General features: G+C 38.7%; 15 protein-coding genes across 27 annotated transcripts in view; 9 read left to right on the top strand and 6 right to left on the bottom strand.

Annotated features, from left to right (window-relative positions):
• Positions 1-84, bottom strand: part of LOC122332307 — a 2,779-nt gene extending 2,695 nt beyond the window's left edge. The window contains exon 1 of the mRNA XM_043229626.1: positions 1-84. This exon is cut by the window's left edge and continues 82 nt beyond it. The gene's annotated coding sequence lies outside the window, so the exon portion shown is untranslated.
• Positions 85-9,944: 9,860 nt separating this feature from the next.
• On the top strand, positions 9,945-45,153 carry fstl1b (follistatin-like 1b). Of its 2 annotated transcripts, none has more exons than XM_043229623.1 (11): positions 9,945-10,175; positions 10,312-10,368; positions 33,800-33,901; positions 35,182-35,311; positions 36,408-36,440; positions 37,363-37,493; positions 39,150-39,268; positions 40,379-40,491; positions 41,835-41,945; positions 42,140-42,228; positions 43,522-45,153. In XM_043229623.1, exons 2-11 carry the CDS (start codon positions 10,312-10,314, stop codon positions 43,561-43,563), a joined length of 927 nt encoding a protein of 308 aa, XP_043085558.1. In that variant the 5' UTR covers positions 9,945-10,175; the 3' UTR covers positions 43,564-45,153. The 2 variants fall into 2 exon arrangements, with proteins under 2 accessions (XP_043085558.1, XP_043085557.1); XM_043229622.1 differs by having other exon boundaries at positions 9,947-10,175; positions 33,797-33,901.
• A 1,447-nt stretch (positions 45,154-46,600) lies between these two features.
• On the top strand, positions 46,601-53,124 carry lrrc58b (leucine rich repeat containing 58b). The gene is given in 5 exon segments (XM_043229641.1): positions 46,601-47,262; positions 50,349-50,477; positions 50,580-50,857; positions 51,862-51,992; positions 51,995-53,124. Coding segments are annotated over 5 exon segments (1,089 nt in total). The 5' UTR covers positions 46,601-46,804; the 3' UTR covers positions 52,088-53,124.
• Positions 53,125-58,424: 5,300 nt separating this feature from the next.
• gpr156 (G protein-coupled receptor 156) lies at positions 58,425-69,690 on the top strand. 3 transcript variants are annotated; one of them, XM_043229591.1, is made up of 10 exons: positions 58,425-58,858; positions 63,603-63,756; positions 63,885-64,012; positions 64,153-64,237; positions 65,318-65,428; positions 65,523-65,648; positions 65,887-65,982; positions 66,064-66,300; positions 66,794-66,955; positions 68,280-69,690. In XM_043229591.1, the coding sequence occupies exons 2-10, from the start codon at positions 63,640-63,642 to the stop codon at positions 69,570-69,572; spliced, it is 2,355 nt and encodes a 784-aa protein (XP_043085526.1). In that variant the 5' UTR covers positions 58,425-58,858; positions 63,603-63,639; the 3' UTR covers positions 69,573-69,690. The 3 variants fall into 3 exon arrangements, with proteins under 3 accessions (XP_043085526.1, XP_043085525.1, XP_043085527.1); XM_043229590.1 differs by having other exon boundaries at positions 58,427-58,858; positions 64,102-64,237; XM_043229592.1 differs by lacking the exon at positions 58,425-58,858 and having other exon boundaries at positions 63,615-63,756; positions 64,107-64,237.
• A 3,281-nt stretch (positions 69,691-72,971) lies between these two features.
• Positions 72,972-116,932, top strand: gsk3ba (glycogen synthase kinase 3 beta, genome duplicate a). 4 transcript variants are annotated; one of them, XM_043229605.1, is made up of 11 exons: positions 72,981-73,883; positions 93,023-93,216; positions 98,712-98,795; positions 106,550-106,660; positions 107,662-107,792; positions 108,398-108,504; positions 109,063-109,160; positions 110,887-110,994; positions 113,566-113,752; positions 113,848-113,946; positions 114,377-116,932. In XM_043229605.1, the coding sequence occupies exons 1-11, from the start codon at positions 73,796-73,798 to the stop codon at positions 114,445-114,447; spliced, it is 1,278 nt and encodes a 425-aa protein (XP_043085540.1). In that variant the 5' UTR covers positions 72,981-73,795; the 3' UTR covers positions 114,448-116,932. The 4 variants fall into 4 exon arrangements, with proteins under 4 accessions (XP_043085542.1, XP_043085543.1, XP_043085540.1 ...); XM_043229606.1 differs by having other exon boundaries at positions 72,984-73,883; positions 110,887-110,982; XM_043229607.1 differs by lacking the exon at positions 113,848-113,946 and having other exon boundaries at positions 72,972-73,883.
• Positions 116,933-117,683: 751 nt separating this feature from the next.
• On the bottom strand, positions 117,684-139,151 carry nr1i2 (nuclear receptor subfamily 1, group I, member 2). Of its 2 annotated transcripts, XM_043229603.1 has the most exons (9): positions 138,890-139,150; positions 131,757-131,947; positions 130,597-130,727; positions 129,650-129,819; positions 129,277-129,560; positions 129,015-129,160; positions 119,771-119,887; positions 119,596-119,701; positions 117,684-119,520 (listed from the first exon to the last, which is right to left on the bottom strand). In XM_043229603.1, exons 1-9 carry the CDS (start codon positions 138,890-138,892, stop codon positions 119,379-119,381), a joined length of 1,290 nt encoding a protein of 429 aa, XP_043085538.1. In that variant the 5' UTR covers positions 138,893-139,150; the 3' UTR covers positions 117,684-119,378. The 2 variants fall into 2 exon arrangements, with proteins under 2 accessions (XP_043085538.1, XP_043085537.1); XM_043229602.1 differs by having other exon boundaries at positions 119,596-119,887; positions 138,890-139,151.
• An 880-nt stretch (positions 139,152-140,031) lies between these two features.
• Positions 140,032-152,453, bottom strand: cfap91 (cilia and flagella associated protein 91). The gene is made up of 17 exons (XM_043229593.1): positions 152,331-152,453; positions 152,120-152,196; positions 150,448-150,605; positions 149,734-149,805; positions 149,559-149,615; positions 148,988-149,172; positions 148,684-148,861; positions 148,168-148,325; positions 146,891-147,073; positions 146,293-146,426; positions 146,074-146,187; positions 145,186-145,257; positions 144,961-145,107; positions 143,865-144,086; positions 142,980-143,128; positions 141,960-142,051; positions 140,032-140,345 (listed from the first exon to the last, which is right to left on the bottom strand). Exons 1-17 carry the CDS (start codon positions 152,416-152,418, stop codon positions 140,092-140,094), a joined length of 2,340 nt encoding a protein of 779 aa, XP_043085528.1. The 5' UTR covers positions 152,419-152,453; the 3' UTR covers positions 140,032-140,091.
• Positions 152,454-160,238: 7,785 nt separating this feature from the next.
• On the top strand, positions 160,239-165,303 carry si:ch211-214p13.9 (cell surface glycoprotein CD200 receptor 1-A). Of its 2 annotated transcripts, XM_043229619.1 has the most exons (7): positions 160,239-160,622; positions 161,828-161,884; positions 162,722-163,021; positions 163,235-163,507; positions 164,371-164,506; positions 164,610-164,673; positions 164,758-165,303. In XM_043229619.1, the coding sequence occupies exons 1-7, from the start codon at positions 160,553-160,555 to the stop codon at positions 164,848-164,850; spliced, it is 993 nt and encodes a 330-aa protein (XP_043085554.1). In that variant the 5' UTR covers positions 160,239-160,552; the 3' UTR covers positions 164,851-165,303. The 2 variants fall into 2 exon arrangements, with proteins under 2 accessions (XP_043085554.1, XP_043085555.1); XM_043229620.1 differs by lacking the exon at positions 161,828-161,884.
• Positions 165,304-166,177: 874 nt separating this feature from the next.
• si:ch211-214p13.7 lies at positions 166,178-170,021 on the bottom strand. 2 transcript variants are annotated; one of them, XM_043229638.1, is made up of 4 exons: positions 169,766-170,021; positions 169,563-169,585; positions 169,251-169,274; positions 166,178-166,890 (listed from the first exon to the last, which is right to left on the bottom strand). In XM_043229638.1, exons 1-4 carry the CDS (start codon positions 169,792-169,794, stop codon positions 166,703-166,705), a joined length of 264 nt encoding a protein of 87 aa, XP_043085573.1. In that variant the 5' UTR covers positions 169,795-170,021; the 3' UTR covers positions 166,178-166,702. The 2 variants fall into 2 exon arrangements, with proteins under 2 accessions (XP_043085573.1, XP_043085572.1); XM_043229637.1 differs by having other exon boundaries at positions 166,178-166,888; positions 169,237-169,274; positions 169,766-170,001.
• A 6,652-nt stretch (positions 170,022-176,673) lies between these two features.
• On the top strand, positions 176,674-185,579 carry zgc:113337 (uncharacterized protein LOC503741 homolog). Of its 2 annotated transcripts, none has more exons than XM_043229613.1 (9): positions 176,674-176,810; positions 177,652-177,764; positions 177,860-177,935; positions 178,009-178,329; positions 180,269-180,538; positions 182,871-183,155; positions 183,778-183,879; positions 184,189-184,249; positions 184,347-185,579. In XM_043229613.1, the coding sequence occupies exons 3-8, from the start codon at positions 177,866-177,868 to the stop codon at positions 184,245-184,247; spliced, it is 1,107 nt and encodes a 368-aa protein (XP_043085548.1). In that variant the 5' UTR covers positions 176,674-176,810; positions 177,652-177,764; positions 177,860-177,865; the 3' UTR covers positions 184,248-184,249; positions 184,347-185,579. The 2 variants fall into 2 exon arrangements, with proteins under 2 accessions (XP_043085548.1, XP_043085545.1); XM_043229610.1 differs by having other exon boundaries at positions 176,675-176,810; positions 180,269-180,598.
• Positions 185,580-192,263: 6,684 nt separating this feature from the next.
• On the bottom strand, positions 192,264-196,246 carry si:ch211-214p13.8. The gene is made up of 6 exons (XM_043229627.1): positions 196,157-196,246; positions 194,794-194,910; positions 193,970-194,305; positions 193,614-193,748; positions 193,492-193,529; positions 192,264-193,051 (listed from the first exon to the last, which is right to left on the bottom strand). Exons 2-6 carry the CDS (start codon positions 194,876-194,878, stop codon positions 192,959-192,961), a joined length of 687 nt encoding a protein of 228 aa, XP_043085562.1. The 5' UTR covers positions 194,879-194,910; positions 196,157-196,246; the 3' UTR covers positions 192,264-192,958.
• si:ch211-214p13.3 (nectin-3-like protein) lies at positions 193,744-202,199 on the top strand. 2 transcript variants are annotated; one of them, XM_043229630.1, is made up of 5 exons: positions 193,744-193,839; positions 198,831-199,142; positions 201,386-201,494; positions 201,798-201,946; positions 202,042-202,199. In XM_043229630.1, the coding sequence occupies exons 2-5, from the start codon at positions 198,833-198,835 to the stop codon at positions 202,062-202,064; spliced, it is 591 nt and encodes a 196-aa protein (XP_043085565.1). In that variant the 5' UTR covers positions 193,744-193,839; positions 198,831-198,832; the 3' UTR covers positions 202,065-202,199. The 2 variants fall into 2 exon arrangements, with proteins under 2 accessions (XP_043085565.1, XP_043085563.1); XM_043229628.1 differs by lacking the exon at positions 193,744-193,839 and adding an exon at positions 197,049-197,198.
• A 2,992-nt stretch (positions 202,200-205,191) lies between these two features.
• u2af1 (U2 small nuclear RNA auxiliary factor 1) lies at positions 205,192-208,514 on the top strand. The gene is made up of 8 exons (XM_043229625.1): positions 205,192-205,331; positions 205,870-205,957; positions 206,037-206,100; positions 206,188-206,237; positions 206,889-206,987; positions 207,212-207,345; positions 207,495-207,587; positions 208,226-208,514. The coding sequence occupies exons 1-8, from the start codon at positions 205,288-205,290 to the stop codon at positions 208,344-208,346; spliced, it is 693 nt and encodes a 230-aa protein (XP_043085560.1). The 5' UTR covers positions 205,192-205,287; the 3' UTR covers positions 208,347-208,514.
• A 1,022-nt stretch (positions 208,515-209,536) lies between these two features.
• On the top strand, positions 209,537-222,817 carry cbsb (cystathionine beta-synthase b). The gene is made up of 15 exons (XM_043229594.1): positions 209,537-209,677; positions 211,474-211,785; positions 212,156-212,262; positions 215,031-215,165; positions 215,469-215,548; positions 215,660-215,864; positions 216,302-216,393; positions 216,625-216,750; positions 217,603-217,687; positions 217,774-217,879; positions 218,867-218,944; positions 219,160-219,294; positions 219,961-220,069; positions 220,321-220,405; positions 221,748-222,817. Exons 2-15 carry the CDS (start codon positions 211,481-211,483, stop codon positions 221,882-221,884), a joined length of 1,785 nt encoding a protein of 594 aa, XP_043085529.1. The 5' UTR covers positions 209,537-209,677; positions 211,474-211,480; the 3' UTR covers positions 221,885-222,817.
• Positions 222,818-244,778: 21,961 nt separating this feature from the next.
• The window catches only part of sik1 (salt-inducible kinase 1), a 10,246-nt gene continuing 3,338 nt past the window's right edge, over positions 244,779-251,686 (bottom strand). For both annotated transcript variants that reach the window (XM_043229587.1, XM_043229588.1), the window contains exons 4-14: positions 251,567-251,630; positions 251,002-251,163; positions 250,631-250,755; positions 250,207-250,330; positions 249,893-250,113; positions 249,353-249,502; positions 249,149-249,259; positions 248,615-248,840; positions 248,276-248,530; positions 247,957-248,182; positions 244,779-247,704 (exon numbers count right to left, since the gene is read on the bottom strand). In XM_043229587.1, coding sequence (XP_043085522.1) covers positions 247,227-247,704; positions 247,957-248,182; positions 248,276-248,530; positions 248,615-248,840; positions 249,149-249,259; positions 249,353-249,502; positions 249,893-250,113; positions 250,207-250,330; positions 250,631-250,755; positions 251,002-251,163; positions 251,567-251,630 — 2,142 coding nt within the window. In that variant the 3' untranslated portion in view covers positions 244,779-247,226. The remainder of the gene's footprint in view (positions 247,705-247,956; positions 248,183-248,275; positions 248,531-248,614; positions 248,841-249,148; positions 249,260-249,352; positions 249,503-249,892; positions 250,114-250,206; positions 250,331-250,630; positions 250,756-251,001; positions 251,164-251,566; positions 251,631-251,686) is intronic.

The following is a 251,686-nucleotide window of genomic DNA, read 5'->3' as shown; positions in this document are numbered from 1 at the left end:
CTGGGTTTAGGGTCTGTGACTGAGTTTAATCTGTCTTACTGTCCGCTCAGGATCTTGCAGACGTGCCATAGAGTCTGAACTAGTAAAGGAAGAAGAGACAGAGACGGCAGATGACAGAATGCTATTATATAGCGGAAGAGCATTGGACATAAAAAATACTTACACAGAATATAAGGTCACACTTTATAATAACGTCCAGATATAAGGCATTTATAAGTGATAAGTTAGTGATGAACTAATCGTTTACAAAACTTAATGATGTGTTCATAGATGATTAATAATTCATATGTTAATATGTTTGTCTATGTTTAGTAGATGTTAGTTTTGTGTGTTAGTCTGCAGTGGCCAGTGAAACCACAGCACATTTTCCACGACACAACTGCAACACCTTCAGATACATCCTGTCTTTTTAAGCAGTTTACCTTCAGCTTTGTGATCACTATAACATGCTTGAACATCAAACCAAACTGTCACTGTGACTTTTTTCTTTTTTATCTAATTATTTTTTGTCTGAACAGAAATGTTCCTGTCATGCACATATGATCATACAGACTTTTATGTATATACTGGAGGGTTGCGGATACTTGCTTTAAATGGACCTGATTAAGGACCTTAAAGAATTTAGGTGAGGAAAAAGTAGTTTATTATTAATCTAGTGAAGTTGCAATAACGTGGTAAAGAAGTTGTTCTGGTGTAGGTGAAGGTGTTGCAGATGTGGGTGAGGTTGAGGGTGTGAAATACGTTAACTCAGATCTGATGGCTAGCTTTTTTTCCCATACTGGCAACAAATTTGGGTAAAAAATGTGTTCCAGACTTTAATAAATGCTTTAGAAATATTTACATTGTTAGTTCATGATAACTATTATAATTAACTAATGTTAGCAAAATTTTTTAATTTGAAATAAAACAGCTTCCATTCACTCGTGAACATTCTAATTATGTGATAATTATCTATTATCATTGCTGTACTAAATGATCTGATGAAAAATATTTTCTAGATATTTTAATAAAATAAGCAAAAGGCCATATGCACACGTACACACAGATCCTCTGCGACTGCACTTATTAATATTGTGATGGTCTTGTTCTCAATCCTATGAAAATGGCAAACATCTTGCTGTATAGAGAGTCAGACACACACTGCTGCCTTGAGAATGATGTTCATCAAACTGTAGACGTGATGAAGACCGGAGATAAAACTAACAAATAACTAACTCAAAACTCTGCAGTGCAATTTATAAGTGATCGTGTATATTTATAGCTGGTATTTAGATGGTAATTTTACAGAGTAGTTGTTACGAATCCTGGTTATGAAGTTCTGTTTTGTCAACACCAGAGGTCACCCGCTCACAACATTGAAATCCTGCACTACACTACTGTTGGACTTCAATTCCCTTCACTCATTCCCACTCACACTCACACACACACACACTTACTCACACACACACACACACACACACTTACTCACACACTCACACACACACACACACACTCACACACATGCACACACACTTACACACTCACTCTCACACACACTGCTAACTGCTTTACAAAGCTTGTGTCATTGCCTAGTCTTTGTTTCCCTGTATTCTGCCCGTGTCCCTTGTATTTGCCCCTTCATATATTGTTTTGCCCCTTGTTTGGTCTATTGCACGTATGCCTGGATTATCTCTCTCTGTTTTGCTCCCTGGATTATACTTGCCGATCGAAGACCCACACTTGCCCTGGATTTATTCTTATGACTTACCTGACTAACTTATGGCATCCCACTCCCTGCAGTTGTTCTCCATGCCTCTAGAGGCCCCTGTGTTCCCCCCTGCCTTAGTTCTTCCTCGTGTGTTTTTGTTAATGATATCTAGTTAACCTGTGCCTTGTTTCTCATTGGGTATTTAAGTTGTGATTTTCTCCTTTGTTCTTCACTCGGTTTTTGAGTCGTTGCTGTGAGTTTCTGACTTGTGTTACCATGAATCATGAATCTCCCTTGACGTGTCATCCAGGAAGTGCTCGCACACTTGACTTCCTTCAACGGTGGTTTTGGTGGCCGTCCATCAAGGAGGATGTTAAGGTTCTATGTGGATGCCTGCCTCGTGTGCTGCCAGGGAAAGTGTACACATCAGCGACCTCAGGGACTGCTCCACCCTTTACCTGTTCCCCACAAACCATGGTCACACCTTTTCTAGACTTCGTCACAGGACTTCCGCCATCTCTGGGCAACACCGTCATACTAGTGGTAGTGGATCGGTTCTCTAAGGCTGCCCGGTTTATTCCTCTGCCCAAGCTTCCTTCGGCCAAAGAGACTGCTGAGCTCCTGATAAATCATGTCTTCCGGGTATTTGGAATTCCCCTGGACATTATCTTAGATTGTGGTCCCCAGTTCTCATCTCGATTCTGGGGGGCTTTCTGCAAGCTTATTGGGGCCACAGCAAGCCTATCATCTGGGTTCCATCCAGACTGAACGGATTAATCAGGATTTGGATACCACCCTGCGGTGTATGACGGCCAGTAATCCCACATCTTGGGCGACCTACATCATTTGGGCTGAACATGCCCACAACACCCTCCAATCCTCAGCCACTGGACCTCCCAGAGATACCAAACTCAGGCTAATCGCCACCGGCGGATGGCCCCTAACTTCCGAGCTGGTCAAAGAGTTAGCAACAAAAAACCTGCCTCTCCGGGTCGAGTCCAAGAAGCTGTCCCAGAAAAACATTGGCCCTTTTCGCATAGCAAGGAAAGTTTAAAACCCGGTTTCTTATAGTTTGTTTCTCCCTCAGAATTAACCCTACGTTTCATGTCTCCTCATTAAAACCTGTCTTGTCTTTTCCCTTTGCCTCCAGACGCAGATCCCCTCGCCCTCCCAGGATCATCAACAGCCAGCCGGCCTATACCGTCCACCGGGTACTGGACTCACGTAGGGTCCAGAACTCTTTGCAGTATCTGGTGGACTGAGGAGGGGGTCCTGTCAGCATCCCACTCCCTGCAGTTGTTCTCCATGCCTCTAGAGGCCCCGTGTTTCCCCCCTTGCCTTAGTTCTTCCTTGTGTGTTCTTGTTTAGTGATATCTAGTTCACCTGTGCCTTGTTTCCCTTTGTTTATTTAAGTTGTGATTTTTCTCTTTTGTTCTTCACTCGTTTTTTGAGTCGTTGCTGTGAGTTTCTGCCTTGTGTTTCCTAGTCCCTCAAGCTACCTCTAGTAAGCTGTTCGGGTATTTTTCTTTGTGCAGTTTACTGGTTTCGTTTTCTCCCCCCATGGAGTTTTTATTTTCCAAGTACTTCTTTCTATTATTAGCTCTGTTAACTTTTTACCTCGGCCCGAGAAGAATTTTGTTGGAGATTTTTTTTTTTGCAAAGTTTTTTTTATTAAATCTACCTTGTAAGCTCTGCAGATGGATGCACATGTCTCAAGCCTCGTTCGTCCCGTTGCAGTAGTAGTTCAATTACACGATGTGTTTCCATCAAGAAGTGTGTCAGTGGTATTTGTTGAGGGCCAATGACGTGTTGAACACGATGGAGGAGTGTAGGAGTGTGTTGAGGACTGAGGACTGGTTTGTCACTTTCTGAAATCATCTTCACCTGTAGATGCATATGAATGTACATAATTCAAGATCAGATCTCAGTATGTGCTGAGAAATAACCTGTGCTGTGGTAAATATACTTACAGCCTCCTGGGCTGTTTCACACAGACCGGAGTTCATCTTCATTTCCTTTAGTTTGCTGTGAGTGAGGAAGCAAAGGATGTCACAAAAAAAAATACATTTTAATATTCAATTTCAATTTATTCATCAATTCATTCATAAACATTTAAATTGATTGTGTTGTAATTATTGGACACTTTCTTTAAATTAACATTAAAATAATTCTGAAATCATGTTTTACTTTTCTTTTGTTAGTTACAGGCCAGGAAGTATGGGAAATAAGACAAGGATGAAGCAAGCAGCCAGAGGGTTTTGTTGCAGCGAAGTATAACTGTTTTTCCCACAAACACTGTTTTGTTGATGTGCTGACGAATCTTTTGACTACGTCAATACCTACAACAGCAGATGACAGAATGCTTTTTGTCAATACTTTTTTTTTACATTTTGTACATTAGCAGATTTTTGGAAATAAAAACCACATAATTTAGTTTACCAGGATATAGTCTGTGTTAGTCATATATGTTCACATATTTTACATTTTTTTGGGGGGATGCAGGCCAAGACTAATGACAAAGAGAAACTGAAACAGGAACCAAGGCTAAAACTAAAGTCCACATATATCTGACATAATATTAAAGTAAATAAATACAACTGCAGATGCAGTACATGTTTATGCACACATACATGACTGACCATGCAGAGACGTGACTAATTAAATATTTAAATAAACACATATTGAATCATTTTTAAGGAGTTTGTAAAAGATTAGCTATAACTTTCTCACTGTCATCTTAGTATCGTGAAGGGCTGTACTGACATACTAATAAGAAGAATAAGCTGAATCGTGTGTTTGTTTTAGAGACATAAACACATGCTGTTAAAATGTAATTTATTTCAATTATATCACCATTTTTGGAAGCAATGAAACACTGAAGGTTAACCTGCACTAATCAGTTAAATTTTGTTTCCGTTGAGGTGAAAATGCAAATATCTACTGCATAATTAGTATCTAAAGTTAGTATGTAAATATGTTCCATTTAACAGGAAGCGTGTAGGTCTGTGTGGCCGGAAAACAAACATCAACAGCCTAAAGTTGCTGTCAGTGTGACCTGTTTGCCAGTAGTTTCTCTCCATGACCGAGGGAACACTCTGCACGGATGCACTGACTCCCAGCTGGCCGTGGGACCTGAGCAAGTATGCGTTCCCCCCAGTGAGCCTTCTCGCACAGACACTGTGTAAGGTCAGAGAGGACACGGAGCAGGTCCTGCTAGTGACGCGCTATCGACCCACCGAGACCTGATTCCCAGAATTCATGCTCCTTGTGACAGCCGCTCTTTGGCCGATTCGTCTGAGGAATGATCTTCTGGCTCAGAGACGGGGCACCCTTTGGCCCCCGCGTCCAGACCTCTAGATACTAGGTTCCAGGTGACCGACCTCATCTCTTCAGCAAGAGTGCCGACCACGAGACATACCTATGCTTCGAAGTTGAACCTGTTCGTCGAGTGGCGTTCTCCTAGAGATGCTTGATCAAAATTGTGCTGCAGCAAGGGTTGGAGCGAAGGTTGTCTCCCTCCAGCCTTAAAGTCTACATGGCTGCTATCGCTGCAAACCACGACTCCATAGACGGGAGGTCTGTTGGTAAACTTGACTTGACCATCAGGTTTCAGGAGGTTGAATCCCTCACAGCCCCCCACTGTACCTTCTTGGGACCTGTCTCTAGTGCTGAGAGCACTGCAGCAGGCCCCATTTGAGCTTTTGCCGGCAGTCGAGCTGAAGTATTTATCAGTGAAGAAATTCATTCTGGGATACCTGGCTGCCTCGAGTCTTCTTTTTTGCCCACCTTTGCTCTGCAGAAACCTCAGTGTTCTTCACGAGACTCAGGTCTTTGCAGAACAAAAGTTTTTTTTTAAACCACTGGGTGCTTGTCAATCATGCAATCAAAATGATCCCCCTAACAAAGCCCTACCCACTACGACGTCAGCCATTCAGTAACATGGTAAAAAAACTCTTGATTTGGTAACGTTTGTTGCTATAAAGCATGCTGTGAAAGATCCTGGATCTTAATTCAGAACTGCAGATGGTAAGGGAAACAGCATTACGTCTGTTTTGTTGGAGATCGGCGCTCAAGTGCTCTTCGCTCTTCCAGGAGCTCTGCTTTTTTTGGAGAGAATCGTAAGTTGTATCTTTATTTTATAAATATGATAAAACAGAAGACTTTTTGGAGAATGCAGTACTACTTTATAGGTACTCAAGATTAACATGAGATTGGATGAAACTGTGTGTGTTATGCCCCTTTAACTACTAAACAGCACTTCACGCATCGACCACAAAAGGGCGGTGTTGCATATCTCTGAGATCATTCAACATTCTCAATCTCTGCACTTGCACAAACTACAATATTTTGCACGAAGAAATTTTGTGGCCAAGCACTGACGATCAGGTAGATTCGTGGCATGCTTTGCTACATACTAGGCTAAAATTGCCTAGGTTGATTATTAAAATGTATTAACTGAATAATCCATCAAATAATTAATCCACTAAACAGTTGCTGTTTTCAGTTCGTAGAGACGATTTGGTAAATACCTTTATGTTGTGCAGAATATTTAGGTGATGTTAAGGGTTATAGTTATATGCCAAAGACAATTATTTAAAATATCCTCGGTCAGATAACGGAAAGATTCATTGTTACAAACTCATGATCAAAGGGATGAAGAATCTGTATTAGTGTATTATGAAACTGAGACTAATCAGCTGTGTCGGACATCTGGCTTATATGATTCTGACAGCATTCTCTGAGATAGGAGGAAACTTGCTTTACTTTGACGGAAGTAAATTTTCACTTTCATCTTTGCTGAGACTGTGACTTAATTCCAACTGCTGTCAAAATCGTACCATAATTAACATCGTATTATCGCTGCTGAATAAGTCCAAAACCTTCAGTCGAAGTACTTGATTGACAGCAATTCAAGGTTCTCTGAGGTTTGAGATGGATATGCAGACATGCATAATGTATACATTAGAAATAAAGTACTCTTTTTGTTCATACATGATAGGTAGCCTACAGCACAGAGGCTTTAAACCAATCAGAGCTGGTGGATCGCTCAATCAAGAAATCACATCTGTCAAGTTGAGTTTAAACAGAATAAAATAAGGTTTTCTGTCTTAAAGAAATATTTCACCCAAATATGAATGTTTGCTGAAAATGTACTTACTCTCGGGCCATTCGTGATTATATTTTCTTCTTGAACTAAACATATTTGGAGAAACTTAGCATTGCATCAGTTGCTCACAAATGGATATCTGGCAGTGAATGGGTGCCATCAGGATGAGAGTCAAAACAGCTGATAAAAACACAGTAATCCACAACACTCCAGCCTATCAATTAACATTTTGGAAGTGAAAACATGGGTGTTTTTAATAAGCAAATTCTTCATTACAGCATTTTAACCTTGAAAAAGTCTAACGTTCAAACTTCCTTACATGAAAAAGTCCATCTCTTGTTGTCCTCTTATCAAAGTCCACCCACATATCTTTTTAGAAATGCATATTTTTCCTACAGGAGAAAAGCAATATTTATTTCACTGGAGAAAGGAATATTATGAACAGAGGACACAGTTTGAACGTAAAATGCCTCAATGATGCCTTCAAAAGATTTTAATTGATGGACTGGAGTCTTGTGGAATACACTCTTATGCTTTTGTCCACTGTTCTGACGGCACCCATTTACTGCATAGGGTCCATTGGTGAGCATGTGATGCAATGCTACATTTCTCAGAATTTCTCCATTATAGACTAATATGCAGACAAGCTGGATTAATTGTAAACAAGATTTTGCATAGAAATAGTACATTTGTTCACATTTCTGAAACCGCTGCTGCTACACATTTCACTGAATTAGGGGCATTAAAGCTATCTTTCTACACAATATTTGCAGCACATGAGCTTTGAATATAAAAACTTAATAAAAAATATTTTCATTTGTTGATCACTGCCAATATATTGAGCGAGACTGCATTTTGGTTGACCCCGCAGATAACCTTAGAGTCAATGGACCATTTGTCGCTTTGTTCGCATTTTCACTTTTACTGTGAATTACCATACCCCTCTCCTCGCGGACGTACCTATACATTTCAAACCAACGAGTGTTTTACCAGCTGTGTTGATGTGTTGGCGGTTGCTTGAAAGAGGAAGATAAATGGATTATGCGGGAGGAAAAACAAAGGCTTCTTCCGCACTGACCTTGCCTCTGAATATCTGACTGGCCGGTGTTAAAGGTGTAGAACGGGAGATTGAATAGCAGATGCATTTGTGACAGGTTATTCATTCACGAAGTGAATTTATGCAGACGCTGTTAGATAAACAGTGATGAAAAGTAGCCGTGGAGAGGCAATTATGTGCTGTTCTGATTACCAAGCACTCTTGGCTGAAAGACATTAGGAGGACAAAGACTGTTAGGTAAGCCTCTATTTGCTCTTCACGATTGGCAAGTCTCACAAAAACAGATCTACGTGGCTCGACGAATGTCTTTGAACACTTACTGGAGAGCAAAGCGTTTTGACATTATTTCAGCCTGCGCTTTTTGTTTAAACTTTTATCACAGTAGAAATCCATTGGCAAATTAGCATATACACCGACACAACTCGGCACCCCCACCTTTTTTCGATGCATCAAATCTCATTTTCCCTTTTTAAAAAGGAGAGGGCCCTATGTGGATTTGCCATGGATATCATTTCAATTTGATCAGTCATTTGGCAAACCCGCATCTCATCGAAATTCTGCATTTCAACTAGACTAACCACAAGAGAGACTTGTTGCTATGAGAAGCAGCTAATGAATTGTTAGGTTGAAGTGATAGTTCACTCAAAATGAAAATCCTGTCATCATCGACTTAATCTGAAGCCACGTTATAATACCCTGAGACTCTTCTTCTCCCTAAAAGCTCATCTTTAAAGCAACACGAAGGGGCACAGATTTCAGATCGCATTTATTAGGGTGGCGTGAAGACTATGAGAGGTGGCAACAATGAATCGAGCATTCGTGCACGGTTTATGGATTTAAGGCACACATACATTAACGTCCATGAATATTTAAAAGAGTTGGAATATAATCAGTATGCAATAAAGCTCAAAAAAGAGCGGCATATTTGACTGAAGTCGCATACATTCCTGTCCAGTTGAGATACGATTTATACAAGCACCTCTGAATTTAGCCGAATAATCATTTGTTCATACTTTTTTTTAGCAGTTTATATTAAACTCCAGTGGTGCTTTATGTATTTGATACAAAAGAACCGGTTCATAAGAGCCATTTGTTGGTGAATCAGACTAAACCAGTGGTCCATGTGTGTGCAGCCTGCGAGGAGAGCCTAATAGAAGGAGCTGCTGTTGTCTTGCTATTATTTCATGGTACACAGGCTTTCATCTTTTCACGAAGCACAGCTGCTGAAAGAAATCTAGGGACCGCTGCTCACATTTTATTGAATGGGATGCTAAAGTGACAGGTTGGCAAGGTTTTATTTTAAGATGGCAGTGGTGGCTCCCCGCTAAGCCCATCAGGGCAAGTGAATCATGACAGAATTTTGATTTTCCATAACAGAGTCAGCTTTTTCGCTTTGTTAAAGAGCATTAATTGGATTTATTTTGCAATCTTTCAGATGCGTTGACAACACTGATGGTACTCCCCATCGTACCACTGTTCAGACCTCAACTTTAATAAAAATATTCTCACGACCATCCTTGATTTTTTTTTTTTTGCACATCACATTTCATATTTCATCTCAACCTATTCCGGGGCATCCCTGGTAAACACGTTCTCCAGCTTCTAATAAAGCTCTCTTAGCAGCAACATTGTGATGGACTGTTCATTTATAATAACTGAAAATATACACATAAATGACCCTCATTTTATATTTTACATCAATAGGCTACACCTAAGAGCAACTGAAACCTTCAATAGGCTACACCAAAGACAATGTAACCTGCACTTAATCAAAAAACATTTTCATTTTTACCAAATTTTAAATACAGTTCAGCCCCTGGGACATAAGATTCACCTCTCCCATGTGGTGATGCCTACAGTGGCGATGCAAAATAAAATGCTGTACATTTTCATAATAAAACTGTAACTTGAACGGTATTCTTTCACTGGACGCAGCTGTCTTTATTCGTTAATCAGCAGGCCCAATCACGCTGCCATCGATCTCGGCGTCTTGTCTGCGTTTGAGCTTGCAACTTTTCTACCTTTGACCCGAATCAGAACCCTCACGAGCACGCGACGAACCAGCGCGCGGTACAGACCCTTGTAAGCTCGCGCAGCGTGTGGATGCGAGCGTGCCAGCGCGCGCGCGCTCTTTATCTGGATCTGCTCCACGGCTCCTCGCGGGCCACGTCACGTCACGGAGGGGGGAAGCGGCGGATTCCTGAGCGCTCTCCGCTCGACTTTCCCGAGATCACATCCTCAGACCCACGTCCACAGCGGAGCGAGACGAGACGCCGCGCTTTCCTCCTCCAGCACACTCGGTCGGCTCTTCTCACGAAAAAACGGTGAGCGACCCGAGCACTGTTTGCAATCTTTCACAGCGCCTGAACAACTTGTGTCGCACTGCCTGGAACGCTTTCTCCGTTTCTAAAGCCTTTCTTCCCTTGTCTCTCTTCTCTCCGCCCGCTACGCCCGTTACAGATGTTTCGGTGTTTACCCGTGTTTTTCCTCCTGGCTGTAGTCTGCTGTCACGCCGAGGTAAGTTATATCAAACCTGCGATGCATTAAGGAGAAGGGCTCGTCTTTTTAGATATGTTTATGGGGATCCGGATCTAACTTGCACCTAATGAACTGTAAAAGGAAAGAGTCCGGTCAACTACCGTTAACTTAGAACCAACCAAGGGGTAATTATGATCATTTTAAAGCCGGACTCGGTCGTTTTCTTCTTTTTGCTATTCGAAAAAGTTTTACAACCCAGATTTGACGACATTCAGTCACATTAGATGACTCCAGACAATTTTTTTTTAATGGGAAAAAATGCTTTTCTGGATAGAGCGGGTCGCAACTTCATGGGAGCAGTCATGTTGAAATCACGTGATCATGTACTATTAATGTTTATTTTATAAAGTGGAACGGATGGCGCGAGTTAACAGATGCAATGCATCCATGCAGATAGATGTCAGTATAATATGCAAAACCCTACCTATAGATAAGACCCATAGGTAAACATGAACATGAAGGGTTTGGCTTTGATTGCTTTTGGGTCGATTCTGTCGATAAACAACGCTCTGTACCAAGTTGTTTGGAAGTCGTAGAAACCATATTATTTTAAAATAATAATGCATAAAAAAACTGTTTGTCCATTTGACCTGAAGAACTAAATTTGGCAATGAAGCACTTTAAAAAATGGCACACAAAATTTTAAATAGCGTGGTTAAAGTAGCATTTAAAGTAGCATTTCTTGTCAAATATACTAAGCGTTTTGCCCAGTTTATAAAGAATGGTGGGCCAGCTGAGTTGTCAAGGTACATCTGTCACAAAACGCACACGTCACCTGGTTTGTGTTTGTGTGGTTAATGAACTCGGTGTGTCGTGAGAGGTTGGTGGTCTTTGCCTTGGAAATTCAAAAGGGCTGTAAACAGACAGCTGTTAAAACCAACCAGATAACAAACTGTTAGGAGGTGTTTGGCCAGTGAGGTTACTCTGATTTCAGTGCTCAGATGCAGCTGCTGGAGGGGCCATATGTCATGTTTGTTAGTGTCGAGTTAATTGCGTTCCTTCGCTCTCTAGTGTGATAACAACCCGCCAGGTGAACCGCGTTTAAGCCACACAAGAAGAGGAACTCAAATCTCGCGAATGCAAACGTTATAACACTGTATTGCGAAAATGACCTATCGTGAAATCCAAGAGACTGCCCTCTACACCAAGCGTTTTAAGAAACAACACACAGTTTGGTGAAAGTTGTCCCTTGTGTCGGTGACGCATGCATCAAGGAAGCACTTCCTGTGTAAAACATCTGCACGTTCTCGAACGAGCACGATAATACAAAAAACATAGTGGCTTTAGCTTTAAAAATGCATGACATGGGATCACATGTTCCCAGACATTATTTTTTAATTGAAAAGAAGAGCGGTTGTGGTTAGAGCACGCTATTGTATTACAACACGCGCAATATTGTACGGTCTCTGCTCTAGAATCATCTGCGAGTAATTTCATGCTGACAGTCTTGATAAGAAAACACTTAAGCTAAAAGAACAGCGGCTCGTAATGGGTGTCATGCAACCCGCACGATTCCTCTCTTCGCTGTTCACGCGTTCATGCTGTGGTTTGTCTCTTTCTTGTATCTCACTCAGTGGGGGCTTTGGAGCTGTCAGAGCTCGTGTTCCCTGAAGGCATGACGTGCTGCTTACATACACGAGCTCTTATAGAGCGTCACCCCAAATTAAAACACACTACATTTCCTGGGACGGTTTTGTAGCTGGTTGGTAGAATAAGCACATCGTGAGTGTGAGTGAATGGATTCGTGTGCACGTTGAAGTCCGGAGCCGAGAAAGACCGTATTCTCCATTGTTTGTGTTTTCACCAATCATCAAGTTGTAAAGAGACCCAAACCAGCTTCAATACAAATCATAAACTTTAAGCAAAACCGTATAAGAGGGAGATACAAGACCGCATAGATCAGTTCTAATAATCGGAAACTTATCCAATAGAGTACTGTAAATGATATAAGTGCACAAAAAACGAGGTCGCTATTAATATATAGCGAGTGTGACAAAGTCAGTGCTCAACAATCTTTTGTAGTAGGTCTTAACTGAAAGGTTTGCACATTATTGCCGAATAATTCACTAATGACAAAGTCAGTGGCTTTTTAAAGTGAAGAATGTTACTGTTTTGCGCTTTATTGCCGGTTTTACGATCGATAGTCAGCAAGAAACTTTAAACCATTAAAGTCATTATTTACTCACCCGCTTTCTTTCTTGTGTGAATCGTGAGCGATTAAGATTGAAAGAATGCTACCAAACTGTTTTGTTTACCGTTGACTTCTATCGTACGGACGAAATAAAACACTACGACTAAGAAGATCAAACATCTTAAAGATTAAAGATCTTTAATCTTCCTCAAAAAGAAAGCCAAACAATGGAAAACTGTGAAGGGGAGTACATGATGAGAGAAGTTACGTTTTTGGGTGAACTTTTTGCACAAAAATCGTCATGCCTAAGGATCAAAGTCAAAAAAACCCTCTTGTAAGTGCAATAAAAGAATCTTTAAAAAAAGAATAAGAAACAACAGCCAACAGTTTTATTTTCAGAGGCCTTTTTTCTTTCCCTTTCAGTCTAATGCTCTGTCTCTTGTTTACAGTATACATTGGTATACAAAGAAAACAGAAGGAGACAATCCAGAATGTGAAACATTATCACACACACACACACACACACACACACAAACAAACGCATTATCACAAACTGCGGAGGAGAATGAAATTTAGCTCTTCTCACGGCACTGAGGTTTTTCTAACGCCACTAAATGTAATAGCAGAGGCAGGATAATGCAGTTACCTAAATCCCATCCTACGATCAAAAAGAGTGCTCGCCCAGTTTTGAATTGCTTTCTACCTGCATTTCGCTGCTGCCTTACAGCAGGTGAATCAACTGCGCTTCAAGCCCTGATAAAAATAGAAGTTACCGAGGGAAAAGGAAAATGAGGGAGAAAGAGAGCGTGAGGTAGGGGAAAAAGAGAGATGTAGTGAAAGAGAACACTGTCAGGGTCACAGCGCCCCGTCTCCTGGAGATAAGTGGGCTTTACTAAGAGAGTAACGAGGCTTTAATGAGAACCTGCTGAGATTTCAACTAATAATGGTGCATTTTAGTAAATTACAAATCAGGATGTCTTGATTTGTCTCAATGTAATGCCTTCGTCGTTTGTGGCGTCGTAGTGAAAGAAATGTATGTGCATTTGTTCCTAATGCACGTTTGTGGCTGTGCCAGAAAAGCCAGCTGCCTCATGCCCCAGTCAGTCAATGACTTGTTTTTGTATGAAGCCCCCTCATATGGAAACTGGTTGCAGACAGGCTGCCAATGCAGCATAACGTCATGTCTAATGATCCAGAACACATTCATGTGAGCGAAGAAATTACCACGGAGGTCAGCGAGTGTGAGCGTTCCCTCTCATCTCAGTAGAGACCGGGGCTGTTAGAATCAATGTAAATACAATCACACTTATTTACTGCAGTTATTCTTATGATTATTTCCTTACGGCGGCTAATGAACCGGAAGTCACGCACATTTACAGAAAGCGTTTCAAAATAATGTGGAAAGCAACCGGATACGGTGATGTGATGACTTTCGGCTCTTTTATTGAGAAGAGCGCGTGGCACCTCATCCCATTCATATGTAATATATCTAAAATGGTTCCACCACTTCCAAAATGCATATAAATGATTTTGGGTTTTCATAGGCAGGAAAGGACACATCTGCTGCCATCAAGCAGATGAAGGCTGGATTACACTATTTGACTTTTTTGCCCCAATTTACAGTCTGGACGAGTCGACACTAGTTGCTGAAAATCAGAGCCAGTCTGTAGGTTTGAATTTCTCAAAGATGCATGATGGGTGCAGACTCAATTTTTCAGCGTTAGCTTAATTCCATCCAGATTGGAGGAGATCAAACATATCATTCATATTTTGAACGCTTTCTAGAACGCACACTATGCCTAGTGTTTTAAAGTCTGTTCGGTTTCGTGTAGTGTATTCCAGACTTTAGTAAACAGGATGTTACTCACACATTGGATCTGGACCTGATGTCTTAATGGCTCCATATAATGATACACAGCATTCTTCCTGTCAGCAAAATCAGTATTTATAAGCTTCACTAAAATGCTTTCAGTAATCTCTAGCAATGAGGTTCTGGCAGAAGGAATTCTTCCTCCCTCAGGGTGCGAGTCTAATATCTACAAACAGCTGGTCAGTCTTTCACAAAGAGGATATAAACACTGCTCACCTGCTTACACCAGTGGGAAAAGAGCTAAAACGAGATCTGAACACTACGTAGCATTTGCGTTACCAGTAAAGTTAGTTAACACCTTTCGCCTTGAACGCATTAGCCAAAAGCAGAATATGAATGCGGAAAAATCTGCAGGTTCTGTCTGGACCAGGTCATGTGTTGATCGAGACTGAATACTAACTCACGAAAGGACAGGGCTGATGCAAACTTGCTATGGTTGTTGTGTTGCTTGAGAGCTGTAATATATTTCATACTCTGGCTGGAATCCATCTGCTGCATATTAACATTAAAAAAACCCTCACTATCCGTATCCACTCTTTACTCTTATTTTCCTTTTTCATCTCCGTCGCTGTTATCTCACGTTTGATAAGCTTTCACTCTTAATCTCGATTCCTCTCGCTTTCCTCCTTTTCTTTCATATCTCCTTCATCGCCGTCCTGTAGTATGCATTGTTTACCATCTGTTTTCACTCACCCGTTTTCCTCCGACAATTCCCTCCCCCATGTCTCTCTATGAACGCGCAGTGTCTTGTCACTGGCTTTGTGCTGGTGTTTTATGGCCTTGTTTTGTATAGCCATCACTGCTGGCAGAGCTTGAAAGAGCCTTGTAATGAGAAGGAGGAACAGACAGTGGGAAGGATGAGGTGACGAGGGGAATTACACAAGGGATCAAGAAATTTAGCTCCGCTCGTTCTGATACTGGTGCTTTAGGTGACGCGGGGACAAGGAGAGTCAGGGAAGATGTAATAAAAAGACTGTTTTCAGGGTAATATCCGAAATAAACTAATTTTGATGGCGCTTGTAGTTGTTCTCCACAAAATTACATGTTTTCAGAACGGGAAGTGTCAGCGACGGTCTCAAGGAAGCCCTGTGTAATTAGGGTCCATCAGACCCTGACACATTTCTCAGAGGGTTCTTTCGTTTTAACAACAGCTAGACAGACATAGCACAGCAGGAAAGTTAAACTATTTAAAAAAAAAATTCTCTTAAAATTGAAATGCGACAACAGCCTGCGTGTGTTCACAGGCAAGCATAAAAAAACTGATCAGACTTTATAATAGCATTTTATTATTATGAAACCTGTCAGGGTCATATAGAGAAATATATATAGAGAAATTGTTGAAAGTTTAGTTTTATTTTGAGTATAAAAGAGGCGGAGATTGTTTTAGCTAAAAGAAACTTCGCATGCGGTTTTGTCAAGAGATTTTAGCTTAGATTTTAGCATCTCTTATTTCATCCCCTTTGAAGCACCGTTTTATGTTAATATTTAAAATATCAATATTTATTTTAATACTTAAAACTTCAAAACCCTGGAGTCTCGTAAAGGAACTTCTGGTGAGTTGATGAAAAGCTAATAATTCATTAAAACATAAAAGCGTGAAATGAAAGTAAATAAAAAAAAAACAACCACAATCAAAATAAGTACGTATGATTTTTTTTTTTACTTGTCATGATATCACTAACCGACATCAGAGAACTGTGAACATGCAAATGTTAAATTATTCAAATATTTACTTTTAAGCTGAGGGAGTATGTCAATTAAATATTTTTTTTCTAGGAAAAAAATGTAACTAACAGGAAACTTCGTCTTAAAAGTCCTTAGATGAATGTGGTAGTTCTAATATTGACTAACACCCTAATATTGCAGCCTGTCCCCCGACAACAAACAACCTTATAGGTCATTTGTGCAAGTACCGTATATTACCTATAAGTTTTTAAGTTAAGTTTACGCAACGCTTTACAGACTGAGTTACACGAGTCCCAACTTACGACCCAGATAAAAGAGTACAAAAAAAAGCTATTGTAGTATTCGCTTTGATGGATCGTATTTCAGGGATTTGTAATTTACTACAAGACACAAGTTGATTGGTCTTTGTTGCATCTGCAGCCAATGAGCTTCCTAATCAGTATTTAAATAATGGTTCAGTGTTTGGTGTAAGTCAGAAACACTCCACCTCCCCCAGCTCCACCTGTACATATCTGCTCTTGTTAATTTATGTATGTGCACATATGCATCATGAATGCTTTGCGGCAGGAGTAGATGCTCTTGCCCGTGGATGTATTGGCAGTAACAAATCTCTGCAGTTGCTCTGCATCAACAGAGCAGCATAGCGAATCGATTGCTCTAACACCAAATACATCAACATTGTCATATTCATTACCATGCTAAACTATTCAGAGAGTTATACAGTAAATGCTGCATGCTCTATTTACAGGTAATAAAAAGCAGGTTGACTTTGAGAAGTCGACGATGACTTAAGATACACGCATCAAATGTCTGGCGGGGGACAAGAGGGTGGTGTCTCGGGCCTCAGAGGACCATAAAACACCCCTGTCTCCTTTGAATAAATTACCATAATTCACAGCTAAAGAGGTCTTAATGAAAGCTAAGAAAACAGAGCAGTGCATGGCTATTTCTGACAGAGAAAAACATCCATCTACTTACAGACAGGTCTTTCACCATATTATGGTGCCTTGCTCAAAGAACAAGGTCATTGTGAAGAATGTGGGACTGAAAACAAGCACACTTCCTTCTGCAAACACATGTCAGCCATTAACCTAACTCTCCCAGTACATGACCCTTCACTGAGAACCGCAGCAGACAGACCTGGATGGCTGGAACCGAGCCTAGATACAGATGGAAGGCGGGACATAGATTGAGAAAAGTGACTCGGGTGAAAGAGAGAAGTTGGCGGGATCTGCAAAAAGCAGAAGACCGGCTGTAATCCTGAGCGACAGACAAAATGAGACAAAAGACTGGAGCCCGGAGAGGAGTAAAATGGATCGATTCACTGAGGTGCAGCGAGAGATGGTGCCACTTGAGAGGAAGCCTTAAAGAGAGAGATGGAGAAGAGAAATAGAAAAAGAATGTAATTACAGCAGACGAAAATGTAGGAAATAAAAAGGAAAAAGACTGTCCCATGCAGCCCGCAGTGCGCTGGCATCTATTCACTCTCTTATTGCCAAGACCAGATTTGGAGACTGCTGAATGGACATTAATATATATATATATATATATATATATATATATATATATATATATATATATATATATATATATATATATATATATGTGTGTGTGTGTGTGTGTGTGTGTGTGTGTGTGTAGTATTTTTGATATTTTAAACTATATGCATTTACATTTTTATCACTGGGAATCTATGGAATCAAAATTCCATACAGTGTCATTTTCAGTTGTCTGCAAGCACTTGTGCTTAATTCCTTCAGAAAGAGTAAATCTAGATCTAGATGGCTTCTTAAAAAGCCTATTTAGTCCTTATGGACAGCCGAAATGAGAAAAGAATGCCGTTATCTTTCCCGAGTGCTATGTACCGCGTCATAATGAACATTTGTGGTTCATCTTGTCTCTGTCCCACTGCCACAGAAGAATCTGCATGGCTCAAATGAACTTTTAACAGCTCTGCCACATTCACACACTCTGTTCCTTTGTGCGTGTGCCATCGAGAGCACGCTGGCGATTGCTGAGAGCTCCATACAACCTGGAATGTGCTGCACTAAAATAGAATGACATCAGTGGAATTCCACTCCAATAAAGGAGAGAAAGGGCCAAGAATGCACAGATGGGACGGCGCAAATACCGTTTTCTCTGATTGATATGTCGGGAGTTTGGATGCAACAGTCAGAAGGGTTTTGTTGTTGTTGTTTTTACTAACAGAAACCAGAGAGCAGCTTAAATGCACAGGAATTTCAACTGCATATTTGTGACAGCTCCTCTGACCCATTTAACTGAGAAGTTTGAAACGGGACAGACTCTACTGGAATGTCTCACGAGAGAATTCAGGAGAGAGGAATTCCTTTCTGTCCTCCCTGCTCTCTCTTTAGGATTAATTTCTATTGAGTGGAAATAACGAACGCTGTTGTTTGTGGGAAGATTCGGACTTTGAGCTCTGCAACCTTGTGCATAGGAAAGAAAAACTGAAAAAGGGAAGAGAAAAGAAATGACATCACACCATTGCATACTTTAGAGAGAACTCGAGCTCGCTAGCTGTGACCTCATCTTTTAAACATTAACCAATAAAATACACACCCAAAATGTACAAGATTCTAGGGAAAGGCTTAGTTTTGAATTGAAGTTTATTAAAGTGAATAATAGTGATAGTGCACACAAAATTAAATTGTACTGTTCAGGATTTCCAAGCAACAGATTTAGAGAAATGTAGCATAACATCACTTACACACCATCCTCAGTGAATGGGTGCCGTCAGAATGAGACCACATTAAACCTCATTACAGCATCACATTAATCCAGAAGTCATCCACACCATCAATTAATGGCTTGTGAAGTGAAAAGCTGTGTTTGTATTCAAAATCACTACCTGGTCTCATGGCATAAATGTACCTGGGGGCACTTTTTAGTGAGACACAAAATACGTACCAATAAGTACATATCACTGCAGTTTCACAAAGAAACGAACACTAGAAGGAGTAAAACTCTGACACCTTTTAATACACAAATGTATACAGTTTGGATTAATAAAGCATAATTTTCACACAATTACTTGATTGTTAGCATCCCACATATCCAGCTTTACATCTATGGTTTCGGTGGATCATGGAGTACAGAGGTGTTCTTGAGAGACGAGGAGCTCTGGTTTGAATCCTGTGTAACTACGGCTCAGCATTTTTATATCAATTTTTCATTTGTTAACACTATCAGGTAGGTTTAGGGTTGAGTTTGGTGTAGGGCATATTTCCAACAGCATTGATTTGTTAGTAACAATTCTGAACCGCTGCGATACATACCTATATCAATGTAATAAAAGCATGCCAGGGTTCACATATTGAACCTGTGTTTTAGCGCCACTGAGTGGACATTTCTCTTTAAAAAAACTGCTGCAAAACTAAAAATGATGTAGCACAATAACTCCAAAGAGGTAGATATTCTTGATGAGAGCAGGTTGAATCCAGCGCTCCACAGCCCAGTGTTTCTCAGAGTGGTGTAAAACAATCTACAAGGCTACAGCCTCATTAGGATGTGCTACACATTGTGTTTGCCTGTGTTTGTACAGTAGTATTATGCTGTATTTATATGAAGGCATTCTACACATCGTTGCTTCTCCATCATAGCGCAAAACACTTTACAGTGGATAAGATGTGCCACAGCTTCCAATTAACTCTTCATTATTTTTTGTCACATGCATCATATTCAGTTGACTGTGACTGAGAATTTGTAATTATAAATGCACATTGTAAAGCAGTTATTTTAAAGCTATTGTGAGTGGCAAATCAAATGTAGTTTAACTAAAAAGCTAATATTTGGAAGTTAAATAACTTTGTATATAATATATCCATATTTCTTGACTGGAAACTAACCACAAATTGTTACGCGCATGACATCTCTAAACGTAAATAAATAAATAAAGCAGTTAATTATTAATATAAAAAAATTATGCAAATCATATGGGCAGGAAAATGTGAAAGCTGTAGATAAGTGATAAGCAGATAAGCCATTTGTGAGAATATATTAATTTGAAGAGTAAATAATTCAAGTTATCATTGCCTTAATGTGGGACCGTTTTTTTTGTGAAAGATCATATTTCCATAACCCCATATTGTAGATCTTTCAGGTAAAAGCAGACATAATGAAATCAAATTTGATGCATTTTACAGCTGTCTCATTTCTCCTTGGCTAGACAGCTTAAGCACAAAGTGGCCAGAACAATCGTGTTTTTGCGGTATCATAGCCCTCCTGTGTCTCCAGCGCTCTTTACCTCTCTTTCTTATTATTTTGACCATGTAAGTGCATCCTGGCGCCCGGCTTTGCATCGGAGTGCCTTGAATTCTTGCTCAGCTGTGGCTTTGCTAGATTGCCACAGTAATAGAGATGCTGTTTGACATGCCTTTCATCTAACGTAATCAGCTTACAGTGACGCTAGAAGGAGGCCTTGAGTGTGGTTTGTAGCTCGGTTGCTATCTTTTTTTCCCCCGCATCCTCTCATCCCTGCTCATTTCCAGTCCACCGTTTCTCAGCATGTCCCTCTCGACGCAGAGAATATGTGTGAGCTCCAGCAGCACTGTATCTGCAGACTCGGCTAGGGTTTAGTGTGTCTGTGTGGGGGAAGGTCAGGAAGTGAAAGCTTGGCTTTGTCTAGAGAAGGATTGCTTTTTTGCGCTTGCATTCTTATGAGCAAAAATCTCAATTCGAATTCCCAGCCTGCCATGTGCAACCATTTATCTTCCTTATAGAGCAAGGGTTGAAGCATGCTATGTGGCCACGCAAGAACAATTGGTTTTTTAAAACATTATCTCCCAGTTGAAAATAACGACACATTAGCGATAGCGTGTGGGATTAGTCATCACGGTGGCACATTCCCACAGCAGTTTATGGTTTCGATAACATCTATTCACAATGCAAACCACTAAAACGAGCATTGTGTGCCCGTGAAAGCGCACATTTCTCCGTGATTCAGGAGCTAATGTATGATCCTCTCAGGCTGTTTGCATTGTAAGATCAATGTGCTTTATGCAAATATATGTCATCTAGCATCCTGGGGACAGAGTTAATGATGTTTATAAAATAAGCCTTCAGCTAGAAATTTTAATTATCCTCTTTGACTCTTGGGGTTGTTGAATACATATGGGTCAGTCAAATGACACTCTCTGTAATTTAGTTATTCAAAAATACATTAAAAAACAAGTTTATTAAAAACAGACTAGGACTGTGATTTATGAACACACCTTTGATGATGAACACGTTTTTCGTCTCTGAGTCACAACTATTTTTTGTGGGGTTTGTCTGTGTAAAGACTGTCTGGAGACTGTAATTGTGAATAAAAAAAATCCTATTAATGCTTATTAAAAGCTTGGATTTTTATAAAGACGTATTCTATAAAGACGTTTTTTTGTACCACAAAACCAGTCACAAGTGTCAATTTTTCAAAATTGGGATTTATACGTCATATGAAAGCTAAATAAATAAGCTTCATGTAGTACTATCAAAAATGAGGTTTTTGATATAGTTACGTAAGGAAATGTATTAAATATCTTTATGGAACATGATCTTTACTTAATATGATTTTTGGCATAAAAGCAAAAGTGATCATTTTGACCAATCCAATGTATTTTTGTCTGTTGCTACAATTATACCCCAGCGACTTAAGAAGACTTCTAGGTTCACAAATGCACTAAAAACAAACAATAGCTTGAAGCCGAACGGCACTCATTTGAAAATTAAAGCAAAATGTGCATGCTGCTTTTACGAGCTATTTAACAGAGAAGGAAAAGAGGAAAGCTAAGCCTCAGTATTAGCGGTGTTGTCACGCATCGATTAATCAGTGGCAGAATTTCCTCACCGTCACAACCCTACTACTTCAAAATCTCGGCACCCATTCACGTTACAAAGCCCTGAAGAGCCATGCCATTTTAATAGGTATTAGGATATTTTAATTTGTAATTTCCATAATCTCTTGACACCTTGTCATTGGCCCACATACTGTGCAAACACCCACTAAAAAGAGAAAACGTTCACACTGACCTCTATGAAATACCTTGATGGCTAGTGAACATCTGTTGTGGCTCAATTCGAAGCTGTCGCGTAACGCTTACATCTGTGCGCACCGCCCTAGTAAGTTTTACAATCATTACAATGTTTTTTTTCCCCCCTCGTTTTCATCTGTACATCCCCTGCTTCGCACATTTACAGTTACGCCCAGCAGCATTCAGAACAGCTGAAGTCAGCAGGTTGCCGTTTCCTCGCAGGGTGACATTTATGCTTGAGTTATGGAGATGTTGATGCTCCTGGAGGGAGATCAATGGAGGTTTTCTCTGGCTGGTGACATTCACTCTGGCAGTATTGACTCAGAAATAATGTTCAAAAACAAACAAACAGGCTCCTTTGGGGTTTCCTCAGCGCATCGACAGGGGTTTGGGTCGCATCCATCTGCGAGTCTAATCAAGCCACCCAGCTGCTGACTTAGTTATGAGAAAACGGCTCATGCTAATCAGCACAACTTATTGGGATACACAGAAAACAATGAACCCTTTAGCTAAACAAGCAGGGCCAATGACATGTAGACAATGGACTCTGGAAATAGTTACCTGGAGGGGTTTTCTTGACTTTTCCATTTCTACTGAATATTTGAAGATGTTTGGAGTTTTATTTGTCGACTAGATATTCCCTTATTAGCACTGATGGGAATAACGGTGTTATAGATAATGAAACAAATTGAAACGAATTACTGTTTCCCCCGTTACAGTGCTGTTACAGTTACTGACAGTAAAATGCAGAATTGCTATTATTTATTAAAGGCTCTATTCATCTTTATTTCCTGTCAAAATAATGGAGTTCTTGGAATTCTTCAGCTTTTAAGCTTTTAAGTGCCGGTTTCTCTGGTAGTGGGCGGAGCTAATACGCGAAAGACAATCTCATTGGCTGGTCTTCACCAATATTGTCCCTGCTTTGATTTCAGCAATTTAATTCAAGTGTGATTCAACAACGTGATTAACATTCATGAACCCAGCAGCTCTTTCACCCTAGTGTGTTTTATATTGTTATGAACAGTAGAATTCATAGTGTCACAGTTTCGTCAATTTTTTTTGTTTTGTTAATCATCTTAAACATGACCACCAGTACTAAGTTTAGTCAAGAAATATACATGTTTTTTGTAATTATTAAAGTTATATCGTCTTATAATGCTAAATTAGCACAATATCATATTATAATACTATAAAAATTTATTATAATATAATCATATATCAAATAATAATATAATGAATATATTGAATTTGATAGGAGTCTCTCACATTGTGCCACAGAAACATTAAAACAGTGTAAATTAGTGTACAATAATTTATTCTGTTTAGTGTCCTTTTCATTCATTCAACATATTTGCATTGAGGACATCCGAGATATTTGATTGGTTACTTTCTCTGGCAATTAGTTACTTTCGTAATGATGTAACTCACTTTCTAACTCAGTTGCCATTTGTGAGAAGTAACTAGTAACTATAACATTTTTTTAGCATGCCCAACGCCGCTTATTAGATATTCATAAACTGTATTTAGTTGTCTAATTTCTGTCCCTTTACTTTTGGATTGACAGAAATTCTAATTACAAGTCTTTACCGTTTATGAAGCGACTCTGAAACACTTATTTGAATTCGATTGAGCTATTTTCCGTGCCAGGTTATCGTTATCACAGAGTTTACTTTCTCTCTACAGCATGCTAAAACCAAATCTGGCTGTTTCTTGTCTTGTATTCACTGTAATCTTTCCCCACACTCTCAGTTTTCTTGTACAGCACAGCTATCATGTTTTAGCGGGGGTATCTGCCGTATCTCTTTGTTTTCAGGCTGCCTTCGTCGCTCCAACACAAACTCCCTTCCCGTCCCCACTGCTCGTCTTATTATATTCAGTTCTCTAAACTGAACACGACAACCTCGTGCCTTTTGTGTTGTTTCAGACAGGATTCTCACTGAACTGCTTTTAAAAGCAAAGACAGTGGTAGCTGTCTTAAGATAAGTGGACTATCTGTGCATGTCAGATGATGTCTTTTGAAGCGCACCCCGCATTTGTGTTTGGTCTGGACGGCATGTTATCCGGTTCCAGCGAATTCATCAGTAAACATCAGCCTTTTTAGCATGCAGCTTTTTCAGTAATTAAAGATTCAACTTACAAGTACATTTTCACGAGTGAAATGATTCACACATGCTGTGCTGCCATAATGTTAGTGCTGCTACATCAGTTTTAGCAAAGCTCCACTGGCTACCGTTTATATGTACATTGTCATGTAAAATATAATGCTGGATTTGCGGCAGAAATAATGTAATACATGTGTTCAGTTTGGGTTACTTTTGTGTTGGCAAAAGGGCATTGAAAACATGGCGGTAAGCGAATAACGTCACGGCTAAATATTCAGATATCATTAACTGAGAGCTGGAAGCAAACAATCATGTGGAAGAATCACAAAAACCTGAACGCAGATCAGAATGAGATGCAATTCAAATGTCACTCATGGCACGATTATGCTCATGTTGCATAATACATTGCATAATTACACTCAATTATGCTTACAGTAAGAACCACCTGCTATTTGCTTAATGGTAGATTGAGTCTTACTTAAGGAAAATACAAAACTGTAACATTGTGACAAAAATAAGCATAAACGTATTTTCTATTATAATATATTTTTTCATTATGGTACAGCGAAGCTGCAAATTGTTCAGTCTTTGAAATCATTCCAATAAGCTATTCATTACACCGATTATTTTTTATTATAAGGTTTTAAAAAAATTGAGCTGATGGACCTTTTTTCAGGATTATTTGATGAATAGAAAGTTCAAAGGGACAGCATTCTTTTGTAATGTATAAATGATTTCACTGACACCTTTGAGCAATGTTATGCGAAATTTAAGTATTTCATTCTTTCAAAACATTTTGATGATTTTGTATATTTAAAATTATATTTATTTAGATTTTGATACATGTAATGGTATTAAAAAAATTGCAATAAAATAATCGTAAAAAAATATAAATGGCCTTACACTCTCTGTAGAAGTTATTTTATAATGCACGTTTTAATGTACTTTTAACAAAATGTATTGCTAATATAGCTTTTTGTTGGTGAATACAAAAAAGTCATATATGTTATAGTAAAAAAACAACCTTTACAGATTATCTTTCATAGTTCAAATTTAACAGCTAATTGTAATTATTTATTTATAATGTATATATTATATTATATGTATATATTATATGTATCAGTTACAGAGGTTTTTTTCACGTTGTAATGCATTGTGTTTGTGTCTAGCGCTTTGCAGGCATTTTAAGGGATCATTTCATCAGTTAATTTAATACATGCTATAAATGTAAAATATACAGGCACAAAAATACCACGAAGCGTCATATTTTGATTTATATTTCTAGCAACCACCTTTATCATTCGAAAATATTTTTGCACTGCATATGTGCGCGCGCCGGGAAGGGAAGTGTGATGTTTAGTCATTTTTGTGGTGAGACGAGCAGGTAATGATTCTCTCTGCTTTGACGACAATCTCCATTACGAAGCCATAAGACAGTCACACGCTCTTTAAATCAGTTTACGGAGAGAGAAAGTCCAAAAATGAGCTTTTCTCACGGTGAATAGAGATCCAGCATAGAGAGGAGACCGTAGGACGGGGGAAATAAAAAGCCGTCATCTACATTTTCCTCCTTGCATCGTGAAGTCGGTTAACCTGCAGCCCTGGGTTCAGTCTTCCCTCAATCTATCAGTCACTGCTGCCCATTAATTCCTCCCCTGAAACTAATATCCCTCCTTCTCCTGTTGTCATTTTCTCAGCCTATTCATTCTGCGCTTTATTCCTTTCTCTGCTGAGAGTCTGCATTTGCCCTCCGTACACTTGTAGTGAGAGTGCTTTGCTCCTGGAAGCCTAATTTCTGAAATTCAGCAAGCACAAAGTGTGATAAAGGAAGAGACGGAAACAGGTAGAGGAGGAATAAAAGGAAAGAGTAAATGAAAGACTGAAGCCACGTGAGACAGGACATGATTCTGCTTTTATTGTAAGAGAAAATGGGCGACCGTTATCTTCAGCACGTTATCTGGACTGTTATGAAAGAGGGACGTTTTAAGGTGCTCTCTACTGTTCTTCCACAAGGTCCATAGGAACAAATGAGAACAGATAGCCAGATGAGAGAGATGTGACAAACCTATCTCAGCGGACTGGACAAGGACAGGAAGAATGTTTTTTCAGCGGCCTTGGATATAAGCAGGCATTTTTTTTTCCTGTTTATTTTCCCATATGTGGTCATCATTTAGCAATCAAAGAACCAAACCAATACAAAATCTTAGTAGGCATTAAAATGAAAAGACAATAACCCTGTCTATAAGTCGTGTTGTTATGGTGAATGATTCATCCATGCATGTTTATTTATTTATCCATTTATTTTAATGCCTTCAAACGAACTGTTAATTTGCAAAAAAGTCTATTTCTATTTATTTATTTTGATTAGGTAATAATATCTTCAGCAAACAAAGAGTTAATTTCGTTGCCTAAAACAAAGTAATAGATCAGCCATACATATTTTTTTTTTAAAGTGGCTTTTATCAAGTATGCATGCATTATCTGCGTAGATAAAAGTGTGTAACGTATATACAACCTATATGAAACATATGTACATCACCCCAAAATGTTGTCTTCGTGCACTCTTGAATTGTTCCAAACTTGAGTATGAGTATGTTTATTTTGCTGAACACAAAAGAAGATATACCGAGGAATGTTGGTCAACAAACAGTTGCCGGCACCCATTGACTTCCACAGTATGAAAAAATAATGGCTACCGTCAACGGTTTGGTCGCTCACATGCTTTCGAATTTCTCCTTTTGTGTTCCACTGAGCGAGGAAAGCTCAGCTGTCAGTGTGGAGTGACATGAGGGTGGGCGAATGATGACAGATGTATGTTTTTTTATGAGAGATATCTCTTCCATGTTATGTGGGAAGCTAGCTCGGCTAGCCTGCAAGAACTCACAGCTGTGGCCACCATTGGTGTTTCTATGGTAACAGTGAATTTTTGATTGGTGGATCTCACTTCAGGAATTTGGGTAGTGTAGTACTACATCAGGAATTCAGCTATTAAAAATGAAGTTTCTGTGAGTTACAGCTTCTGCAGAGGCAGATACCATCACTTCATAAACCTCAGAACTCAGGAAGTCTTGAAAGCTTTATATGTTCCTGCTTTAAAAATTCTCTTTGGAATGTAGGGAACCAACTTAAAATTCAGTATCCATATTTTAGAGTTGTATAGGTCACATATTAAGGTGCTGTAAAAGTATTTTGGTAAATGGATAAAAAAATACAACTGTATTCGTCATTAATAATGATAAGAAATGTTTCTTGAGCAGCAAAACAGCATATAAGTTGATTTCTTAGTTGAGGAATTATTTGACACTGATGATTGGAGTAAGGATGCTGAAAATTCAGCTTTGAATCACAGGAATAAACAACATTTTCAGATATATTCAAAGGGAAAACAGTTATGTCAAATTGCAATACTTTTTCACAATAACTATTTTTACTCTGTGATTAAAAAGGCACAGCTTTAGTGCGAATAGACATTTTGAACAGTATAGCATGCACACGCGAGATGTATTGTATTTTTATATTTGCACTTCAAAAAGAAAAGGTTACAAATGCAGAATCTTATGAGGGGGAAGTGTGTAGCTGAAAACTCTTCCTCTCAGACATTGCTATTTAATTGGAGCTCTCTTCCTTCCCAAGATACTGGGTCTTTTCCCTCTAGCTGTCCTCAACACTTTCCATCTTTCTTGTCTCTTGCACATTTCTATTATGTATTGAATATGCCTTCTCCACACTATCCTTACAGATGCGTTCAAACAAACGTCAGGTATACTTAACCGATTGTCAACAGCTTGCTGTGGCCTAAATTGGTCATTTTAATTAATAATTCAATCTTTAAATGATTAAAAATTGACGATCTAACACAGTACATCTGTACAATCTGACCTTTTAGTTCGGTGTGTTTGTTAGTTCCAGCGTCCCACTGTGGTGATGAACAGCTGTCGTCCGGTCCAGAGAGATTTCAGCTGCTCTCTGCCACTCATCATCCCAAAGGATAGTTCTCCCAGAAAAGGATATATATTATTTACCTTACGTTTTCCTAAACCTGTACAAACATTTTTTGTACTGTTTTCTGAGGCCCACTTACAATGTTATCAAAATGGTTACAGTCTATTTTCTGTCCAGTTTTTGATTCAATAAAGTCAGCGCAGCATTGTCTTTTAGGCTGCTTAATTTATTTTAATTATTTATTTCACTTTTGGCATTAAGATGTGATAAGCGTGATCCACAGTCTGACGTTCTCCTCCTGTCTTCTGACAGTTTTGAAAGAGAGATTTTGTGTGTTTTGTGTGATGTCGACTTATAATACAGACACAATGGATAGATTGCGTTTACATTTTGCTGATATTCGATTAAAACACGTGATAAGTTTGTTAAAACTTAGTTTCAGTCTTCCTGAATATCCTTTTTCAATTTGTGCCTAATTTGTAAACGAATTCGCGGTAAAATGAAGCGAACAAAGGACTGAGTTCTTACTGACGAGGACTGGATCATCATTAAAAAATAAAGTTCATGAAATGAAGTGTATCGCTTGATTTCATTTACCTACTGTGGGCGGGGCTAAACAGGCAGCGATGTAGAAGCAGGCGTTGATCTTCTCCTTTGGAGGCGGTGCTTATCTACACTATTACATCATAAAGTAGAACATTCCTCAAGATGTCTTTTTGGCAGATTGGCTTTTTAGACTAATGAAATTATTTATTTATGTATTTATCTCTTATATATCAAGAGTTTAAGGGAACTTTGATTTCTCAGGTCATGGTCTCTTTAAAGAAAGCAAACTGTGTCAGTTTCCATTGACTTCCACTGTGTTTTTTGTCCATATGGAGGTCACTGTTTAGTTACCAACATTTTTCAAAAGTTCAAAAGTTCCACAGAAGAAAGTTTTGGAATAACACGAAGTACTATCATTGCTTATGAAAGGTTCATATTTTGGTTTTGGGAGTCCCCAGCAACAGGTTGGCATGCATGCAAGGTCAAAACACTTTCATATAATATGCATTTATTTTCACCTTACTTTCTCAATGATCCCAAAAAGACCGACAAGTGGGCAGGAAGTATGCTAATGTTTCACGTTGACCTCAACATGAAACAGCCTGGGATTCTTTTAGTTAATGTCTCGTTTCAACGATTCAGAGTCCACTTTCTATTGAGAGACAATAACTTCATGAGTTCATAACTTTCAGAGTTAAAACTTCACAGGACGTTCTCATTCACTTAAAGCTGTATTACATGCTGCATGAAAGCTCATTTGCAAAAATCCATTATGGAAGCACTTAGGTGAGTGAACTCCACCTTGAAGCAGGGGTCATTTATGCTGGTCCTGTAGAGTTTAGCTCCAACGTGCCTCAACACACCCGCCTGAAAGTTTCAAGCAAGACCCTGATTAGATGCTTCAGGTGTGTTTGATTAGAGTTGGGGCTAAACTTCGCTCGGAACGGACTCCTGCCTTAAAGGGTATTCACGCATACAGTCATTCGTTTTCAACGAGAGTTTGCAACTTTAGGCAACATTAGCAGCACAGACTTTGAACGGAGAGGCGTAGCTCAATAACATGCAAGTGAGAAGCACCTATCAATACGGTTACCGATACAATGGCCGCCTTACACGCTGTTATACACTGCAGTCATTTAAACGGATTGCGCTGTGACACTGTGAACACCGTTTCAGACACATGCTCGTGCTCTGAGCTGCTTCAACCGACTAAGTCGCCTCTTCCTTGCCTGAGGCGCAAACCCACATGACAGTTTTGCACTATATTAAACTCACATTACCACTGCAAGCATTTGGTTAACAGCCACTGACCAACGCTGCTCTGAGTATTTCTAGTTGTCAGGCTGATGTAATACTCTAGTATTTATACGGTTGCATCTAAATACACGCTTTATATACAGTAGCTGATTATTTCTTCTAAAGTCTCTACCGATGTTGAAACCAATCCGTACACTACTAGGTCAAAGTGCAGCAGAGTAATTCGTGTCATTATTAACGCTGAGTGAGGAGATTGATTTTATATTTTTTAATATGAATGAGAACTGATTTGCATTTTAACTCTCACTACGGCAGCGTGACCTCCGCCGACACACTCGTTTGTCATATAGCACCGCATTAGCATGTGTGTTAAAGCTGTATTAAATGGGATCCAGTTGAGCGGAAGGTCACATTTCTACGCGCTCATGATTCGTGAGTCAGACACAACCGCGCATTCCTCGACTCTTCTGCACCAGGAATGTTTGCTCTCTGTCTTTCCCCTCTCCTCTATGCTCGGCGATCACAGCGGCCCCTCGGTCTGCCAGAACAGCCCTCTGGATAAACAACAGCAACACTGTTCAGATGTGCTTAAGGGAAAAGACTCTTTTCCCACTGATCTACTGATCTGAAACCGCAACTCCTTAGCACCTGAGCTTGACCGCATTTACACTGCAAAAAAATGACTGTAAAAATCCTTAACATCCCTTAAAAAAGGTACATTTATTTGAGGGGGGAGGGGAAGAAAAACGGGTCATTTCCATTCAAGTTCATTAAGTTTAGTTTTCTTGCTTTTTCTTTTAATTGTTTTATTAATTAAATGTAAAAAAATAATTATTGGCATGAATCTACTACAGTTTAGTGAGGTTTAGACTTTTTAAAAAATCTTTCATGCTCACCAAAGCTGCACTTATTTGATCAAAAATACAGTAAAAAAAATCTAAAGATCATTGTATTTAAAATATTTAATTATTATGATGCAAAGTTTCATTTTCCCCATCATCACTCTAGTCAGAAATGTTTCTAATATACTGAACTATTGCACGGAAATATTTCTTATTATTATCAATATTGAAAACAGCGATGTTGCCTAATATTATAAATGTCTTTATTGTCAATTTAACGCATTCTAAATCAATCTTACTGACTCTAAAATGTAAATGGATGTGGTTGTTCTCTGAAAAGTCTTCTTAGCACAGTTTCACACCATTTTAGCCATTTTTTTGTTGTGCAATGATTATATTTACAAAAGCAAATACTATCGATGAAGGAAACAGCTTTCAGAAGTTGGTCGTCCATCATCATGCTCGCAATTTTATTTTGGAGGTCATAGTTCAGCTGCTGGCATCCTGTACCCCGTCTCTCATTGACTCTGTCCTACAGCAAATTTTACGGCTCTTTTTCGAGCCCTCCTGCCTGGTTGTCATGGAAACATATCTGCTTTTTGATTTGATTTAGCTAAAGCACGCCACAACGTTCATTCGTTTAAATGTCAGCATGGCTTCCCTGTAGAGAAGGAGATTCATTTATGCATGAGGCTTGGTTTGTTCTCTCTCCTTTAATGTACCTCTGTTACCGCTGGTCCGCTACAGTATCTACCTCTATTGTCGGGACAAAACTCTCTCCGATGAATATCCCATAAACTTTTAATATGCCAGAGCTGTGTCTGAAAGTCCTCTGATGACCTCATACGCAGCCGATTGTGATTAGCAATGATCGTTGATCTGTTTTATACCGACTCTGACCGTATTCCTCTGAAACTGCCCACATGAACCTAGAAAATCTCCTTCTGGAAAGTTTGCTTACATTGTATGACTCATGCATGAGCTGGAAGGGGGAAGGGTCCGTCCGTGAGTGTGTGTGTGTGTGTAAATGTGTGTGTGAGTGTGTGTATTGGAGTTATAGTCAGGGTGGAACCAGCAATCACAGTTCATGGGAAAGGAAAGAACAGGCAAGATTTCTGATGTGACGACACCCTTCATACACACACACACACACACACACACACACACAGAGAGAGAGAGAGAGACTGCATTTGATTATAGTTGGACGCTAGGGAGGTTTTGGAAAGCAGGAGGGGTATTTCAGGAAACTCCTAAATCGTTACTCCAGGCACAACTTGGCAGCACGTGATTGGCTAGCGCTGTATTCACATGACTTTGCTGTGCTGTGGAGACTGGGGTCCTGTAGCTGGAACACAAAGGAAAAACAAGCAGAGAAAGAGGAAAGACGAGGGGATTGGAGGCAGAATCAGTGACCTTGCACATGCATCAAACATTTCAGAGGTGACCGGAGAGAAAGTTCAGTAGGACAGAAGAGTGTAAAGAGAAAGAGAACAATGCACAAACACAGAAGATGTCTAATGTGGGATGTCAGATGTCTATTTTAAAAATGCACTTGAACACTTTCAGTGGCGTTCATACAGAAGGCATTTTGTTTTTTTTAGATGCATATCAAGTTAAACATTTTCGAAGCACGTTGAGATCCTTGCCCCATTTCATTGTGTTCAGTGTAGTTCAACAAAAGACCCCGTCCTGTGCGAACGGCCCATTAATTGTGCTGTAATCAATAAACCTGATAGCAGAGCTCCACCTGCTGGTCGAAGACTGGAAATCCCTTTGGATTGCCTTCAGTCATACTTTATGATTTAAAAATCTGGACATAGCAAGATTTTTAAAAAGGCTTTTTTTAGTAGTAGTAAAATGGTGATATTTAGAAATAAACTGCTAATAAATTGATTTCTGCAGTGTTACAGATCACAAGTGTTCTCATTTAAAATGTAGCTAATAAGATGTCTAACTGTTTTAATCACTTTAATATGTAACTAAATACATTACTTTCCTGAATTTAAGTTTCTACTTTTCCACATTTTCCTAAACTGTTAATTATCTTCAAACATGTAAAGCAGGCACTTCATCACTTTATACTAAAGATTATACTAATTAAATTTAAAGCGCAGACACCGAGTTTTGCACCTATTTTTCGTTAAAGATCCTTTTGAGGTTAAGATATAAAATCATAACATATAGTTTAATAGCTACGATGCTGTAAAATCTTTGCATAGATATTCAGAGCAGTCCTTGCGATCTGAAGAAAAAAATTCATTTGTGGCCGGCCTCTGTGTGAAATTATTCAGATGCAACCCCTTTGTGATCATGAGCATTTTCAGAAGTGGTCTAACTGTAACTTTTCCTCTCTTTTAGTAACTGTAACGGATTGCACCTGCATTTATTTTGCCATTAAGTCGTGTGATTTCATTAGCTGCGGCTCCTTAGGCCCCGCCGTCACCGTTTATTAGGTAGCCTGTGCGTTTGCACCTTGTGGGACACACATTTGTTCTAGCATGAGAGGTCGCCGTTTCCAAATCTGTGGTTGTCCTAGTTTTCAAGGAGAAGCGCTGGTTGTCAGGGAAACCGGTGGCGGGAGACTCTCAGGAGTGTTTGGAGTGGAGAGAGTTCGGCCATCTTTTTGGAGATAGTTATCAATCTTTTGTCCCCAGACACCGAGAAACGCTGTGTGTTTGTGGTAAAAGTGAGCTTGCGCTGCGAGAATGGTGCTGGTTTCCGTTTCGAGAGGTTTTCAGTTCTGTGGCTGGTGTCGTGAGACGCAAAACCACAAAAACATCCTTTACAAAGAAGAAGTGAACGGTACGGGTAGTTTGTATGACATTAGAGGCCCCGAAATATTCATATTAAGTTTACAGCAGGCGCCGTCTGGTGGAGAGAATCTGTATGCGCACAAACCTGTTTTATTTCTACAAGGTGCCTAATTAGAGCTCGAAGCTGTTTGTGCTTTATTTATGGTGTTTTTATTTATGATGGGTTTTTTTTATTTGATTGTTTTTCAGCAGGAGGCTCAGAGCAAATCAAAGGTGTGCGCTAATGTGTTCTGCGGTGCTGGGAGAGAGTGCGCCGTGAATGAGAAAGGAGAGCCCAGCTGCATGTGCATTGAGGTAAGGCATCTTTTCAAAGAAACTCGTGAAAACCCTCTTGAAGAATTACGCGGGCTTTTGACCAGCGAACCTCTTTGACTTTTATTCCTTTGGATGACCGGAGGAGGGATTTTAAACACTTTAGAGAGATCGCAGTCAATGCACTTGCTATAAAGCAATTTCTAGCTGATAAAATATTTAATGCTGAGTAAAGTTTATTGATGAGGGAAAGTCGAACGACTTTAAGTAAGTTCTGTGTCCTGACTTTTCAGGGCTTTAAAAATCCCACGTTTAATTTTCTGTGACTGGGAGACACTGAATACTCTGAAAAGAAGTACATTTTAGTGGAATTAGCATAATTAAAAATATATATACTGAAGCACAAACTGCATGTAACATTAACAGACATTTAATTGCATGTTAACTGCAAATAAATTGAAATGCATTATAATTTAAATCTATATTAAATACAACAAGTTTAACATAAGAGTGCTTTTTGCTGTTAGCAGGACATTTTTACATGTATTTCCTCTATTGCCTCTGAAATATGGTTAAAGCATACTACAATATGATTTTATCCCATTTCTTGCATGTTATGTGTTAAATTATTAAAAAATCAAATATTTGAATTGACACATTTTTAATGATGCAGTTGCAGTGTAGTACATTTAAATATGTTCACTTTAAATATAATAGCAATTAACATTCTCCAGTAAAATTATAATCAAAGTACCTGTTTCAGTATGTTCATCAACACGCCAGAAAGATTACTAAGCGATGATTTAAAATATTTTAAAAAAAAGTACAACTTTAAAGTACAGTTAAACGTTCATGTTCACACTTACAGCTTTTCTTTAAAGTACTGTACTGTTAAGATTGTGCACTTCTTTCACCATCAGCTTCTCACCATTAGAAACTTTTCCCTTTCCTGATGTTTTTCCACCATTATAATAGATATTAAGTTAATCTCTGTTGCAGAGGCTTTATTATTAGGCTTATTCTTAGACTTTAAGTCAAAGTTGTTCTTAACCGTGTGTGTGTGTGTGTGTGTGTGTGTGTGTGTGTGTGTGTGTGTGTGACTGGGGTCACATGTGAAGTATATACCAGCAGATTACACAGCAAAAATATTCACCCTATTGTCCGCATGCTTTTATTGTATAACAGGCTTAATGTCAGCATCCAGCTAGATTACAGCACCAGCCTAAATACAACATACATACCTTTTCAGATTTTGATGTGGCAGTTGATATGAAATAGCTGAAGCTGTTGTGTTGTTAACAGTATTTCGTGTTCTCCTGCAGGAATGCAAGCCTCACAAGCGCTCGGTGTGTGGCAGCAATGGAAAAACCTACCGCAATCACTGCGAGATGCACCGCGACGCCTGCCTCACCGGACTCAAGATCCAGGTAGCCCACGACGGACACTGCAAAGGTGCGTGGATCAATTGCTAATTTAGACTGGAAATCCCTTTCTGCTTGCTGTGAAAATTATTACATGTGCAAACGTTTAACAGTAAACTCTAATCTAGGATTTGTCTGATCTTAACTTGTCAGCACATACAATATGAACTTTTTGTATTCGCAGCAGTGATTAATATCTCTGGTGATATTTTAGAGCCGGTTGTTTACATGCATAGATATGATCGATCAGTAAACAAAACCAGCGGTGCGCATAATTAAAAAAAACTGATTGCATAAATATCATAAAATAAAGCGGTGCACCATAATTTAACCTAAGAACCAACAAAGTACTATGAACATCACAATATTAAAGTCAGTCTGTAGTTATGTATATATTTACATGCATTCTTAATAGAGAGCCCTTTATAAAGTCTGGAAATGCTCATGGTTTCAAAGCAAGGTTGTGGGAAATATTCACATCCTTATCATTTATTGGTCTAAATGCATCAATTGCAATTTTTTATTACATTATGATTGTCGTGTATACACACTACTGTAGTTGAAGAACATTCAAATTTTTACATGTTTTACTTCACTAATCAAAAGTAGAATAGAAACTGTGATATTGTCATATATTACAGTTTAAAATGTTTGGACATGTTTTAAAAGTGCCATGTGTTTCTATGAGGCAAAGCTGGCATCGTTACGACTGTCTGATAGAGCATAAGCTTCGTCACACGTTTCTAGATAAAAGAAAGGAACATCGTGTATTAATTCATGTAGACCCATCCACCTGCTGCGATCCATCGGGATCCGTTTATCTGACTGGAACAGGACGTTCTCTCTAGTTCTTGCCCCTGTACTCATCAGTCGACCTCTTAGACTTATTACCGTCTCAGCAGAGAGCGTTGGCTCATTGGACGTTGGACGTGCGGTGAAATCCAGGTCTCATTCTGATATCATGTTATTCTGAGCCTCATATTCTTGCATTACGACATGTTTGAGGTGACGCTGTAACCTCTTATCTGTGTTTGATGCAAGCAGCTGCTCGAGCGATAACCGAGGGGAGATTCAGCTGTAACTGCATGCAGATTGTGAAGTTATCTTGTTTATCTTGTCTCCTACAGAGAAGAAGCAGGAGAAAGCCGCGGCCAGCCCAGGTGAGTTGTATTATGACCGAGGGCTCAGAGCCAAGCCGGAGGATGACTCTACTTATCTGCACAGATTACCATTAATTACCAACTTATTACAGGCTCGTAGATACTGAGAGCAGACATAACCTCTCCGACTCTCTGAGTGGAATTATTTGTGCACTGTTTAGATGGAGAAAATGCACTCGACCTCTTTAGCGTTCGCAGTTTTATGTGGTTTTAATATGTGGAGCGTGAGTTTATTGTATGCTCTCTATAGAGGACCTCAGGTTATTGGGAAAACGAGGACGCTATTAATTCACCAAGTGATTTTAACTAATTGTTAGATGATATGTAAACTGATATCGAAACAAACATCTGTTAAGATCTTTATACGTTGCATGCACACTCGTATACGTACATATCATGATAGTTGCTTATACTTTATAGGCGTTTAAACCAAAATGTAATTATTCTGAATGTAAGTAGCTTATTAAGCAGAATTCATACGCAGAAATATTTGTTTGTAGCAATTTTCAATAAGGCCTGATTGGTTAATGTTAGTTAATCCATCAAACCAATTTTAAGACGACATGGAGCAGATTTATATTGTGCTTGTATTTTGAACGTACAGGACTTTTTTTGCAGATAAGGTCCTGGCCGAGAATTACCATTACTTTACTTTTTCTCTTAAAATCGTTTTAGTTCAAATTTAGTTTAGACATTTATGATATTAGACATGGCAGAAACCAGCAAGGATAGGAAGCCGGCGTTTCTAAGAAGTCGTCTTCGAGATGGATGTCATTAATCAAATGTTCTCTGGTGAGGACAGAAATGAGCTGCTGGATCCTAAGAGGATGAACTAAATCTGACCCATCCATTAGAATGACTGATATGTGTCGCCTCGTGTGTCTGTATTTCTTTCTAACTCTTGTCCTCTTGTCGTGTGAAGTGGTGTGTTACGTTGCCGACCGTAATGAGCTGCGCAGACGCGTGATCGACTGGCTGCAGACCGAGGTCGTTCCAGATGGCTGGTTCGCGAAGGGCTCCAACTTCACCGACATCCTCCTCAAGTACTTCAAGGTGTGTGCAGACAGTCGTTACAACATTAAACCAGAAATACTTTGTATAGAGAAGTATTTGAAGCTACAGAAAACAACATAGGTTTCTCACGCACTGCACAGTTTCGAGATTTTAAGCGTGTTGTTTAACATTGAAAACATTTATTGTTTATTACATTTATCTATTTTCATTTGTAGAGCTTGGTCCCACTTTATATTAGGCGGCATTAACTACTATTAACTTACATTTAAATTAATAACTTCATACAATGCACTTAATGTGTACATATATGTTTTTACATTGTACTCGTATTTGTAAAAATACATCTGTAATACATTTTTTACTTGCATTTATAATCACGCTGTTGACCCATCCTTTATACCATAACCCATCCTTAACCTACCCATACCACCAAACCAGTCCCTAATCTTACTCGGATCCCACCTCAGTAGCAGCAAACGTGTTTTGCAATACAATATGAATAAGTATGTTGTACTTATTTTTTGACGTAAGACTACTGAATATAAAGTGTGACCGATTTTTATTCCTAAAAACATGGTGCAAATGTTTTTTTGTTTTTTTTTATCTGACTTGAACATTATGCAAATGAGTGCATGTTTAATTAGACAGTTGGATGACTTATTTGCATTTTCTTTGCCATTCATGCCTGCAATCCTAAACTAGTGAAATATGGTTGTTTATTAGTTAATTTCTTATCCTTACTTTTTTTTTACCCTACTCATCTAGGTGTCTCGTCTTTACATTTTTACAATGCTTATAAAAAAAGCCCAACATTTGCAGAATTATTAGCATCTCGTCAGAAGCCGGACGTGATATCTGAACATTTTGGTATCCAGATATCTGCAAGTGTTGTGCACACTGAAGTGAAGTGCATTTCAGTGAAACGAATGACATTTTGGCAGCACAAAAGCAGCCGTTTGGTTCGGTCCCTTCGTCGTCAGGGCTTTGTGTGTATTAGCCTCCACCGGGCAATCTCTGCGCCCTCCTGCCGCTCTTCAAAGTGCCTTCAGGTCGCGCCACATCATTTCTCTGACAGCCTCCCAAGGCGTGTAAAATACACCTAAAACGACTTCTGTCTGCATAGCGGCTATTCAGGCTTTTTTGATGAATCAGTCGGTTTTGATATTAGCTCACCTTTGCACTCAGCTGGAGAACAAGCCTGTACAGCTGTCAGCACGATCCATACATCTGACCCGACACTATCACCTGACCAATAATCCATATGCTGGTCGAATCATCTTACCCATTAGATGTTTTTAACACAATTAGAGATTCACCCAGAAAGTAAATTCTGTATAACGTCTGTCAACACACAAAAAAATGTCAAATGTTGAATTTGTTCAATTGACAAAACAGCGGAAATCAGCTTTTGTCCCCTTGACAGAAAAGTCTTTTTTTTAGGTTTGTAACAGCACAAGGGTGAATTCATGAAAGCAAAATAGTCATTTTAAGTGAAGTATTCCTCCAGTTGGTGGAAGTTTGACTCAGTCAGGATCATGTCCTTTACCTCTTGTTTATTGGTGAACATGTCAAAATCAGCCGTATCAGGCAGAGTACAGTCTCCTGACCAACCGCAGAGATAAGATTAAACCGACAGAATGATATGTAAGTTTCAAAGTAGCTGATGCGGCATCACTGGTCACTTGTCTTTTGTAGAATTATGATAATGGAGACTCTCAGATGGATTCTGCAGAGCTGCTCAAGTTCATTCAGCACAATGAAACAGCGGTTCAGATGAACTCTTACGCTGAGGAGGAGAACAACCGCCTGCTCAGGTTAAAACACACACACACACACACACACACTCACATAATCACATATATACACTACTGTTTAAAAATATGGCGTCTGTAAGAATTTAATTTAAAAAGGAGACTTTTACCCTGTTGTAAATATTGTATGTGAAATAAAGTTTAATTTCAAACATTCTCTTAATCAAATACCCCCTCCCACCCCAAAAAAAAAACAATTAAAATAAATAAATAAAATAATTAAACCCGTGTCTACAAAAATATTAACCTGCACAACTGTGATAATGTTAAGAACATTGATAATAGTAATAGAAAATTCTGAGGATCATATGACACTGAAGGCGTAATTATGCTAAAAATTCAGCTTAAGCAGGAATAAATAACGTTTGAAAATATATTAAAAAACAGTTTTAAATTGTAATAATATTTCACATTACTGTTTTTTACAGTATTATTGATCAAATAACCCGGTTACCAGGGAATCTCTATTTTTACTGCCCCAAAAGCACCACCTAGTGGTTAAGAATGAATTCGCATTTTCATTCAGACCAAAGCAAAAAGACAGAGTGTGTGAGTAATATGCTAATGTTGATGTCTACATCTAAGGGCTTAGGATTTGTTTTAAAAACGACTCGTTTCAATGATTGAGACAATAACTTTACACACGGTGCACTTTCAGATATAAATCTTTGCAGAAGATCTTTTTTATTCACTAAGAGCTGTGTTACACACCACATGATAAGCAGGTCAAAAGAGAGGCCTACTCTTTTCTAAATGAGAAATGAATTTGGGTTTTTGAGTGAACAATCGTTTTAACCACTAGCCTACACAATAGTTATAATCATCTCTGTCACACTGGATTTCTTCCTGTTTCTCTTACAGTAGAGGTTATGTGAGCTAGTGTCCATCCGTCTGTCAGGATGACCCAGAGGGGAAAAAAAACTCCATCTACAAACACCGATAAAGCCAAGCAAACATTTCACTGCACAACTGTGCACTACTGCGTATCCGGTCAGCTAGATAGCGTATTGAAAACACAAACAAGTCTTGTATTTTTGACCCTGGTGATCACATCTGAATAAAATGTGCTGTTCTGAAAGGAATGTTTAAATGATCCCTACATGTGTCTCACAGGAGCCTTTGCGTGGACGCACTTATTGAGCTCTCGGATGAGAACGCTGACTGGAAGCTGAGCTTTGATGAGTTCCTCAACTGCCTAAAACCAGGCTTCAACCCTCCTGAGAAGAGTGAGTCTCTGTCTGCCTTGCATCAGTCTGCACCAGCGTGAAGTTAACAAAGTCTTTGTTGAGCCAGCAGGCAAAACTCAGAAATGCTGTTGCATCCAGAAACTCTGAAAAGCACAAAACCACATGACAGCTGAAATTCAAGCCGCATATGAACAAACCCTTCCATCACTTGCATAGCGACAATGTGGACGGTCAGTTTTTATTAGCAGTGCAAATTAAGCCATGGTGTGTTTTTTTTTTACTGTCAAGGAACTATTTTAATTCTTTTAGAGGTTGATGTTTTGCTTCCTTATTGAAGGGACTTCTTATATTCGAAGTCGCATTCCAGAGTTTTCCCAGAATTGTAGTTGTGTGAGACAGAGCGGGAACGAACGCGGGGTTTTCCGCTCTTCTACAGAATGTTCCTCAGGCTCCACACATGCAGAACTAGGTGAAGGTTCAGTGGGAGGAGCTTCCGTCTCTGGCGTCATATGAAGCAACTTTTACTCATGCAAACTCTAAACCACTGATGAAACTGATGAAACTAACAAACTGTGATTGAAATGAAGCTAAAATTAAATAAAATAAATAGAAGTTTAAATAGAGGTGTTAAAAAAACAACTTGTAGAAAAGACTAAAACGTTAAACTACAGTATGCGTTATTTACGGTAGTCCACTTTCTATTAACTAGTCATCCTACTAACAGTAAGTAACTTAGCAACTACAAGTCAACTAGCAGTCAACTAGTAGACTGTCTGCTTAATATCTTCTAACACTTTATTTTGATGTGTGCACGACATACGGTATTTTAGAAACTTTGCATGTATACATCAACTTATTCTACAAACCCTAAATCTACTTTAAGTCTACTCTGACCCAAACTGCTAAAACCGATTCAAAATATGATATATAGAGCAATGCTAAAATAACACTGCTCAGAGCATAACCTCTGCGTGTCACAGGGCATGAAAAGGACACACTAGAGAAGAATACAGAGATCAGAAGAAGGATATATGACATTTATAAATGATGTAAGGCATTGACAGCAGCATTGCTGTGTGATATTAGATCAGAACCAAAAGCGTCTCGCAATGATAATTGAGAACCGCTCTCTTCAGTCATATTTATTCACCCTAGTTTCTTCAGCTTAGTCATTCCACAGTAATTTCCTGTTTTGTATTTGGGAATCTGGGACACAGACACGCAGCTTTAGCTTGCAGAAATAAACATGCCAAGAATGCCGCCTTTCAGACAGTTTTTGCTGATTTCAGCTTGGTTTTTATAGCGTTGGTAATCGAGGTGTAATTTTTTGGAGCCTCGTTTTGAAAATCTTTGTGGTAACGTGGTTTTTGTGTTTATTGCAGAGTGTGCTCTGGAAGATGAGACCTACGAGGATGGAGCCGAGACACAGGTGGAGTGCAACCTCTGCGTCTGCGCATGTGGGAACTGGGTCTGCACCGCCATGACTTGCGATGGTGAGTTTAAATCAGAGTGGGGTAAGCTGTGCCAGTTTGCTCTCTGCTCAAAGCGAAAGAAGACCGGGACCTAATTATATTTTAGGAGGCATCAATAATACAGACCATAGAAATATGACTTGTCGCCCCCGCGTGAGCAGCACTGCTGATTACATTTTATAATAAACTAATCATGAGACTGACTCTCTCCACAGAGAAAACTCCAGTTATCGACAGTGATGGGGATCAGGAGATGACCGAAGAGGAATGGACCCGCCGTGTGGCTGAACTCAACAAGCATCAGGTCAGCTGACTGAATTAATCTCATCCATTTATTATGAATGAATGTTGAATTGCTTCCTATCTGTCCTTGAACGTCCTATCTAACAAACAATACATTAATATTTCATTCAGTTCTGGAAAAAGTTGGGAAAAAAAAATTAATTACTTTAACAGTTCACAGATAAACACCCAAAAATGCCCATTTGATGTTTATCTGTTTACCCCCAGGACATACAAGATGTAGGTGACTTTGTTTCCTCAGCAAACACAAACAAATATTTTTATCTCAATCTGTTGCGCTCTGTCAGTCATATAATGGAAGTCAACGGGCACACAGTTTTTGAAAGTGAAAAAAACAAGCACAGACAAATCAAAATTAAACCCTGCGTCTTGTGACGATACATTGATGTCCTAAGACACACAAAACATCGGTCTGTGCAAAAATTGTGTAGAATTGTAATTCCATAGTTTTTTACCTCTGATACACCACACTGTCCAACCCATTCACAATTTCTGGCACGTCTTTTTTCTTATTGCTTTACAGCAGATAGCAGACTTATCTGTGCATTACTGCCATCTATATCTCAAACGGACCAATGACACTCTATCTACAATCTCAATTAGGAATGTGTGCTTTTTTTCATTGACTTCAATTATGTGACTGACAAACTTTGTGATCTACTGAAGAAACAAAGTCACCTACATCTTGGATACCCTGGGGTTAACAGATAGATCAAATTTTACATTTAAGAAAGTCAATATCGTAAACGTCAAGTAAGCTAAGTTACTCTGTGTGGTGTTTAATGTTTGTAACTAGTCACTTAAGGACCTCCCTTTCAGACCTTACGGTTATGCCTTACAAGAAAATGTGTTTTTAGTTAGTGTTTATCACTTAACATAATGCGATGCTGGCCCACAGGCGCTAGAACCTCAGTAAAACTGGAGCTTGCTGATTTAAGGAGAATTTTACGCTCTCACACTTACGCTCTTAAAACGAGTAAAGTGAAGTAACATTAACCACAAACTCATGAGACTTGCGTAGCAAGTGGTGTTTTATGTAGATATCATTGACACAAAAATCCAGAGCGAGCTGTAGTTCAAGTCCAGGCAGGTTTCTCTGAGCCCGAGGCAGGACTTAGTTTGTCATTTCGACTGACTAACACACTTTTCAGAGGCTGTAAACTGCAGGTGGTGACCTTCCCCGTGGGCCTTTACATGTCATTTCGGCTGCTTTTTGATGCTCGGAGTGAAATATAAACTGATGCGGTCGGTTCGATTGCCCGAGGCAGATTTATGACGTTCTTTCCTCCTGCAGGAGACCGTGGAGAAGATGAAGACCAGTACAAAGGAGGTCTAAAACAGGACCGAGACTCGAGGAGGGAGATGATGACGTGGATGAATTCCTCTCCTACTGATCACAATCAGGATTCCTGAGATTATGTACTGTTAATGGAAGAATCACACCATTTTCTATAGATAGGTTATTACTTTTTTTGCTATCCGTACCGCATCTATTCTCTGGTTAATGTGTTTTATGTTACCGTTTACTTTTCTACATATTTCGTTAGCTATGTTTGTTCTTCTGTGTGTCTTCGAGTGCTGTAATTTGTTTGATCGTGTCACTCCAAACAGGCCTCGGCACTTCGTAAAAGGGGGCCCTCGCTTTATTCACTATTGTTTGATTTTATGTATTATTCTTTATACCATTTATTTGTTCGTCTATCTACAGTTATATGTGGAAATATGTTATTTTTGTTTAATTAAGAGACAATGGCAATAGAAGAAGAACAAAAGATCAGGAAAGGGTTTGAGAGCGATGCTAAGAGAGCAAGACAACACGGGTTCATCCATCAAACTGTGACTTCAGAGCTTCAGGACGAGAGATATCCTCCAGTCAGACGGCAGATAACCCTGCCAGCAGGAGCTTGATGGATGCAAGTGAAGCTCTCTTTCGCTCTCATCTTGAAGGCAGTCATAGTCTTGAGACCTTTCGTAAAGGTGCTAATGTTAGTTTTCCTCTGTTTGCCGCTTCGCTCTCTTGCTTTAGACGCTAGATAACGCTCGATAGGATAAACGGCGCTCGAAGCAGAGACAGCGTGGCTCGGTGGAGAGAGCAGGCAATACCTTTTGAATTTAACATCATTTTGGGAAAACAAACCCGCGGTGTTGTTATTACTTGACAAACGTGCTTTTTCTGCCGACAGCGATAATCTCCATTAAAACCGCTGCATAGATGCTTTGGCTACGCTTGAGCTTGTATTTATATTAGTTGCTAGAGGCAGTTCATGCTGAAACTCTCACGCTGCGCTCAGTCCCGCCAAAAATGAACTAACAAGCCAGATTTACAAGAAGTAAAGGGACCGAGCACAGAGGGAGCGATCTGAAACCAAAGCCTGATGTTTAGGATGTTTAAATTGTTGTACGAAAACCTCCAGGTGTACCACTACTCTGGACCCAGCAACTACTTTATACCTTTTACGTAAAATAACTGTCAGAATAAGGATTAGATTCGCTGTTGCCTCTGTAGTGTAGTTGCATTCTTACCCACTTTAGAGAATATGTGTGCAAAATGCATTTGTGTGTGAGTGTGTGTGTGTGTGTTTGTTGAATTTCCATTCAATTCCACTAACAGTATGGATCCTTTGTGGTAATGAGTGCCTTATATACACAAACAGTGTGCCATGGATGAAGTGGCTTCTTCTGTAGGTACACACCACCTAATATAGGACACAGTGCACATGAATTTTCCAGTATTACGGTAGACGACTAGCAATCGCCTTTTATACGTCTGTATGATTGTCTTATTCAATGGGGCAGAATTAAAACATTTTATTGTAAAAACTCTTGTTCCGTGTTATTCGTATCAACTGCTCTGATGATTATTTGAAATGTAATTATGTGCTGATGATTGCATAATAATAATAAAAAAATAAAAGGTACGACCGTTTGACATCTTAAGCCTCACAAAAAATTATTACGATCTATCGTGTGGATTTTTAATTTTTATGTTCTGTTCGGTAAGAAAGGCTATCACGGCTTACGTGTTTCCATCAGTTCACAAACGGCTATAAAGATTTTGTTACATAAAAGACATCAGTGCACACAAAAGCATTTTTAATTATATTTTTCACAATGTTTTATTGTCTTAATTTATTCTGTTCTAATTTATAATTACTCACTTTTTAGATTTTACTGTAAAGTTTTAGTTCTTTGTATTTTTAGTATTTTCTTTTTTATAATTTTAGCCTGAAGTGTTTTATTAGACATATAGTTTCTAGGTTTTAGTATTATTTATAGACTATTTTACTACTATATTACCACTATACTATTTTATAGTATAATATTATAGCAATCTTTAAAATTAACCTTTGTTTATGTATTTTGAGTTTCATTATAATTCAAGTTTATTTAGTTATTTTCAAATTCTAGTTTGTCATTACTTTGCTCCCAGCTAAACATGTCTGTTTTTCTGAGTTGTTATTTAATATCTAGATTTGATTTGATTTCAGCTTCATTTCTGAGGGGAAAACAATAACGAAACGTGGCCTGTTTGACAAACATCTTAATTGATGCACTCCTTATAGTATTAAATCCGTCTGTTAAAAAATAAACAGCCAAAGATACGAAAAGTCTGCCCCCATAGATAAAAGAGAAGAAGAAACTCACTGACTTCTTGCATAATGAAATCTAAGCTGCGCTTGCATAACCAGCGAAGGACCCTGAAAACTGAAGAAAATAAGCGCTTTTGATTAATCTCATGTATTTTAGAGAGAACAGACTGGATGTGTCGATCTGGAGGAGAAGAAAAGAGAGTCAGCTCGAGTTATTTGTGGCATAAAACATGTTAGGCAACTCAATAGTTCTAGTATGGCAAGCCGTTTTAGCTTAAAACATTTCCAGCCCCACCTTAGAAAACCCCCCAAAAAACTATAGTAAATATAATAGTGTTTATGAACCATATCAAAGTAAAGAATTGATTTGTTGAGTAAAAAGAATAGTCCACCCAAAATCACCCATATCTTACTCTTTCAGACGAATAAAGTCTTTGTAAGTCTTTTTTCACACATGCGAGCACAACCAAATTGGCCATATCTTACCATAGTTAGCATTTGTTCAATTATTATTTCATTGAAAAAAATATTTTAGATGATCTAGTATATTGTATATTACACTGTACCCCGCCTGTGGGGCATGTTGTCACATTTGACTTCAAATAATAATAATAATAATAAAAGGGCTACATTGCAATTATGGGACAAAACAACTTAATTTGTACTAGACAAGTTGACTGCGGATAAAAAAATATAATTTGAACCCCGCAATTTTGAGCCTATAAAATGGCTTGCCATACTTCCGTTAAAGGGTTAATACAGAGGGGCGGAGCCAAACTCCACCGGGGCCCTGAAACATGAATGTTTTAGTGCACGCTCGATAGACAGACAGACTGTCTTTGATCATGACTGTAACGTGTGAACGCTGCCATCGGGCTCGAGTTATTTAGGTTACACATGGAAGATCGGGACGCTTGGGGTTGGAAGTAAACTCGGACGAAGCGTTGGGAAACAGACCGAAGCAAAAGACCCTTATCTGCCGTTAAAATGGAGGGGTTTGAAGGAGCCAGCAGCAGCAGCGAGAGCGTTTTAGATCTGTCTCGCCTGAATCTGAACGGTAACGGTTTCGACGCGGTCAGCGAGAAGCGCCGGAAGGACGCGAAGCAGCTGTACCTGTGCTACAACCGGCTGACGCTTTTACCCGAGTCCGTCTCTTTATTCTCCAACCTGGAGCTCCTCGACCTCAGCAACAACTCGCTGTCGGTCCTCTGCGAAGACATCACCCGCCTGACCAAGCTCAAAACCCTCGTAGCCAAGAACAATCGCTTGAACGAGTTCTCCCTGCCCAAACACTTCGGCTCCCTGCAGCTGGAAGTGTTGAACTTCAGCGGGAACCGCTTCGAGGAGATGCCCAGCCAGTGCCTGCAGCTGCCGCGGCTGCAGTCTCTGTCCCTGGGAGGAAACCGGCTGAAGAGCATCCCAGCAGAGATAGAGAGTCTCGCCAGGTAAAGACGCGCACCTGGACGATATAAAACACCCCTCGGTCGAGGAGCTAGCCGCGTTTGGTTTATTTCCATGTCGAGGAGTTAGCCTAACTTTCCATCTCGCGCTCAGAGTTCGGCGTCTCGTGATGGACACACATTGTGTCGCCAGTCAACATTTAGCGCTCGGTGTTTTACACACACACACAACTTGTATCGGAATATTAATTTTAATTAATTAATTCAATATTAATTCGTTTTGTAATGTACCTGCCTGACGAATTATTAGTCACGCCGGGACGTCATGTTACAGGAAGTGACATCATTTTAGGTGGGCGAAAAACGGCGACGTAAAATGTAATTTTTACAATGGTCATTCGAGCCGACATACACGCAAACCCGCGTTTAATAAGATGTGTTTAATGATAGCTACGTTTATTGCACATTAATGCACGTTTACACGCAGCAAAATAATGTGAGTGATGGTATAGATGTTAGCTTGGTGGCTAGAGTAGACTGAAAATCAAGTCCAGTTGAGCTTGATTAAATTACATTTTAAAGTGGATCAGAGGAGGTGGTGTAGTAAATAATCATGCTTTTTTTATCTGATTAAAATATACATTTCACCATGAAGCAAATGTTACACAATTACTAAATATTTGCTAAAAAAAAAAGCCCTTCTAACTTTTCTTTTTTAGGGATTGCGTGTTTGTGAAGTTTTGTTAGCTGAATGTAAATGTGTTAAATGTGTTAGCATTCACGTAGCGACTCCTTCCCTGCACCCCAAACCCTAACTTATTTCAGTTTTATTACGTACGTAATCAAGTTATAACTGTCTGGGTCTGAGACGCTTATAATTTAAGCGATATGATTATAGTTTGAGCATATCTAAAGTTACAAGGTTCATAAGGTTATTAGTTACTCGGTGAATGAGGAGAAGATGCGTCGTGTTAAAGCAGCTGTTCAGACCGATGTCACAGACACAGGGATTTTAAGAGGGGTCGAAGCCGGGTATGAAGTCAGCATAAGTTACCCAACTTGACTGAAAGCATGACTGGTATGAAATCTTTTGAAATAATATGACCTGTGATCAGTCACTGATCATTTATAGGTCATATCCTTTTTATCAAACTAGTATAAACTTCTATTCCGGATTATATATTTCTGTCCCCTGCTGTTACGTATGTTTTCTTTACGCTGAAGTTCAAGAGCAGTGTGAAATAGGACACAATGACGAGAGGGAATAGATGTAACGCTGTCCTTCTGCTGCAGAGTAAATGATTACGTCCCGGCTGATGCAACTTCTGAAGTGTGTGTGATCCAAAAGACAAGGCTGCCTTTTTCCCTCTCTATAGCTTGTGTTCTGAACAAAGTGCAGTGTGTGCAAAAAAGAGGTCATGCTGACGACTATCTTCCCTTGTCCCTCCGTGTGCTCCCGAGCTCTTTCTCAGTAGTTCAGTGATAGTGCCAGTTGATCAGTGTCCTGAACAGTCAACAAATCTGCGTCAGGACCCAGGGGATACAGCTGTTTTTAGTGCAGCTTGCTTAATATGACACATATAAGTCAAATCTGTCGTTTTGGGGGTTTTTTCGTAAAGCAATTTAGCCAGTTAAATCATACGCCATTTAAGAAGATTTGTCTTCAGTTTTCATACAATTTTTTTTTCTCATTAATGTTGTGATTTATCTCAAAATTGTTTAGTTTGGTTGACGGCTTGGAATTGTTGACTCGTTAGTGCATGCATGTCTCCGCTAACCTTTGTTTACCAAAATACCCGCTTCCTTGTGCTGGCGGGTTCATTCTGAATCTTATCAGCATCGTCCTATTAGTCACGTGCATATTAATAAACGCCTTTCGCTAGGCTAAAGCAGTGGAGCTCCCAGAGCGTGACTCACGGTCTACCAGCCCAGCGGCCGACGATTACGGTACGCTATTAACTGATTGCGGCAATGACTGATACGGGAGACGGCAGACAAACATCATGCAGTCTACATGTAGTCTGCGGCTGGAGGGTCATGTGAGCAATGAGGCTGATAATTCAGTGCAGTTTTCTTGAATAAATGCAGCCTCTGATTTTCTTTATAGAAGTTTTAAATGCTAGTGAAGCTTATAATGCAAGTACCTTCTGCTTGTATTGAAATCCAGTTGTCATGCCGTGACGGTGGAGCGCTTCTTTAGAAAGAAGTGTGTGATTCGGGCTTTGGCTCGCTCTGTTCGCTGACGGCGAGAGTGAATAGGAAGCTCTGAGCTCTCAGAGCCGCAGGATCAGTTTGCCATGTGTGGAACCGTGAGTCTGCCGAGGCCGACTTGGCTGCGAGCCATCCCATCATAAAGAGATGTGCCCTGTTGGCCCACATTACACACAGGGTTGGTCTGGGCCTCTTTTCCCTCTGCCGTCTCTGCCCGCTGCGGTAATTGTAGAGACTAAGCCGAGATGGGCTGGCGAAGGGAATGAGGTATTGAAGCAAAAATGAATGCCTCTCTTCAGGGAGGACAACGAATGGACAAAGTGGGCAGCAGGGTAAAACGCTACAAGATCTCTCACTCGCTCTTTTGCTGTCAGCGCCTCATTCTCCTGCAGGGGAAGAATTCCTTTCATTTCCATGGGAGTTCAAAAAAAAAGATTCTCAGCCATGAACTGAATCGCGATGTTACGGACTTTGATTTGTCGCGTAAAAGAAAAAACGATGTGCTTCATCTAGTCACGAAGTACAGGACGTGTAATGTCTAGGACAGTGATTGTGATACAACAAACGGGATGTTTGCGGAAGATATCTCCGTTATCATGAAGGCTTGACCTGTATTGGTTTAAAAACAGCTGAAGGTGAGCGATTTCCTCATAGCCTTGCGGTGATCTTCTGCACGTCTGCCTTTTCTCATTGGAAGGCGAAACCTCCACTTCTCCTTTATCAGTGGTGGTGACTATAGGGCAGAATTACGATTGATTTTTAATGTACTTTTAATGCGGTGGTTCTTATTAGGAGGTCGGGGACCATTAGGGCACACTGGCAAACCTCCAGGGAGGCCCAAATTAGTACGGTACATAAGCGTGCTACTATTTATGACTGTTTTGACATTGTTTTGTGACATCCCCTCTTTCCCTCTTTAGCTTAGAGCTGTTGTATCTGGGAGGTAACCAGATCTCCTCCATCCCTGCTGAACTAGCTAACTTACCCTGCCTCAGTTACCTAGTTCTGTGTGATAATCGCATCCAGAGCGTCCCACCTCAACTCAACAGGTAAGATGTCTTGTATTAATAATGATACATGTAAATAATAATATACATATATACCGATGTATATTAATTCTGTGATGTATTCTGTTCCTTCCGCACTCCCAGGCTCCATTCCCTGCGCTCTCTCAGCTTGCATAACAACCTGCTGACGTATCTCCCGAGAGAGATCCTGAGCCTGGTGCACCTGCAGGAGCTCAGTCTGAGAGGCAATCCTTTGGTCGTACGCTTCGTCAAGGACATGACCTATGACCCCCCGTCGCTGCTGGAGCTGGCTGGCCGAACCGTCAAAAGCAAGAACCTCCCGTACTCTCATAAAGACCTCCCGAGTCATCTGGTCAACTACCTGGACATGGCCAGCAAGTGCCCCAATCCCAAGTGTGCAGGTGGGAGGAGAAACCTGACGTGAACGCTTGACTAAACATGTGATCATAGACCACAAAATAAGGTCACAAGTGTCAGTTCTTCGAAAATGAGATGTTATTTGAAATATAATTAAGCTTTGCTTTAATGTAAGGTTTATGATAAGACGACATTTGGCCGAGATGCAACCATTTGAATATCTGGAATCTGAGGGTGCAAAAAAAGTCCTGCAAAGTAATGCATATTATTAATCGAATGGATCCTTTACAAAATATCTTTATGGAACATGATCTTCACTTAATATTCTAATGATATTTGTACCCATACAAGGTTTTTTTGGGCTATTGACTAAAATCAAAATAAACCCCGTTTATATATATATATATATATATATAAATCAAAGTCATATTATATATATAGTGCTTTTCACAGCTTTTGAGAAAGTGCTTGTTTTAGTGTTTAAACCTGAACATATTTTGTTATCAGTCAGAGATGAAACAAAGTTATGTCTTTAATGGCAGTAATATAGCGCTATAAGATGTGAACAAAAATAATAGCCAAGAATGAGAACTATAACGAAAAACGTGTGACAAAATGAAAATTCTGTGACATTTGATTCATTTAATTTGGTCTGAAAACCAGTAAGATCTCACAAATGTGAATTTTTAAAAACAATTATTATTATTTATGTCATACACTTTTCTAACTTAGATTGTCTTGTCTTGAAACAAGTTCATTTTGCTTACCCCATTGGCAAATAATTTAGCTTGTTCCAAGTAAAAAAAAAAAAAAAAAAACTCATTTAATTTTGCCTTGTTTTTCTGAAAACAAGACACAATTTTTTATTTAATTTTTTTTTAATAAAATCCTTCTTTATTTAAGAATTTCTGGAAACAAGACAAAAAATGCATACAAATTGAGTGGAGCCAGGTGTTATGAATAAACGCTTTTATTCAATGCAAGCGGTTTTCTAACCAGTTCTGTCATAAAAATATAGTAATTTCCCAGGCGTGAATTTAAAGTGTAGCTGTCGTGAATTCTGACTCATGCGTCCGTCACATCAAGTTTGTGGATTTCTGTGGGAAGTATCGGCTGCCCTTGATGCACTACCTGTGCTCCCCAGAATGCACCTCTCCCTGCAGCTCCAACCCTCAGAGCGATCTCCCTGCAGCTCCAACCCTCAGAGCGACGCCGACTCAGACGATGACAACAGCGTGCCCGCCGATCGCCTTCAAAGAGTGCTGCTGGGATAACCTCGCTCACCCCGCGCACGTCTCCTCCTCTCTCACTTACAGTGTTATCAGCAGGAACTTTGAACTTTACAGCCAGCTGGCTTGAGAACCTCTCAGCTGAAGCCAAATCTTATTGCCAAGCGATTGAGCAAGTGGCATTCTGGGAAAGACATCTGCAGATCGTTTCTCTTACAAAGGCCTTGCTTTGCAAAGGCGAAATCAAAAACACTGGCGGTTCAGAATAGTTGTTAGTTATATTAACTAAGTTGCCTTGGTCATCAATCTGTTTAGCTCTTGCACTTTTATGTTAGAAGACGCCGTTGGGGCACACGCATATCTTTTGCTTGGCAATAGGTTGCTTCGTCTAACTTGATTTTTTTTCTCATTACGCACAAAGATTTACTGTGAAATAAACAGCGAGAGCATTTGCTTTTTTCGGTTGTGAGAGGTTTAGCAGAAGGCTTTCTTCATGCTTCCTGCAGCACTGTCAAACAGTGCTACATCTTCAAAACCTCTTATTTCTGCAAAATGTTTCTTCTGTGTTAGTTTTGCTAACACTTTGCGCTTGCGTTCAAAAACCGGGGCAGCGTCTGAAATCTTGAGATAAACGGTGACAAAGGTCACCAGTGACTTTGTTTTGAAGGTTAATTCTTCACTCTTCATTAATATAAAATACGATATTGTTACAGAGTCAGTGGACAAATTTGTGATGAGTTTCTGGCATTATTATTTTTTTTTTTAAGCTGAACTTTGTTCTTCAAACACTTCCTGTTTTATAAACTCAGTTTCTTTTGTTGTCTTACACTCTTAGGCTTAACCAATATTGACTATGCAAATAACGAATGCAATCATCATTTCAGAGTTTTAAAATTCATATCTAAAGCTTTTATACTAAATAATCTTTTATGATGTTTTCTATATATCAGTGACGAGATAGAATGTATTTTATTTAAGATGATGAAGGCAGATTTGAATAACATTCACTCCTCTAATGGTTATAAACATGTATTTGCACTTCTTATGTAGAGTACTATAATAATAAAAACATATTATAATAATTTGTGTGTAGGTCACTTTTTTTAACCGAGGTGTAAAATGCTTGAGTAACTGCTTAGTATTTTACTTGTTTACTGTACTTCGGTGTTGTTTTGGGGGGGATTTTGCTTGACTACATTTCTGAATTACTCCTTACATTTTTATTTCAACTTCAAAAGTACATTACATTTTTATTTTGTCTTTTGCCCATTCAATATGGTAAACGTAAGCTCAAGATGTGATGACAAACGATCGTTGTTTTCACCATCAAATCTGAGGAAGCATTTTGAGGTAGCAAAGTTGTGTTTTCCCCCCAAAAAAGATTATTTTTCTGTTTTGATAGAGCCATTAGCTGTGTAATATGTTTGCTGTAATATATATCCGACACACACCAAGTGTGTGATCTACTTGGCAGAGTCTACAGAAGAAATCCCGCTGAGCCCCACGAAGAGCCTTGCCAAGGTTAGTGGTCCAGTGACTGGACGTCTGCTCAATGCGTGCAGACTTCAGTCCAGCCCAAAGCATGGCACAGACCGCCTTCATCTCCCAGTGAAGGGCCAGGCTCTGTTAAATTCTCATGTTAGTGTCTGGACTAAGTTTTCCAAAATGCATTTTTTCGAACTGTATGTGTAAGAATGAAAGTCTACTATTTTTATATTAATTCTACCTGAATGCTAAAATTAATCTTTCTGCAATGTATTTAGTCTTGATGCTGTATTGTTTCACACTGTACACACACCTTCAGCTGGAGTTAAAAACTGAGTTGAGAAAGACAATAAAACCCCATTCATTTGTACACTAATGGTAGTGAACTAGTGAGCATGATTTAATTAAACTAAAGCAATGGATCACATTATTAAAACATAGCCACGGTTTAACAGAAATAAGAGATTATTTTAATAAAATGTGGCTATACATTAATAAGTCATGAAAATTCCTAATTCATTGCCAAGGCACCTCCTTCTTTCTCCTTCTGCACCTTATGTATTATCGTACAATCTCTTAAAGGAATAGTTCACCCAATGAAACCTTTACTTACTTCTTTCAGACAAACACAGAGTTTTTTTGTCTCCTGAAAAATGTATCCTGGCTCTTCCAGGCTTGGTAATGTTCATGATGACTCGGCGTATGATGTCAGTTATTTAAGTTATAATTCTAAAGAAAAAAATTATAAAAACCCATCGATCTGCCTCAAAAGCCATGTGCTCCAGAAAGCTTATAGGTTAGTTTCAAGTGGCAGTGCGTATATACGGAGCTGCAAAATAACGGCCGCTATCCACCAGCTATTATACCAAGCTTGGTCAGGATGTTTTCATTTTTGGGAGAACTGGCCTATTCCTTTAACGAACACTTTTCATTTGCGATCATGTATTTCTGGCTACCATTTTGTGAATGCGTGTAGTTCTGAACATATCCAGCGTGATTACCTGTTGCTTCTGTAACCTCGAAGTTCTGTGTCGCATTCAAGGTATCATTGAAATTTAAATGTGTTTTAGTTGGCAGGATTGAATCCCCTCAGAGTCCATTAGCCAGACACTTGTCAGTTCAGACGGTCAGGGAGAGATTCATCCTTTGGTCGGTGAACATACAGGACTGGGCTCCTCCGCATTTGCATATGAAAGCCATCTCATCGCTGCCACTGAATACAGAGGGACTTTCTTTTCACCTTCTGAATTCAAAGTTTTATTCTATACAGGACACTCTTTCTTTGAAGGAGAAAGACCTGGTAACACAAATTGATGCCACTCTTTTTTCACTTTATTTGGTTTTGCTTTCACTCTCTGTGAGGATTGTCTAATCCTTGATGGGTTTTGAGGGACAGATGTGTTATTTGTCCTGCAGTTTGTTTGACCACTTTTTAAACACTTGTTAGGAGCTCAAAGCCCCATGGCACCCTACCGACAGCACATTGAAAGTGTCTCTCCTCACTCCAGTGCGCCTCAATATACACCGTTGTGAGTGCTGAGATGGGACGCACATTTGCTTAATGCTGCAATTTGTTAAATGGTTCTTTTCACGTCTTTTATCACTTGTATCTCTAGTATCTTGAGAACAATTCACGTTCTGTAGTGGAGTTCAGAAAAGCCTCAAAATATATATATATTGGCAAGAACAGGGGTACCTAAACTTCTTATAATCATGTATTTTGAGAAGTATGATCAATCTTGAAGGGTTACTTCACCCCAAAATGAACATTTTTTCATTAATCTATTACCCTTATCATTCTAAAACCGAAAGCTTTATTCATCTTTGGAACACAATTTAAGATATTTTAGATGAAAACCGGGAGTCTTGTGATGATTTGTTGAATAGAGTCATAATTTTGATTTTCTTTGCAGTCAAAAGGTTTTTTCTTAGCTTCATAATGTGGAGCAGGTGGAGCATTCAGACAAAGTTTTTCATACTTTTCTGGATTTTCATTTTGGGGCGCAATTAACCTTTAGGACCAACTAAAAGAGTTGTACTTTAGGTAGGCTTCCTGAACTTTACTGCATTACCACCACAGGATATATTATCATTTTCAGCAATTTAGATTTTATACCTTAAATGATTAAGTTAATGTCTCACTATTTTGAGTTCTGTTTCTACCTTGCAGTTTGGACTTTCATGCAGAATTGCGAGTATAAAACAATTCTGACTTATTTTCTCAGAATTGTGACTTTATAACAATCCGATCTATTTTTCACAATTGCAATTTTATATCTTAAAATGCTGGCATTTCTTCTCAATATTGTGAGTTCACGTTCTGCAGTGTTCCTCTGAATCGGTGCTGTTTTTTTAATGCACCTCCCTTTACTTCACTTAACTTGACTACTCCTCGTGTCACATTTTAAATGTTTGTGGTACTTTTTTATATTTTTGTCCTTGAACTGCCCCGCTGAACCCAATTAACCGATTTAATACAAAACCGATCCGATTATCCCACGTCAGAGTTCTGAGGGCAATGAATAAAGGGTATCAGATGTTTTGAATGAAGGTGAAAGGGGTGCGTTCAATGAGCTGCACATACACACACAAAACGAACACTCATATAAGTGTGCAGTACATCCGACCGCAGGAATGTGAGAGCTGACAGCTGTGTGGGTGTCTGAGCTTTAGTCTGAGCGTCGTGATGGATATACTGCATCTTTCTGAGGAAACATAAACCAAACCTTCCCTCTGTAATTAAATAATTCTCCTGCCACTTCATACCGTGAAACCGAATTACACGTGCGCTTGATTTAAAAACCCGAAAAAGCAAGAAAACGTTGCGCTTGCGAAGTTAATTAAGCGACGAGTTAGCATTAGCGTGTGCGCATGCACCCGTATAGCTGCAATTACCTGCAACTCGAGATGCGTGAAAGACGCCGGGGTGAAATCGAAGCGTTCCCATTTAAATGGTGGTAAGTTGAGAGCTGTGAACAAAGTTTAGCGTTGTACGATGTCCGGCGCTCACTGCAGAAAGCGAGCTGTCGCCGAGTGCACGTGACAGGTCCTTGTTCGGGGGTGAAACCTGTCCGAATGCCGGCCGCATTCACCCAGCAGCGCATGAGCATCCGTGACCTGTGATTTTGGGCAGGACCGACCGCCACAGGAGGTGAGTAATGACTGGAGCGGGCGGGTGGAACGAGGAACGCTGTTCTTAGGATTGTTCCGTGGGTTTTTTCCATTACAAGATTGACCTTTTATGACTTCCCAAGGGCGAGCGCTGTCATCAGGTGCACAGTCACCGGTGATTTCTTCGAGCGAGCAAGTTACGTCTTGAAATCCAGCTCAGCCATAAAGATAATTGCAGCGCCGTGCAATGACTTTTGACCAGGTCAAGCGGAATCATATTTTCTAACGTATAATAAAGCAACCTTCACAGATATCAAACACAGGCTGCATCTAGGTCAACGAGAAGCTTTGTATAGCGTTCTTTACGGCTTCACGCCAGTTGATTTTTCTTGGGTTTTTATGTTATTTTTGAAATGCTTATGGCTGTGGCTTATGAGCAACTTTGACACAGCACGAAATGAATAAGCTATCTAGCCAATGAAATCTTTTAGAGCGCAATACAGAAAATTTAGCCAATCTATTCATTCATTATTTTAAATACATCTCTGAATCGAATCGCCAGGTTTTTCATGACTGTGCGAGTCTTATATATCCAGCTCTTGAATGCATGTTTATGCAACGCGTGTTCTTTTTCTGAAGGAAAGTGATAATATGTAACTTCGTATGCTTTTGCTCAATTGCCATCGTTGGCCATATGCTGTTGTTGTTGTGCAGCGGCTCCTCTTCCCTTACTCCGTAACTCGGTAGACATCTACTGTTGCCTCACGCGGATGAAAAATTTAGCAGGGCCTTGCAACATGAGCCTGGAAACCCTGCATCTGCCTCGAGGTTAACCAGGTTCAGGCTCAAGAACGAACTTAACAGTCCAGCGGTCTCCAGGAGCAGAGAAGAGATGAGCAGATACAGCAATCTCTAAAATATCTTTAATATCTGACGCCGACCTGTGCATCGAGAATTCAAATTCTTTCCTATAATTCATCCGTGTTTTTCACAAAGCCCCTAATCCCAAATCTGTGTTCCTTACTATAGCTGCATTGAAAATTAAGTTTAAATTACTATTATCGAAATAATTATTTATTGATACTGCTTTTAAAAGTTTTATCCGTCTGTGTATGAGTCTGACAGCGACATCTGCTGGAGAAAACCACTACTGCTCTGACAGAAACACAGGACACGAACTTCTACATTTTCTAATAATATATCATAATTATAATTAAAAAAAAAATTGCATTGCACGACTTATTTGTCAGAAACACTGTCTCATGCAATATATGCAATAATACCATTTTTATACAGTTTCACTACAGACGCTGTGTTTAAATTATGCTTAGCAGAACTGTGGTTAAATTGGTTTAATTTAATTTAATAGCAACCGTGTATTTGTTTTTTGGTTTAATTTGCGAAAGGGGGCCTACCGTACCACTTGACTTAAAGAAACAAAAAGCACTTCCTTTCCAAGGAAAAGCTAACCGCACGACTACACAATAAACCTGTGAAGTTTTAATTTTAATAATAAGTTATTATTTCCGAACGATCAGTCTGCCGTGCAAAAAGGAAAAAAAATTATAACGAGATAAAAACCAAACCAGTCTGTTGTGCTACCGCGCGCGCGCTCGCCGCTGCGTAATGGAGCAGGTGTGACAAACAGGAGTGTGTTTCTTTCCACTGGAGTGTGTTATGATATTTTTTTTGTTTTTATAATGACTCCCATACAGATCCACCCTATCCCACGCGCCGCCCTGTCCCGCGAGACCCCTCGGTTAAATCAACTAACGCCGCACAAACAACGAACTCCGCAGCTGCTATCCACTTGGACGAAGCGCAAAAAGCAGTTGGCTGAACGGGCGCACCGCGCGCGCAAAAAAAAAAAAAGAAAACTCAGTCAAAAGCAGCCCGTTTAAGATAAGTTAACTCGAGAAAGCACCTATTCCGGAGCGAAAGCAATTAAGCACCGCCTAACCAAGGATATCCATTTTTCACAGCGCGCTTCCAGAGCGAGTGTTTCTGCGCGTCTCCCTCCCTCGCAGCCTCCTCCTCTTTCTGTGTCTGACTCAGTCCGCTCTCGCTCTCGGTGTTTCTCCACTTCATTCACTCCGAGCCGTTCACCACAGACGATAAAAGCCGTCCCGGGCCCTCGGATCGACCCCGGTACTCCTGGCGCCGTGATGTCGCGATGTTTCGTGTCGAGGACGTCGGGACAGGAGCGCCTTTCCTTCCCAGGTTTGCTCGATCTGTTTCGCGCTTTCACGCTGCACATGCCTTTTTTTTTTTTTTTTTTACACCAAAATAATGTGCAACAACATATTAGTAGGCATAAAGACAAATTTGAACCGAAAGATAATCTAATAAAATAAATGCATTTATTATTAATATTTAATAATATTAATAAAGTGATTTTGTTATTAGCCATTAAATATTTATTATTAAATAGTGATTTTATTATTAGCCTGGTTTGCTTCTAAATACCCCCGTTTGACTTTCATTTGGCGGGTTATTGTGGTCTTCTCAGCGGGCGTCGGGTCGAGGGGGGTAAACCAATAATAACTGGCATTCTTATACTGCTTGATCAGCTTAGATTAAATTGCTAAACGGATTAAAAGAGAGCGAGGGGGATTGTTCATGTGTGATCCTCAAACACACTGGCTGCGCTTTCCTGCGGTCGGCGTGTCTCAGTCGCTTCTCTGAAGTCTGCGCTTCATTCCAGAGCGAGAGATGAACAAGCAATACAAACATAATGAAGCATCAAACAGCAGACTGGTTATTAACCCGCGAGTCCCAGGCCTGCCGGAATAAACCGAAATCGACATTTATCTCAATCGTTTAATCGTGAGAGACTTCGTGTACTTCAAAGGGGGGATGAATCCGATACACTACCTAGAAGAGTGTTTTCTCTGAGACAGAGACGCGTGTGTAGCTCGTGCTGAGGAGCAAAGCACGTGAAGTGCTAGTTACCCGGCCTTAACTAAGCGGCCGTGAGCTGCTCGTCTCCAGGCCATCGGCAAAGAAAAGTGAAAAATGGTCGGAAATGCCTCTCTGCGGCGGTCGTGCCTGCAGGAAACTGTAAACTACTGATCTATATTGGGACAGATGACAATACACGTTTAGGAAGGAACTAGAGGAATTTCCAAGCCACCCCCGACCAGAGATGTCACATGAAAATGCGATACGAACGCCAGGTCTTGGTGCCTTCGCAGGAGGAATTAAAGCGTTATAACGTCAGCTGATTTTATAATGCGCGGCCTTACTGAAATCACTGACACATCGGTTGAAGTTTTAGCTCGGGAGATTGTTTTGGTAGCGCTGACATGCCTGAGCCGATGCTTTGATGATCCTAATCAGCTAAAGAGACAATCTAAAGAAACTGCATCGTAAATATGCTCCGACGAAAACACGCTTCACATCTAATTAACTGCTTTCATTCAAAGTAATATCATTTTATTTAACGTGGCTACGCCAGTCTGAAAACATCAGTCACGCCGGTAATAATCAGCTCAAGGGGCGAATCACGGTTTTTACTCCCAAAAGCTCCATGCCCAAAGTAAGTCTATGTACGAAATGCATCAAATTAACGAAATACCTTGCTGCTAATTGACAAAAGGGTTTAATAAAAACCATCACTTCTACCTCAACAAATCAGGGAATGCATTTGTACATCAGATTTCTTCATTTACGCTATAGAGATGTTTGTATTAAAGCTCATGCTGATTTTCAGTCATCCTCACAAGACAATACATGCTAAGCCAATTCATCCCGGATAAGACTGAATATCTCAGCTACAGGATTTTAAGTCTTATTAGAATTATAATTTATTACTATGCATGCTATTTTTCGTAAATGAGGAAAAAACACACTAAAGGTCCTTATTCACATTTTTCACGACGCAAAATGGAAAAAAACGTAATCTGGTCCGATTTTTGTAAAAAAAAAAATTATGAAGGATGATGTGACGTATTTATTTTATTTTATTTTATTTATTTATTTTACATGTACAAAGCTCGTATGAGAATTTTGAACTGTGTGCAAAGACCTTCACAGTCAAACTTAATTAGCTACTAGAACACCCGAATACATATTTTCTAAAATCGAACATATTTTCAGCGAAGTCCGTGTCAATAATACTAGATTATTGAAATAAATATTGTAAGGTTCAGTATGTAATTGTAAGAAGTGAGAACGACGGCTTGATAATAAGTTTGGGCTGCTCTTGTTGTGATGCTACATCTACGACAAGACGAGTAGATGTCAAATTGAATGAATGATAGGTTGACATCATACTATGCGGGCCGTTTCTATTTTTCCACATACTCCTCTGTATTGAACAGCAGCTAGGTTTTGTCTCCGTCTGTGACTCATCTTGACTCATTAGTTGAAGTCTGCAGACTCACAGCTAGCATTTGTAAGAATTCTTTCCTCTTGGACTCAAGTCTGAGTCTCACATATCTTCCCAGACTAGCCTAGACCTGCATCACATGTTAAATTACATGTAGCTGTTTGGCAGATGCCTCCTTACTAAAATACACAGCCGTGACAAACTAGTGTTGCAGCTCTCGCGTCTTATAAAGTCAAAACTGTTTACTGGTGTCGGCGTATGACAGGTTTAGGCCTGAAAGCGATGAGTGTTGTCTTATTTTTACTGGTACTTTCACGTGTCGCTGTGTTACAGCCCGCCGCTTGTATCCGAGACGTTTGTTTGTTAGTAACCGTGTGTCTGTGAGGTGCTTGTATTTATGCCTGTGCCTCAGGCTCCTGGACAGACAGTCACTGCCACACTCACTCTGAAGCTTAGTCACTCTTTCATACTGACACAGAATCAGAAACAAACGAGATCATGAGAAACTGGACGTCCTGGCTAGACGGCATGACATTAGAGTAAAATATGAGATAGTGAAAGGTGCGAGATCAACACTTTAATAAACGGGGAAAAACTAATCGAATCAATATCACCATTTTCAATTTAAAGTTGCATGCATATATATATATATATATATATATATATATATATATATATATATATATATATATATATATATATATATATATATATATAGTGTATATCTTAAGTTCTGTAAACTGTTGCCATTTCTGCATTTTCACTATTTTAAACAAGCTTTACCTTCACTATTTACTTTAAGTAGTCTTTTAGTGTAATAAATTATGTTTTTACATTTTAATTACAAATATTCAATATATACTGTATGGTAAGGTTTGGGGTCAGTAAGATTTTTAAACGTTTCTTATACTCCATGTTTCTGACAAAAAAGTCTGATGACTTGCTACTGAAAAAAAACATTGTTATTATTATTGTTATTATTATTATTATTATTATCCATGCCTTTTTTAGTTTTAAAAGAAAAGTTACTTTATTGTAAAATTTACTTTATTGTAAAAGTATTATTGATACTTTTAATCACCTATTTTTTAATGAACAAATACTTTTTTGATCATCTAATTCTAGCCACTTACTGATTAGAAATATTAATGACTTTCTGTAAAATAAAATAAAAAAAATAAGATGTTGCTGGCTTCCAAACTTTTTTCGAAAAAAAAAGAAACAGTTTTTTTAACCTTCTTTTTGATGAATAGAACATTCAAAAGAACAGAATAGAAATAGAATTGAATGGAATAGAATATCTCAAATAGAAATGTTATATAAAAATGTAAACGTTTTTTTTCTTTTGTATTCAATGTAGCGCGCCTTACTGAATAGAAGCCTTAATAAATAAGTACATACCTAAAGTTAGTTAGTTAGTTAGTCAATGAGTTAGTTACCGGGCCAAACTTTGAAATGAAGAACACTAAAGAATCAGCAAAGGATGTGTCAACCTCCCAAATGCATTTCATATCACTTCCCCACATGCCCTGCTCATAAACACATATTTTCAGCAGGACGGAGGGATCAACACACCCACATTTAAAGCATTGGAAAAGCGGCCTCGAAAAATATGACAGTAAGTTGTATAACAGGTGAGCAGAGCATTGCTGGTGTTTCCATGCGTCACGCAGCCTGGCACACGGCACACTCAGACACATCAGACCTTGTGAAGATCACAGGTAATGCGGTTTGCTCTTTCAGGCTCACACACGCGCTCTTTTTGCTGATGTGACGCACAGCGCTGTATTGTGAGGGGTAATCTGCGCATCCATGTGGGATTTACTGTCTTGCTGGCAGCTCTTTAAAACTTTGCGTTGCAGAGGCAAGCAAGCCTGAGCTTTTCCCTCCTTTTTCTTCATTCTGGACCGAGGATCAGCGTGATTACAGTTTTTAAACATCAGAGGTGTAATTATGTAATGAAGAGGAGAATGAGCCTGCACTTTTTATGCTAACCGTCACACGGGAGGGATGTCTGCTTTAAATGTCCTCTTTGTCTTCTTCTTTTTGGGAACTCGAAGTGTGACGGATCCAGTTGAATTCACTTTTTATTTGGTTGCTGGACAAATGCAAAAAATCAGAAGGTGAACTGAATAATTACTGTGATTGTATCTTATTATTACACAAGAGCTGTGTGCACTGCGGCTGATATCTTTATCTGGAGAAGTCACTCTAACAAGTAGGAAAAAAATAGTAAAGGTCATATATTACCACAGATCGTTTCACATTACTTTTACAGCCTTATAAAGACAGATGACCAAAACAGGCTGAGATGAGAGTATTGTATTAAACTGTATTAAAGACTGAAGACACTATGAATAACAGCGCCATCGTGTGTTCAGTCATCTGCAGTGTACTTACAATTATCTTATAATATTACAATTCATCTTATAATATATATATATATATATATAAACATATTTTTGCACAATGAGCACAGAATGGCACATTGGACCAATCAGAATCAAGTATTCTAGCCGTTCGATACTTCTGTCTAGACAACTTTGAGCGTTTAATGTATGTTTCAGACGCAAATGTATCTTAACTATTTTCTGTTATCTTAACAGTATTTGTACTGTGTTTTCTGTCCTGTAGGATGTGTGTATGAGTTGAGATAGAGCTCGGGTCAGTGATGGAGACAGGACTGAACTGCAGCTCTCGCTGCGAGTCCGGCGTCTGCTTCGTCTCCCCCGGAGTGAACATCCAGCAGGGCTGGGACGTCCTGCAGAGACTGTGCGCGCTCTCAGCGGTACATTCACCCGGCCACCACCGAAGACACTCACAAACACACAAGTTTGAGCAAGGCCACTAGTTGAAAATGGCGTTCTTTAGAATTTTTGGTGCAACAAATGATATAGTCCTGTCGTCTGTGTGTAGAGGGGTGTGGATGCTCAGAGTCCATCTCTGTCTCCTGCTCTTCGGGCTGTCGTCTGGACTCTGCTCTCTTGTGGGATTCTGCTGGAGCTCTTCTTCCTCATGTTCACACTGCGCTTCAAAAACAACAGGTACGCGATCTCTTAGGACTCATTTCCTCACCTTTTGTCCATCGAGCGCAGCCCTCGGCGTGGATTTTGATTGTGTGCCTCTGACGCAGGATAGTGAAGATGTCCAGTCCCAATCTGAATGTGTTGACTCTGTGTGGCAGTGTACTCACATACAGCAGCGGCTTCTTATTCGCTGTGGAGGAGAGAGCCCCGCTGTCAGGAGCAGGATCAAGGGCTGTCTTACAGGTACACACACACACACACACACACACACACACACACACACACAGTTATTTATGTAATCTGATCGAGTTGGCGTTCAAAAACTAAGACCCTCTTCTCTATGTAACTCCTATAAATTACACAGCTGGCTCAATTGCTAAATGGCTGTTTACATTTTACAACCCCATAAACTTCCTTTACTTTCCAAACATGTTTAGCTGAATTTTTATTTACTTTAAGCTGTAAGGCTTCTCAAACCGTACATATGTGAGGGATTATATACCTGTTATCCATGCTAGAAATGTCTCTAGATTTAGTTGTTTGAATGTTGTGTATGTCTGTATGTGAATGTGTTGCTGTGTTATATGGATTAGCAGTGAAAAAGTATGTGTGTGTGTGTGTGTGTATGGTTTTATTCAGCAAGGACACATTAAACCACATAAAACATTTATGTTACAAAAGATTTTTCTATTTCAAATGCTGTTCTTTTGGACTTTTCATTTAAAAATCCTGAAAAAATGCATCACAGTTTCTGCAAAGAATATTAGGCAGTATAAATGCTTTATTTGACAATAATAATAAATGTTTCTTAAGCACTAAATCAGCTTATAAGAATGATTTTGAAGGATTGTGATTTATGTGACACTAAAGGATAGAGTAATGATGCTGATAATCACAGGAATAAATTACATTTTACAATATATTCAAATAGAAAACTTATTTTAAATTGTAATAATATTTTACAAATACTATCGTATGGTAAAATTATGGAAAAATTGCACTGCATTTGCATCAGGAAAAATATATCCACCATATTATATTATAACTATATTATATGTTATATTATAACAATATAAATTAATGCAAATTTTCTTTTGCTAAAAATCTACACAAACAGAATTTTTAAAAGCAGTGCAGTTATAAACAAATGTTTGACATCAAGATTTGCAATATGAAGATAATTTTCAGTGATGGCTTAAACTCATGCAGTAGGTCATCCTTATTGTTGGATTTAAACAGGTTCCAGGCTCTTTGTCATGATTTGCACGGTTAAAAGCTGTTCCTGTGTTAAATGGCGTGTATCATCATTCTGTACCATCTCAGGCGCGGATGTGGACCCTGTGTATCGGCAGCTCTCTGGTGTTTGGCCCCATTCTTGGGAAAACATGGCGGCTCTACCGAGTGTTCACTCAGCGTGTGCCCGACAAGAGAGTGGTGAGCTGTAACACATGTCTGTGCACGAATAGGCCACAAATCATTGCTTGATATGGCTGGCCTCACCCAAGTACTTTGTTCGCTTGTGTTTCAGATTATTAGAGACATCCAGCTGATGGGTTTGGTTGCTCTGCTGGTCCTAGTGGATGTTGTTGTTCTAGCAGCTTGGGGTCTGACGGATCCCATCAAGTGCTCTCGCTCCATCAGTGCTATGGTCAAGGTACACAAATATTTATAAAAAAGTATAGACGTAGTCCACTGTATGCAGGATTTCAAGCCTTCTCAATCACTATGCGATAGTGTGAGGAAAAGAGCATAATTTAGTCAGGATCTGTTCATTTTTGAAGCTTCGCAGCCACTATTTCAGTATAGAGGGATGTAAAAAGCCATTTTAAAGATGACTGATGCAAGCTCATAGCATTTATGTAAAGTATTTTGTGTTGTTTCTTTTTTTTCAGGTTGTAGAACGGGATGCGTCCTACTCTCTGTCCCATTTAGACTCCTGTTCTTCTCTCTACTCTGACTTGTGGGTAATCCTGCTCTCTGTGCTAAAGGTAAAATTCAGCTTGGCCTTCATTGGAATTAATTACACTATAGTTTATACGCTTACACTGTCTCTCTTTCCTGTTTCACAGGGCAGCCTCCTCCTGTACGGCACGTATCTTGCGGGCCTGACAAGTAATGTGAGCTTACCTCCAGTAAACCAGTCTACGACCATCATAGGTGCTGTCTGCCTGGTCACCACGTCGAGTGCTGTGGCTGTACCCGTCTCTCTTTACCTGTACTCTTGGCCCAATGTTGTCTACAGTGTAGTGTCTGGAGCCATCTTCATCTGCACTGTGTCAATTAACTGTCTACTGTTTGTCCCTCAAGTACGTCCCGGTAAATTCACTGCCAATGTCTTGTGATTTGCAATCAACCTCTGAGTCAGTCTTTGTTTCTGAGTTTCTAACTTAATCAGGAGGCTTATGTTGAGGCACAACCAATCGATAAATCTACCACAGGAAAGGCAGAAGCAAGAGATGAGTCAGCATTAAATATCAAATGTGTTCACACAATGTGTCTTGTACGTTTGGAGAGAACACTGCTAATGTTGGCGTTTTATGAAAGTGTGGATTTTGGGTATTACACCAGCTCATTGTAGATCGATCAGAACCAAAGAGCTTGTGTGTGCTTAAGATAAAAAGGCTGGCAAAAAGGGGAAACATTCAAGACCTGATCAAAAATGCCTCATCAAAAACCACCCCTTCAACAATATTTCAATAATTCAGTAACCGAATACTCCATAAACAGTTGATAATGTATGTAATTTAATGCAATTTCTTGCTTTACCTACATCTTCATTATTGTTATTCTTCTGTCTAGCTGACCCAGTGGAGACAGTTTGAAGAGGAGACAAACTCTCATCCCAGTCAAATGGCCAAATACTTCAGTAGTCCCAGCAAGACCACGCACTCCATGTACAGCGAGGATGAGATCTATTATCTACTTGGAGAAAACGACACCATGAAAAGACTCATTAATGAGGTAACTATAATTATTAGGTCTTCATTACTCAAAGCAAAGCTTTTTCACTTTTGTACCTTTTAGAATTTATAGCCCACACACCACAAAACAAAACCTAGAGGGACATGTGCCCTCATGAAGCCCATAGTAAAATTTGTGATGTTATTTACACTTTAAAGTATTCCTTCACTTCCAGGACAAAAAAAAAATCCTGATGATTTACTCACACCCATGTCATCCAAGATGTTCATTTCTGTCGTACTTCAGTGGAAAGGAAATCATGGTTGTTGAAAAAAAAAAAACTTTCAGGATTTTTCTCCACATAGATCCAAATTGCATTTTTTTAAAATAACAGATAATTTCACCATTTCATCTTGGCTGGAATTGTGTAGAGCCCTTCAAGACTGCATTGAAGCTGCAATTTGCACCTTTAATCTGTTGGTCCCCACTATAAGGGTAAAAATCCTGGAATATTTTCCTCAAAAACCTAAAATTTTATCTGAAAAAATAAATTAACATCTTGATAACATGGGGGTAACATTTTTTTTTTATTTCAGAAGTGAACTAATCCTTCATGTGTGTTGGATACATAACATAGTGTGTATTACGCTATATAATTGCTAGATTACTTTGGTGTTCCTTGTTGGTCGCTAAGGTGTTCTGAATGGTTTCTAGCTAGCTCAAGGGTGCCAAACCCTGTTCCTGGACATCAGCCTTCCTTCAGAGTTCAGTTCCAATCCTGATCAAACACATCTATGATTATGTGTTGCTTCAGATACTAATTAGTTGGTTCAGTTGTGTTTGATCAGGGCTGAACTCAGGCAGGCAGGTAGATCTCCAGGAACAGGGTTGGGCACCCCTGAACTAGACTGTTTGAAAGGTAAGTAGATAGATAGATAGATAGATAGATAGATAGATAGATAGATAGATAGATAGATAGATAGATAGATAGATAGATCAGAAAAGGCTGAAAGCTTAAAAGAAATACGAGAACTTGCATTTAGAGATTTAGGTCTGTTTTTCAAGCCAATACGAAATCCAACATGAAGTACATTTGATTACAGTGCGATGGAACTAGTTTTGTGCACACTGTGGTTACTGGTTTGTTTGAGCGAGTGATGGTGAATTCCAGCATTGGGTGTGGACTGCAGTGTGCTTTGCGTCACTACCCCACGAGTGAGGCTGGATCCTTTGTTTTACATTTCCTCAAGGCACCGCTGTGTGATCTCACATCCTGTAAAATTGGCATCTAAACCATACACCTACTTAGTCGTTCCAGATAATGACCATGATTAAGGCGATGAGGATTTAAAACATTTTTCCCATGTGTCCTCCATATTTGCAGAAGAATGCCGTTATTGATAGCCTACAGGAACAAGTCAACAATGCAAAGGACAAACTGCTTAAACTGATGACTGCTAGCCACCCCTTGGACGAAGGAGAAATGGACTCTTCCAACACGAACCTCAACTCCACCTCCACCCAAACCACAGTGGTATCTCCTGATTCTCCAATGCTAATGAAATACTCTGAGGTTGCTCCCACCAGAGTTCTCTCACCACCTCCCTATGTACCTCCTCCACCGCTTCCCGCTCACGCTACCTCACAGCAAACATCCCCTGAAGGTCCAGCAGCTGCTGAACTTCCTCTGTCTTCATCATCACAGGCAAGGTATTCACCTCCTCAAGATAACTCCTCCAATGAGGTCTCTCAGGTTGTAAGTCTAAATGAAAGCACAGAAGATGCAGTTCCAACCACGAACAATCTCAGAAACACGAGTCTTGAAAAAGAGGTTATGGAGAAGCCACTAGATCTGCCTTTGGATCAAGACTATAGAGCCCAGGGTTCTTGTCCAATAAGTCCTGGTCTCTGTAGTTCACCTCAGGTTGAATCTCCAGTGCCATCAGCCTCTTTTGAGCTTCCCGCCATGTCACCAGCAGGACGACTGGGTTTTGTAACCAATGAGCAGCTGGTGGAGATCTTGCAGGACCTGAGCGTGGATGCCGTAAGCAGCTCCATCAAATCACCCGATCGGGCGGATCTGGACGAACTGAGCACGGCTCTTTCTCCTCGATCTCCTCTACAGTTCTTTTTCCCCACCATCTCACCCTATCTAATGCGTAAACGCAGACCTCCTTTTTACTCCTCGAGAGGTGGACCTCCCCCTTACTATTTTCCAGGTTCGGTTCCTCCAGGGCGCAGGAGGCCATCAGCACTAATGGACCCTGAAAAGTTGAGGGACGATGGCTCTCAAAGACCTGATTTGTGGCATGAGGAAAGGAGGAGGAGAAGGGATGAGAAGGCACAGGCTCGACGTGGCTTGGGACAAGAGAGTTGGGAAGGTTCTTCTCACAAATGCTCCATAACGCCTTTCACGGGACAGGTTCCTCAGCCTGCCACTGCTGGACTAATAGAGGGGGTGAAACACTCAGAGGAGCCTTATGACTACTCAGACTCCGACTCCAGCACCTCAGAGGACTATTACTACCAGCGGCCCTACTGCGGGACCTGTCATCACCCCTACGACTCCACAGACAGCCTCACCTCAGGGACCTCTGACAGCGAGGATGAGGACTTCTACCACTCAGTACATCCTGTTGTGAACTTTAAAGTGGACGTTAAACCAACCTTTGTCTGAACAGACTGCACATGCACTAGCTGTAATTGACATGATGCTCTTTTTGTTCTGTTTGGACCTAGTTATATTATTCAGACCATCTGTAAGTTTTTAGTTTGTTGCTTTTTTTTTTAAGAAATCTCTTATGCTCAGCAGGGCTGCATTCATTTGAAAATTATTTTTACAACTTATTTATGAGAAACAAATAACAGCAATACTGTATTCCTGTTATTAGTTCTGAAGGATCATGTGACACTGAAGATTGGAGTAATGGCTTCTGATAATAAAAATGAATTTAAATTATGAAATATATTAAAATAGAAGAGTTAGAATAGTTAAATTAGAAGAGAATTAATAAAAAATGTAACTATTCCAAACTTTTGACCAGTACTGTACATTACAAATGCACTTAAATAAGCCTCTTCTATGTAAAACTTATGTTTAATAAAACGCAAATTAGATATTTTTGGTGGTGTCTGAAGTAAAAACATATCCAATAATAAAACTCTCATTAATGGTAAATTCTTTTAGAAGAATTTGTATAAGTTATTATTATTTCTTAACCAAATCATAAAACTAGGAAAGGCTTTGACAGAGACAACTATGTCTTTTATTCTTTAATTCGGGTTTTCAGATGTGAAATTGAATCTGAAATAATGTGTGTAAATTACCCCGTTTTTATTGAAAATATGTTTGAAAAATGTGGACATGTTTACACATTTCATTTACTTGTTAATAACAAGAACTTGTAGAGATTTTTATTTTGTTTGTTTTTTAGATTAAAACATTTATATAATGTAAAGGAGAAACCTAAATTGAACATAATGTACAAGGTCATGAAGAAGTAGTTATTATTGGTCTTGCTTACCTCTTCTCTGATTAACATAACTACTGAAAATGAGCCATTTGAGTGGAGAAGGAAAGTGAGCCAATACCAAGACCATCGGGGTCTTTCCTGTTTGTTAAAAAAGGTGTTTACACTTATTTCTTCAAGAAAGCTATTAATATAGAGGTTCAGGAATATCTATAAACTTTGTTATACATGTGTTATACATTTAAAAAATATAATTCAAAATCCTAAATCACGATTGATTTTTACAATGTTATTTACATTAATTTATTTAGAAACTCTGTGCAGCTTAAAGGGGAGGTCAGATAAGGAGGAAATATTCCAATGCAAATATTGTCAAAAAACAATCAGCTGTGAAGTTAGACTTTTGTGTTCTATTTTGTATTTGAATTCTTATTATGTTCCATAATTATTTAAAAAGGCAATCCTGTGTTATTCAGTAGGCTATTCTAGAAATTAAATCTTTCCAATTGATAAATCCTATTGAAATGCTTGATTTTTTACACACAGTTCATTGTTTTGGTTAAGTCCATCGGTTTGTATTTATTTTTGCCTAGTCTTTGTGTGTGTAATTTTTATAGACAATTATGTTTTATGTTTACCAAGGCTGTCATAGATTTGTTTATCTCCTTATTTATCTAATTTAAACTCTAAGGAGGAAATGTGACTGAAGAACTTGGGCTGCATCAAGTTATTTCTTCAAAAAGTGTTTTTAAAGCTGATTATATATATATATATACATATGCATATATTACGCTTATGTAAATATTTTTGTGTGTGCGTGAATATGTTTATCTCTGTGTCCATCTTGTAAACATGTTTTCTCTATGAACCCAAGTTTGTTATTGAATCCTTCTTTGAAAGGTTTGAGCATCTGCAAACAAATACATGACCGTGATTACATAAGCATTCTAAAAGACGATGAGATGTGTTTATCATTGTTTGTGCACGTGGATAAATGTGTGTACAACAGTATATACATCTGCGCACGTGTGCCAAAAAAACATCCACACTGGCCCAAGGAAGTATTTGCATTAAGGAAAAAGAACACCGCAACTTGCATTAATTGCATCACTTGTTCTATTGCAGATGTAAGGCTATTTGTGAAACATCACTGTAAAATGTGCTCAAAATGTGTCGCAGAAAAGCAGCACAGACACTGTGAAACATTCAGGATGCATACAGTACAAAGGTTGCAAATGAAACATGCGCCGCAGATCTACAGCACAGTAACGTCGATGGCCGGAGGAAAGGGACAATCTGTAATCTAAATAAGCAATTATGTTGGATGTTATGCAAGCCCACTGCGGGAATGTGCAATCGTTTTAGCTGAAACGTGTCATGTACATCACTCTTGCATTTTGAAATGTGTACTTTCCCGCTTTGCAAAGCAAAAAGTGATATGTAAAATGAAAACTTTCTAATGCATACATCGTCGGATATCTTATTTAACAACACCCCAGTAAACAGTTCTCCTGGTGGTTGTAAATACACCACAGGTCAAAGAATACACCGATTAAGAAGCCAACACTGTAGGATAGATGTTCATCAAATACAGTATTTACTACAAAAGTATAGCGGAACGAACTCAGCTATTGATAAACTATTCATAAAACAGTCCCACATCTGTCATCAAGCAATAATAGACACGGTGTGAACAGAACACATTTCAAGAAAATGGAACTGCTTGTAAGTAAAAGCCAGACTTGCGAATGACATAGCATTTTTTAAACAGAGAAGTAAAAGATCACAGTAACTCTGCTGTTTTAGCATTGTGACGTTGTAGCATCGCCTCTTTTTTTCAGCACATTCACTGCCAATCTTAACAGTCTTTCTGACCCAAGAATACCCAGTGATGTATAATTTGGAGGCAGATCATTTTGTCTTTCCGGGTTGCACAGTTATTTTGTGGGATTGTAAAATACTGCTGCAAAAGAAAGGCTTCCTTGAAGTGGCTACACGTTAAAGTCTACATTAACCGGAATCTGCGATGACTTTTGATTGTATCCATCATGTTAACTATCATCTGTAAACATGTTCAGATACAAAATATTAAGTTCTTATTTATCGCTATACTCTATTATTATATTAATTCCAGTACTTTACTATAATATGGTTGCATACTATAAATTACTATAGAGTTGACATGCTAAATAAGTCATTATAATCAAAAATTGGTCGAAGACATGTGTGAGTTATTTGAAAATGACACTGTACCAATGGCAAGGCGTCAGGTCACGGAATAGATCACAAGAGCTCAGCTGACTAGCAACAGTGCAGCTTGGTTACTTTTGCCCCGTAATGCTTCTTCGCCATTGGCCCGCTGCTTTTCCTCGGTTACGCTCATTGGATGATTTCGCAATCAGTCATTCCACGCGCCCGCCCAATGGCGACTTCCGCGCGTCATCCACGACTGCAGAACCCTGACGGATTGGCGAATTACGCCATGTGTTCTGCGGACGGACGCCTCCGATTGGCCGAGTGTCTCGCCGGCGCCCCGCCCATCCGCGTGGAACGGCGCCGGATTGGCTGTCTCAGACCTCCCCAGGCCTTCCTGCGCGTTCACATTTTTCCGATTCCGGACGCAGCGGCGCGGCGTAACCCCGTCCGCGCGTCGTTCAGCCCTATCGCAGCTCTTGCGCACGCTGCGCAGTTTGCGTTCGTCGGTCGGAGTGACAAAGAGAACGAGCACGGACCGACGGAGAAGAAATAAAAAGGAAATTTCTGAATTACCGTGGGGATTGTGAACACCGTTCCCCTTCGGAACCGCGCGCTCGACTCCTTTCTTGAACTCGCCGCGTACATTTTGGATTTCCTTTTCGTTCATCCGTGTGCATGGAGTTAAGTGGGTCGAGGATAGCAGTCTTGAAATTGGGCAATTGGAAAATTCTCAGTATCGTTGGTTAGAGCAAGGAAGCCGCCATGGCTGGTGCTACAGGATCGCTGAGTCTCCACCTCAGTATATGAAAAAATACTGAACGGTGATGAAAAGCCGCTTCGGTTTCTCAGCGTCGTGAGGCTATTTTAGACACGGACTGTGGTCTTTGTGTAAATCTCTGTTCCAGGCAGAGAGAAAGAAAGAGACGGGGATCGGTGGGTTTTGTTCGAGGGGATCTGGGAAAAGGCCAATTTCATGAGCGCCTTAATTCACGAGCGAATTTATCTGAGGTTTCTCCCCTGAAGACGATACCGATAGAAAAGCGTTCCCGGGGAAAATGATCTGAACGCCAGACGCCCGAGAGCTCACCGAAGAAAACGATCGCGCCGAGTTGCTTTCGCACCCATTTTTCCTTGTTATTTGAGGCAAACCGCTCGCCGTGGGTCGAAACGGATTCGTTCAAGACAGCCGAGCGTATTTTACTCTGAGAGACGCGTGGGATTTCGGGATTGGAAAATGTCTGGTCGGCCCAGAACCACCTCCTTCGCGGAGAGCTGCAAGCCAGTGCCGCAGCCGTCGGCTTTCGGCAGCATGAAAGTCAGCAGTGAGTATCAATTTTTTGGACGCCGGGAAATCGGCCGTTAGGTCGTCGGTGACCGATCCCGACCGCTTTAACACGCGAGAATGGCGCATCTGTGCGCATCGACCGAGTCGGGCACGCGAGCTGAGATTTGAGTGCCTTCGGGTGTCACCTTTAGGTGAAATACGACGTGCCCCATTTTAAATCGGACAGCGTGCTTTATCCCAGAGCTGAACCGATACCGGGACCCCGCCGTGGGTTGAACGGGCACGGCGTGCACTGGTCCGGGGCAGGGAACTTTTTCCTGTGCGGTTTAATGCTAAGAAGGTCCTGCTAGTACAGGAGACTAAATCAGAGATGAACTGCCAGGGAGTTAGTTGAGGCTGTAGTTACCTCTGACACCATTTATTTCTAAATTTAAATTAATTATCGTTAGTCATCCAATATTTATAATATATATTTATATGGTACACGTAGTATCAACTATTCTGAATTAGGCAATCCTGTACTGACTTCAGTTTAATTGATACGGGGTAGCTGACGAATCGGTGTGACAGCAAAAGCGTAAATAAAGTAAGCTCTGACATTGAAGTATGAAATAGCATTGATGCTATTTGTAACTCTAAGAGTGAAGATACATCTTTCTCATGTTATATGTATGTTTTTTTACTACACTTGTATCATGTCACACCATAGGACACAGTCCAATTTTTATGTTTTCAGGTAGTGATACTAGTAATTGTGTCTTTGCTGCTATGTACTGTCAAGTGACCTGTAATGCTGTTCGTAACATTGTAAATTTTATAATTTTATCCACTACTTGCCTCCAACTATGTTTTCCAGCTGTTGCATGCACCTATTTAGCTTTAGTGATGGATGTATGCATGTATGTGTCATATATATATATATATATATATATATATATATATATATATATATATATATATATATATCTCATCATGCATGCATACATATATCTCCTATATAACGATTACATAGAGTTGCTATGCATAGTACAATTTTTAGTCATGCATTTTAAATGTTACTCGTAGCTTTGCAATATAGGTCTAATTAATAGATGTCGGTGTCTTTTCTAATCATTATTATCAAACCTGGAGAAAATACTAGATTTCAGTTGTTATGAGTAACTAAAGAATCAGTCCCAGTAATTAATAGGGTGCGTGACGGGAATGTAATTCTATGACACTACAATACATATGATAGTTGCGTTTTTAAATAGTGTTTGCTTTAAAATAAGTTTTATAAAAAAATGTAAGTTTCGCAGCATTGCAGTGTCACGTGAACGTAACCTTGACATTGATAATCTGACAAATTGCTAGAGCTCTGTGACGTGTATTGGCGCATTGCCCTTCCCAAACACTTAACACGTAGTTATTAGTTCATCTGAGATATAGATGCATACTAGTTGGAAGCAACTAGTTGATATGTGAAAGATCCTAATACAGTTCACCTGAAAATATTTGGGATTGTCACAATTAATAAAGAAAAAATGACTAATGAACATGTATCAGTTGCTAATTAAACTAAACTAACTTGTTATAAATGAAATAATTGTTGCTCTCCCGATCCTGTGACCCTTTAGAAGGGTTCATAAGTTTCACCCAATTAGCTAGAGCAAGCAGTGATCTAACAAAAGAACTCGCACGGTCACGTCATGTCTCTAGTAATTATATTATAATGGTTTTAAAGGCTATTTATTTAGCTGCACAGACACATTACACTCCTGCTCACCCACAACCAATTCTTGGTTTCATTACCTGGTCAGTTTATTTTAACTTTTTATGTATTGGTCGATTTAGGCTATTCTTTTATTATTTTAAACGGTGCAGAAGCACCAGCTATTATGTAAAACGTTTTAATGAAAGTGCTATTGACAGGACTGAAAGTTTCCTTTAAAATAGTGCGGAAAAGTGGCGATTGTTTGGCCAGCCTTCTAAAACCACACACTTGACCCAAAAATGTTCGCAAGCAGGGATCATCAGTAACACATAAGCAGCTAATTTTAGTTTACCTCAACTACCATCGCTGCCTTAATATGATGGATGATGTTGTTACAGTTTTACAGCTGTGCCATCTGTTTTCAGACAGATGTCTTTTTGTCCCCTCTTCTGTCATAGTAATAGAGATAGGAATGTGCCCATTCAGATGTATTTTCTCAGACCTTATTGCTATATGTCCAGCATTACAATTTTGTGCATTCACAGTGTAACAATAGCGAGTTATTTTGGGATATAATGTAGTATTGTTCACCTAAAGTCAACATGAAGTCAAAATCGACCCTATTCACTTTCTAAATGCATGTTCCTGATCTTATTGTGAAAGTCATTTGATAAATATTCCTTAATCCATTTGTCTTGGCAATCTTTTATCAAAATTTAATTATGCGCTCTGCCCATACAATATCAGCTGACGTCCCTCTTGCTGACCCCTCCCCTTAAACGTAGTGCCTGCATTTTGATCGTCAACACGGCTAAAAAGACAAGTACACTTCTTTAAAGTGCTCTGTTTTCGTGCTCTATGTACAAAAAAAGTATTCCTTAGTATTTCTAGTCTACTAAACTGTGCTATTTTGAGATGCCATAAATATATAAACATACTACCTTTTGTATTTAAAAATTTAGTTAACACTTGTATTACCTGAGTGTACTATTGTATGAAAAAGGTGTGCTACAAGTGGTAACTAAATACACTTAAAAACAATGCTAGTATGTTAAAAAAGCATTTTAGTTCATATTTATGGTGTCTCAAATATCACAGGTGAGTACACGTAGATGGTCTTAAGTTTATCTTAAGTTCTAAATAATACATTTTGGTATATTAAGTTCAAAATGAGTGTGTGAAAATAGAGCACTTTAATTACATTATGGAAGTGTACTTGTTTTTTACCTGGGAACTCCCGATGGATTTACCTGTTTTTGGAGAATGTTCTGTCTTGGGCTCAGATTATGTAAAATTATTGTTTGAAATGTTTCATGTTGTCTTTAAGGTATGAAGTCAAATAATGCACTGCTTCACGAAGATCAAGGAACGAATTTAGTCAGACGTTTAGCACATTTCTTATTTATGTCTGAGTTGACATCTTTATTTGCCAATTTCATTCTGTGCTTACACATTTAGTTCTTCGTTGATCTTTATTCACCCAATTTATCTGATTTGTGCGTCTGAGCTGATTTTCAGCTGTCTAACGCCTCATCTCGCAGCAGTAAAAAAACACTCTCTTTGGTCTCTCTCTGTGGATTTGGTAAGGCGGGTGTCACCTTTCACCCCACTCCATTATCATCTGGCTCTGTCAGCTTCTGTGGGTGTGTGGAAGCTTTCCTGCACCCTCAGCACAACTCCTCGTATCTCTGCATGCGTACATCCATACTGTCTTTTGCAATCACAAGTAGCATTCAGCAGTAACTGATGGACTGAAGGCATCGTTGCTTCAGCAGCAGTTAAAGGGTTACTCCACATTTTGGAGAGTATCCACTGAATGCAAACTGCATGCGCTACTTGGCAGCCAACGGGAAAGTCACAAGCCTTCTGGTTTTCCTCCAAAATATCTTAAATTGAGTTTTGAAGATGAACTAATCTTTTGGACCGGCAAGTTACGTGATTGATGACATTTTAATTTTGAGGTGGAGTAACCCCCTTCAGTAGTTCAGTATTTAATTTTTTTAAAATTTGCAAATATTGAGATTTGTCAACATTATTGAAATAACTGGACTTAAACTCAACAAAATCAAAAATTCAAATACAGGTTGGTTAGCCTGTTGATCAGTGGGGTTTTTTCGGTGCTCATAACAGCTTTTGGAAGGCAGTATTTGCAGTGGTGTTTGAAATGATCATTGAATGATTAATAAAGGATGGTAATGTCATCATGTCACACATGAAGCTTAGACATTACTGAAACAGTAGAGCACTTTATTTTTTGTCTTCCTGTTTCAAAAGGAAATAGGTTAGCACTGTAAAGAAAATGGGCACGATAAATGTAGCCCATACATTGTGCTTATTGACTGAAATGCATACAGTACTTTGAAACCGTGAAAACCTTTTATATTGTAGACTTTTTAGAAATCAGTCCTAACTTAGGTTTTTACAGTATGTCATTTGTTTTTCGTCAGGAAGTTCATGCACATTGTTGAACTCTTGCCACAATGTATGGAGCACTTATTCTGGTTCTCTTTGTTCTTCAGAGGCAGTAGACTAGTGAAATGTGCTATTTTCATTTGCTTGACAGCGTGCTTCAGGAAGTTTACTGCAGTTCCTTTTAATGACACAGCATTCATTCAGTAAAGCCACTGAAGTTCTCATAGCTTATATGATTAGCTTAGCCTTTGTCTCACACATCACAGGAGATCTTGTCTCTCAATCTCATGAAACCATCGACAGGAAGTAACTCTGCCTTACTGCCAAGTATGATGCAGGAGGCTGTTTAAAGTTCTCTTAAAAATGGTGTCTTTTTGAGCCTGAGCCTTCTCGGTAGTGATTCATTTGGAGTCCGAGTCTCAAAGTCCCTCCCAAACTCAGACCAAGTTGCAAGCTTGCAGTCATGATGCCACACAGCATCAAATAATTCACTAAAAGCAAACTGATCAGAAAAACAAACACTCGAACATACCGCAAGCATGACAATAACTCCCAGAAATGATAGAAAATGACGTCTCAGTTGTTCACATGGAGAGTGTAGGGTTTATGACTTTATGACAGACACAAGATTTGGTTTGGCTTTTCAGGTAAAAAAAAAAACTCCAGTGTATAGACATTACTTTCAGCTGTCCTACACTTAAAGTTGTAAGCCAGGCTCACTCTGTAACAACTTTTATTAGTCTTTTACGACTGTTGCTTTTCAGACTGTATGAACATGATGATCATGTCACACTGAGATTTCAGTTGTTATTAATGTCGGACTTCACGACAGCAAAGATTGGGGAAGAAAAAGAAAAACTTCTCTGGAGTTGTACATTAGCAAACCTAACACATACGGTGATCGCAAGGTGTAGCGTTTACAGCGGATAGAAGAAATCTTTAGCATTAATTCTAATCATGGTTGGCCTTGAAAAACAGAGGCCGTTTCATCGGAGGAGAAGTCACACTGTAATACAGGCCGCCAAATATTCAGGCACTGACAGAATTTCAGGTTAACATTGTATCGCAAAAGCCATTGGTTGAACTGGGCTTTAGTTGCATTGTTATTTCCTGTAAAATTTTACACAGTGAGAATTGTCCTTACATTTGAACTAATTCCAGAAAAGTATAATTTACTGAATAGTCTTTGCAGGATTTTTTTAAGACCAAGTTCCCTGTAGGTAAATTCTATTGAGCCTATCATGAGAGCTCATACCAAGCTCTCACACAACCATTTTACAGACTGCTTAAAGGCAAAAAAAAAAAAAAAAAAAGTGCAGGCTCTGATACTGCTTTCACATACAATAATCTGTTCATATGGTCTTCTTATTTTGATCTCTTGTTTGTACCATCTTTTAAATTACCCTATTCCTGGTCGACAATCATTAATACTTATGCTAATGATACAAATGCTACATATTATTATTATTATTATTATTATTATTAAATTATTAGTCTTGTGTAAATTCCTGTTAAGGTTAGCGGCTCAACCTAAAGGCTTAGCAGGTGCTGCAGATCCATGTTCTTTGTTTTCTTGTTAAGGTCTTATCTGAGGAAGTCTATTGATGTGTGACGTTGTCACCTTAGTAACAGCTATTAAGTGCGGATTCCATTCGGCAGAGATCTTGAAGACAAGAAAAGCCAGGCACCACATGCCAGCAATGATGTCGTCATACATCTGGTGTCAGTCTCAACAGACGTGCTCCAACAGGTTTTACACAGGGTTTCTGTTTGGACAGATATGCTGAAACCAAATGGTTCTCTCATTGACAATAAATTGTGGTTGTAGTAGGTTTGGAAGAGGAAACCCATGAGTCAGATATTACCTAGGGAGAGGAGAAGGGTGTGTGCTTCAAAAAGATGGACGTGGCAGTGCTTTAGGCTGTAATGATGACATGGTAGAATATGTATTTCAAGGTGGGTTCAGACCAGGACTCACAGTTTGATATCTCTTAAGTCCTTTTCTGCATGCAGTACTTTAGACACACTGTGACTAAGTGACTTCTTCATTTTTGATGAAGCCACACTTTTCCAAAACTTTGAAGGAACTCACTGTTTTTAGTATGTGTTGTGTTCTTTTCTCTTACACATGAAGAGATTTGCTCACGGCTTGTCTCGTTTACAAGCGAGCACACATGTGTGTGACTTGGCAGCTGATCTGAGGAGACTGCATTAGTGGTCGGCCGTAGCAGCTGGTTCTGAAGTGGGACGTGCGATTCTTCAGACCGCCTCCCCAACCCCCTCTTCTCAGTTTGTTTTCCGGAAAAGGCAGCTGTCCAGGGACAATGAGATCCTTGTTTAGCATTTAAAAGCCAGTGGACCGACCATATTATTGTGTAAATGGACGCAACGTTAATTTTACAACATAAAGCAGAGCGTTTGGTCATTGTTTTCTTGGGAGTCTCTTTTTATCATGTTAGTGATTGATGGTCAAGAACACAGCGGCCTCTAGTAAAGAATACTGTAAAACTAGTAAAGGCCTCAGAAGACACATGGTCCCAGTTGGCGTCCGTTATTCACCATTAGGGTTGGCTAATATAGCAAAAATAAAGTAATATTTTGATAATTTAGGCATTTTCTATGAAATGGATTTAATGGATAATTGTTTTTCAGATATGCAATGATCTACCCAAAGAGCCATTGTAGTCAAGTTGGTTCTAAGGCTGGGACACACCAATCCGACATCAAAGAACTAGCAGTAACGAAATCTGATGGTGTAGCGTTCTGAGCCTGCGTGAGAGCAATTAGCTCTCTGTATCAGCTGCTATCTATAATATATTTCCATCATTCAAAAGGAGAAACGAGGATATATGAAATCTATGCAGATATACGAAATGTAAAGAAAGTTTACCATTTTGAATATTAGTGATGTTGCTAACTTTTTTAATTTCAAGTAACAAATGTGCTTGTTAGTTCATGACGATTCAATTCTCGTGCACTCGTTCGCTTAGTTGAACAACCAATCAAAGTTCTCGCTCTCTTCGACGGCTTCGGCGCTGATTCAGCTGAAGTGATGAACACACTAAACTAGCCCAACAGATGCTCGCCAGTGCCCAGATGTTGCCCAGTGGCTTGGAGTGTTGTGGCCTTAAATATCCAGTGTCAGAACGAAAGAGTAATTCGTTTTCATTTCATCAATATAAAAATACAATCGTACGCAGTGCACACTGTGTAAGCAAAAACTTATTTTGGATGCAGTTAATTGCAATTAATCATTTGACAGCAATTGAATTTAAATTGCACATTTAGTATATCAGTACTGTTAATACAGAGCTGTAGTTTCAGCTTTATTCCAACAGCTTGTTTTTAACCAAAGTTTAAGCCACCTGCTTAGGATCACAGCCTTTTCAGGCAAATCTTCATCCAGGGGCCCCTCAACGCTTTCCTATACGTGAGTTCAGAGAGAGTTGGGGGATGGGAGCTGAGAAGAAAAAGGGGAAGAGGGAGCCATAAGCAGCTCCAGGGTGTGGCTGACGAAGCTGTACGTATACAGTATGTACTGTATATTGATTATTTCCCACACCCGTCCTCTTTATTATTTATAAAGAATATTTTAAAATGACGTTCAAGCTTAAAATCGTAGCTTTTTAGAGATTTATGCAAGTGTGTTAATGACTAGATGGCCTTTATTTCCAGGCATTTACTGGTAAGACCATATGAAGATGATATATCTTTAAAGATTTTTATTTCAAATACTGTTTTAAGCACTGATAATACTAAAATGTTTTGCTAAATCACCATATTAGAATGATTTCTGAAGGATCACGTAACACATGAGTAATATAGCTGAAAATACAACTTTTTAATTTGAAAGCAGTTGTTGAATTAATATGTCACAATATTCCTCTTTTACTGTATTTTTATCCAGTGGGCCTTTTTCATGTTTTTGTGTCTCTCATCAGCGGAAGTCGTCATAGTTGAGTTAACCTGAAGAGCAGTAAATGAGAGAGTACACCATAAAACAATTACCATGATTTTAACTGAAAAATAAATTGCTACAGTAAAAACCTGTTAAACTATAAGTTCCTGTAAAATTTACATTGAAAAAAAAACATAAATTGGCGTTCCTGGAAACCGTTAAACCAAAAAAGTTACTGTACTTTTTTTTACGGTAGAATTCTCGCAATTAAAAAAAAACTTTTGAGGAGAAAAACTTTTGAGGGTTTATGATGACCCACAAGACGTCATCACAGTTTTGTGAAAAGGGTCCGTAGGCAACCTTGGTCTGACATGACAAAATCATCAAAAAAATCTTACTAACCCTGAACTTTTGAATGGTAGTGATCTCCGGGGTTTGTTTAGCATGGAAAAAAGAGAAAATAAATACAGGATTAGAATGACATGAGAGTCCGTAAATGATAACAGAATGTTTATTTTTGTAAGAACTAAACGATAAGTTTCTTTGGTAAAAATGTGGCCAAAGCATGTCCAGTTCAGGTTTGAGGTCTGCAATAAGTGTGTAGTGTAGGTTTGTTCCCAGCAGGGCTGTTCATCGTCGGAGATGACACTAATGTATGTCACGCATGAATGGCTGGTGATGGAATAGAATTGGTAGAGAGTTGAATGCACTGAAAGCAAGTTACTACGCCAGAGAGATGTCATTGAATTTTCTGAGAAGATAAAGTCTTTGTGCAAGTCCAGGTTTTCAGTAATGTTGACTGTCATGTACATAAGGAGATGAAACAGCTCTTACTGCTGCCTAGAGATAAAAAGTGACGTCAGGAAATGATCTGACTTTGATCATAGATTTCTGGTTAAAGAGAAGTGAGATGTTTTTTCTCATCATTGATGTTTTTATCATTGATGTCTCGGTCTTATCACAGAATGTGTTTCCCAAATGTCAATAAACTGTGAGTGCTTCAGGGCTCCATAGAGGAATGAAATCATAGAGAAACATCTGTTGCGCTTAGAAACCTAATTATTGCATAGATTGGCCTGTCGAAAGCCAATAACATTCATCTTACAGCAGTGTTGAATGCCTCAGAATAAAGAAGCAGGTTATTGATTTTATATTTTGCGAACCTCGCATCTGAATTTTGTCTTGTTCTGTAACTGGTCGTAGTTCTTGACTCTGAAATCCGTGTTGTGGGTGAAGTGGCACTTCAGTTATTGTTTACTTGGTCTGAGTAGCTACATGGTAAGCGAGTGCTTGACACTTACGAACTTGTATGTTGCCCGTTTAGCCTTCGTTATCTCTGTACGCTCCATAACTCTTAACATTTGGCATGAGGTCATAAGAACATCCTCATGTTTAGCTGAGCTGTCTCTTCCTATTGGCCTATTTCTGTTGGGTATGTGAAGAGCCACGTTCAAATGGAGGGCAGGACGTTTCGTCTCGCTGAGATGGACCAGTTGATATGTCTGCATTTGCAGCTAAAATTTTCTGCAGCAACCCAAATTATGGGCCACATTCCGCACATTTTCTCGTTCTTTCTCACTTCCCCCATCCACAATTCCCTGAATGACTTGAGAACCTTGGTACCCATTTTGAGATCTCTGCAATTTCCTTTGTAAAATGAAAAAAAAAAGAAATGTGTGGGAGGTTGAATACAGTTTTCTCTTATGAAACACTGGACGGACATAAAAAGCTGAATAGAAAAAAAACAAGGAATGGATCGTTTTATTTTTTTTGTAACGGTGATGAGGTTGTACCTTTCACTAATATTAAAAAATATACATAATTCTTGAATATAAATCTAATATATGCCTCTTGAATCGGTCCTAAATATGATACTCTGCAAAATCACTTATTGTGACAACTTTTATCCTTGGTTTGGTGAGTTTAAAGGGTTACTCCACTCCAAAATGAACATTTTGTCATTAATCATTCACCACCATGTTGTTCCAAACCCGTAAAAGCTTACTTTGTCTTTGGAACACAATTTAAGATATTTTGAATGAAAATTTTTGGATTGTCCCATTGACTGCCAAGTACTGAAAACTCTCTATGTTCAGAAAAGTGGGACGCACATAGTCACATCTGTAGTTCTTGAAGCGACGAGAATACTTTTCGTTCAACATTTAAAAATTGGTCTTTCTCTCTGCGTCACCGTAGAATCATTTTGGAGAGTATCCACCGAACCACAAACAGCACATCCTAATTGTACTCATAGTAAAATAGTGTATACTTTGGGCTTAATGAAAGTCATAATAGTAATGCTCACAATATGGAGTTAGGCCAACATTTCAATTGTAATATCTTCACAAAGCACATGGCCTCCTACATTATTGTTCATTCTGGACTGCGTTGTAATTTTGCAACATTAAGCATCGCAGATGTCATTGTTTCCATTGCAAACGGAGCTCTGAATTGAATCACTTGCGTCATTTATCATTTCACCGCGCTAACTGAGATCCTCAGTTTTTGTGCCAGATAAATGCTGTTCTAATTGCAAAAATAAATGATTTCATCTGATTAATCTAGTAGTTATGTATTTCTAAAGATGCCGCTTGCTTAAATAGCTATCTGCTTTTTATTAGTAGCTTTTACTGAAGCTGTCTGCTTTTTCAGTAGCTTGAAGTTTAGTTACTATTTGAGTTGCTTTTAGCGTTACACATAACAAGTAGCTTCTGCTAAAGTTTCCTGATAGCAAGAACATTTTATGATGCTTGCAGTACGGATATTGATTTGCACATCTTATATTGGAGGTAGAGCGGTGTGTTATTAAAGAGCCGAGTCTGCGTTCCACTCACCTGATCATTTCCATTCTGACATGTTTCTCTCTTATCTGCTCAAACTGATTTATACACACACACACACACATTACTACACACTTCAGCAGGGATAAAAAGGTGATTGCTACTGTTTAGTTTATCATGCCTTGAAGCAATGTTTGCTTATGCTTGAGAGAAATTCAGATTGAGTTGCCAATCAAAGACACACATTTCATGCGTAAAGCCTTTCGTATTTTTCATTCCTTTACACTTAGACTCTCTTAAATATATAAACAACGTTAGCATACAAAGTGAAACAAAATTTAGTAATAACATTAACAAAATCTGCAATGACAGATGGTATTAGGTCAATTCTGATGACAATTGTGATGTGAGCCAAATATAGGTATCGATCAGTGTTTATTTGTAAGTAAGTTAAATTGCATGCTTCATAGATTACTTCTACTTCTATGTCTTTATGAACTTTTTTCCTGATTAGACTTTCAAAGAGGTACCAAAAATGGTTGCTTTATTTTGGGTTACACTTTATTTTAAGGTGTCATAACGCCGGGTAATGACCCAATTAGGTCCTTAGTAGTAGCCATTGTACTTGCATTAAATAAAACGTACTCGCCATGTAACTAAGTTATGGAACAACCTGTTATTACAGTTTGTAATTATGTAGATGTTACAGGCAGTTGCTGTTGCACATGTTTAACAGACTGACTCTGTTACACAGCTACTTAGACTTAAGTACAATCTTAATGCTTATGCCCGTGTAATATTCTGCAATTTTGATGTAACTATAAAGTAATTACATGTATTTAAGCTGGGTACTAATGGGTTAAGTCAAACAAGTGCAGCTAGATAAGGCGTACAGTGAAGATACACGTGAAGTACACTTCAGTACAATCTTGACACGCTTAATTTTAAGTAGCATGTGTACTTGAATTTATAATTACGTTGTATAAAGTCTGCAGCGCATATGAGACTATCTTTTGGTTACATAAGTAGCTGTGTAACAGATTCAGCCCGTTACAAATGTGTAACAGTAGCAGCCTATTACGTCGACATTATTACAAGCTGTAAGTACAAACGGTCTCATAACTTAGTTACATGGTAAGTACATTTTGTTTTATGTAACAACGGCTACTACTAAGTAATTGCTAAGTAGTTACTCTGTATTTTGACACCTTAAAATTGTGTTTAACTTATTTTGCAGTAGGTGTACTTGCATGTATTTACAGTATACCTGCCTAGAAAAAAGTTCTGGAGATGCCTAACTACATGGGGCTAGGTTCAGGTTTAGTGGGCTACCTAGTTATTACCTAGTTATTGTAATTACTATAATAAGTGCAACGTATTTACATGAGGAACAGGAAATGTTAATTGCCACCCAAAGTGCTGCCCGAAAAATCTTGTAGTTTTCATAAATAGTTTACTTTTTAAGTCACATGAGGGTAAGCAATTGATTGAATTTTTGAGCTGACTAACAAACTTGGGTTAAAATAACAGTAGTAGTCGCTTTAGTCTTTTAGAACCAAATGGGGAATAACAGACTCTTACAAACACTGCAATAATATTTCTCCTCTTCAGCTCTGATTGCGGGTTCTGCTGTTTTGCTTTGTGTTCTTTATAGTAATTTTGGCTAGTGGAGGTAGTGCAGCGTCCTGGACCTCTTCCCTGAACCACTGCAGTTTCCTGTTTCATTCTTATGTGTCTTTTGTCTTTTCTCACGTGTTGATGTGTGACCATTGGATGACCCTGGTAGCTGAGAGAGCCAGTTTGAAATGTGTGGCGCGTGTGGATTTTATGCAAGAAGAAAAGAGCAAAGAAAGAGAAAGATTAGAGTTCAAGAAGGGGAGTCTGGACAGACGTTGTGGCCAGAAGTTTGAATACCGTGCGTGCGGTTCAGACAGATACTTCTCACGCACGCTCTGGAGCATGGCAGTAGTGAGCTGGTACAGATCAAAGTTTTGCGTGCGTTTGTGTGTGTGTTTGTCCTGTATCCCGCTGGTTCTCTGTGTGTCATTGCCCTGCAGTGAGACACCGGTTGTCTGTTAAACATCAACCAAAAATCTCACATCAGAGCAGAGCCATAAAGGGGCCTTCAATACATACAGTGCTCTGTAGCAACAAAGCAAAGGAAGTCATTGATTTTCAATGATGATTGCAGATTTTCAGCCACTGCAATTTAAGAGTTTTGTTCCTGTAGCTCAAACAGGTCATAGGTTTGAATCCTAGTGAATTAATGTACCTTCATTAATAAATATGTATACTTTTCTATTATATAAAAAAAACTCACAGTGAGTGCAATTCACAGTATTTATAAAGCATTTGCTGAAAAGTTCCTGGATGACCTAGTATGTTTTGAAGCGCACATCTTGGATGTGCACAACGTTGACATTAAACACAATGAAACTAATCTTTTGGTCTGAAAGACACATTGAACTAATAAGAGTTCATTTCTGTCGAGTGGAAGAGGTATTTAAAGCGCTAATGTCCAAAAGCCACAGAAATCAACAGCCATCTGAAAACTCAATAATATGACAAAGTTACTGAAATGCAACAAAAACGTATTACATGGCATTTTGTCAAGAACCAGTGTAGCCCACAAATCTAGCTGTGTGAATGAGACTGATGAAATATATCATCCAGAGAATTTTGGGTCATCTGGCAAACAGGTGGTGAACTCACACAGACCCTGTCATAAAAGTTCACCTATAGTATTTTACAGACATAAAGACACGCATGATCAAGAATTCACCCACACGCCATACGCAGACACCGTCTTCCGCTCTCTGCCCGATCTGAGTTTATTTATAGAGCAGGATTAAACATTAGCTGCAGTGGAGTGATGCAGACATGCCAGCGCCCTCAGTGAGAGATGCTGGGCTCTGATTGGCCCAGTGGCAGTGAGGTCACGAGTGATGACAAAGGCCAACAGAGTGCTGCTGAATTCACTGAAAACATGTCAATCGAAGGAGTTATGCAAGAGGTAATGTACAGTCAGCCGCTCATTATCACCAAATAAACTGACACAGCATGATCAGGGCCATGACGTGAAGCCTCGAGTCATCCTGAAGGGGCTTGTTTGGTATATAAGAGTTCATTTTAAAATTAGCACATGACGGTTTGGCAGTGAAGTGTTGTTCTGAGATTGGTACCACACTCTCAAGTCTCATATTAAAGTCTGAAGTCCTTTATCAAACCACAGTCGTTCACAAACATCTACAGCGTTTGAGTGAAAGAACGATTTTTACCAGCACAATCTCATGGAAATTCGTACATATTTTACGAGGTGGCTAATATGTACAAATTTCGTACATCTCACTGGTACAAATTCATATTTTTTTGCTAAATCGTGTTTTTTACGAGTTGCCAGTTCATATGAATTAGTACGATCCACCTATACTTGACCACTGTAGTGCACAGCCAGTCTATGTACCTGTCCAGTGTCCAGTCCATTGCTTTTTTTTTTTTACCCATTGGGAGAAAAAGGAGAAGAATGTTTGTGTTTTTTAAATGCTATGTTGAATACAGTACAACACAAAATGCTGCACACACGATTAACTATTGACATTCAGTTTTTTTTTCAGTGGTTGACATGTTTTCTCTGGCCAAATTAGATGTTTCTCCTTCACTTTTAGACTAAGAACTGTAGTTGTGTGAATCTTAAGAAACGGAAATTGATTCATCTCTGTAACCATAAAGAGAGGAAATGCATACAGACTTCATTTTTTAAACAGAATTGGACGTTACAGAGCACCTTCCTCCAGAAATCGACTGCAGTGAACTGACATAAGTGATAAATCAAAAGATCAGTACCAGACACGTGTACTGTTACTTCTCTAGCTAACATGCTTACAGGGATAGTTTACCCTTGAATAAAAATTCTGTCATTAATTACTGACCCTCATGTCATTCTTTACCTACAAGACCTACAAAACACAAAATACCAGACGTCACATGGACTATTTTAATGATGTTCTTACTGCCTTTCTGGGCCCTGGATATGTCAGTTGTGTTTCAGGGATTTCATCAAAATTATTCGTTTTCTGACGAAGGAGTCGCCTTACAGGTTTGAAAAGACGTGAGGGTGTTTGTAATTAATGACATTTCATTTTTGGGTCAACTATCCCTTTAAAATATCACACATTTGCTTGTGCACAGTTTGGTTGCGTGTCTGCGACTCTGACCTGTGATATTAGGGAATTTTTATCTCTGTTTGGTTGTCTAAATAATGTTCAATATGCTTTTTCATTATTATAATATAAAAGTGCCTCTGTCTATGATGCAGCCTACTCTGATGAGCAAAACAAAGCCGCCTCATTTTTACAACAGTGTTTTTCCCGTCAAACGTTTGTTCAGCGAGTTTCACTGTGTTTCTTCAAAACACTTGATGTTCTGTTGTGCCAGATACATAGTGATCAAACAGACTGCTCGATAGAGGGTTTGAACACACAGTGAGATTGACGTACAAGTGCTGTATGATTCTCTCTTGAGCACAGGTCAAGACACGGGTCACGAAATATATATAATCCTGCCCATGACTGCTGTGTGTTTGTAATCTTTTATTTGCACACACATGTCAATTGATTTCTGGGTGTGTTCACTCTCGACAGGGCATTCCTTTCTTTGTGTGTCGAATTAGTTTCACTTTTCTATCACTCTGAACATCACATACCTCTGAGGTAACATCTAAACATGCCTCACCACGGCCAGGAGTGATAAAGACTTTACGTCAATGGAAAACAGGAGAGAAGAAGTGTCTGAACGTCCCACTTTACAGTCACTGATGTTTAACCCATCGGTGGAACCATTTGTCACCAGAAGGGCTATATGAAGAGATATTGATGTATTTCATCAAATGTTTAACGCAAACATTTTTTACATAATAAATAGATGGCATTTTATATACATTTAGAGAACATATACATTGTATTATTTGAAAGTGTGTTATTTTAAGTTAATCACATTACATTTCCAACTTTAAATGTATAGTTCATCCAAAAGTGAAAATTGTTGATCTGCTTCAGAGGATGTGATAACCTCCCGAAGCTCAATTTATGTACCAGTACTTGTGGATATATACGATTTATGGAGCTTCACATTTCACAGTAACTATGTCAACTTATTCTACTAACTTTAAACCTACCCTAACAGTCTACTCTAAGAGTTAGTAGACCTGTAGCTGCAAATTAATTATAAATAATTCATACAAGCTGCAAAGTTGCTTGTAGTTAGTGGAATGTCTAAAGTTAAATATCAAAATAAAGGTCTGAATAGTAAAGCATAGTGAATCTAGTTTCCTTTGTATTCAAGCAGAGGAAGGGATATTTGAATTGGTTTCTTGTCTTGAATAAAGGGAAACCCCACAAACCTGTTCGACGAGATATCTGTCCTGAGATCACGTTCGACTTTAGCAAACACTTCACGTCAGGACGTCGAATGGATGACATGCGAATAGTTTCAGAATGTGATGAAGATCGTCAAACTTCCAGATCTTTAATTCTACGTTAGACATTCCAGCAGGTCTTCGTTTCCACTTGCGCTGGCATTCGCTCATGGCCATTTTATGGTGTTATTTTTGGAGTGTGTGAATGTCACCCTTGACACACTCTCCGCGTGCGTGTGTGTATTCATGCAGATGAGTGGGTGAGTTTTTAGCAAGTGGGCCACAACATCTCTCAGGCTCAGAGACGTCTCAGTTGCCATGGAGATGGTGAGAAAGGACCTGGGTATCGGCACTGATTTCCTGATTCGACTCGAAATACAAGCTATCAAGCTTTATATTTATTTATTTTGGAACATCTCAGTCGAGTTACATTTTGTGTCAGTATGATAATAGCAGCGTGATTACACAACTGCTGCAAACTCGGGATTCACTTTATTTTCCTTTTCAGGCATATCAAAATAATTTTGGCATTGCAGGTTACAGCTATGCACAGAAAACCAAAGATGATTCTTGATACCACTTGAAGAGATTACAAAATAAAATAACCTGTCATTCAGTTTTGACTTAAATCACAATCGTAGGAGAAAAAGGTTTTGATTTAGGGTTATGACAAACGTGCATACACGAATTAAAAAATTTGGGCTCAGTAAGTTTGTGTTTGTTACTCCAAAGAAATGTAAACTTTTATACACCAAGCGTGACGATCATTTATAATGCTACATAACATTTCTATTTCAAATAAATGCTATTCCTTTTGAACTTTATTCATTTACATTTAGTCATTTCAATGAGTCCAATAGAAGCAATCAAAACCAAGAAAAGAGCAGCAACATGTAGGCAAGTCTCGGTTTAACACAGTGCACATAGACATTTATATTAATATATAGCTGCAGATGTAGGCAGGTGGAATAAGATGAGGACTGCTTATCATCTAGACATAACTTTTACTGAATATATGCTAGTTATTTAGTAATATATTCTAGTAATGCTGGCAACGATGAAGTGAACGAACCAATAAGAACGCAAGTAGAATTTCAAGGCTGAACTATACATATTAATTAGACGTGCTGACATTTACAGTATTTAGGTCTTTGTTCTCAGTGCACGAGCCGACAGGATTTACTGACTCAGCTAAAGCTGCAGATTGAGGGGCACGCAACAAATAATGATTAATGAGTATGTGCTGAAAAAAGGCATTGATTTAAAAATCAATCTGTGAGATTTTAGAACTCGATATCGAAACGTTCAAACGAAGATCACAGTTAATCAGAAAATCTATGTTTTTGCCCGGCCCTAGTGGCATGTCGACGTGGTTGGCATTGGCTGTCAGAGTCTCAGCTGGTGAGGAAAAAAACGTGGCATGAGTCGCACACTACACCTGATTCCGTTCTTTAAAAAAACACACTGCTGCAACACAATCGGCCGCTAAATGCAGATTTGGGAAACCGTTGATCCGGAGGCATGATTTGAGGCTCGTTGGAGAGTCTTCTGTGAGCGTGAGTGGGTTGAAGAGGCACAAGACAATCAAAGGCTGTGCAGTTAACCTTTAACAGAGCTAACAGGGACTTTGAACTCAAACTCAAATCCAAGTACTCACAAATACTTGACCAGATCCCTCCATCACACACATGCATGACTATACGCACATGATTTGATTTCTTCCTAGGGACTATAATGTAATCGTGGTGTGAGTCATTTTATATTCTTTTTTTATAATGGGAATTAAATCTTTTTTATATAGCAGAATCTGTTGACGCATTTTTACCATTGCGTAGTACATTCAGCCCAGTTCTTGGAGCTCAAGTTGTGCTGTAAGGTAAAGCGTATAGTAAATATTTTTATGACTTCTTTAAATCTGTCCCTAATGTCCTAGATGAAAATAAACTAAAGGCATTATGCTTCGGCCCACTGCACTAATTTCTTGAGTTTATTACCCCTCACAGCTCTGAAAGAAAGAATAGTCACTCTGAAAACCTCTCCACGTCGTGCTGAGGATTATATTTCACGTGCTATGTTTGCATTGTAAGCAATATAATCACTTTCATTCTAAGTCACCTGCTGAAGTAATCCTCCCAAGCGCCAAATATGCACTTTCTTTTATGCCGCTTTGGTGAGAACACATCTGCCAAGAAAAGTAATGTAAAATGCATAAGCTCAAGGTACATTTTCTCTCCAGTTTTGTCCCAGTTCGGTCCTCATTTGCAGAACAGCCCTGTTAGCCATTTAGATAAGCCGCCTTGTTTTTTCAATTAAAGGAACGGTTCACACAGAATGGAACATTTTGTCATCATTGTCATCTCTCCAGAGAAGTGAGACTTTCATTCTTCTGTGGAATACGAAAGGAGATCTCCAAGACACCTCGATTACTCTTTGTTGCGTAATAAAAGTGAAAGAGGGTTGGTGAAGTTTGGCGAACAGTTCATTCAAGATTTGAACTGGTGCATTTCAAACGAGTGATCCAGTAGCGGTGATTAACAGCTCATAGAAGGGAAAAATATAGAGCAGCGCGGAACTTGTTCACCAGCAGGTGTATGTTTTCGAAGCTTTCATTGTGATGATATGGTACGGTTCATTTTCCATTCAAAGGTAATGCAGGTAATTCAATGCCTTGGGAGGTCACGGGTTCAATTTCACAGGGAATGCATGAACTCATAAATATCAGTTATGCTTAGAATGCAGTAAAATATTAGATAAAAGTATCTGCCAAATGTATAAAACAAACATTTACATTTAAAAAAAATTAGCCTTGAATTCCTAGACGTTTAAAAAAATTCAAGAGCTCTTAATATAATTGAATGTTTTGAATTTATTTTGTAATAATGCTTCATAATTGGTTGCGAGGCGTGAAGCAGAGAAATGGTGTTTTCTGGTTGCCTTTTTGTACTGCAACATCAGTCAGTCTCTTTTTATCTGTCTGCAGGAGATAAAGATGGCAGTAAAGTGACCACAGTGGTGGCGACCCCTGGACAGGGACCTGACCGGCCGCAGGAGGTCAGCTACACCGACACCAAGGTCATCGGGAATGGCTCTTTCGGCGTGGTCTATCAGGCCAAGCTCTGTGACTCAGGAGAACTGGTGGCCATTAAGAAGGTCCTTCAGGACAAGCGATTTAAGGTAAGACGGAGACTTTCATCCATTCTTGCTCCCTTGACTGAATATAAGATCAGCTTAGGCTGTTTCATCAAAGTGCTTTTGTCTCTGTTCCTTATTATTATTTTTTTTTTATTTTATTTTATATATATATATATATATATATATATATATATATATATATATATATATATATATATATTTACATCTGTTCTTTGATCAGTTCCCTTATTTCTGTTCTTCTGTGTTAGTGCTATCCTTTTATCTTTCATCTCTGATATCTAATATTTGATCTCATTTCGTATTGTTTTTTATTTCTCTCATATCCATTTTAGCTGAATGCCATACCAATGTGCTCATACAGGTGTAATAAGTATAATACTTCCTAACCAGATGCAGTGCTACAAGTTTCAGCATCAAGCAGTTTGCCCATCCACTCTGAACATGAAACTGCTGCTTGACAAAACAATAACATCCAGAAGATATCCAATGTTCAATATACAGTTATGAGAAGAAGTGTTTTGAATCAAATTTCCCAGTTGCCGCTGGAGGAAAAACAGATACTAGGCAATCCACAAAATGTATTGGGCTGCACAAAAAAATGTATAAAATATGACTATGAACACGTAATAATAATAATATTTAACTTTATTTTACGGTTACACCTATTAGTTGCTTATTAGCATGCATATTACTAGAATTATTATTATAAGTAATTAGGCACATATTAATGCCTTATTCTACCTGACCTTATTCTACATCCCTAATCCTACCCAATACCTAAACTTAACAACTACCTTACTACCGTTTTTTTTAATTAATCAAAAACATGTCTAATCAGAATGATGAAACTTTTTCGATTAATATCAGTTTCTTGAAAGTTTAACAAAATTACCTTTTTAGTCTGGTTATCTGAAAGCATAAAAACATATTTTCATTTATTTTTATAAATAGCCCTACGATTTTTCTTTTTCTCTCAGAAATTCTGTATTGGGTATTTTGAATGCGTAACACATTTTATTTTTCCTACTATTCATAATATATTGTGAAAAAGTAATGTCCAAAATTAGATGCTGTTATAAGGACAAATCATTTTTATCAAAAGAACATTATTGACCTGTTTAATGGGAAAGGATACTATAAATGACTTGTGTTCTGGATCCACTGAGCGCAGACTTGGCTCTTTAACCTGCAGTGGAAGCACGCTAACGTAAGAAGAAAGGGGATTTTCTACTGACAGATGACAGGCATCATCTCTTTCGTATATTGCAGCAAAAAAGTGTGATTGACAGGAGAAGGATGTCACCTTTCTTATGCAGTGACACATAAACGCTGCCATGCTGAAAGTGATTGTAAGATCAGATGGTGTTGTAAACGAAATTTAGGTCACTCGTGTCAACAAGCGATTTCCGCTAGTGTGAAAAAGTTGACCTCGTCTCGTTGGGACAGTGACCAGCGTGGACGAGCCATGTCCATCAGAGAGCTGTAGTGCATCCGTGTGGCGTGTGTACAGTGACCTGACAGAGGTTCTGTGTGTGTGTGTGTGTGTGTTTTGTCTGTGAAGCTGTGTGCCCTTTCCATTGACACTCTGTCAGGTCGTCAGCGGTGATAGTGCTCCTGTCTGTATAGGCAGCATTTTCAGTCAGCACTGGCACATTTCCAACAGGAAGGTTGTTCCAAAAGGTACAGGCGCGATTATATCTTCTGGGCAAATTCAATGTATTATGAAGTAAAAGGCCCGTGGGTCACACTTTATTTTAATTTTTCAGTACTCACCATTAACAACCTATTAACTAATAATAATAGGCATGCTAATAATAGGCAAAATAATAGGCATGCTAACTAGTTGATAGCGATAATTGTTCACTATACTAAAGTGTTACTGGCCAGTAAAAAAGCAGATGAATAATAAAATGACAGTTCAAAATGTATTATACATTCAATAACAAGAAGTGTTGATAAAAAATGTTAGAGCTACAGAGCCAATAATACATAGTGAAAAAATCTGCAACAGTTTTGTGCTTGAAATTTTTTTTTACTCCCACCTCGTATCAATTCCCTCAACAAATTTACAAAAGAACCCCAGAGATTTAGGACTTAATATTAGGCTCAATTTTAATGCCTCATAAATGCCAAAAAGGGACACGATTAAAACATCTATAGCCAAAAAAAACTATGTAAACACCAAACGTAAGTATTTTTTAGATTATTTTGATTAAAGTGATTCAGTATTTTGAATGAATCAGTTGAGTCAAAGTTCCATTAGCTCATAAATAAACATCTGATGAATCTGCCGTTTGAACAAATCATTTGAATTAATGACTCATTCCAAGCCAATGTCTTTCAAAACGTACACTTTAATAAGATTACTTTTTTAAAATATGATATATATATATATATATATATATATATATATATATATATATAAAAGCCCAATTCCATAGAGCTCCAATTTAACCCCTGGCTAACACAAACCTCTGTCAGTCTACTAATACTTACCAATGCCTACTAATATTTACCAAGTAAAGTTTGGGATACTTCTGTTTCCTTTAAGCTGCCACCTGTTGTTTCAGAAAATAGTGCAGAACATGTCAAGTATAAACACCTGTCCAGCGCTGTAAGGTGCGTGCGTCATTTGCAAAGCTTCACGTGCTACCTCGGCCGTTACATTTCTTTTCCACCTTTCTTTTCAGTGGAGTTTGCTCCCTCTCTTGCTCGTCTGATAGCGAGGATCTGTACGTGTGAAGTGTGTCAGTATCTGTAGGTGTCTTTATCTGTATGACCTTTGCCCTGCAACAAACACACGTATATATGATACATGATATTAGCATGCTGGAACAGTACCGGTATTCACAGTCCCGCGAGCGTCTTATATTGACGTCGGTGGATACTTGTATTATTAGTTAGTATGTATAAAAATGAAAGGGAAACTTAGATAAGCGCTATATGTATAAGTATGCATACTGATTTTGTCAGGAGAAGGCAGTAAACTTTTGGGTTACTCAAATGCTTGTGTGATGTAATAGTGCAGCTGAAGTGATGTAATAGTGGCTTTTCAGAGGAATCAATCATTTTCCATGAAGTGATTGTGTACTTGGCCGTGTGCATGAAGCAAAGGTACTGTTTGCTTTCTCCTTAACAAAGTATAACTGTATTAGCGAGCGGCACAATAAACAGTAGCCAAAGTAATATACTTTTTCAGACTTTTAAACCTATTTAGTTCGGTATTTTATGTGAAATAACTTAAAATGAAAGCAAGCACATTCAACCTGATAAATGATTGAGACCATATTTTAGGTTTTTAACTGAACGATCTCAATAATTGTTAAAGGGAACTTCAGCCAGAAATGACAATTACTTTGTGATTTACTCACCCTCAAGCCATCCTAGGTGTATTTCTTCTTTCAGACAAATACAATCGGAGTTATACTAAAGAATGTCCCGACTCTTCCAAGCTTTATAATGGCAGTAAATGGGGGTTGAACGTTTGAAGCCCAAAAAAGTGCATCCATCCATCATAAAAAGTGCTCCGTATGTCTCCGGAGGTTAATAAATTGATGCAAAACGATGTATTTGTGTAAGAAAATTAAATTGCTTTGTATATTTCTAGCGTTGTAATATGAAGCTAGAGATTACGGTTCGTACAGTTTTAAATGTGGATATTTTTTTCATACAAATGCACTTCAGGAGGCCTTTATTAAACCACTGGAGATATGTGGAGCACTTCTCATAATGCTTCAAAATCTCAGCCCCCGTTCACTGCCACTATATAGCCAGGGCATTTTTTATTTTAACTCGGATTGTATACATCTGAATGAAGAAGGTCACCTAAGATGGATTGGGAGTGAGTAAAGCATGGGGTCATTTTCATTTTTGGGTGAACTATCCCTTTAAGCATATTAATACATGCACCAACGTAACAATCAAATACAAATAGTTAAGCAGTCAACGAATCAGAGGTTTTTAAATCGACTCGTTCAGTGAATAAAATAAAAGACAGTTTTATATGACTTTAAATGCAACATAGCATGTCTCCTGTTGAGACTAAGACGTCACAAAACTCACGCAGAGGAAGATGAACGTCAAAAGTAAACGGAGCAAGATCTATAAGATCATAAAGCATGAACTTGTTCTTTCTGAGAGAGGTCATGGTTGGGATGATTTGAGCCCAGGGTGACAGACGGTGGCTGTAGTGGATGAAGCGGTGTGTAAACGGAGCGTGATGAGTTGGCAGAGACTAGTGTGTTCACAAATTACCACCCATCGTGCGATTGTGATGAGTTACAGGCTAACAGAGTCACACACACACAAGAATCCACACCCCTCCCTTTGTCCCTGCAGGTTACTTTTCACAAATTAATTGTCACAATATTAAAACTTCAGAAACACATTCATGTCACTATTATTATACTACAGTAACAAAGCAATGCTAAACACACAACTTTAAACTTTACAACGTCTTACTTTTTTTTTGTTAATAGAAATGTTATGATTTCCCAATTATATACATCGCTGCAGTTTTCTCAAGTGATTATTCAAGCAAACAATTTTTAAGAACTAAAATAAATAAATCAATCGGTTATAGTAAGCGCACTTTTGGGCTGGATTTATACTGCAAGACTAAAGCATGAAATACGTTAAATTGTGCATAAATTTGTCTGATAGATGCATTGCAGGAGTTGTGAAGAATTCAGGCTGGCGTGCAGGCAATGCATTCAGTGCACGAATATATTCAAATGCACAATTACAGTTATTGTGACTATGCCTTGATTTATATTATGTCATATGTAGCAGTCTGTAAAGATTCCAGTCACACCGAAGTGACCACTTTAACCCAGAAGTGCACGTCGTTTTATCAGACTGCTTCACACCATGCAACCACACAAACAGACATTAATGCATTTGCCCTGCTGTTTTCAAAAGTGACCGTGGCCTTGACTAAACAAATCACCAAAAGCCTTAAAGATGTATCAGATATTTAGTCTTCATGTTTTTAATGCCCTCCCGTCATCATCTGCTGCTCTCGTTGTAAATAGAGGAAGCATCTCTCTCAGACGCACACTATGTGGGTGGTGCTTTAAATAAAATTGTTGATTAGCCAGTTTCTCTCATGGAAGCTGCCAGATGACACCGGTTGTTATGGTTACGGGCCATTTCAGTAGCTCTATTTTGGTCTATTATTCTGGTCAGATGTGGGTCAGAAACTGACCCGAGTCCTCTAAGCGAGGAACTCTCGAGGACTTTATTTGTTGCTGTGTATGTGTTTTATTTGAATTGCACTTCACATGTATCAGCCATTATCACTGTTCTAATTCAGCAGTTTAGTGTCGGGAAAAAAGAGACTGAATGGAATTGTTTTTGCTGGATCACAAGGCTTCGAAGTGACATCAGTGATCCCAAATGGCCTCTTTTTTTAATCATTTAAAATATGCTAAAGGTGGTGCTGAGTGCCCTCTGCGTGCAGCTAAAAATGTTATTTGCTTAAATCAAACTGTTTTCTTGTTTGTGTTTTCACACAGAACCGTGAGCTTCAGATCATGAGAAAACTAGACCACTGCAACATCGTGCGTCTGCGTTACTTCTTCTACTCCAGTGGAGATAAGGCAAGTGTATTACTTCATCTTATGTTTTATCTCACGCTACTTCACTTTGTGCTTTTTATGCTGCCCTTTTCAGTGCCATTTTTCTGAACTACAGCTCAGTGAATGCACAGTAAAAAAATCAGCGTACTTCCAGTTATTTTGCTGGTGAAGCACCAACATGTTGCAATAATTTTACAGTGATTATTTTTTTTGGCTATGCATTTCACAGTTCAGATATGTTCCAAAACAAAATCTTAAGTGCAAATGGATTTAAACTGTATTTGCCTAAAGATGTGTAGATGTATGGCTATTTTACTGAACATATACAGAAAAATGCATAAGAAATATCAATACATAAATATGAAAACAAACACTTATTTTTAAAAGTTTGGGTTCAGTAAGATTTTTAAATGGTTTGAAATCTCAGAGACCTATCATAAATACAGTAAGAATAGCAATATTGCGAAATATTATTAAAATTAATATATTTTAAAACGTAATTTATTCTGTGATGTACATCATTATTTAGTCTTTAGTGTCATTCTAATATGCAGATTAGCTGCTTGAGAAACATTTCAGATTATTATCAATCATATTTGTTCCTTGTTCAAAAGAACAGCATTTATTTAAAATATAAATATAAAAAATTATAAATGTCTTTCCTGCGACTTTTAAACAGTTAAATATCGCCAAATAAAAGTATTTCTTAAGAAAAAAATGGTTTTAATGGTAATGCTATGTATTTAATCTATTCAAATGGCTTTAAAACATAAGAAAGAAAAAAGAAAGAGTGATTAAAAATCATTAATAATATTAAGAAGTTTATTAGCTACTTCAGCCATGCCGCTCTGTGTTTTTTTTAATTTCTAATGGAGTCTAATGGCGTCCAGATGCTGACCCGAGAGAAATCGACTCTCAGAACTTGCGCCCATGTGATTATCTGCTTTATCTGGCATATATAAACCTGACACACTCTGAGATATTAAGACACACACTCACATAACTACTGCCAACGCTGCAGCATGGCCTGACCACCAACCACACATCAACCACACTCTGTATATCTTGGTCTCGATTTTATCACACGTTACAGGCACAGACCCTCTCGACCTCTCGCCCACACGCAGTGACTTTGCAAAAACGCCTGTCCACCGTTTTTTTCTTCTCTGAGAAACACACTTTCAACATGTCAGTAGCTGGTTTCCGCTCACACGCCCACACGCCCGGCCCCTCCGTAACCCAGAGTCACTGAGCACCGGGGTAAAGGCTGACAGGGAGTGCATGGAGAACGGGTCCATAAAATAATAAAAAACTCTAGGAAACTAGAACAAGGGCTGAAGGGGAGGGGAAGAGAGAAGAAGAATGCTGTAGATAGACAGCCGTGTCCGTGATGCTAATGATATGGCAACAGTCCACACACTGAGAACAAGCCCTTGACATTTGACCATCATCACGTTTATGTTAGAGGTGAAGTGTGGCAATTTGCTTTCTATTTCTGAGCTTGAAGTGTGTAATAGCTGAGCTGCGTTTTATCGAAAGCGTTGATAACCAACCGCGCTTTTCCCAAAACCAGTTCGAACAAACATTCGTAAACAGCATCGTAAAGATGAATGAATGGAGCTACAGTTCTCGACCTATGGCTAGAAGCTTGGTTTCTTGTTAATATGGCATGTGGACTTCTGCTCTTGGCCACAATAAGCAAGCTAACGTGCAGTACATACAATATTAACGATTCATAAAAGATGAATCGCTGTCTGGCTATCTGATTTCAGTATGAGGATCATGATTTTTCAGCAGTATTGCAACGCACCGCGAGTGAATATTAGCACAGTTTCTTGAACGCTTTTGGCAGCTGATAGAGCGCATGGACACGGAAACCATGACGTTTGATTTCATAACAGTGGACATCTTTCATTCTGTTTAAATATACTTTGTAAAAAAATAAATAAATAGCTTACAGTAAGTGCTCAAGTGAAGTTGTGTTAAGTGACAGCTTGGGTAATTGAGCTGAGTAAACTAAAAGAAAATGTAAGGCAGCATGAACACTAGTGGTAATTTGTTTAAAAACTATAATGAAAGATATTAGTGGACAAGCTTTTTTCCCTACAACTAAAACGAGACGACAGTGAGGTCAATAAACGATAACTGTGACTGTAAATGCACTAACTCAACCGCTGTTGTTTTACTAGAGAATTATTATTGCAGTTATTGGAATTACTATTAGGTTTTTTTTTGTTCGTTTTCATAATGTCGACAGAGAGAATGCACAAGTCTTTGATATTAATGTATGTAATTAATAGCCAATCATAAACAGTAGAGTAGATGAGGTCAAATCAAACATATGTATAAGTCCACATGATCTGTGCTAACTGGAATAAAATACAAATTCTTGAAATGTAAAACTAATTTCTCAGCGATATCGTCTGTTCAGTATAAGCTCAAGCGTGTCTGCTTAAGCAAGCAAGTGATAGCATGATTGATTCTGATTGGTTGTTAATGTTCATCATCTGGAAAAAATAGTTCTGAAACTGATTCCAATGATATTGTGTCTCTGTGACTTTATCGTTATAGTTGTGGTATGGACACTGCTAATCTTTAACACTGAGAACGATCTTTATCGTTATCGTGCTTGGTGTAAACGAGGCTTAGGTCTGAATTGATAATGGCTGCCAAAATTAATACTATAACGAACACTATATAGTAAAAACTTTGCCAGCCAATCAGAATCGACCAGGCTTTTAAAGTGCCCCTATTATGCCATTTTCAATATTGCCTGTGTAATGTAGCTATATATGAGAGTAAACGATCTGCAAGGTTTTAAAACTCGAAGGCGCGTAATAAATAAATTTATTGTCTCCCAAAATAAAGAATCGACTATATACAGCCTAAACGAGTTGTTAGTAATTTGATGTCATACACATTTGCATAATTCCCGCATATGTTGTAAATCTGACCCCGCCTACACCATACTGGGCCAATCAGAGCAGAGTAGGCTCAAAGAAGGGAGGGGTTTAGAGAGGCTAAATCTTAGAACTGCTTTGAACAAATCATTTGAGTATTAGGTGATATTAAACATATAATTTGAGACAACTAATTTTTTTCACCTTGCATGCTTGTAAAGCTATTGTAGGTGACTCCCAAAACAATATTAAAAGGCTAAAAATTGCATAATAGGGGCACTTTAAAGAGCACAAGCATTAGGGTTGGTTAGTTAGTTCTTAGTGTGAACAAACTTTATCATCTACACCAGACAAAATTAAGCATTGCTGTTAATCCACTGCTATTAGGATCAGTGAAGCTGTCCATGCTGTAAACCTCCATCCGAGAGACACAGTCGCTCTCCAGTGCCATAAATGTTTCAGCACAATCTCCACCAGTGACACATTTCTACCATCGCACCATAACAGCAGTCAGTCTGTAGACTGGGTAGCTTCTCTCTGTGCTTTAATTTTAGCAGCTGCTCTGTGTTTTTTGTCTAGCGTAAACCACCATGAAATCAGAGTCATGGAGAGATAAAACACAAAGATAGAGAGAGGGGGATGACGTAGGCCTGGAGAGAGAGAGAGAGAAAGAGATTAAAATCAGGCTTGAAAAGAGACTCTTCGGCGTAGATGAGGTGGCGTCATGTCTGGACTCTCCAAACAACTTCCACTTCTGCTAAGTGGCACGATTAGTAAAAGTGTTGTTGTACAATGTGGACAGTATTCAGCTCTGGAGCCTGACTTCAGATGACTCTCACTACAGTCACAGACTTGCTGTTCAGACTACATACTATAGGCTTCGAAAGCAACATCCTTAGTGAATTAGAAGAGTATTTGACAGTTTGACAGTTTGTTTTTGGTCACACCTGCCAAAGTCAGTCATGAGTAAGACTGTTTAGGTTATTTAGCAGGATTTTTGGTTTCAATGACAATGAGATTACATAGCTTTTTTTCGCCTTGCAAGATGTATTAATGACAAAGTACTTCTCTTGTAAAATAAGACGTGTTTAATTCGAAAAAGCACGTACTTGCAGAAACTATAATATTAGTGAAATAAAAAGCTACTTAAATGTACTTAAGTCTGTTAAGAAACACTCTCTTTAAGTTCACTTTGGCATACTTTGTGATAATGTCCGTCAAAATGTACTTTAAAGTACATTTCAAACATCGTTTTAACTTAAACTTTTGCCGTGCTATAAAGAAGTACACTTACTTAGATGTGTCATGTACTGTGTTATTTAAAAATGTTAAGTTAATGTATTTAAAATGTACTGTATTGCAGCTTCTTCTTTACAGATAATTAGATATATTTTAAACGCATGAGTACAAGTTTACATAAAATTGCTTTGAAACCTTTTTAAGATGCACTTAAGTCCTACTTAACTGGCTCATAAAATAAAGCAATAAACTCAAAATTGAACCCAATATTAATTTGAAATTACATTAAGTTCACACCTATGTTTAAATACTTATAAAAATATTAGTATTGATTGATTACTCAACATTTATGTGCCATATCCGGGTACTTTTGAAAAAAAGAATGCATCTCAGAAGGCAATTTTCATGCTGATTGCCTTTTTAAAGCTGCCTTTATGTCTGGAGTGCTTTTTATGCGTTAAAATGCTGCCTACATAACAGGTCACTAGGTTTTCAAACAGAAATGTGTGTGTGTGGTATTAGTGTGTATATGTTAGCACTTTCAGCTGAGACTTTGAGCTTAACCGACAGAACATATTAAAACCATCTATTTATGAATGGCATAGGAGATGGTGTTACAGAGTGTTCAGAGACAGGGACTGACACATGAGGAGATTGCTGGGCTTTGACAACCACCAGCCGTTACCCATGATCTCTCTCTGCCATACTTAGTGCCCGCTGATTTTTCCTCACAGGGGAGCCACACAAGACAGGCACGGATGAGTCAAAAAATACATCTACATAGACGACTCAGACCAAAATAGGAAGAGAGAGAGACAGAGAGACGTAGAGAGAGAAGGGCTCCTGCATATGCTACATGGACTCATGCATTTGTGTAAATTAAATAGATTTATTCATAACACTTTTCATTATTGTACCACATTAGGGTACTTTTGTGATTTATTTTTCTTTTATTCAACAAAGGAAAGTTATACGCATGGAAACTTTTTATTTTGCATAAATAAATTAATAGATGTATTTATGTACTGGAGTTTCTTCAAACATACTTTTACTTTTAGTACTTTTTTTTTCCAGATATGCAGAACATAATTCGAATTGACAAAAAGTTAAAAAAAAAAGTATAATGTTAATTTTAATTTTAAATAAATTATTCTTTATTTCCATTTATTAAAGAATTCTGACAAAAGTATCAGCTTCCACAAAAATAAGCAGCACAAATGTATTCAACATTAATTATGAGAATTGTATCCTGAGCAACAAATGAGCGTATTAGTGATCATGTGACCCTGAAAACTACAAAGTAATGATGCTTACAATTAATCTTTGCAGCACTGGAATAAATTAGGCATATATTTTGAAATATATTCAAATAGAATATTGTTCTGTAAAATTGCCATGATATTGCACAACACTGTACTGTTTATTATTTTATTTTTATTAAAATAAATGTAGCCTTAGTGAACACATGTTGATTTTCATGACATTGTTTGTAGTTTGATTCTTGAACAAATGAAGTTCCTTGTTTCCTATATATATATATATATATATATATATATATATATAAACCTTTGGGTTTGATCTATCTAATGAAACATAAGTTAACATGTGAAGAATAAGTTAGCAGTAATATTGTTTAGTACTTATGTTCGGTCTTTGCGACTCATTTCCTAATTCTTAAAAGGTCTGAAAGAATCGTTAATTGACTCACTGAGGAAACAGAATCGTTAAGGTGATTCAGATTCAGATCCAGAATCATTTCTTTTCATCCCGACAGGTCTGGAGTTTCCCTAGACGTACACTGCATGTGTGTAGTTAGAATCTATCTTGAGATTTACTAGTCTTCAGGAATGTTACACCCTGGGGTTTAGTGCACACAGCGCCACCTCCCAGTGACAGGAAGAGACCGTTATAGCAGGACCTGGGGACAGATGAGTCTCTACCTGTGGCTCGTTTACTACTGTGCCGTGAGCCGCAGATCACCCAATCACACGCTCGCAGAGTCACGTGACCGCAGAGCAGCAGCCAGTCGCCTCAGAGCTCTCCCCCGATCGGCTGTAATTGAGGAAGTGATGCTGTTGCTGTAGTGAGGCGGAGAGTGAGTCATCGCTTCGACTAATTTTAGCTGCACAGCTCAGTCGGGGGTTGGTTTGGATTTTTAATTTTTTTTTTAGAAAATCAAACATCTGTTATTAGAGACTACTTATCAATCAGAGTCAAAGCTGAGAAAGAAAAATAACTTGGTTGGAGAGAAACGGTGGCACTGACAGATTCATTGCATGGTCAGTCTTCTGGAGGAACAGCAATCGGTGTCCTGGAGGAATAGTTTGTTGATTATAACGTGTATATCTACTAGTGCTATCAAACTATCTAAAATGATAAATCTGTATAAGTATATATTTATATATGTATATAAGTCTACGTAAATACACACAAACAGTATATATATTGAAAATATTGACATGCAAAACAATTTATGTATTTATATTCTTTTATTTTATATATATAAATAGATGTAAAACATATATAAAACATATTTTTATACATATATACATGCATGTTTATTTATGTATACATAATAAATGTGCACAGTATACATGCATATTGTGTGTAAATAAAACTTTCATTTTGGATGCGATTAATCGTTTGACAGCGCTAATATGTATATGTACTTATATTTTGTAATGTATTTAATTCTTTATTGATACTTATAATATTTGATGCAGATCGTTTACACTAATGTTGCAATAAAACGTACTGATTTTCATGCTGTTGTGAAACAGTACACACACACATACACACACACTTGCATTTGTGGTTTACGGGGACTCTCCATAAGCATAATGTTTTTAATATACTGTACAAACCGTATTTTCTATTGCCCCACACTTAAACAGGAAACTACTGACAACTTTTGAATTTCATAAAATACCGTTTAGTATGTCTTTTTGTTATTTGTTTTACAGGGACACAGGGATTATATTTTCGGGTGAAACAATCCCTTTATATTTTTGTATTTATCTTTCTGTCTTTCATATTTGGTTATCTTATTCGTACGTATTGGTTGGTTTGACTCATGACCTTTTTTTGTCACGCCTAAAGTTAATGTGCTCAGGAACGTCAGGTCCAGCAGAAATAGACTCTCTCACAGGAAGGAAGAAGGGCATAATAGACAGGACGTGACATCAGACGTGGGGTCAGAGTGGCCCTGTAGGCCACCCTATTGAGCTCTTCCTTTTCTTTAATTCTTCAGGAGGATATGACTTCAATGTCTGAGCGTGTATGTTATGTAAAGATGAAGGCCACGATCATCGCTCGCTTTCAGGCACGGTTTCGCACAATGCACGACAGTCAACGTCCACAATGACATCATGCCAGAGAATTGGCTGTTTTTGTGCCTTTTCATAGCAGCTTTTTTTTTTACTGGTCGTAGGCTGGTTGTTCAGTCGTGGAGATATATGGAGGGACGGGGCTTATGGGACGTTTTTAGTGTAGACGTTGACTCGGAGTCATTATCCTCTTTCATACCGAGCTGATTTTATATATAGATTCACTAAAGCTATATATGTACGTGCCATAAAGCCTGACACTATTAACTGTGTGACTTAAAGTGTTTGCTTTCTTGTTCTCTGTCCACAGAAGGATGAGGTGTATCTGAATCTGGTTCTGGACTATGTCCCTGAGACCGTCTACAGAGTGGCGAGACACTACAGCCGCGCTAAGCAGACCCTTCCCATGGTTTACGTGAAGGTGCGGATCGTTCCCGATGCTTCCTGATGTGTGTTTGTGTGAGCCGCGTCGGTCGAGTGTGTGTTGGCATGTCTTCCCCCTCCTCCTGTGCCGTTTTGCGTCACTGGTGTCTTGACCGCTGTGATGCTATTGGCAGGATGAGACGTAAACATATGTAAAGATACATTATACGTCAACACTTTCCACTTAGAAGTTGAATGAGTGGTTGTTAACCGGGGGATCACTTCGAAGAGGACTTACCTGAAATGAATAAGGACGCAACGAACATTTAAAGAGATAGTTCACCCAAAATGAAAATCCTGTCATTAATTGCACACCGGTTCAACCGTAATTTTACAAAGCTACAAGATTACTTTTTGTGCAGAAAGCAAGCAAAAAAATAATGCCTTGCCTTGCAAGAAAAATGCAATATTCCACCATAAATATTTCACTCACTCAACAAGTGTTTTATTTCCTTGTCATTATGTAAGGAAAAACGTAATGGCAGGTCAATTACACATCCTTATTAAACAGCCTATTTACATTCTTTTTATTGGGGAACACATTTTTTTATTTTTGAATAATTTTGTGGAGTCTCTTCACCATAAACCCACCATAAGAGAAGCAGAAAAATGACTCCATATGAACTGTATTCTATGTCTTTGTAATGAACAGATCAAAAATCATTATTCTCTGAAAATCTAACCCTTTGTCAAACCTCATTGAACAAATGGATATGATAAAACGCCATTAATGGCGGTGTTGCCATATTTGCCACATTACTTCAGAATATGACCACTTTTATAACCCTTAAAAGTACAGTGGTGATTTTTAAGTCATTCTGGATCTTGACAGCACCAGTCACCACTGACTTTCGTTATACAGAACAAAGCAGCCTTTATAATGTTCAAATGTTTTGTGTACCCCTGACAAAAGAAAGCAATTACAGGGTTTTTTAGGGTATGGTTTTGTGACCTGTTTTGATGACTGCTTCGCTAACCTCATGTATATTTACTTTACAGTTGTACATGTACCAGCTCTTCAGGAGTCTGGCCTACATCCATTCCTTTGGGATCTGTCATCGGGACATCAAACCGCAGAATCTTTTGCTGGACCCAGACACGGCCGTGCTCAAACTCTGTGACTTTGGCAGGTAATCGCTTGATAGCCAATTCGTGGGAGACAATGGCTTCTCTGATAACCTGTCGCGGCCCCGGTGGATCTATGAACTGAAAGCAGCGCTTTACTGCATTTAACCTGATAATCCCATATTACACCTCACCAGAGGCTTCCAGATGGTCTCGCTGTGCTCAGAGATATCTGCGCTGCCTTTTCATTTAGCCTGCTTCTTACAGTTTTCTGCCTAAAGAATAGTAGTGAAGATTTCAGATGAGGTGATATTCGGGTATCCATTTCTTATTTGCCTTGCGTCTGAAAACTAGGCCATGCGATTTTGCCTCTCTTTAATAAATACCTTATACTGAGGACTTAGACAAAAATAATGCAAATTTTCCTTGAATGAGGACACGTATGTGCGCTGCAAGCAGCCTTGAAATGCTTTTAAAATGTTAGCTTGCAATCTAAACAAAGAAACCGCTTTCAGGTATCTTTAGCTCATTTGCCGTTTAGAGTTACTTTTAGGGGTTTCTCCTGCCACTGAGCTCCGAAAGACTGTGTTTGTAAAGAGAGTGTTTGAGTGAAATGACGATTTGTGTGATCAGAGATCGTTCAGTCTGTTTTTTTTTTGTTTGTTTGCAGTGCTAAGCAGTTAGTACGTGGGGAGCCCAATGTTTCCTACATATGCTCACGGTACTACAGAGCCCCTGAACTCATCTTCGGAGCAACCGACTACACCTCCAGCATAGGTACATGATCTTTAACCGTACTACCATGCAAATCATTTCTGCGTCAATAAACTACACCTCTTACAGGTCACAGTCACCTCTTATCACGAAAAATACTCATGACAAAAGTGACCCTTGTGAAAAAGAAGCATACTGTAGCATTTATACTCAATTGCAGTAAATATAATGTCTCCGGACACTTAACTGCATGTTATTTGCAGTTAAATTTGCAGTTATTTGCAGTTACAAAGTATTACAAATTCAGTTTGATTTTTTTTGGGCGCACTTAATCAGGACTTAAACAGGCACATATATAACTTTAAAATGATCAAAATAACAATAATAATTTGATATTTACTGATATGTGTGCGTAAGTTTTTTTACATTTGCTGTAGTATATATAGTAGATTTTGAATAAATATAATAAATGTAAATATACTGTAATTGTATGTAGAGCACTGTTTTGTGATTTTGTTGTTGTGTTGTTGGTGACTCTGCAAGGCCGTACAGTGAGTGCAATAGGCCCACAGTCCTTGACCTCTGGCTAATAAGCATCTCTCTGACCCGCTTTCCCCGCAGATGTGTGGTCAGCTGGCTGCGTGTTGGCGGAACTGTTGCTAGGACAACCAATTTTCCCCGGCGACAGCGGAGTGGATCAGCTGGTGGAAATCATCAAGGTACTGGCGCCGCCACTTCTGTCTGTGATTTAATCTCAGTGCTTGCTTGTAGGAAGAGCAACAAGTGCTGCGTAAGAGTCGGTTGATTTAGACTGGGACTTTTATACAAGACCTTTAACGTGATTTATGGGTGTTCTGTAACGGTTTTGTAGGGTGAACTCTCTTAAAACTTTTCACACTAGTTAATGTATAATTACCAGTACACTAAAATACATTGAAATACATCCACATAGTTTTTTTTTTTACATTTTCTGTAAACCTTTAAATAGAGTAATTTTTATAAGTTCAGCAGTAATGCTTTATTTTAGGGTCTCTTAACTAGTTGCATATTAGCATGCATATTGCTAGAATGTTAGCTATTTATTATTAGTAATTAAGCACATATTAATGTCTTATTCTATATCTCTAATCATACCCAATAGCTAAACTTATCAAATACCTTACTAACTATTAATAAACAGCAAATTAAGAACTGATTTTTTTAATAAAAATAACTTTACAAAAACATTTTTACCATTAAATCACTTATGTATTATCCTGTGACAGGGATATAAATGACATTTTAGAATATTTTATTTATTATTTATTTTTCATTTATTTATTTTTACAGAAATACTGCTTTAATTAAATTATTAAATGATAATACACACTTTTTTGCATAATTTGACAAAATTGCATCTTGACCAGAAATTAGCAGAGAAAAATACAACAATTACTTGATGTTTAACCAGTAACTAGACAACTACACTAAGTTATAATAAAACTGGGTCACACTTTATATTACTTGCATCAAAAAAAAAAAAGTACAGTGTGCTTATTGGCTCATTTTGCTTTACAAAACACTTTTGCTGCTATTAAGGTGGGAGACGGGTAAGGTTAGAGACAATTTGGTGTAATGCAATGTGTTTATGTATATGTTTAAGAAAAAAAAAACACATTATTTTCCACATGCTGTACATTGTTTCTCCTCTAAGCCCCGCCGTCTGAAACGGGTCGATATGTACAAAGTTAAATGTTTTAAAAAAGAGAGGTATGCTCTGATTGGCCAGCTATCCAGTGTGTTGTGATTGGCTGAATATTACAAGGAAATGTAACGCCTCTTATAATAACACGATTCTGTGCCCCAGCCCTATGACACACAAATAAACAAACATGACATTTGTTGCATCCAGTGACAACATAATTACTGATTATCATGACTTGGTACTGTTTTTTTACGCTTTGTGCTGCATCGTAACATAACACCACATCTGCGTTTGTGATCAGAGAAACAAAAAAACACAACATCACTAACTTTCACTGCTCAAAACTCATGTTTGAATAGTAAGTAGCAGATTATTTTAATATTAAAACTCACTGAAATGTTGTGAGTCAGAAGCGCCAGACTCTCAGGGTTAGGAAACTGAACAAACTCTAAATATTGGTGTTGAACTTTTCTGGAACAGCGTTGTAAAGTACAACTTAACTGATTTCTAGTTGTGTCCTCTTTTGGAAGCACAAATAAAGTAGTTTCACTGTCACAATGATACATAGCATGCCCAGCACTACAGCTAGAATAATAGCTCCACCTTCTTTCTTTGCATAAACATTTGGACGGCGTTATAAAAAAACGCTGCCCCACTTTGTGATGTCACAAAGTGGGGGCGTGTTTAAACAAGCCGCTTTAGGGGGGCCATATCGGTCTGCTGTTATGTTGAGTGTTGTTTCTGTGTGTTTGTGTTCTCAGGTGCTGGGCACTCCAACACGCGAGCAGATTCGGGAAATGAACCCAAATTACACCGAGTTCAAATTCCCGCAGATTAAGGCCCACCCATGGACTAAGGTGAGTAAACAGGTACAGGACAACTGTTTTACTACTTCTAGCACAGCCGCCCTCCACCTCCAGCCTCCATTTCATCCACATCACCCAGACATCTGCACCCCACAGGCCTCATTTCATTTAGTGCTCTTTGACACTTACCACTCAACTAGCTGATGAAAGAAGGAACATTTCACTCAGGATTGTCTGTATGCAGACGTCCTCTTTCTGAGCTCTGTTGTGATGGTTAGCCAAGCGACCTTACAGTCTGTTTCCAATCCTAGTGAGCTGCCTACGTAGAAAGTCTGGTTCAGGAAAGGTAGGCGGAATAATTATGCTGCCTCCTAAGATAGTTTGATTTAGAAAGGAGAAGGCGATTCTATAATGCACTAGGTAAAAAAAAATGCTGATATGGAAAGCGGAATAAATAAAATATGTATATGCTATGTGTACTATAAACATTATTATGGTTCTGAATTTGACACAGTATTTGTGTGCTTTGTGTTATGAGGCAGCTGCATGTCACATCCTCATGTTCATTTGAATTGAATGACCTCACCAGACATACCCTACATTGCTTGCTGACTTCATTTTTTTTGTAACAATTGTTGTTTACTCTGTGGGTCGTGGTAGCATTACTGTTTAAGTGTTTGGGATCAGTAAGGTTTTTTTTTAAAAGCAGTTATTACTTTTATTTAGCATATGTGCATTAAATTGATTCACAAAAATAATTTAAAATGGCATTTAAAAATAATAAAAGCTTTTCTATTTTAAATAAACGCTGTTCTTTTCAGCTTTTTTTTTTTTGAGCGGCAAATCGTCACGTTACAATGATTTCTGAAGGATCACGTGACACTGAAGAATGGAGTAATGATGTAGAAAATTCAAGTATATTCAAATTGAAAACAGTCCTTTTAAATTGTACAGTTTCACAATAGTTACTGTGCTTTTGATCAAATAAATTGAGCCCGAAAGACTTCTTTCAAAAAAATGACAAAATCCTACTGACCCCAGAATCTTAAACAGTAGTGTGTGTGCGACTGAAAATGTTGCTATGTGCATCAAACCGAAGTTTCCGAGTCATTTTAAAACACATTGGAAGGACAGATGTACTATTCCAGGTGGACATGTTCTAACTGCTAATGAGACTTGATACTTTTCTTTGGTGTGATTAGATTTTTATTTATGGCTTAAAAAACCCAGAACATTTGATTCTTGAAAACTGTGATGCAGATCTCAAATTGATCTTTTGGTCCGGCCGTTACACTAAAGTAAGTTTACCTAACACTGTAGCACAGGTGAAGTCTAATAGCAGGATGTCTCATGCGCCCCCTGGTGGTCATTGCATGTAGTACACAGCTGAGCTGCAGGGTGTGTTGGGTCTTATCCTCCAATCAGACCCCTCCCTTCAACATAGTCTTACCTTCTGCACAGGATATGCCCCAATGCCTGTGACTCAAACACTTCTACAGGAAGAAATGCCTTGTTTTCCTTCCGCTTCCTGCAAGCCAGAGCTTGAGCCAGAGACAAGTCAGATAGTCCTATTTCAGTTACTGCATTTCTTTCTCTATTGAAGACAAACGCATTAAATACTTAACTACGAAAACCACATGAGCATTACGTACTTAAGAACCAGGAAACAGCATGCATAACAGCCCATAACGGGACATGATGTCACCCTATACGCAGCAGGCAGGTTATAATGTCAACCCCGGGCCTCATTTGTAAAAACAGGCATATGGTCATGATAGACGTGTAACCGACGTGAGATACTTTCCTAAAAGATTCACCAATGACTCAGTTTCGTATGAATGATTTAAAGAGACACAGACAAAGACTCGCCGTGGCATTATTAATCACAAATCATGCGCATGTGACCGGTGAACTTTCAGATGCATGAAGAAAGCTTATGCAAAAGTTGTAGTGTCATAAAGTGTGCTTATTCATAAAAAAAGCACACTTTTTTAATTATGTAGTTGCATAATTATGCGTAATTCGGTTACACTTTTTTTTAATTAAGGTGTCCTCGTTACAGTGTAATTATATATGTAAGTACTGTTAATTAACTACATGTACTTACTATATGGTAAGGGTTCGGCTTAGGGTTACTTGCGTCTAATTATGCATAATGCATTCTTATTATAATAGCTAGTACAAGGAAACCTTAAAGGGATACTCCACCCCAAAATGAAAATTTAGTTTTTTTAAGATAAAACCAAGAGGCTGGTGACTGTCTTATTGACTGCCAAGTAAATAACACTGTCAAGGTCCAGAAAAGTATACAGTCATATACTAAATTCTTCATTATTTTTTTAGCTTTCTTTCCGTGCAAAAAGCTTCACACTTGAACCACTGATCGCAGATGAGGATGTGTTTCATACTTTTACCATACAGTAACAAGACTCCCGTTTTCATCTGCAATATCTTAAAGACGAATGAAGCTTTTACGGGTTTTTTTTATTTTGGGCTGGAGTAACCCTTTGAAGCAACGTGCCATGATACATGTAACAAGGACACTGAAAAGCAAGCGCTGCAGTGAGTTCGTACCGGAAGTGCACGCTCTACTGGTTGGCTCTTAGTAAACTTCTGAAGTGTCTCTGAACGCAGGTGTTCCGGCCCCGCACCCCTCCCGAAGCCATTGCGCTGTGCTCGAGGCTGTTGGAGTACACACCGACCGCCCGGCTGACCCCGCTCGAGGCCTGCGCTCACTCCTTCTTCGATGAACTGCGGGATCCCAACGTCAAGCTTCCCAACGGCCGCGAGAAACCATCCTTATTCAACTTCACAACTCAAGGTAAGGCCTTGTTTTGCATTCGCGTTTATAGAGCTGTTCTGTCGGACGCAAGGTAGTCAGGTTTTGACGCCGTCTGTTTGTTTGACTCGACTCAGAGCTGTCCAGTAACCCATCCCTGGCCTCTATCCTAATTCCTGCACACGCACGTAACCAGCCAGGAGCTTCTACCCCCACCAACGCCTCTGCTACTTCAGGTCAGCCTTTGTTTCAGAGTCTGGATGTAGCTCACACCGATGTTAGTACTTTTAGCGGACAGGGTCATCGTTGTTACTGTATCGACCGACCAGAAGAAGCTAGAACATGACAGTTTTATCAATCGTTTTTTTTGACCTTGCTAAGCCTGCCAAATTATCTGATATTTTAATATACTTACTGAACTTCACACACATTCATGAGGGTCTTCATGGTTTGTCTATATGATATAATTTAAGTTTTTTTCTGCATTAAAATATAATGCCAAACTACATATTGACAATTTAAATATTAATTCATGCTACAAAAATTGTGATTTTAAAATTTTTTTAAATGTGTCTTTGACAGATATGACAGGAAAACGAGCATTATCTCACTGACGCTTGTAACATGAAACATATACAAGTAAAAACGTTCTCTCTCTGTGTCCAGATGCCAATAGTGGAGATCGCAGTCAGACCACAACTGCAGCCTCCGCCTCCGCCTCCAACACCTCAACCTGAGAGCCCCAGCCAATCAGATCCGACCCTGCCTCCGAGGCCACGCCCACCCCACTGCTCACCAGCTTAACGGGCAGGAATTGAGTCACGTAACCACCACTCGTATTCAGACTGGAAGAGCCAACCTTTCATTTAGGTTTTTTTTTTTTTTTTTTTTTTTTAGTTCAGAAAGAGTTCAAATTTCCACGTGTGGGAAAAACCCCGGATGTAATTCACGACAGAGACGCAGAAAACGAGCGAGCGGTGAGGAAACGGGTCAGTAAGAGGGGGGGTGTTTATGTTTATCCATAAAACCTGGTCTGTGACCAGCCGCAACTTTTATTTTCATTCTCAGAGGACAATCTTGTTATGTAAGCAATCCGGTAGCCAGATCCATCCACTTCCTTTTTTCCATTTGGGCTCCCCTTCTCTCGCCTGGACCGTCTCTAGCTACACGTTCTGTCCCTTTCGGGCCTTTAATAGTGCATGGCTTGAATTTGGTTGGGAGCACCCCTTGTACACGGTACATATATATATATACACATACAGTGTGTATGTACGTATATATGTACGTGTATTGGGTGAAAATGACACAAACATTCAAAACTACAGGAAATACCGTATCTAATCGTATCTAACAAACGCAAGGCAGGTATGAATATAAAAAAACGCATGTTCCAACCACAAAGACAACGGAGGAATAATACTCTGTTCTGGGAGTTTTAAGTCGGCTGAATCTATTTTATCTCGTTTTATAAAATGGGCGGGCTATAGGGCCAGGGCAGACATTTTGATTGACAGGTGAGACGTGCGTCTCCATCTCTGTGTTCTTGTATGATATATACATACACAGTTTATATATTACTTTGCATTATGTAAAATAAATATATATATATAGTTATATATAGATCTATATCTAGCGTCATCGGTTCAGAATCCACCGGTTGGTCGGCGAAGTGGTATACAGTACGTGTTTGACTAAGAGTCAAGCGTTTCGCTCTTCTCTGCTGTTTTCTGTTAGCCCGGTAGAATTAGAGATCACCTTCTTGTCCTGATTTGCTCTCGTTATTTATTGTCGCGCACGTGCGTCAGTGTCGTAAACGCTCAGATTCGTTCTTCTCATCCGCACGACTCAACGTAAGGAACACATGAAGAAGAAACGCAGACCCGCTCGCGGCGGCTGTGTTGTTTAAACCACTACTTGTTTCGTGTCGCGTCACAGACTTTCTTTCTTTCTTTCTTTCTTTCCCAAAACGTCTCAGTTCGCACAGTACGGCAGTGTAGGGAAACAACAGATGTGTATATACAGTACAGCACAGCTGCTCCTCACCAAATTCTGGCTTTCCTTTGAGATCTTTGTATAATTTGTGAGCGAGTGAGTGTTCTACTATGTACATAAATATGCTGACCTGAGAACTGTTAACGAGCGAAAACAAAGACGAGGGATGAAATGAAAACGGATCAAAAGAAGAAAAAAAAAAAAAGATTTAAAAGATCAGGGCAAACTCGACCTGTTTGTTGGATACTGTAGACAAGGAGCTTTCTCCAGCCATATAGTTCAATCTTATCTGTACAGTAGGTGCCAGCTATATTATTGTAACTATAACTAGTAATGTATAGTGTATCTATAGTTTGGAGTGCCTTTGCTTCCATACACTTCCTGTCCCTCGACCGCACCCACTTCCTGTCTGCGCAAGACAGACCACGCCCCTTCCTGTGACCCTCTGCAGGTGCTGTTGATTGGCCAAGTCTGAATGACTGACAGCCGATGTCATTTCCACTTTCGCTGTAGGTGTTTCTCTTCGTTTGTGTGTGTGTGTGTGTGTGTGTGTGTTGTGTGCGTTTGGAGGAAGTCAATCACGATGTATGTTCTTACACTCGTCCCACTACCAAAGTGAACCAACTATGAGCGTGCTGTGATGTAACCGCGACATCCCGGGGGCAATAATAATGATTTCTTTGTGTTTTTCCGCTCGTTGGCCAGCTGACAGTATGCAGTAGAGATGTCACGTAGCACCCGCCGGACCCTCATCCCCGCACCCTCGGTGTAAAGCTTGCTTGTAAGATACGCCTTCATAGATGTGTTGCTTTCCACGAATGGTGTGACCACTTCTCGTGACTACAGTTAGAGTTAAAATGTAAAAAGACACAAGGGTTAAAAACAGTTATCAAAATAAAAAAAAAAAAGACAAAAAAAATTGTTTTAAGGACTGTGGGCTAAATACAGACTATCGCATTACGTACACTTATTGGGAAAAAAGTTGTCTTGGTTTAAAACGGAAAAAATGAAAAAAACAACCTGTATAACATTAATATTACTTGAATGCCTCTGTTTGTGACTGAAATTTTTATTTTATTTTAAATATATTCTTTTTCTGTGAAGGTATGCTAAATGTCTCCTCTCATTGTAAATATGTCCGTTTTGGTCCTTGGTGTGACTTGGATTCAGAGACTAGTTACCTGGTACTGTAATTTGCATTAAATAAAGAGTAGGATAGCTTGGAAATGACCCTGCGTTTGGCACGTGTCTTTCTTTTCCCATCTCAAAACCTCAAATTCAGTCCATTTAGACTCAATTAAAGTGCAATTAAATGTCTCGCTTTTTTCTTCACTCTGATGACGTGTAAAGGTGATGTGCCTGAGATCAAATAAAATGTGCTTTAAATTCATTTTAAGTGACTTTGGATCAAACTATCTTCTGTTTCTGCATCACTGCCTAAAAGTTTGGGTCAGTTTTGGGGTCAATTCAATGTGGCCGTGAAGACTTTTACCAGAAAAATGAAATAAAAATATTAATTTATAGTATAATAATTATTATTAAATACTATAAAATTAATTACAGTTTATATATATATATATATATATATATATATATATATATATATATATATATATATATATATATATATATATATATATATATATATATAGATATAGATATTTTTTTAATATTTTTATATTTTATATTATGCAAACAAAAACTTTTTTATGCAATAAATCTTGATGAATCATTTGTGAGCACTATATATATATATATATATATATATATATATATATATATATATATATATATATATATACACATACATATATACACACAAAACATTAAATATATCACAGCAATAATTTACATTTTAAAATATATTCAAACATAAAACAGCTGTAATAATATTTATCAATTTGTGATCAAAAAATTTCAGCTTTCTTTCACAAATATTAAAACAAATAATATAAAAAAAAACTTTCTGCACACATTCTCATTCAATTTTAGATTTTATTTTCCTGAGAGGGTCATATAAATGTTACTTTGAAAACAACCACTGAGTGAGACAGAAAACCTGAGTGTATTGTGTAGAAATCCTCATCATGTCGCAGAAAGGATATAGAAATAACTGCTATATCTACACAGCTTGCCAACATGAAGGCATTTTAAAGGAGTCTGTGTTTTACAATACTCTGCTTGTATTTGAGTCAAATGTGTCCTTTCTAAAAAATACTGCACTCCTAGCTTGAACCCTCGACATCTGCTCTACGCTGCCATGTCACATACACACACACGACACTGGCTTACATTCTTCACATTGATTGTCACAGTTAAACTTTTTTAGCTTTATTGACGAAACCAACCAGAAAAGATCCAAATGACCTTTAAGTGCTGTCCTGAAGTCTTTAAACCCTGAATGCACCGAGTGAAAAAGGTTACGCTCACACCTGAGTGAAGCATTTTAAAAGGCAGTAACTTCCCAAGAAAGTGTCTGCGTAACGAACTCTTTCAGCCTCTCTGATTCTTGACATTCATGTTGCGCAAAATAAAGCAAGCTTTGTTACTAATAGAAATCATTCACAGCAGACATGAAACGACCAGCACAACTCTTTTGACACCCAGCCTCGCCAAATCTGACAAGAACGTATCCAGGTCCAAAAATGAAAAAAAAGCACACATTTTGCATAAAAGTAGGCCTGTTTTTCCATTACTGTTAAAAAAAAAGATTCTCATTACTGTAATGAAAAATTATCTCGAAAATGTAACCATACAAAAAAATTGGGATATTTTCTCATTTCTAAAATGCAAAAACGATCTTATTCTCATTACTGTAATGAAAAATAATTGCGATCAAACTAACATTGCACAAACAATAATCGATATTTCGCATAAGATAAGCCTGTTTTCTAATTTCCTTTCATAAAAAAAAATCTTCTCATTAGTATAATTAAATTGGCATAAGCGTAAATAATTTGTGATAATTCCTAAAAACTGACCTAAAAATTAAGCTTCATTTATTATGCAAAACATATATATATATATATATATATATATATATATATATATATATATATATATAAGCAAATTAAGACCTGAACATGTTCTTTATGAGATTCAGAACTTCATTTACATTCTAGTCTGACATTGGCACTGATGATATACGCTATGTATGCATATATATTTTTTTCAATATAATAAGAACAACATACCTAGAAGCGGTTAACTTATACGACTATTTTGCATTTAAAAATGAACAATAAATAAAACAGATTTGTCAAGACAGACCATTAACACAAATTACTTGTACGTATCATACTGACGTTTTAGAAGTATATGCTGCCATAATAGTGTTCTCTTACAGCATCTCCTCTCTACGTCCTGCAAACTGACGAAAACCTGGATCAAATCGATCAATCCGACCCCATCGTGCAGTAAATGTAAGAGAAAATAAGTGCCGTCCTGTATCTGGTTGCAAACCATATTGTTCTTTTGTGAAAAGATTGCTTGGACACGAATACATTTAGAAACACAGTTATCAAAATACAATTACAGTTGTGTGCTGCAGACAGTTCAGTAGCTCATTAACAGTAGGCGCAGTCCTTGTCCTCGCCGGTCTGGGCTGTATTTCAGTTCTTGGCGTCCTCAGATGAAGGTTAGCGCGAGGTTCAAGGCTCATCGGCTCTGTGAAGGCTTAGCTGTCTTTGCTGATTATTTCCAATAAGAGCGGAGACACATCAGGCTGAATGTCCTGGATTTTCAGCACTTGTTTAGTATACTCTTCGTTCATACTCCTCATCTCAGTCAGGCACGCCAAGATCTTTGGGTACAGCAGACTGGAAGGAGGAGAAGGTTCAAATGAAAGTGCATTCGTTTCTTTTTTTTCCACTAATGAGATAAAGCCTCCTTACTGTTTATCTGCATTGGAGCGCTTGGCTTCAATGTAGCTCTTCAGGGTGAGGGCTACCGTCTCCTGGTTGCGGTCGATCATGTTGTGATTCGTCACTCCGGGGCGATCTGTGAATGAGGTAAGAGAGGTAAAATAACACCTGCGTTCATGTGCTTGCTGAGGATCTTCTGGAGTACCTGGTGAGAAGAGCGAGATGGCCTGCATCAGCACATACTCCTCTTCGTGTAAGTGCAGCTTGCGCAGAGCGTAATGGAAATTCATCATAGGGTCCAGTAGATGGCGCTGGAAACCAGCTGCCCAGGGAGAGAGGAGCGAGAGAGGAAAGTGTCAAAACACGGGAAGGACAGAGTCTTAAAAAAGAGGCATGTTGATGCAGGATGTCTACTAGAAAATGCTTTTGAAACATGCGGAGACCAATCCACACAAAATTTAGTTTAAAACGTGAACTAAAATGCAGACCGACTGACGAGTGAACTGAAATATTAAAAACAAAAACCAGTTCGCCCCCAAGCCATCCTAGTTGTATATGACTTTCTTCACCGACTTCCTGCTTCTTGGCCGACTCCTGACTGGACGACGGCAGCTGAATCGTACATCGAGTCAGAAGTCAGCTAAGAAACTGAAACTCTGCGTTCTCACAGAAAAGAAAATTATTCGCGTCATAATTTGAAATCTATAAGTACTTTCGTAACGAAAACCCACCGATCTGCTTCAGAAGACATGCGATAACCCCCCCGAAGGCATAGAGGTTAGTTTTATGATGGGTATATCTGGTTTCCTGAGCTTCAAAATAATGGCAGCTATCCACCAGCATTCTCAAGCTTGGAAGAGACAGGATAAATGTTTAATAAACCTCAAGACCGTGATCATCTGAAAGAAGAAAGTCATACACAACTAGGATGGCTCGGGTAAAAAAAAACTGAAGCTAAATGAAAAAATACTAACAAAAAAGACAAAATCACAATTCTGCAGTAAAGATGTTACAATGTTTGCTGACAGACCCAAAATGCACTATATTTTATATACAGCTTATATAATCTAGAAGTAATACAGACGTGGACAAAATTGAAAGAAAAAGTCACAATGGTCACACATATAACTTTAATCTGACAAAAGTAATAATAAAAATTATATGAATGTTAACCAATGAAAGTCATTGCTTTTCAACCATTCTTCAACAGAATTCTTAAAAAAAAATAAACTCATGGAACAGGCCTGGACAAAAATGACGATACCCCTAGAAAAGACCGAAGGGACGTGTTAATTCAAGATGTGTCCACTAATTATCATCACAGGTGTCTACAATCTTGTAATCAGTCAGTGGGCCTATATATATGGCTCCAGGTAATCACTGTGTTGTTTGGTGACGTGGTGTGTACCACACTTGACATGGACCAGAGTAAGAGAAGGAAAGAGTTGTCTCAGGAGATTAGAAAGAAAATTATAGACAGGCATGTTGAAGGTAAAGGCTATAAGACCATCTCCAAGCAACTAGATGTTCCTGTGACTACAGTTGCACATATTATTCAGAAGTTTAAGATCCATGGGACTGTAGCCAACCTCTCTGGACGTAGCAGGAGGAAAATTGATGACAAATTAAAGAGATAGATAATCCAAATAATTACAAAAGAGCCCAGAAAGACTTCTAAAGAGATCCAAGGTGAACTTCATGCTGAAGGAACATCAGTGTCAGATGACGTTTCAACTAATCTCTGCAATCCTCCAGCTGTGGTCCTTGGGAGAGTCTTTAGCCACTCATTAGGACAGTACAGACACGCATCCTCTTCCAGGCAGATTTATAACCTCTTTAGTTGGTTGGAACCTCTTAATTATTAGCCTGATGGTGGAAAAGAGATTTTCAATGGGGATCAAACAGGACGTCATAGCTGGATAATTTCATGCTCCTAGTCTCCCTGGTATGCTAAAAAAATTAAATATGAATAGCAACATAATTCAGAGATATTTTACTCATAAGAATATCCAGGGGTGCCGATAATCATTGTTCAAAATGCATTGGAGAAAAACATCTCCCCATGTTCAACTGCTTTTTTTTTTAAAGATCAAAAGGATATTAGTGGACTGTACATATATAAACTAATCAATGTTACGTTAGTAAAAAAAAAAAAAGACTAAGTTCTCAGTCTTTCTTTTAAGCACTAAGCATGTGTATCAGTGTTAAAACATTCAAATATAATATATGAAAGAAAGAAACACAAATGAAAAATCACATATGAGAACTTAAAGTCAGTGTGCAAAGCTCAAATCATTTGACTTGGACGAATTAAATGGAAAATGTTGATATTGGCTCTGGCTTTACTGCCTAATTGAGCTCTATAGTACTTCAATCTTTTGTTACGCAAGTTTCCACTCGATCTGACTGAAGACTAGAAGCACTGAGAGTGTCACAGGGATTTTGTTTGTGATATTTCCTGGCTATGGCTGCCTCGCATCTACACGGTAAAAGAGTCACGTCTGCTTGGTTTAAAACAATGCAAGGGATCATTAAATATAACAGCTACTGTGAATGACCACTGTAAGAGTCTAGTTGTCAGGGTGATGACCTACTATATGATATTCACTCCAGAGCGCATCTTACGGCCGTACAGCAGCCTGTCAGAGACTGGAGATGAAGAGTATCTGTTCAATATTTAATGCAATGCTACTCCAGCTGCTATGGAAACTTAACAAATAATAGAAAAACAAATCAAGGATGGATTGAAGCTTTTGATAATGCCATCACAGGCTTTAACCTATGCCACATACAGGGGTCATACTGATACTATAACAAGCAATTGAAAATGAAATTTCAAGCGCTGCTAAGATACGTAAACATACACATAACATTTAAATCACAGCACATGTTCTTTTGAGTTCCCTTTGTGTCAGTAAATAAGTATTTTTCACCCTCTCACTGACCCTTATAATTAAATAGCTCAAGGTCTGCAGTGTTATCATCAGCTCACATGCTGTTAAGATGCTATCTACATCCTCCGTATTACTTCACCGTGGTGTGTCACATGTCTGAGTTTAGAACGGGTGTCACTGACGTATGAATGTGGGAGATCATGAGATCATGTGTATTTGTTTGTGTGAAGGTTCCTGTGATTGAACATAGGCGTTTTGTGATTGGCAGTTCAACATTTGTTTCCGACTCTCCTTTTAAAAGATCAGTAGCAGAGACAGACGGGGCCCGGGTTTTGGACTTTGGCTCGTGTTTGGTTTGAGTTATATTACTTTTAGCACGTGTACATTGCTCCAAAAGCACATTACACTATAGCACTCACACACACCTCTCTCTATACACCGATGCTGATGTTTTCAGAAATACTATTATCTTTTTTTTTTTTTTTTGTTGTGTTTTTGTTTCTTCATAGTTATTTACTTTTGAGCTTAATAAAGCCATTTCTGATTGATTCTTATGTTTGCGTGTGTCCCTCTTTTGTTGCTGTAACAAATTGGGGGCTCATTAGTTATATAAAAGGGGGAAAAATAGATACTTTAATTAGATTTGTATGCACATGACTTCAAACTCAAGTTTGTATAGTCATACGTTAAATCCCCAGTTGGTAAATATATCTGTGCAATACTGAATGTGAGTTTCCTTGTGAGGAATAGTGGCACGTTTCTTTTGAGAAGTGCTGAGTTTGTTATTTTTGTGCAGTGTTGCAGTGAACGAGTGTAGTAGTGTTTATCTCAGGGGCACATTCGTGGTGTAGAGAGCGTCGCTGGGTTTTACTGGTTGCATTTTCACCCAGTGGGGTAAGAAACCCCCCACAAGTAATCACATAATTACGGTTGAGGTAGCTAGACATATTGGACAGATAGTTAGAGATCTTTCGTTATTTGATTGCAAGGTGTAAGTTAAATTGTCTTCTGGAGAATTTTCATGGATGATATTGATTCATTTATTAGTTCACTTTCCCATGAAATATTGGAAAAGTGTTCTAAAACTATTGTAAAAATCAAAGCTTGAGGCTAACTAACTCTGGTGAGGAGCAAGGTATGTTTTTTTCGCTAACTTCAAATTAAATGAAAGTTTTATGAAGACCCTGATACTTTGTTTGAACGCATGACAGAAACGAGGGACTGGTTAGTAAATGAGGGACATTAAGATATTAGAAGATTTAAGTCATTTGTTGGTTCTTGAACGATGTAAAAACTGTTCCAAGATAAATCTGCTTTTGTTGATGTGCATGCTCATGAAGTTCAGTCTGCTCCATTTGTAAAGTCTCCATTTTAAAATGATCGGGTGTTCATGGGGAAATTTGACTCTAGTAAGGTATGTACCTACTGTAAAGAGAAAGCACACTGGAAACTGGATTGTCCAGTCCTGAAGAATAAAGTCAAACAACCACATACACCTGTTAAGTCTGTTGCTCCAGTGATTCAAATGTTCACAAACCCGATGGTGAAAATCACTAACCCGATGGTGAATTTTTTGTCTTATTACCTTCCTTTCATTATAGAACGTTGTGTGTCTTTAGTAGGAGAAGAAAATGAAGTTCCTGTGAAAATATTAAGGGATACTGTTTTAAAGGATTCGTCATCTTGGAGTATGTTCTTCTTTTTTCTTCACAATCACATATTGGTGAGAGCGTGTTTATTAGGGGATTAGGACTGAATGTTTTGTCCTTACCCCTTCATAAGGCCTTGCCAATCGAAGGAGTTCGTATTACTGTAGGAAACTGACTAGTAGGTGGGCGTGTAAGGGCTGACAGTTTAGTGTCCCCGATAGTTACTGCTAATAAGAACGAAACAGAACCTGTGTGGTGACTCGTGCAATGAAGCAGCGAGAGGATAAAATGAAAAATCTGTCTAATAAAGCTTGCACATGTTTGAAACTGCACATGAGCAATCCGGTCATCAGGGCACGATGACTTATGTTCGTTTGCTGCAATATTTCTTTTGGCCGTGCCTAAAGCGAGACATTTCTGCTTCTATCAAGAACTGTAAGCCCTGCCAGCTAACCAGTAAGCCAAATCAAGTACTGAAACCTGCACCTTCAATTCAATTTTGAACATCTTGTTGTATCAGACCACTTCCTCGTTCCAAGTCAGGAAATAATTATTTGTTAAACAAACGTTTTCAGGCAGCATATTCATTATGCTGCATCATTTTGTGTTCTATTGTGAGTGAGTTAACGCAATTCATATCTATCTTTTGAAGCTTTAAAAATCATCTACAGTGACCAAGGTTCAAACCTGACTTTTCTGATCTTTTTCAGCAAATTCTGAAACAGCACATCAAGCATAATCAATGTACTGCATACCACAAAGTCCGGTTCTTTTAAAATCACCTTTTCAAGCATATCGTGTGCAATTAGTCACCTGATGATTGTGTGCTCTCCGGTCGTTTTAAAAATTCAGAACTTATAATTTACTTTCCATTGTCTATCCCGTGAAAAATGTCAGGAGTTATGCTGGTTAAGTAGCTTTCCTGAATTCTTTACAGTTTCAGAATCGAAGGCTGATCCGCTGGTCTCTGCAGTTTTTCTGCTTGGATAGTCGCCATGTTTGAGGAAAATGTGGTAGCTGATGCGCTGTCGCGTTCCACATACATTATAATGTATCAAATATATTCCATGCGACACAGAAAACTGGAGTAATGATGCAATAAATTCAGCTTTATTCTATTCTAAGTTTATGCTATAAGTGACATAAGCGGTGTCTAAGCTGTCATGCTTGGCTAGTGACAGGTTCGATGCTTTACACACACATGGGATCCCTTAACTAGTTTCACTGCATTTCATCTGCATGAACTCTCTTTGTTCACTGACACGCAGCAAATTTAAAAAAATGTCACATACTATTTTCCACTAGCAAAGGTAATGACCGTTTCAAACTGGTTTCCCACTTTCCCGTCTGTGGTTAGACGAGGGCCAGAAAGTCCTGTCCCAAAAAACATACTACTAATGTTGCTCTTGTCATGCTCAAACAAGGCACCAAAAAGAGAGTTTGCCATTTTTGGGTAAATAAATTTTAAAAAGTACATTTTATATATATATATATATATATATAGACGTGGACAAAATTGTTGGTACCCTTTGGTCAATGAAAGAAAAAACTCACAATGGTCACAGAAATAACTTTAATCTGACAAAAGTAATAATAAATAAAATTCTATAAATGTTAACCAATGAAAGTCAGACAGTTTTCAACCATGCTTCAACAGAATTATTAAAAAAAAATAAACTCATGAAACAGACCTGGACAAAAATGATGGTACCCCTAACTTAATATTTTGTTGCGCAATTTTGAGGCAATCACTGCAATCAAACGCTTCCTGTAACTGTCAATGAGACTTCTGCACCTCTCAGCAGGTATTTTGGATACTCTCATGAGCAAACTGCTCCAGTTGTGTCCGGTTTGAAGGGTGCCTTTTCCAGACTGCATGTTTCAGCTCCTTCCAAAGATGCTCAATAGGATTGAGGTCAGGGCTCATAGAAGGCCACTTTACAATAGTCCAATTTTTCCTCTTAGCCATTCTGGGTGTTTTTAGCGGTGTGTTTTTCATTGTGCAAGAACATGACCTCTGCATGAACCAAGCTTTCTGACACTGGCTTCTAGAATTCCTTGATAGTCTTGAGATTTCATTGTACCCTGCACAGATTCAAGACACCCTGTGCCAACAGCAAAGCATGTCAACAAGCCTCCTCCATGTTTCACAGTAGGGACAGTGTTCTTTTCTTGATATGCTTCATTTTTTCGTCTGTGAACTACAGCTGATGTGCCTTGGCAAAAACTTGATTTTTGTCTCATCTGTCCACAGGACATTCTCCCAGAAGCTTTGTGGCTTGTCAACATGTAGTTTGGCATATTCCAGTCTTGCTTTTTATGATTCGTTTTCAACAAAGGCATGTAGTCCACTTTGGCTCAAACAACGACGGATGGTGCGATCTGACACTGATGTTTTGAGCATGAAGTTCACCTTGAATCTCTTTAGAAGGGTTACCATTCGGATTATCCGTCTCTTAGATTTGTCATCAATTTTCCACAGTTCAAAAGGAGGTTGGAGGATGTCCCATGGATCTTAAACTTTGAATAATATGTGCAACTGTAGTCACAGGAACATCTAGTTGCTTGGAGATGGTCTTATAGCCTTTACCTTTAACATGCTTGTCTATAATTTTCTTTCTGATCTCTTGAGACAACTTTCTTTGCTTCCTCTGGTCCATGTCGAGTGTGGTACACACCATATCACCAAACAACACAGTGATTACCTGGAGCCATATATATAGGCCCAATGGCTGATTACAGTATGGTTGTAGACACCTGTGATTTTAGTGGACACACCTTGAATTAACATGTCCCTTTGGTCACATTATTTTCAGTGTTTTCTAGGGTACCATCATTTTTGTCCATGCCTGTTCAGTGAGTTTATTTTTTTAATAATTCTGTTGAAGCATGGTTGCAAATGTCTGACTTTCATTGGTTAACATTTATAGAATTTTTATTTATTATTACTTTTGTCAGATAACAGTTATTTCTGTGACCATTGTGACTTTTTCTTTCATTGACCAAAGGGTACCAACAATTTTAAATAACGTCTGTGATATATATATATATATATATATATATATATATATATATATATATATATATATATTTTTTTTCTACTTTCACAGTGGAAAATATCTTCCATAATATCTGCAAGTGAACTAAAAGGAATATTTGAGGTTAAAAATATCATAAAGTTCAACCTGCTCCAAACAATAATGTACTGAAACAGAAAGTGCTTCCTGAAGAAACTTCATCAAATCATCTTGGCTATTCTGTTGACTTTTTCTCTGAGATGTTATTTGCTGTGTAGCACCGCCATGCTGCCCCCGTCTCCCTCATTATTTTCATATACTGCCCTGCTGTGCTCCCAACACCTCTCTCACACTATGGGGGGTTTTCTCCCACTCTTTCCCTATGTATCCTCCTCCTCTTCCTCTTAGCTGGAGTGTTAGAGTCTGTGACAGAGACCTTTTCAGTCTGTCATCTCAGTGCTCCTATTCTCTTTACAATTTTGTTTGGTCATGGTCACGTAGCTTTCTTACTCTTAAGCATTACAAATGTAGTGCACTTGAGAGCAATAAATGATAAAATGTGCATTATGAAAGTCTGTGCTAACACCTGATGACACGACTACAAGTATAACTCCTTATTGACCAGAACACAGAAACATGGAAAACCATGGAAACCTTTAGTGAGAAGTAATAGATCATCTGACCCTAGTGCCGCGATGGTAGAAATTTATGTTTGCCTTTATGTATTCTAATATTATACACTCACCGGCCACTTTATTAGGTACACCTTACTAATAGCGAGTTGGACCCCCTTTTGCCTTCAGAACTGCCTTAATCCTTCGTGGCATAGATTCTACAAGGTTCTGGAAACATTCCTCAGAGATTTTGGTCCATATTGACATGATAGCATTACGCAGTTGCTGCAGATTTGTCGGCTGCACATCCATGATGCAAATCTCCCATTCCAACACATCCCAAAGGATTTCTATTAGATTGAGATCTGGTGACTGTGGAGTGCCATTTGAGTACAGTGAACTCATTGTCATGTTCAAGAAACCAGTCTGAGATGATTGGCGCTTTATGACATTATCCTGCTGGAAGCAGCCATCAGAAGATGGGTACACTGTGGTCATAAAGGGATGGACATGGTCAGCAACAATACTCAGGTAGGCTGTGATGATGCTCAACTGGTACTCTTGGGCCCAAAGTGTGCGTGAAAATCCCAGTAGATCAGCAGTTTCTGAAATACTCAGACCAGCCCTTTCTTCCCCATTCTGATGCTCGGTTAACGAGCAGTTGGACAGGTGTACCTAATAAAGTTGCCGGTGAGTGTGTATATATAATATTACATTTTATGCAAACAAATCAAAACGAGGAAGAACATCATTTAGGGGTGTTTTTACATTCCACTTCATGTTGTGGCATGCAGTTTACAGTTGCTGGGAAAACAACTGTTTTTTTCCCCATTTAATTTGTTTTTTGTTTGCCTTTTTGTTAAAAGGTTAACACTTTAAAAAGGTAACTAAAATATAAAGTATTACAGTTCAAAATGGTAATATTGTCAATTTTTTTTACAATTTGAAATACAATATGATTTAAAATGTTTTCTATTTAAATATACTTTAAAATTTATATACAGGTGTAAAATGTCTTGAGTGTCACACGATACTTTATAAATCATTCTAATCAGAAATCATGCTGATAACTATCAATGTTCAAAACAGCTGTGATGCTCAATGTTTTGGGGGGTGGGTTCACGACCTTTGATGAATATAAAGTTAAAATAACTGCATTTTTAAAAATAGAAATCATTTACCGTATTCTAAAAGTCACTTTTGATCAATATATTGCATCCAATTTCTCAGACTTTTGAACAGTATAGTGTATATGAGACTAACGAAGGCCCTCACCTCGCATGGCGTCATCCAGGCAGTACTGCAGCGGGCCGCACTCCCAGATGCCTGTCACCTCATTAAAGAACATGTTGAAGTGAATCAGAATGATTTCAAAGGTTGCTCCTTTCAGCAGCGCGATCTGGTCCTCTATGATAAGAGCCCTGTCAATCGAAACACAACAGCTTCTATTTGTCAAGCTGCTTGACTAAAACATCCACCTGTCTTGTCTGATCACACGTGACTGAACCACCAGTGATGAATCTCTACCAGCATTTACCTGAACATCGTAAGCGTTTTGCTGAAGTTGATTATATTCTTGATCATATGCGTGGTGAGGTCTGTAAAATGTGGCAGAGTGGTGAAAATGGAATTTTTGAGTCGCTTCCTCTCTTTATTGTCAGGACTCTGAAAGCTAGAGGAAGGGGATGAGGGCGAGGGAAAGCTGATGGTCCACTGCACTGCATCTTCAGACGGAGGTTTGCGTGTGGTTGTGTGAAACAAACTGTCGCTGTTTGGTTCAAGACCGTGCTCAGAAATGGATTTCTGATCTCGATCTAAAGGCTGCAAGCATGAACAGTGTATAAAAATATATTTCAGCAGACACGCTTCTGAATCTCAATCTGACGGTCGTAATAAGGTAAATACGTTACCCGGAACTGAATGAAGTTGGCGCACGTCATGTCGAAGGTCTTGTGATGTGCGGTGAGCAGCTCCTGTATAACAGTTTCCTGTTGAGGGGAGAGCGTCACAGGCTCCTCCTGCAACCTCTTCCTCCTGATCTGCATCCTCCGCTTCTCCACGGCCTCGTCTGACATGATCACTGAAGAGGAGAACCGAAGAACACGAAGGGACGGTTGCGCTTTGAAGTTTTCGCACTCAACTGTCAATGGGCTACTCTTCGAAAGTTTAAGACTGGTAAGATTTTATACAAAAAAACAGTAAAAACTGTAATATTACTGCACTTAAATTTTCTATTTGAATATAATTAACAATAAAAATGTATTCCTGTGATGCAAAGTTGAATTTTCAGCATCATTACCCCACTCCTTTCTCAAACATCAATGTTAAAAACGGGTTCATATTTTTGTAAAACCGTGACCCCTCCCCTTATGATTATTTGATGAACAGAAAGCCCTAAAGAACAGCATTTATCAGAAACAGTATAAATATTACTTTTGTTCAATTAAATACAGTCTTGCCCATTAAAAGTATTCAATTATTTTCTTATAAAACAAACCTTTGACCCCAAACTTTTGAACAGTCATGTATTGTATATTAAACCTCTTTATTATATTACACACAATAGTAAAGGTAGACTGGGTTGTGTTAACTGATTAAAATATAATATCTGCAGTCCAGAGCCAATTAAAACATATTTAATGCTTGTGAACGCACAATATTAAATTAATAAGACAGGCTGTCTTGTTACTTGACAACCGTGCGCAGCATACAGACTAATTCAATGTGCAACAAATTACTTGATGGAAGAACCGTGCTCATGACTATTATGAGGTTATTAAGCGTAGCCGTTAATCAAACATTAGTGTCTTTCACTGCCCTGCCGTGAGCTCTGTGTGAGAGCAGCGTTCAAACTTACGCTCCCTCTTCATCCCGATTGAGAGGCATTTCTGGAGGCGGCAGGACTGGCACTGTCTCCTGTTGCTCTTCGTGATGACACAGGCGTTCTGGAACGGGCAGCAGAGCTGCGCCGGTCGCTTCATGGCGCGCCTTACAAACAAACACACTAGAGTCAATCTCACTGGCAGCGGCTGTCTACCGGTGTCAAACTATTACTTAATCAGAGGGCAATATCCGTTCCTGAAACTGATTTTCAGCAACACTTTTTTACCTTACCTTATAAAGGCAAATTAATATTTTTGCTAACTATAAATCACAAAGCATGCTGTCCATGTCTATTTTCTAAGGCTTCAGATAAAAATTCAACAGAACAGAATAGAACGAATGTTATTTCACATCTAGACAGAGAAAAGCACTAGAAAAGCAGTTTTGGACCCACTTATTTTAAATATTTGCGGCATTTTTGTCCTGGTTAGTTCACCCAAAAACAAATGTTTGTCACTATTTACTCACCCTCATGTCTGTAAGACATTGTTTTGAAGAAGTAATAAAAAAATATTTTAAAGGAACGTTTTGACTGTTTTAGTCTACATGAAAGTCAACGGTGTCCAAAATAACACCTCAAAAATATATTCTTATATATCTCCATTTTGTGTGTGTATATGGCAAGCTTGAGCCAAAAGAGTCTTTTCTACATTACATTTGAAAGCACCCTGGGAAACAAACAATTACAATGTGAATGCAGTTGGATGCAATCTGTTGTGAAGCATGTAGGCTGGCCACATATTTAAATGTGCTACTGTACTGTATAATTACTTCCTTTTTGAAAGGTTGCTTTCAAAAACTGTATGATGGTTTAGCCATTTTAAAAGCTGCTGGATATGTTCACAAAAATATCCTTGATGACCCAGGTTTTGTTACTACACTCTGTGCCATAGAGGAACCATTTTGGGCTCCACAAAGGACCTTTCAGTCAACAGTTCAACAGATAAAGGTTCTTGATAAATGCCAGTACAGAATCTGATCAATCAATAAAAGTATAATGCATTCAAAAATTACTATTCTGTCATCATTTAGTCATTTCCTCCCCCTTGGAAGTTCTCAGTAGAAAGAAAGTCATGTATGAGTCGTATATGGGATAAGAGGAGATGTACGTGATTTGGTGTACGGCTCGCTCACCTGAAGAAGCCTTTGCAGCCCTCACAGGTCATGGCGTTGAAGTGGTAGCCTGTGGATTTGTCGCCGCATACTTGACAGATTTTGGGCTCGTCATCCTCCTCTGTTTCTTCCTCTGACCCGCCTCCGTGTCCCGAGTCGCCCAGGGGAGAAAACTCCTCCATTTCTTTACTCATTCTGAGCTGAAGTAAGCACTGCAAAAACACACACACACACACACACACACACGTCACTATACCACTCATATCCTCTCATTACCACCAAAGACGAACGAATGCAGACGTCAATAAGAGATGACTGAAACAATCAATCCGAAAAAATTCAACAACCTGCTAAACAACCAAAATTAGGCAAAACCGCTATAGATGTATTTATTCAGAGTCTAAAGCAGAAATATTCACCATATACTTAAACATACAGCATAATGACCACAATCACTATCACTGCCTCATACAGTACTGCACTGCATTTACCGGCTCCTGCTTTAACCCTTCTGCACAACCTCAGCATCTGCCTCCAGCACACAACATCCAGAGACATAATATGTGCACTGCCTAATATTTTGAATAGCCTCGGTCAACTTATATTACCTTTTTTTGTTGTAGCACTTCATGCAAATGCACTGCACAATATATAAAAGTTACATATGTATATGTACGTGCACACACAAAAAGTATCAGCGTGCATTTTTATATTTTTACACTGGTCCTAAAAGGAAGACAAGCACAGAAAGCAAAAGACCGATTGCCATAGTACATAATATATATATTTAAAACGATTTAAGGCACATGCTATAGCAAGGCACATGTATGAAGTCTCTTTTAATTTAATTTAAAAGAAATACAGTTGTGTTATATAGCCAATTTTACAATGAGACGATATTTTACTGAACATTTCAAATAAATGACTTCATCTAAACCACCTTTTCCTACCAAACCTGCTCTAAAAATAAAATCACAGTGAATAAACCGCATTTCAATCATCACATTAAACAGGCTGAATCACTCCCGGCTGTTAATGTAAAGCAGAGCAGGTGTCCAGAGTTCAGAAAACATACCCTTCGCATGATCCGTGTAGAGCTGAAATCTAGAGCGTGTCCTCCAGGGCAAGACCTTTATCCTAAATAAGCTATTGAAAGAACACGGCACATACACATACAGCAATGCCAAACAAAGCTGAAATTACGTGTTGCCATGGTATCCACGTGGGACCACTAAGCATTGGTCAAGTCAGACTCGCTCTCTTAGCCATAATTCTGAAGCAGAACTGCAGAATAATAGTCCATATCATCCTTCAGTGTCAGATGAAGGCTCCTTTACAATCACGGTGGGAATAATAGGAGGGGGAAAACTATTTAAAGGAACAGGTGTCAAAAGGAATTGGTGACAAATAATAAAATTCACTTTTTTTATATAATTATATATTTTATCATAATGTATAAAATAACTGATTTGATTATTTTAATTAAATGTTAATAATTCAAAAAAATTTTACTTCAGCTATCAAGTCAAAAAAGTTACATTTTATATGTATTCATTTAGCAGATTATTTTGTGTTAGTGACGTAATAATAATAATAATAATAATAATAATAATAATAATGGTACAAAAATGTTTCAAATATTTTTTGAGCAGCAGATCAGCATGCATGCCTGATTTCTAAAGAAATCATGTGATACTGAAGCTTACACCACAATCACATTTTTAAAATGTAAAACAATACCACAATATTCAGTTTTATTTGTATTTTTTATTTTTGGAACTGCTGATCAAATTACATAACACAGAGCATCTGAAACCATGTTGTGCTGATTGAATAAAATCCCTAAAATAAGTTTAATTCCCATCTACTGACACAATTTCACTCAAAAATGAAAAATTACAAACGGGATTCGAATGAGGTCAAATAAAAGTGGATTGAACAACAACGACAAATATCTACATTTTCATCACTTGCAATAATGCACACAAAAATAACGCATACAAAAAATGTCTACTTTGTGTTCCATGCAGGTTTGTGATAACATGATAACAGCACTTCAACAATCACGTAACACTGTAACTATAATTATTAATCTTTCACTATCATCTTACTGATATCACACAGCGTAACTGCCGTTCATTCAGCCTTGACTGCAGCACCTCAGGGTTTATTTTAATTTGCTCACACACACCGCAATACAGCACCAAAGAACGGCCACTGGACAGAACAGTGACCTATTTTACAGGGACTAGCGCAGATTAAAGTTTTTAAGGACCTTAATGCTAACAGTTGACGCAGATAACCTCCTCAAGGTCAGACCGAGTTCACTCTCTGGGTCCAAAGAGCAGCAACCTGCTTGTTAAGTAATGTGCTATTTTCCTGCATTTCCCCTTGCCTACCTACAGTCTGAGTGCAAGTTTGTCAGACACGAGAGGAAGCGCTCAAGTGCTGTTTTCTCCCCCCACAGCTCCAATTACTCTGCCTCTTATCCGCTCAATCTCTGCATTAGCGACGCCTCTAGCCTTTCACTGTTCACTTTCCCCTGCCATCAACAACACGGTGTACCCACTACCCTCAGGATTTGCATTGTGAAATTCAATTTAGAACAATACCTCTGAAAACCTGCTATTCATCCCCAAATCCTAAATTCATCAAGGTAATGGGTAACGGGGTTTTAAAAAAACAAAAGTACATCTGTTCTACCCTGGGTTCACTTTAAAGGTCAGTATATACATATGTAATGCGCTATTGCACTGTTTTAATCTTTTTTCGTTTATTTGTTATTTTACACGACAGTGTAGAAGTGACAGGAAGCGTGCTAATCGTTGTCATTAAAATATAACTTCTTTTTCTCCTTGAGCTGATATAGCAAGACAGCCCTTAATTTCTTCATTCTCATGTGACTGTGAGTCCGTGGCTACATCCACACTTCCACCGAATGTGGATCAAATAGGATTTTCTGCTGAAATCCAGCATTTTCTAAGGTTGTGCACATGGCCTTTTAACTATGAGGTTGAGAAGATGAAAGTTATATTTGCATGCATGTTGGTTTGTGTGTGTGTGTGTGTGTGTGTGTGTGTGTGTGTGTTACAAACACACACATACATTTAATTTTCATTTTTATCATTTTTTACTCTAATTACTAATCTGTTACACATTAGCTACATATACACAACAAACTGAGTGAAAAATAGAATTTCAATTAAAATGTTAACCTAGAAAACAACAGATTTGTACATCATCTGAAAGCATTAGGATCAAAAAAAAAATCTAAATCTAAAAATCAATCTTACGCATACATCTCACTCTTTAATAAGTTAGTCGAGTGTGCTTCCTTGTGTATAATTGTAACCGCTGACTGACCAAGCATATTGAAGTGGTCATTACTCCCAGAGACTGTTAACTCATTCACTGATTGAAATCCTGCGCTGAATTTCATTAAACATTTCTTCTGCTTTCTGTGATCACGTCATACTGTGTGGATAAAAGATTCAACCTTTTTAATAACTGTAATAAAAAAAATGGTTTAGGAAAAACCTTTCCGGGAAATATGAATATGAATGTGAATAATTTGCTCAATAACAGACTTTGGCGATAAAAAATGCTCCCTGGGATACTGTGAAATTACCAGGAAGTTCAAAAATAAGTGCAATTATATAAACAGCTGTCAAACCTATTGAAATCCTTTTGTTGGGGGGGAGGGGGGCAGGAAGAGAGAGAGAGAGAGAGACATAGAGAGAGAGAGAGAGAGAGAGAGAGAGAGAGAGAGAGAGAGAGAGAGAGAGAGAGAGACAGAGAGAGAGAGACAGAGAGAGAGAGAGAGACAGAGAGAGAGAGAGACAGAGAGAGAGAGAGAGAGAGAGAGAGAGAGAGAGAGAGAGAGAGAGAGAGAGAGAGAGAGAGAGAGAGAGAGAGAGAGAGAGAGAGAGAGAGAGAGAGAGAGAGACAGAGAGAGAGAGAGAGAGAGAGAGAGAGAGAGAGAGAGAGAGAGAGAGAGAGAAGAGAGAGAGAGAGAGAGAGAGAGAGAGAGCTCACATTAACAGCCTGCAGATATCCAGCTGCTTTAATAAAGGTAAAAATGCACTTAGTCATGTCATTAAACATGGATGGGTTGATACACTGCGAGTATAATTTCACTGATTTCATCCCTCATAAAACTTTAAAACTCGGATTAAACTGGTCCTTAAAATATGCAGGTCCTTATACATCGGGTATAATCTGGCCTATTTAACCTAGTGGTGGGTTTGTTAAAATGGCTTTGTAATACAGTGGTTCTCAACTGGTTTAGTTTCCCACGGTCTTCAAGACGTGACCCGCTTAACCACTTATACATTTTTGTTACAAAACAAAAACAAACCAATGTATTCCACAAAATTAAGTGAAGACTATCATTACTACTGAACAAACAACCGCCTATACGGTAATTAATGTTATGAATTAAATGTCAGTCCCGAACTAGTTTTTGTTGTCGAGCTGGGTTGAGCCACCACAGTCACTGAAAATGTACAGAGCAAAAATACAGAGTTAAAATAATACAAATAAATAAAACTGGATTTTTGGTTAATGGAAACAACAGTTGCCATGGATAGGATACAACACTAACATGAACAGTTAATGAAGCACGCCTTCATTCATGTCCTTAGCAGCTACCAGTTATGTAATTTAACGTTATTGGTATTGTGCTTTTATTTGGCGCGTTGCACACTCGTAGATTCTGCGCTTTAGTGAACTGATATACAGCGCTGAGCTACATTTAAAAAATCAGTATAAAAAAATATGGAGCTACATTTAAAAATTCAGCATAAAAAAATTGAACTACATTTAAAAATTCAGTATAAAAAATAACTAGAATTTCCTGAAAGAAATAGCAGGAATTGCTCACCCATAAATTATATTTTTAAAAATACTTATCCTGCAGAATATCAAACACGCAGATGAGTTTGTTTCTTCGTGGGAAGAGATTTGAAAGAAATTTAGCACTGCTTGCATTATTACGTATTAAAAACTCATATTTGGGCCAGAAGCAACAGTTTAAAATTAGAAAATCACTGAATGATGGACTTGTTTCTTAGAAATCCATGCAGCTTTTGACTTTTACAAGATTAACTGGTGGAGTGGTGCGGATTCCTCGTGGCTCACTGTGAGGTTTTTATCACCATTTAGGTTTGGACCCTCGTTGCGACGGCACCCATTCACCGAACAGCATCCATCGGTGAGCAAGTTATCTGCCCGTTCCCTCGATCTCAAGTCTTTGATTGTCTGTGGATGAACCGCAGCAAGGAGGCGTTCCTGCGACACTCAGTACGTGTATTCGTTTCACAACTAAGCATGGAAATATTACCACGACTACACTAGATATAACAGATCTAATAAAACCTAGCCTGTGCACTGCGAGCTAAATAAAATTCAACGTTTTACTGAATCTTTCAATATCGCCCGATAAACCATTACGGGTGTGCCGAGAATGCAGAAAAGAAAATTTGATAAAGTGAAATACCACAGCTTCCCTGTAATGCAGCGTTGGGTTCGTCCTTCTGGCTCTCCGACGTGTCGTTATTTGCGTTCACTGAGAGACTATTTGGATCTAAGCTACCGTAATTAATTTTATTCGAAAGGTAATTTTAGGAGTGCTTTATCTCCCTACGGAAAATGTCGAATCTCACGAACATCCAAACAACACAATGCTGCGTTTGAGCTAACTGCAACTAGGTCAGCGCGTTAGAAACAGGCCGGCGGTACAAACTGCACATAGCATTCCTCCGATATTTAGACTAGCTGAAACAAACTGCAGACAATATTGCGATACAGGTTTTACAAGAATAGACGTAAAGAAAGGAAAAAGAAAAGGATTATTATCACATGTTAAATGTTAAGTCACTGCTTTCATACTGCATGGCATTGAACGTAGACTGGATTGCAGTGCAAACAAAAGGTCAGTGTCAGGAAAAAAAACCTTTTCCATTATTTGCCTCCAGGAGTCGATTTTCAGCGGCAGTTGATATTATTAATATCAAGCGGTGTCTGATCTACGCGTCTGATCTTTTCACTTTAATACACCCGGTCGTAATGCTATAATAACAGTAGTAATAATAGTAGCAATAATTCAGTTCATTTTAAGAGCCTGGATACTGCATCAAAAAGACATCTAGCCAAAAACATGCATCTATACAAGCACACGCATGCTTTTTGATGAAAATAAAGACATTTACTACAATATGACTTTCTGTTTTAAGACAGTAACATGTTGGTTGTTTATTTTTATGTTCATAAACCGATCTACACACACGTCGTCTATCTTCTCTCCCAAAAACTAAAGCAAAACGAATGAACCAAGCGAGAAACAGAGCTAAAATGAGGACGAACTTCGACAGACAGTTGACTCAGAAGAGAAACGTCTGTCACCTACACGTTGCTCCGTTCGTGTAGGCCCGTGATTTTGATCTAGTTCGTTTTAGTGAAAGCCAGTTTTAGTCACATGGACAAAAAAATATTTCCCAAAATGCCTTTTTCTGAGAGTTGAGAGTGAGCGAATTTCATCACACCCTTAAATGATAATATGGATAGAAATGTCATTCATATTATTTGCGATAAAGCACATTTGGCAGCACGCCGTTTCTAATCATTTTATTTATGTAAAACGTACATTTAAAAGAAATGCATCGCGCACCTCGGCACGGCTGTGATTACCTGCAGCTTCCTGCCTACAGTCAAGTGGCCATTATATTCAGAAGCATGTGACAGAACTCACTGTAAACAAATAAATATTAATAGCTTGACGTTACACAAATAACCCGCACGGTGAGAGCTGAACGGCTTTTGTTCAAGCAAAGACGTTGCTTGGCGAAACGACCAAATTAGCTGGTGGTAATTGATTTAGGATCAGCGACTAATGGCTCGGAATAGAAAATTAATAAAACCGCAGGGAACAGGCACTGGGTTAAAGTTAAGCAGCTGGTCAATGACCGTGTTTATAGCATGCTGCACCCACAGCAGAAGTTTGTAAGTCGCTTTAATCGCCTCTTTATCCGACCTTTATCCGAGAAGACGCTTCGGTGCAGATTAAAATCAAGTTCGCGTCGTTTATTTGTGGTTCGACGGTCGCTGTCACGTCTCGCGAGCCACTTCAGCGGCCGAATAAAAACAAACGCACTTACCATGTCATATCAGCGGGACGTTCACGTAATACCCCAGCACGAGCGAGTTCACCGAGCTCCGTCGACAATCACTACACGACCGTGATTTTAAAGCGCTCATAACACACGGCCGCCCAGGGACGCACTTCCTGGTTACGGATGTCCCGAGAAGGACACGCTTGACGGAGAAGGCACGCGCTCTCGCTTCAGACGCGAATGCCGCTCGTTTTCCTCATTTCCCGAGCAGTCAAAAGAGCGGACGGCCTGGACACACAGCCAATCGCAGGCGGGGCAGGCTGAATGGAGCATTATGCAATTTGTTTATAGGAAATTCTGCGAGTGCTGTATCGGTATTGGTAGCCTGTACTGTTTGTGGGCCAGGAATTAATACTCCTCAATTACAGCTCACGTTAAGAGTAAATAAATCTCAGTCAAAATACAGACTACTTATCACTCTGTTGAACATAAACTACTTATAACTCACAACATGAATCACTGTCATATCTCAAAACATAATTAAGTGTGTACTTATATATAAGTACACATTTACCTTTATCTTTTATATCTTTTTACTACGCTTATTTAGAATAGCATGCTACTCTTACTGCCAAAAAAAAGAGGGAAAAAAAATGATGATGATTTAAACATTTAGTAAGAAAACAATACTCCGGCATTGAAATCTGAGCTTTCGTGTAATAGTGAATGAGTTTTGGTCAGGTACACAAGTTATTTTAAGACTTCTAAGCTATGCAAAAACAAGGTAATAGGCTGAATGTCCTTTATCATTGTGTCTATCGTTTCAGGAGATACAGCCCATTTCTCAGACAGGATCTAATGGACTTAATGGTCAGAGAAAAAGCTGCCTAACATAAGCCTGGCTGAAATTGTTTCAAATAACGGTCTTTTATACGTTTTCCCTACATAAATGAAAATGAAGTCTGAAAGTGTTTGCTTTTAAGCTATGCTTTACATTTCAAGTTACCTAACAGACTTTGATGTGTTCTATCATCGATGAGGAAAAAGTGGTGGAGAAGTTAAATGCTGGTTTTATTGCGTAACCGTTAACTTTAGGCTGTTCTTTCAAAGTTCATTCGCTCTTCCTGTCCCTATAAGTACGTTAGGAAAAAAACAAGTCAGCTATTATGACAACAAATGCATTGCAGTAAAGGTTGAGAATTGAATGTTTTTTATTATTATTATTATTATGATTACTGCTTGCGGTCTTAATCCGCATGTTTTCCATTCCCACCGGGAGCCTCTGCTGTTGGATCACTGGTCAGATTGTTTTGTGCGGGTCCAGGGTCTCTCGGGGTCACAGTTCTGGGAACAGACTCCTCTACTTGGCTGAGTATGTCATTCAGGACTGCTGAGGAGGCTCTGTCTGATGGAGATGGGGGCTGGGAGACCGCAGAAGATCCAGGGCTGCTAGTGATGACCGAACGAGCCGCTCGCAGATGCCTTCTCTGGCTCTGGTGTACTACAAGATAATGAGCGAAGAGCACAGTTAAGGTGTTTTTTAAATGGTGGGCCAATACTGGGTCATATGTCTGTTCTGACCGGCAAACAGAACCTGAAAAACCACTTCCATATGCAAAAATGACATGTGGAAACTGATATGCATCTAGACTTGGGCCCCTTAAGCGTTTAGGGGAAAATCTGCTTAGCTTCTAAGCTACACAGTTACTGGCAAAGAAACTTATTATAGCGCCACCTAGAGATGAGTTATAGTCGACAAAAGGAGCTAAATTAGCCAACGTGAACAGGTTGTGTAGCATGCCCTCATCCTCAAATCATGAACAAAGGAAAATACAACTGCATTATATTTTTAGGTTTGATTGCAGTGAAGACTGTTTATGCTCCAAACTGGTTCCCCTGAAGAACTACTGGTGCTTTGTACCTTATGGAGGTTGACAGAGGCATCCGTGTACATTTTGTTGTGTGTAGGATCATTTCTTCTCTAATTTTCTGTCTAAAAAAGTCATGAGGTTCAAGTCACCTGAGCTGGCTGTAGAGTTGAGACAGAGTGTGATTTGTGCATATGCTGCATTTATATGAACAGGGTCTTTATTACACAGAGGCAAATAATGGGGAAATAAAACAGGCCATGGCAAACATCGAGGATAATCCATTAAATATATAACACATGACTCCCACTGTGATGCATACACACGTCAAATACACAGGTCATTAAAAAGTCAAGCTTAACACTGGTAACATATTATATATATGTGTGTGTGTGTGTGTGTGTGTGTACACATACACACTACCAGTCAAAAGTTCTATTTTTTTAAAAGATGTTTATGTTCATCAAGTCTGCATTTATCTGATCAAAAACACAGAAGAACATTCATAATGTGAAATATTAATAACAATATAATAACAATTCTCTATTTTAATGTACATTAAATTCAAATTTATTTCTGTGATCAAAGTCATGTCACATGACCCTACAGAAATCCTTCTAATATACTGATTTATGATCAGTGCTGGAAACTGATATTTTCTTTAGGATTCTTGAGTTTGGGGTCAGTACATTTTTATTCTTTTTTTATTTGAAAAAAAAATTAATAAAACTTGTATTCAGCTAGGATGTGTTAAACTGATAAGAAGTGATGGCAAAGATTTATATTGTTAGAAAAGATTATTATTTTAAATAAATGCTGTTCATTACAACTTTTATTCATCAAAGAATCCTGAAAAAAAGTATTACAATTTATAAAAAAATATTTGTCATCACAACTTTGCCAATATTGATAACTGTAATAATAAATCAGCCTATTAGAATGATTTCTGAAGGATTATGTGACACTTTAGGCTGGAGTAATGAAAGAAGGAACTTCAGCTGTGCATCACAGAAATAAATTATATTTTAAAGTATATTAAAAAAGAAACAGTTTATTTACTGTATTCGAAGCTTTGAAGCTTAACGCTTAATTATGGTACATAGTCCTATGTGTTCCACAGAAAGAAAAAGCATTGTACATCTTTTAAATAGTACAAGGTTACGTAGATAATAACATTAATGACTAACTTGGCTCAGTCTGTAATAGCTTGGTATTTTAGAGATTATCTGTCAGATTGAATAACCAACCTCTTTCTCTGAAAGCAATCTTCTGGACCTCAGGAATGAGGAATCGGTAGACGAGTTCTGCCACAATCTCTTCAGACTGCTGACTGTTCCTCCTGCACGTATACACAGACAAAAAAAAGACACAACACAGGACGATTAGGGCACACTGATTCTGTTTGTGACAAAGGAAATGTTCTAAAGCTGAAGGACACGTAGCACTCATCCCTCTAACGTGGTCGTACGATGTTTATTAGTTTAATTATACGGCTGCAACAACACAGTATCCGATTCTAGAGACTTCCTATAGGTGTGCTGCCAAATCTGACATCCGTAATTTATTATTCATTGAGGGAAAGAACATATAGACTCAGGTTTCATACATATCTTACATTTCGCAGGCTTTGTACAAGAAACATCGTTTCTCGCAGGATAAATCAGGTCAAATGTAGAGTTTTTAAACGGGCAGCGCACAATGGGTGGAAGTCGTCATCTGGACAAAACCTAAGCACGGCTTTGTATATTTTATTTGCGAGACGGAAATTGAGTCACCTTATGTCACCTTACTTGCATTATTTCACTGTTTTTCTATTTTATCAAGATATTTATTGTATATGGACTGCCTTTACAAAATATTTTTAAATAATTATGAATGCATAGAGAGTTCAAGGTTACAATAACAAAAAGCGTTCAAAACTTTTCTCATGTGATTCAGACATCCTTGGCAGCTCAACAATGATCCTGAATCTAATAAAACCTCTGACGTAAGCAGCTGCGAGTAACAAACACGTCTTGCAGTCTCTGAATGTCAGTACTTAGCTGAGAGAATCTTTCATGCGCATTCAAAAGGCGCATTTATATACGACTCCTTATCTTTAGGATCGTTCGGTGGAGTGTTTTATTATAAGAGTGGAAAAACTTTCGACCTTGCTGAAGAGTTTAGCGTTACTTTAAGAGTTTTTTTCGTCAACGATAAGCCATTTGGGTTTGAGATCTTCGAACTGGTTTAATTGGACGTCACAGCATTCAAGAGCAGGAACGTACGTCTCCTCCATGGCGTAGGTGATGTTGTTCAGCTCCTCAGCCTTGCTGTGAATCTCCTCCCTGGCCTGAGCATCAGCTGTCTGATTAACGGCGCCCAGGATGACATCCTCCAGATACATGTCTACTGTGTCCTGATGTACCTTGACCACCTGATACCAAATGATATACGGATGGATGAGAGATCTCGGAAGAGAAAAGCAAGATTGCAAAGTTGCTGGTTGCAGTACAACGTGAAATTGTGCCCAGTAGCACCAGGGCACGCATTTAATAAAAATACAAGGTGAAATTTGATTGCCTCATAACATTTTGGGGCAATGTGCTTTATGAATAAAAATAAGTCATGCATTTACACAAACATACACTACCTTTCAAAAGTTTAAGGTTGTTGTTTTTGTTTTATTTCTTTACGAATTTGAACGAAGTCTTTTATACCCAACAAGGCTGCATTTAACTGATTCAAAAATATTGTAAAACGGTAATATTATTGCAATTTAAAGTTACTGTTTGAATATATCGTGAAATGTAATTTATTCCTCTGATGCAAAGCTACATTCTCAGAATCATTACTCCATTCCTGTCACAAGATCCTTCAGATATCACTCTAAAGTGATGATTCGCTGTTTAAGCATCATTTCTTATACTTATTATACACTAACAACAGCTGCTACCTAATATTTTTGAAGAAACCGTAACACAAAACAACAGCATTTATCTGAATTTGAAATAAATTAATTTGAATAAGAAATGTAGACATTATAAATGTATTTAGTCTCACTTTTGATTCATTTAATGCATCCTTACTACATATAATTTTTTTTAAAAATAAAGTTCCTCAGACTTTTGAATGATACTGTGAGATTTACTGTGAATAGATGTTCTAGTGACCTGTTTAAATATCTCATCCTCCTCTCTGCGTCTCCTTTCCTCTATCTGCCGCCGTCCGCTCTCCTCGGCCTCACGAATACGACGGTCTCTGTCAGCCAATAGGGTGAAGGCATGAATACGCCTTTCCTCCTGCAGCCGGACCAGCTCTTTAGATAGAAAGTCCAGCATGTCCACTATCACTCCTCCAGAAAGGCCAGCTATATAGGACTCAGTCTGAGACTCCTAAAAGAAACATAGAAATATATCGTTTTGTTCAGTGATTTATTATTTAGATCTATTTATGTATGTTATTTGAAAGATTTTTTTTTTTTTTTACTTTTTTAACCCCAAAAATGTAAGATGTTTAATTACATCACTTTATTACCAGTGGATCTTCTTAAGTGAATGGGTGCCATCAGAATAAGAGTTCAAACTGCTGCTGCAAAAAATAGAAACACTACACAAATAATCCACGTGACTCCAGTCCATCAATTAACATTTTGCAAAGCACAAACCTACGTATTTGTAAGAAACAAAATTTATTATTTAGGTGTTTTCAAGTTCAAACCACTGCTAAAATTTTTGTGTCTAAATACCATGCAAATTGCTTTCAGAAAATGTCTAAATCAGAAAGGAAATATGCACAAATGAAGCACAGTTGATAAGTTATATTTTGGCTGAAGTGATGGTTTGCAGTTAAAATGCCTTCATGGATTTGTTTTCAAACACAGCTTTTTACTTCACAAGATGTTAACTTATGGACTGAAGGCATGTGTTGTTTATCTCAGCTGTTTGAACTCTGATTCTGACGGCACCCATTCACTGCTGAGGATCCACTGGTGAGTTTCAAATATGTTCCCATGAAGAACCCATGAAAATGACTGAAAGTTTTTCATATGACAATAAACATTTTCGTGGGACTCTTCATGATAATGAACAGTCTGCTATAGTCTGAAAACATCTGTGGTACAAGCAGCGCTGAAGTTGTGAATGCTTAAAAAAAAAACAGTATTTTGATTTGTACTGAGATAAGTCTGTAGCTTATCCTTTGTATCAGTCAAAGCTCACACGCGATAGCAGGTGCTTATTTTCCTATCTTAAACATTACATCTCTTACTCTTTCAGACTGGATGTCTCTCTGTCTCTGCAGGGCGAGTGTGACCTGTTTTTCCACCTCCTTCTTGTCCTGTTCCTCCTTCTGTAGTGCGTGGGTGGTGCGCAATTCCTGGATCAGTTCCAACCGTTTCTCTTTTCCTTCGAACATCTGCCAACCATCGGGTGTCATTATCCATTCACATCACGCCATCAGTTAGAAAAGCGCGCTGCACCCATTGAGCCTTACCTGATTCTGCACGGATCTTCCTCTCAGAACCTTCTGCATAAAAATAACAGCCAGCTCCAATTCCTCATCTCCCTGTTACAGACACAACACTGATATATCAGAATGATAGAGGTGCCATGGAAAGACAATTACCAAATAAACCATTCAGCGAAAGTCACTGTAGAGCAGTAGTCCTTTTAGGATCTTACTGTTATAAAAAAAATGATGCACTTTAGAAAAGAGTGATTATTAGAGAAATAGTTTGATTTAAAAGAATAAATTCATATTTACTGCACTTGGCGTTTTAAGTGCACCTTTACATGTCATTTCATAACCTCTTAGCATGTATTAACTTTAAATGTAATATTAAGTTACTCAGCACAGTTTAAGCACTTTAAACATGCATCGTAAGTATACTCCTTTATAGCATTAAAATAACAATGATTGAAAATAAAACTTTAAATTCAGCTTTACAGATGTGATTTAAAAAAAAGTGTCTTACGTCTTAAAAGTGTTTTAAGAAAAGCACTCTTTAAGTACACTTTTTGGCATGATGAATTGTACATAGTTAATTACTATATTTAGAAACGTGATAACTGTTCACTAATAAAATAATACCAGCACTGTGTGGCACAAAGCATTTTATCCTCATTTCAATCCCCACTGTAATGTGATCTGGGTTGTGTCTTTTTTGGTATCTATATCTTTGCTGTCTATCTTTGCTGACTCGATCAGAAAGTTCTGCAACCTATTTTTGGGTCATGACCCACTAGTTTAGGAAACACAAAGGTGTGCTCGTACCAAAAGGATGCCTGTGCACAGCCACGTTCTGACTCGCGAACTGCACGCTTTCTCACCGAAAGCTAGATCCTATAAGGAAGACCTGAGTCGTCTGCACCATGAATGTACCTCTGGGGGGTCTTCCACCGAAGGGGTTGGAGGTCGTGGAGCAGGTTTTTCCCTTTTAAAGAGAAACCGCAGAGGCTTCTTTTCCACCATGTGACCCTTTTCCTCCTTCAGAGCCTAGTGGGAAATAAAAAGCACTGGGGAAAATCTGTCATGACTCACGCCACGCACACCTCCTCCTACAGTCTGATTAAGTGTGAAAGGCACCCGGCTGCTCATTACCTGATGAGTCTTCATGAGCTCTAGTTCTCTGCGGGCTGAGCGTGTGATGAAGCCTTTGGTCGCTTTAGGTCTCGGTGCTTTGAATCTATGCTCCATGACAGATGGAGAGAGACCTGCCTCCAGTTCTAACAAACCTGAGAAACACTGAGATATTACACAGTAGCAGCCATTCAAACATCAGCTTAAACATGCTTATATTTGCATTTATATTTAAGGTATTAAATATTATATTAATGTTTAATATTTTAATTTATATGTATATTTTTTTCATGAAAGACTAAACTAAATATATAAGCATTGGATTTATGTACAACAGTATTTATAAATCTTATATATCCAAATTTTTACAAAACATGGTATGAAAATAGTGTTGGTGATTTTTCTGGATAATAAAAAAATAGATAAATAAACTAATAAATGTATAGATGAAAGAAAGAACATCAGAATATACTAAACAAAGAAAATCAAATAAAATTTACATTTTAAATAAATGTTGTTTGCACCTTAGTAAATATTTCTGAAACAAAATTAATAAACAAAATCTTTGCTGCATCCTGAAGAGTCATAAAGAAAACCCGTTCTGCAAACAGAAGCACACCTTCATACGTTCTGAGAAAGTGACTCTTGACCACGTCGCGGTTAGTATTTCGCTCAGAGATCTGGCCAATCCGTGCTCGAGGTGCATATGTCTGAAACCCATAATCTGAGTAATCCTTTATAATATCACGTCTCTCCAGCTTTCCCTCCACATTCCTCCGCTTTGCCAGCAGCTTACGCATTGCTTCGAAAACAGGAAAATGATAAATAAAATTATGTCAGTTTGTGCATGCCTGCTATTTCATTAATGAGGAAAATCATGCAGGTTTAACAACATACATGCTTCGTTTAGTTCAAGATTTCATCATTTTGTAGGAATGATGGCATTTTATCATACATGCATAACATTCTGCCAGAATTTTAGGAAAAGACATCTGGGAAGTGTGTTATGTCTGAATATATGAGCTGCTTGTGTATAAATGAACACAATGCCTCACTCAATCACATGCAGCACAATCAGACGACATGTATAGTTAGGTAATGCAATTAAATTGCAACCTTTGACATTTTATTTACACACCAGCTACCAAGGAAAACGGTTTAATGTACTTGCCAACGCCCTATTTGCTCATATTTTGCCAATGTTAAGTTCAGGCCGTAGTTGAAATACCAAATATCTTTAATACTCAACCACTAGATGAAGCTACTAACTCAGGCAGCGCTATCACAAGCACATGTATTTTAAATGTATCTGATAAAACATTCTGATTTATGCATAATGTGGATCATGCTTCAGTTCGGAAAGCACACAAATTTGTACAAATATGATAAAATCACATTTTTTGTAGCATCTACAGTATATGGTCTGAAAGCAAACACAGCATTTTGGAGAGTATCCGCTGCACGCTAACTGCGTACGCTGATCTGTGTCAGCCGCAACACACAGATATGCTGCTTCCGTTCATATCAAAGCCTAAATACACACAGAAAATGTATCCTTGCATCGCGGCTGACACCGAGCAGTGTAAGCTCTCCAAAACGGCAAATATGTTGATGCAGAGGAGATTATTGATTCAATTATTTCTTTGCGTACGGATGATGTTGTATTTCATACTTCTCTGGACCTTCTGCCGTGTAATTTACTGGAACGGTCACTAGCCTAAATATCTCTTTGTGTCCCGAAGATGAGCAAAGCTTTTACGGGTTTTTGATGACAAAATTTTAATTGTAATAGAGTGACTCTTTAAAAGCGACAAATTTCATTTGTGATTTCACGATTGCTGACATATACACAATGGGTCGAAGCAAATACGATGATTTATCTGACTGTGGCCTCACAAACGATGTAGTCACTGCGTATCTTCTTAACCCGCGCCTCCTTCTCTAGCTGGTGCTGGGAAAAGCTGACGTCCAGTCGATCCATCTTGACCTCCTCCTGCTTCTCCTCCCTCTGACGCAGGAGCTGCACCAGCAGAGTCAGCCGTGCTTCCTGCAGCCTAAAAAATATAACAAACAACATCAGTCAGCATCAATGTGTTTGTAGCCTTCCCTAAGAGCACTCCTTTGGTCTCTTAAGGGACCGTTCACACAAAACACATTTTTCCATTCTAGCACACTATTTTCCATTGTTTTCCTATGTACACACAAGTGCAGTGTTTTAAAGGGACAGCTCACCCAACAATTACAATTCTGATATCCACACATACATTCCTGAGCTCTTGCCTTTTTAATGCGAAAAGCCCCTCAGACACATTTCTTGAAAATATCCGCCTCATTCAGCTACAGAGTATCTTGCTACGATATTAGAAACCACGTCAAATAATGTGTGAGTGAATAAGTCAAACTATTTCTCACTTCTCTATCTCCTTTTCTCTGAATGCCCACTCCTTCCTCTCCATCTCCTCCATCATCCTTCTCCTCTTGTCCAGCTGAGAGAGGTCGTTCAGCGGGGGCAGAGCTGCCTCCCAAGCTCTCTTCATCCTTGCCCTCTCAATCATCTCAACTTCTGCCAGCCCCGCGGGCAGCCCGCGGCCTGAAAAACAACCACGGTTAACCCCCGAAACATCTCTCAGCAATTGTGGGAACACAAACGCTACACATGCAGTGAGAAATAGGTGTTTTTTTTATTGTTATTCTTATTATATTATGTTCTGTTTACCCCACGTGAGTGTGGCCAGTGTGAGCAGCTCAGGGGGAGCTGTCCCTGGACGAACTGCATAGTCTGGAGTGAAGGGGTCTGTTTGTGTCTCACTCTCCCGATAATCAGTCTGAACTCCCACGCTCCGCTGGAACGGAGCGGGGGACCATTTTTTATCTCCATCCGAAGCAGAAAGGAGGTCAGACCTGTGAGGAAAATAGTGGAGAGACGGGTGTATAGACAGATAGTAAGAAAGTTTTGTTTTCGGTAGATCATAGGTATTGAATGAATAGGCTTTCTTTTGAAAATGGGCTAATTTTGTACAGTTTTTGAATTGTTTCAGCCAATGTCCGGCTCTGGCGGTAGCACTTTTTTGTAATAGCAGCAGTTCCTTCATTATAAGGCTGGAATGAGAGTATAGTTCCTAGTTATATCAGCCTAGGAAATCACAACTTTTCATTTTATATCAGAAGAGTCGAGTTTTAAATAGAAAAAAATATTGAAACATTGTTGAGCGTGATGCTAGCGGTCTAATCAGATTCAATGATGCGTGTTCCTTTACGATTAAAGTGACAAGCTCCACTTGACTTACTTTGGCAAAGCAAATACAACATCAGGAGGAATCTGCTGAGAGAAAGGAATGAGAGGACTGAGGGAAAGAAAATGGAGGAACATATAGGGAAGGATGTGAAAGAGAAAAAATGTTATTCTTATATTCTTATTATAATCACATATTATGATCACATTTATTTTCCTACACATCTTACCGTTTGAAAAACTTCCAGCGGTCTATTCCTGTCACATCTGCTTGACTTGGTTTATGTATCTGAGGCACAAACCTTTCACAGACACAACATTTTAAAGTATTAATAATTCACGTTGGCAAACGCGGCATACACGCAAACGTTTGGGGTCGGCATGTTTTCTTAATTTTTTAATAAATGAATACATTTATTCTGCAAGGACGCATTGCATCGATCTAAAGTGACGGCAAGGACATGTTACAAAATACCTCTATTTCAAATATATGCTGTTATTTAGAATTTTCAATTCTTCAAAACATTCTAAAAAAACATCAGCACAACTTTTTCATAATTCATCATAAGTAGAAACGTGTTTTGATTCCTCTCAAAAACATTAAAAAACCTTAACTGACACCAATCTTTAGTAGTGTATATTAATTTTGAGCACTGCAAAAGAACATTAAAAACAATAATAATAAAATGATCCCGAAAGAATCCACAAAAAAGAAACCGCTAAATCATTTGCAAGATAATGCTGTATGTGTGGGGAATGTGAATGCAACATGTCACAATGCAAAAAAAGTTAGTGATAAAAACTATTTTCTTCATGTAAATAATCTCTTCTTTTTTTCTTTTGAGGTTAGAGGGCAAGTAGTCCTGGACGTGTTTATGTGAGATTCACCGATCTGATATCATAGTTATAAGGGACTATTGTCTTGTATGCAGAGTGAGTCTTACCCCGTCAGTTGCTGCAGGGCCTGTCTCTTTTGCTCGGCAAAGCCCCGCCAACGCCGATCAATGAACGCAGGCACAGGGTCAGTGGCTTCCAGGCGTAAGGTGAAACGGGGGTGATGCGGCAGATTACTAAACATGGAGTTAAATTCTGGGACCTTCCGCTGATAGAGACAAAATACAACGGTGTGTGCTCTTAAAAGGTCATATAACATACTTTTTGGGGGCATTTATAAAGTTTGAAGTACAGAATGAAATATCTCTACACTTTACTTTCGATAAAAGGATATTTTTTATTGTTTTCATGCAATGGGACATTTTTATTCCTCACAATACAAGGTTCCTTATGTGTTAATATGTATGGTAATGCTTATTTCATATTTTTCAAATAAACGTCTTACAGCACAACTCTGTCATTCTCGGTGACTCACTGGCAACCGTAACTAAGCTTAGAAAGTCATTTCTTTGCCTTTTGTGGCTTTAATTATTTCAATAAAATGTTTTTTATGTTCACCAGCATCTTGAGGATACAAAGACAAAAGACAGAGGAATTAGTTAAGCTCTAAATATCTCATAATATTAATTTCTCACTGTTGGACAGACTGTCAAGAGAGAATTCATCATGTGATAATGACTGCTGTACATCGTCCCGAGAGATTAACAATAACCTGGAATAATGATTTGCAATGAAATCGTGTGAGACTGTGTTGTGTAGAAAACAGGCTGGCAGGGAGAATACATACTGACCAATCAGAATCAAGTAATTCAGAGAGACCTCTAATAACTCAAAACAACCTCTTAAGTGTCAGCAGGGTACTCCATTTTGTTTTATTTCTAAAGCTATTTAGTAGTTCAGGTTTGCAGCATTTGTGGTCGACCTATTTAACCAGCTTGAGACCTTTCACCTGTTAAATCTATCAGGTAAAAACTCAGCAGTCAACGTACCATTCATTTTCTGTAAATCACAAAAAGGATTGCGTGCCGAGATATTCGCAATCTTATGTTTATACAATTTTTTGTATTATTTATAATATAATATTTTGTCATGATTTAAAGTACTGTAGACTTATTTTCTGCAATGACTAAAATACTAAAGCACATGCAAAATACTTCATTATAATTTTAACTGTATTGTGTTTTTAAATAATATATATATATAAAGTCTTTTCTCTTAAATATACCACATAGCAACTTCATAGTTACAGATATGAAATGTCAGATATATTCTGATATTTGGCATAAATGGCATACAAGTCTGTGCATCTATTTAAACATGAAAGTAAGCTATATATATAGTTTAATATAAATGCTGGCTACACACTATTTCAAAGACAGTAAGTAATTATGCCCTTTTTATTACTTTTGTATGCTAAATTGTAGGCTATGTCTCGTTTAATGAGTCAACATGTCTCACATATAAGCTACTGTAAGTCCTGTTTTGGCTCAACGAGCTTTCCCTCTGTCCAGTTCATCAAACTTGAACTTCACTTCGACATTGTGTGTGTGTTTTCCGGTCTCCAGTGTTTACATGGAAGTAGCAGCACAAAATCTGAGGTGACCGCAGTTCAAGGACTCAGTGTCTACATGCATCTGCAAAATCCGAAACATTATTAGCACGCGATGTGCTGTCCTGGTGGTTTTATTTTTTACATTTTATTTACTTATTTACTCAACTTACCACTCGATCCACCGAGGCTTGAGCTCGAAAGTTTTCCCTGGCGTGATCCACATCAGCTGACAACGTGTATACAGGGTCTAAAGCAGCACCGACATCCACAGCTCAATACAAAAAGCCTTTTTTAAATAACAAATGGCACGAAATGTGCTTTCTTGTAACATCCGCATAAGTTGACGGCCAGCTAAGCCATCGATGTGCGGCTGGGACTCACCGTATAAATAATCATACGTCCTCTGCTGTCTGAATCCTTTGCCGTCCTCATGTTTTTTCTGAAATGTGCGAGTTACGGAGATGCTCATGTCTGCTTGTGAGAGGTGCGCGTTTTATTCGCGAGAGATTGGGGCAGCGGTTACCATGGAGATCGTAAACATCCGAGCGCGTCACTTCCGCTGTCTCGCCGCTAGGGGGCGCTCAAAACACACCCACGGCATCCAAACCGTCCAAAAATAGCAGTTTTTCCGGTAGGAAATTTATTATATATTTTTATTTCTATTTCTATTATTTTTTATTCGCAGTTAACACAGGCTTTATATTAACACGCGAGAGTATATAAACATACACGACGATAGTTTAGAATATTATTTTGTAATACATAATTAACAAAATATGTTCTAACATAAGCACATTCACAGCCATGCAGCGAATATCAGTTGTGGAAATCATGCTGATATTATCTACGACAGCACTAATCTATAATCTAATTATATCACAACCTTACGTTCTAAGCTCTCAGTTTTAGGTGTTCTTTCGCCCTAGGAGTGATATCTCGGTTTAAAAAGCACCGCCTGCAGTGCACGCTTCTAGTCAACAGAGGACACCGAAACACACAGGGCCATGAGTTCGCTAATTAATGAGAATTCTTGCACGTTCGCTTACTTCAAAATAGCTTGTTTACCTTTGAATAAATTTGACGTCCTATGAAATTCTGGACTTATTTTACTGTTTCTGATTTGTCCTTGTCTCTGGATGTGACCATGTGTTTCTGTGACATCCTGCTGCAGTGTTTTGGGTCAACGTGAGGCAGGATTGAAGACTTTGCATATGAGTCCTAAATCATGCTGTCTGAATCATAGCGAAGTCGCTAACATTTATAGGCTGTATAAGAGGAAACTTTTATTACTCAGGTCGTTTGTCATGTAGTTCAGAAGGCTTGTGTATTAAAAAGAGTACTGTTTTGAGATCCCTTTTAATACTATTTAGCGTATAGCGTAATATATGTATACTGTAGCATATAATATCCATAGATGAGATGCTACATTGGTCTCCTTTGTGTTTTTAGGCAAACACAATATTCAAACACGATAACTCGATGACTTATTATTTTGGCACAATTTCACATTAATCGTACGTGTGAGAACAATAAACCTGCGGTGTGTTTTTTTTTAACAGCATGTGGTTAGGTTAGCCTGCAGCTGCTTCCAACCACCGGTGGCAGAAAAGTCTAATGGCGGCTCTTCTCTGTTCTCGTATTAAAGCAGAGAAGCAGAGAGGTGGTGAGATACTCGCTCACGCATTCGCACAACAACCGAAAGTACCTCTGCTCCTCCATTACACTGCGTTTCGCCGCAGATGATCTGATTTGCAGTAAATGACACAGCCTTCACGGTAGCGTTTTAGTGGATTGTTTGTTTGTGGCTTGCCTTCTTTTATGTTTGCACACGTACTGTTAAATGTTTTTGTGTGGGTGTTCAGATAGAAACACAGCAGAGTTACCAGCTAACGTCTAATTATTCAGCACTTCACACGGAAAATAATTAAGCGTATTAATGCCTCGTGTTTGAACATTTTAGCTCTTGCTTCATTTCCCATGTCTCCAAAAAATACCGTACAGAGAGTTGCCAAGATATCAAAGTCTGAAAGCAAAGACCTTTACTGAAATATTCAGATTGCAGATTCTTCCAGAAACAAATGATCATAGCTGCCATCCATATTTCATTTACTATTCACTGTAAAACTTAAGTTACACTCTTAAAGCAGTGTTTCTATGAAGAGTGAATGAATCTCTGAGGTGAACCGACTGTCTTCAGAAAAGTTTAGATGTTCTTTTCCTTATGTCTTGTCTCTGTATATTGAAATAGCATTTATAAGTGCAATACTGCTTTGTTTTGAGCAGTAACCAATAAAACACTATATCCTCTGCTGGTGCATGAGTGCCACCTGCTGTCAGAGAGTAACATTAAGTTACGTTAAGTTTTACAGCGTGTAGCATAATTTCACCAAGTTAAAATCTGACCGTTCTGCTTTTGTTTCAAATGCTAAAGTCAGACTAGATACTTGAACTTTGCTTTAGTTTTTATATATATATATAATTTCCTCTCGCACATACACCAGTAGAGTACTCTCATAGTTTAAACCAGACTGGTTTGTGGCAATTCAGGAAAATTTATGTGTACAATACAACAGCAAAAAATGTCTTGTTTACTTTTTATTTTCTACATCTACAAGCTGCAATGCTAAACAGGGCCGCGCTGAGTTTCCTGACTGTATATAAATACATGCAAATCCATTCAGAATTATCAAACACAAATTAAAAAAAGCTAATAAAAACATTTTGAATGAGTCAAATGTGGTGATCTGAAGGCAGCTCGACATGATCAGTGAACAGTTCCTCTCAGATCGAGTGTTTAAACACTAATACTGTACGACTGTATGTCACTAATCATTTTCATCTCCATTCATCAAAAATGTAACACTGTGGTTGAATGTGATAAAATAAAACTCTCTTTCACCCTGTGGTGTTGTTTCACCTCATAGCCCTAATGAAGAAACTGTCCCTGCTGCTGGCTGATTCAAAATAATAATAATAATAGAGAGAAAACTGATCTTGACTGAATTCATCGGAGTCATCGGATGCATAATTCACAAGTTGTTTGAACATGCGTGTCGTCTCACGTAGGTATTAATACATAACATTTACAAGCATTTTTACTGAGGCTAAAATTAACAATTTAGACATTTCAACATTTAAAGCATACAAATCATTACGTAAAATATTAGCATTTCTTTTATATAATCAAGATATTCGCATCAGTGCATTTTTTAAATTTGATCAATAAGCAATTTAGATTTTTAGGCCCCTTAACCTACAGCACACCTAAACCGTTTTATACCAAATATGCATTTTTATCACTTTATCAAAATATTTTAGTGCAAATATAACCATTTTATTTTTACTCCTACCTCTGAATACTGTCTGTGTACAGTATATATGAAAAACATGACAGACAGAACATGCAAATAGACAAAATATGATTTTTAGTCAGAGGACTATAATATCAAAATATTTTTAGCAACTGTCTGTTAATGAAAACTGACCACCAGATGAATACAATTACTGAATCACTTAATTTTTACGAGAATATATCAGCCACTCAAAACACAACTTGTTCAAAGAGGGTCCACGTGAATCACTTTGGCTGCAGAACAGAATTTTGTGGTTAATCTGTGAAAATATTATCCCAGATTGAATCCCTATCAATTACAATAACTTACAAAAACAATATATAGACATTCCTGAAGATGGCTGCGCTGCCCAGAGCCGCTTTTTGAATCCCAAGATGGTCGCCGCTGCAGAACAGATTTATTGCCCAATCTAAGATGTGAAACTGCCCAGAGCTTCCCAGGCGCAGATTCCCAAGATTCGCCGCCTATTTCCCAAGATGGTATGTGCCCAGAAGTCCTGGTGTGAATATGATCCCAAGATGGTCGCGCCTGACATCATGAATACAATTATCAAACTTGAAAACATCATGTAGTGAGTCGCAAATGCCCATGAAAATTTTTCATTGTGGTTAATCAAGACTAGTCCATCATTTCCCAATGGCTTTCCTCAAGTTAACTAACATACCACGTCGACGATGGATATGCATCAATCACGGGTCTGCCAGCTCCATTGCCGCGCGTGGTGAAGGATCCTCGGTCCGCCTTTAGCTCGGCTTGTTTAAATGACTGACGCCCTGGTCGGTCATCGATTCAGGAATGTCCCTCGGCTCTGTCATCTACAGTCGCGGAGGCTGCGTTGTTCAAAATCAAATGGGACCTCCAGCGCCTCTGCATCACCTGGCTCTTCTGTATTCGACTCGACCATCAATCCATGGGGTTGATGACCGTTCCCTCTCTATGGCTCCTCCCTCCGTCGGCTCCACCACTGACCATCACGGCTGGCTGGTTCGGTGTCGCCTCCCGCTTTTACTGGTCTCAGCTTGCTCTACCCCTCCCAAGCTCCCAGTTTTTCAATGTCACCAAGCCAGCAATGAGCTTTACCTCTGGGTTCTACATGCTATACTTCCTGTCACTGACTATCAATAGCAGTTGTTTTGTTTCGCCTGTTTCGTTGTTAATCGCCCGTGATTATTGTCTCACCCTGCCTGTCTTCTGATTCCGTGATTGTTTGCTGCCTGACAACGATACCGCCTTTATTGTGGCCTAGAGCTCTGTTCGACGCCTGCCTGTTATGACCATGCCTTCGTTTAATAAAAGCCTGCACATGGATCCGCACGCCTCAGACCCTTCATACGTGACAAATACAATTACAATCACTTACAAAACATCAATATAGTAGGTTTGTGTAAGGCTGCAGAACAGAATTTATGTGGTTAACCTGTGAAAATATTATCCAGATTATTTTCCCTATCCTCTCTCTGTGAACTTGTGAATATAGGCGCACATCATTTGAATCGTTTCGAAACGTTGAAACATTTTTCATTGTGGTTAAGTCGCACTTGGTTATAATAATAATCGGTGGAAACGGCTAACTTATCAAACATTGCAAATCGATTAATGTTTACATGAATCGAAAGTAAAAGGTTGTTTAATCATGACTGAGCACATCAAGGCTTTTTATCACAGGCTTTATGTTGTCAAGACTCAGGACACTTGACAACATCAATAGTACGTTGGATTTCCATTCATACTACCTTTATTCATGCTATATAGAATGTACTGTTTTAACGGTTGGGCAGTATGTTCAAATTCAAATGTAGGTACTACTCAAGTAGTATGCGATTTGGACAAGATCAGACGAGAGCCAATGAGCGTTTTTTGAATTCGTAACGAACGCATCAGGGTGGGTTTTGCTATGTAAGGTTTCCTGGCAGAATGACGTACGATTCTGCACAGGCCCCTCCCACGATAGTTGATTGGCAAGGCCCTCTTACCTTAGAGGGGCGGAGTCTGCAGAGCTCATTAGCATTTAAAGCAACATGAACTAGAATGGCTTGACGAAAACAGAGCTGGTTTTGACAGTGTATAAGGGTGTTTTCAAGAAATAAATAACCAACCGTTAATTTTTCTGAAATACATAATATATGGAGCTGTGGCAATACTGATGTTATGAGGTCAAAGGTACACATTTGTTGAGAAATGTACAACCACTTTAAACACAGCTCAAGCCTCAACCAATCAGAATCAAGGACCAGAACAATCTGTTTCATAAAGAGGGTTTCAGAACAGCCATAACTTGCAGTAAGCGCTGTGCAAAAAGCCTTAGGAAATGGTTCTTTTGGGAACTGATCACTACAACGTTATTTGGGAAATCTAAAATGGTTCTTCTGTTGAATCACTGTGAAAACCCCTCTTTGGAGGCTTTGTATGAGGGTATTTAAATATAAATGTGAACTATGAGAGAGCAGCCTCTGAGCAATGCATTTTTCCTCTGGCCCACTTTAGCACAGGTGACTTCTGGGAAGGTTCCTTAGACTGTGCAGATGTTGTTCCTACTCGTACCATATTATGTCAGAGGAAATATTTGATTTTTATACTGTATTCTCAGTACAAGTGTACAACCTGATACATTCCCATCGATATCGATTGATTATACATACAGTACTCTATAGTATCTTGTGTGGCGAACAAAACCAAGCTCAAACGAAAATTGACCACACTGACATATAGAAGACCCTAGAAGACCACAGTTGCTCATTCAGGTCTGAGATGAGGAAAACCACATAAGTGCATAGGAGCGGCTTGGTCTCAAGTATATATATATTATATATACTGTATACTGTATAGGGTATACTGGCCTCACAAGATCTCGAAGTTGTTTGGTTTAAGCTCTTATTTCAAGTTAACGCAGTACACTCAGCAGGCTGTTTGTGTGAGGAGAAGGTGTTGATAATGAAGGTTTTGTTATATGTCAGCAGAAAAAGGTCATTTCTGATTGCATTGCAGATTGCAAAGAGTGTGTGCTTTTTCTAATCTGTAGCACTTCATCAGACATCTCACCACACCAACACACGTTTGATCTGACAACGGCTAATATCCATATGTGATTGAAGGGGGGCATGGCTAACCACATCCTGTGCGACTGCATCTGTCTGAACTATGCACAACATCTGCACACAAATGAACTGACTGTGCTATTTTTCATAACCCATTTATCATGCAACATTGTCCAGCAACTGAAATTCAGTTACTTATTCGCACAGCCGAACTTGAGAATCGGCTCATTTCTGTCGACCGAGAGAGGAAAAATACTGAAATGAGTAAAGCTCAGTGTTTATTTACTCCACAGTATGTGCAATAAAAAGTGTTGAATTGTATTTTCAATGTGGGGAAAAACAATATTTGTGAAACATGTCTTTTGGACCCCGTTGACTTTAACTGCATGGGCGTAAACAGCAGAAACGGGTTTGGAGAAAAATGGGTAAATTATGACACAGTACTTTTTTTTTTTTCTTTTTGTGCCTTTACTACCCTTTAATTAGCTTTTGATTGTTGTTCTTGATTTATCACATGGTCTCGGGAATACTGGATTTTTATTATTTAGAATTTTTTTTGAGCAAATTCCACTGGATATGTCAGTTCTTGCCATAGCGACACATCAGCACTATTTTAATCTCTTACATCACTAAGTGTTCTCGCTCTATTTTCTTTTTAACACAAATTGGTGTCATCTTATGAATCTCAAAAGCTTAACTACAGATTTTACACTATAAAAATAGCCTTGGTTCTAAATATATATATATATATATAGGTTATATATATATATATATATATATATATATATATATATATATATATATATATATACTCACTTTATCATTTACCTTGTATGGCTAAAAAAGATCAAGAAATGGTAAGAGACATAAATGCCCATGAACTAATTTTTAATACTGTCATTGTTAAGCATTTTTGTTTTCTTTGTTGAAATGGACTATTTTTACTGGAATCCGTAAGAGTTCTCTAGCATTTACAAACGACTGTCGCATTTCGCCCCCCTATCACGTCGAACCAAACGTTCAAATCGGTAATGAAACAGTCGTTGCCCTCCGCTTAATCATCACAAATGAATAATGAATGTATGAGTATTTACGATAACAGCAAAAAAATAACCACCGCTATGTCTGAAGGAAAAAACCGTTAGCTAACTAATCCGAGTAATTATTTAGCAATTATAAAATAATCATTCTAGACGTAACAATTAATAATCGCCTGTTTTACAAAAATAGTGTTTAAAGTTTAATGACTTGGTGGATAAATATGGACCATTTTATGTAGTTATTTATTTACATTTATTTATTTTTATTTATTTATTTAGGATACCGCAAATATTTAATCATTTCCAAAACTGGTTCCAATAATTCTAATAATTCTGTGGATTGGTGGACATAGTGACAGTATATATTTAAAATACTTTAAATTCAGGTAATATTACATGTCCATACAGTTATTTACTTATATGTTTCTTAAACTGTAGCTATGCAATTATGTTGAACCAGATAGTGTTTTGTTTTTGTTTTGTTTTTTTAATTAACCCCTTTAGGGTAAAAATATCTGGATTGACTTTTATTTTGTGCGAGTGACTTTCTGCTGATCCCCTACCACATATTTTCCGAATATATTAAATAATTAATAGAAACAATCAAAATAGCCTCATTCATAGATTTGTAGAAAAGGGTTGCAAGGTCACATCAGTCTCGTCGTTCTAACATCTAAAGGAACAGCTAAATTAACCAGCAAATATCGCCATCAACACATCACACACTGCCAAGCTGCAGTCTTCTTGCACTAAGAAAGCGTTCTCACATGACAGCCGTGGTTACCAAGACAGGAAGTCAGCATTTTCATGTGGGAGAAGATATGAAATTATAAAAAAAAAAAAAAATGTACAACAGCGTCACACTGCTGAAGGAAACAAAAGGAGGAGAACTCAGAACTCGGTGAAAGAGAATGAGCTAAGTCTGACAGAGAGAGAAGCCGACGAGAAAAACATTTTTACTTAAGTGCTATCAGTATGCATTATATTACACTCAAGACTTGGATAAAGTCAGTTTAAATTGATAAAAAGAAAAAGAATACGTGACATTTCAGGATCTCCTTAGAAAATGGACCTTTGAAAATACTTTTACTTCAGGTGCGCTGAAGTGCTGTGAGTATAGAGAGAAACGACATTTAAAGGTCAGAGAAGAGAAGTCTGACCGGAGGTTTGTAGCGATGGCGAAAGGTTGGACTTTGCCGCTGATCGTTCTCCTAAGTGTCTTTATTGCAAGAAGTCAGACAAGAGGTGAGTTCCCAAACTTTTGTATTGAGTGAGTGTACAAGCTTTTATACGGTCTTCTCATTAGACCTCTTTAAGGTCAGGACTGTTTAGTGTATTGTGCGTGGATGATTCGGCCTTCCAGTTTAACATTATCTTTGTCTGGCATCGATGCTTTTTGTCTATTGTCTATTTCTGATGGGATTTCATACATTTATGAGTGTCCTAAAGGTCCTTTTTTGGGGAGGGTAATTGGTTTATGGTTAAAATCCTGTTTAAATCAGTCAGTCAAAGTATACTGAAAGTGTCATGTAAATCTTTAGGGCCTAGTGACTTTTGCTCATGTGGGGAAATCTATTTTTAGATTTTTCCACTTATACTGCAAGGATATTTATGGTGGATGAGAAATCTGTTCTCTCACGTGCATGTGATGGTTTTGTGTTTGTTTCTATCTGTGTTTGTTGCTATTTCGAGAGGACATGCCATGACGAAGCGCTCTTCCTCTCTGGGGGGATTCTTAGGGGAGATGAGTCGCTGAGGTTTTTGAGGCTGACAGATGCATCTGAAAAGAAACTAAATCTAGAGCAAGACCTTAGAACAGTTAGCATGGAATTAAATGACATTTGTGCTGTGACTGTTGACAATAATGCTGTTTAATGTGGTGTGCAAGCCGTTGCTTTAGGCCAGGTGTTCAAACTCCATTTTCTTCAGAACCAGGGTTTGCTACAACAAAGACAATACACCTTTGTCTAACCTTTTGGCAAAACTATACACCTTTGATTAACAATAAAGCTATAGTGTCATCATTTACTCACCCTCGAGTAGTGAATTTCTTCGTTCTGCCGAACGCAAAGGAACAAAGTCTGCAACCCGGCTGTTTTGAGTCACCATTGACTTCCATAGTAGGAAAAAAAAAATACTACAAAAGTCAATTTTCTTCAAAATACCTGCTTTTGTGGACAGAACAAAGAAATTCGTGCAGGTTTGGAATTACTCGAGGGCGAGAAAATGATAACAGAATTTCATTTTTTTTGGTGAACTGTTCCTTTAACGAGAAATTTTGTACCACTAAATGTACTAGAAGCTACTACTAAAACTTTAATACCTCACACTCAATTTTCTGTGATGGAAATGAACTGGAAATCTCACTGGAGTGAATGATTGTGTTTCGTTGTGCTGAGCCTCGTTAACATTAACCTGTTACTAACACGCTGTGCTGCTAACTGTCCTAGGAAATCAAGACACTGCTTCAAGTCCACATAAAGATACTGCACTTAACCAACTGACAGGTCAGACAACATGCACATCGTCGTTTTTCATGAGTAGAACACAGAATAAGAGCTATTATAAAAAACATTTTTAATCAATAATCACTGCCATTATTTACCATACTTGTTTACAGTTTTATTTACAATGTTTCAGTGTTGTACAATCAATAAATATATATGTGTATATCTATCTATCTATCTATCTATCTATCTATATAAAGAGAGAGAGAGAGAGAGAGAGAGAGGGGGAATTTGTGCTTGTAAACAATTTATAACTATATTAGTTAATATGAACTGACAATGAAAATACTTGTAAAGCATTTATTAATCTCAGTTCATACTAATTTACATATTTAGGCTACTGTACATTAATATAGCACATTAATATATCTGAGCTTACATGAATTAACAATAAAAAAAAGTTGTGCTTTTATTAATTTACTAATGTACAAACAAATTGTTCACTGTTGGTTAATGCATGAATTAACATTTACTAAAGAACCTTGTAAAGTCTTTGCGGAGTAACATTTAAATCTTTGAGTATACAGTATTTATGAAAAGGACCAACTGTGTTACGTCTGTTGTTAGAATAGAGCCGCTGTGTGTGTTAAAACTATTTTAGGGTTAAAAAGGAAATGACACAACAAAGGAAAAAACTAGACTCGGCATGTCAGGGAGAGATAAGTATAGTGTACAGAGAAAAAAAACTACAAAATATCTCACACCTACTATTATAATAGCCACATTTTATTTTATTTGATATTAATAATTTATCTCATAGTGTCAAACACACACACACACACACAAATGACTCTAATCCCATATTTAATCTAATTGTGTACATATTTATTTCTGCAGTTTTCAAAGAGCGGACCTTTATCCTGGGCAGTGATGTGACTTTATGGTGTGGTAACACCACTGATATCAAATGGAGTGAAATGATTTATATCGTCTGGAACATCAGCCTGCAAGACAGGAAATGTTGGCTTGGTTTATCACCCAAGCTGGACAACAATTGTAAAGATGGAAAGAGGCTGTACAACACCTCAAATGCAGTTTCTTTATTAATTCCCAATATTACAATACAAGATGAAGGCTTTTACTATTGTGATGTATCATATAAAGGAGGAAGCTATGCTGTAAATGTGTCTGTAAGCGGTGAGTACAAACACAATTTATATCACAAGTTTGGTATAATTACACAGTCTGTTTGTTACTTTCATTCAGTTAAAGACTAGTTATGTCTATTAGTGTTATATCTTTTAAGTTAATTGCACACACACACACACACAACGAAACCACACCATACTTTATATATAATACTTTATATTATAATACTGATATTAAACAATTAAAGTTGTTTGTTTTCAGTTACCCAACTTTCCACCCATCTGGACAGTGAAAACAATCAAAGGATTGCCGTCTGTCGGGCCATATATAAAAAGACAGCACCCAGTCTTCATTGGGAACCTGCTTTGAACCTTTCATCTGATATCAGCTCTGTTGAGAAGCTCGGCAGGTTTTTTATGGAGAATCGAGTATATCTTCCAGATCACGTCAGCATCGGTGAGATCACCTGTGTGTCCACATACCCCTCAGAGTCCGGCTCGGTGCGGTACAAGAGCACGCTGGATCTCAAACTGAGTGAGTGCACTCTATATGAAAAGAGATTAAGAAATTGGTTTCATAAATGGATCAGAAGTGCATCCTGCTTTGGCTGTTTATTTGGCTACAGGCACTAAAAAAAAAAAGAGTAGACTCCCTAGATGAGACTGTCCTTTTTTTGTATTTTTTAAACCATAATGTTGTCATTTCATTATTAAAAAAAATGCAATTATTGCAGCTGATGATCTAAACTAGAGAGTAAGATAATATAAACCTTTACCATATTTGTTATTTACAAAGGATTTATAGAAATGAGTCTGTCCCTCTGTTCAGGCGTCGTTTTCACAATGACCAGCAATTACTCCCTGAAAACTTTGATCAAACGTTTTGTGTATTTATTTAAAGAAGAAAACTGTCTGTAAAGGGTTTGAGATGACACGTGGGATGATGCAATGTTTTGTTTTATTTATTAATTTTTACTGTTATCATTTTTATATTAATGGTTGTATTAGTTTATGAGTACCATTCTTAATTTTTTTTTGAAAAAAAAGAAGTTTGGGGGAAAAAAATGTAAAAAGAGGTGAAAACTAATCAGTGTAAATATAATAAATAAATAAAAAGCAACGTATTTTACACAATGCATTTGAAAAGGGATGAAAATTATGCCGAACATCAGGGGGAAATTATATTCGCGTATAAATGAAGTAGTCAGAGTAGTCAAAATTACCAGTACATTAAAAAAAAACCCCACTCTGATGCAGCAAACTGAAACCCGAAACAAAGTCAGTACTGTGGGTTACATTAAAATGGGTTTGGTTTTGACAGTTTAACAGGCTTTCTTTTTAACAGATTTTATTGCATTGCCAAATTTCTAAAAAGTAAACAAATCTTTCTCTTTTCAGATTCACTGAACGGAATGCAGTCCTCTTCGAAACACAGTCCATCGGAAATTATTGCCATATCGGTTGGTTCTGTCTGCTTTGTTCTTGTATCTCTGGCCGTGGTTTACGTGCTCTGCAGAAAGCTGAACGACTTAAGGTGGGATGTTCTCCTGCCTTTATTGGCCGCCGTTGAACCGAATACTGTCATGACCAATTAATTGCCGAATATCCTAATCGCGTCTGCTTGTTCTCCGTTTTAGCGCACTGAAGACGCTTTGCTGCAAATCCAAAATCTCAACGCCGGCCGAAGACAAACCACCCCAGGTAACAAACCTATCAAACCCTGTCTTGTTGTCACACGATTGTGTTCTGAGCGGCTCACTGAAGCGTACGTCTGTGTGTGTGAAGCCCGCTGACGTTGAAGAGGTGGAACCCTACGCCAGTTACATACAGAGAGTCAACTCCATCTACAACTCTTCGGCTGAACTCTTCAACGCCTGAGGCACGCTCGCGTTCTATGATGAAACAGGATACCAGAAGAGAGCTGAGGGCAAAGATATGATTGTGGTCAAAATTACACATGAAAAACAATACTAGTGGAAAAATAGTCATCTCAAGAGAGCATCCCCGAAGCAAGCAGCGCCTGAATGAGGAGCCGAAGTCGCACTGACTCAAAAGATGAAAGGTGATGACAAAGGAACATGCAATGAGGAACAACTGGAATGACTTCAGCGCCAGCGATATCACTAATATGTAGATTTGTAGAAAACGAGCCTGGTTAGTTATTAGTCATCTGAAGTAATCAAATTTGTAAATAGTTATTTATATCATTAATCAAACATCAGATGCAAGCGATGTTTTTCTCGATAAATACTAAGTAGGCCAAATGTAGAGAACCTGTTTTACGTTGCACACGATTAAGAGTATGTAAATAAACCTTTATTGTGCTTTTAAGTGTGGCTTGTCTTTATCGATCGGTCTTTGAGCTTAACGCATAAACCCTCTGGTATTGTTTAGTTAAGATTAAATACCCTCAAAACACCAAATATTAAGGTTTTTGAAATTAAATATAGTAATTACGGTCTCCAGACAGTCACAAGTGTAGCAGAGGAATAAACTAAAGGCCCTAAATAAGGGCCTTCAAACTGATGGAAAACGGTGTTCGCTTTTTTATGATAAAAAGGAGGTTTGGTGGAGACCTCTCCTCCTGAGATGAAATCTCTCACTGTCCCCTCCGTTCACTGTGAATCAGAGTTTAGGGGAACGGTGTGGAAACTTAGGGGCAGGTGAGTTCTTGTCACCGCAAAGGAAAGATCGGGTACACCCTCAGATATCACACAGATACTCCTGCAGAAACTGAAACCGGTGGGATGTCATCGATTTTTCTTTTTGGGGTTTTGATTTGGCTGCGGGATTCCCCAAGAACTATGACGGTGTGAATTTTCATTCGATCCAAATTTAGATCTTAACTGTAGCTTCGTTGTTCTCGGCCTCGGCCTTCTCGCTCTACGCTCAGGCAGTCGGCATCACAAGTGTTTCGCTCCATCTAGCGGCGGTTTTTGAGTCTACAAAGGACTAGCTGAAACATCTGAAAAAAACATTGGTGAATTCATCAGATAACATCACATGAATTGAAAAGCTGCATGTTAAAAATAAAAAAAAACAATACGTCAGGGTTTTTAACTTTAAACCTATGCTTTTGGCTAAAATATCATCCATAAACATAAAAAATAATAGTCCACCCACTGTTTTTTTTTTCTTGTAAACAGTGCTTGATCTGTGCATATTTCTCATATTTCTTATTTTATTACTTTAAATCCTCACTCGATTGAGTAAATATATATGGTTTTATTGTGTTCACCCTATATGATGACGGTACTGGAATTTTATTTTGGAGGACAGAAAGACAAAAAATGATTTAAATGATAAACATTTATACAACAACATAAATTCATAATTCCTCATATCAGACACATGCAACTCTTCTTTAATGATGCTGTACTTTATCACCTACCGATTAAAGTTTTACAGGAAAAAAATCTCTCTTTAATGTCGTAAAGCCTACATAAATATTGTATTATCATTACCATAACACGCATCCATATAATATGCCGTTTTTTTCACTGTACATGCACATGAAGGTAGTAATTACTTAAACTGCATCAAAATATCAAACATATTTTACTTCATGCTGTAAACATTCTGTGTAAAAAAACACACCTGAAATAGACGAATTATTACAACCAAATAATAAAAAAATAAAAATAAATAAAACTTTTGAAAAGCTGAATATCACTACACACAGTTAACAAGTGTTTAAAGTCGTGCCGTCCGTTCGGGAGCATCCCAGCGCTCAGCCCATGAGCACGTAATCATCTGAACTGTCCTCAACTGCTCCTTTGTGCTTGGCTGTGTTTGCTGCGTTTTGAGGGAGCATTACGACAGCGTAATCACAGTCGTTGTCCTCCGCGTTTTCTCGAACAGGTCTGTTGGGATCGACGTTACCGTGGTCAATGGAGGCATAGAGCACATCTTCTGTCTGTGAGTCAGAGGAAGTCTTAGTGACACAACTATAATGCGTTATTGTGGTATTCAAATGAATGCATAATGCTTTATAAATAGCCTTATAATGTTGTATTATGTCATGGGTATTCGTAAGAACAGTTTGAATGTGTTGTAATATTTACTTTTAGGAGCATGATCATTTATAACACACACTGAACGCAGTTCATCCAAAAACGAAAACTCAAGGAAGATATTTTGAAGAAAATTTGTAACCAGGCTGTTTTGGATCACCATTGACTTTCATATCTCTATTTTTTCTTCTATCGAGGTCAAAGGTGACCCAAAACTTCTTGATTTGAAACTCCTTGGGAGGGATTAAATGATGACAGAATTAACCATTCCTTAAATCGACAATAGATTATAGTTATAATGCATTATAAATCTTGCTATTTTACATATGTTGCTTTACTTAAAGTGGATAAATACCACTTATAAGTAATAATAATAACATTGCTATTTTTTTTTCTCAAACAGCCATAAGGTCAGATATCACGTCAGATGAACGTATAATATGACACATTCGCTTTGAACGTTTTTTTGATAAGCTGCATGTCAGCTAGCCTTCATTAGAGTATTAATAGTGTGTTAAATGCTAACACTTTATTTCGATGGTTCCTCAACAGAGATAATGAGTATAGGATACTTTGCAAGTATGTGAACGTCCTACCCTCCTTACCTAAGTCTGCTTTATATAATAAACATCAGTTAAAAAATATTAGCCTCTCATTAACCTCACAGGAAACTCAAATAACACCCATAAGATGTTGTTAGGCACTGTGCAGATCTTGAGAGATATATATATATATATAGATATATATATACGTATATAAGAGATACGATATAGTCCATTATAAATAAAGTAGATTTATTATGGTGTTAATTGTGTGTTGTAAATAATCACACTCTTAAATGTTATAATCTCAAATATGTTTAACATAATGTGTTATAATAGTTTTGTATGATCATTCATGAGATGTTATAACACATTATAAGGTTTTCTTTAGTGCATCATGCATTCATTATAACGCCTTAAGAACACCCTTATAATATAAATACGGGCTTCATAGGAAGTGTTACAGACGTTTAACTCCTACTTAGCCCCAATACAACTAGTTTCTAACATGCCTAGTGAGAGCTTGATTAGCGGCTTCAGGGTTGGTGGCTGCTAATGTCAAGCCCATAGTTTATATTGTAATAAATATATTTTTAATGCTTAAACATAGCACTTATGTACACTGGACTGTTTTAGTTCGTGTCTATCCTCTCTCTCTCTCTCTCCTGTGTTGGATTCAGCTGTGTTTCAGTGATTAAAAGACTAATGATTATACTACACGTCTTTCTCGTCTTTCCGACAGTGTCACATGCTTGGCCGCATATCTGTATAAATATACGCAATACACGCACATAATATGTAAACTAATTTTTTTTTTTTGGATGTGATTAATCACTTGACAGCACTAAAAATAGTAAGTAAAGCATTCAAAATAATAAATAATAATAAATCAAGAAATCAAATATACACTCTTAACAGCAAATATACAATTTCATGTAAATGACTTTAAGTCATGTCTTAAAGTATTATAAAAAAACATATTAGATGACTAATAATAAATATGTCAAATTTTAAAATGGTCTCCGCCATAATTTATAAAATAAATACATTTACAAATAGATATTTAATATATTGCTTAATTATTATCTGTAAACTTTATTTTAGACCATTAGAAATGGCGGTAATGTCACAGGTCTGTTACTGTAAATTACTGTCTGAAAGGTAAAGCACCATTCGTTTCAGTACTAAATGACAAAATAATGCTTTTGAAAAAAAAAAAAAAAAATTACAAGATATTATATAAGTGAGCGATACATCTTGAGGTCAGAGGTCTCACTGAAACTTTCTGTTCAGTTAATCCAGTTGTCCTTTAAACGCATTCGCCAGCATCCTAAAGTTCAAGGTCGTTTACTTTGGCACACTTTCCTATATTCTATTTCTGTCTCAGTGAGAGCATCATTTGGAGAAACAGGAAAAACCAATGTTTATGATTTGAATATGACAGTAAAGAGCCCCAAAATGCAAAACAAGCAAACTGTTTTTTCTAAAGACGGAACAACTTTGAAAGCCCAAAATACCTTTGATAAAACTTTTTTTAGATGTAAGTGACACCCTCCTGTCTTAACATGATGTTATCAGAAAGCCAGCACCAGAAACATACGAGCTAGAGTACACGAAACAAGAACAGCATTCATACTGTTTCAGAGAGCAAAGACAGAAAACAAGTGGTTTCTAGTCAAACAATAGATAATAAAAAACACTGTTCTTACCTTTGTGTCTGCTACTGTTTCTGCCTGATTGTCATTATCTGTTTAATAAAACACAAATGTAAACGTCACCGAACAGTGTGTCTATTCACGGTGTACTAATAACCATAATCATATCTTCACAGGCCTACGTCGTCACGAGACTAAAACACTTTAATGGGCTGTCAGCTACAGAAGGACGCAGAAGCATTTAGTGTGAAGCGTGAAGTAAAACTGAATGCACGCTTGAGCTCGCTGTCAAAAACGTGCAAGAAGGCACTTCCTCAGTAATGCCCTCTCCTAGCTGGAGCAAGCTTCATCAGGATATATCCACCGAAGAGCATGCTTACCAGTGTTTTCAGGTTTCTTCTTTCTGAGAATGAAAAATATGTAAATTACGTCTCGCACAGTTTTCCATTTCGGAAGCATTGTTCAAAAATAGCCACGGGCCGGAAGATAATAAGCAACGTAGATATCAAATGAAAGTGCAGAAACGTGAACTGAATAGACCGCTACTGCTTGGTCTCAGTACATCAAAATGAACTTGACCTACCTTCGGTTACAACTTAAAAAGCTTCCCATCTCTCTAAAAAGCTCAGTCTGGTTTGTATGCCCCGGTATCAGTACTGAAGCTACAACCACAAACTGCAAACTGCTGAAACGGTGCGGTCGGTGCCCAGAGTTTCTAACCTGCCAGTCACACAGAAGAGAGGCATGGAGAGAGTGATTCGCTCAAAACAACAGTCTGCTTGTATTTCACTTGTATTTCCTGTGTTCTGTGGTTTTCATTTGCCTTCGAGTGCATGATATGAAGACATGCTCATTTTCATGCGCGCGCTTTCACACATCGGTGGTCATTCTGCTTTCTTTTAACGTGTGTGTGTTTGTGTGTGTGTGTACTTGTTTATGCATTGTGAGGAGGACCAAATGTTAAAGTTAGTAAGCGAAACTTGAACGATTTGATATTGTGGCCTGATGTTGTGCCCCTCGGGAAAAACAGCTTATAAATGTGTGTGTGTGTGTGTGTGTGTGTGTGTGTCACTTGCCATCCCGCAAAAGGTTTTCTGAGACAGATCTGCTCTATTATTTTACTAATCTCTTATACATGATGCAAATAGCTGCGCCCTGGAAAATAAATAGAGTGCCTGTCATTTTCTTTCAACTTCAAATGGGTGAACAAATGTACCCATATCTTCAAAAATGTTCGGTTTCTGTAAGCTGATGCGCTGCTTAGGCACAGGAAGTTGAGCGTTTCCTCTACGACCACAAGGTAGATACTGATAATACTCTCTCGAACTATAAACGTCTATGCGTTATCGACAGGAATCAGCTTAGCTTTATAATATTTAAAATTGCAGTTGACTTATTTTTACAAAGTGCCTACAAGTTAGCTTTGGCTTATAACTATAGAAAAACATAATTTTTTTTTTTTTTTCTGAGCAAATCTAAGTTTGGTCAGCTCTTCCTCTGCACTGTCACCAATAGACCTGTAGGGGGAAGTATGATAACACGTTAAAATACAACAAAACCCCTACAAAACCTTGATGTTGGGGGTTGAATGTGTGTAATTCCACCACAACTCTGTAGCACTGTCTACCAGCAGGAAGAGTTTTAAAACACTCCTCTAAAGGCAGCCAAAGACAGGAGCAATACGCCTTGATGCCAGACACATTTACTTATGGTGGATTTGAGCGGGAATGACACATTACCAGTGCATCGTCTTCTGTACTCTCTTGCAGCTGACGTTGGGTGAGGGCTATAATCTTATGTATTTTAATTATTTTAAGGTAGGCTGTTAAATATTCTTTCACGGCAGCCCTTATAAAGTGTCTTATCTGATATTATTCTTTATTGTCCATGCTGAAAAAACAATAGATCCCTGCCCAAAACATAGAAAATGCATAATGGGTATCATGGAAATTGTTTTAAAATGAGTTTTAATGGAAACTATAATGGTGTCTACTGGTATGTGATGGATTCTATTGATGAGACGTTAAATCCTATTGGATAATGAGAAAATACAAAACAAAAAGTTATGTTTTTACTAGAAAAAGTTAATAATAATAGTACATAGTGGTATTTTAATGGAAACTCTGTGGAATGGAAATTTCTGTGGTGGTTTCTTTAGTTTTTTTTTCCCTAAAGAACCCGTTCAGTGAGGAGTTCTTAAAATATATAAAGAACCTTTTGTGCAATGAACATTTTTCATGAATGTTAAAGGTTCTTCGTGGAACAATCAGTGCCAATAAAGAAACTTTACTCTTTATATAAAGAGCGTGTGAAGCAGTGTCTCTGCAACAATGCATTGAGTTTCACCATTAACCATTAACACTGTTCTGTTAACCGCAAAACATTAATAACATCAAAAACAGCATGTCTGCATATACCAGCATAACGTCTGGTCTTAACCACTTGGGTTTTTTTTTTTTTTGAACAATGAACTGCTGATATCAAGTTGCTCATAATATGAAAACATAAAAATATTACTGACTTAAACAAAAAATCATGTGATGTCCATTTCAGTGGACGCAGGGTATGAAGGGGTTAAAGCTGCTTTTAGTAGTCCTGAGACTCTGTCTAAGATGTCTGTCCAGCTTCAGAAAGGAAGTGGTTAAGCATGTGTTGTGAGAGCTCTGGTATCACCGACAATTTCTTGTGAACAATATTCAGTTTTATTTCCCCAGAATCACTCTAAATGCCACATGTTGCTTCGATGAGTATTTTCGTGCACAGCTTCAAAACCACTCAAAGCCCACCCTGATGCAAACCCTTCAAATGATCTCTAATCATCAACATCATCGTCTTTGTTAAACGTGTTTAAACGTAAGACATCTTCAGGGGTTGTTGCCGTGGATGTGATGGCTCATCTGTAAACTGTGATTTGATTCTTCAATTTGATTCTCTCTCTTGTTAAAGGCGCTCACATAGCTATCCTGAAGGGACGGACTGTGGTGTTTCCTCTACCTGAACTTCCTCTGGGGGCGCCCATTAATTCAGTCGAATGGGTCGAATGGAAATACCACACAGCCGACGAAACAATCTTACTGGCCAAGATAAATCTAAATAAGCAACAGCAATCAAAAATGTTCAGCAGGAAGACTGGAATGCGTATAATGAAAAACGGTACACTTACCGTTTTAGATGTAAAAGATGAAGACTCTGGGAACTACACCTGCACCATCATTTTTCAGGATCAAAAGATGTGGAAAGAGCAGATTTACCTTCAAGTACTTCATGGTACCTTTCTGTTCAGTACTCGATTGAATACGATAGTCTTACGATAATTAGTAGGAGAGAGTAATTATCTCTTGCAAAAGTAAAATTAAAAAACATGAATATGTTCTGTCAGGCATTTGTAAAATTTGTTGGTTTGGTACTAATCTTTTGATTTCTCATCGTAAGACTCAACGACTGAACCAAACAGCAATGTGTACAGCACAACATTTACATCGTCAGGTAGCTTTTCATTCACTGCATTTCACATTAAATCAACAACAGACGAAAAAAACACACATTCTGTTACTCAAACGACAACATGGTCTTTTTTCAGTCACGCAAACGTACAAGACAAACGCTTTTAATATGTAATGTGCTTGCACTGATATTCATTCATTCATTACAATCAAAAGCATGAACACACGTAATTCTTTAATAAACAGTAATCCACAACAACGAAGAGAGAAACTGAGTGATTATAAAGACAGGGAAACTAATGAGCGAACGAGATGATTGATAAACACAGGTGTTTACGATGAACAGAATGAACTAATAGAGAACAGGCAAGACCAAATAAGGAAGAACAGGAACTAAACGGGGGACAACAAAAACACACTCGTGCAAAGCCAAGCTGACACTGTAACATAACTCATATCTATCATTAAAAGCAAGTGACCATTAACCTTAATTAACTTCACACAATTTCTTATCTTACAAACAATGTAATACGATAAAAATAAAATAAGCTTCCTTATGATATAACCTTCAGAAAAGCAAAATGACCGAATTTACAATATGCTGGACTTTCTACAGTGCTGAAAATTCACAGGCATCGTGCTTTTATCGTTTTATCGTTGTCTTCTTTTTTCTTTCCCCATAGAGCTCAGTGTTGCTGAAACAGCGTTGATTGCGATACCCGTGTGCTCAACGCTTGCGATACTCTTTATTGTAGCCACTATTTTCATCTTTAAATGTAGAAAAAAGTGTTGCTACACGTCAGGTTAGTGTGACCGTAATTTACAAGTTTCCAAAAATTAAAATGTCGTTGTCTTTTACTTACCCTCATGCCATGTGACTGTCTTTCCTCCATAAAACACAACATATATTTATTGTCCTGACTGCTCTTTTCCATATAAAGCAAGTAAATGTAAACTGGTGTGTGGTTATGACCCAAAATGTAAAACGTTTGGTTCATGTGACCATCATGTGCTATAGCAATATCTTTGTGTAAAGAATAGACTAAGATGTCTGAAACTGGATCTAAAAGGCTCATCAGAACTTTTGAAACTCAAAGCGATTGTTTTCCATGCTACTACCTACTCATCATGTACTTTGAATTTGCTCTGTTTTGCAGTTGAACCTATCTACATCAACAGAATAAGTCATAATTAAAGGAAATAAAAGGTCACAGGTGGGCAGGACGACGCCAGATAATAAAACCTGATAAAGACCCCCTGGTTGGCAAGGCGGTAAAAACCCCCGGATGCTGCTACAGCAAATAATCTACCTCTGTAGGGTGCTACACTGATCTTCATGGTTTTGCAGGCCAACCCAGAATCACATGGTTCTTTCGACAAAAGGCCGTTAGGATTATTCAGCGGCTTTTTGGAAATCTGTGACTCTTTGGTTGTCAAGACAGTCTTCGCAAGTGCAAAGAGTAAATACAATCAGAACTTATAAGATGAACATAGGCTGTAAATGAGACACGATTTCGACTCTGACAACTCTTTAGGATTCTAAAGTGAAGCTCCTGATAACTTTCTAGTCATTATTGAAGTCATTGTAAACTTTTGAGGTTTTTGCAAAGTTCTGGTTAGTAATTTACTTTGCTAGAGTGTAATCATTACTAGTAGCTTTCCATGATCGTCACTTTAGAAAACGAATCCAAATAACTAGTAGTTTCTTAAGAAGTTTGAGGCTTTACTATTCAAAACCTTACGTACGTCTCAAAGAGCTTACAAGAGCTTACGTCAGCTGATATTAGTGAGTTATGATGAGGGTCACTTCAGAATACAAGTAATTTAGTAATTAGTAAGTTCCTTTGGAAGCATTTGGTAATAATAGAGTCATTGCTAGTGTGTTACCATCGTCTTAATTTGGGAATTATTTATAATGCATAATTCACGTTAATTATGAACCTGTATACGGTAGCTCTTGGGAGTTAATGTTTAGCTAATTGTGAACTATCAGTTTCAACTTAATGCTGTTTTTACTAAACCCTGAGTTTCTTGTTAGGTAATAGTAGTTATTACAATGGTAATAGCGCATTAGTCAGTTGTTCCTATGTAGTTATTCATTAATAATGGAACAGTGTTCTAAAGTGTTACTGAGAATGGTTCTGATTTTATTACATTCGGTTCACGTAAACGGCGATTAATAAGCTCGCACAGCTTGTCTACGTGAGAGAGACTTGTGGAGAAATCAAAACAAATCAAAGCAACTGCACACAGAAGAAAAATGAACATGTAACATGACACGACCAAATTTGATTGCAAATTTGACATGATATACAAGAGTTAAAATGAGTAGTTCATATACATATTAGTTCAGTATTTGATTTATTGAAAGGATATATTGTCGACTGTTTTTGCTCCATTTGGTTAATAAAAATAGTTCCAAACAAAGATACAGCACATAAAACACACAGAGCTGGGGACGGTTCAATGACTCGTTAATTAAAATAGTCACTTGCTGCTACCTGGAGATGCTGATTTCATATGATTGCCAACATTACTAATATGATTGCTAACATTATCTTATTATATTAAGTGAAATTATTAATACAATGAAAGAATTTGTTATGAAAGATTATGCATGCATTTAGGAGATAATGCCCTTTAAACGGGTCAGATTCATGGAAATATTTTTATGCAGTCATATAAATGAAATTTTTCCAGTAAAAAAGGCTAAATGGCTCATAAATTTGGAAAACCACTAGCCACAGTGGCTGGTGAGCCAAAAGGCCAAATGTCAAGCCCTGTATATAACTATTTTTTAATGATAAGATTAAGGTTTCCTCTCACTGCTGCGAGAGCAAACGCAGAGGTCTGAAAGGTCTCTAATCTGTCACCCAGCTTGCAGAAGCGGTTCTGTGGTGAACTATCTATTGCTATACAGTTGCTGTAGCAGCGGTGGTTTACTGACCTCTTTCTTACTAGTGAAAAATGTGTGCTTTACTAAACGTGTACAGGTTAAATTGTTGCTGAATCTCACAAACTAAATAATTAATAAGCGACAAAGTGGGAAATGAAAGTCGATTCGTTTTCCTTTAAGGTGAACGTGATAGATGTGTGATGTGTGATGTGTTGTGGTCAAGGCTGCCACTGTGCAGGGAATTTGTCGCATGCTTTGTACTTTTCATCTCACTTAATGTAATCACTTGAGAAGGAATATGGGTCAGCGTGTTTAATGTTTTTGTTAAATTTATGAAGGTACAGTAAATTAAATAATATAGCCAACTAGTATACCTGTTTTACAGATGCAACTTATGTATTTATCAAGCTGTTTAGGCTATACAGGGCTACATTCATATTAAATATTACTATTACATATTACTATTGGGTACAGGACGCTACAGTTCATTTATGTAAGTGATGACAGTGACATAAAGTACGCTGTAACATATTATACCCATATTATTATGAATAACACTTGAGCATTTAGTGCATTGCGTTCGTATTCCGGTCTTGTCTGCTTGCCTATATAAAGTATACATAATCAGTAAGGTGTGCGCTTCATTTCATCTTTAATATCACTGTTTAATCACACTGTTTTATTTTATTTATTTATTTTTATTATTATTTTTATTGTCGAATTTTGAACACTAGAGGTCAGACTAAGTGTCTTTACCGGAATACTTTCTGCGTTTAGCCCAAGCATTTGGCAGAAAAGTTTGTAATTTAATACATGAATGTAGTTTAGACCAAATTTAAATGTGAATTGCAGCACTAACTAAAATATAATATTGTGCACTATAAAATGGGCCCTCTCCTTTTTTACATATTTGTTTTAAATTAATATTATTTTAATAATATTATATTATTAATATTATTTAATAATAATATAATAACAAATATATATAAAAATATATATATATATATATATATATATATATATATATATAAATAACTATAGATAATTAGATTTTTTAGTTTTATGTTTGGGCATTGTTGCCGTGTGTGTGTGTGTGTGTGTGTGTGTGTGTCTGTGGTATCTGACAGTGCTGTCTAAGTAGGCAGCTCAGTGAGATGTGAGACAGAGTCATCACGTGCTTGACTGTGTTAGTGATGGGTGGAGAAAGGGCTGTTTGCAGTCCAGTTGGTTCAGTGTGTTGAAGAGTGTGTCGCGCATCTGAGGGCCGAGGGCGTCAACACCAAATGAAGGTATGTCAAAATACCATATTAATTACTTATGCTTATCTGTAACACATCTTAGATTACTTTCATGTTAAACTTTAAACTCATTTCATATCTCATTTGCCGCGGTTAGATGAACTGATGATTCTACTGTCTGAGTATTAACAAACGGTCAGTGTATCAAGGTCTAATATTTACTATCTTTAGACTTTATTTCAGCATTTAAATGATATTTTGCACATGCTGTAACCGAAAAATATGTTATACAGTTCATTTATGTTAAATAAATTAACCGTTATTAAACGGTTCAAGCTAATTGTTTCTATTTATATATACATTGTAGAATATATATGGTCTCTAAATCAAATTGAAAACAAAAAAGATAATTTTTTTATATATCATCCTTGCTGTGGTGTAGTTATGGATTAAACTGCTCAAAGCCAAAGTAGTGATGTTCTCTGAAATAAGTAATTAATCGCTATTGATGTTAAATCTTTTTTGTTTTATCTTATTATTATTTTAGGAAAAATAACGAAGTCTTAAAAACTATGAAATAACAGAAATTTTATATATGTTTTATATTCTATTTAAGCTTAATACTGGATACCTATTGGCTGCTTTTCTCTGAATTCATATGAAAATGTACATTTTTGTTTGGTAAAGAAATTCATATACAATCATAAGTTGTATTTGTTAAAAAACTCAAATAAAGCAGTCAACATTTGAAGAAGAACAAAATCTTTCATCCAAACCAAAAACAGTACCCATTCTTGTCCCAGGACAACTTTGATGAACTTTTATGATCCACATCAAATGTTTATTTACATATGTTTTATAGTGTCTTTGTGTCTGTAATATGTGAACACAGATGGCAGCCCTTCAGTAAGATGTTGGAAACATCCCTAACTGACAGAAATCATTGTCTTCATTTTCATCCCAAAAGACTGAGCTGGACTGTTAAATGCCCTCTCAATATAAAGGGTACGAGCTTCTTAAAGATAGCTAAAACTGGACTTTTAATTTTAAAGCCATGTCTTATAATTCGGTGCAATAATGCTGTCTTTCCTTTCCACTAGGTTAAAATGTTTGTGGTCTCTTCGCCAAGATGTCTACAGATCTGTGTGTCTTTGGTAATGGTGTCCAGGCTGCAAGGTGTGTGACAGGAATCTCTGCTTCTGTGTGTACGTATAGTGTTTCGGTGGGTTTCAGTATTGCTGTGTCTCAGGCAGGGTTTCGGCTCCGATACGCGTGGAGGCCCCGGTTGAGCAGCCCTTCACTCTGAGCTGTACTCTTGTCAAGGCCAGAGGAGAATCGGTTCATGAGATCCGCTGGCTGGATGTGCAGAACCAGACGCTAATCACTTACCAGCCTGGAGATAAAGACAGCGTGAGCGGACAGCAGCATGTGGAGCTAGCTTCTTCACCACGAGATGCCAGCGCCATCACCATCAAGCGGGTCAGCTACAGAGATGAAGGCTGCTACACTTGCATCTTTGATATTTATCCCAAAGGCTCAAGGGAAGGACAAACCTGCCTTACTGTAACAGGTGAGTCTTGGACGAGATGTAATTAGAGGATGCATATATACATGGCTTTCTACTCTAGAAGTTTGTAATTGCTTCTATCACGTTTTTTGATCCATAATGTCCTTCTGTGCATTAATGGTGGTGAGTCCTTTTGGTAGGTTGTGACAATTCGTCAACAATTCGTCGCTGGACCGATTCCTTAAAAATACAGATTCATTTAAGAATGAATCAGTATCCGTGTTTCAATTTAAAGGGCTAATTCACCCCTAAATAAAAGTTCTGTCATTAATTACTCACCCTCATGTCGCTCCAAATCCGTAAGCATTGTTCATCTTCACAACACAAATTAAGATATTTTAATGAAATCCAAGAGCTTTCTGATATGATGAAAATCAAGAGAGTAACTGTTATTACTGTAATTTCTTTCATGCCTTGTGTAATTAAATATTTTCTAAAATGAGACCAACTAATATGACCTTTGGAAGGTGCAGCCTTTGAAATGAGACACCACTAAATAATCAGCTGTTGAATCATTTACTCCAAACTAATTCATTTAAAACACTGATTCATTTAGGAACAAAACAACACTAGCATGTATTGATGGGTAGATCAGAAACTGCATTTTTGAGTCTTGCTCAGCATCATTTCATTTATCTTCATTGATGTCACTTTGTTTATTTGGGCCATGTTAAATTAAAATAATGTATATCACTTGCTATAACATGTTCAAATTTGTAACCCTTATATTGTGATCGTATTCCGAGTTAGGGAATCATGATAATGTTAGCTTCCAAATTCCTAATCTTTCATTGATGTGTCACATGACACTACAGCAAAGTTAAGGAATCATTCATCAATCATTCCAACTTTTGGAGATGCGCAATGCCCAAGGTTCTTCATTGGCTATTGTCTTTTGCTGAGCAAAAACTGTCAAAATCAATGGTAATATTGCATGTAAAATGCAGGTTAGTCGGTATGTTTATTGACTGAATATCAGACTGCAGACCAGACTGGACATATCTTCAGATGGGCTGTACAGAAGGTCCATACCTAACCCTACTCATAAACTCCACCTATTGTGGCCTAAGTTTCTCCAGATTGGAGGTCTCATGACTGCAGTGATTTATTCTTGGGGAAAATCAGCACACCTGTGATCTGCAAGAGCACAAGGCCGTATTGTATTTAATTAACATGCATTAGAAAGCCTTACTTTAATTAATACCTACATTTTATATACGCTTTGAAACACTGATACTAATAGCATTGATAACAACGTATCATCAGGTTAATTTCTTTGGCTCATAAAATAAGGCTGTGGGAACAATAAAACACATCAGCATAGTTGTGGCTTTGGATGTTGCGTACTTGCGCTGTCGATTCTGGAAGAGAATGTGAATGTAGACAAGAAACAGCTGCTGGGTCAGGCAGAGATCCAGCTTGTCTCAACATGTGTGGTTTCTGAGCACCTGTCAGTCATTTCTAGGAATGATGCGGTGGAGACTACTTTCTTCCCCTCTCTTCAGTTTGTAATCCGGAATCTCCTTAGGCAACTATTGTAGCGAAAAAAAAACCCATCCTGGTCTCACTGAAACCTCTTTTTAACTTCATTTCTTATTCTTATAATAAAGTAATATTCTTTATTGTTTTTTAGTGTTTCATCAAGAATATTTAACATGCATTGGACAAAAGGTTCTTTATAATGTATAAAAGATTATAAAAATGTTCTTCACACTAGGAAAAAAATGTTTCTTTTAAAACCTGTTCACTGAAAGGTTCTTTGGGAAACACAAGTGAAACTTGCATGGCATTGCTGTAAAAACAGTGTATAGTAGTATGCAATTAAGTAACAAATTATGTATATATAGTTTAAAATACACTATACTGTATATAATGTACACGTGACAGATTACATGTGTGTGTTATCATGCTACTTCAGTGACATATTTTCATTGTTTTGCAGCATCGGTGATCTCAGAGGGCAATAAGACTGCAGTGGGGGGTAAACAAGCCTCTCTGGCCTGTCGGTACGGTCTGCCGGAGAAAGTCAAGCAGGTGCTGTGGAAGAAGATTGTGAATAAAGCAGAGTCCCGTGAAGTTGCATCTTTTGCCAAGCAGAGTGACCCAGTAATCGAAGAAGAGTTTGTGGAGCGTGCGAGCCTGAGCCCTTCTCTGTCTGACACGCAGCTCACGTTATGGCCGGTCCGAGCTGAAGATGAGGCCTGCTACACCTGTGAGTTCCACACGTACCCAGACGGCACTAAGACCGCCGTAAGCTGCCTCACTGTATTCGGTGAGTCCATCAAGGCTTTAGTCCACATGTACAATCGCCTTATTTATATGACCCTTTTAACAATGTACTGTTTAACAATGTACAGTGATGAGCTCTTGATAAGCTGGATGATGCTGTTATTTGTCAAATTTTTTATTCTCAGGGCCAATATTTGATATACCTGATTCTTGTTGTTAGGATGATGTAATGTTTTAAAAGTTACATTGATAGGTTGATCTGCCTCAGTGGAAACTAACCAAAAAAAGAAAAAAAAGGTATATATATATTTAATAGAAAACTTTATGTATCAACTTTTTCCTACCTGGTCTCATTTCAAAAAAGCAACTTGCATACAATGCATACAAAAAACGTGCCAGGGTTCACATATCTGAACCTGTGCTTAAATGCGACTCAGTGGACATTTAACTTTGAAATTGTGGTGAAACATGCAGTAAGGCATGATAAAAATGACTTTGCACAAAAAGTGCACAGAGGTACATATTTTTATTAGACCAGATTGACTTATACTACCAACCCTAACCCAAGAGTCTGCAGATACTCTAATAAAAGTTGTTTTACAACTCGAAATGTAGTTTTCAAGTTATTTAAAGTAGAATGATGGTTCTGAAAGTACATGTTATGTACTTATAATTACTACTGTACTTATTACAATAACTAGCTAATAACTAGTTAATAACCCTAAACGTGCTGATTTTTTTGACTCTGAAATGAATGAAACATAAATCCATTTCAGTGTATGGAGCTGGTAGGGCTGTAGCACAGAGTGGTAGAGAGGGCAGGACAAGGCTAAACACACACAGGACTGGAGAAAATGAGGACAACAGACAGAGAGAGAGAGTGATATGAAAGAAACTGATTGTAGGAGGGTGAGACTGTGAGATCTGTGATTTATTCAGAATGTGGCCAGAGTGAATGACTGTGTCACTGTTCCACTAACACAGTGCTTCTCTCTATGTGCGCTTTCGTTCTCCTGCCTTGTCTCTCTCAGATTGATGTTCGCTTCGTGGCTCGTTGTTCTGTGCTGTTGCATGCGTTCAAACCAACGATACGAGATAGTTAACCTCAGAAGGAAAATTCTGTAGTTGCTGGCCCAGCCTCAAGTCGTTCCAGACCTGCATCACTGTGTATCAGTGGGGTCCAAGAACTTTTTTAGGTCAGCATTTTGTTTAATCATATTCGCTCATCTGTTATTCATAGCTATCTTGAATTGTTCTGTAGGGGTCGTGGTTTTGTAAGAATGCGAAATGCTTGGCCTCGGTTGGGATGCCGAGTGTATACCTCTTTTTTGGGCCAGTGCTGTGGTTTGAATGGGCATCTGTGTAGCTTTGAACTACTGACGAATGTATGTGGGCTGCAAACACTCAGAGATGGCATGCAGATCTGTTGATTTACAAAGCCAACTCTCGCTTTTCAAGCCAACACAAGTGGATATCATTCAGTGGAGTCAATGCATGATAATGCGTTGGGATCAAAAGGTCAAAGTTTGGCTAGTTAGCATGACTCCAGTGACCCTTGCTGGTACATGCTGTCAGGACCATGAGGGGCAATTGTATTAATGTCGGTGTTTTAACATTTCTATTATTAAACATCATTTGACTATTATGGATTTTTGAAAATTACCTTTCATGCACAGCTCTAAGTGATTGAAAACAACCTGCAATGTTTTAAATCTGAGTTAAAGTGCACCGTGTATAAAGTTCTAAAAGAAAGAGTTGACTAACTGAATAATAATAACTGAAACTATTAATTTTAAAATGACTCCCAAGCTGTATATTGCCTGACAACTTGATTTTTGTGTTGGTATGAATCAAAATCAAGATGCTGCTTTTGGAGCTGTAAAAACTCACAAACACTGCTTGAAATTAAATTAACAAATCACCGGTTAGGTTTGGAAAAATGATGATTAGTAAAAAATAAATGCATATTATAAGAACAATTGTTTTTTGACCTTGCTTGCACGTCAACCTGTTGTCTGGGACTCCCCAAAACCAAAATATGAACTTTTCATGTCCCATAAGGGCACTTTCATGATCGCTTTTAGACTGCTGAGGCAGACAAGCCTAAAAATGTACGTTTTAAAACTTTTTGCCATTCTACAACAAGCAAAGCATCGTTAAGAATAGAAAATACTGGGGGGACAATTTGCTCATTTCTAATTGTTGGCTATGACCCTGACACACTGGTCAAATCGTCTGGCTGTCCATGGACATTCACATGTTTTCTGACTGAATCAAATGTTTAAAAAACAACCTATATAATGTATCATTTACAGTCCTGCCCAAACCTCAAGTAAGCTACAAGACTACATCTCCGGGAGTGATCGAGGCTAACTGTACCGCCGTGGCCCGGCCACAGGCTGAAATAGTGTGGAACGTGGAGGGCAATGACCGGACCATTGGTCCACCTGTGACCACCTCTATCCAGCAGAGTGACGGGACGACTCTGGTCATCAGCACCCTGACCATCCAGGCTGGACTCCTGAAGGACGTCTCCGTCAAATGTCTGGTTCATCATAAAGGGCTGGAGACTGCCATCGCTGTTTCCATGAACACTAAAAGTATGTACGAACTATTTTATTACGCACTTTGAGTAAGAAGGTTTATTTTGAATAAAATAACGTAACTTTTTCCTTGATTGGTTTGAGGTAAATGGGTTCATTCTGAAAACTCGCTGTAGGTGCAGTATGTGAGATTGACAGCTAGCAGTTGAAATGCAAAAACAAAAGTATTCCACATTTCGAGGTCAGTTATAGAATTATAAGGATTCAACAGAATGAGTAAAATGTGATCTTTTTGTCCTAGGTGTGATATTATTTATCAGCGATTATCATTGAGATGCTCGAGTAAAACCAATCCAAGTAACAGAAATGAAATATGAAATGTGGATAAATCCTGGCACCGTCTTTATCTCATTCCTCTCTCGTTGCATGTCTAATTCTCGCATGGTCGTAATTTCAGTGTTATGTATGAAGTGTGATTTACAGCATGGCATGCAGCTCTGGTATGTCAGATTTTTGGGCTCATCATTCAGTGTTTTTCCTGGCCCTCACTCTACGTTCATCTCTACATTTTCTGACAGAATGTAGAGGTGTTCAGGAAAAAATTCTTTAAAGCCAAGAACTTGTTTTTTTTTTTTTTATTAGTGTTACGATCAATGTTTTTCTCTTTTTCTCTCACCAGTTGGCACGGCGCTCGCTATCCTGATCTCTGTGACCACTGTAGCCTTTCTTCTGGTCCTCTGCCTCTGTTTCTGTTTGTGGAAGTGTGTGTTGCGTAAGGATGGTGAGTATTAGAAAGCCGCCCAAATTGAAAGCATAATAATCAACTACCTTGGTCTCTTAAGTGCTTAAGTGACCTGTTAAAAATGTTTTAACGGTGTCATAAAATTGTCAAACTGACCCTGGCATACATTCATGAGCGTCTAGTGGTTTTTGCTGTGATATGTTTTTATTTTCACAATGCACTACAACTCTTTCACGTTGTCATTTTGAAACAACAGCTGCTTATTTAGAAGAAAATAAGTTGATGTGGGTTTTTTTTAGCTTTGCTTAAAATGATTGTGTGTGTGTTTTTGTTGTTGTACATGAGCAGAGCCTGAAGAGCGTCAGGTACCGAGAAGAGCCCGAGCAGAGACAGACATAGACACTTAAATGTAGGCGTCTAAACCTCTTCCTGTGACCTATTTCTGCTGAACTACTGAAAACATATTCTGACCTACTGTTACAGTTATACTGTGCTTGTTTCCCCAGAATAAATCATTTGGACAGACGCAGATGACGACTTTCAGTTCTCTTTATGCAAATGCTGAAGATGAAACGTTTCCTGCTTTTCCAGCCAAAACAAACCAGTGACAGAGTTTGTAAATCCATCACTAATATGAAGGCTGCAGAATGTGTTTTATCTCGGTTAGGGAGCGTAGTATTTGTCTGTTTTAATACCCATTTGGAGCTCTAAAAATACTTCTTGAACTCTATGAAAAAACAAACTGTCTGTTCACTCAAAGTGTAAGAAAACTTCATTATTTAATAAACATCGTGAATAACGAAAATCTCTTGAAGAAAAAAAAGTTCTACCATATGTTTTTGGATACTTATATTATGATCAAATGAGCCTGATTTGTATGAATACGTACCTTACTCGTACAAATTCATACCATTTGTGCTAAATCGTAGGTATTTTACGAGTTGCAGACTCGTATGAATTTGTACGAATGACCTGGACCTGACCCCGGCCCTAAACCTGGGGTTTAGACAAAATTTCACGAATTAGCAACAAATTTGCCAACTCATAAAATACATACAAACTGGTCGTGAGACTTTGTTGGATCAAATATTTTCTTTTATGATTTATAATCTTGCTTTTTCTGTGCCCTCCTTAAGGTGGATGGAAGTGCAGCGAAGTAGACTGAGCACTCCAGTCGTTTTTGGCTCTAGACTTTGGGTACTTTTAGGAAATGATTAAATATCTTTTAGCTCATTGTTTTGTAATATTTAATGATTAGGCACTGAACTAGATATATAGGGACTGACTGGATCAATTCAGTTGAAGTTCTTCTGTCCCAGAGCAATGTTGGGAAAAGCAGTGGAAATGCATTATCTGCAGTCTGGTGTGGAATGAAGTGGCTGATCTCTGTCCTGTGGATCAGCTGCTTTCCATCGTGTTGCTTTGATCTCTATTAATGTGCAATTCAGTGCAATGATAACACCTTGTTTTATACATATATCCTAGATTCATCGTGTCCCTGAGAGCGTAGGCCACACTTGAATGACGTAGTTCTTTCTATTCAGTGAAGTATTAAATAAATTTGTTTTCCTGGTGTAATGTACGGATGCTGTATTTATTGTGCGCTTCAAGCTGGAAATTGTAAATGACATCCACTTGTATGGAAGTGCATTTAAGCAAAGGTGTCTAATATTTGATTTTTTTTTATCTATTATGAAAAACATCAAATTCTGTTCAATTAAATGATATGGTATAGGCTGTACAATGTGTGCTTTTTTATGAAGAACTTTTTTTCCAATGCTTTATTGCTGTTTTTGAATTGTTACGGGCAAAGAAAACATAATCCTAATTATTCTTTTTTAAATGAGCACTTCATCCACATGTAATGTTGCAGGCAGAGACATGACAGAAAAAAGGTCTCGCACATGCAGTCTGTTTTAAATTCTTGATCCTCGGACTGCTTAAATTTACTGATAGCAAAACCTATTTTTCCTTTGTCCTTGCTTCACATAAAAGCCTCTGAATGCTTATTGCTCTCTGACTGTGTGTTGCTCGCGGTGCTTCGTACATTCTGACAATAACACCGACAAGAACATTTTTGCTTCTGCGTCCCAGGAAAAGAAATATGTGTTTCAGCACTTGTGATCTTGCCAAATCCAATCGTTCTTTTATTTTTTTCCACTGAAGAATTCCAGATGAATAGATCTAAACCTGTTCTCCTGTCAGTCAGCTCACACAACAGCCCTGTTCAGATGTGAAAACAGTCAGCAGTTTGTTCGTGAGATGACAGAGATTGTGTGTGGATGTGTGACTAACAGCCTATATTCTGTTTAGCTTCATTCGACGCTTGTTTGCCATGCATTTGTTTTGGCTTTGTGAGTCTGGCCTCCTCCAGTCTGACAAATGCCAGGTTTAAGATAAAACCAAACACTGCACAACGTTTTATTTTCTAATATGCATCATACGCATTCAGAAACTGGGCATCCCTGAACCACTGAGACTTTGAACGACAAATGTATGACGAATGAAAATATCGAACATCAAACTGGATATAATCATAATCTGAAGCTAAAAATCATGGTCTATGCCCATAATATTACATGATTTTCTGCTAAATCGGGTCAGAATGGAAATATAGGCAAAAGTTGTGTAGTAGTATATTCCAACTTCTAGTTTTCAACTTTAATATCTAAACCATGACCAGATAAATAAAAAAAAACCCTGAAAATGCTATAGCTTAAGTATTTTTATTAATGAATCAGATCATAAAAAGTTTAATCTGTGAGTAGTTTTTGAGCAATGATATTTAAAATCTTAATAAAATACTGGCTATAGCTTTTTAATCGCTACACAAGCATGTGGTGATATAATTAAAATCATATAACTGACACAGAGTTAGTCATTCCACTTTATGTTCCCCGAATGCTTATTTTATAAAGTGCTCAGAAAAACATAACTGTATTTATTTAAAAATGCATTTATTTTATTATTATTTCTTTTTAATCTCGTCAAGTTATTCTCTGTAGGCAGTATCAGAGGCATGGCTCCATCTACTGGTTTTTATCAAGTGTTAAGATTATATTTATAAGGTGAACCAAGCCAAAGTGAAACATCATAATTAAAAATGTGATAATGAATTGTCCTGGTATATAGTAATATCTGGAGAATATCAAACGAAAAAAAGTCATTACATGTCATTTTTAATGCGTTTTCTTTTGTCTGAACTCATAATAGATGTGATCCAGCTCCAAGCAATATGGAAAATTAGCCACTCTTAATCTGACTTTTTTTTTTTTTTTTTAAATATCAACGGATAGCAAAAGTATATATTGTAGCAAAATGGCATTAAGCTTGGGGTCGATGGGGACGTGTGTCGGTGTGAAGCGAGGCAGAGACGCAAACACAACCCGGCTCTGTCTTTCACGCAGGATAAAGAGTCATCTACCGCATGTGCTGCAGACTGTTCAGGTGTTAATGTTCACCCGGATGTGTGGTCAAGACAGGGCTTTCTGCACACAGACATATTCAACACGCGTCAGGAGATCTGTGTGCTATAATCACAAGAAGATAATTGTTAGCGTAACAGACGTGTTTGGGGAAAAAGTCAACATTTAGGAATTTGGCAATTTAACAAACTGGGCAAAGTCACGAATGTTTGAGTATATTTAATGCATGCTCGAATCTGCACAAGATTTATTTAATCTTGTCTAACGGAGCTGTGATATTAAAAATAAATATTGGCTACAGTCTTGCATGTACTGGGACATACTGTATGCATGCGAACATTCATGTCCCTTAAAGTATCAGAGATAAGTAATATATCGGATATTTTAATCAAAATTAATATAACAATGTATGCTTTGGGGAGGAAGAAATTAGCTATAAAACCTTGTAACATAATTTTATAATTTTAATGTACACTGTTTATTGACATTACTGACAATATGAGTTTAAAACATACCTGGACCTGTGTTCTCTGTGTGTTCTTTCTTCTTGAACCTGACAGTGATAATTAAATAGACAAGTCAGGATCGTGCCAAGATGCAAACATTTAATGTAAACTGACACAGCGGCTTACTTTTACATGCACTGATCCACAGGATGGACATTACTAGAACGAGCAGGATCAGTGCCCCCGAACAGATGAAGAGATACGGCAGCCACCACGGATACGAACCTGAGCTGAGGTCAGTGTTTTCTCTTTCTGTCGTCTCTAAGAAAAGACAAAATAGAGTCATTTGATAAAAGGAGCTGGAACAACAACCATAACTGAATCTCACGAAATCTGTAAGAAGAAAACGCAGGTCAGTGTTTGATTATATTCCAGGATGTTTCTGTAAATGTTCAAAAAAAGGTCTGAAATCACTTTAAAGTATGAATACGATTAGGTTATCAGTATCTCATTGTTAACATAAAAAGACATCAGTCTTTACCTGAGACAGAAACGTTTATTTGATGGCTGTACATGGAGATGTGTGGTAGGTTTAGTTCACATCTGTAAGAGCCTTCGTGATGCTTTGATATATTCGTGAAAGTTAAATATGAAGTCAACGTATTTGTGTGAGATGATGAGTAGATCTGTGATGTAGAGATCTGATCTGATTCAGACACCGGAGTCCAGCTGTTTAAGATTACTTTAGTCCACGTCACATTGATTTTCTGGTGTTCACAAAACATCAGCTCACAGGAGATCTTGAAAGTCTTGTTTATGAACACTTTATAAACCGTCCCTCTCTGAACTTTCAAGAGAGGACATTTGACGGCATGACCTGAAATACAAAACATTGCAGCGAATGTATGAACAATGATAAACAGTCAAGATAAATATATTATTTTTAAATAAGACAATGCTATGGAACTGAACAGTTTGGGTTCAGTATAAACATTCACTAAATCAAATTAAGTAGAAATCAGATTCAATAGAATATAAAATCAAATTCAGTTCTTTACTCCAGAACTAGTGAAAATGATAGCGTCAGTAGTAGTATTTTGTCCTGGGCATCATACATGCTCTTAACTCACCTAGTCCATCAGTGCTCACATGCAGGGAGACAAACAAGAACAAGGTCACCTTCCTCAAATATAGACAACTCATCTTGAATATAAACCAGGGACACAACAAATGTTCTCAAAATATATATGAATCCAGTCAAATCCTAGCAGTGACTGAACATTGTGCTCTATTCTGTCTAATACTTGTGGTTTCTATTTCCTTTATGCACGTAACGCACTCAGTGTGTGTTTTTTGCACACGTAGAGAGCTTCACGTGATTTATTACATGACTGTCCTCTTTTCTGCTTTTTTTTTATAGAAAGCACTTATTTTAAATTATAGAAAGCACTTATTTTAAATGATAACAAATATTTTGGTTATTGCTACATTATGGATCCAAGAATGCAAGCTTGGTGAGCAAGAATTCTTTAAAATTCTTACTGTTCAAGATCTCGGTAGTGTACTTCATGCAGTTACATTACATTTGAGGAATACGCAAAGCAAAGCAGGAATATGTAGGTATCTAACCCTGCATACTTGCCATGTGACAGCTGACTTTTCTTTCTAAGATAGGCCTGATATTATATGTACGAAGAGCTTGACAACCCGCTAAAAGTGGGTGGAAATCAGCTGATCGAACTTGACGTTAATGCTAGATTTATTAAAGAGGCAGAAACATGTAACTTCATGTTCTGATTTTATTGTAAAGGCGATTTAATAAGCTCACACAGCCTGTCTATGTGAAAGTCTCATGGAGAAATCAAAACAAATCAACTCAGCTGCACACAGAAGAAAAATGAAAATGTAAGTGTGTTTTTATATTTCTTGTGCAGTATTTTAATTTATTGAAAGGATATATTGTTTACTGCTTTTGCTCCATTTGGTCAATAAAAATGGTTTTGGTTAATAAAACAAAGATCACAGAGCAGCAGGGTTTTGGGGTCATTCTTAAGACAGCAATGTTTTTTAGCGACACGTGGTTTTTAAAGTTGTGTCAGCACTTTTGCTCAGTTAGCATCTAGTATCGACAGAAAAAAACAAAATGGCTACTACGTAAGATATTAATTTATATGAAATGTCAGATTTCAACACACGTAAGGCCAGTTTGAAAATGATATATGTAAAAATACTTAAATGTGACTGGTGAGCCAAAAGCTTAAGGCCCTAACAATACGACACTGATTTTTTAAGTCATTTTTAAGAATACAGTCAATCTGATTGAGTTAATGATGTATGAAAATTTGTTAAAATTGAGAGTGTTCAGTCACCCTCAGTTAACTCAGATTAATATTTTGTGATATTTTATATTTGTCGTGAGATTGTTGGTCACATGTGAAAGTGTATTATGTCTGCTAACATGGCAATGTGTTTTGAAATGTTTAAAGCATATTGAATGCTGTTAAAGAAAGTTAAAATTAATTAGTTCAAGAGTAAGGAAATTAAGAGAGAGAAGAGAGAGAGAGAGAGAGAGACAGAGAGAAAAGTAAAGAGAGAGAGAGAAAGAGAGAGAGAGAGAGAGAGAGAGAGAGAGAGAGAGAGAGAGATTTCCTGTTTATTTCTATTTTCCAACAAAGTTTTGTTTTTTCAAACACAGCATTTTGTTACGCTCTGAGGAACGTTTTAATAAATGATCGCTGACGACTTGAATTTTTAAGAATCATTTAATAAATCAATTCAATTGAATTCAGCATCATTTGAGTCAATATTTGCAGTCTATTCATAAGGACAGGCACTTGCTTCATCCTTGAATGAATCAGCCGTCTGAACGAATCGTTTGGAGGCTTCAACGACTCGTTAATTAAAACGAGTCATTGAAGAGGCTGCCGCCTACTGGCGATTTAGTTTCATAGTAGCCTATCTTTTTTCCCAACATTTCATATTTATAGTATAAATATAATATAGATTATATAGCTATATCTATATATGTACATTAAAACAGCATGATCACAACATTATGCTGTTATAATTTTGCATTGGTGATATTTTCCAGCTGCATTAAACTGTCATTAATGCATCTGAACGCCGCTCCATTCACTTCTGTTTCTTCTGCAGTGGAAAGGTTGCATATGATTGGTAACAGCCCTATATTATCTTATATTAAGTGAAGTTGTTAATACATTTTTAAGACTTTGCTCTAAAGGATTATCCGTGCATTTAATGATAAGCGGGACATGCCAAACGTCAAATGACTTGAAAATATTTATATGCAGTATTGAGTCATATAAAATGTACATTTTGAACAGGACACTTGTGGCCAGTGAAAATGCACAATTTGTAAACCCACTAGCCACAGTGACTGGTGAGCCAAAAAGTTAATGTCAGGCCCTGAATGTACGAATGATTTTAAGTCATTTTTAAGAATACAGTCAACCTCTGTAACCATTTCAGTCATATAGCTATAGTATGAACAAAGTTTTGTTAAACAGTGAGAGTGTTCAGTAAACCCTCAGTATCATAGCAATATGTTGCAAAGGACGTCAAAAGTTACTCTTAGAAGACTGAAGCAATGTTTAAAGCAATAGCTCCATCTCCTGGATCCAGCTGCATTTTAACACTGCCTGACCAACAGTTAGCCAATTAGTGGAAATTAAGCGCAATTATATTTTTACATAACCGACATTAAAAAGTAAAGATTAGTTCAAATAAACCAAAAAAGGTTCAAGAAACGTACATTTTAGACACCATATTTCCTGTTTGGTTCTATTTCTCCAACAAAAATCTTTCCAAACACAGCACTGTTACGCTCTGAGGAATACCTTTACTAACGAATCAGTCGCTGACGACTCACTAAATTGTTTAATAATTGTTTAATAAATCAAAGCGTTTTTCGTGTATTTGCAGTTGCAGTTATATTCATTCATGCGTTGCATTAAACTGCATGAAAATGCATCCTAATGCCACTTCAGATGCAGCTTTGTGTTGATTTCATCATTTACATTTGCTTGCTATCAGCCCGAATGTCTTATTATTCTGATTCACAGATTAAATGTAAGTATTCGACTAAAAAGATATTGGACGCTTTTAGTAAAAAAATGGCTTTATAAGAGTAAAAATAAACATAAAATGTAAAAATCTGTTTAAACTTATTGGAAAATATGAATTTCTGTCAGAATCGATTAAAAATATAAAAACATAATATTCATGTTTAATAATTTTAGACACTTAATTTTACTGAAGGCTACCAGGATACCTTGAGGTTTTTAAATTCGTAAACATAAACAAACTATAGGCATAAACCTATATTATTATCCAATTTATGAGCCTTAAAACATCTTAAAAAGCACACATGTAAGTCAGTAACATTTCCTCAAGGGAACAACATTATAGCTTACAGCTTATTATATTGATTTCTTTCCCAAGTTGCACTGGGTGTTTTAAAATATGCTCTAAAATATTTGTGCACGGCTCAAAAAGACTGTAAATCACCAAAAAACACAACAAAGTCAATAGCTGCTGTTATTATTTTAACTTTTGCCATTTTATTAGTACTCTTTTTGTTGTCCCTTCAAAAAAACCCTGACGTATAATATACAACATTACAACAAACACATTTACAAACCCAGGCATAAGCAATACACCATTCCTCATGCGTTTAAGGCTCAAAACATCAATATCTGCACGCATATCCTTGTGCTTCAAATTAGTAATTCTATCATTCATTTAAGTTTTACGGCTTTACACTCAGACCTGTTGCATCAGACGCACGTGATTAGTGGTGCGAGCTTGACTTGATAAAAACCACACTGAACTGAACAGCAATGATTTTCCGTGATGTAATGAGTTAACCATGTGATGATTTGTACTGTGCCGTGTGAAAACACGCACACATCTCCTGCTTCCTGTCAGACGGAGTAGATCAACTGTACCGCAAGGTCGCACAAAACCACCTCACTCTTTAATTTTGGACCCTTAAAAACGTGGTTTCACTGTTAATGCAGACAGAAAATCAGGAGACCCGGAACCTGATAGATGCATACTCCGAAACCTCCTCCTGTGTCTGACAAGATGTGGTATATGATGAGGGCGGGGGTGCGAGGTGATGCAGAGACGCGTACACAACCTGACTCGATCTGCTTTCTCTCCTGTTATGCAAAAGATCATCGCTGGAGTCTGACACGTGTGATGGAGACTGTCCGGGGTGTGATGTTAATGTGTTGCTGTGATTGAGCGCTTCTGTGTTTCTTCGTCCCGTTTCTGAACACTGGGGCTCGGTGGCGACTGGACAGACGTTGCTGTGTACTGCAAACATTACATGATTATCATTCATATAGCACTGTGCGTTTGAATACGCAATTTCCAGAATTTAAGATTTTACTAAATTTGTAAAAAATTTTCAAATCAAAATTTTAATTGGAATGAGAGGCAAAGTGTTCCTCAATTTAAAGAAATGAAACATTCTAACATCAAAATATTACAGAATATTTCAATGATTTGTTTAAGGTTCCCAAAATGCTCTTGCCTTCTTTTAGGGTAAGTTAGAGCATAATGGGAAATACCGACATGATTTTCTTTGTTTGTTTGAAACTTGAACTTTTAATTTTAATGCCACATTCGAAAAATCGAAAGTTCAAAAACTGAGTTATAATTTAAAAGACGTGTATTTTTAAGTATAAAAGTTGATAAATGTATAAAAGTTCATGTAAAATTGTACGTATGATCAGTTGTTTATGAAAACATACCTGGACCTGTGTTCTCTGTGTGTTTTTTCTCTTTGAACCTGACAATGATCAATAAAGAAATAAATTCAGGGTCATGCCAAAACGTAAACGTCAAAATAATGTAAACTGACACAGCGGCTTACTTTTACATGCACTGATCCACAGGATGGACATTACTAGAAGGAGCAGGATCAGTGCCCCCGAACAGATGAAGAGATACGGCAGCCACCACGGATACGAACCTGAGCTGAGGTCAGTGTTTTCTCTTTCTGTCGTCTCTAAGAAAAGACAAAATAGAGTCATTTGATAAAAGGAGCTGGAACAACAACCATAACTGAATCTCAAGAAATCTGTAAGAAGAAAACGCAGGTCAGTGTTTGATTATATTCCAGGATGTTTCTGTAAATGTTCAAAAAAAGGTCTGAAATCACTTTAAAGTATGAATACGATTAGGTTATCAGTATCTCATTGTTAACATAAAAAAGACATCAGTCTTTACCTGAGACAGAAACGTTTATTTGATGGCTGTACATGGAGATGTGTGGTAGGTTTAGTTCACATCTGTAAGAGCCTTCGTGATGCTTTGATATATTCGTGAAAGTTAAATATGAAGTCAACGTATTTGTGTGAGATGATGAGTAGATCTGTGATGTAGAGATCTGATCTGATTCAGACACCGGAGTCCAGCTGTTTAAGATTACTTTAGTCCACGTCACATTGACTTTCTGGTGTTCACAAAACATCAGCTCACAGGAGATCTTGAAAGTCTTGTTTATGAACACTTTATAAACCGTCCCTCTCTGAACTTTCAAGAGAGGACATTTGACGGCATGACCTGAAATACAAAACATTGCAGCGAATGTATGAACAATGATAAACAGCTAGAACATGATTAAAATAAACAGAACTGGTCTTTTCTTTCTAGTAGGGATGCAAATGGTTTTTCGCTTTTTCTTTTTTCTGCATGCAGAGGTTGAAATATCACAAGGTGCAAAGGTTTAAAAGTCCAACTGTAAAGAATTTCCTTTTCTTTTTTTTTTTACATTGCAGTAAAAGGTACAAATTATTATTACAATAATAATAATTGTATATATATTTTTTTTCTTTTTGCAGTGATGTGAAATGTCACCTAAAATGCCCTTTGATCCTGTAAAATACATCTGAATTACTGAATTCAAATGTACACTTGCAACTTGTTAAAACCTGGTGAAGTGCTACTCAAACTAAATTTTCTAGAATATTCATTACACCAAACCTAGTCTGTGAAAATCAAGGCATCAGTAGCTGATTTTGTCTCGGACATCTTTCGTGCTATGTACTCACCTAGTGCATCCGTGCTCACATTCAGGAAGAAAACTATCAGCATGTAATGGATCAAAGACGTCTTTCTTTGGTTTGCTGAATCCATCTTGAATACAACCAGGTGTGCCCAGATGGTCTCTAAATATAAATAATTTCAGCCTAATCCTTACAGTCACCATCCGAATCGTTTGACTGAACACTCATTTTTGTCAGTCTGTCTTTGTGCTCTTCAATCATGTTCATTTTTATACTTGTGGTTTCCATTTCCTTTACCTACGCAGCATGCACTCATCCTGCTCTGTGTGCTTTTGCACATATATTGAGCTTCACGTGTTTTTTGGACAGGAGAGTTTTGTTCTGTGGTTTTGTTTTTCTGCATTCTTATGCAGTTTCTGGAGCACAAATATTCTTTGTTGTTAATTCAGTGCAGGAACAAATCTCACACACCCACATTAAGTCAAAGTAATAGCATAAATTGTCATTTAGAGCTGTGCTTTGGGATTTTTTTTTCATTTTACGTTACCGTCCCAGTTGTGAAACTTAACACTTACGCATGCTATTCTGAGTAAAACATTTTTGTTAAAAATTCCCTAAATATCTGGTAATATAATTACTTTCCGTTACTACATTTCAGGGTTCCAGCTTCTTTGGTTATCTGTACAGTGAGCGCACAAGTATTTATTCACTAATTCATTAAAAATGTGTGTTTTCATTACCATCATCCTTTAGACAGTGTGTTGAGTGTGGTACCCTTTTCAAAGCCATACAGAAAAAAGACAAACATTTTTCAGTAGCTCAAAACAGTCATTCTCAAGTTTGTTTGAAATACTGTAACAATTTATGACAAGTTCTACCACAATTACAAAAGAGTTTCTTGTAAAAACCTGTAGATACTATCAGAACAAGCCATGTTGAAAATATGCCAAAGGTGACAAAGTGAGATTTATATATAATCTAAAAGCTGAATAAGTGTTCCCTTAATGGTTTGTTGGGAAAGGACAATATTTAATTATTAATATCAATAATAAGAAGACTCAAATCTACAATCTGAGGGTGCAAATAATAATAATAATAATAATAATAATAATAATAATAATAATAATAAGAAAACGCTTTTAAATTTGTCAAAATGAAGTTCTTATTAATGCATATTACTGGCCAAAAAATTAAGTATATATCGATACATTTACTGTATGAAGTTTCCAAATAGCTTAACAGAACATGATCTTAAATGATTTTTGGCGTAAAGGAAAAATCTATCATTTTGACCCATGCATTGCATTGCTATTCCTTTACAATTGCTGGCTATTGTTACAAAATACACCTATGCTACTTATTGTAACGGAGCAGACAAGATGAGAGATATTTAAAAACAATGGCAAACCGGTATTTAGGAGGAAAGCAGAGAGCAGTCTGAGAAATCAAGCCAGGGTCAATCCATGACAAACTAAACGGAGCAAAAATCCAGATACCAGACAGAGATCTGAACGTGGAAGAATCAAACACGGGGGGAAAACAGGACTAGGCTGTTTGTGACCGTCAGATTAGAAACAGAACAGATTCCAGGAGTGGCACAAAGGCTCATGTCTGTTCATGTCTCTGCATTCAGATCGGTGTGCTCAAGTCTTCATTCTTTATATTTTAACTATTGAGCACTGTTTCGTAAAGAACTATTGTGCCATTAGGGTCTTGCTTTTCTCAAGAGCAAATCACACTCATTTTTGTCCATAGACAAAAGACCAATATTCTTATACCAAAAGAATAATACTCTTAGTACTTCTCAGAGGGCAGGCTTTAAGTATAACTCATTTGAAGCTTTGGTTCTGCATATCACATTATCTATAGAATCATGTGCTAGTCATAAATACCCTGTCATGTCCCCAGCTGCATTTAAACATTGAACTGGAGGTTAAGCTCTGGGTTGTCCTGCCAGAGGAGAGTCTTTTTTTTCTCCATTCTGTATGTATGGTGTTGTATTACACATTTATAAAGGTAAACACAGATTCCAATATAACAGTATAGGCTGAATGTGTAGTTCTTGAACATCTGGTAGGTGTCCTAAGTCAAGTGTGAATGCTAATCCTAAAATACACTTTAGGATTAGCCTTAGACATCAACCTTAGACACCAGTATAATCAGATTATTTCTGAAGTTTTCAAGATCACACGTATCTAGACGGCTACGAAAGCTTTAGAAATGGTAATTTACTAGAATCCAAGTGAAAGTGAAAGTCCCCTCGAGATGTTGTACATGTTGTAGGGTGGTGACTAACACCATTCCAATGATTGAGAAAGCAGACATTATTAATAACCTCAGAGCACTTACTGGAGTGGTTTCTTCACCGACAGCGGATGAATAGCCTGTCATAGAAATGTTTTTTCGTAATTTCATTACGTTTTATTTTATCTTCAGCAGCGGGACGGAAGGTATGCGCTTCACGTCTTTACCACATGTTTAATAATGTCTTAATGTGCCATTGTGGTTAAACACCGAATGCGGTAACGTTTATCATAAGATAACAGTAAAAATCTGATGACGGAACAGTTTTATATAGGATTTAAGCAAACACAGGCTGCTGCGTTCTCAATATATTCAACACAAAACAGTAAAATGGCAGACAAATACATTATTTTGATTCTCAAATTTTGCAGAAAACGTCTTAAGGAATTTAAAACTAATCACTGCTCAGCTGTTATTGTGTAGATGGGGTTCACAATATATTTATCAATAGGCTTTCTCAGAATATCTAATACCTGCTTTGCCGTGAAGGGAATATCGGTTTAGTTTATTCTTGCGTTGACTGATTGACTTTTATGGGGAGTTTCTTTACTCGGTTACAGTGAATGTATTTATAACGTGTGCCGAGCTCAAAATAAATATCCCCAAGATGAGATGTCATCTCAGCAAATCAGCTCAAAGGGAAATGTATATAAATACTTACAATAATAAATTACAATTCTTTATATCGGCTGCCTGTAATAACTGTTTAGTAACTAAACGCTAACTCACAAGCATAAATACACTCATATATGGAGAAAGTGCAATGGCTTTATTCCAAGGGTTTGGACTTGCATTTACGTTCTTCCGGTTTGAAGAGTGATGAATTCCAAAGATGATTTGTGATGATTGAGAATAGAAGGTAAAAAGAGCTAAGAGAGATCTGCTGAGATCTAATGATCTTTGGTTGAAAGAAGTCAACGCTGCGTCAGGGTTGTAGTAGGGCTCACAGGCTCATCTTTTCAGTGTCTCAAAGAACCACACACCAGCTCTGGGACTTGGTCACCATGAGACGAGAGGGTTATGAGAGCCCAGTGTCCGGATAAAAACCTCCAGACGGGTCACTGACATGAGGCCTTTTGAAGCGTGGAGGTCACACCTTTTGAGGGTCAGAGAGAAAATAGTGACTTTGGCGGGGAAGCTTATGACTCTTGTCTCTAAGGATAATAATTTGCATTTGCACTGGATTGGAGGTTGTTATACAAATCAGTAAAGAGTTTTAGAACACTAATATGTTTGCAGGTATCAACATATAATATACACTCTCAAGTCCATTGATACCAGGCATGTTTCAATTGAGGTGATATTAACTAGTCTATCATAAACATGCATAAAACAGCATACAACACAATAGACAATATACACGAACAGTAACAACATACACAATGACCTGGGGATATGTATTATATTTAATAACACATATTGACTTAATGAAAGGAGTAATTTCCTATTGCAGTATGTGTCTGTTTTAGAGAGAATTAAGGGGAAGGGAGATTCTCCTTACATACCTTTAGGTCGTAAAGTTTATCTGATCTGGCAGAGGTGACCATGATAACTGGGGACCTGGGTTCATCCACAGACATATTTGCATACTTTTTGTATGGTCTGTGCTCGTTACTTAATCTATTTGTGCGTGTCTGAGTGTGTGTCACAATAAAAATTGTGTGTGTCTGATTGGTTCGAATGCATGCAATAACCCCATAACTATTTTTTCAAACTATAATGTTTGAATCTTTTTTCACTTAAATGCTCTAAACGACGTGATGATTTATGTTCACCAGCCATGAGCCCTGTGAATGTGAACGTGATGGTGGATGCCGTCCCGGTCGCCGGACGCCCTGAGGTTATCTTGGTGACCTGCGTAACTTCTAGAACGAAGCCTGCTGCCGAGGTGTCATGGAATTTGGCTGCTTTATCTGATTCTGTGAAGGTGTCATCCGACACTGTGAAACATCTAGACGGGACCTTCACGGTCACAAGCAGTCTGATTGCCACCCCAACTGTACAGATGAACCAACAACTTGTCCAATGTGTAATCAGACACGCCGCCATGAAAGAGGCACTGGAAGTTGATCATAAGATCATTGTGCACTGTAAGTGGCGTGAGCCTTTATAAGAACACCCAAACATTTCACACTTTTATTGTTGTGTGCGTTTCTTTTTAAACGGTGTGGGTAGACCTAGGGTCTGTTCTTCGTATGTCGCATATGTCGCGTATGTCGTATGTCTAACTTGTTGACGATTTCAACTGATCTTGTTTGGTTCTTCGAAGCTCATCCTGGACTTGCTGTCATAGCAATAGGTCCGTTAGCTTGAACCTGCTTGGATGCAGGTGCATTTCACAGGATTAGTTTGCGGCTTTATAAGCAGAATTAATGCTTTATTATTGTCCCAGCCAACGCTACCTTATTACAGTTTCTGGCTGATTCAGGGACAGTAATTAAAAATTGTATTGAAAAATAATATAATAATGTTGTGTAATATGTAATACTATAGACAGACATAGCCGGGTATTCTCATTGAAATAGTTATTGTGACGAGTCGGCTGCCCCTTGAGTGTCATCATCACCCCGTCCTTTATTCGCCGCCCTTCACCAGGCTCCCGACGGGAGTGGGCGTGTCTGAGAGGAGCGGCGTGGTATTGGTCTGGCGGCGTGTGACGAGACACACGTGAAGTGTATGGAGCCTCGTCACCGCCGCCGTTAAATACCGAGCTCGCCTCTCCTCGAGAGACCGGTCTCTTCCCCCGTGCATGCACGCTGGTGTCCGCTGGTGCACCCTTCCCCTCTGGAACACTACCCAACCTGCACCTCCCCTGCAGCACAACGAGGACACCAGTTCCCCCGTTTATTTGGACACTTTTCCCCTGGACACTTTATTTTGTATATATTGTTGTTAATAAAAAGCCTCTCCGAGGCCTGACACCACACCCACTGTCGTTGGCTCCTCCCGCCACATTATCTTTAAGTTAGTAATAATCCCCAACTTAACTGTTCATTACAGATGTCTTGATTATGTTTACATGTTATTAGGCGAGTTAAGCATTTATCCTTGTTAATGGCGTATGCCACTGTCAAGCACATTTGGATATGCCTTGCTGCCATGAACACAATGACTCGGGTTTTCACGCACTTTATGGCAAATAATGGAAACTAATGTCATATATCCTATTTTCCACATGGAGGCGGCTGCCACTTCTAACCACTAGATGTTAAGTTTGTTAGGTTTATCGCTGTGTATATCGTTGATTCTATGGTGATATATAACCTTAAGTATTTCACGTAAAAGTCTGTGGAATGATATTTGTGTATAATATGTAACTTAATCTACCTCTTATTGTTTTCTTTGTAGACCACATACATGTAATGCCCATGTACCGTTGTGTTGTGTGCATCACGTTGCTAATTACACCATGTGCAAGAGGAATTACAATACACCTAATCACCTAATACAGTCCATTTTGTTATAGTTACAATATTCATGATAAAACAATTACTTTATAGCATGTGTGCTATAAAGTGTTTCTATTTAACTCTTTGATCATGTCAAAAGGAATGCTAATCATCTTGCTCAACTCATTAATTAACTCACCAATTTCTCAATGCTATTAGCTCAGGGGACATACTGAAGTCAGGATCAGAAGCAGTCTCTACAGACTTGTTTTTCTTTTTTGCCACAGGGGATTCACTCGGGGTCACCGGAAATTTCACCTCATTCATTGTAAACATTTACAGATCTTCCCCTTCTGTATAACACTGACTCAAATAGTTGTCAGTAGGGATGTAATTGTTAAATGATAGGGTTTAAAATCAATTTCCTCTTGCAAGAATCTCATGTTTTTAACAAAATTTGTGCTAAGTCATCCATCAAAAGCATTGCTTCAGGAGGCCTTTATTAACCCCCCAAACGCTATGTGATGCACTTTTTATGATGAATGCATGGAGTTTTTGGCCTTCAAAATTTCATGCTCATTGCAGTTATAAAGCTTTTTATGTATCACTGTATAATTTTCATTTTTGTGTGAACTATCCCAGTAAGTGTGCTTCTTTAAAGCAGGTACAGGTTTTTTACATTAAAAATGCACATCAAATACAAGCTAGCACACTTATTTCTTTCTTAAGTATTCAATCATCTATTATTATTATTACTATTCCAAGTCTTCATTTATTCGTTTTTAGACACGCTGACATATATTGGATTTAATAACTGATTATTAACTGAATTGATTACAGCCAAATGTCACTTTTGGTAAGCTAACCAAATTGTTTAAACGGACTGTCACAGTCATATAAGTGACACCTTCGCATTCGTATGTCTGTAATTTGATGTTTTAAAGATCCACCTCAGCTGGTCTTTGTGACGCCCTTGAAGACTGACTGTAATGCTGAGGTGTATCAGTGTGAGGCAGATGCCAATCCCGCAGCTACACACTACAGATGGCACAGGTACCACATCTAACAAGCAATCAGTCAATAAAAGACCAAAAAAAAAAGAAATGCAACTTGATCATAACTAGACTCATTGGAAAGCAGCACATCTGTTATCTAGGCATACATTGGGGCTCATTTGCAATTATTTGATTTGCAGATGCGTTCTTCCCAAACAGAATATTTGCATTATGTAAATCAGTTTTTTTTTAACATTAACATTCATGTACGTAGCAACTTGTACATAAATACTGGGTTTTGTTTTCAAATTTACTGGCTTTTTCCCGGTCTGATCTTGTATTCTTCTTGTTTGTGGAGCAGCGCGCACCAGAATATCCCTAATGGTGCTGTTAAAACAGAAGGAAATAAGCTCTACTTATTGAAACTGACCTCTGACCTCGATGGCCTGTATACATGTGAGGCTTCAAACGAGTACGGTACAGGAACCGGCTCACTCTACTGGAAAAAAGGTGAAAGGTTTTTGTTTTGTTTTGTACATGTTTTGATGATGGATGATACAGTTTGTTTAGACTGCAGTGTTTATCATGTCTTATCTGTTTTCTAGGAGAAAACCCTTCAGAGCTCTGAGAAATGTATGCCTGATGGAATTGCCTATTTTCTGTGTCATCAAAGTCTGACTGGCACCAAAAAAATTGGCGACAAATGAAAAAAAAGGGGGGCAACGATTTCATGCCTCTTAAAATAAAATAAAACTAAAATCTGCATTTGCGCTTTTGATGTTGTTTCTAGACAGAATTCAGTATTATAATAATATTATAATAATTAACCATAACCTGAGGCTTCTCCCACTGTCATCTGTAAATCTCTGTTTTATAATCTTTTATATATCTGTCAGTGGCATATTTAAGTCCCATTTCAATAGTGTTCTTTTTGTGCTCAAAATGCATAAAAACATAAGGCAAAGTTTTCATATAGTCGTTTTTCTCCGTAACATTTTTTATTTTTTTTTGAATTTGTGAAAACCCTGAGAACACAATATGTGAAGTAGAAAATATTCAATATGTTCTAAACTTCATCCTCTCTTTCTCATTGTTTGTCTGAAGTTAAAGCTTGCTTTTTTTAACAGTAGTTAAACAGACATACAGACATTTTTATTTACATTTGATATTTGCATATGCCACTGTTTAATAGATTATTGATGTAAAGGAAAAACTATAAAAAGGTTAAAACAAGATTTACTGAATTATATGATAACATTGTCATTTCTTTAGTTATATTTACGGTATTAATCGATGGCACTGGCAATTTTTTCTGAATGGTTGTGTTAATAGTGTCCTATGTGAACATGTTCTGCATTTATTTATTTATTTTTTGTGAAAATCATATTATTAATGTGCGACAACTATTGCTGCAAGTATGTCGTACGCACCCCTCAATGTCAATGGAAATAGGAGGAGAACATTTGAAATCTAACTCAAAAATAACTGCTTTTAAAAGACCTTTATTCAAATACAAATATAACATGTATAAAAGTCAAAGAACATTTCATGCAAACCCCATGTTGCATCTATCTTATCAACAAACAGCAAATACATTTGTCTTAAAGTGGTGGAACATACAGTAGTGCAGAACAAAGTTCAGCCATGAAGTTAAAGGAAAATAAATACAAATAAATAGATAGATACATTTTCTGAAGAAAAATATCAAGTCAAGTCTGCTTTATTGTCAATTCTACCACACGTACGGTACGTACATACATACGGAGAGTTGGAGTTCAGTTTTTCTCAAGCGATCAACATGTTAATTGTGCAGGCATTATATGCTTACAACATGTTAACAAAAGTAAAATGGTAAAACAAAATTAGCATGGCGCTAGCACGATATTGACATGTTTGAAGCAAGCTGTTATGCGATTAGCACGACGCTAGCAACATGCTAACATGCTGTTAGCATAAAGCTAGCATGTTGCTAGCATGATGCTAACATGTTTTTAACAGGATAGTAACATGAGTACCATGATGTTAGCAACATTTCCCCACCAGAAACTATGGTTGGCACTTGGACTTTAGACTAAGTATACAAAAAACTCTAGATTTTGTTTTGTGTGGGTGATTCTATAGACCTTTGTTTATATATATATATATATATATATATATATATATATATATATATATATATATATATATATATATATATATATATATATATATGTCAAGAAAAAATATTTATTAGTAACATAGAAGTTGCCTTCGCCATGCCCTTTTTTCCCTCTTGAAATCCTTTATTTGCTTCTTTGCTGTCATTGAGATATAAAGCATGGATAACATATAGAAAAATACTTACAAAAGGAAATTGACCACTATAACCTGTGGCAACAATAGCTGCCAGTGGGCTTAATTAAAAAGAAAAATACAGAATAAAAACTTAATCATAAGCAGTTTGTTCAGTATCAGGGGTTATGAGAAGAGCTCTTTCGATGAGACAGTTAATAACAACCTCATCATGAAGTTCAAAGTTCTCTTATTTGTAGCGTAGCACAGATTTAATGTAAAGCTGCTTTGAAACAATGTGTATAATAAAAAGTTCTATACAACTAAACGTGAACGGAATAAAAATCATATATTCATTCTGCGAGTTATTGGAGCAATCCCATGCAGCACAGCAAGATAACAGTTTATTGTAAATGAATACACCAGTTGCAATAAATACAGCAGGTTTGTGAAAAGTGAGGATCCAGGGCTGCTATTTATGACTGAAAAAGATGCCTTCTCTGGCTCTGGTGTACTACAAGATAATGAGCGAAGAGCACAGTTAAAGTGTTTTTTAAATGGTAGGCCAATACTGGGTCATATGTCTGTTCTGACCGGCAAACAGAACCTGAAAAACCACTTCTGTTATCAACCTTGATCGCTTGTTTGGCTGAATCTGAATATATCTCCCCACACATACATACTATATATATATATATATATATATATATATATATATATATATATATATATATATATATATATATATATATATATATATATATATAAAACGCCAAGACTTCCCTCTCCCTAGACACTTCCTCCAGGAAAGGAAACTCATTTCAAGCATGACCCAAAGCTATTCACACTGAGGACAACTTAATTACTACTATTGAATGGTGGTATTAGGTGTTTGTGTTCATTTTGAGACCTCTGAATGTGGTGCACACTTAGTAAAGCTGTTGCAGTCTCTTCTCATTTTTAGTGGAGACAGTTGTTAGAAAACCACGATCTTCACTGTGTGTTTTGGGGGTTTCTCGTCTGCTTTTGAGGTATTAATGTGCAGAACCTGATTTTGCTGAGTTCGACACTTTGCTGACCCTGGTACAACATCGTTATTATCAGATTTGAAGAACCACTTTATAGTTTTACGAAGTTTACATTTAAGCCTGTGCTGCATTCACATGCTATAAATACAAAGTTATTAAATCGGTCGTACAAGGCCCCTCTAAGGCCGACTGGGAAGCTCATATATCTCAGCAAAATCAGTTTAACTGTCTTCTTGTCATATTTTTTATTAAAATTTTCTAAAACCTTTAGCGAATAACCTGTGTTAATGTGAGGAATGCTGAGGGTGTCTTTTAAATGTTGGTTTGACTGTTAAAGACACACGAGCTGTTTGGCTGTATTCTACGCTCACAAAATATTAGACATTAATGATTTGTACGATGTTGCACATTTCTTCTGTAGCGGAAGCTAACTCTTTGCCCTGCAGGTCGCGCATCCCCGCACTAGGCGGCGCCACTCGCTCCCTCCGCGGGCTTCTCAGCTCTTGATTCTCCAAGAGAAGAAAAACCGCCCATCGTCTTTCTTTTTTCAAAATGGCCGAATACTTGGCGTCGATTTTCGGCACAGAAAAAGACAAGTAAGTAATAGAAATATCCTCGAAATATCGCGTGCGTTTGCTTATTTTCAGCGATCGTATGCAATATTTTTTCACAATTTTACAAGTGATAATAATGGGTAGGATTTGATGATAGTATTTTGTATCTCACGCCTCGCGTGGTCATCACTGACCTGTTTGCCAACCCCGCGTCTAGTAAAACAATAATGATGACTCTAAATATCTGCACAACGCCGCAAAGCTAGCATATACCGAACAAGCGTCGTATTTAACGCTTATTTTAATTTCGTATCGTTGGCCTCAGCTTCGGCTAGCTTTTCATTCATTGTGTTGCTCGTTGATCGACCGGATTTAACGTTACGATACAAGGCTTACTACAAAAAGTCTTTATGTTTCAGGTGTAGCTTTAATAATATACGTTTGCTTTATCGTTTTAATGCCGTGAAAAGAAATGGTCGTGTGAAGTGAAATCCAAACAAACCAGCGTGTGTGAGAAGTGTTTGTATTTTGAACCTCTCTCTTTCTCTCTCTCTCTCTCTCTCTCTCTTGTTTTCACTAGGGTCAACTGTTCTTTCTACTTTAAAATTGGAGCGTGTCGCCATGGAGACCGATGCTCTAGACTCCATAACAAGCCTACTTTCAGCCAGGTACACCGGTGACCCTCTACTGTACCTCTGCTTCATATTTCTGTTAGATGTGTATCGTAATAGGCATTGTTTGTTTCAGACCATTGCTCTGTTGAACATTTACCGGAACCCACAAAACACAGCCCAGTCTGCGGATGGCATAAGTAAGTCTCCTTCATGTGAGCAGCCTAACATTAACAGAAACGAAGAGCATGCGGGAGTTGCTTCACGGGTCTTCTCTCTTTTGTCAGATGCTGTCAGTGATGTGGAGATGCAGGAACACTATGATGAGTTCTTTGAGGTAGGTGGACTCTCTTTGAACTATGTATGGTGAGGATGATGGGTCATGCCTAAAATAACATCAATATAATTATGATTCCAGCCATTACAGAGCTCCCACAATCAGGCGAACGATGGCAGTATTAAGTAGTCTCTTCCAAGCTTTAGTTCAAAATTCAGTCCAAAGCCATAGACTTTTTTTGTTATGGATATTCAATCTAGGTCTCTGTTCTACATTATTTCACAGGCTAGATATTTGTAAGAATTTTGCGGATTTTTTAAATCTGGTGAATGCATCTGATTTATTTGCATTTTTTAACAAAAGATTTTTTTAAAAAAGCATGTAAAGATTTCTGTTTCAAATTAATTGTTTAACTTTTTTTTCCCCTAATTCCTGTGAATATCTACCGTGGTTTCTTCAAAGATATGAAGTGCTTACTATTTTCAACAATGTTGATATCAGAAGAGTTCTGAAGGGTCATGGCACTAAAGACTGAAGTAATGAGGCTTAAAATTCAGCTTTGATCCCAAGAAAATGTGTTCGAGTAGAAATGTAGTTTGAAATTGTGACACTTGACAATATTTATTGAAATAATTAGTTACGTTTAGGCTTAAAAAAAAACCAAGTAGCTGATGTTGTGCTCTAATATCACTTTAAATTCTTTCTTTACAGGAGGTCTTCACTGAAATGGAAGAGAAATATGGAGAGGTTGAGGAGATGAATGTGTGTGATAATCTAGGAGATCACCTGGTGGGAAACGTCTACGTGAAGGTGACCGAATTAGCAGCGCTTTCACGTTAATTCTATTTTTTATTCACTGCTTAAAGTTGATTTGTTGTTAGAATTTCAAGCTCTGAATTCAACAGTTAAATACATCTCTACATTTTTACTGATTTTAAGTGCTCTTAGCTTACACCTAGTATCACCAAGAAGATACCCAGACTGATGATGATGAGCAGTAGTAGTAATGTGTGTGTGTTTTTCTGTGTGTGTAGTTCCGGCGTGAAGAGGATGCAGAGAAAGCAGTGATTAACTTGAATAACCGCTGGTTTAACGGCCAGCCCATCCATGCTGAGCTCTCGCCTGTCACTGATTTCAGAGAGGCCTGTTGTCGACAGTATGAAATGGGGTAAGAGACTGAATGATCAGGGAGTGCCGCACGCCTTCACTCCTACAGGAACGCTGTGGGCTTTAATGAGACGAATGTTCACGTTTCCAGCGGTGCCTCAGGTGAAGGTGTTTCCTTAGACTGATTGCAGTACTTGTGTGTTCCTGCAGAGAGTGCACTCGAGGAGGCTTCTGCAACTTCATGCACCTGAAGCCGATCTCACGAGAACTCCGAAGAGAACTGTATGGACGCAGGAGGAAGAGGTCTGTCTGATTTTATACCTCGATGATAAAGAGCGTTACAGAGCGCTGGTCTATAAGCTCTCGCTTCATTATTCTGTTAAGATAAGAGATTTATTATAACAAACTAAATGTGTGCCAGTGGTTAACCTTGCACAAGTGACGGCAACTTTATATATATATATATATATATATATATATATATATATATATATATATATATATATATATATATATATATATATATATATATATATATATATATATATACTACCATTCAAAAGTTTGGTGTTAAGATTTTATTTTTTTTTTTTTAATGTTTTTATAATGAAATCTTTTATGCTTACCAGTTCTGAATTTGTGTATAAAAAGAATCAAATATTGTGAAATGCAAAATTTGTTTTCTATTTTACCTTTTAAATGCAATTTATGCGGTGAAGCTGAGCTTTCATTCATTATCCCAGTCACGTGATCCTTCTAGAAATCAGTCTAAAATGCTCAAGAAGCCTTTCTCATCTCTTAATATTTTGTAAAAACAGTTTTTTCTCTATGAATGGAAAGTGCAAATGAACTGCTTTTTAAACAAATGTCATTTTTGATCAGTTTATTGTATACAGTCTTTTTCCTGTACTGGTTGGTAAATGTGTGTTCTCTCCTCACAGGCATCGCTCTCGCTCCCGTTCCCGTGAACGCCGCTCTCGCTCTAGAGAACGCAATAGAGGAGGTGGAAGAGAACGAGAGAGACGGAGGTCAAGAGATAGAGAACGCTCCGGACGCTTTTAAAAATGTCCTTCTTTCTTGAAACCAACATTCAATCCCCGAGTCCTCCTGCCCTAGTCTTTCCTGATGAAATGTGATAAATGTTGAATTTATTTCCTCCCTGACTTCTTTGTCCTCTGACCTTTTTATGCGAGATTCCTTTGCTTTTCAATAAAGTTACCTTAATCAGTTTACTGTCTTTCAGTAGTTACATTATTCTCATGTCCTATTGTATGCTTTTTTTTTTTTATTATTTTTTTTTTACTACCTTAAAAATGAAACGGTGTTTAGTAATAAAGTTTCTGGATTTTTGACCTAGTGATTCAATGCATTTCTTTTTGCTGAAATGATCATACTGTTCTCAAACCCGCTGTAATCCCCAGGTGATTAATGCACTTTGCTAAAGCTATTTTTTTGGGCAAGGAAGTGCAATATCCACTTTACAAATATCGGGTCACACCACGAATCGCCTGGTTAATTTAGTACTGTTTATAACAGATTTGGTAAACTTGTTTGGTAACAGTTAAATGTTTTAAGCTGATTTAAGGACTATTTATGACACGCTAAGCTATTTCAATGTTATCTTTCTCAGGCGTTAAATATCCGTTGCATTACAAAGCACTGTGAAATGCTTGTTTCTGATTAGCCAGTCACGAAATTGAACACACATTTAAATCATGACACTAAACTATATTTTAAGGTTTCCTTTCAACCATCAGCTCTTTATAATTTACACAACCAAACTTTCTAACATGGTTAGCTAACAGTGCAAGATTGATCTAAAATGAAATATAGTATGCATAAGAAAACATTCATCCACTATATGCACTAAATGTATCTGAAATTAGGTAACAACGCTTTTAAAATGCATATATTATTATTATTAATCTAATGTTTATGAACAAGTTCTACTTCGTTTCTGATCCAACCCGTTTGCTCTCACGCGCGCTGTTTTCGGTTTCCTTTACAGAAGACTCCCGAGCTTCTAGCAAATCATCAAAGGTTTCATGCTCGCCATAAAATTATTATTCCGCTGCGATAACTTCCGAAGCTATGTTTATCAAAATCATAAGCGGTCCGGCGATAACGTCCACTCCCTTTAGAGGAACGGCGTTTTCCGGACGAAGGCACGACTAAAAGCCGGCGTTCCATTGGTTGAGAGCGCAGAACAGACACCCCCGCCGTAGCCAATCAGCGCTCGAGCCCAACAAGGTATGCTGACACCTGATTGGACGGCGGCGTGACTCTTTAACGCATGTGAGCAGCTGGCAAGCCGACTTCGTTTCACATACGGACAGGTCATCTGTGTAATCGGACCTCGCCAGCTCCTAACTTCCTCTGTATCTGATAGTCAGGTGAGTAAAAACTGTCCGTTCGCATTTTAATCGCGGAACCCTTAAGAAAACCCTTTTATTAATAGCAGCAAAGACACGACAAGAGCATCAATCTGCCACACACTAATTACACGCCAATGTTTGCGGACGAGGAACTCATCTTTATCGCGTTTGTTTCGCCAGGGAGTTTTATACAAGCATACATTATATCCGTGTTTTTGACGCATGTCCCGAGTGATGGGATCGCGGCGCGAGCATGATGAAATCGACCCCTGCGTCACAGCATCACGACCAGCGCGAGCACAATGAAGGCGCGAGCCGCGCGATTGCGTCATCTTACTTCACTTCGGCTCTTTCGTTCATGGGACGCCTTTTACATGTTACACGGTCCATACAGACAGTTATTGCGAGACATTTATTTATTAACCATTAGCCGTTCACTTCTATTTAAGCCGGATGAACGGCTTTTTAAAGCACCTTCAAAAAATGTCCCCGCTTCTCCGTGAAATGTCTGGCTTTATACATGTTGAAATGTATAGCTATGAATGTATATATATATAATTTTATAAATGTACAGAATGCTCGCTATGAGTCGAGTCGCAGAGATTTCTCGAGGCAGCCTGATAGCCCGCATTTCTTTATTTGCAAATTTTAGTCATACATTTTCCTTAGTTTGAGAATATTTATTGAATCTTTACGCTTCTGGGATCCTGTTTTCAGTGCTGTTGTGTACAGAATCATGACTAAACGGGGTTTGAAAGAGTAAAGTACAGACTAACTATCTTTGCATCATCTCCGTTGTCTGGGAAGTCACCCTCAAGGTTGTGAGTGGAAAGCAGAAGTTTCTTATTTCACTTTGTCTGGTGTTGCTAATTTTTTTTTCAATGTGTGGATGACTGTGCTGTGATTTATATTGCTAATGCTGTTGGTAACCTTTTATTTCCTATATATCTATATCCTAAAGAGTTGGCTTTGTTGGTGTTGTTCAGTGTATTGTTCATTGCATCAGATTCACGTCCTTGCAAATATACAAGTGCGTAAAGATGAACAAAGCATTCTGTTCTGAGCAAGAAGTAAAACATTTCTAAATAAAGCAACATCTGCTGGAACAGAAAGAAAAGTCACTGGAAGATCTTGTTCCAGTTCACCACCCAATGGCTCTCCTCCAGGTTTCGATGGTTTGTAATGGGTTATTTATTGTCGTTATTAGTGATCATCTTTTGCTTGTTCGTGTTTTCACTAGAATGAAGTTGAGTTAATGATAAGAGCTCTCGTTTTATCTTCACGTTTGTGATTTAGAGAGCTTTATGGGTCTTATCTAATGTTGTTGTCAAGAAGTGAATGGTTTTGCGCACATTCAGAATAAATCCGTGTAGTCTTCTTCCTCTCGCTATCTTTCACATGCACGCAAAACAGAGTTATCATACATTAGGATCGATGAAGATTTACGTCTGTTTGCCAAAAATGAATTCACTTGGAATATTATCTTTTTAGGTGTTCTTTGAGATTTCCGTGGTACTTTAAAACATACAAAATATGTGATGGCTGTGATAGGTTTGAGAAGCAGTGCTTTAAATGTTAGTTTGGCTTCCTCTGAGGCATGTTGTGATCTGTCGGTGTTGCCTATGAACACGAGAAAGGTATTTAAACATAAGAGAGCGAATGTCAGAATAAACGTCTAGAGTGATACACCCACATTTATGATGGAGGGGTTGTGCAATGCTTAATGTGTAATGTGTTTACCTGTTCACCGAGGGTTTGCAGTACTATACAAAGAAAAGCTTGGTGAATGGCACTTAAAATGTTTCCTCTCACAGGTGAACCATGCCATCAGTACCCTCTAGTTCAGAGTCCGTCGGGACGGGTCCCGTCTGCCCACACGCTGCCAAAGTGCTCACAAACGGAGAACCTGGCATCAGCGGAGATGCTGTTTTGAACGGAAAGGCTGCGCACAAGTTGAGCGTGAATGAGACAAACGGTCACCATGTGAAGAATATGAGTGTGGAGCACATTGAGAACGGATCAGAAGGCAGCATGGAGAGGAAATGGATTCGACCAGATTTGCCCAGCAGATGCACCTGGAAACTTGGTGACCCAAATACAGAGTCGCCCCACAAGCACTTCCAAAGGTAAGACATCGACAAATATGAATTCTGAGAAAAGGGTGTCAGGGAATAGTCTAAATATTGGATCAACGGATTTTTTTTTTAAGGCAAAGTGGCAGAAACAATGGCGTAAATTTAGTTCCTGTTTTTGGTAGATATTTTTCAAAAAGCTCTAACTTTGATACAGACTTCTTGTTCAGACTTCTGACTTTGCAGGTAACTGCTCTTCTAGGAAACGCAACAGTGAATAATTACCACACCCATATCTTATTCAGAAAGCGATGTATGCAGAGTCACTGTGATTCAGTTTCTTTGTGGTTTGTTGATGTTGCTTTAATGTGTGGTTTTGTGTGTGTGTGTGTGTAACCACTTAATGTGCTCCCTTCTCTCACAGAACAAAGACACCCAGTATCCTTCCCAACATTTTAAGCAGGATTGGAGAGACCCCAATGGTCCACATGAACAAGATACCTAAAGCTTTTGGCCTGAAGTGTGAGCTTTGTGAGTATCTGGTACCGTACGGTTGTGGGGGATGTGTCTTCACACCTGGTTTCATTCAGCACTGGGTTTTTTTTTTTTTTTTTTTGTGGTGTACTATGAGGACACATGATCACATGATCATTTAAGGGCAGCCTGTGAAGTGCATGTGTCGGCACGTGTGTCTGTGTTGGGAGGAGTAGGGGGCTGTGTTCTGGAACGAGCTACGAAGGTGTTAGGTTTCCTCCACAGCCGAGTGAGGACGTGAAGGATCGAGTGTTCCCAGACAGACCGTCTTGAGACGCACTTCATGCAGGCATGAAGTCTGATTTATTTTATTTTTTTATTCACATGTCATTTCTTAGTTATTTATTTTTTTAGATACAAGTTGCATCCAGACATGCCTACTTCTCTTCTCAAAAAACTAAGAGTAGTATGTATGAATTCACAATACTTGCTGACTTTGTAATACAGGCATCATAAACTAAACCTCAACAAGGATCACACGCTATCAGACTTTTAAGGTGCTCTAAATGCAACAGACTCAGAAGATCCTCGCCGGTGAAAGATTTGTCAAACAGCAATATGTTCTACTGAAATTAGCTCATATCAGACATGTTTCATATGTGACTGGAAGAAGCTACACTTTTCTCATGCGCAATGCCATTTTCCATACAATTTGTGAACTCTGACCGCCCAAAATCTTCAGACTGGCTTTGATTTTAAGGAACTGATTCGTAGATTCATCCTACAAATCTGTGCAAAAGTAATGTAGTGAAATGTGCCAAACGTGACATGCTATTATTATTTTATTGATGATTTGCAATCAGTACATATCGCTAACTACTGACATTCATTATTCAGATTTTTACATTTCGTTGGTTAGGTGCAAAATAAATAGAAAACAAAAAAAAAAAAAAACAAAAATTGTATTTTTCTTGTTATTTTTCTTCCTCAATTGTAGTTATGCAAGATGACTATATGACAATTAGTTAATTTATTAGTAAAAATGTCCCATCAAAAAAAAACAAACAAGTAAATCCACAAGTAAATTTTAAAAAATGTTTTCAACTTTCCTACATTACAAAGCATAATGTCATGCATCTTACTGCACCATATTTCATAATTTAAAGGGTTTTTTTCTTTACCTTTAATAATTAAAAACTTTAAACATTTAGTATTTTCTTGTACTCAAGTAAATCTTTGAATTACATTTAGTTGAGCAAGAGTGAGAAAGTAATAAATAGTGCAGTAAAAGATATGATATTATGCTTTTGAATGTAAAGTTTTCTAAAGAAAAAACGCTCTGATAAAAGTCTGGCACTTGAAAAGTAAAACTGGTGTACTCCTCTGTCAACAGGGCATGTATGCGGTAATGTTTACCAGAAGCAAACTTTCACTCCAAAATATTCTATGACCGTGTCTTGCTCCAAAACAGATCAAATTGATATGTTTACTAAAATACTCGGAGGTACTCCGAGGTAAACTTTCCCGAGAAGTCGCTTAACCTGCCTTCTGGATTACCTCCCAGATCTCTTTAGAACAGCATTCCTGTGGCTCTTCTACACCCTAATTCAAACGAAAAAGATCTGCTGGAAAAATCAGTTTCCTTGTTGGGGGTTGCAGTAGACGCATGGTTGCATTGTATGTTGTAGTTTTGGTTTGGGCAAAACAAATCGTGTCAGGGTGTACTCGAAGACCAAAACTGAAACTTCAACAAAACCAGGCCCACAAAATGGCTGCAGGCTTTCATTTTGTCAAAGGTGAACGAGTTTAGCCACATGGGTCAAAAGTGTAGCGGGACCGTAGCTAAGCCCCTCTTTCTTTTAACAAGCTTTGTTTGAAAGTGTTATTGTGTGGAAGTCAAAGCTTTTTGAGTCGAAATGCTTTAATGAGCTTTATAATGGGGATTCGATGCATTTTAGCAGTTTCACGTGAACAGGATTACCCTTCAGCCAGATCAGCCGATGAGCTTTGGCATTACAGATGTGGAATTAGCTGACTAATTGCATCTGATTAGATGTACTTTTCACATATTTGCATATGTGACTGCACCATTATGATGAAGTTGGGTGGTTTATTGGTACAATAAATGGCTTCCATGGATTTTAAAGAATAGTTCACCCAAAAATTACTATTCTGCCATTAATTACTTACCCATAAGACTTCCATTTATCTTTAGGACACAGAATAAGTTTTTTTTTGGTGAAAACTGTGAGCTTTCTGCCCCTCACAGACAGTGATGGAACTACCACGTTCAAGGCCAAGAAATGTAGTAAAGACCTCAATAAAATAGCCCATGTGACAGCAGCAGGGTTGGACAGGATCTAGTTACTTGTAACAGCGTTAACATATTATTTATTTATTACATATAAAATGGTTGCTTACAAAAAAAGGTTACATCTGAATACTTCGACAGTTGAAAACATTGTCTTAGAAATGTAAAAAATGAATCTATTATAATCTGTTACATTACTTCAATTGACATAGTTACACTACGTTATACATTTTTAAATCGAGCAACATGTATACTATTACAGAGTAATATGTGTACTATTACGTTTACAAAGTAACCTTCCCAACACTGGACATCAGTGGTTCAACTGATTTTGATATTGTTATGAAGCTTTGAGAATACTTTCTGTGCACAAAGAAAACAAAAATAATTATTTTATGTTGTAATTTAATTAGTGTATTTAAAATCAGAGGAGCATATTAATGAATTGTAGTTGACATCATGCGCAAACGGAAAAGGCGTTTTTCTAAGGTTTTTTTTTTTCTTTTCTGTGTAGTGGCTAAATGTGAGTTCTTCAATGCCGGGGGCAGCGTGAAGGACAGAATCAGTCTGCGTATGGTAGAGGACGCTGAGAGAGACGGCATCCTGAAACCTGGAGACACCATCATTGAGCCCACGTCAGGAAACACGGGTGCGTGTCTGCACCGTTAGCCATTACGGCTTATAGCCATTCATTTTAGCATGTATTTTCAAAGCGAGCACTGATTGTTTTTAACTGTGTCGTGTTGAGGAAGAACCTTTGCTCTGTTTAGTTTAATTCAGGCACTAGAATGCTGGAGAACCAGTTGTCATTTGCCAACTAGTCTGGCACCAAAATCAAAGAATGACTGTGCAAATACAGCCAGCGTTTTTCAACATCTGACACTAATCAGTGAAGTGTAGCTTATTGATCTCAGGAAGCGGTACAGACTGTGTGACTCTCGTGTGTTTTCAGGGATCGGTCTTGCTCTGGCTGCAGCGGTCAAAGGTTATCGCTGCATCATTGTCATGCCTGAGAAGATGAGCATGGAAAAGGTGAGATAACGAAGATAAATATAAATATAAGAGTGAATCCCTTTGGAGTTTGTGGTGCGTGTGAAAGTGCAATTTTATAATTGTGAGTTTTGTGTCCTCGCACGCTCGCAGGTGGATGTGCTCCGCGCTCTCGGTGCTGAAATTGTTCGTACCCCTACCTCAGCCCGGTTTGACTCTCCGGAGTCTCACGTGGGGGTGGCTTGGCGCTTGAAGAACGAGATCCCTAACGCTCACATTCTGGACCAGTACCGCAATCCCAGCAACCCCCTGGCCCACTACGACACCACAGCCGAGGAGATTCTGGAGCAGTGTGATGGTACATTTAAAACCCAGTGGTTCTCCACCAGGGGCCTCAATCAATTTTTAAATGATAAAAATTTTAACAATTATTTGAAAGTGTTAGCTCACCCAAAAATTTTTATTCTGTCATTAATTACTGTAAGACCTTTGTTCATCTTCAAATTAAAATATTAAGACCCTCTCTAATCCTCTAATCCCTCCCATATGAAATGATCCCAGGTCCCGAAATGTAGCAAGGGCATAGTTAATATAATCAATGTGACATCAGTGGTTCAACCTTAATTTAAAAGAAAAACTAGGAAGAAAAAAAAAATCACTTTTTTATTAAAATGCTGCAAAGCAAAAATAAAAACGGCCAACATTAAACTGATATAATTAGTTTTTTTTTCAGCCAAAAGGTCAAGAATAACTACTTACAGATCATGTTGGTGCCTCTGGTCCTGTCCTCTGTAGGTAAAATAGACATGCTGGTAGCTGGAGCTGGCACTGGAGGCACCATCACTGGCATCGCCCGCAAGCTGAAGGAGAAATGCCCAAATATCAAGGTAAGGCTCAGATCAGTAGATTAATTATGTACCAGTTGATGTTTGCTAATTATTTCAGTATTTTAATTACCATTTATAATGAGTAACAGCTTGTTGTTTTATGATTTGCCAAATTGTAGTCAATTCTCATTCTGAATAATTACTTGGTTGGGGACATTGCTTTTATTATTTTAAACATTTTTACACTGCATGTTAAATTTCATTTATTTTTTTTATGTCATTGTTAATCAGATAGTTGGCGTGGATCCCGAGGGCTCTATCCTGGCTGAGCCAGAGGAGCTGAATAAGACTGATAAGACTCAATATGAGGTTGAGGGCATCGGATATGACTTCATCCCCACTGTTCTGGACAGATCTGTAAGTGTGTGTTTGCTCAGTAGGCTTTAGTGCGTTTGAAATCACTGCCGGTGTTTATTACGGGTGTTTATTAACTTGTCATTTATTATGCATTGGCATGTCAACTCACCTTTATTTATATAACGCTTTTTACAATACAAAGCAATTTCACAGCGTTAAACAGGACAAATGTGTGGAAGAGGACAATAGTAAACAGTCAATTGAGCAATTCAGTCAGTTCACTGTTGATTCAGTTATGTCGTCACCCAGCTCCGCTCACTGCTCTTTAAATAGGGTATGCAATCACATCAACAATATTACTAGAAATTGTGGCATGTCTTTGCAGTGGTCACCATCTGATCATATTATCTCATTTAAAATAGGCCAATATGTGTAGTTTTGAAGCAGAGTCATTTAAAAATGTGCCATTTTGTGGTGACACGAGCTACCTAGACAGGATGCATGTCTCTTCCAGATATTTAAATCTTGAAGTACATAGATATTTCATAGACATAGATGTGTTTTTAATCTTATAAATCTAAAGGGGCAAAGTGGGAGCCAAAAATGGTTTCATTGATATGCTGTTATAGTTTTAGCTAATATTGTGAACTAGATTTTGAATGATTTTGAATGTATTAATGTAATCTAACTTTAGTTATTTTAGCACTGGGGTGGTTTTGATTTCTGTTTATTCGGCCATAATAATAATACTGGCAAGCACTCATTAAAGCCAGTTATGTTGTCTGTCTGCATTGTATATCACAATACTGTGTAACCAATTTCTTTGAAGAAAAATGACAAATAAACAGATGGTTTAAGGTGTCGCACATTCCAGCCAACGTAAGATAATATTTCACATTAACTGTGTCTCAGGTGGTGGATAGTTGGTACAAGTCCAACGATGAGGAGTCCTTTGCCATGTCTCGGATGCTCATCAGAGAGGAGGGTCTTCTGTGCGGTATGTGACCCGAAGCACTTCTCGCTCTTTCATATGTGTGAGATTTAAGTGTGCATCTAAACCGTGCGGTCTGTCACTCTTTGCAGGCGGTAGTTCAGGCACAGCCATGGCTGCAGCGGTGCATGTAGCCAAAGAGCTGAAGGAAGGCCAGCGCTGTGTGGTGATCCTCCCCGACTCCATCCGCAACTACATGTAGGTTTCTGTGTTCCCAGGATTGTAGCGTGCTGTGAATGTGAATGTGTGTTTTGTGTTGCCTGGTAGATTAAGCAACAACAATACTAATGTCATGTTTAAACTGGACAGCTGGTATGTTGGGAAATACCGGTGGTGAAGAGCTCTAATAATGCCTGCTAAAAGTACATCAATCAACATTTAAGACAAGAATGGACATTGTTTTTGTTTTAAAACAACTTTGTCGAAAGGTTTTGATGCAGTTCAGATGTTGACAACTAATGCTGATGATTGACAAGACTAAATGGATAGATGTAGACTATATTATATATATTTTTATATATTCTTATATTTTATATATAAATTATATTTATATTTACTTGCTTGTATTTATATATACATGATACATAAACACATTTACACACATTATATATTGTAAAAATATGATAATTATTTGTGATTTAGTGTTTGACAGCACTAGTTAAAATAAAGTATTACCTCTAAATCATATGCCTAACATGCCAAAATCATTCCATTAATATTCCTTGTCTTATCAGAGTCAAACGATTAAATCAAAATCACATACATTTAAAATCAAAATGGAAACATTTGACCAGTAAAGTTATCAAATGTTTTTCATGACGCAGTTGACACATATTAAGTATTAAGCTAAATTATGACTAACATTGATCTACAATAAAAAAAAGACATCCTTGTTCATGTGTGTGCTTTTAAACTGCCACTAAATGAAACGTGTAGTATGAGACACTACTTCCTGAATGAACGGTATGTGCACTGTACATAGTATGCAACTTCCATTTCCCATGATGCAGTGGACTGAAAAGCCACTGAGTAATGAAACCTGAAACACAGTGAGGGTCATGTAACAGCAGTGTAGTGCGCATCTCAAACATCTATCCTTCCAGACTGGATCAAATTATATTAACAATCGTATGCATTAAGCTTTATATTAATGCACCTTTTAAAACTAATTCTCCTCACCCCCAGGTCTAAGTTTCTCAGTGACAAGTGGATGTGTGAAAAGGGCTTCCTGAGTGCGGAGGACCTAGTTGTCAACAAACCATGGTGAGTGTAAATACTTACCCACATACGCACGTTTTCTTTGAAAGCACCCTTGTTATTTACACGCTGATATCCTGTTCAAATATAGACACTGTATGCATCTGTTACTACACTAGTCTGCATTACAGCTACAGTTCAGCTTCTAAATGTAGAGTCCGTCTGTGTCTCCTTACCATCGTGGGTCTTCTTGTCCTCCCCCTCCACCCGTCTCTCTGTAGGTGGTGGAATCTGACTCTACAGGAGCTCCGGCTCTCCGCCCCACTGACTGTGCTGCCTTTAGTGTCCATTAAAAAGACCATTCAGATCCTGAAAGAGAAGGCTTTCGACCAAGCCCCAGTGGTGGACGAGGCCGGGTAGGTCGTTCATCCAGAAACCTGCTCAACTAGAACTTGATCATTTTCTCAATCCTCTAAAGATTTTTGTCCTGTGTCCTTAAAGGAGGTCACATATCAGCGCTAATCGCCTCGATCAATGCAGTGCCACAATTACAGCATGTTCAGTGCCACTTAAGAACAGGTTCAGTGGGAAAATGGGTGTCGAAATGTGTGCCATGTTCTTGGTATACTGAAAAACATTTCATGATACGCCAAATCATTTTTCATTTACATGTTAAATATATAATATATGTTAAATGTACATATTTCTTCAAAAACATAATATATTGTAGGTACGTATATCATACAAATTTAGAAGTAATTTTAACTTTTTAATCCAATTTTTCAAAATCCTTAAAGGTCACTGTCAATATAATTTAGCTTTTGTTTATTTTGAATTAGCTTAATACGCTGGTTCTCATTCCTGGAGCTCCTCAGCTCTTCACATCTCCCCGATTCGTATCATCACCTCATTAGTAAAAGCTCAGTCTGATAAGAGAGGCGGCCAACTTCCAAGACCGTGACTGAGACCTAAAAGTCTCCAAAAAAATGTCATGTCATTAACCTAAGAATACCTAAATGATAAAACAGATGGCAGGTGGAGTGAGGTGCGTCTCAGTCTGGTGTCTGGTTTTCTCCCTGTAGGCAGATTCTGGGCATGGTCACGTTGGGGAACATGCTCTCATCCGTTCTGGCTGGGAAGGTCAGGCCATCCGATCCCATAAAAAAAGTTCTCTACAAACAGTTTAAACAGGTGGGCATGCAAACACACACACACACACCCCCTTCCTGTCGTACTGTACGTGCAACAGAAGGACTGAGAGAAAGTATTCACACAACATGTTCAAATAAACCTTGAGACAACACAATCCAGTGCATGTTGTTTTTGGTTTCTGAGGTTTGTATGGACATCCAGGTAATAACATGTTAGTTGTACGTGTCCACGCAGTGCTCCTGAAGATGTAACGTGATCGCTCAATACTCCGCTTGTTTCTCTTCCTGTAGGTGCGCCTAACTGATAACCTGGGCAAACTCTCACGTATCCTTGAGACGGACCATTTCGCCCTCGTTGTGCACGAACAGATTCAGTGTAAGTTATTTGACTCTGCTACAGCTTTTCTTAACCTCTCCGTTTTATTAGTTTTAGCTGTGATTCAAATGGTCCAGAAGTCTGTGGTTATTTTATTTTATATTCACTTGGTTAAATTGCCCTCAAACTGAATTTGACCCAGACTACGATAAATACAGAGCACACTTGGTAATGCATTTAGATTAAAAAATAAATAAAGCCAAACTATTGGTGTTAAGGAATATAAAGGACTCTCGAAGCCCTTACTTCATGTGACTGAATTAATAAGTATTGTACAAAGTGTAAGAAAGCCTTGCCACACAAAACGCAGCACTATTCAGGAACAACAGTCTTATTCATGGAGCTAAATGCAACACTACACCGATTCCTGATATAGGACACGTGTTTTCTTGAACTCTGGACCTTTATTGCTTTTCGTTGCTCTTTGTGGCAAAGAAACTGGCAACACTGTGACCCATTCAAGGACATTACACCTACTTCTGTGGCAAACACGGCCAGCTGCTCGAATAACACTACTGTGAACTTTTTCAATGACAATTAACAAACGTTACATAAGAATACAGGGCTGCTTTCATAAAATTATTCTTGCACCTCTAACGTGAACTATTTAGACCCCAACAGTGCTATTGTAGCACCATTTATATACTATTATAGTTTTTGCTGTGCATCTTTTATTTAAACAAAACAAGTTATAATAGGATTCTTGATCGCTTAAAAAGCTGTTAAATCAAAAGTCTTACATTCATAGTTGTGGCATTAAATGCATGCACTTCAAAAATCATATAAATATCTAAAAGTATTTAAATAAAGAGAAATTTACTTGATGCAAATTAAAGAAACTGAGACTTAAAATTCAGCAAAATTGAGTTAATGCTTAATATAAATATATATATATATATATATATATATATATATATATATATATATTTTATATATATATATATATAATATATATATATATATTTTGGATCTAGATTTAACAATATATATTTGCACTGAAAAATTTTTGGATCAGATTTGTTCAATATATATTTTTGTTCAATCTTTTTGTTGTTGTTGTTTTTTTTTTTTTTTTTATGTATTTTAGAGAATATGATCCCTTTTAAATTAATAAATTTCTTCACTCTGTCTTTAAAAAATGAACAAAAAAAAGTAATATCACTTCCTATGAACAGTTAGTATATAGTTAATGATACAGTAGTTATTATTATTATTATTATTATTATTATTATTCTAGTTAATGATATTAACCCTGGACTGCAGTCAGATGAAGTAAATGCAGGCCATGCTGTCATTACAGTGGATGCTGTGCTCAGTCTGAAGTACACTTCCTGTCTTACAGACATGAGCGACGGCTCTCCAAAGATGAGGCAGATGGTGTTTGGGGTGGTGACGGCCATCGATCTGCTGAACTACGTGGCCACTCGTGAGAGGAGGGAACGCTCGCTGTCCGAGTGCTCGCTGTCAGAAGAGCAGTGAACAGACAGGACCTGAAATCACCACGCTGGGGTGTCCTTTCTTTTTCCACATCATTTATGACTTTATTTCTCTGCAAGTGGTATGCTCCATGTCAATGAAGAGTTATGCTTTTATAAGAGCCAGTCAATATAGATTTACTGCATGTTCTTGTTTAATCTCATTGTTTTACATTTTAGCTTTGTTAGCCGGTCAGCACAATGATATAACATCACAGGTCAGTCAGTCAGCATTTGGAGGGTTGTTCACTTCGCAGATTTGATTTTATTAGGGTGTATATATTTAAATGAATGTATTTTATTCTTTGGAAAACTGTATGCGATTTGGTTTGGTTTAGTTTAGGTGCTGGATTCAGGGTGCTCTCTTGTCTAAGCTACAACTACATCGCCCCCTAGTGACTGCAGTAGTTTACCACAGCCTTGGGAACTTTCTTCAGTCGTGCTCTGCTTCATGGCACAATGATCTCTGGAGCATGAGAGGAGTTTTGCAGACGTGACTGACGGTAATTGACAAAGCAAATATTAAGTGTGTTTTGTAAAGCACACTGCACCCGGACGGGGTGACTTGGCATTCTCTTGTATTGATTACAAGACCTGATATATGAGTGTAAATACATAATGGTGGTTTGGACTTGCTTTAAACACATCACTCTGTGTTAAGCAAATTTGATCGTTCATTTTTTTTATGTTCATTTCATCTGACTTCTTGTAAATCAAAACTGTAACTAATGGAGACTGAGTAAGATTGTTTGTGTGTATATACGTTCAGTTAATGTGAAGTAAATGACTGTGCATTGGTTTGCACTTAGATTAAGGTTTCTGTGCATGAAGCTGGAGCCTCTGGCTCAGAATGTCTGTTTGTCAGTTGATTTGCTTTTTGCTTTTTCTTCAGTCTTATTTCTGTAAGAAGTTTTAAATAAAGGCTTTTTTTTCGGAAGGAACTGTGGTTGGGTATATGAATATAGATATAATATAAATATATAAATTTCATATTTTATATAAAAAAGTAAACCTTTTTTGTGATATATATATATATATATATATATATATATACATACAGGGAGTGCAGAATTATTAGGCAAATGAGTATTTTGACCACATCATCCTCTGTATGCATGTGGTCTTACTCCAAGCTGTATAGGCTCGAAAGCCTACTACCAATTAAGCATATTAGGTGATGTGCATCTCAGTAATGAGAAGGGGTGTGGTCTAATGACATCAACACCCTATATAAGGTGTGCATAATTATTAGGCAACTTCCTTTCCTTTGGCAAAATTGGTCAAAAGAAGGACTTGACAGGCTCTGAAAAGTCAAAAATAGTGAGATATCTTGCAGAGGGATGCAGCACTCTTAAAACACATGTGGAATTGTATACATGACAAAAAAGTGTGAAACAACTGAAAATATGTCTATATTCTAGGTTCTTCAAAGTAGCCACCTTTTGCTTTGATTACTGCTTTGCACACTCTTGGCATTCTCTTGATGAGCTTCAAGAGGTAGTCACCTGAAATGGTCTTCACTTCACCGGTGTGTCCTGTCAGGTTTAATAAGTGGGATTTCTTGCCTTGTAAATGGGGTTGGTACCATCAGTTGTGTTGTGCAGAAGTCAGGTGGATACACAGCTGATAGTCCCACTGAATAGACTGTTAGCATTTGTATTATGGCAAGAAAAAAGCAGCTAAGTAAAGAAAAACGAGTGGCCATCATTACTTTAAGAAAAATTGGGAAAACTTTTAAAGTGTCCCCAAGTGCAGTCACAAAAACCACACAAACCAAGTGCTACAAAGAACCTGGCTCACATGCGGACCGCCCAAGAAAAGGAAGACCAAGAGTCACCTCTGCTGTGGAGGATAAGTTCATCCGAGTCACCAGCCTCAGAAATCACAGGTTAACAGCAGCTCAGATTAGAGACCAGGTCAATGCCACACAGAGTTCTAGCAGCAGACACATCTCTAGAACAACTGTTAAGAGGAGACTGTGTGAATCAGGCCTTCATGGTAGAATATCTGCTAGGAAACCGCTGCTAAGGACAGGCAACAAGCAGAAGAGACTTGTTTGGGCTAAAGAACATTAGACCAGTGGAAATCTGTACTTTGGTCTGAGTCCAAATTTGAGATCTTTGGTTCCAACCACCATGTCTTTGTGCGACACAGAAAAGGTGAACGGATGGACTCTATATGCCTGGTTCCCACCGTGAAGCATGGAGGAGCAGGTGTGATGGTGTGGGGGTGCTTTGCTGGTGACACTGTTGGGGATTTATTCAAAATTGAAGGCGTACTGAACCAGCATGGCTACCACAGCATCTTGCAGCGGCATGCTGTTCCATCCGGTTTGTGTTTAGTTGGACCATCATTTAATTTTCAACAGGACAATGACCCCAAACACACCTCCAGGTTGTGTAAGGGCTATTTGACCAAGAAGAAGAGTGATGGGGTGCTGCGCCAGATGACCTGGCCTCCACAGTCACCGGACCTGAACCCAATCAGGTGGTTTGGGGTGAGCTGGACCGCAGAGTGAAAGCAAAAGGGCCAACAAGTGCTAAGCATCTCTGGGAACTCCTTCAAGACTGTTGGAAGACCATTTCAGGTGACTACCTCATGAAGCTCATCAAGAGAATGCCAAGAGTGTGCAAAGCAGTAATCAAAGCAAAAGGTGGCTACTTTGAAGAACCTAGAATATAGACATATTTTCAGTTGTTTCACACTTTTTTGTGTTAATTCATAGTTTTGATGCCTTCAGTGTGAATCTACAATTTTCATAGTCATGAAAATAAAGAAAACTCTTTGAATGAGAAGGTGTGTCCTAACTTTTGGTCTGTACTATGTGTCTGTGTGTGTTCAGTTTATATGGAAAGTTGTGGGATTATTAATTTAGGATGCATGTTGAAAACTACTCAAGTGCAATAATTGGTCAAACTATTTTTATATACTATATACTAATTTATTTTTTTAATAAAACCAGGGCAATATTTTGACTTTGTCATTTTTACATATTTACATTAAAAAAATGTGTTTGATAATAGGCACTGCTACACATGCATTATCAACACATACACTTTTATAATGTACAGATGACCAAAGTCTCCATACAGCACACTGTTAACTATTTAAACCTGATCAATAGCGCCGTCTGCTGGGGTTATGGAGATTAGCACTTCATATTTAAACGTGGTTTTAGATAGTTGGACTGTGTGAGAGCTCAGCAGATTCAGCTGAATCTTCTTGTCATATTAGCAGCCTAAATAAATAAGCATGCGCACAGTTTTAGAGAAAAGTAAAAAGGCTTATTAATAGCACTAGTAGCAGTATTTTACACTTTTTTTAGCTAACAAATAAAAATGTATCATGCTTAATGACCATGTCAAAATGGACTGCAAAGCTTCTCATGTGTTCACATACAGTATTAGCCCGCGTGAACAAGAAAGCACGTGTGAGTTTAACATGAGCCTTGGCCAAAAAATGCTCTCTGCATAAACTTGCACAGGCGTTCGTGGGGGTTGTTTTGGAAACTTTTCATCCTCTGGTCGAATCTCCATCTATCTCCACTGACCATCAATAACGTCATTAGTTTTTCCTTTGAAGCCTTCTGGCACCGGGCCGCTGCTTGTTATGGGAAGTCTGCCTTTGTTGTCATACAGGACCCTTCCCACTCAATCAGCAGTAATGAGTTTCACAGCTTTACCTGAACTTCAGTTTTGTGATGAACAAATGGCGTTTACAAGAAATATTTCTAAAATAACACCTTTTTATTTTTTCCCTTTCTTGGTGGTTTAGGATTGCGTTTTCACATTCTGTTTTTTGCTCCTTTATTGAATTAACTGATGACCGTGACCATGAAATGTGGACAAGCTGGAATAGCTGGTTCAGATCTGCCAAGTTATTGCTGCAGGTGATTGTTATAGTAATGTTGTCATGGTTCTTTTAATGAAACAGAAATATCCCAATATCCCAGTGTATGTATAATATACGTACAATATACATATATTGTATGTATGTACATATATTGTACGTATGTATATACATATACATACATACATATATATACATACACACACACATATATATATGTGTGTATATATTATATATATATATATATATATATATATATATATATATATATATATATATATATATATATATATATATATATAGTGTTGATGCTGAAAATTCAATTTTGCATCACAGGAAAAAGTTTAAGTTTTTAATTAGATAATATTTAATTTAAAATATAATATTTCACAATATTAGCACACTGTTTTTACTGTTTTTGAACAAATAAATGCAGCCTTGATGAGCATAAGAAACGTGTTTATTTATTTATTTTAATCTTACTAATGTTTGCAGGGCAGGCTATATTAATACCTCATGTAAAGCCTACATAGAATATAATAATTAAATAGTAATATAAAACGTGTTTTTATTATTATTCAATTATCTATAGATGTCTAACGCTGAATAAATCAATCACATAGAAATTAAAATTAAGCATTACTCTCACAGATGATTAGTTTTTGTTCAGGCTGCCATTGCCGCAGTGTTGGTAAGAGCCCTAGTGTCTCCTCTCAGCTCACAATCTCACCGCGGCGCAGCTTAATAAGGCAGAAAGGCAGCTCTGGCAGGAGACATGCCTGGAAAGCCGCGAGGCGAATGAAGTCCTGCTCCAACAAAAACATTACAAGCGCTCCTGTCTGCTTAGCAGCATTATTTCCACTCATTACATGTGCCGTGCAGATCTCCGCTCGCTCAAACAGACCTGTATCTCCTGCGAGTGACTCATGAGGGCTTCTGCGTCACTCTCCGCCAGCCACCGAGAGGAAATTCATCAGAAGAACATTCATATTGAGATTATTATCCTCAGCCAAGATAACGCCTTCCTCTCTCGAATGACCGCTTTTTCAGTGAAACGCTTCAGTCACGGTCACTCCAGTCTTTATTTGTGATTCGCGAATCATGTACAATCATAATCGATTCCGTGGTTACGGCTGTGTCTCTGAACAATGCGAGAAGTTGCATGTCATGACGCTAGGTCTTTGAACGGGTGAGACCCCTTCTGTCTGCGTGCGTGAGAGAGCAAGAGGCCTAAAAATGCAATCTCTCTGAAAAACAAACAGCAGAGAGTGGTTTAGCGGTCGATTGATTCTCTCCGGTGTGTGTTTTGGTCATCGTTGGCGAAGTCACACAATATTAACTTCGCATAAACATGTGTAAGGTTTAGGCTAGCGTTGACCTACCAAAGCCATGTTTTAGCATATAATTCTAAATTGAAAGAGAAGCGAATTGAGATCTCGCCGAGAGACCAATCTACTTGAGTGTATCTAAACGAGCCAATTGAAGATTGGCATGCGCTAATCGCATCCAGCTGCGCTGATCACAGCGCGTGTATAAATAAGCAGCGGTGCAGCGCATATTCAGCTTTTAAGCCCGGGCGGCGTGACTGTTCCGCTCCAAAGGCGATCTCACGAGTGTTGGAGTACGGCGTTTCAGCGGAGTCGTTTTCCTGCGTCGAGTGGATTGCCACAATCAGGCTGCACTACCCCCTGTTTGTGTGCAAAGCGGCTATCCCCTGTTGCCGCAGCACTAAAAGAGCATTCGCGGGTGCGTCTTTTAAAGGCGACGTTACGTCTGGCAAACTCGACGCGTCTTGGAAGACAGCGTGGGTCTTGCTTCAGACAGCGTACACCCGTGTGTTTCTGGATGCGGTTGTTACCTGGTGTTAGGTGATGGTCACAATCGTTGCCTCGTGTGCCTGGGCTGAGCATGCTGAGGTGGCGGTTGTGGATGAATCATTTCCTCGCGGGGAGATGGTCATCTCGGAGTGATGGGCGGGCTCTGTCGCCTTGAAAAAAGGAGGCGGAGCTTGTGTTTGCTCGACTTGGTTCTCATTCTGGCTGCAGACAGGTGGGCTCCATTTCGTTGTGACACAAAGCTTAAACTCTGCAACCAGTGGAGCTGCAAAAGGGGCAGTCTGGACCCTCACGTGGGGTATCAGCTGTACCCTCTTGGGCTCCCCCTGATGATCAGAAGTCAATCGCTGCATCGGAAGGTAGGCCAGACATTTCTGGAAGTGAAGATCCGGTTGCTCTCGTCTACCAGGCGTTGAATGTACTGGATACAGATCTAGAAATGGTGGCTATGCTTGCCCAGGCCGCCGAGGTGATCGGGATCAAGTGGAAACCTCCACTGCTTCCGGGCCCTCGAGGCTGGGCGATTAGTATTTAAGGGTGGCTTGCGCTGGTTCTCAGGGCCCCACCCTGGTACCTTTCTTCCCGGAAGTGCATGAGGAGCTTACTGGGATGTGGAAAGCACCTTTCACTGCCAGAAACTGCCCCAGTGGCTCCTCCTCCTTCACCACCCTTGACAGCGGCACAGCCAGGAGTCACGGTGATCGCCCCAGTGGAGGCGGTCAGTTGGGATGCAGCTGTGTCCCAATGCCGTTCCGCTTAGTGCGGTGATCCTGTGCTCCCCTCCGGGCCTGCAGGTACTGGGCGTCGGCTCTGAGCGGCGGTGCCTTGTGCGGCCTGTGGACAAGCTGCGTCTGCAGTACACGCTTTGGCGTTGTTGCAGGTTCATCAGGCCAAGGCACTGAAGGATCTGCACAGGGGTGGTCATGACCGGAAGTTCTGAAAGAACTCTGTATCGTGATGGACCTCGCGCCACGGCGGCGAAGGTCACAACGCGGTCTCTGGGTTGTGCGATGGCCACTCACGGTGGTCCAGAAACGCCATCTGTGGCTGTGTCTGGTCGACATGCGCAAGGTAGACAAGACACGTTCCTTGAATGCCCCCATGACCCAGACCGGCCCTTGGCGGCGACGCAGTGGAGAACTTTGCCCAGCAGTTCTCCGCTGCCCAGAAGCAGACTGAGGTAAGAAACATCCTGCCTCGTGCAGCTGCTGCCTTCACCCAGCCGCCGGCGCCCACCTCAGCCAGCTTGTGCCGAGGGTGCCCCTGCTGCCGCCACGCTCCCGTGCAGCCAGCGCAGCAGCCCCCATCTAGGCAGCACCGTGGAGCTGGCAGCAGGGCAGCCACCCAGCCTGTCCAGGCTCCTGCCAAACCTGGAGGAAAGCGCAGGTGCAAGCAGATCCGGGGATGGAGGAGCTGCTCTAGCGGGCAGAGAATGTTGCCGCTACCTAAAACCTCGACAAGAGGCGGTTTCCTCTGTCTCTGGGTCCCCAGGAGAGCGAGGAGTTGAGCGGGCCAGTTCCGCGCCACTCGCGCTCTCCTTGGGCTAATATGCAGCAGTGGGAAGACTGGGAGGGCGAACCAACGGCCTACCCGCCTCACTTCTGCGGGGATGCAGGTAAGAGTTGCGCACACACTCAGACCCCGCGCCGGACCCGGCCACGAGGCGCCCGAGCCGGGTCCCTGCACTCCCCTCGCTGCCCCATCGCCTGCACGTCTGTGGTTCCGCTCGAGCCGCTAGTTCGGTCTCTGGATGCCTGGTTGAATCTTCCCAGGCTATCCCGGTGGCTCCTGCGAACCCCTTCGACTTTGGCTATATGATTCAGTTCATCGGCGGCCCCCAAGTTCAGTGGGATCCGCTATATGTCAGTGAACAATGCGCGTGCCCCTGTCTTGTGGGCGGAGATTGCTGTCCTTCTAGTGAAGGCACGATAAAGCCGCTTCCTCCAGCCGATATGAGGTCGGGGCTTACAGCCCATACTTCATAGTGCCCAAGAAAGGCGGTGGGTTATGACCAATCTTGGATCTGTGAATCCTGAATCGAGCACTCCCGTTCAGGATGTTGACACAGAAACGCCTATTCAGTGCGTCCGTCCCAGGATTGGTTGCAGCGATCGACCTGAAGGACCACGTGCTTTCATGTGTCGATTCTTCCGTGCCACAGGCCATTCCTGAGGTTCGCGTTTGAAGGTTTAGCATATCAGTACAAGTCCTACCCGCCGGGCTCTCCCTGTCGCCGCAGCGCGTCTTCATGCAAGTCGCGGGAAGCAGCCCTTGCTCCACTGAGAGAGTAAGGCGTTCGCATTCTCAACCAACTGGATGACTGGCTCAGTCCGGGCTCCAGTTGTGCGAACACAGGGATCTGGTGCTACAGCACCTCAGCCAGTTGGGGTTTCAGGTCAACCAGGAGAAGAGCAAACTCTGTCCAACGCAGAGGATCTCTTTTCTTGGGATGGAGCTGGATTCGATCGATCAGATGGCACACCTCACAGAGAGCGTGCCAATTCGGTGTTGAACTGCTTGAATATGTTCAAGAGCAGGACGGCGGTCCCACTGAAATATTTTCAGAGGCTCCTGGGGCATATGGCAGCCGCGGCCACAGTGATGCCGCTGGGACTACTCCATATGAGACCGCTTCAACATTGGCTACACGATCGAGTCCCGAGGTGGGAGTGGCAAAGTGGCACGCACCGGGTTCAAATAACACCGGCCTGCCGCCAAACCTTCTCCCCGTGGTCAGACCTCTCGTTCCTTCGGGCCGGAGTGCCCCTGGAGCAGGTCTCCAGGTATGCTGTGGTTTCACGGATGCCTCCACCACCGGCTGAGGGGCCATGTAAAACGGGCATGCAGTGTCAGGGGTTTGGACGGGCCCTCAACTGCAATGGCACATCAACTGCCTAAAGTTGCTGGCAGTACATCTCGTCCTAGGCAGTCTCAAGAACTGCCTTCGAGGCCAGCATGTACTAGTCCGCACAGACAACATACTGACCGTTGCGTACATCAACCAACAAGGTGGTCTACGCTCTCGTCGTATGTTGCAACTAGCCCACCACCTCCTCCTCCTTTGGAGTCGGAAGTTCTGAGGTCGCTTCTCGCCATTCACATTCCAGGAGTGTGCAACCAGGCAGCCGACGAGCTGTCGCGAGCTGCACTACCCGGAGAATGGAGACTCCATCCCCGGGCGGATCAGCTGATTTGGGAACGTTTCCGAGCCACTCAGGTAGACCTGTTTGCCTCTCCAGAGACTTCCCATTGCCCACTGGCTGCGGGGCCTTTGCAAGTATGTATTTCCCCAGTGAGCCTTCTTGCACAGACACTGTGCAAGGTCAGGGAGGACAAGGAGCAGGTCTTGCTAGTAGCACCCTACTGGTGAAGACTTGGTTCCCAGAACTTGTGCTCCTCGCGACAGCCCCTCCTTGGCCGATCCCTCTGAGGAAGGATCTTCTGACTCAGAGACGGGGCACCCCTTGGCACCCGCGTCCAGACCTCTGGAAACTACATGTCTGGTCCCTGGATGGGATGCGGAGGCTCTAGGTGACCTACCTCAAGGGGTAGTTGACACCATTTCTTCGGCTAGAGTGCCGTCCACGAGACAGGCCTATGCCTTGAAGTAGAGCCTGTTAAATCGAGTGGTGTTCTTCTCAGGGTGAAGACCCCCGGAATTGCCCTATCAGTCGTGCTTATCTTCTTGCAGCAAGGGTTGGAGCGAAGGCTGTCTCCCTCCACCCTTAAAATCTAGGTGGCTGCAATCGCTGCAAATCATGACCCCATAGATGGGAGGTCTGTGTGGGTAAGCATGGCCGGATTATCAGGTTCCTGAGGGAAGCCAGGAGGTTGAATCCTCCACGGCTCCCAACAGTACCCTCTTGGGACCTGTCTGTAGTGCTGACAGCACTGGAGTAGGTTCCGTCGGACCCTTGCCAGCAGTTGTGCTAAAGTTCTTTTATCTATGAAGACGTTGCTCCTGCTCGCATTGGCCTCCATCAAGAGGGTAGGGGACCTGCAGGCTTTTTCGGTCGACGATTCGTGCCTACAGTTTGGGCTCATGATTCCCAGGTAACACTGAGGCCACGGCCCGGCTACGCGTGCCAAGGTTCCCACTACCCCCTTCAGAGACCAGGTGTGAACCTTCAAGCGCTGCCCTGGAGGAGGCAGACCCAGCCCTGGCGTTGCTTGTCCCGTCCGAGCACTAAGATGCTACGTTGACCGGACACAAAGCTTCATGACCTCAGTCCAGCTCTCGTTGTCACAGAGGCCGGCAGAAGGAGTGCCGCCTCCAAGCAGAGGATGGCTCACTGGATAGTGGACGCCATTACCCCTAGCCTACCAAGCACAGGGTATGCCCTGCCCCCCCCCTCAGGTTGCGGGCACACTCAGCAAGTGTTGCATCGTCCTGGGCAGTGGCCTGTGGCACCTCGCTGACAGATTTGTAGAGCTGCGGGCTGGGCGACCCCGAACACGATTGCTAGATTCTATAGCCTACGTGTGGAACCGGTATCCTCCTGTGTTCTCACCTCAAACGGGTAGAAGCACTGAGAGGCCCGGTTTGGGTCGGCTTGATAACCGCTCCAGAGCGTCCATACAGTAGACCCTGTCGAGCTCCTCCATTCCTCGGCAGCCAGATGTTGCGGAGCGTCCGGCGCCAGGCCCTCTCGATGAATCCGTGAGAACCGGTGAGGGCTGGGAGCCATGTAAAGTACCCCAAGAGGACTTTATGTGTGTATTTCCACGGCATAGCCTTAGAGCCCCGTGTTTCCCCGGCAGACCTTCTGCCCGTCTAAGAGGGTTCAATCACCTCCAATTTTCCATATGCAAACTGAAATACTGTCCATATGCGTATTCGTTCCGAGACCTCCTACGGGAAGGCTGGACTTCCATGACGCCCCTGTTCACTAGAACGTGGGACGTTTCCCAGTGTTCCAGTCTTACGAATGGGTAGTGTTACAAAAGTAGCTGGCTTCTTGTGGTTGAGCCCCGGCCTACGCCGATAGACTGAGGGGGCTTGTGGGCTCCCACAGGACACTGGAAGAGGCAGCGTCCGTGGCGTTTTGGTAGGGATCCCAATTCGTCGGTCATCCGACGTGACTCGGAGTGACCGACTGAAAGGGAGCGTCTCGGTTACGTAGTAACCCTCGTTCCCTGAAGAAGGAGCGGAGACGCCACGTCCGTCGCCACGGTGCTGCACCTCTGCTGAAGGGGCGGGTCACTAGCTCGGCTCCTCAGCGAACACCTGAAATACAAACAGCACGCTGCTTATTTATACGGTCGCTGTGATCAGCGGCAGCTGGATGCGATTCAGCGCATGCCAATCTTCAATTGGCTCGTTTAGATACATGTGTAGATTGGTTTAGGCGAGATCCCGTTGACCGGTATCCAAAGCCACGTTTCCGCATATAATTCTAAATTGGTTAATAGAAGCGAGACGTTTTTCTTTTTAGGGGTTCAGTTCTATGAAGAAACATATACATTTTCTTAATTAAAAAGTCTTTAATGACCTTTTTTATTAGCTAAACAATAAGCTATCGTTTATTAATTATGGGCTAAACCCCATTTTTGTGAAATAGTATTTTTGCTAAAGCAACAAAAACATTGAAAAATGTGTTAAAAGGAGCCAAACGCAAAGGTTGATTATGATTGGCAGCACGCAACCCATCAGTCACTGTTCAGCCACACAGCTCCCTGAAGTTGAAACATTGTTTTGGCTTTGTCTGTCAGCATGATTTGTGTTTTGGGGTGTTGTAAAGACACACTTGTATTACAGGATTTACTTTGCCAAGAACATGCAGTGGTTTTTCAGCCTCAGGCCGTGGTCAGTCAAACTCGTCATTATGTTTTCAGGCTTCTCAGACAAGAGCGTTAAGGAATGTGTGTGTGTGTGTGTGTGTGTGTGTGTGTGTGTTCAAAAGTCTGAATCAGTTGGTGTTCATCCCTCTTTAAACCCAGAGCGCTGGACAACCTCCAAGAGCACGACAACCCTTTATTGCGCAAATGTCCCTGCCAACATCCTTCAATCTATTGGGTTCTGTTCTTCTCATTTCCAGTGACAGGATTGGGGCTTTCGTTGTAATCTCAGTTCACTTACGGTCAGAGAGAGCAAGTGAAATGCACATTAACATTTGTGGTCTATTAAGACAAAAAGTCAAAAATGTATTCGTATGTATTCGTATAGTGCCTTTCATCGTGCACGTTGTATTAAAGAAGCTGAGCAGAAAATCACGATGTTAATGTATTAATATCTCCACACACCATAGCCACATTTAACAATTACTTTTTACGTTTACCAGTTCGATAAATATGTGAATTTACAAATATACACATTTAAGAATATTTATAGGCTAATTGTAAATGCATTAGTAAAGTTATTAAAACTATGGATATTTATTAGTGACCAGAAAATTATAAACCGATCAAAACCGCTTTATTTACGATCTTACTCTGCACATTCTTTTGGCTTTCAACTTCATGAAGCGCCAGATGTCTTTAAACATTGCAAAAGGAGGCATGCTAGACTAACACCTGTGCGCTCAATATGCAGGCCAACTAATGAATGCAATTTTTAATTTCCTTTTTTTAGCTTTAATTGTGTAAAGAAAAATTCTTGTGGTCTGTTTATCATGTTGGGTTTTTAATAGGCTTGTTGAGGACACAACCCGAAGCATAATAACTGGAGTCATTTACATTCATTTTTTATGTGATATCTGTCAACCCTCCACTGGCACTCCAAATAAATCACACACAGCTCCTTTGAGCAATGCACACAGTTTCCTTCAGACTTTCTGACGGACCTGTCCATTCCAAAGCTGTCCAGAAGAGAAGCTGACGGGGAGTAAACAAGCATATCGCTCCTGTCGAGACCGGAGAGGAACAAGTTTGTCCGTCTGCCCCTAAATACTGTGCACATGTACACAAACACGTAAGTCCAATACACAAACATACCTTCATTTATTGGCAGAGAAACACAGATGCATCCACATTCTCCCGCTGGGAAAGTCAATGTTTAATAAAGGCCGAGGTGTTTTAGACGTACTCGGCCCCTCCAGAGAGCGCTCTGGCCAGAACGCCTCATAATACGAGGCATTGAGAGGAGCTGTTCGATTCTGAAAAGCAGGAGAAAGTGGTGATTGTGCTGGCGCTTTAAATCGTAATGGGGAAGTTGCCGGGAGGGTTGATGGTTGGGTAGACATGACGTAAGGAAAAACAGCTTTGGTTTCAATCTGGGCCTTTTGCGTCATTCTTCTGAATGCCATAATAAATCGTGGAGATGACATCCCATTAGCCCCACTCCACCGGAGTCCTCTCAGCCTTCAGCTGGGCTTCTTCGCATGGCGTATGGAGGTATGAAATATCCCTGTGCAGCGAGAAAGAGGGAAGAACAGCACTATAAAAGCAGAACGAAGCGGCTCTGAGTGTCTAAATGAAAAGGTTATCAGAGGACTGAAGAATGAAAGAGACAGTCAAACTAGACAGCGAGGGTAACAGGAGGGCAGAGTGAAAGGAAGGGAAGAGAACTAGCTGTTGATGAACTGACGTCACAGCCAACGCTCAGAGCGCAGCTTCAGGCAGAGAGGAGGAACATGTGTTTGGCTTTTCACCTCTTCACTTTTTAGACTCTAAAAGTGCCTGCTTTTTTGTGTGTCTATAAGCTCCGGGTTTTCAGCTGCAAAGGTTTTATGTTCTGTTTTTTGAAGTTTGGACCGTGGGGTTAGTCAGCTGCTTTGTTCTGGAAATCCTGGCCATGAAAGTGCACGCCTGATAAAAACGAAAACTCGTGGGATAAGTACGAGAAAACAGATTTTGGCGGGTATAGGCAGGATTAGGTTGTGGGGAAGCTGAGCGTCATACCTGCTCGTATCATATGCACGCAAAAACTGCATATTATATGCACGGTTGTTCAAAGAGTTTGTTTTTTTAATATACTGCATAATTACTAATACACTGCATACAACTTTATTTGAACAATCATGCATTTTCAAAAGAAATGTGTATCTAGTCCATAAGCCAAGACTAGATAGTGTATATGTGCAGTATGCATTGTTTTCTTTGGGGTTTTAGCAGCAGTCCCGTCTCTACATCCTCTGATCTGAAGGACTGCAGAGTAATGTTTGTTGCTCATTGCTCATTGGTAATTGACCCTGTGACTGTGTGAAGAGATTCTGGGGAGGCGGTTAATAACCTTGCACTTCCGACGCGTACTGTTATTGCATTAAACACGTTTGAGCTCATTTGAGTGAATCAGCCCCCCCCGAAGGCTAAATGCTGGCTCTGTTGACCCTCGCATTCGATTTCGTTGCATAAACGAACAGATCGCAACCACAACGAGGCTTACAGTCTGTACCCCACTACTCGCTCAGACACGGCTAACGACAACGTCGCCAAACGTCTGTATCGACGTCGTTGCGTTTCCCATCGCCTCAGAGAGGTCTGGACCAGAGGAGGGCGCCCTTGATTTGACATGAGGCACGAAGCACTTAACCTCTGGAGCAAAAACACGCCAACGTCACCGTATTGCGAGCCAAGTTTTTGAAATAACGCGCAACTGCTCCGAAATCTTTCACAAGGGCGCATTGCCTAAACGCATTATCATCTTCTGGATTTCTGAGGAAAGAGTGCCAAAGCAGTTGATTAATTGGCTTCTAATGAATCCTTCATCGCGGTGATTATTTGTAATTACGCAGATTGCGATAGCTGCTAACAATGCTCCTCGCGTTCAGTGACTAGGCCGTCTTTCATCATTGCTGAGACGTGTGTGAATCAACACAAAGGCGCTTTTCCGAAGTTGCTGACGCAAATGGATTATTAGGAGTTTTTCTTCTCCGCGGGGAGAGACTAACTGCCTCAGATTGGCGTTGTTCAGGGAAAACAGACACGATGTCTTTACACCCTGGGAATTTTTTTTATTCCACGCGAGACTATAGTTAGAAGCAGACGGATTTTAGTGCTAGAATAGGGAATCTCTGAGACGCTAACTTAAACGCGAATGGAAATCTACAGTTTATAAACCTTTAAAAAAAATACATACATCTTATGTAATATTAAGCATTTATGTCATGAAGTTAATTTTCCAGCCGGTGTCAACGTTACCTCTACACCGTTGCAATGAATTATGTTGTTGTGTATCTGTGAGAGACGTTGTTATGTTGTTGATGGTGGTTGCTGTTGCTTTAGAAAGTTTTAGTCAGGGAGTCCTGGTAATTAAAAGCATCGTGGTTTTCACAAAAATATTAATAAGCACGAATGTTTTAAGAACTGGTGATGTTCGGAAACGTTTCTTGGGCAGCAAACCGGCCAATCAAATTGGTTTCTGAAGCATCATGGGACGCTGAAGATGCTGACAATGAAACTTTTCACGACACAGAACTTTTAAACATATAAGTCCGTTCTACAGCGCTCATATCAACTGTTTAGAAAATATACGGAAATAAATTGAACACAAACTTTTCCATTATAAATTAGCAATGTCAGCAGAATAATTATTATAGTGAAAAAATGGACTAAATATGAACAACTGTTGCGAGGCAGATTTGAAAGCAATTCAACAGTCTTTGTCTCTAATATTTTATGAGACATTTTCCATTGCGGTAAAGCTATTATTCCATTTCTATTCAATCACCAGATCTCAATTCATTTCGTCGCGCCTGTACTCTGATGCAGTCTGTTTTTACAGTTTGATAATAAAACAAAACCCTTACGAGTATGAAAATAAACGGTTCTCTGTCTGCGTCATTGGAGGGTTTCTCGATTACATAAACAAATGCAGTTTATTGTCTGTAAGCAGTCTGTGTAAGAGGATACTGTTCATCAGGTCCTGTTTATCCAACTTGTGTTTTCTCATGGACAGACGGGGGTTCATTCCTCTGAGATATGACACCGTCTCGCGCGGTCGTTTGAATTTTAATAGCTCGGTGTGGGGAGGCCTTAAGTGCACTCACACATGCATGACATCACAGGTCCCCACAGTGCTTTGCTGCAGGCGGCGCAAACAGAGGTGACAGCCAGTGCAAACGAGGCAGAATAAAAACCCAGGGCTCAGCAACAGACAGAACGCGCTATCATGTCTGTCTGACCCAAAATCATTGGAGGCAATGAGGTCGCTTCCCTTCTACTGGCCGCACAGTTGTTTATCTCTTACGTAAACATTCTGGACTGTACATTTGACACACTGCCAAAGTTAGATGAGTGCGACTCCTGGAGCGTGACGTGACGTGTCTTCGGCCTGTTCCTTTTTTCCGCCGAGGAAGCCATTTGACACATTCAGTGAAGCACGATTACGAATCCCAGTTTCCCAGAAAAAGGACATAGGTTTGCAAGACTCTTCACAGTCAAATGGACAAAATAACTAATTAAAAATATATAAAGCAAAAAATGAAAATAATCTTCATTTGTTTTTCGTGCCGTATTTCATTCATGTTAGATAACACTAAGCTGAACACATATCAGAAATGTTATTTTACTGTATTTTTACTGTATTTTTACTGTACATACACACACACACACACACACACACACACACATATATATATATATATATATATATATATATATATATATAAATTGACAATATATTATTCTGTTTTTTTAACAAATAATTTATTTGAATTAGAATTTGTTAATATATGTGGAGTGGACATATAGTTATAATGTTATAGTTATAGGCAATATAATTTAATATTAAACAACATTATTTGGCTTTTTTTTGGTGCATTATTTTAAATGTGATGCAATGGCCAAAGACTGACTGTTTATCTGTCTAATGCAGGAAATGACTGTTTGCTCAATGGATTGCTGTGGAACGTACATTTGGAGACTTTAGGTCAACAGTATGGAAATACAATTTATTGACTTATAAAGCCACTGTTTGCAAAGTCGATTTAATGATTTAGTCTCATAATATTGTATTAAACATTTGAGTGCTTTTCTTAGTAAATATTGGATTATTGTCATTAGCACATATTGAATTCATATCATTATTTTGTAATGGAATTAATGAACTAAAAACACATTATGTAATTAACTGAATTATATGACAGCTTGCTAAAGTGGGGGAGAAACCGGTCAAGCAGTGTTTCGAGTGTTTTATCATCACAACATGACACAATGCAGTGCTGGTCACGTAGCACTCTCCTGTGTCACCCTCAACTCTGACACGTGACAGGAAACCTGATCTGCACGTCCTCCATGGGAATGGGAAGTCTCACACACCTCCCTTACTCCACAGCCCGCTGCGGGACAGTTACCACAATGCAAAATCACCTTTCAGCGTCAGCAGTATTACACAATCTACAACAGGCTGCTTTTGTTACACGTTGTAAGCATTAAATGTGCAAATGTAAAAAAAAAAAACTAAACTAAAAATGTCTTAGAGCTTGCTGGATATTTCAAATTAGAGGCTTGTGGTTGACATCGCCATCGAAGCATTTGATTGGACCAAAATTGGACACGCCTACGAGTGCAAGATGAGTCATTGATTATTTTGTCTGTTTGTGAAATTTGTGAATTTTAAGCAACCTAGGCTCAACGTTAATACGTGCCTCTGCACACATTTCTGCACAACTGAATAAAAAAGTTGCTGCAGTTTCCAGTAAAAAAAAATATTTTCACACAGTTACTTGCACAATGTTTTGTTTTGTTCAAAACATACTTTTGAACACTGCTGTCACATATACAACTTCATATGTGTGACTATCATGTGTATTTTTTACATTAATTTTGCATTTGTTAACACCATCGGGTAGGCTTAGGTTTGGGTTTGGTGTAGAGCATATTTACATCATGAGCATTAATCTTCAGCGACACTCACTGGATAGTTTAATTCTGAATGGCCTCAAAACGTACCTCAAGTAATGCAATAAAAACGCTGCGATACGTACCTGTAGCAACGTGCCACGGTCACGTATTAAGCATTTGTTTTAGCCGCCAAAAGGTGCGTGATACGGAGGCACGCATTTCCAGTGAGCCTGGGCTGATTTTAAATGTGTTTATCTGTTGATTTTGGCAACGTTTAGCAACTAGCCTAAGTTCTTAAAGGCCCTTAAAGCTACACTGCACAAATGAACGTAGTTCGAGGCATTGTGTACACGGAAGACGGTGGATAAATAAATAGCATGTTTTGTTTTTATTACTGGTGCTTTCCTTTGAGAATTGCACATTTGAATGGTCAGCTTGTTGTGAAAACAAACTTTCAGCTTTATGATACCAACTGCCGAATACTTTTGTCAGTGTACAGATAAGTTTATGCACAAACACATGAGCTGCATTTCTAAAATTTTAACTATTAGTACAAATTTAACGTAATATATTCCAGTTTTTGCGCTTTTGTTTGTTCAACTTCTTCCATAAGATTCAACTTCTTTCATAAGATTCAACTTCTTTCATAAGATTCAACTTCTTTCATAAGCTCAATAAATAAGTTGGATACTGGTGGCATCACTGCCGCTTTTTTTCAGACTTGTCAAAGCCACAGTGTTAAAACTGACTGCGTTATAACACTTCACCAGGTCTCCCCTGCAGTTTAAGAACATATGAGAACAATTCGGCGCGCTTTACATCATCACCGATAATATTTTTAACAGGAGCAGTGGCAGTACTGTTATTAATTACTGTCACATTTTTATTTGGAGGGAAGAGGCAATCAGGCAAGGTATTAAAATGAAAGTAATAAGAGATAGAGAGGGTGAGAGTCTCTCTCTTGCTCCAGTGCTCTCAGGGTCAGCTGTTTGCTGAATGACGCACATTGAGCCCCAGTTAATATTGTACAGGAGGCATTGGCGTCTGACTGAGCATTCCATTACAGGCCTTTCATGCTGAGTTCACTAAGCAGCTGTGCACTGATTTAGCCTCTCTCTCTCTCTCTCTCTCTCTCTCTCTCTCTCTCTCTCTCTCTCTCTCTCTCTCTCTCTCTCTCTCTCTCTCTCTCTCTCTCTCTCTCTCTCTCTCTCTCTCTCTCTCTGTGTGTCCTGGGATCAAAGTCTGGGTCATTTACCAACATTACAGAAAAGGGACATAATACAGATCGATAGCATGACATAGAAAGGTTCATTGCAGTGCATTCGTCATAATTGGTCTAATTTTAACAGTTCAGTTTGCTCTTGTTTACCATAGATACATGCATTGGACATAAATAGCTGGCACATTGTTTTGTTTTGGGGTTTTTTTGTCATCAATATCAATATATCGGGTTAACATTTCTTGTCGGCATAAGGGAAAGTGTGTATAATTGAACCATTTCTTTATTTTCCACCACTTTAATCACTTTTGCATTGGTTTTTAATGGTCCCGCAGTGTGGTAAGTACTTTTTAAAGCTCAAGGAGCTCACATATTCTATGTCACGAGAACCACACGCATTACCAAAAATCTAATTAAAATGCTTTATATTTACCAAGTCAGCGATCTGAAAACACAATCATAATAAATGCACTATTGACATTTAGATTCCTGTGGTGAAAAAGAATCTGCATGACAATGCAAATGTCATGCAAACTTCAAATCTCTCAGAAAGCGAAGCCACCTTTCTGAGAAACACTCTATTACACCCAACCCTGTACCGGCTGTTTCTGGTTTGTGACGCAAAGCTTTCTCAAACCTGTGAGCCACACATTCTCCTTTAATAATCTCCAGGAGTGTCACGATGGACTGCAAGGAAGAGTTATGCAACAGAATGAATGGGAATGGTCTCATAACGACTCCATTATCATAAAGGTTAAAACCCTCACCGTTTCAAAACGCCGGTGGTTTGTTTGCTCTGCTTTGTTCAAAATGTACACGACTGCCAGATCTAGTCTGCTGAAAGTAATTGTTATTCACAGCTGGAAGTTTATTGGTAACTAGATATGTCCCAAATGATCACAGAAAAATAAAAACAGTGCACAAAAAACATGGATTTTTAGCAAGATCAGGCTTGTTGTTGATGTGATTGATGCCAGCAGCATAGGCCACACTGTGCAGCTTATAACAAGAAGATTATGAAGTATTGAACAAACAGCAATTTGGTTCATACCCAAGATCTGATCATCTGGTTGTTTTTTGAACTGTCAGAGGAGCAAGTCACACTGTGTCTTTTAAACCTGATTGGTCCTAATCACATTACTATTTTTTAAGTGGCCGAATTTCTTTTTTAAAAAGCAACTAAATAATATATGAAAGTAATAATATACAAGAAAAGAGAAGTGCTAGACAAGAAAATAACTTAAACAGTTTTAATCTCCTACAAATGAACAAAATAACAATATTACAGGCAGGCAGACAGACAGAACCAAACCACACGTAAAAATGATGAGAGCAGACGATAAAACAGAAGCAAACTGGAACTTAACTACACACAGGAAATTACTAAATTGACTAGACACAGCTGAACACAATGAGACAATTAACAGGACATAAAGTAGGGCACACGGAGCACATGTGAGGTGGAAAAAAGAGTCCACATGTGGGACATATATAATGTTGGGAGAATTTTTTTTTTTTTTTAAACCTTTAAATGATATTTTAATCATGACAAGAATGCTGGACATTTTTACAATTTATAAATAGTAATAAATAAAATTAATAATGCTATATGAAAACATTATTAGAAGATTGTGAGAAATGTTTTTGTAACCTTTAACACTGTAATCATGACAAGAAAACAGGATTTTTTAGGAACATTAAAAATACATGTTCAAATAACATATGTTATGTAAAAATAGTGTTAGTAGAACATTTAGGAAATGTTTTAGTAAACTTAGCAAATGTTGGACTTTTTAACATTGTCCCCTTAATGTTTTTATTACCTAAATTGAATAAACATGATAACAATAAATACATAGTTTTACAAGTGCTTGACTTCTGTGAGAATATAGCCAAACATTTTCACACTCAAAACATGTGCACAGCTTCAACACAGTTTCAATCTGCCACATGGTCACTGTTTACTGATTTTGTGATGAACATATTGGTTTTAACCTTCAAAATGACTACAAAGGACAGCTATGACATGCTTCTCTAAAATACTTGATTCTGATTGGTCAGTCATGGCATTCTGTGCTGAAATATTATTATTACTTTTAAATTCATTGGTTTGTTGTCCAGGATTTGTCTATTTTTTCATTTTAATTTAAACCAATATTTAATGTCTGTGTATTCCTGTTGAAAAAGGCTGGTTTGAGCTGGGTTACGATGGTCCTTTGCTAGTCATGTGCTGTTGCTAAGTTAGCTTCAGCTCAGGACCAGCTTAGGACCAGCACACGACCATCTTAAACCATCTGACGACCAGCTGAGGACCAGCTTAAACCAGCCACAAACGTGCTTCAAAACATACCTAACCAGCACATACTGGATTTTTCAACAGAGCTGTATTTATTTGCTAAGTAGCCATGGGAAAATGTACACTCAGCTGGTCATTATCTCACAATAAACTCCTTCAGTGTGACGTAAGACTCCTCCGCTCACATTTAGGTGTTGATTACCTTGTCAGAGTTTATTTTGCGATAATGAGCAGCTGACTCCACATTATCTCTTACTTGTTTCCCATTGGAAGTTCAAAGAAAAGGTCTTCAAATATCAGATATCAGATATCTCCACTCTTACCTGAACAACTGAGAACTAAACTAAAAGCTAAAAGCATTTCTAAAATGACTTTGAAGTGGTTTCTCTGAGCTTCCAGTCAAGAGCCGCTAGCTGCTAGTCTCTTAGCGCTGCACTACATGACCTCTGACAGATTCAACTCATCTCTCGCTCGTACTTATCTCAGCTTACAATCTTGGCCACTGCATGTCCCAGAAGGGAAAGATGGAGCGGTGCGGTACCAAAATACCTCTGACTAACCTACCATACACACAACTATTGCACTCTATAACCCATGTAATGTCATTACATCCACATGCTCGCCTCATTAAAACAGCCAACTTTAATCTGATACTTATCATATGCTATTGAACGTCCCAAGAGACGTCAAGTGTTCAGCAATAAACACATTCCTCACTTGATCATTCTTCAAAGAAAAAAAAACTACTCAAATTTTTCCTCGACCTCTCAAGAGAAACTAAATATTGTACGCCATCACGAAAACGAATAGTTTTTAAATGCTTTCTACTTCAACCTCTAACGAATACCACAAAGACGCACTTGTCTGTTTGTTTCCTAAATCTTTAAACCCATGTTCATTTATAAGACTGAAATGCTTGAAATGAGAAAAGTTTGGTTTGATTAATGTTATTTGGTCACAAACTTATTCCCATGCTTGCATTTATATATTCTACATACCTAATCCCAATGCCATACCTAAAATCCATATTACAAATATAGAATATCCTGCATTCATATATATATATATATATATATATATATATATATATATATATATATATATATATATATATATATTACCGTATATATGTTACATTTGGTATTTACCTTGACATTTATGAATGAGGTAGCAGAAAAGTAGGAGAATTATGCCTGTTCCTGGTAACTGATGTTTTTCTGCAGGGCCTCATCATGAGATCAGCAGTCGTTCAGAGAGATCTGGATATACACACAAAGATATTTAAGGGAGCGTCATCAATCAGAGTCTGTGTGACAGAGGTTTTGACACGCTGCGAGCAGGCGTTTGAGCTCATGAGTCGGAGCAGGGCATCCAGTCAGAATGATTGGCATGGACCGCTGGCTTTGGAGCTGAATGTATGAGCATGGTATTCCCAGCACAGATCAATGCGAGCTCTCTGGGAACAGAGCCACCCGCTAGCTTACAGCTGGAGCGATGAACACACACACGCTGGAATGTGTTTACATGGGCTATGTCCTCCACTGTACCTGTGATCCTCTCCGCAGAAACTGTCACATTAGATTATATATTACAGACAGTTGTGTTTCACGGTAATTGTTATGTTTCTACTGGTTGCTCGGGTTTCTGAGTTGGTTACGGTCTGGAAACAAATTCCATGCTATTTAACCAATTCGTTGTATTAAAAAAAAATACTTCAAATATTTTGAGAAGAAACACTGCATAAGATTTTTTAAAAGAATTATGAATTAAGCATTGTATATTTCTTATGCCACAAGAAGATTAGTTATCTGTAACTTTTTGTTGTTGCAAAAAAGAAAAAAAGCCATCAAAACAAATAATAATTGCTTGAGAAGTAGTGTATAAAATTTAAAATAGTTTAATAATTGCTAAGATCTTTGCTTTGAAATTATATTAAAACAAATTGAACCCCCCTAAAAAACACATCTAAACACAGAAATAAATTTCAAGAGTTGATTTTTTATTCAAATAAATAGCCACATAAATAAAACTCCATCTCTCATATACTTTCACACAGCCATGTACAATTACACATACAGCAAGCAAGCACATCAGGGAAGTATAACCAAAATGTAAAAAAAAAAAATAATTAGAACAGAACAGTTCAGCATCAAAACATAGTGCTTCAAAAGTAACTACAGACTCGTCTATTCCTGCAGTGGAAACAAACACTATTTTCAAAAGCAACTGTCATCATAAAGTGCATAATTGTCAAACAGCAAATGAAATGAAAGTATAAAATGGGGTGTTTGAACTAACAAAAAGCGTAAGATACAAATTCTGCAGCTTTCTGACATCCTAAAATCAAATGTTAAAAAAAAAAAAAAATCACCACCACTGGATTTGTTCAGACAAAGGCACAAGATTGGTGGTGGGTGAAAAAGGAAAGGGGTGTTAACACTGTTTCTTACGTCACCTTCAACAGCTTTACCTTCAACACATCTTTACCTGCACTGGTTTCAAACACTGTCGTTTTATGACCCAATCTGGAAACACAGTACAGATCTTTTTTCTAATCTACTAAAAACCATTGCACAAATATGTTGAATTCACAAAAGACGGACATGCAACAGGATCATTTATAGCTATAAAAACAGTGCTTCAAGCAAATGGAGCTTCAACAATGGTAACACACTATTATTTCATATAAATTGCACACAAACCCAGAAACACTTCTGAAATCTACTTCTAGCACCTAGATTGTAAGCTAAAAATAAAAAATATATAAAATTCAACTATTGCTACTTCAGCTGTGTGTGTCTGCATCTGTGTGTGCATTTTAATCAAGAAAAATTATACGAGTATGTAAATGCATGGCCTTTCTGAGAAAGGGAGAACCTAAAACAATTGCTTATCAAATATTTGTGAACTAGAGGAGGCAGCTACTTTTTACATCTGAGCAGTACGACTGCTTTTGGGAGATTTAAACATGCTACACTTTAATAAAAGGAGAGCTTTTCACCACCGTGACATCTGTAGCAATATTTATGTTTCTCTTGATCTTCCCTGCGCTCTCTCTTTGGCTTTTCCTGTAATTTTTCTAGTTCTGCCATTCTACAAATCAGCCTGGATGCAAAGGCAACCTGTGTCAACAAGCTGTACAAAATAGCCAGACTCTTATTTCCTATGCTCATGCAGAACACATCAGTAAAATCACCTTGTACATACAATCATTACAAAAAAAAACATGCTCTACAAAAGAAAGAATAAAATAGCATTATCAGGCATGAAGTACCTTTTGCTTTTCTACAACAGCTTCCTCTCCTGGTTCTACATTTCAATGTGAAATATTGCACTATACTCATATTCTTTGTTCACTGTTTAAAAAAAAAAAAGATTAAAAAATCTTATTTCAACCGTTGAGGGTTATGGGTTCAAGACATTGTAATGGGCCTAACTTATTCTGATACAGTGTGTGTTGAGATACAGCCTTTTGAGGTGAAAGATCAGTTATGAAGGAGGTAGTGAACTGATGGAAGAGGAGTTTTGAGGGATCAAAACTGAACGTCTTTTCCGAACAATGTCATCACAAAGTCATTGGTAGGTGCACATTTGTATACTTGTCTAGTGTCTTTGTATACATGTGACTAAACATGAAGCAGCATTAAAGTCATTGTCACAGACAGCGAAAACCCAAAGACTTGGTCTAATAAACACTATGCAGTACCTCTTGTGCTTATATCTAGCTTACTCTCATTTGCCTTGACGTTCCCCTCATGCTAAGGCGCCTCTTCGTTCATTGGAGGCATAGTGTGGCGCACATTTTCACATAACAGGTGAAATGACAGTATTCTTTTCTTAGTTTTGGAAGTATGGATAAGTCAGATACTGCATTTTGTTTCAAGAACTTCTAGGAAAGAAATCAAAGATGCAAAAAAAAGCAATCAACTTTGGTCTTCTCTGGAGAAAGCTCAAGAGCTGAAAGGAAATCATTGGAAAAATCTATAAGGAAGACATCGCCATCCTATTTTCATACTTGTATTAAGGATAAACAAGTGTCTCTGACATAATCATTCGCGATTGTGGAGGCCAGTTCTATGTATGAGTAGACCCACTCGCAAATAGATGAAAACTCACACTATTCAGTTCCTTGTTCAGCGACCCATCCTTTATTGCTGTGTGGACAGGAGCACCTGGCAAGGGTCATGGGCTCAATGAAGAGGTTGCTTATTGCTTCTTCTTATGTTCTCTGGTAATTCCAACACATGTAGACACAATCGTGGAATTTTGTGTCCAGAGAGAGTCTCTCCTCTGCATTAAAAAACTATAGAGAGCATCGTTATGATGAGATGCTTCCGAGTTCTGACGCTCGACACCATTGGCGCACTCTGGAGTAAGAGTGGTGGAAGCAGTCAGCATCACCCTAAGAACTTCTTCAAAGTCTTCTTTACTTGACCATGACACAGCTGCTGAGTTGCTGCTTTTGACCAGCACAGACCAGCTCCTGGACATCAGGTTCAGGCTCGATGCTGGTGCTCAGGCTCCAACTGCCCTGCTGAGGCAAGAGGGAGAAAGGCCCCTGGGACAGGATGGAGGGCTGGAGTTGCAGGTGCTGTGGGGACTGAGGGTGCAGATGCGGCCGCTGGCTGATGTGCAGACGAGCCTCCAGAAGATGGGCAGCAGATGCAACTGGGGACAAGGACGAAGAAGAGGAGTCCAGAGACTGCTGCCACAGGTTGTGCTGGAAGGCAATGGGAGTCTGCTGGCATGGAGGGAGGATTGGCTGTGTCGGAGGGTTGGAAAAGAGGGCAGCGGGGGCAAAGAGATTGTTGGAGGGAGGAGATGAGGGGTGAGACTGTGAGAGGAAGAGCACAGGCTGCTGAGACTGGACTTGGGGCTGAGGCTGGTGCTGGATCTGCAGCATCCTGTATGATGAAAGAGCAACAGTGTTTAGGTGTATTCAAGAAATGTACCAAACATGTTCCTATAGGCACCCTTAGTAGCACACATTTTTAAAGTCTCCTTTATCATGGAGTCTCTACTAATGGGCTGGTTCAGGTTTGTTTGATTAGGAAGAATTAAAAATTGTGGAGTACTGGGTTGGCACCAGGAACAATGTTGGGAAACTAATGTTTTCTGTCTTCAGCAATCTGGGATATCTATGGATTTCTTCTCACCTTTGCTGGTGCAGAACTTCCTCCAGCATGCTGCGACGCTCTCGGGGGCCGCTGGAGCTCTGGAGGCTTGAGGGAGAGCACATAGTTGGGCCGAGAGACCCCCGGCTGCCTCTGGAGCATGAGGTTGGAGGGCACACCTGTCGTGCCAGACCTTTGATCTTGTTCAACCCCAGCAGACCTTTCGCACGAGTGTTTTTCCTCAGCTGCTGTCTGAATGCCTTCAGCCCTAGAGAAACAAGCAAAGAAACTAGTTAGCCATGTGATTCTATAAAGCTGACACATGTGCTTTAACATACATTTATAATTTAATGAAACTCACCCTGCGTTAGAGAGGTATCTGAAGCCCTACGCCCCTCTTGGAAGCTGGCTGCAAGCATACTGCCTTGGTTCTGCAAGAGGAGGTTGGAGGAAAGAGTGAGGGGTGTCCCAGCAGGAGCTAATGCCTCTGGGCAAGTATTGGAGGCAATCAGTGATGAAAGATCCCCTACAGCCGTGGAGAGAACCGGTTTTGGGTTCAAGGAGGACTTTAGACAGCTGTCAGAAGAAGCACCATCCGAGGGGCTCACCACAATACCTGAGAGAGGATCATAGAGATAATTAATAACCAGATCCTTGCATTATGTCCTTTAATTCACCCTAATTTTAACAATTTACTTACAGGGTGGATTGCACTTGTGGAATCGAGCAGAGACCTCTGCAAGTGTGTGCCTTCGGGAGGTGGTGCTAGGCAAATGGGGCAGCTGGACCTGCAGCATGCCCTCTTCCTCTTCAAGGTCATGGGGTCGCACCTCCTCACTTATGGTGGTCTCCAGCAGGCTATTGGGGGAGATGGATCGGTTCCACAGGAGCCCATTCAGGCTGGCCTCCACCGGGCACACCACGCGCTGAGGAAGGGAGGGAGGCATTCACATTAGCCACTGCCTGTCTCTAATGGAGGAGGGGGATTGGGGGTGCACTGCATATCTGCAATATGAAACAGGACAGGGAGGCTATTTACTGAGCAACTAGGAAGAGAGGGGTCTAGAGCAGGGGTGGGCAACTCTGGTCCTCAAGGTCAACTGTCCTGCAGATTTTGGAAGATTTTCAGATATGTCTAATCAGGTTTGGAGCTAATCTCTTCAGGACAGTGGACCTCAGGTTCCCCACCCTTAGTCTAGAGAGGGATTACGTCAAGCTCAAAGAAAATACTGACCTGAAACAGGCCTCCTTGTTCACACTCTGTCTCTGAATGGACAGGATTGTTCACCTTGGTGGCGACATGGAAGGCTGAGGTTCTGAAGCTCTCGGAAGACTCCATGATCACCTTGAAAATGAGACGGACAGTGGAAGAGCTGAGTTATCACAGGGAGATTTCATCTCAAACAGGAGACTGTCTCTGCCTCGCTTTGACACTCACCTCTGGGGTGGAGGAATCGGATGCCGCCCTCGACCTTTGATTCCAGGCCCCGCATTGGCGGCTCAGCTGTTGGTTTCGGTGCTCCTTCACTCTTTCTAGCAGCAGGTAATAGATTGCTGAGAAGTGGTTGTAGCTACTGTTCTGGAGAGACTGTGGAAAGAAATAGAAAAAAACTGTTTTAGACACAGTGACCATACTGAGCGTCATTTTCACAGGTGTAATGAAATGCAGGTAGCCTGAGTCAAGAATTAACTTCTTAAGGGATATTAGTGAAAGCTAAATGCAACACAGCATGGCAGCTTTCAAAGCAGATGCTACTGTGTTTATCCTTTCTGTGCCAACAGAAGGACATATTTAACGCCACGGGAAGCTGAATAGGGTGTTGTTTTTATTCTGAGGTGACAAATTGACAATTTATATCCTTTAAACAGCATTAACCCTTGCTCTGGTAAACATGCCCTTCTCCCTTCCCTGCTGGAAATAACTGACCCCGTACTGTTTTTTACATACACAGAGACATGCATCCGCCTCTTTTCTCACCTCCACAGTCTTTTGTCTGTCAATGCCGAGGGTCTGCATGATACCCAAGACGGGTTCACTGTAGTCGCCCAGGTTGGAGTTGTAGTCAGTGAGGGACAGGGAAAGGGTCTGGTGAGGTGCACTGGGATCCGCAAGCATCCAGCGGTGCTGCTTGATCTGAGCCACGCTGATCCGCTTGGCTGGGTCAACAACCAGCATCTTACGAATCAGATTTTCACAGTCTGGACAAGGAGACAAGTAGAACTCAGTCAAAAAAGTTTTTTTTAAGATGATGCAGCTTCAAAAAAATCAAAAGAATGAGCGAAGAGCTGTACCTTGTGACATGAAGAATGGTATTCTGAAGCGGCCCTCCGTCACTCTCTGTCTCAGAGCTGGAAGACTGTCTCCATCAAAGGGAAGGGACCCGCACACCAACACGTACAGAACCACACCTAGACTCTGTGAAAGAGACATATTTGTAGCATGTATTAGATTTGCATTTAACACAATCTTGCAAGGCAGCAAATAAAAGTGTTCTATATTATATTCAATATGCAAATTGGTGTTAGCTAAAGGACCAGCTGCATTTTAGAATGCATTTTAGACAATGACAATATTGAAGTTAATTTATTGATGCTTAACTGAGTTTTCCTTACTAAAAGCAGTGCTTCGAATTATAAATTCGCAATGACCATTACATTTTTTTATTTTATTTTCAGCAGCTGTGTAAAACATCATATGTTATCAGAGTAAACATACCCATATGTCTAGCTGTGGCCCCTCGTACTCCTTTCCCTCAAAGACCTCGGGGGCAGCATATGGTGGGCTTCCACACCACGTGGAAAGAGGCTCCCCGGCATTATAGAAGTTTCCAAATCCAAAGTCTGAAAGAAATAGAGGAGAACTGAGTTCTTTGTTGATGAAGAGAAAACTGCATGTAAATGGTATACAATCCTTATATAAAACGCTATAATGAACAACTGGTTTGATTACTTAATTTTATTACTTATCCTAACTGTAAATTCAATAATTACTTTCTTTTTAGGACACACGTAGTCTGGCTATGGGAAGTGTTTATGAGCCTGGCACATCAGTACGTGAACCCTTCAAAGCATATTTTCTTTGCTCACCTGCCAGCTTGATGTTCATGTTGGCATCTAGCAGCAGGTTTTCGGTTTTGAGGTCTCTGTGGACTATGTGGTGCCGGTGGCAGTAGTCCACCGCCGTCAGAATCTGCCAAAACTTTTTACGAGCCTCGTTTTCACTCATCCTTCCGTTGGACGTCAGATAGTCTGTAAAAAGAGGACGGCTTAGGAAGGGAGGAGACATTGCCTTAAAAGCACCATATAAAGACAGAACCAAGCCTACGGTTTATCTGGGGAGACAGTCATTGTTTTTTTTAAAGGCTGAGTATATGACAGGTGAAGAGACAGATATGTTATACTGCTTAAATCCCTAGGTGGCGAGGACAAGCAGAGGTAGAGCAGCTTATCCCTTTTACATAGTTACATAAAGCTCGAAAATCCAACACCTGTCTCGCTCTGTGATCACTCCCTGACTCACTACTGTGACGGCAGTGTTGATCTAAATAATTCTCTCCCCGTCAGACCTCATTATCCACAACAACTGGACAAGAGGGTTTTGGGAGAGTCTAAAACAAGTCTTTTTGCAGATTACAAAAGTGTTTTCACTTACCAAACATTTCTCCATTTTTTGCATACTCTGTCACGATGTACAGCATGTCTTTGGTCTCCATGACCTGCAATGACAAAAAAACAAAAAGGAATTTAACAACTAATCAAATGATCAGATTAT

Source organism: Puntigrus tetrazona, unplaced genomic scaffold (genome assembly GCF_018831695.1).
Source record: "Puntigrus tetrazona isolate hp1 unplaced genomic scaffold, ASM1883169v1 S000000008, whole genome shotgun sequence".
In the NCBI taxonomy this organism is placed as follows: Eukaryota; Metazoa; Chordata; class Actinopteri; order Cypriniformes; family Cyprinidae; genus Puntigrus; species Puntigrus tetrazona.
This window is presented reverse-complemented; position numbering and strand designations above follow the sequence as displayed.

What these genes read in the sequence shown, in the direction of transcription:
- cfap91 (XM_043229593.1), bottom strand. Translation starts at nt 152,418, where the DNA reads ATGAGCATCTCCGTAACTCGCACATTTCAGAAAAAACATGAGGACGGC. An exon ending in GACGTATGATTATTTATACG is followed by an intron (nt 152,197 to 152,330) that starts GTGAGTCCCAGC and finishes GTGCTGCTTTAG; the next exon opens with ACCCTGTATACACGTTGTCA. An exon ending in AGGATGAGATATTTAAACAG is followed by an intron (nt 143,129 to 143,864) that starts GTCACTAGAACA and finishes ATTTGGTATCAG; the next exon opens with GTGGTCAAGGTACATCAGGA.
- si:ch211-214p13.9 (XM_043229619.1), top strand. Translation starts at nt 160,553, where the DNA reads ATGGCGAAAGGTTGGACTTTGCCGCTGATCGTTCTCCTAAGTGTCTTT. An exon ending in TGCAAGAAGTCAGACAAGAG is followed by an intron (nt 160,623 to 161,827) that starts GTGAGTTCCCAA and finishes TAACTGTCCTAG; the next exon opens with GAAATCAAGACACTGCTTCA. An exon ending in TGTAAATGTGTCTGTAAGCG is followed by an intron (nt 163,022 to 163,234) that starts GTGAGTACAAAC and finishes GTTTGTTTTCAG; the next exon opens with TTACCCAACTTTCCACCCAT.
- gpr156 (XM_043229590.1), top strand. Translation starts at nt 63,640, where the DNA reads ATGGAGACAGGACTGAACTGCAGCTCTCGCTGCGAGTCCGGCGTCTGC. An exon ending in CTGCGCTTCAAAAACAACAG is followed by an intron (nt 64,013 to 64,101) that starts GTACGCGATCTC and finishes CCTCTGACGCAG; the next exon opens with GATAGTGAAGATGTCCAGTC. An exon ending in CCATCAGTGCTATGGTCAAG is followed by an intron (nt 65,649 to 65,886) that starts GTACACAAATAT and finishes CTTTTTTTTCAG; the next exon opens with GTTGTAGAACGGGATGCGTC.
- zgc:113337 (XM_043229610.1), top strand. Translation starts at nt 177,866, where the DNA reads ATGTTTGTGGTCTCTTCGCCAAGATGTCTACAGATCTGTGTGTCTTTG. An exon ending in AAGCTGCCTCACTGTATTCG is followed by an intron (nt 180,599 to 182,870) that starts GTGAGTCCATCA and finishes TATCATTTACAG; the next exon opens with TCCTGCCCAAACCTCAAGTA. An exon ending in GTGTGTGTTGCGTAAGGATG is followed by an intron (nt 183,880 to 184,188) that starts GTGAGTATTAGA and finishes GTACATGAGCAG; the next exon opens with AGCCTGAAGAGCGTCAGGTA.
- fstl1b (XM_043229622.1), top strand. Translation starts at nt 10,312, where the DNA reads ATGTTTCGGTGTTTACCCGTGTTTTTCCTCCTGGCTGTAGTCTGCTGT. An exon ending in TAGTCTGCTGTCACGCCGAG is followed by an intron (nt 10,369 to 33,796) that starts GTAAGTTATATC and finishes ATTGTTTTTCAG; the next exon opens with CAGGAGGCTCAGAGCAAATC. An exon ending in GAAAGCCGCGGCCAGCCCAG is followed by an intron (nt 36,441 to 37,362) that starts GTGAGTTGTATT and finishes TGTCGTGTGAAG; the next exon opens with TGGTGTGTTACGTTGCCGAC.
- cbsb (XM_043229594.1), top strand. Translation starts at nt 211,481, where the DNA reads ATGCCATCAGTACCCTCTAGTTCAGAGTCCGTCGGGACGGGTCCCGTC. An exon ending in AGAGGAGGGTCTTCTGTGCG is followed by an intron (nt 217,688 to 217,773) that starts GTATGTGACCCG and finishes CACTCTTTGCAG; the next exon opens with GCGGTAGTTCAGGCACAGCC. An exon ending in TGTGCACGAACAGATTCAGT is followed by an intron (nt 220,406 to 221,747) that starts GTAAGTTATTTG and finishes CCTGTCTTACAG; the next exon opens with ACATGAGCGACGGCTCTCCA.
- gsk3ba (XM_043229605.1), top strand. Translation starts at nt 73,796, where the DNA reads ATGTCTGGTCGGCCCAGAACCACCTCCTTCGCGGAGAGCTGCAAGCCA. An exon ending in TTCAGGACAAGCGATTTAAG is followed by an intron (nt 93,217 to 98,711) that starts GTAAGACGGAGA and finishes GTTTTCACACAG; the next exon opens with AACCGTGAGCTTCAGATCAT. An exon ending in TCTACTCCAGTGGAGATAAG is followed by an intron (nt 98,796 to 106,549) that starts GCAAGTGTATTA and finishes CTCTGTCCACAG; the next exon opens with AAGGATGAGGTGTATCTGAA.
- nr1i2 (XM_043229602.1), bottom strand. An exon ending in GGCTGCAAAGGCTTCTTCAG is followed by an intron (nt 130,728 to 131,756) that starts GTGAGCGAGCCG and finishes TTTGTTTGTAAG; the next exon opens with GCGCGCCATGAAGCGACCGG. An exon ending in AATCGGGATGAAGAGGGAGC is followed by an intron (nt 129,820 to 130,596) that starts GTAAGTTTGAAC and finishes TCTCCTCTTCAG; the next exon opens with TGATCATGTCAGACGAGGCC.
- si:ch211-214p13.8 (XM_043229627.1), bottom strand. Translation starts at nt 194,878, where the DNA reads ATGGATTCAGCAAACCAAAGAAAGACGTCTTTGATCCATTACATGCTG. An exon ending in TGTGAGCACGGATGCACTAG is followed by an intron (nt 194,306 to 194,793) that starts GTGAGTACATAG and finishes TTTGTATTTCAG; the next exon opens with GTCATGCCGTCAAATGTCCT. An exon ending in GTGGATCAGTGCATGTAAAA is followed by an intron (nt 193,530 to 193,613) that starts GTAAGCCGCTGT and finishes GATCATTGTCAG; the next exon opens with GTTCAAAGAGAAAAAACACA.
- si:ch211-214p13.7 (XM_043229637.1), bottom strand. Translation starts at nt 169,794, where the DNA reads ATGGGAAGCTTTTTAAGTTGTAACCGAAG. An exon ending in TTTTTAAGTTGTAACCGAAG is followed by an intron (nt 169,586 to 169,765) that starts GTAGGTCAAGTT and finishes TTTCATTCTCAG; the next exon opens with AAAGAAGAAACCTGAAAACA. An exon ending in GAAGAAACCTGAAAACACTG is followed by an intron (nt 169,275 to 169,562) that starts GTAAGCATGCTC and finishes TTTATTAAACAG; the next exon opens with ATAATGACAATCAGGCAGAA.
- u2af1 (XM_043229625.1), top strand. Translation starts at nt 205,288, where the DNA reads ATGGCCGAATACTTGGCGTCGATTTTCGGCACAGAAAAAGACAA. An exon ending in ACAAGCCTACTTTCAGCCAG is followed by an intron (nt 205,958 to 206,036) that starts GTACACCGGTGA and finishes TGTTTGTTTCAG; the next exon opens with ACCATTGCTCTGTTGAACAT. An exon ending in TATGGACGCAGGAGGAAGAG is followed by an intron (nt 207,588 to 208,225) that starts GTCTGTCTGATT and finishes CTCTCCTCACAG; the next exon opens with GCATCGCTCTCGCTCCCGTT.
- si:ch211-214p13.3 (XM_043229628.1), top strand. Translation starts at nt 197,144, where the DNA reads ATGTTTTTTCGTAATTTCATTACGTTTTATTTTATCTTCAGCAGCGGG. An exon ending in CTTCAGCAGCGGGACGGAAG is followed by an intron (nt 197,199 to 198,830) that starts GTATGCGCTTCA and finishes TATGTTCACCAG; the next exon opens with CCATGAGCCCTGTGAATGTG. An exon ending in ACACACTACAGATGGCACAG is followed by an intron (nt 201,495 to 201,797) that starts GTACCACATCTA and finishes TTTGTGGAGCAG; the next exon opens with CGCGCACCAGAATATCCCTA.